A 222,380-nucleotide genomic window follows, 5' to 3' on the forward strand; every position below is an offset into this window, starting at 1 on the left:
ACCATGCAAGTTGTGCAAAAAAACCAAAAAGAGGTTGGAAAAGACATGAAAAAAAGTGATTTTATGTAATTTTAATGTGATTTTTGACTTTATTTGTCTTTAGTTGTTGTAAATGACAAGTTTGCAGAAGTATTAACTCTTAAATGAAAGATTTTTTTTCAGAACAAAAATAAATGTAAAATGGACAATTTTCTACTATTCAATTCATAAGTTAGGGGCACCGAAGGGAGGGGGGCGGCGAATAATTCCATGGAACCTCGCATATGAAAATACCTTGTACTGGAACCCGTTGACTTGGAGACCTAAATATTTTTTTGGTGTGTCCTGGGACCAAATAAGGATGATTGAGATAGGGTGCATTTGAATTTTTTTTGGTCAGGTTAAAAGTGGGACACCCTAATATATATATATATATCGAGTATCATATCGAGTAGTCTACATGGGTAAGAAAACCGTTTTAAAAAAACACACCGTGCTTCTACCGGAGTAACTTTTAACCCGTTATAATATACAAACTCTTGAGGTAGTTGAAGTACATTTAGTAAGCGATATATATCACTACCTAGAAATCTAAATTCACTTTTGCATTCATCATCAGGCATGATTTCTAAACAAAATTGCTTATAACTCCGAAACGGTAAATCTGGATTCTTAGACAAATTTAATTTGCACAATAGTAAAAATTCCTCGTCGTCGTTGTCAAGAGAGGATTTAATTGACATTTCTATTAACTGCAATAGTAAATTTCAATTGCTTGTTCGAAGTGCTAAAAAAGTTTGCTGCATTTTGGCAAACACTTTTTAAAACAATTATTGTAAAAAACACTCTGATTTTGGGAAGGAATGTTTAACAAAACAAGCTAAACTTCAAAATAAAATACTTTGAGTTAGAAAAGTCAAAAAAATTTTAATAAAATAAAGTTAACATATTTGTTAGTTTTCATCAAAAAAATTATTATTTGTATTACAAATGTTAAGCAGCTTAAATAAACATATACTTATAAAAATGAGATTTAGCTCATTTTTAGATAAACTCTTTATATTTTTATTGTAATTAACTTATTTGTAAACGTAAAAAAATTCCTACAACATTTGCTTCCGAAGTTTAGTCAAAATGTTTTGTCCTAATAAAGCTCTTTATTTGTTTCTGAAGTTTGTTTACTAAAGCAAGGATAAAAAATAATTTTAACCGTAAAAAAGTCGGCCTTCGCTAATTTTACGGAAAATAAGCTGTCGAGGCCTGTTTAAGAAGGCCTTGAAATTACGGAATGAAAAATCTTATAAAAATAGGACCGAATGATAAAACACGGACGATCTCGAAAAATTTACTTAACAAGTCAAACAGAAGATCGCCGTGTTAGCGCATTCCTTAAACTATTTTTTTTAAAACTTCTCTCTAAATAGATTTATAAAGAATAGTTTGCAACAGAAAGCGCATTTACCAAAAGTGGCTTTATAACGAATGATTTAATGAAAAGGCAGAGATGTTGTGCAAAAATTTCAAACTTTTGTTGGAGCACGTTTACATGGAATTTCATTTCGTGCGAAACAAAAGTTAAAGTCGTAGCGGAATGAAAGTCGTAATCGTTCACATGAGCTTTCATTTCGGATAAAATGAAAAATATATTCAATACGGGGTGGCCATAGTAAAATGGTCCGTAAAGTTTAACAAAGCGTACATTTCAAGTGTTATTTCAAAATTACACCTATAAACAATAATGTATACAAGTAAATTGCTTCGTTGACCAGCTATCTTATTTCAGCTTTAGATAATATAGCTATGGTTACAACATTGGTGTTGCGTCATTTATTAAGTTTAAATCGTAATCAACTGCTACTCATTTCTTTTATGAAAATGGATCTTCAAAAAATTTCTAAGCGTCACCAAAAAAATATTAAAAGGTTTGTAATAATACTTTTTTTTATTCATACTAGTTTATATAAAAAACACATGTGGTTTCAATATAAACTGTTATGGTCGTACACAATCATATTAAGTATAATTCTTACCGTTTTTATTGTGTTAAAATTTTTTTTTTACAATATTACCAATGTGACAATATTACATCATAATGAATAAAAAATTTCGATTGTTTGAAATTAACCAATACCGTGTTAAAGAAAAACTAATATACAGTATTGGACAAAGCATTTGCAACCAACAACGAACAATGCAAAAAAGTGTTCCTAATTTTACATGTCTTAAAAACGAAACGAACTATACTACCACAGCAAACAGTTCAGGAGTCTGAAGTCATAGCATGCCATGACATGAGCAATCAGCTGACAAGTAACAGCACACAGGCAAAATTTCGTTGACAAGTGCCATTTTGCAGCGGACAAAACAAGTGCAACTTTTTTGGTTTGTTTCATTTTCTTAAGTCTGGTCCGTGTCAACGTCACGGAAGTTTTTTAATAGTTAAAGGAAGTATCCAGAAGTTTCCAGAAGCATCCAGAAGCTTCCAGAAGTTCCCAGAAGAAGCATCTGGAAGCATCCAGTAGCATCCAGAAATATCCAGAAACATTCAGAAGCATCCAGACGCATCTAGAAGTTTCCGGAAGCATCGAAAAGAAGCATCTAGAATCTTCCAGAACAGGTTCACACAGGTTCATTTTACTATATAAGAGACATGTAAATCGATATGTAATTCAGTCAGTATATGGAAGTCAATCAGTCAGTATTATCAAGACAGTTTATCGAAGTGAGTTTTATCAAAGTGTTTTATCGAAGAACATCAATACAAGAAGTGAAATACAACAAGTGTTTCATTACATCAATACAGTCCACATCCAACCAAGACGTTGTGTTCCACAGAGCATTATTTTATCATCACAAGGTAAATGTAACACGGCAAGCCTTGAGAAGCGTGATTATTTATTTTTATTATTTTTATGACTTCAAGTGCAAAAATGGCTCCCGACAGTCTTGGATTGGAACTAAGAAAGAAAATTATTGGCGATTACTTAAGTGGAATGTCACAAAAAAGTATTTGTGATAAATATCGCGTAAAAAAATGGACCGTATCAAGACTATGTTACAAATATCGTTCTACGGGGAAGTTGGCAGCAGATAACAAAGGTGGAAGATCGCGTTCCACAACTTCTAGAGAGGATTCTATGATCGTCAGATCCGTCAAGAAAGATCCCTGGATACCATCAGTCGAGATACAAAAGCAATTAGAGCTGCCTGTATCGGACCGAACAATCACACGATGTGCTGTTGAAGCCGGATTGTTTTCTCGACGCCCTGCAAAGAAACCGCTGGTTTCACTAAAAAAACAGAAGAAAAGACTACTGTTTGCTACATCTCATATTGACTGGAGTGTGCAGAAATGGCGAACTGTCCTGTTCAGTGATGAATCAAAGTTCAACATCATTGGGAGCGATGGCATTTGCCGTGTACGTCGACCGGCCGGAAAACGCATCAATTTACGTTACTGCCATAAGACCGTGAAGCATGGTGGAGGCAATATAATGGTCTAGGGGTGTTTTTCTGCTAACGGTCTAGGTCCAATACATCGAAACGATGGAATAATTGACCGTTTCATGTATAAAAATATCCTGAAAGATGTTATGTTACCTCATGCTGAATGGAATATGCCAATAAAATGGGCTTTTCAGCAAGACAACGATCCGAAACACACTGCAAAAGTAGTCAAGCAGTGGTTTCAAGACAACCACCTATCGGTGATGGATTGGCCGCCTCAATCTTCGGATCTCAACCCTATCGAGAACCTGTGAGAGATCGTCAACCGCAGAATTAATCGTGAAGGTGTTTGTAACAAGGATCAAATGTTTGAACAAATCCAAAACGCCTGGGCAGCGATTCCACAAAGTTTCATTGATCACCTGATCGAATCTATGCCTCGAAGATGCAAGGCTGTGATCGACAACAAAGGATTCGCCACGAAATATTGATAGTGAAATACAGCTTGGTCAACATTTTGTCGAGTTGTAGGGGAGCATGGGGTAAGATGACGAGTGGGGCAAGATGACGACCTACCATTATCTTCAAAATTCAACTAAATATGAAAGCTGACTGTAGCTGAGAGCGATGTAGATTATATCTACTAGATTTATTTATGTTTTCTTTATAAATATTATTTTCGGGATGAAAGATAAGTATAAAATAAGGTTTTTCCGATATTAAGAAAAAAAAAATTATTCACTTGCATCTGATTTTTTTCATCATTACATCACCAGCTTAAGGTAAGCAAGAATTTCTCATTCAGTTTGTTCAATTTGGAAGCCATACAAGTAGTATTAAGCTATCATAACTTATTTATGTAGAGTTCTGAGTCATTTTGAAGATTAAGTAGCTTAGGGGCAAGATGAACGGGGCAAGATGGCTCGTTTGTCTTTTCGCAAAAGTACATGTTTTACCATAAACCTGCACTGTAATAACTTTTGTGTAGCATAGTCATTATTACATTGCTTTATTATGCATTAAAATATTTTGTTTGACATTTGCTTTATTTTGTTGTGTTGGAATTTGCTATGAACTGATTAATAGACTTTTTTTGCATAGCCCTATATAAATATATAGTTTAATTGTTGAAAAAATTACATAACCGTTTGTATTACATATCTTATTAACTAAAAATTATGATATCGTGTTATTTGAGAAGGTAATGGTGTAATGGAATTTACTTTTTTCAAAGTCGCCATCTTGCCCCGCATACGGGGCAAGATGAAAATTTGAGGTAACTTTGGTTAATGAGTTTTTTCCAGTCTATTTTTATTTTTTATATAGGTTTTTTTTATACATATGTGAAGCATAATAATTTTTTTTCCACTTTTTGATAAAGTTTTACTTATTGAAACAGTTATTGAATAAGATATAAGTGCTTTTCAAAACGTTCGTCATCTTGCCCCATGTTCCCCTACTTGTTTTGTCCAGAAGGAAATCAACTTTTTTTAATACTTTTGATTAATTTATTAACTTTCGTGTACAAATAATGAACTTTGTGATGAATAAAACTTGAAGAACTTTGTCTCTAAACAGTTACATAGTTATTTCTCTAAATTGAAAAAATGCAGCACTTTTATGTAAAGAAACTAAATTAGCATTATTTGGTTGCAAATGTTTTGTCCAATACTGTATCAATCATGTAAATTTTAAGCATAGGCGTTTCGATTAAAAACATTTAACATGATAAAGCGATAACCTAAACGAAATTTCATTTCGGTCAAAACGACAAAAATGAAATTCTCACCAAAATGAATTTTATTTCGCCTAGTGAATGTAAACATTTATACGTTTTTTTTTAAGAACGAAATGAAAATATTTCATTTCTCCCCGACATGAAAATATTTCATTTCTCCCCGACATGAAAATATTTTATTTCTCCCCGACATGAAAATGTTTCATTTCTCCCCGACATGAAAATATTTTATTTCTCCCCGACATGTAAATATTTCATTTCTCCCCGACATGAAATAGTAATCGTCAGGTTAGAATTATTCTGTTCTATCTTCCATTTTAAACGTTGGGAGAAAATGAATTGTTAATTTTACTAAGTAATGATCACTTTTAAAACACATTTTATTTTTAAATTTTTTTTTCTAAATAGTATCTTTAAATATAAATTATTTTAAAAGTAAGTTATTTTTTAAAAAAGTAATAGTAAAATTTTAAGTAATCTTTACTTATAGAGAAAAATCAAAAACTTTCTTTCAACGTTTAAAATGGGAGATGTGACGTAATGTGTAAGGGAGCATAGAGTTTTATGAGATAAATATTAGAGATGGGAATCGAACCCTTTTTTTAAAGTTCGGGTCCGGTTCGGTTCGGTTATATCTAATGTTCGAGTTCGGTTCAGTTCGGTCTTAAGCACAGTTCGGGTTCGGTTCGGTTCGGTATCAACACAACTGTTTTTTTATTAGTTACAAAGCTTTACATCCACAATGATAAAACACAAATAAATTAAAGTAACATTAAATAGTTAAAGTATTACAAATAACTTGAAATAATTTGCAATGCTTTTATACTGCAACTTTAAAAGTCCAGAAAACAATGCAGTTGCTAATAGCTGCAGTTAATGCAGTTAAAGTGCACAAAACATTAAAGTAGTAACTTTCTGATCACAGATAACGTTAGCTTAAGTAGCCTACTGTCAGTCTAGTAATCAGGGCTGCATATTGTATTTGAGAAATATCAACATTTCCAATGTTTCTGGATTTAGGCGAGCCCTGCGCTCACTCATCGTCACCCCACACACTGAAAACACTCTTTCACTGGCAGTACTTGTAGCAGGAATAGCCAACAACTTTCTTCCAATCAATGCCATCGTCGGAAGCTTATGTTCACGGTCATTGTCTTTCCAGAATTGCAATGCATTACACGCTGTCACGGGTAGTGCCAAGTATTTGTCAAGTTCATGTCTTGTGTCATTACTGTCGGCATTAGACAATGGAGTGGCAGCTGTTTTTAAGTCTGCCAGCAAATCATAAGATTCAGGATCAGCTTTATTCTTCTTTGAAGGAGGCAGCTGATCTGAATGACTGCATTTACTAAAGCTGTTTATATCTGTATTGCCTGAGTCCTTTCCTATCACCTGATTTGGTGAAGAAGAAATAATTTTGTCCACCATACTACGCATTTCTGAATAAACAAAATTGCGATCTTCTGCGTTGACAAAAGACAAGTATTTGTAAGAAGGAACAATAAGTGTTGATAGCTTGTGCAAAGGATGAATAATATATTTTTCATTCAAGCTGGACAGAAAAATTGCCTTCAAATCACGCATACTGTCGCTGTCTGAACCATTGATCTTACAGACTGATCGAAGATAAAATAGCATTGGCCATACATCAGGGGACGTCGGCACATTGTCATGTGACAATTGTATAGTAGCCTTGTGAAAGGGATGCAAAAATTTTACGACGTCATGCAACAATTTTTCATTAACGTTGTTCAGTTGCTCAAGTTTGTCAAACTGCTTTGAATCAGCAAGAATTGACTTGACATGATCTAACTGGCATGACAATGATTGCAAAAGAAAAAATTGACTGTTCCAACGAGTTGCAACATCCTGTTTGAGAGTGTGATATAGTTCCTGGGTTTTCCCACTATGTTTAAAGTAGCCCACCATTTCCTTTGAAGTCTTGATCATTTCATGAACTAAATTAGCACCAGGGGATTTCAAAGCCTTTTCAACAGCTAACTTCAGATTATGACCTGCACAGCTAAGTCTAACATCGTTGCGATAAGCCGACTTCATATTACTCCCATTATCAGTCACAAATACCAAATTGTCACTTTTTATAGCCTGAGGGAAAAGTTTTTTAAGTATTTCAGTTGTCTTTGCTTTTACGGCAATGCCAGTCTTAGACTCACTAAACTCAAACAATCCAACACACTTACTTATAAGGCAATAACTGCTGTTAATGTAATGTGCTGTAAAAGTCTGATAAGAGTATTTTAGAATGTCATCGGTCCAGTGATCAGTTGTTATTGCGATATGAGTAACCCCAGCAAGTTCGTCTTTCAGCTTTCGAACACATTCGTTGTAGAACTTTGGTAGTAGCGTCTTAGACAGCGTTGTTCGATCACACATAATATCCTCAAGTTTCACTGATCCATACTTCGATCCAATATCAATCATTGTTTGAGCAAAGTGACGGAACCCATCATCCTGAACACACGAGAATGGCTGAATGTCTTTTGCAATCATGTACAGGGCTGCACGTTGAGCATTTTCACAAATGTGTTTAGGAACCTGTAAAGTATAAAGCAATAAACAATAGACATTAAATACATACCAATACATAATGGCCTTTTTTTTTGTACTACAAAAAACATCGTATTTCTAAAATATTGCTTACAACTTGTAACAGATTTATTTTGCTATCAATGGCAGCAAGTAACAAGTGAAAAGTTAAAACAGTAAATAGAAAAAATCAAGATCCGCTAACTATATTTACTAACCTCTGTCTTTTTAGGTAAAAAGCTTGTCATTTTTAATTATCCAGGTTCTGAATTGATCTTATTGATGTGTGATCTATTATGTCTTTGTAAAGTTGTAGTGTGACCAATTGGCACTGACAACCATAATCCACACTGCTTACAAACGGCAAACTCCTTGACAACCTGTTGATCGTAACATGATTACTCACAGTTATACAAAAATCAAATAAAATGTATTGTAACTAAGGTCAATTGACTCTATTTAGCATTGATATTCAATTAATTATCAAACCTGAATGCTGCTCAGTTTGGCATTGTGTGCAATATGAGAGATGTAGGTGATTATTGATTTATTGAAATATTTATAAAACTAAATAATTACATATGCAGTAAGTATAGCTACAAACCTCATCCCCAACTTCAACGCAACGAAAGCGTGTCCAGCATTCACTCTTTGTCCATGATGCAGGTACTAAGCGAGCCGCTCTGTCTGTTATCAATTTCTCCAACACTTTTTTAGTCCATTTACTATTACTCATTATTACTAAAATATTATGTAATTATAGCAATCATTAATTACTAAGATATGAATAAAAACTCAGAACATTAACAACACCTCAATATTGCAAATGTTTAGAAACAACATTTCCATTTTGGTTAGTAATGTTATGAATTGTAGACTTATCGCGAGGTTAGAATTATTTTGTTCTATTTCCCATTTTAAACGTTGGGAGAAAATATTTAATTTTTTTCTAAAAATAAAAATTACTTAAAATTTTAGCTTAGTTTTTAAAGAAATAATAACTTATGCTTTAAACAATTTTGATTTAAACAAATTATTTAGAAAAAAATTTGAAAAATAAAATATATTTTAAAACTAGTTATTAATTACTAAAATTACTAACTCATTTTCTTCCAACACTTGAAAAGAGAGATAGAACAAAATAATTCTAAACTCGTGGTATGTTTTGCATTAGGTTATGAATTATGTTATGTATCATGTTATGTATTGTAGTGATGCGCGAATTGCAAAATTTTCACTTTTTCAAGCCTCTATTTGGCTTGTTTAGGGTAAGAACAGTTGGTTTGATTCGGTTGGTTCCCAACAGTTTTAAAGTTCGGGTTCGGTTCGGTTTGGTAACAACTAAAGTTCGGGTTCGGTTCGGTTCTGTCGTAGAAAAGGTTCTAGTTCGGTTCGTTCGGTTCGGGTTCGGTTCGTTTCCCATCTCTAATAAATATTATCTTTTTGTTAATTTCAATCAAGCTATTGGAAAATGAAAAGAAAAGCTGAATAAACGCATTTTTTATGGATGAAACTAATGAAAACTTGTTTCTAATGTCAAATATAAAAATCAGCTCTCGTTTTTAAAGCTTCGGTTAGCGAATTAAAAGAACACAGCATAAGCAGACGTTACATACATACATGAAATAATGCATGAATTAAAGAAGTTTATTGAAATAAAAGTTATTAATTCCAAGCAGTTCTATAAGATTGTGAATGAAAATCCCCAAATACTTAAAAAAACTTGCTTGGTTTTGTAATTGGAAATGCTTATATTTGTAAAAAATCGTTTTCACTTCTGAATTCTAAATACAGGTCTAGATTAATTGCTCCCTCTGATGTTTTTTTAAATAAATCCTTTGTTTTGGGTGACACCAAAATTGCACAACAACCGTGCTATTGCGCAACCAAGTGTCTCCAACAGTTACGCTTAAGTAATCTTTTGTAAAACAAAATAAATCCTAATTAAGGTGGTAGTATGGTCAAAAATATCAAAATTTTTCATATCTTGAAAATAACTTTTCTTGGAGCTTTCATTCATGCTGAAAATGATAGAATTATTCATTTTCCAATATGATTTGTATAAAGTCTTCTATTTTTCATTTTAAAAAAAGTAATATGAAGTATTGCTCCTTAGCAACGGCATAGCAACAAGGTAAACATCATCTATTGATTCTTATTGAACTGCCTTAAGCAAGTATTTTCTATTGTAAGTTTTTAGAAAATACTAAGTAATATTTGGCTTCTTTTTTGCCTTAAAAATTACAAAACCAGCATTTATATATGCTGATATCACTTTATTTTTGTCATGTTTGTAAAGTGACTTAAAAGCAAATGGTATCTGTTTCAGTTATTGATGTTGAATATAGAGTATAATCATTTATTATTGTTTTTTAAATTATTTAATTTAGATTAAAACAGATATATTATTTCTAATTGTTCAATGTGAAAACTGATGTTTTGAGGAGAAGAAAAATTGGTGCCTCCAGAGTGTTTAAAAAAAGAAAAAGCACTTCTAGAAAGTCAAGTTTACCAATTTTTTCCCAAAATGAAGATACTTTTGTGAGTAAAGTATTGCCATAAATTGAGAGGAATGCTTTAAACATTTAACCTAACTTTACAACACCAACCAGCAATGTTATTGCCAATAATGAAGCTAGTCCACAGCCTCAATGTAATAATGAGTCTAGCTATGTTTTAGTTGATCTTGATAATATTGTACAAGTTCTTACCTTAGTTGGAACATGACTTGACTATGAGAGCAAGTCTATCAACATGAATATAGATCATAAAAATAAAAATGGTTTAAGTTCTTTGTTGCTGTTGAGTTGCATTGAGTGTTTATTGAGTACAAAGTTCTATATCAGTAGAAAAGTTTCAAGTAAAATTTCTGAAAAATTTTTTGATATAAATTTAAATTCAGTAATTACAATGCCTGAAATTGGAAAAGGACAGTGCATTAGAAAAGCTATATGGTTTTTTAAACTTACCACCTCCACTTCAAAAGCCATATTTAATGATGTTTAAAATAAAATATAGCTGTCATACAAATATATTGCAACACAATCGATGATCAATGCAGCTCCTGAGTTTAAAGTAAGAGATGATATTGGAATTTCAGATATTACTGTTTCTTGTGATAAATGGCAGAAACGAGGACATAACTCTTTAAATGGTATAGTAACTGTTATTGTAGTCGATACAGGAAATTTCAATGAAGGATTAGCTGGTATGCTAAATGTTTATTTAGAGCTTGGTATTAATCCTGGTAAAAACTGTAGTACACTTTGCAATCAAAGAGGTCAAAAAATTATAAATATAGCATAAAAATCTACTGATAAAGTAAAGCAATGTCGGAAACAAATTAGGACAAAACGAAAAAGTTATAGTTATAGAAAAAAGTTATAGAAAAAGTTATAGTGATCAAGATGAAGAAAGAGAAGGAATAGCTTATGGTTCTTAAAGTTTTTAGAGTTTTATTTTATTTCAATCTCCCAGTTGATATAGCTATTTAATTTAAAAAGTTGAATTTGGTAATCAAAGTTTTGCTTTTAAAAATACTTTTTTAATTCAAAATTTTTCTATTTTTTTTAACAAGGATATCAACTTCTATAAGGAACTTAAAAAATTAAATAAAACTCATGAAAAACTTAGTTTGCTACTGCTAATACATTGGGGATTGATTAAAAATCTTTAGAAATAAAATGAGAGCTTATTTGATATTTTAGTTTGTTTTTTTAATGTTAATTGTATTAAATTGCTGATTTCTCAGAATGGGATTTTTTAGCACGGTGCGATAAATAACTTGAGAACTACTTGTTATGATGCTTTAAAATTTTGTACAGTTATAATAACATATATGATGAACTCACTGAAGCAGTATATTTTTTTAACATTACTTTTTGCAGAGTTATGGGCTCCAAAAGGGGGCTGTTTTGGGGTAAATTTTGACCCATTAGTTGTATATGCTGTATCTCCTTGGTTCTTTAAGCTAACTTTATAATTTTGCTTCCATGAGTTCTTTGATATATTATAAGTAAACAGTAAAAGTTTGAGTTTTGTAGCATCTACCATTGTCTCAATATTTATCGCAGCGCTTTTTGACTTTTTTAGGTCTTGGGACCCAAAAAAAGGGTCCAAATGTGAAATTTTGATTTTTTTTTTTTTTTTTAAATGTGTTATGCAGTTTTTTAATATTATCTGAAAAAATCAATATTTTTTGGTTGAAATAAACGATTTTAGAATTTTGACCATACTACCACCTTAAATAAAGCACAGCACAAACACCTGGAGTAAAACTCCAGGTGTTTGTGCTGTGCTCTACTTGAATTTCTAAATAAATACTTTCTGATTTTCGGAATGAGTATCTATCATGAACATATAAGAGATAGACGTGCAACAATATTGTTTTTTTTGCGAACTATTGCGAACTATTGCGCATTGTTACAAATCTTTTGTTTTAAACAATAGAAATTAAATTATATTAAAGTCTGTCGGATTCGTCGAAAAATTTTGGACTCGTCTAACCAGTCATTTTAACTCGCTTTTATTTATTAAAGGATAACAGCAATAGAACCAAGTTTTAAGGTTAACTTTATATAGATAGACATTCCTAATATCTTAAGAAATAACGCGGACGATGAAAAGAAGTTGAGATCATTTGCTTAACTACTTTAGTACATGTATAACTTGAGATATAATAAATAATACAAAAATCGACTAGTTTTGTAGCTACCTAGATATCAATATCTGGCCGCATTTTGCAAGATATTGATATCTAGGTAGCTACAAAATTGTAGAAAATTGAACAACTTTTTAAAAGGTTTTGCTTTATCAAATGAATTATAAAAAATCCCATAAGAAAACAAACCTACTAAAAAAATAATGCATAGTGGAAAATATAAAGTTTATAAAGTAGTTGAAATTATGGAGCATATAAAGTAGTCGAGGCAAAAAATGGCGACTTATCAGGAAAAGTACTCAAAAAATACACAAAATTAAGGCTGGTGAATAAGGGACCAGGATTTGAATGTAGTTACGCTTTTTTATACTTCGCTAAACTTTTTTTAGTCATTTTAAAATTATCCTTACAGGTCTATTTTATCGTTGACAGACTTTGTTTATACGAAAAAAGTTCCCAAATTTACAAATGTTTATCGTGAAAAAATGATGAAAATCTGTTTGTGCCGACAACTAACTTCCTTTACCTTGGTATAATTTGTTTAGTAATTTGTCGACGCGTTAAGTTGTTACTTTATCCTGAACAATCTTATGAAACAAATGCTATAAAATTTTAAACTAATACCACGTGATCAGAGTCTGCTTTAGAACTGTGGGCAGCTATTTATTTCAAACATTGATTTTCATCGATGCGGAAAAGACATCCGTTTGACAAAGCCTTACTGGATTTGAACAATCGTAATTATTCTAAAGCATCTTTAGAATAATTACATTTTGTTTACCGTTGCACAGTAACATTGAAAGGATAACAACGATGAAGTTAATGTGCTTTTCATGACACTCATGTTTTTTTAGATCCGCAAAAAATCTTCTCGTCTTTATATTATTATTATAGAGTTTCGAATCGATAGGTTAATTAAAAACGATATTAAAATGCTCACACAATCTTTATTTAAATTAGGAAACAAAAAATCAAAAATCACCACACTTTTTCTAAAAGAATTTTTAAAAAAATTACTTTTTTAACAACAAAGACCTCTTATGAAAGTAAGTTTTTCCCAGAGTGATTCTTACAAACATTTATCTGGTCATAGTACAGGCAAAGTTTTCATATCATTTTCTTCGACTTCCAGTTCCAGGGGTATTATTAAATGCGTTAATATGATTCTATAGATTCTATTCATAAATCTCACAAAATTTACGCTCGAAATTGCAATGACTCCTCTGGCATGAAACTTTACTTCATTAATGGAGAAGTATCTAAGTAGTACAAGGAAAATAAAATATGTACAAAAACAGATTTAAAAAAAGCAAAAGCAAAATACATAATATGTTAAATAATTTTACATAATACTATTAAAAACTATATATTATATAATATTGTGTAATATTGTATAGTATAATGACATAATATCAGTGATACTACCTTAAAAAAAATCATTGAAAAGAAGGTTGTGTGTTAGCCCAATCAGTTTCATTTTGTTTAGATGGTTTTTGTGTTGGAGGCAGTTGACTTGGATCAGGTGGCATTTGAGGCATAACTAAACATAACAAAATTTGAGGCATAAAAAAACAAAACAAGAAATACTCTTTTAAACATTGATAAACTATAGATAAATTTAAAGAAATATGCCTAAACTAAAACCTGGTTTAAATTGCTCTGCTGTCATTCTTGTTATCATAATCCCAACACCTTCTATCAAAGCTAATAAAATTCCACCTACAGCAGCAGATCGAGCCATAGCACCAGGACCAGCTAAATTGAAATTGCAATAATAACTGGAATTAATTATAGTAACCATTAAAAAAAATTAAGTTTTGAATTTAAAAATTACAAATTATTTAAAAACAAACCTCGAGTCATAAGGACTGCACCAGTCAGTGCACCGCTACCAATTGAGTTCCAAGGGTCTTCCTTTCCTCTGATGGCCATTAGGGTGCAATCAAATGTAGAAAATACACCACCCCATACTGCAAAATTGCCTATGAACAATATTTTTAAAGAAAATCATTTCAAATTCCCTCACCATTTCTAGCACAGAGAGTGCTTGTCTTGTAAGGAAGATGTTAATTGGTAGCTCAAATGTCTGGGTATAGAAGAAAGTTTTCTTCCATAGCAAAAGGTTTTTCTTCCATAACAAAAGGTTTTTCTTTCATTCCATTCTTCCAACCTGGATATTGTGTTTTTTATTTAAACTCAATATACATAAATTTACCTCCTAAAACAGGAGCTCTTGTTTTAACAGCAGCAATACTGCCAACTAACCTATGACCCTAAATAACAGATAAACTTTTGACAGCAACTTAACTAAAAATTCAATGCCTAATGCTTTGGCAAGACATTTTAAAAAACTGCATTTAAGACTCTTTCAGAAATTTACAAACAACAACTAATTTTAGTAAAATATATTTAATTATAGTTAACTACTTCTATGTCAAATTAAAGATTATATAACTTTTTTGTACAATTCCACTAAAGTAAAAAGTCAATGAAAACATTCTGATTAGTTTACATTCTACTATCATATATAAACAAAAGTTAACTATATTTGAAAACAAAACCTTATACTTAACATTGTCTTTACAAAAATGATAATCTTTAATTTTAATGTAGAAGGTTAAAGAAAATATTAATAAAAATCCATTGAAAATACAAAAAAATTTAGTGGTTGCTGTGTTTTTTTAGAATATATATAAAAGTGATTAGTATTCTTGTATATGTGTGTGTGTGTGTGTGTGTGTGTGTGTGTGTGTGTGTGTGTGTGTGTGTGTGTGTGTGTGTGTGTTATATATATATATATATATATATATATATATATATATATATATATATATATATATATATATATATATATATATATATGTAAGTGATCAGTAATCTCTTGCAACGTTGTTAACAACACACACACATACAGACAAATATATTGACTGCAATCTCTTTTAAAAATTTTTTTAACAACAGATCCATATATATACATATGGATTTCCCAAGCATTTTAGGCACTAAATCGATTAAAAAGCTTGCTCATTAAAAGTTCTGTTAGACAATTATTAAAAAATCTTACAACAGGTGAGTTTCTCCAGCCTTTTACAAATGAAAACAAGCCACCACCAATTGCACCCATAGCAAATGCTCCACCACAATCATCAACAATTCGATAGGGACTAAATATAATTAAAGCAATTATTCTTTTAAATTCTTCTAAACACCTGTTTCCTTAATAATAAACAGCTTTTTTAACAGTTAAAATATAAAAGCAATGGTTCAAATGCAAAAGTAAGATAAATTAATTCCTCCTTAATTTTACTTTACCTTTTTCACCATTAAAATATTTTCAAATAACTTTATAAAAGTACTTTCATGCTCTCAAAAAAAGAAAAAAGAAAAAAAAAAGCTTTTTTTTTTTCAACAGAGCATAATTTTGACACACTAAACAGTATCAGACTCATAGTTTTTCATTTACTCATCTACACAATAAACATCTTGATGAGCACTTTTTATTTTTCTTAAGTCATTAAATAGTACGTTTTCACGCATTAAAAACTGACAAAAGGGCTAAACAAAGTACTCACCATGGTTCTCTAGCATACTCCTCAACCATTTTGCTATCTAAGCTATTCTGTATGTATATATAGAAATAGAAATGTTACAGAGGAGTGCATTTGGTAACAGTGACTTTGAATTGAATTTTTTAGTAATAAGGAAAGAGATGCTGCACAAATTGGTCCGCAAATGCGTTAGCCCAGAGAATAAAGCACGCTGATGAAATATCGAAATATTCACAATATTCATAGTGGGCCTGTAGGTGGATATATTGGGTTGATACTCATTGATAGCTTATTTTATATGTTACTGTCGCATTTCTAATCAATTATATTAGATGTAAAATATTTAACGTTTTTTTTTTTTATGTACACGATATTAAAAAGTGAATATCAATTAAGCCTTATTAAGCTACGAGCTTGTGCTTCACATAAAGCTTAGATATTCTATTTACCATTTAAGAAAAAAAAGTTGCGCATTTACACGCCCTAACATTTTTTTAATTTTTTTAGTCAATAAGGCAAAAACATTTTTTTTGTGATTAAAATTTTTGTTTAATTTAATTCATATTTTTATTGTAGAATCTCAAGCTATCACAATAGAGATGACTAGACGATCACTTTATGAAGTCTTGGAGCAAAGTTTCGAGAAAAAAATTGACGAAAAACTCGTGTTTTTATTAAAACACCTTAAAAACAGAACTAAATGCCCTGCAAATGAATAAATTGCACTAAAAACCATTTTTTTACCTTTTAAGTTCCAATTTAAACAAAAATGGGAAGACGCAAGCCGTAAAAGAGAGCGTTTTTTAAAAAATAACAAACAATGGCTCAATACCACCATATCTCAACCAACTCGGACGGTGGCAATACCCGACCGACCGTCAAAAGAATTTTGTGAATCGAGTTCACCAACGAGAAGGCGAAAAACAAGGGTTTTAAGGGAAAATACACCTTGTGAGCAGTTGATGTACGCTGCTCAAATGAGTCAACGTGCTGCTATTGAAACTTTAAATGAAAAAGAAAGAAATAATTTAGAACTGATTTCGAAATGGGCAACAACAAACGTTTAAACAAAAATTTCAAAACAGCGACGATAGCGACGCTAACATATTTCAAAGTTTTGTGCCCCTACGGCTCATATGCCATATTGGTAACCAAAAGAAGGTGCTTTGGCAAAACCCAGCACCATCATCTACAAGGTATTGCCAACCAATAAAAATACGTTTTATTCGGGAGAGCAAAGACGTAACGAATGATGAAATCGAATGCGTAGAGAACCAAATAAAAGGCTTGAGAAAAAGCGAAGTAATGAACGCTTTTGGTGGTAATTTGCAAATAAAGCATGTATTTCTTTTTACTATGATTGATGGAAAAGCTTAAAATGCTGCTAGAAATACGACATCAACAATGAGATGCTATATTTGCGGCCAAACTTCAAAAGATTTTAATGACTTGAATAAAAAAACGACAGAAAGCCGTGAAACACTGAAATTTAGGCTATCAATAATGCACGCAAGAATCAAATTTTTTGAATCCTTGCTGCATATATTATATAAATGATTGCATTGACATGTACAAAAGTATTTTATTTTATTTTGGATTAAATATAGGGCTATAAAAATAAATTTAAATTGTTAATTTCAAATTGTTTGGTTGTCAAATCATTAGCCCCTTGTAGCGGGTTAACCATAGGGCTTAATCCTTTAACAAAAAGAAATTCATGACAACAGGTACCTAAGGATTAAGTTCAGTAATTAAGAAACCCAGTATAGGTTTAGATGCATCTTTCAAGTGTGATTATCCTTTTTAGTAATATATATTTAGTTATTTGTCATTATGTTAATTAGTTGTAAAATTGTAGATATTTGTAAAGTATTTAAGATGTATGAAAATATGTATTTTTTGATTTAATATATTAATTTTTTACATTTCATGTGTGACCAATAGTTTTTAATACAATATAATGACCCTAAACTTCTTTTTACTACATATCACATCGATAATAAACATAAAATAATTTTGTTCAACTTTTCAAGTGAAATACTCCACTGTGCGATGCAGGAAAAAAATCCGGTTGACAAAACCTAACTGAATTGAACAATCGTAAAACTATGAATAAGAATGAAGCGCTGTGTAGCGTTTTTAATTTACTGCCCTTAAAATTTTACTGCGCAGCAAAATTCCAACGTTAAAATTTTACTGCGCAGTAAAATTTCAACGTTGGAATTTTACTGCTATCGTTATTATTTTACTGACTTTTTTAATATACTGTTTCTGGCGTTTATTTTTTTGGCGTTTTCAAGATGAACAAAAATATTAACTTTCATGATATCAGGAAATATTTGAATGACAAAAAGTTTCCTGAAGATGTAAATGAGAGAGGAAAAAAGGCAAACTTTAAAAGCCAATGTAAAACCTTTGCAATTATAGACAACAAATTGATGTATTGCAAAAAAAATACTGGCATGGTAAGAAAAACTTTTTAACTAATTCAAAATTTCAAATAGTATTTTAACATTTAAAATATTTTTTAGATCTAATTTATTTAAATGTCTAGAAACAAACTTTTGTTTCTTGAAGGTGATTGTGGTAATAGATCGAGAAGAGCAACTTAACATAGTTAAAGAAGTTCATGAGGGTCTTGGAACTTCAGAGAAAGCTGTTGCATTAGCCGATCACCTTGGTATAATTATGTTAGAAAGCAAATATCTTCAAGATTTTTTTGGCATTGAATAGTGGAGGATATCACAAAGCATATAAATCAATATGAGCGATGCCAGAAAACCTCCAACAGAAATCTTAAAGTCTCTCCTGCTTTAAAACCTGCTAAAGTGGAACAACAAATAATGAAGCAAGTTGGTGTGGATTTAATTGAATTACCTGAATCGAGTGGATTCAAATTTGTGATTGTTCTTATTGATTATTTTTCTAAATGGACTGAAGCTGAACATCTAAGAAACAAAACAGCAATATCAGTAGCATCCTTTCTCTATAAGGTTATATGAAGACATGGTTGTTTTAAAATACAAATTAATGACCAAGGTCGGGAGTTTGTAAACTCTGTATCTATTGCATCACATGACATGACACTCAGCAGCATGTTACCTCGGCTTACCATCCACAAGCCAATGGTCTTGTAGAGAGACAGAACCAAACAATTAAGAAAGCAATCATTAAGGTCTTAAATGAAAATATTTAAAAATGGGTGTCAGTTTTAAATGGAATCCTTTTTGCTCTACGTGTTAAAGTGCATGATTCAATGGGGTACTCACCATTTTTTCTTATGTATAACCGATAACCCTGCCTTCCAATCGATGTAAAATACATAGGTAGACTCAATGATGATGAATATAATCCTGTATATGATAAAGAGGTTTTACAAAAAGCTTTAGAAATGAAAAGAGGAATTGAAGAAAAAGCCATGAAAAATATTGTTTGTTCACACAAGAAACAAAAAATTGACTATGGCAGAAAGCATGCAACAGCATCAAAGTATTGTGTTGGTTAGAAAGTACTTTTAAGAAATCTTTAAAGAGATGATAGGAAAGGTGCAAAAATGACTTTCTCGTGACTGGTTCAATATGAGATTCTTGATATTATATAAAATTCTACATGCTTATTAAAGAACAGTAAAGGGGATAACAAATTGCAAAAAAAGTATTCCCTAGATCATCTTAAACCATTTATTGAAAAGGAAAGTAATTCAAAAATTTCTGAATTATCTTCGGAATGTGGTGATAAAGATGAATTTCACCGCCACCTCAACCTCCAAAGATATTCGCCAGAAAATTGCTGAAAAACCTGCTCTCAAGATACTTGTTATGCCAGATCTTATTGATGGAAAAGAAAATGATGTACCTTTGAAAATGTATGCATGCAAAGCTGATGAAATTTTTTTTTTCGAGCAATTTCGTTTTTTCTGTCAGGTTCTGAATGTCAACACGTATGTGTTCGCGATCTGGTTGTGAAACACATGACAACAGAACCTTGCTCCAGTCTTTATCAGGATATTTAGGTGATGGCATGGAAAGTTATCACGCCAAAAGTGACAAAGCCGCAAATGGTATATGGGCTACAGAAGTAGAGATTCTTGGTACTGCAAATCTTATTGGAATTGATATAGCGGTGTGGTCATTCACAGGACAAAAACTAACATGGCTAAAATATCCAGCTTCCACTAAACTTGATCAACTAACATCTCATACTATTCTTTTAGAAAATAAAAACAATAATCATTTTAATGTTGTTTTGTCACTAAAGACTTTAAAGTGAGAAAAATTTATACTGAAATAAAATGTTCCACTTGTTTTTCATGTTATTTTAGAAATATATACAGTCCTATTGGAAGTATATCTGAACCCATTCGTCAGATATATACGTCAATAACTTATGGCCTTCAGTTATTGGTAAACTTATGTGATATAAGTTCCTAAATGTAAAATCTTCTAATGCTAAGAATAAGGGAAAATGCATAACTTTACATAAAAAAGTGAATCAAAATCTAGCCTGGAAAGTAAACTATCATTTAATGTATGCATTAAATAATAAAAGTTTCATAGGAAGAAAAATTGAAGAACCCTTAGTTTTATAAAACGTGTATATTTTTACCCGCCCCTCCCACAAACTTTAACATCTCTTCTTTTCTTGATGACAGTAAAAAATTACGAGCGCAGTAAATTTTTAACATTAAAACTTACTGCGTAGTAAAATTATGACGTTAAAAATTAACTACGGAGTAAAACTGCGCAGTAAAACTGCGGAGTAAAATATTAACATGACACGCTGAACCAAAAGCATCTGTAGAATAGTTAAATTTTATTCACATTTTCAAATTCATCATACATTTTATTCACCAATGTACAGTAACATTAAAAGGATAACAACGATGAACATAATATGTTTTTCATGATACCCATGTTTTTTTAGATCCGCAAAAAATCTTCTGGCACCATCTTTGCATTATTAGTATGGAGTTTCGAATCAATAGGTTAATTAAAAACTACAGCCGGTAAAACAATTTTTGTTGTAGATTTGCCCGACAGTTGATGACTTCCGACTTCCCCGACAGTTGATGAGCTCCTTTTTCAGAACTAGTTGGTTCTCGGAAATACTATCAAATGAGGGAGTGTTTCCGTCAATCCCTAATCATACTATTGCAGCAAAAAACATCTTGCATTTTCAATCGAAGGAGTTAATTTAGGCATATGTTTTAAGGGAAAAATCGTTATTACTGTTTGTTAAAAATCTCAAACAAATGTAAAACTTTAAATTGTTAAAGAAAAAAATCTACTCATCTAATATTATCTCTTGAAATATTATTATTCTATTCCATTATCAAGGAAACTTTAGGCATCGTTTTAAATTCTTTTACGTGTGAGCTTCCATAGTTTAAACTTTTTATACACTGAGCTTCCATAGTTTAAACTTTTTATACACTAAGTAAATTTTGAACATGACTTTCTAAAGGTAACCATAACTTTTTAATTGTTAAAAGTCTGAAATTTTCAGTCAGTTATTTTTACATCACCTTTTTAAAAGAGATTCCGTATATACACAATTATCTTACATATAATAACACACAATATATACATATCTATTTTGAAAAAAAGGGTTTTGAATTCATAAAATGTTTATTTGTACTAAAAGTTATTTTGTTAAGAAACATAATTTGTTAAAAAGTTCATTAAAGGTTTTGTTGTAACAATGAAAGAAAAATTTTTTTACAACAGGTGAGTTTTTCCAGCCTTTTACAAATGAAAACAAACCACCAGTTGTACCCATAGTAAATGCTCCACCGCAATCATCAATAATTCTATAGGGGCTAAGTGTGATTAAGCAATTATTAATTCTCTAAATTTTTTTAAACAACCTGTTTCCTTGATTGATAAACAACTTGTTAATAATTCAAATGCAAAAGCAACTCTGTAATAATTTCTTCCTCATTCTCAGTTTTTCTTTACTTTTTTCACCATTAAAGTATTTTCAAATAACTTTCGAATATCATAAGTAACACATTCATGTTCTGGAAAAAAAAATCAAGTTTCACTGTATTTTGTTTTTTTCAACAAGGCATGAAATTAACACACTAAACACTACAAGTCTCATAATTTTTAATTTACTCGTCTACAGAACAAACATCTTGTTGAGCACTTTCTATTTTTCATAAACTATTAAATAGTACGCTTTCACATATTAGAATCTGACAAAAGGGTTAAAGTACTCACCATGGTACTCTGTCATATTCTTTATGGACATTTCTATTCTAAATGAACACTGTGGTAAGCAAAACAAAAATTCACTTTTAACATGTAGAAATTAGAAGAACACGTAAAATCCCGTCAAATTTAACGCCACATCATTTCATGACAACCAAGTCATTTCATGACAGCCACAAAACTTATAAAAAATCTTGGACAACAAAAATGGTCATTCTATTTACTGCTGCTGACTATAGGCTTAGCATTTAAGCATATACCAAGATCGCTGATCAATGCGTCGATTTCAGGCCAAACTCTGGAGAGGTAGGTCTATGTTTAACTTTTTAAGCATAAACCTAAATCTGAATTTATTTTATTTGGAACTGGTAGCAGTAAATATAAGCAGCGATTCAGTTATTATATATCTTAGACGCAAGGGTAGTGGCGCTATGAACTTTGAAATAAACAAAATTTATAAGGCTGCCCTCACCCTATCCCCTCACATTTCAGTCAGACACATTACTTTCTGGCAAAGCTAACATTAAAGAAAAAAATTTTGTAAACCTTTCACCACCCTTTTTAAACAAAAATAAAAAATAAATTTGAATAGAACTACGATATTGAATATTTCGATAGTTACATTGCATTAACTGTTAAAATTGAAATCTTTAAAAATGCAGAATGAAACACAAGAATAAGAAGTCCGTTTGAATTTCATTTGAATTACGCCTTTTTACGCTTACTTTTTTTTTCCATTACTCCCAACACGTGACTACTGGCTCCCAAACACGGAATTCCCGACTAAATAATGTTATGTAAAGTTCAAAACGACATTTTATATTATCAGTGAATATTTAAAGTGATAATATGAAATATTATCACTTTTAATGGTCACATGAAATCCAGTGTGCTAAGTCAATAATGGTCGCATATTAAATCCAGTGTGCTACGTCATTAATTATGCATTTTCTTTTCCCATAATTATTCCGCCGTATCTAATTTTGCTGTTTCTCGCTTTTTCTTCCGAAAAAGTTATTTTGCAATTTCTCATTTTGCTGAAGCTCTTTTCGCAATATTACACTAAAATTGATTATTTTGTTCTTGTGTGATCATTCTAACGCCGAATATATTTTTTGTTTGTTTTTTTTCAAACCTATACTATTACTTGTGAAAATATTTGAAAATATATTTACAAAGTTCTACATAAAAAAAGCGTTGTGAGGCTGGTAAGATATGTGAACTGATAATAAAGTTAAAAATTTCGCTTATAACTTAAACTTAGATTCTTTTGAGTATAAATGGTTCAAGAATAAACTTTGTTCCTCCGCGCATTATTGTGAACTTAGCTTAATGCCATTTACAAAGAGAATCGTAATGTAAATGGAATGCAGACAGAGCTTAAATGAAAGTAGAATAGTCATTCCATTAGAAACTCCTGAATTATAAAGGACCTTAATTCCCATTTATTTTCATTTTTTAATCAATTGCAGCAGTGTCTTGTTCAACCAAAGTATTAAGCAAGCTTTATTAGAATCTGTACCAAAAGAAGGATATTTGCAGTTATTTCATGATTGTTTCAAAGAGGATCTTTTTTAAACCATATATTTAAAGCTTAAAAGAATATTTTTCTATGAGGATTATAACATTAAACATGCAATAGTGGACAGCTTATAGAAATTAAATGTGATGTAGAAGGTAGAAGAAAGTAATATAATGCATTGAATGAGTAACGTGCTTTCTTGAAGTATGCTACAAGGATCTTGAAGAACTTTTACAAATTTCTGCGCTATAGTTGTCTTTAGTGGGAAATACAAATTTACACAAAACTGTTTATCGTGGGATATCTTACTTCATTTTGTGATTTGATAAATAAGAAGTCGTTTAAATATCACAAGATATTCGTTTTCGAAATTGAATAAACTAAAGGCCAAAAAGAAGCTGCACTAACACACTTACGCACGCACACACATATACACGCGCACATGCACACACTATTAATAATTATTTGCAGAGCTGCTTAATTAATACTTTGCAGAGTTCTGCAACATTTATAACTATGTACCGAATACTTTGTGTTGATGGAAACATTAAATCCTCTTCAAGTAAATTAACATTAAATCTTAAAAAATGTCATTAAATTAATAATGAAAATGATATTGCAGTTTTGCAGTCTCAAAGTATTCAAAGCACGGGTATCAGTCTTTGTGATAAATTTGTTCAATTTATCTGTTAAAATTATCAACTCATTTATTTAGTTATTTTGAACCAATAGATTTTGTAAGCTCAGTGTATAAATATATTTCTTTCTTCTCAGTAAAAACCTTCAACACCACATTTTTATGAACGATATTATTATATTTTATCAGCAATTTTTAAGTTAAATACTTTTGCTTTTATAGATTTCTCTTTTAGGTTATAATGAAGCAATTCATAATAATAATGATAGTGCTTGGTTGCGTCTATGGACGAGGTATTCCGAAGAAGCCGAACAGTAAACGCAACGCTAAAGGTCACATTTCTTCTCTCAAAGATTTTTTTAATTTTAATCTATTAGCTCTTGAAATAAATATAGATGGAAAACGAAGACAAGAATATAAACTTTAACATAAGAAGGATCTTTATAGAAATGAAATGTTAAAAAGGTTAATAAGTTTATAAAAAATACACATCGCAAGAAGGCATTGGCGATAAATCGAGTCAGCAACTTTGGTTGATTCCTGACAAAACTATTTAGATTAATCTTCATATTGGAATTATTTTTAAAAATTGGAATCTGTTAGAACCTCGGTTAATCAAAAGTTTTTTAGAAGATATTAAGTTGACTAAAAATCTAAAAAATCTCACTATCCGCTTTTATAAAAAATGACAATTGAAAATGGGCTGTGTTTTGCGAAAGTAAAAAATTGTGACCGGGGGAATGACCGGGGGATGAGCACATTTGACAATGTGTAGTAATTAATTAAACCTGTTTATTGATGTTCTTATCTACAGTCGTTAGTGTTTTTTGTGTATGCGTCGCACAGTGGGACGAAATCCTGATTTTGTGGCCAAAATTCCCAAATTAACTACATAAGGATTTTCGAGGTCGCTGATTACGAATCTGAGGTCAGATTTAAAAAATTCAAAATGGCGGCTCCAATATGGCGGCCAAAACTGTTCATACGTTGAAAATACGAAATCTCATGTAGTTTGGTTTTCGAGGTCATTGCTAATGATTCAGGAGTTAAATTAGAGCAAAAACATTGCAGAATTATTTTCAAATTTATACTATTAATAAAAAAACAGAAATTTTCAATTTTAATTTTATTATTTTTTTTTAAATTGGTAAAACATTAAGTCACATATATGTAAAAAATTGTTAGTAACAAAAATCACGTATGTCATATTCATCAATGTTCGAATCATTCGATTCGAACATTGATGAATTTTGTTTCGAACATTGATGAATTTTGTTACTAACATTGATCTGATGTTGAACCACTTGTATCTAAATCGAAATCGTTCCTTGTCTCTTGTCTGGTGACAGGTTGTTTTAACAATTGTATAGCTTCTTGATGTAGAGATTTTACCGGTCTCTGGGGCAATTTCCTGATGCTTGAGAGAAATGGATCTGATGTTAATAAGAGCCTGTTAAAAATGTCTCTCATATTCGATTCTCTTGAGCATTTTCTTAAATGATGTAATCTAAAGTTTTTAATGTCCTTATTGCGTGACTCTTGGGCATCTTCAGAAAGTTGTCCAATCGGTAAAAGGGCATACTTTACAATTTCTGCTCCATGGATCAGCAATTTATGTACAAATGTAGGCATGTAATACCACGGATATAAAGCAACAAATAAATGGGCGGTATTTACACAGTAGTCTTTAAATTTTTCATCATCTATGTCAAACCCGCTCGAAATTACCTGCAAAATAACATGAAATCGGTGAATTAATTTTTCATCGACTCCTGTTATTTCAGCAGATATAGCAGCATTTAAAAAAAAACGGCGCGCTGTATTTCGATTGTTAGAGCTTCTATATCCTGGCTTTGGTCGATCAACAATAAGCCCCAGTTTTATCCTAAATTGAGTCTGTATTTCTTCCTTACGTATTTTCACATTCTTTTTATCTTCCTCTCGACGACCTTGCCACTTTTCAGTTGTTAGCTTATACGACAGATGCAAACAGCATTCGAAAAAACGAATCCATGCATGCAATGTAGATATGCCGAATCTTAAATTATCTGTTGTAATGTCCATTTTTATAATGTTGTTGATGTCATTAAATTCTTTAGAGGAAGCTTTGCACAGAAAGCAGCGTTGTGTAGAAGTGGTACCAGTTACTGCATTACAGACTTTACCGTCTATCATCGTAAATGACATCACAGTGTCACGAAATGACTTTTAATTCGAACCTCTTGTCCCGAGAAAACCCTTTGGAGGTTTTAGAGTACACATGTGTAGAATAACACTAGAGTTGGTTTTGAAATCTTTCATCATTGTCCGAGAAAGAAAAATCAGTTTAAAGTTTTTAATTTTATTGCTCAGAATAAAAATTTTACAAAAAAATAGTTTCTTTAGAAAAATCTTGTTCTCTATTATAACATAAATTTTTTCAACATATAATGTGTTTGCAACTCTAAACAAAGCAAAACCAAAAAAAATACATACAAACTATTCTTGAAAGACAAACAGTTTTCTACTTTCAGCTTTGAAATTCAAGCTGTGAAAAACATTAATGTTTCTAGATACTTATACAAAATTATTCTACTCAATTGATTAAGAAGCAAGCCTTTATTAAACTCTTACATAGCATATGTAATTAATAACTGTAAATGTCTCTTCCACAAATAGAAATCAAAATAAATGTTTACTGTTATACTCGATCAAACAGTTTCAAAGATTCCTGAGATAATCCCGATGGATGGCTGGCCTCTTGAAACGTTGCCAATGAAGACTGAAGTTGTGGTGAAGTGACTCTGTGGCTTGCTCAGAAAAGATGCCCAGAGAGTGGTTGTGGCGATCAATAAACTGTGTCACATGGAAGAAAACAGCATGTGCTTTGGGGGTAACACTTGTGTTTGGAAGGTTGAGATAGGAAGCTTTAAACTCTTCAATAAGCTCACAGTAGTTCTGTTGGAGTGTATTCCCAAAGCAGGCATGAACAACAGCATCAAATTTTCTGAGGGTTTCAATAAATGGAAATGCCAAAAAGCAAGCATGCTTCTCTGCAAGTTGTTGAAGTGAGTCAACATTTCTCAAAAGCTTTCTACACTCATTGCCAGCAAATTGTCCTCCATGAAAAGGTTGTTGTTGAATGTTGATCATCTTTGGCCACTCATCTGCATTTTGCCAAACCTGACAGAGGTTCTTAAAGAGGTAGTTCACAACACCAATAAGAAGGTGAAGTTCCATAGGAGGAATAAAATCTAGGACAAGAGTATCATCAGAAAGTCTTATTATTGGCTGGTGAACAACATTTTGAAAGTCCCTTGCCTTTTTTGTTTGGGCACCGGCTGCTTGGAAGCCTTCAAAATCAGAACGAATGGAGCCAAATGTTCGAAGCTCGCCACTGTGATGAAGATTCTTTGACTCAATGTCACACCAGGTGCAAGGGTGTGCACTAGAGTGAGATTGTAAGCCACAAATTATGTTAGCAAGCTTCATGTCGCATGACAACACAAAAGACATTCTCTCTAAACACAGTTTATCCAGGATTTGTTTGACATTGTCATAGTTTTCAGAGACATTTTCTGCAATGGCCACCAAAAGTTGACGCTTCACTCCTGAGTCTTTGAAATTTTTAAAGAGAGGTTTCTTTGATGGAGGAGAAGTATCTGGTGTTTCTAAGCTCATAATACCAAAAGAAACTTTCACGAACCCGCCTCCACCATCTATCCCCACCTTAATAAGCTGGTCTGACTGAGGGCCTCTGACTTCAGCAACAGTGTTTCTTAATGACTCCATTTCATTGCAGTACACCAATAAATGTTTAGACTCTTGGCTAGTGCTTTTGGATGTAACAATTTCTGAGGTGACAAAGAGGTCAGAAAGTTGCTTTCCAAGAGATTCAAACTTTTCTCTGAAATTTTTCTCCACAACACGCTGTGGAACTACTTTGTTTAGAGTTGAAGCAAGCATATTCATTCCTCTATTTGAAAGACCAATCTGGTTTTGAACTTGTACTAGATGTTGTGCAGTCAAGGTGGGTGTAGATGAAGGAAATAATTCTCTTTGTCGCGATGGACCTGCAAAAAATCACAGAAAGTTACCATTGTATCATTTCCGAAATTCATAGTGTATATTTTATTGCTATGCCCTTTGACAAAAGTTTTTTTTGTTTAAAAAGTACAGTTTTTACCTGGAGTTACTGGAAAGGGTCTTCCTACTCCTTGATTGAGACGGACAGTGCCATGGGGGGAAGGAACTTTGTTGGCAATTACAGAAACAGCCACTCTTTCTGCTGCTTTTTTGTCCTTTTCTGCAACTTCGAGTAAGTTCTGTTGTAACATTGCTTTAGTACAGACATGAGGGATGCCTCTTCCTATCAATGAAAAGCATGCTGAACATCTTTTCTCAACAATTGGCTGTTCTATAAGCTGACTGGCAGTGTTTGTTGCTCCACTTATCTGAGGGCTTCTGAATTTCGCTTTTCCCACACTACAAATCAAGCATTCACATGCTAATTCTCTTGTTGCAGGACGGATCTTTATGTTTTGATAGTCTGGCAAGGAAGGAAGTTGGACATCTCTCCCTTCACCTTTTCTTCTGAGACTTACTCGACAGTTTTCACAGATTCCAATTGGTACTCTTTGGTCTTCAAAGTTGATTCTTTGGCCCAAATTTCTTGACTGCGTTTAATCATAAAATCAGTCAGCTGCCTGTTAGCTTTGTTCATACAGAGAAAACAGACAGTTTTCCTGTTGTCTTCATGAGTTTTTGCTTGGTTAGGCATTTTGAAAAATGACGCACACCTTGTTCTTTTAAAACGGTTTTCTAAACTGTCTGGAGGTTTTTCCCGGAATTTTTTAGTTAATTATTTTTTTGCAAGAATATTTTGTATGTACTATTTGTAAAACAAATAACCAAAATAGACAGTTTTTTTGAGAAAGAAAAAAAAACTCTTAGTTTATTGACCTTATTAAATAAGCATAAAATTAAAAACTTTAAACTGATTTTTCTTTCTCGGACGATGATGAAAGATTTCAAAACCAACTCTAGTGTAATTCTACACATGTGTAGTCTCAAACCTCCAAAGGGTTTTCTCGGGACAAGAGGTTCGAATTAATAGTCATTTCGTGACACAGTGACATACAATAAGTTACTGAAATGGATTTTCCATTTTGTTCATTAGCATATGGTGCAAGACCCTCAATCTGCATTTCAATGTCGGTAACTTCTTTCAATGTTGACTGTACATCTTCATGTACAAGCTGCAATCGTATTGGTCTGCAGAATCGCGGAGATGATGGTCTAGGATTTTTCCACAAAATAGTTGCTTCACCCGTCTCGGGGTTGTTGTGTATTAATTGTAAAGGTACAAGAGAAGTATAAAAAATACTTTCATCAGATTTTCCAGTCTCAGTAAGTTTTTGTTTATAAACACTTTGACCGCTGCTTCCATCACATCCCCATTTACAGTAAAGTACTAATTTTTGCAGAATTTCCGGATTTAGAGTACAAATGACATCAGCCTGAAGTTGTATAATTCTAGATGTGGTATGATCAAGTAAAGCCTGTAGTTCAATCTGTGCGCACGACTCACTAACAGTTGTGTACATAACTGATGGATAACAACGTTTTTTTGCTTTTTCTACTTCAAGGTATGATGGGTATAATTTGCATTTATGTGCTCTAGCTACATTTCTTGATAGTTGATAAGAGTGCTTTGATTCTCCTTTCTCGATCATTAAAGAAAGTGCTTCATCTGGGGTTAAAGGTACTTCATTTTGTGAACTAACAGCGGATATATACTTTGAGGCTCTTGTTGGGATTGTTAATGTGACATCTTTAACAACTTGAGCAGCATGTACTTGACCAGAAGTCCTTAAACTCATTTGAGCAGCATATGCCAATTCTTCTGTAGAAAAAGTAGAACGTACTTCTTGAGTCTTTCGCCTCTTTGATCTTTCACTAGATGAAGCAAAGGATTGCGAAGGTCGCCCACATGTTTCTTTTTTATTATCACTCTTCACAATCTTCTCAGGTGTTGTGCATTCAGTATTAAATAATTTTGAAAATTGTACGGTGTCCTTTAACCATTCTTCATTTTTTTTTCAGAAAAAAATCTTCCCATCTTCCTGCTGCTCTCCATCTCGATCAAAAATTTGAAAATAACCGTGATAATGACATTTCATTCTCTCCTACTTGTATCACATGTTCCGTTTTTTGAAAATTGCATCTGTCAAAACATCAATGATGAAATTATATTCATTTTTTAAACTGCCTTTCACCATAAAGAATATATCTTTTCTTGAAAATTCCATATTTGAAGATTTGGAAGACTCTGTAAAAAAAATAGTTATAACTGCTTAAATTTCTTTGAAGACTATTTTATAAAACTTTGAGATTATCATAAAACGGAATGAAAAGTAACTTTTAAAGCATATATTTAAAATAAAAAATTATTGCATTAAAATGTAATTAGTGCCATTAAATAATGTTAATTCACTAATTTCCATGACAATTAATGCGTGGCGCGACATTAATCTATTAACATAGTTTAATGTCGCACCACGCATTATTAATGTCGCGTGGTGCGACAATCTATTAACATAGTTTAATGTCGTACCACGCATTCCTCCATAAAAACTTTTTTTAATATGTTATATTTAACACAATACACTATCAGCTCCTTGTCAAAAGAAGGTGGATAACCGCGGGTAAATTTTTAAAACGACATTAGAAAGTCGATTTCAGATAAAAAAATTTATAACTTTTTATGTTTACTTGTCGCGCGATTTAAATATGAAAAAAATTAAAATTAGCTATAACAGTGCATAACCATATATTCTACATGCCTCCAGAAAGTGATTCCATTTTGCCGAATTCCAATTGAAATAGTTTCTTCAGTTTAACAGCACTTTAAAACAGGCAAGAATTTTTCGACGTGTCCACTTCACTGATCTCAAAATATAACTGGATAGCGTATATGAAAAAATTTTTTAAAGCCAGTTTTGGCCTCCCAAGATGGCGGCGGAATTAAGGAATGGTGATATGAAAATTTAGAAACTGATGATAATCAACTTTTATATCTTAAGCTCAAATATTGATAAATACATAATTTTCTAATGAAAATCTAGTTTTTTTGTTTAACATAAGCTTTTTTTCATAAAAATAACGGAATATTATATATTTACATAAATTTCAAATATAAATATTTTTTTTATTTAACAAAACATATTCCTACAATAAGTTGGTCTATATTAACTTTCTGTTTTTCGTTTTTTAGAATAAATAAAATAAAATAAAAATTCTCAGTAAAACTAAGTACAAATTTTAATTTTAGTTAGCTTAAATTTAGTTTATTTAATAAAAGTAAAGAAAAAGTATTTGTTTGCTTGTGCAGAAATCTCAAGTTTCAAATAGTTAGCATTTGTTATATAATTTATGTACCTTTTAGTTCTTAACTACCCAATGCTGTGTGCTAGAAGGTTAATAACACAACAGCATGGTAGGCAGCTGATTTTATTTTTAAGATAAAATGTTTTTTAGGCATTAGTTCATCAGATAGGCACTAGAAAATTGTAAATGCTGCATGAACTATTAGCTGAGCACTGTGACTACACACAACTCAGAGGTTCCTTCTAGAGTTATTAAATATACATATATATATATATATATATATATATATATATATATATATATATATATATATATATATATATATATATATCATATCATATCATATCATATCATAAAAATATTTTTGATTGGTTTTTGAATAGGATAAGTTTTGTTAGTTACTTCCTAAGCTTTTTTCCAGTTGTTTTGGCAGTTTGTTTTTTACCCAGGTGATAAAGATATATTTTTGCATAGTTTTCTGAAATAAGTTTAATCAGTGCAAATAAATGGTTATTAGTTATAACTGAGTCAAACATATGAGAAGTTTGTTCATTAAATATTTTTGAGTAATCAACTGATCTCAAAACAACACTAGAAATGGCATTTTGAATTTCTATTTCATTTGGAAGGTTGCCATTTATTGAGGCAAGCAACCTTAGGAAACATCTTTCAGTTTCTTCGCATATGATAACAACACTTTTGGTTGGTTTAATTAAACCTCTGTCTTTGAATTTTAAAAAACTGGTTTGTTTGAAATGATAAGAAAGTACTAATGCATTCTGACATTTTATGCAGATAGTTTATTGTAAATTTATGTATCATACATTTTTTGATAAGATACATAATGCTGATGTTTGATAACATACAAAATAAATGTTATCAAAAAGTTCCCTTTATAAGTCGTTTTGAATAACAACTCAAAAACAATTGACTCAATCATTGAGAGCTGGAATATTACAAAGAATAATATGTAAGTAAGATAATATTTTGTATTTAAAGTTCTTATTAAATAATATATCCATTAATTACATTTATGTATAAAATAATCCTAGAAGGAACCCCTGAGTTGTGTGTACTCACAGCACTCAGCTAACTGTTCATGCAGCATGTACATATCTGGTATATGAGTCATGTCTTCCACTTAGTGATTCGCATTCGCAGTAATTTTTATGTAACTATTCAGTCCACTTATACCAGTTTGCAATTTATTAAATTTCACTTATACTGGTTTCCTAAAAATAATAAAGTAGACTTTTTTTAGAGTACTTTTCTATGAGAATTAGTGATGAATATTTTGTTAAATTCTGTTTGTAGATGTTTATATTCTTTTAATAGGTTTGAATATCATTTCATAGATTAAAATGTTTATTTAAAATATTCTGGTGAAGTCTTGTAAATTTTAATATTATCTTAATAGATGCTGGAGCTATGTTGGAAAAATAACTGGAAATCAACGAATAAATATTGGGGATGGTTGCCAATATAAAGGTTTATCATCATTTTGGATGTTTTTTTTTGTCTTTCTTGTGCTTAAGAGTTTTTAAAGAAGCTTATCAGAAGAATTCTTTTTATAAAGTGTTTAATCTTGAAAAGTTAAGTTTTATGTGGAGTGTTTGTTTTTTTTATTTTTTACTTTTCTCACTTCCATCTGTTCTTACTGTATGGCATACATAAATATATATCATACAGTAAGAACAGATGGAAGTGGGAAAAATGAAAAGAAACAAACATCCTAACTATCTAATTGATTAAATACTTAAGAAAGAACAGTTTAATTTTATTATAATTAAAATAGGCATTTTAATTATAAATAAAATTAGAAATAAAAATGCTTTTCCAGTGTATGAGTTATGTTAGAGTTTTCAAGTTATAAACATTTAAAAATCACAATTTTTGAAAAAAACCTTTGAATCCAGGTTATAAAGAAAATAAAACAGAACTGTAGAGTTTATAAAATTTGAAGTATTGTTTGTTAGTTTATTGTTTGACTTTTTGCAATCATACATAAATATAAATCAGATCATAAATTTTTGTGTTAAACTTGTTCAATTTATGTTTTTCTAATTATATCATAGGAACTGTGTTGCATGAAATGCTTCATGCCATGGGTTTTATACATGAGCAAAGTCGATGTGACCGTACCAATGCATTAGAAATTGTTTACAGCAACATCCAATCAGGTATGTTAACAATTTCTTGGTTGCTTTAAAATATAATAGAAAGAGGGAGAGTTTACAACTTTACATCTTGGCATTGTACATCTACTAATGATTACAAAAAATGAAATATTTACTAGAACAAAATAAAACAAATGCTTTATAATAAAAACAAGTTAAAAAAGAATAAAAACAAACATGAAACCGGTATATATGAATAGCCGATACAATTGTAAAGCTTAAATCTTTTATTTAAGGGTATGCCAGTCAGTTTGATATTGAATCGTCTAAAACATCCTTTACTTCAGTAAGTTTGCTATGATTTATTATTTTGAATGAAATATTTCGTGTAGTATACTGATGTTTTGTTTCAACTAACAAAAGATTTTGTTAAGAAAATGGATTTGAACTTGAAAAATGAAAAAAAAATGTGTTAGGTATTTTTTTGATGCATACACTCTTGACTTTTAACTAAAAATTTCATCATGACTGCATGCTTCAAAAAAGTTTCTTTAGGAATCTGAGAATATATGACTTCTTAGCAAGCTGCTACTGTTATAAACTAATTTAAATCGTGGAATATTGTTTAGAAATACGATATATGGTCAGTCATGCAGTACCATTTGTGGGCTTTTAGCAAGTACAATACCTATACTGAATCAACAAAAACTATAAAAGTGTTGAAGAAATACTTAAATTTGACAACACAGGAAGAGTGGAAGGTTGGCGAATCTAATGACTTGAGCGAGACTGATAAGTTGGATCTTAATATAATGTATGGATGCTTAGGTATGTAGTTTTTAATATCCTTGAGACGTTTTTTTACTAAAATACGACAAGTTCTTAAGTTATATCCACTATTCAGCAAAGGAAAAGCTTTTCTAACATTGAATTGCACTTTTTAAATTGAACTTAGTTGCTTAATTTTAAAAAAAATGCGCTAAAAATAAATGTTTTACGCAACCTTTACCGATTGTAGCCGTTTTTTTCTTAAAAGAACGACACATAGTGTGCCGCACTGTGTCGTTCTTTTAAGAAAAAAGAAAATTAATAATGTTCAAGATTTAAAGTAATTTTTTTCAGAAGACATTAATTAAAAGATATTGTTTTTTTATTATATACAGGGGGAGGGGTTGCATTGGTACTTTTCGACAAGAAATTAAAAATTTTCAGAAAAAATCGAAGTCAAATATATTTTTCAAATGTATTTGCAATATTTTATTATAATTATGTTTAAAAATATTAATGGTTAAGCACAATACTTTAGAATTTTCTGAACATTTTGTATCAATGCTCCCTTATTTGGGGATTAATGATACACATCAAGGGGAGCATTCGTACACAATGTGTTTAAATTAATGCTATAAGAAGTTTTATAATAAAAAAAGTTTAATTTGAATGAAAGAAAAAACACATTTTAATACCAACAAAATCTTTTATAAACATATCAAGAAACCGTAAACACGATAAAGAAAGAAATACTTACAATAATTAATTTACTATGCAAATGGAATAATCAATTTTGATTTTCTCTGCTTAAATATTTTTTTTGATTTTGATTGAGTTAGATTTTCATTCCCATGTTTGGTTGCTTACACCCTTCAGCTTAGGGATACGGATAGATTAATGTAGCTAATGAACTTTTTAATGTTTCTGGCTGTGTATTGTCTTGTACATCAGGTTGTAATCCTTCTTTTCTATCTGTTATAACAGCTATGGATGGAAGTTTTTCTCTGACTTTTTGGATCAGGGCGATTTGTTTCAAACTCAACATCTTTTGTACAGTTAATGCAATTCTTAATATGCTTCAAAACTTCAATGAAGCAAACTCCATTCATTCAACCAGAATGGTTTCCTAATGATAAGTAACCCTCTGGTGTACCATTTAAAAATTTTAGAGGAGAATAAATAAAGAACTTGAGCAAATATAAAAACTAGTGGTATTGTGTTGCTACAACTATTCATCTATATTAAAAATGCAAGTGGATTTTTATGTTTTCGCATTGCTTTATCATAATTTACAAAAAATTCAAATGCATTGACCTGATGGAAGCTTGTTGATCTTGAAACACCTGTATTTTCAATTTTGCATAAACTAAGTGATGGATACCTTCTCATGAAAGGTTTCATCCAGTCTACTCCAGCAAGTTGATTATCTAGCCGAAATTTGTCGATTTAAATGCTAAAACTGAAATTGGAATCAAAGCACAGTTTTCAAACTTGTTTTTAAGTAAGAAAGTATTGGATCTTAGTACTCTTAATTAAATATTTAACACATTCTTGCTGAATCCTAAATATGCAACATATTCTCATAAATGCTCATAAATTAAACTAGAGATAATTAACATATGCTCATAAATTAAACTTGAGTTCTGCACTAAGAGTTCTTCTTGCTGAATCTTAAATATTTTTTGGTTTGTGTGTTTAGAACTAAATATATACTTTTTATTTATCTCTTCCAATACCAAGAAATCTTTGTGTTTTTTAAGTCTATTATGTAAAATCATAACAGGTATGTTATTGATTTTGGATTATCTCTGATAGATTTCCTTTCTTTTATTACCTTATTAATTGTGACACATACTTTCCCCTCTGATAACATGAAGGTTCTGATCCTGAAATAAGTTGGTAGCAATATGTGGCTATGAAAATAACCGTTTTTTAAAAGTTGCGTATTAAATAAAGCTGCTCAGCAGCGTTCAATGAAAGTTTCTTGATTTCTTTTCTTGGTATAAACCATTACTCTTTGACCTCCTAAAGTTCTTAACAACAAGCATTAAAATTTAAAAAAATAAAAAAAGTTTCATTAATATGATTAATAGTATAGTTTTAGACAAACTATTTATTTTAGAAATCTGATATAAAAGTTCTAATTCTAATAGTTAAACATTCCAGAAAGAACTGTCTTCACTGTAATAAATAGATGCAATTTAAAACGGAATTAAAGTTAATGTTTTAAACATATTTCAGTAATTCTTATGTGGAGCAACATTTGAGGCCAACATTGGGGATTCTCATGCGTTCAAAAGTTTAGGCAATTAGTTATTTTTTTATTTTTGTAAGCAAAACAAAAAAAACAGACTGTGTTGATTATGTGAAAAGACCTCAGAAAGATCAGATCGGCCATCACTAGCATTTTTCCTAAAATCATTAATAAAACTAAACAATACCATTAAATACCAAAATGTAAATGTACACATAGCTTTCTGCAATATTTACCTTATGACAGTAGACCATTACAAAAAAAAAATTTAATTGCATGATGCACCACTCCTTCCTCGTTACTTTTGGCAAAATATGAATGTGTTGAAAATTTTAGATCATTTTGACTGCCCAACCTAAATAAGTGATTTACCGAAGGAATCTTTAAGTCAATTTAAAGTTAAATGAAAACCAGAGTGTTAGTGAACAGGATTTCCAATGGGGTTCTAATAACAGCTATCTGCTAACATTTTGTTCTGGGTTCTACACTTTCCGCATTTTGTTCTTCTTGCGGTATAGGTACATGTGAGATGTCATAAATAGATAATTAGCTGTGTCCCTAGTATTTTCGGCAAATGCAGTTAAACATGCATGATAACAGTACTTTGAAATTAAATTAAAACTAAATGAAACTTTGCAAAGACTTTGACATTAGAATGGCTTTTAAAAACTGATCGTTAGAAATAAGACCAAACAGATGTTTAAAGTTCTGCTTGAAAATTTTTACATCTAGTCTTGTGGTTGCACTGTTGATATAAATAGTTTAATCATACTGGTATCCTAATTTAAAATTCTTCCATTCAGCTCGGTTGTTAAAAAAAATTTGTGCAACATTGCCAGAGGTATTTCCGTGTAAGATTGGATGTACCACTTCCCTTCCTGAAAGAAGAGATCCTTATTTTTAATAAATATTATTTTTTAAATTTATTTCAATAAATTCATGGGTGTTGTTTAGTATAATTTTTAAAAAAAGTGTTGTCTTGTAGTGTAATCTAAATATTCTTTACAAAAAAAATTTCATTTTGTAAATGTTCAAATTTCTCCAAAATAAAAGCAATCTCATTTGCAAAACAAAAGATAGGATGACGGGTTACATATGAACTATTTGGATTACAATTTTTTCATATTATTTATTTTCCACTTCAAATCTTCAACAGCACAAACACTATACTATACAATGTCCGTTCATCCATAGTTGAAGCATTCTGAAACTCAATTTAGTCACTTTGACCAATCTCCTCCCTTACAAATAGTATGTATGTTATTAGGTTCCTCCTGTGCTAAACCTTTAATATAATTTAATATAATTTAATATAATCTTCATCGTAATAATACTCAGACACTCTTAAGAAAAAATGCCTTGCAAAACACATGTAATATAAATTGATAAACAGTGAATGTACCATTTTGATAATTTATAAAAATCAATTGAAGGTAAGACTTAGTCAAATGGAAACATAAAACAAAGGGTCCTGAGTCCGAGTCTTTGTATACCGTACGTTATTGAGCTTCGGAGTTTCGTTTTGCTACACAGAATTTAGCCGGTGTCACAGGAAATTTTGCTGCTAGGAAATTTTGCGGCTGCGGCATAATTTCCTAGGAAAATCTGCTACTCAGCTGCATTAATTCCTAGGAAAAATTGCCGCTCGCAGGAAAATTTGCTGCTGAAAAAAGCTTGTTAATTTCAATCTTTCCTAACATTATTTCTTCGAAATTTCAATTTTTTTGCCTAAACGAACAAGCTAATTTGAAGGAGCACACTATTAAGTTCAAATTAAAATTAACTTAAAATTTGTAAAGGATTAATCATAGTTCTTTTCCATCTTTTTAAATCGATTTACTTTTTATGTACGCTACATAATAAAAACCTTTGCCTTAACAAAAGTAAACTTTAAAAGTAATCCTCCTTAACCAATTAATAATTATAAAAAAAAATCTCTTTAATTGATAATTTTACTTTTATTAACATTAAATATAAAATAGTTGGTTTTGCTAATATTTTTATGAATTTAATTTATGTTAATATTTCTAGCTTTCAATGAACTCTTTCGAAGTATTTTATTCATTGCCACACTATATTAAGCTGAATTGAATAATTATAACAAAATAAAACTCTAAGACAAGAGTTGGTAATATATTTAAAAAAATGCAGAAATATTTTATAGTAAAAAATATTTATGGCATATTTCGTATGCATATTTCACAATTCCAATCCTGCACTGAGTTGTCTTCTTTATATTGGACACATGTAATATGGAACCATTTTAGGCATTTGCTGCAAGCAACCATAAAATCATAAGTGCAAGGCATTAAGCAAGTGCAATGGAGTTGAACATTTATAGTTGAGGGATTGTTACGTGTAATACTCAATTTACTTTGCTTATTGAGTAATGGGAAGGGTTTAAATTGTCCAGCATGAAACATTTTTTCAAGATGTTGTCTCATAAACTTTTGATTGTGTGATATAGTTTCGGGTTGTTTACCGAAAGCCAAATGCACAGCATTAGCTATAGCAAATAATCCACAATCCAAACTTCCGGTCTGTTGTTGGACACTTTTAATATTAACAACAATACTTGGTGGAAATTCACAATTATAATCAGCAAAATTCTTGTAACATCTGGCTAACTGATTAATTAGATGTGAATCTAGTTTGTTATACATACTGTCATAAAGTGAAATTGATCCATTTATTGAACAGGAAGTGACTCAATGAGAATTAATAAAATGAATCTGAACAGAAATTTTATCTGTACTTACTGCCTTAAATGCATCAGTCTGTGACAACAAAGTATCCTGCAAACCAATAATATCTGGAAACTGTTTCTTTATTATCAACTGAGCTAAATTTATATGTTCGTCAGTCAATTCTTTGCCGTCTAGTATAACTTTTTTCATTGTCAGTGTAAAAATAGAAAGTTTCTCAGATATAGGTTTAGACTTTTCTTCAGAATTATTTAGGACTTTTTCAACAATATTATTTAGAACCATATTTTCAGAAATAGGATAATAAATCTTCAAACGAGTCATATTGTATACTTGTTTTAATTTCTTATTGCAATCATTTACATAACATAAACGAAAAGTATTCTTTTTCAAAATTTGACAAATTTTGTATGGGCCAGTCCAATTTGGCTCTGTCTTTGAACCTTTTCTGGAAAGTTTTTTACTGTTTCTTATTAACACTTGAATGCCAACTTTAAACAACTGGTTTTCTGAACAATGTTTGGCATCATATGCTTTTTTTTGGCGTTCCTGAGCTTTCTGAATATTGTGCAGTGCATTTTTTCGCATTTCTATTACATTTTCTAATAGACTTTCTCTATTTTTTAAACTGTCATCAATCGTAGGTTTATTTTCAAAATCGTTTTTTATAGATTTTATTTGTAAATCAACAGGAAGCCTAGCTTGTCTTCCATAAACTAGATAAAATGGGGTTTGTTTTGTAGAGTCTTGAACAGAGACACGGTATGAAAACAATACACTCTCAATGTATAGATCCCATGTGTTTTGCTTTTCATCAACATATTTTAAAATTTGACACTGAAGAGTTTGATTGAACCTTTCGTCTTGACCGTTGCTCTGAGGGTGGTAGGCACTTGTTACATTGCACTTTGTTCCCATCATTTCATGGTTTACCTAAACAAAACAATAAAAATTCTTTATCTGAGTAGAAATGATATGAGGAAATAGGTCTATTATAAAATGTGCCTGTAAAAAATGCCTGTATAGGGTTTGTATTAAATAATAAACAAGTATATCATAACCAAATAAATAAAAATTAGTTTATAAAAGAAAAAAAAAAAGTTTTTGCAAATTTTGGCATAAAACACTTTAGTTATGCAAAATATTAACAAAGAAAAAAATATTTTTATATATGGATTGCAGATGAGGATGTTTAGCCAATGTTTTTTTAACTTTCATTTCATTTATCAACTTTAAATGAACAAGTTCTAAAGTTTTAAAAGTCCAACTTTGTATTTATTCACTCTTTACATCCAATTTTGATATATCAACTTTTCAAAATTTAGATTATAAAAGTTATAGAAAAATTCAAGTTTTAAAAAAAAGTAATAAAAATAAACAAATAAGCAAAAACAATTAAACAAACAAAATCCAACACAGTACCTCATTTACAAACTCTCTTCCTTGGTCACTTATCTGAACTTCACAACAACCATGTCTTGTAAAGCATGTATACAAGAACTCTGCTGCACTTGTAGCTGTTTTATCAGATAAGGAAGCAGCTTCAGGCCACTTGGAGAATAAACAGGTGGCTGTTATGATATATTTATTTCCCCTTTCTGTTAAAGGAAGAGGTCCAATTAAATCAGTTCCAACAGTACTCCATACTTCATCTTTAACTTTAATAGGATGTAGTTCAGCTGAGTATTTTTCAAATGCTCTATAAAGTATATTATGAAGGAAATAATATAAATTATGTATATTTAAAGACTTTATACTATTTGAAAATAACACTATTTTTAATTTTTGTTATTATTGTTTTAAATAAATAATAAAAGATAAACTTTAGTGTATAAACCTGTTTGCTCTTTGACACTTATCACAATATTTACAAAAATTCTTAACATCATCTACCATCCCTTTCCAGTAATACCTCTCGGAGAGTTTTTCAAACGTTTTATCTCGACCAAAGTGTCCACCACCAAGAATTGCCGAATGACAGCCTTCGAGAATCATAGTTTTTTGACTTCTTAGAACTACTAGCAGATCCATGTTTCTTTTTTTATCGTAGTAAAAAAAGTAAGCCATCCTTTACCAAAAATCTTTTGGACTTTCTTCTTAACCCATCTTTTCTGATCTTATCCATGCCATGAGGGTATAATCCTCTGACAATTAAATCAACAAGATTGTTGTATTCTTCGTCGTTCATATTTTAAATATGGACTCATGATTAATTTCTGTTTGTCACGCATTCAGCAGCAAATTTTCCTGCGAGCGGCAATTTTTCCTAGGAAATAATGCAGCTGAACAGCAGATTTTCCTAGGAAATTATGCCGCAGCCGCAAAATTTCCTGTGACACCGGCTTTTGAATAAAACTCACAAAAGCAAAAAAGATTTTAAAGCAGGTGGTCACAGAGGTCGCCCAAATATTTTTACATGGCAAAAAAGTCAATTTAAAGTAGCGATATTTTATTTAAAAAAATAGAGGCGACCTCTATGACCACATGCTCAAACCAATCAATCTTTAAGAAGTCAAAAAAGCAGCAAAAAAACGTTTTCTATTTCTTATTCAATTAAATATATGATTATTTTAATTGCGCATAAAAATAATGTGGAAATTTAATATTTGTCATATACTTTGAAAGGGTTTTAACAAAAAATATGATTTTTTTAACCCTTTAAAAAACCCTTAAATACCAAAAGTTTACAATAGTAAAAAAATATAATTTTTTTTTTTCTTAAATAGGGAATTAAGAATTGAATGCAAAAATGAAAAAACCTTAAAAAGTTTAAATATGAATAATCTCTAAAAAATGTTTAACAGAGCCGTAACCACAAGAGGAGGGGAGGGGGGGCTGGGTCCAAAGCCTCCCCAAAGAATATTAATTTTTTTTTTCATAGGAAAGCTAATGTAAAATATATGGAATGTCTTTATTTTCTTTATCATTTATTTTCATGAGATTAACTTTTAAAAACCTGTAAAAACCACACACGTCGCATTTTTTAAATACTTTTTAATACTATTAATACTTTTTGCTACTTAGTTTTTATACAGCCTCCCCTTCCCCCAATATCAAATTTGTTGTTACGGCTCTGTATAAAACCCTATTTTCGCTTATCAATTCATAGTGTGTCGATTGGAACATTAATATTTCTAATTTGTGTTAAATCGTCAACCAATCTCCAACATGAAGTTTTCCACTTGTATAAATCCTTTTTTTAATACAACTTAAAAAAACTATTTATGAGTTAAATTTTGAGCGGATTCTAGTTTTTATTAATTCGGTGACGTTTCACTTTTTATGTTGGGATCCTTTTACATGTAATGGTTTGAAGTAATGAGTGCCGAAGTCATATTTATCATATTTCTTTAACGATTTCGTTTCTTTAATGGCAAGACTGGGTTGCTTCTAAAGCTCTCTTTGTTGTTTTAAAACAAACTTTGAAATTGCGTTTTTCGTTTATTTTTAAGTAAAAAATACCATGATAAATCTCGTGTAGAAATTTCATTTAAAGATGTACGTTGTATTATTTTAAGTCTCTCTTATTTCGTATTTTAGCCCCAACTTGTACAGTAGGATGTGATGGGGTCGAAAAATGTTCAGGTAAAAAATTTCAGTTCCAAAATTGATCTACGTAAATAGATGTTATGTTTTATGGTATGTTCTTATGCTACCTGATTTTTTTTCTGTTGCACGTCACAAACCTGGTTATTTATTTTTTAGGAGTAACCACTCAATCCACGACAACTTCAAAGACAACACCAACTACTCAAACTCCGACAACGACAAAATTCTTAACAACTACTCAAACTCCGACAACAACTAAATCCGTAACAACTTCTCAAACTCCGACAACAACTCAAACTCCGACAACGACTAAATCCGTAACAACTACTCAAACTCCGACAACAACTAAATCCGTAACAACAACTCAAACTCCGACAACAACTAAATCCGTAACAACTACTCAAACTCTGACAACAACTCAAACTCCGACAACAACTAAATCCATAACCACTTCAACGCCAGCATGCATTCAAATAATTGCTGATACGATCAATAGTTTGCAAACTCTTTTAAGTAAACTCACTGCCTTCCAAAATAATCAGTCAGGGTAATATAATTTTATGTTTAATCGCAAATAATCACTCTTGCACCATTTAAGTTGAAATAAGTTTTGCTTAAAATGTCTGAACGATATTTTCCAATTGTTCGAATTACAAAACTTCAAGATTTTCATGCGTTTTTTAATGATTTTTTTTTAATGATTTTTTTTTTATGCATTTATTTTTTATGATGCATTTTTATATATATACATTTTATGCAGATATAATTTTTTTAATTAAAAACAAATAAAGGGTATTCGAAAGTGTTGCTTTATATTTTTTCATTAAAAATGAAATATTGCAATGCGCTCGATTACAAGAAACGTTGTAATGTGCTCGACTATTAGAAATCAAAATAACCTCTTTAAGTATATTCTGATAATGTTCAGATGTCAAAATCATAGTCAATACAAGTTTTAAAATATATGAACTGACTTCGTAAGCATCTGTTGTTGCAATTTAAGGTTGAAAGGGTAGTAAAATTTCAGTTTTTTGTTATACATTAAAAATGCAATGAGTAAGAAAGCTCAGGATTATGATAAAAGTTCAGGATTATGATAAAATCCGGATAAAACAATGTTTAGAAAAATAAAAAATTCAAGAGCATAATAATTAAGTAATAAAAAGTAGCTCAAGCTGAAAAAGTGTTCTTTCATGAACAAAAGAAACGTTGACCAAACATTGCAGATACAACTATCATAAATCATAAATTTGAATGCAATATACTTGATGTTTGCAGAATGTGTGGACTGAATCCTAAGAGCATGAGTGTGGTAGATATAGCTTACAGAAAACAGTCTTATTAATTATTTCCTCCATTCCCTTAATTATTTTTTTAAATTGCGTTTGTAATGTTAAAAAAAAATTAAGTTTATGCCATTTGTAAAGCTTCGGATTTGACGTGGATTTCTTTATTGACATGCTAATAAATTTAATATTTTTATAATAATTAAAATTTTCATTATATTTTTCTATAAAGATTTGAGTAAGAATTTGTAAATACAATCGTTTTCATTTCTGAATTGTCTAAACAAAGATCTAAAATAATTGCTCCATCGAATATTTATTGCTACATCTTGATTGATTTTTTAAATAAGATCTTTATTCTGAGTGACACTACAGTTGTACAACAACCATGCTATTGCGCAACTAAGGGTCTCCAACAGTAACACTTAAGTAATCTTACTAGAAAACAAAAAAGTCCTAATTAAGTAAAGCAACAACACAACAACCTCAAGTAATATTCTGTTTGACTCTCTATTAGCTAATTTTTATTTCAAAATAAGTGCTTTCTGATTTTCGAGATGAGTATCTATAGACCGTTTTTTTTAATTTCAAACATTGATTTCCATCGATGCGGGAAAAACATCCGGTTGACAAAGCCTTACTAGATTTGAGCAATCGTAAAACTACCCCTTACAAAAAAACCCAGTAAACCTCCAGTGAAAAATTGTTCCAAAACCCAGCGAACTTCCAGTAATCTTTTCCAGCGAACTTCCAGTGATCTGTTCCAAAACCCAGCGAACTCCCAGTGAACTTTTCTAGTGAACTTCCAGTGATCTTTCGTAGCTTACTTTCATGTTTATATATTAAAAAAATGGAAGTTTAGCGAATTCGCTGGAATTTTATTTTTTAGGATATACTTTTTGTAAAACGTTCATAAACATTTTAAATATTTAAAACTGTTAAGCGTGAAATAAGACAAATTAGGCATAGGAAAAAAAAAAGCTTTATATAACATTTATTTAAAAATATCGATATTTAGAATAAAAATACAATGTATAAATAATAAACTACCTTAGGTATGAATTCCAATTTTCATAAATTTTTAACAAGAAAAGAAAAAGTAAATTCACCATTATAAAGTAAATGTTTTTTTTAATTAACCTTATGGCTATATTTTTGGCTCAGATTTTGTACGAGTTAATGTAAGCATATTGTGGATCTTTATTATACATTACGCATGTTTCTATATTTAAATATAGAAATCGATCAAGACAATTATCATGATAGTGCTTATTTGATGCATTTAAATGGTTTACATTTATTTTAGCTTAAATCAAATTTTTTTTCTATTTTAACCATTTAAATAAACAAAAAAGAAAATCAGTTGTATTTTTATTTTTTTTTTGTTTTGATAGAGATTTAAATCATAAAACATAATCTACAAAAAAAATTAATAAAGCATAATCATTTTGCATAAGCTTACCCGAGCTTTTTTGAAAAACTTTGAAAAAAAATTGAATAAAAAAATCTCTCATTGGTCGAGAACCAAAAGGCTGTACGTACATTTTTTGTTTTCGAATAAATGCAATTTGTTTACTTTTCCTGATAACTTATCTAAACTTTTTTAAATTTTATTTATTAGTATATTTTAGCATATTTTGAGGCGAACAAATCATGAGTTTAGCGGTGTGTTCGTTCTCCACAGACAAGTAATCAAAAACAAAAAAAATTAAGAAAATCGAAAGTTCGTGAGTACGTTCGTAAGTATGTCTTTTAAATAGTGCTTGACGCATTCTTTTCTGTTTGGGACTTTGGAGCTAAAAAATAATAATATATAAAGTACAATATATAAAGGACATATATAATAATTATATAAAAACATATATAAGATAAACAGTAAAATAGTGAGCAAACTTAAAATATTATAACATGTATAAACATAATTAACTTTAAAAACCAAGGATAAGTTATAAAAACAAAAACATATGTATATTTAAAAATCGATCATTACTTTAAAATAAAAAAATTTGATTGGTGACACTGAAACATAAACCTGGCCTTACTATTAGAGATATACGGTAATCAAAATAATTAATACTAAAAAAATATACTAAAACTAATAATATTTACAAGATTTAAATTAAAAAAAAAAAATCAGACGAAAATCACAAGCTAGTTGAAATTAAAAAATCCTATTATTGTTTTTCTATTAAATAAATTTAAGACAGTAGTCTTAACAAAATTTTGTTATTTATAAAAGATGAAAATTAGTGATATAATTATAATTAAATACGAAAAGTAATACCATTAAAATATAATACCTGCTTTAAAATAGGCTCTGCGCTCGTCATTAATTTTTTCACAGACCGCAACACTGACATCATTTTTAGGGCCTGTTTATATGGAAAGCGGGCTGGCTCGGCAAACGAGCCAGCCCGTTTGCCGAGATCTCGACGTCGTTCTTATTTCAACTTAATTTTATTTTACGTCTATATGAATAAACGAACTAGCCCGGGTCGCTATCCGGGCCAGCTCGTTTATTCATATAAACGCAAAATAAAATTAAGTTAAAATATTGATGACGTCGATATCTCGACAAACGGGCTGGCTCGGCAAACGAGCCAGCCCGCTTTCCATATAAACAGGCCCTTAGAAAAATTCAGAAACTTGGATATTGTAAGTTCTGTAAAAATTGCAGATAAGCAATTTCTCGAATTGAATTGATTCTGGAATTCCAGAGTATAAGTGTTTAAATTTAATAATTTTTTACCTGTCATCAAATGCAACACAGCTGGATCAAGGCCAACTCTTTTTCAAACAGAAAACTTTGAAGTTTTTTTCTTGGCAACTCTTCGCTTAATTCAGCTTCTTCTGCTTTGCTAACAAGCCCTAATAGTCAAATAAAATCCATACATTAAAAAACATAGGGCATTATAAAACTAAGGGTATTTTAAACAGAGGGGTTTATAAAACAGAAAAGTTGAGCGTTTAAATCTACTGAATGGTCACAAGCAGTGAATGTCTTAAAGAAAAGTGAAGTACACTAGAAATATTCATAAAACAGCTGATAAAGTAAATCGCAAATGTTTAGCTATTATAATTCCATTTAAAATTTTTAAATCATTTTATAATAAAATTCTTATTATTGTAAAATTTCTTGTAGCAACCAATTCTAGGCATCTAAAATAAAAGAGGCAAGCAGGTAAAATTAAACTTTAGTTAAACAAGATTAACATCAGAAAAAGAACAAGAGAAACTATTGTGCTTAACCTAATTGTGCTTAAATAACAATGATGCTTATTTTACAGCTAGTTCTTTAGTGTATACAATACAAACTATACTTTTATTTGATGAAAAATTTTGTATCAAGTGTATGATGTATATCACATCCATTGGCAGAGGAAAAGAATTACTCTGGCGAGCTCCAGAAAAACCCTTTGGTGGGAGCAATTTTGACACTTTCCTGATCTCAAAACTATAAAAACTGAAATCATCCATCACCGTCCGTGAAAGAAATTTCATTTTTAAATTTATGCTTTATAAAAAACAGCAAATGACAGCATTAAAAGTTTTTGGCATTTTTACAGCCGCAGTAACCTTAGATTTTCATATTAAAAACAATTAAAAACATATAATCTGGTTAGAGAAACTAATTAGAATATAAAACTGCAAATAATTTCATTTTTACTAAATCTGAGAATGAGCAATTATTAATGATCTACATTGCTCTTTTGTTACGCTAACTTTAGGTATTCAGTATAATATTTTGCAATCATTAATTGAATATCGTTTGTAACTTCCATGCTGTAATTTAACCAAAATTAAAAAATAACTTTTAATTTTGAAACTATATAACTTTTATCAAATCCAAGAAACAGCAATTATCATTTTAAAATTTATGCTGTTACTCAAATTTTGAATTGCGCACTTAAAAAATCTACATTTCAGTATTGTTATGAAATAATTTTTTAAAAGAATAATTTTTTTAGTTTCTAAACCTAAATTGAAGCAAAGGAATGCCAAATCAAGCCAAATCACACGATGACTGCAGAAAAACCGTCTGTTTTCTCTGCATGAGAAAGAGCTCAAGGTATTGTGTTATTTTTTCCTTTTTCTTTAATACTTTGATTTATTTATAAAACATTTCTTCATTTGAATATTTAACATGAAATTCTTTTGATATACATTATCTGATGAGCTTTTGTATTGTTTTCAGAGTTCTCACAAAATCTATGATGGATGATGTGTTGAGCATACTTTCATCAAGTCTTGATTTTGCTGACAACAGAGTGCCTCTTGGAATATGTGATACTTGCCGAATAACCATAGGAAAGAAGAAGAATGGAGCAGAAGTCAATTTACCACCTCTTTTTGACTTCACATCTGTCAAAGTTCGACCTTCAACAAGAGGCAACAACTGTGACTGCCCAATCTGCCAGATTGGTCGAATGAAAGTTTTTGAAAAGCACCCACTTGAAGATCAAGAAAAAATTGGAAACAGGCCAAACTCAAAGAAGATGCTTAGACTGTCTCTCCATTATTGGAAGAGGCATCTCACACAACTGTAACACATTTACATTTCGAGAAAATATGAGACAACTAGCCATCACAGATTCTAAAGTCTCTGAGCAAATTGCATCAACTATTGTTGCAGCCAAAAAATCCTCTCCACATGGGACAATCAGACTGTCTCATGCAGGTGGTGGTCGCCCCCTACCACTAACTAAAGGTGATTTAAGTATCTTTCAATTAGTGAAACATAAGTCAATTGAGTGAGACAGTTGCTTTTTGCTAGAGTTAAAAAAAATTTAATGGCATTACTATGAATGTAATACAATCAAGACAATAATGTGATGTAATGATAACTTTCAGGTTCATTAAAAGCAAAAAGACTCTTTGGTGATGGTCCTATCTTGAGCACTCAGGATCTTGTGCAAGTGCACAGTTAACACAGGCCTGTCAAACACAAACATGAAGAAGTTTGCATCAACCATCCATCACGTGTCCAAGGGTCAGATTTTGGAGCCAACTTCCATGAAAAATTTTGTGATGCAGGAAAACAACTCAAAGACCATTTCATCCAAACAAAAATTCAGGTCAGTAATGATAACTTGCAGAAACGCCAATAAATTGTTGTGCGTTGCAAAGATCTTGCAGATCTCCTCAATGATGTTCTGTTGAAAAGACAAATCCATTCATCACACATTGTAAAGCTTGGCCTTGATGGTGGTGGTGGTTTCTTGAAAGTAAGTTTGGGCATTCAAGAGGCAGAGCAGAGCCTGGAGGCAGGATCACCACCAAACAAGAAAACTTTAGCCACACCAACTGCCAGGGACAGTGGAGTCAAGAAGCAGCTGCTAGTTGCAATTGCTGAAGATGCGCCTGAAAATTACAGTAATATTCAAAAGATCCTCAATCTTCTTGGAATCGAGAAAGTTGACCTCCTTCTCTCAACAGATTTGAAGTTAGGCAACATTGTTTGCGGCCTTCAGTCACATGCCAGCTCTCACCCTTGCACATGGTGTGATACCTCTCACAAGAATTTAGCCCAATGTGGCACCCCTCGAACATTTGGCTCTTTGAGACGATGCTTTGAGGATTTCAATGCAAATGGTCAGGATTTGAAGAAAGCTAAACTATTCAAAAATGTTGTCAACTTGCCACTTCTAAATGTACCAGACAGCACACTTGTCTTGGACGTCATTCCACCAATGGAACTCCACCTACTTCTGGGTGTTGTAAACCATCTTTACAACATTCTAAGGGAGTCTTGGCCAAAAGTCTCAGCTTGGCTAAATGATCTACATATCAAACCACAGCCTTTTCATGGTGGGCAGTTTGCTGGCAATGAATGCAAGAAAATGCTGAAGAATGTGGATCTTCTTCAGAGAATGGCAGAACAAGATTGCGCATTTGACATCTTTGATACAATTGACACACTGCAAAAATTTGATTCTGTGGTTTCTGCATGCTTTGGAAACAAATTGGAACCTGACTATGTAGAAAGAATTGATAAACTTCACACTGCATACTTGTCTCTGATAAGAGGAAGAATCACTCCAAAGGTTCATGCAGTATTTTTCCACGTGAAAGAGTTCATTGAAAAACAAAGGGAACCACTAGGAAAATACAGTGAGCAGGCAGTAGAGGCTATGCACCACAACTTCAAATTATACTGGAGTAGATACAAAAGGCCAATTGATCATCCTGAATATGGGAATTGGCTACAAACCTGTTTGGTTGACTACAACAGCAAAAGCTTGTAAGAAAGAGAAAAGTATGAATACTAGAAAATAGTGCACATTTTCTAATACTTCAATGAGAAGAACTGCTTTTTTCACTCTTGGATAACTTGTTGAGTAAAAGCTGTTGTACTCAACCATAGCTTAAGGATCATTGATGAAACTATCAAAGATGCAATTTTCCGTTGTAGTTTCTTCTGATTTTGCAGATTATTTTATAGCAACTATTGAATATCTTTTGTTTTAGAAAAAAATATTGTTTAAAAACTTAATTTGTTATATAATCTTTTGCAATTTTTTGTTAAACAGTTACCTTTTGTGTTTTTTATGCCAATCTAGAATAAAGAATATTTATAATACTGTAGAAATGCCAATAAATATTGAATGCTTTCATTTTCAATTTTTTAAGAACAAGCAAAATTTTAAACACACTTTTCTTCTGCGGATGGCGATAGATGATTTCAGTTTTTATAGTTTTGAGATCAGGAAAATGTCAAAATTGCTCCCACCAAAGGGTTTTTCTGGAGCTTGCCAGAGTAATTCTTTTCTTCTGCCAATGGGTGTGTATATATAAATATCAAATGCATATATATGTTAAATGAAGGTGTTTAAACGGTATAAAATTTTATAATTTTATTTAAATTTTATAATTATTCAGAAAATTTGATATTCTTTTGAAAATTATAAAACTTACAAAATATCTATTCTGATGAGTCTTAATTGATGAAATTTTCTGATGAGCCTTAATTGATGAAATTTTCTGATGAGCCTTAATTGATGAAACACAGTGTAAAATGAAATTAGTTTGATAAATGATTTTTACTAATTTATTGCTATGTTCTTTTAAGAACATTGAGCACTCTATTTTAAGAATACATTTAAAATTATTCGGATATATACGTGTGTATGTGTATATATATATATATATATATATATATATATATATATATATATATATATATATATATATATATATATATATATACATATATATATATATATATATATATATATATATATATATATATATATATATATACACATACACACCTAGTGTTTTAAACCTAGGGGGTGGGAGCAAATTATTTTCAAAAATGCTGTTTTTGGGACACCCTAATACATATATATATATATATATATATATATATATATATATATATATATATATATATATATATATATATATATATATATATATATATATATATATATATTTAAAAATCAATCATTATCTATTATGTTCAATAATCTACAATAAAGAAATTTATAATAATAAATTTTTGTGAAATTATAAAGTTGAATATGTATTCGCCTTAATAAAAATGAACAAACTGAACAACATACCTGTGGTTTTGGAAATTGAGTAGAACTTAAAATAATAGAAACTGAAATTGTAGATATAAAAAAAACAAGGTTTACTTTATTACGGAAATTAGAAAAAAATTTTCAAGATGTTATATCTGTCAAATTTCAAAAAAGTTATGTTAGCAAAAGTTATATCAATATTGGGTTATGAAACCCGCGGCGTTTTCGATTATTGAAAATCAGCGCTAAATTTTCACTAATTTTAGATCACTGGAAATAAAATGACGTTTTTCGTTAAACTTCCAGTGAACTTCCAGCGAAGTCGTAAAATTTGCGGAAAACCCAGCGAACTCGGTGAGTTTCTAGTGTTCTTTTACATTTCCAGTGAACTTTCACTGGAAGTTCGCTGGGTTTTTTTTAAGGGATATCTAGCGATAAGGCAAACAACTTAAATACTTATATTTGTTTAAAATAATTATAATTAAGTTTTTAATTGTATGGTACAATTGTGTGATACTAGTTTAATTTGGCCTGTACTTTAGTGAGTTGCAGTTTTTAACGTAAGATAATTCAAAATTTTTAAAGAACCTTTTTTTAAATTTTACTTAAGAGAAAATTTCTTTGGTGAAGAAGAAGAAGCAATACCATTAAATTAAGTTTTTAAATGATGGTAATGATATTTTCAATGAGGTGAATGCATCATCTGGCCGCATAGATATCAATTTAACAACTAAACATATTCAAAACTTACTTTTGTGGTATGTAATGGTAAAGGACATTACCACTTATGTTTCAGAATGTAATTACTTTTAAAAAGTAAAAAACAGGAAACTATTGTTACAAATCTTTTTAATTCTAAAAGTTAACATTCTGGTAGTTGAGTCAAATTATTCATAATCTGCTTAAGTTTATCAATGACTTGACTCAACTAACAAAAGTAATGTGTTCCAAAAATCTGATTGTACTAGTAAATTATTTTAGCAAGTGGGTAGAGGTTGAAAATCTTTTTGATAAAATTGAGAAATCTGTAGCATTTTTCTTGTATAAGGAAGTGTGTTGACATGACAGCCTTTGACTTTAAAAATTTTGAATTTTTTTAAGTTAAAAACTGCACAACACAAAAGTACAGGCCAAATTAAACTAGTATCACACCATTGGTAACAATATGAATAAAAGTAGTATAAACAACTATAAGGGCCTGTTTATATGGAAAGCGGGCTGGCTCGTTTGCCGAGCCAGCCCGTTAGCCGATATATCGACTTCATCAATATCTTAATTTAATTTTATTTTGTATTTATATGTATAAACGAGCTAGCCCGGATAGTGAGATCTCACTGTTTTTTGCCGAGATCTCGGAAAACGGGATGGTTAATTTCTTACATAAATTTGTATGTATGCGTATAAATTCTTACACTTTTAAAATTTGAAAGCTTCCGCGTAAAATGATAAATTTAATAATAAAAGTGGCAACTTCCGTGGAGTTAAAATTTTAGTTTTTTTGCTTTTATAATTTACCAAAGATCCAGTATCTTTTAAGTAATATAAAGTAATAGCTTCTTTTTTTCCTGCTAATGAAGCTCTTGAGTTAGGCAAAAAAGGGTCAGGAGATGAGTAAGGGCTTAACTCTGAAACCAAATTCATGAAAAGAAACCGTGAAAGCCTAAAAGTTGTTTTCCATACACCAATGGGAGCTACACCAGTTATTATATTATGCCACCATAAATCAGCTCTGCCAGTTTTAAACCAGCAACTACGATTTTTTCCTTTAAGTCGCCTCTCTCTTGCTTGTTTCATCTTTTGAAGTGATTGTGATCGTTTTCGTAAAAGAATAATATTTAAAAAATTATCAAATTTAAATTTGCGAAGCTTATATAATACAATTACGCTTTTAAGAAGCATTATTTGTGTTATAATAGTTAAACATATTGTTAAAAGGCAATATGTTTTTTTGTCGTTAGCCGCCAATTCTTAAGTTATTATTTTACCGATAAAGAGGCCAGCCCTGCTAGATAAAGCCAGGCTGACCTCGATATCATTTTTTATTTTTTTAGCGAAAATTCATATAAACGCAATTTTAAAACTGGCTCGTTTTCCGGGTTAGCTCGGCAAACGGGTTAGCCCTTGTCCATTTAAACGGGGCCTAAATAAATAAACTGTTATATGTACCATATCGCCAGAATTGCCTAGATGATGTCACTCATTAATTATAAAACCTTTTTTTTTTCTTCGAAAATTTGATTAATCATCACCTTTTAATAATATCTGCTTTAGGATATACCCACCCAACAACAAGTCGTCTTAAAGACAAATTGAAGATGTCTTGAAATTGGTCTTAAAGATGTCTTAAACTAGTCTCAAATGAAACACAGTAAGTCGTCTTATCTAAGATATCTTAAAGTTGCCTTATTTAAGACATCTTAAAGTTGTCTTAAACTGGGTCTCAAATGAAACACTGTAAGCCGTCTTAACTAAAACGTCTTAAAGTTGTCTTATTTAACACGTATTAATGACGGCTTAAACTGGTCTCAAATGAAACACAGTAAGTCGTCTTAACTAAAACCTCTTAATATTATCTTATTTAACACGTAATAATGACGGCTTAAAAAGTCGTGTGTGTATATATATATATATATATATATTACATTTCAGTCTCCTGCCAACATAAATATATATATTTATATTGTATTAGAAGGAGGCTGGAAGGTGGTGACAGAAAGTAGAAAGGTGTGAATATATAAACTATCCAAATGCAATAAGTGAAAAAAGAGACAAGATTTACTATAGAAAATACTTCACAGTATCCACAAAAAAAGAGTACAGGATTATAAAATTTTATTAATATTTTCGTGATGCTGGTGCGTTTTTTAACACACCCTGAATAAATTTACGGACTGTCTTCTCCGAATCCTTTGGATATGTCTTTCGGACAGCCGCTAAGAAGAGAAAATTAATGAAGCAGTAATAGTAAAAATTCCTTTGAATTGTTAGTTGGTCTTTTGCATATAGTCAAAGCAGAAATCCGGAAACATATATAATACCAGTAGCTATAAGAGGAGACTATATTTTTGATGTTACTTATACGACTGGCAACTAAAATCGTAATCTGTTCGCTTGCGAAATTTTTGTTTTTCATTAAACTATTTTAAACATCATTACTACTCTTCCTTCCCAAGAGCCTTTGATAATGCACCCTTTCACAAGAATAATATCCAGTATAAACAACAGTCCATTTTAAAAATGATCTTGCTGGAGCATCACAGAGAAAAGTTCTAACTTTAACAGTGTGTTCAACTGATTTTATTGTCAGCCCGAATAACTTTAAACCACACAATTCTTGTCATTCTTCCGTAAATGGATGTAAAGACGTAGTTAAAAAGGCAATTAAGGAAAGAATTAAAGCATGGACGTATAAGCTTGGTTTACAATAGTTGTAGAAATGTTGTACAAAAATCGTGCAACGTTCGTTTGGTTTGTTGTGCGTTAAATTGTTGTGCAACGCAATGTTTCCATTACATTGAATTAGCGCAAAAAACTTTCGAAAAAAACAGTGTAAACAAACAAAAAATGGCCGTCATAAAAAAAAATCTCACTCTAAATTATCTTCTTTTTGTTACACTTTTAATTTTAAGACGCCGAAAAAGCGTAAAGAAAAGAAAGCATGTTTTGGGTCAGAGAACTATTTAAAAATCGCGTTAAGCAAGGTGCGTTTAGTTCTTTGGTGCAAGAAATGATGCTATTTGATAGGGAATTTTTTTATCGATACTTAAGAATGTCTCCTGACAGACTTGAACACCTTTTGTCATTAATTGGATCTTCATTAACGAAAAAGTATTGTCCCAGTAGAGAGTCTATATGTCCATCGCAAAGATTAAATATTACAATTCGATACCTGGCTACAGGAGAATCACAACAAACTCAGTCCTTTTATTTTCGAGATGGCAGAGCTACAGTTTGTAATATAATCAAAGAAACTTGTTGTGCTATATGGGAAGTTCTCAAAAAAATATTTCTAAGAGCCCCAAATGACATAAAAGAATGTCAAAACATCATTAAAGAGTTTAATCAAAATTGGAATTTTCCACAATGTATAGGAGCTATTGATGGAAAGCATGTACGCATTGAGGCTCCAGCAAAATCAAGTTCTTCTTTTTACAACTACAAAGGATTTTACAGCATGATTTTATTGGCCATTTGTGATGCTAAATATTGTTTTACAATGTTTGGCATTGGGGCTAATGGAAGGGATAATGATGCTGCCTTTTTAAATGCAAGCACATTTGGTAGAGCATTTAATGAGGGAAATTTTCATTTACCAGAAATTTCTGAAACTGATCCTAAAGTTCCACCAGTCCTTGTTGGAGATGATATATTTGCACTTAAACCATGGTTAATGAAACCATACCCAGGTAAAAACCTTACTATTCAGCAAAGAGTTTTTAATTATCGCTTATCAAGAGCACGGAGAACAATTGAAAATAGTTTTGGAATTTTAGCTGCTAGATGGAGAATTTACAAATCTCCAATTAAAACAAAACCATTAAAAGTGGAAAATATAATAAAGGCTACTGTCTGTCTTCACAACTATTTGCGTTTAACAGATGGAGCACATTATATCCCTACTGGTTTTGTTGATAGTGAAAGTACTTCAGGAATTGTTATTCAAGGAGATTGGAGAAAAGAATTACAAGCTCAAGGATGTTTGCTTAATTTCTCAAAATCAAAAAGTAATAGATCTGTTTTTGATGCAATTGCAATAAGAAACACTTTTAAAGATTATTTTAATTCATGTAAAGGAAGCCTTTCGTAGCAATTGGACTATGTTCAATCATGTGACCACAATCCAGTTAATAACTAGAGTATATGTAATATACTTTAATAAACTTTCTTTTGAATGACAATATGATATATTTAACAAAGCAATACTTTTTTTTTTTATAAATTTTAGATATGCCCCAATAGTTACTTAAAAGTTAATAAAAGACTTATGTTATACCTCGGTTAGTTGGTTAAACAAAATAGTGAGCTAGACTCTAATATTTACATTTTTTATTCACATTAATAGGTTAAACAGAGAGGCTAGATTGTTTCATCTTTATCTGGAAACTCTAATTTGAGAAGAAGTGCTTGTATTTAAAGTTTAGCCAAGGCTTTGGAATAGTTGTTTAATCGCTTTAGCTGTGGAATTAATGATTTCATAAATAAATAATCTTCATCCTTCTCTTCTTCAGTCGGATTTTCAATATTGGAGTTAATCTTTTCTAATGTTTTCACTAAAGTTTTGTTAAGTAAATCATCAGAATCTAATTTTTTTCTTTTTCTTTTAGTTTTGTTATTAGTATGAATTGTCGATTCACTTGACTCTACTTGCACACAAGAATTTATATAATCGTTTTTTTCAGTCACATCTTCAGAAAAATGATTATCTAGCTCCTTGTTCAATGGATAATGAATATTTTCAACTTGCTCACAAGCCACCTCAACGTTTTCCTCCAAATTCGTTGTTTCTAATCTGGAATCAGAGGTTGAACAAATATTCGATGTTGTTTCACGATGTTCTATAAAAGTATTTAGCCAATCGAGCTGAAGAAACTGAGGTGGAACTGAATTCCTTCCAGAACCTGATGGGATATTTCTATTTGATTTCAGCCACCTTCCATAACTACTTCGAATGCTTTTATATTTTTCTTCCGCTTGATTAGCAGAGAAGTTTGACAGACGACCAATTTCTTCCCATGCATTTTTCTTTTTCCATTTGTCTTTAAATTCCTTATCAAACTTGTCATACAAAATTGGAAACTTTTGAACTTCGTTCATAAAATCTGCATTAGAGATTTTTTCGCCATGCTTTGTAAATTATGGTGTTGTGAATAACGTCTTCAAGATGCAATTAGCGTGTGTGTAGGTGTTAATGTATGTAGATGCTGATGTGTGTAGGTGCTAATGTGTGTAGGTGTTAATGTATGTAGTTGTTAATGCATGTAGTTGTTAATGCATGTATGGTTTTAATGTATTCAATGTGTTAATATGAGGCGGTTGTACTACAGAGTAAAAGGGGAGTGGAGTTTGTAAATTGTATGATTCGCAGCCAGATGGGAAAAAGTTCATAAAGAAAGCAATGAGTCATTAGTGTCTTAGGGAAGGTTAAAATAATTCCTCACAATGGTGATATTTTGTAAACTTTATTGTTGTACAACAGTTATTGCGTGATTTCCATTAAAAAAAATAAGCTGCGCGTTTTGCACAAAAAACAAAATACTGTTGCAGAATTAGATTTTTTTCAAAACTCACAACCGCAGTTGTACAACATAAAATTTGTTGTACAACCGACGTTAAGTTGTGCAACTTACACTAGAAAATGTTTCCATTATAAAACAAAGTTGTTGTACAACTGTTGTACAACATTCCTACAACTATTGGAAACCAAGCTATAAGAGTGGACGTGCAACTTATTACAGTTTTACTTTTTGTATTAGTTTTGTATAACTTTTATAGCATTTGTTTAATAAGACTGTTCATGATAAAGTAACTACTTCATGTTTTGACAAATTACTAAACAAATTACACCAAGATAAATAAAATTAGTTGTCGGCACGAACAGATCTTATTATTTTTTCAAGATAAACATTTGTAAACTTGGAAACTTTTTTCGTGTAAATAAAGTCTGTGAATGATAAAATAGACCTGTAAGGATAAATTTAAAATGACTAAAAAAAGTTTAGCTAAATATAAAAAAGCTTAAATATACTTTTTTATCAAGATCTGATTTCATTCAATTCTTTCGTCCTTCATTCGCCAGCTTAGTCCTTCATTCACCAAGCTATTTTATAATTCATTTGATAATGCGAAACCTTTTCAAAAATGATTTAAATTTATAATTATCTTACAAAATGCGGCATATATTTCATGTTTTCGTTTTTCATATTTCATATATTTTTTCATTTATCATAAAAATCACATAATAACCCATTAGTTTTTGTCAAATAAAATTAAGGTTATATATAGCTGGTAAATCGTATTATGTTAATATTAAATTCTTAGTTCTTCTGGCGGTTTGCCATATATTGACTTTGCCAAATTCTTAAAAACTGTGACAAACTATTTTTGCTTACTTATATTCATTTTATGTATAAGTTATTTAACCATAACTCTATATATTTCTGTTGTTAAACATATATATATATATATATATATATATATATATATATATATATATATATATATATATATATATATATATATATATTACATACGTCTTTTTAAGCCGTCGTTAATAGGTGTTAAATATGACAACTTTAAGACGTTTTAAATAAGACGACATACAGTGTTTAATTTGAGACCAGTGTAAGACATCTTTAATATCAATTTCAAGTCGTCTTAAATTTGTCTTTAAGACGACTTGTTGTTGGGTGGGAAACGTCCATGATTAAAGACATCTTAAACTGGTTATACCGAAAGACATCTTGTTAAGATGTCTTACGAACGTCTTAAACTGGCTGTACCGATAGACGTCTTTTTAAGATAAGTTAAAGACGTCTTAAACTGGTTATTCTGAAAGACATCTTAAACTGTTTATACCAAAAGACGTCATAAACTGGTTGTTGCAACAGACGTTTTATTAAGATGTGTTAAAGACGTCTTAAAATGGTTATTCCGAAAGACGTCTTGTTAAGATACCTTACGGACATCTTTAACTGGTTGTTCCGACAGACGTCTTGTTTAGATGTCTTACAGAGGTCTTAAACTGGTTATTCTGTAAGACGTCTTGTTAAGATGTCTTGCGGACGTCTTAAACTGGTTGTCGGAAGACGTCTTAATGAGGTGTGGAAAAGCCGTCATGAACACGTCTTTAACTAGTTGCAGACGTCTAGACGAGTTAAAGATAAGTTACATACGTCTTAAAGTCGTCTCATGTTGGGTGGGCAAGCTATTTTATAATTCATTTGATAATGCGAAATCTTTTCAAAAATGATTTAAATTTATAATTATCTTACAAAATGCGGCAGATAATTCATGTTTTCTTTTTCATATTTCATATATTTTTTAATTTATCATAAAAAGCACATAATAATCCATTAGTTTTTGTCAAATAAAATTAAGGTTATATATAGCTGGTAAATCGTATTATGTTAATATTAAATTCTTAGTTCTTCTTGCGGTTTGCCATAAATTGGCTTTGCTAAATTCATTAAAACTGTGACAAATTATTTTTTCCTTCTGGTATTTATATTCATTTTATGTATAAGTTATTTATCCTTAACTGTATATATTCCTGTTGTTAAACACAAACACACACACACACACACACACACACACACAGATATATATATATATATATATATATACGATACTAGAATCCATTGGACTTAAACTAAGGGCTATAGTGTCTAATGGGGCAAGCCGAAATAGAAAATTCATTAATTTTCATAAAACAGAAGACTGCAGCAATATGTTAGATGGAGTAATTCACTAAACATGGAACCATTGTGCTCTAGGTAGCTACAAAACTTCTTGATATTTCGTATTAACTATTACCTCTCAAGTTATACATGTATTCAAGTAAATGATCTCAATTTCTTCTCATCATCCGCGTTATTTCTTAAAATATTATTGTTTATAACAATAGATTTTTAAGAATGCGCAACTAGCATGGTTTGCAAAAAAACAAAATTTTGCACGTCCATCTCTAATACTTCCACGATTAAAGACATCTTAAGCTGCTTATTCCAAAAGACGTCTTGTTAAGATGTCTTAAGGGCATCTTAAACTGGCTGTTCCGACAGACGTCTTGTTAAGAAGGCTTGCGGACGTCATAAACTTATTGTTTTGACAGACGTCTTGTTAAGATGTCTCACGGATGTCTTAAACTGGTTATTCCGAAACACGTCTTGATAAGATGTCTTAAGGACATCTTAAACTGGTTGTTGGAAGATGTCTTAATGAGGTGTTGAAAAGCCGTCTTAAACTAGTTGTAGACGTCTAGACGAGTTAAAGACAAGTTACATACGTCTTAAAATCGTCTTATGTTGGGTGGGTATTTTGTCTTTTAAAAATATACAAACATGGCCTACTTTATACATATATAAAGTAAAATAAAAACTTTATACATGTTTAAAGTAGGCCATGATACAAATGTCAGCAAATTCAGTATGCAGAGTTAAATGTTTAATAATGAATTGTATTAAAACATTGGAAAAAACATTAAATATTATTCGTATTAGATGGGAATCGCTTCTTTATTGCTTTTTTTAATCGCTTCTTTATTGCAAGTAACCATAATCTTTATAACGATTAAAGATATTGACAAAACACAACGTAGTCGCAAAACACATTTTTATTCGGGGAGTAAAAACCTCATGGTGACTCAAATTTTAATGATATTTTTACTAGGGACTAAAAAAAGCGTGGAAGTAAAAATCTTATACTACACCGGAAATTTCAAGAAGTAAAAAAATCCAATAGATTTTGTTTTATTCGACTAAAGCGCACTTTCCATTTTGAATTCTGCAAAAAATAAGTGTTTTTTTTGTAAAAAAAAAAAAATTTTGCTAAAATTTTGATTACAGGAAAAAATTCAATTCAAATCGACAATAATTTCATTACTTTTTAATGAATATTTCAGCATATTGCATTTTTCAAGAACTTTTAACAATAACTATTGATTAAAATTAAGAATTTAATGTTGTAGTCAAATAATGACAGTTTAAATTCTACTGACGAGCGACATTCAAAATTTCAAACTTGGATCAAATCATAAACTGACAATTTAATTACTTTTTGCTAATTTTATTGAAATGATTTTTTCGCTTATGACATTGAAGTAAAATTTCCAATTTTTAACTTTTGTTTTGAATATAAATCTTCTAATTTAATTGATAGTTTTAGAAGAAAACCATCCTGAAAAAATCTTTGTTTTCTTTAAATACTCAATGTTTGGCAATCAATCATATAAAATCCAATAAAAAAAATGTCTGAATATTATTCAAAATAGGTGGGTTAAAAAGCAGATTAAAATATATTTGAAGATACATTTACCTCCTACGTAACTAAAAAAATATCTGGTTGCTTAGAGTCGTTTGTATCCTTAGCATATAAAAATTATGATTAAAATGTAAGCAAGCAACTTATAATTAAAATGTAAGCAACCGCGAAAAACGAAACCTATTAAATTATTAGTTTTTTGCCGTTAAAGCGGTTGTTTTAAATGAGTGTCTGGTGGTTAGTCTAATCCATTAAGGTTGCTCAATGAATGAAAAGAAATTCTTGAAAGATTCACACCAGAATTGCCAAATATCCTCATTTTACCAGCCACTTTAGTAAGCAAAACATTGTAGGTAGGTAAGGAAAGATGAATAAAAGTTTGGTGAATATAAGAAAGGTAAAGTTTACTTATTTAAATAAGTATAAAATCCCGTCAAATTTAAAGCCACATCATTTCATGACAGCCGCGTCATTTCATGACAGCCAAAAAACTTATAAAAAATCTTGGACAACAAAAATGGTCATTCTATTTGCCGCTGCTGACTACAAACTTAACATTTGAGCATATATTGAGGTAGCTGATCAAATCATTAATTTTAGGCGAAACCCTGCAGAGTTAAGTTTATGTTTAACTTACTAAACATAAACCTAAAGCTGAGTTTTTTCATTTTGGAACTGGAAATATAAACAACGATTTAGTTATTATATATCTTAGACGCAAAGATGGTGGCGCATTGAACTTTGAAATGAACAAAGCTTATAAGGCTGCTCTCACCCTCTCTTCCCCCCCCCCCCCCCCCACACACACACACACACACATACACACACACATTTAAGTCGGACATAACTTTCTGGTAAAGCCAACAGTAAAGAAAAAAAATATTTAAAACTTGCATCACCCTTTTTAAACAAAAACAAAACATGAATTTGAATAGAACTATGATATTGAATATTTTATAGTTACAGTGCATTAACTGTTAAAATTAAAATCTTTAGAAATGCAGAACGAAACACAAGAATAAGAAGTCTGTTTGAATTTCATTTGAATTACACCTTTTTACGCCTTACTTCTTTTGCTCATGAGGATCAAAAAATATGGCGGTTTGCAAATCTTAGAAAATTTTTTTTATAGGCGAGTATAATTTACTTGGATGAAGCCAACTAATGCTATTATTTTATTATTAGAACAAATTTTTGGTAAAATAAATGTAAACTCTTCAGTAAGAAATCTTTTTTAATTCAATTGCTAAATGAATCTGTTTGTTTTCAAAAAGGTAAATGTCATATCAGTAATTATTGGTGCTAAAATAACTGGCTCCCGATGCGTGACTTCTGGCTCCAAAACACAGAGCCGGAATTCCTGACTAAATAATATTATGCAAAGTTCAAAACGACATTTTATATTATCAATGGTTATTTAATGTGATAATATGAAATATTATCACTTTTAATGGTCGCATATGAAATCCAGTGTGTGAAGTCATTATAGTTGCATTGAAATACAGTGTGCTAAGTCATTAGTTAGGCATTTTCTTTTCCTATCTCTATTCCACCGTATCTAATTTCACTGTTTCTCGTTTTACTTTCCTAAACAGTTAATTTGTGATTTCTCGTTTTGCTATAGCACTTTTCGCAATATAACACTAAAATTGACTATTTTGTTCTTGTGTGATCATTCTAACACTGATTCTATTTTTTGTTTGTTTGTTTTTTTTTTTCAAACCTATACTTATTTTTTGTGAAAGTATTTGAAAATATATTTACAAAATTCTGCATAAAAAAAGCGTTGTGAAGCTCGTAAGATGAGCTGATAATGAAGTTAAAAATTTCGGTTGTATCTTAAACTTAGAATCTTTTGAGTATAAATGGTTCCAGAATAAACTTTGTTCCTACGCGCATTATCGTGAACATAGCTTGATGCCATTTACAAAATGAATTGTAATGTAAATGGAATTAAGACAGAGCTTAAATGAAAGTAAAGTAGACATTCCTGAATTACACAGGACCTTAAATCCCATTTATTTTCATTTTTTAGTTAATCGCAGCAGTATTTTGTTCAACCAAAGTATTAAGCAAGCTCTATTAGAATCTGTACCAAAAGAAGGATATTTGCTGTTATTTCATGATTGTTTCAAAGAGGATCTTTTTTAATCAATATAATAAAAGCTTAAAAGAATATTTTTCTATGAGGATTATAATATAAAAGATCCAATTTAGAACAACTTATAGAAATAAAATCTGATGTAGAAGGTAGAAGAAAGTAATATAATGCATCAAATGGCTAAGGTGCTTTTTTAAAGTATATGACAAGGAACTTGAAATACTTTTACAAACTTGTGCTCTATAGTTGGCTATGCAAATTCACACAAAACTGTTTATCGTGGGTTTTTTTACTTTTTTTTGTGATTTGATAAATAAGAAGTCCTTTAAAATTCACAAGATGTTCGTTTTCAAAACTGAATAAACTAAAGGACAAAGAGAAGCTGCACTAACACACTTTCGCACACACATATCCACGCACATGCACACACTAATAATAATTATTTGCAGAGCTGTTTAATTAAATGCTTTGCAGAGTTCTGCAACATTTATGCCCATGTACCGAATACTTTAGTGTGCCCATGTACCAAGTACTTTAGTGTGCCCATGTACCGAATACTTTCGTGTAAGATGGAATCATCATTAAATCCTCTTCAAATAAATTAACATTAAATCTGACAAAATGTTATTAAATTAATAATGAAAATGTTATTGCAAGTTTTGCAGTCTCAAAGTATTCAAAGTACGGGTCTCGTCTTTATGATAAATTTGTTCAATTTATCTGTCAAAATTATCAACTCATTTATTTAGTTATTTTGATCAATAGATTTTGTAAGCTCACTGTATAAATATATTTCTTTCTTCTCGGTAAAAACCTTCAACACCACATTATTATGAACGATATTATTATATTTTATCAGCAATTTTTAAGTTAAATATTTTGCTTTTATAGATTTCCCTTTTAGGTTACAATGAAGCAATTTATAATAATAATGATAGTGCTTGGTTGCGTCTATGGACGTGGTATTCCGAAGAAGCCGAACAGTAAACACAACGCTAAAGGTCACATTTCTTCTCTCAAAGATTTTTTTTTTTTAATCTATTAACTCTTGAAATAAATATAGGTGGAAAATGAAGATAAGAATATAAACCTTAGCATAAGAAAGACCTTTATAAAAATGAATTTATTTAAAAAAAAAATTAATACGTCTTTTAAAAACACACATTTGAAGAAGGCGTTGGCGATAAATCGAGTCAGTAACTTTGATTGATTCCTGGCATAATTATTTAGAATAATCTTAATATTGAAATTATTTTTAAAAATTGGAATCTTTTAAAACTTCGGTTAATTAAAAGTTTTTTAGAAGAAATTAAGTTGACTAAAAATCTTTAAGGATATTCAAATTTATGATTAAATAAGGAAATTTTGAAACCGCACTAAGTTGGCTTTTGTTTGTTCATTCTTTACTTACTCCCTCACAGTGGGGAAAAAATCAATTGTTTAAATCAATTGTTTAAATGGCATCTTTTATTTTGATATCTATTAATATTCATATCTATTGTTTTAAATGAGAAAACAAAACGCTTTTTAACTTTTATGCTAGAATTTTTCAAAAATACTGCATCGATAGATATTGATGATTGTCTTTTTTTCAGATTATATTTTAAACTTTGCGACATTTTGTATATCCTCTATTATTAATTACAATAAAAAAGCTGTTTACATTATTTTTATAATTTATTAGTATGACGTCAATTGTTTTTAATGACAAAACAAAAAGTTTTTACCAATAAATATACTTTTGATTTCTAAATTGAAATATCGCTAAAAAGCTGCTTACATTATAAAGCACAGTGATATAAAATGTATTAATCAAAAAAACTTTGCTCATATACTCAACTCTAATACAGTTTTAAAGAGAAAAATGTCATAATTTGAGAAGAAATTCTAATAACTTATCTAGGAGGATTTTCTCTGTCCGCTTTTGTACCCAATGACAATGAAAATGGGCTGTGTTTTGCGAATGTTAAAAAATGTGACCGGGGAAATGACCAGGGGATGAGCACATTTGACAACATGTAGTAATCAATTAAATCTTTTTATTGATGTTCTTATCTACAATCGCTGGTGTTGTTTGTGTTTGCGTCGCTTCGCATAAACAAAAACAAAAAACAAACTTTAAACGAAAATCAATTTTGCATTATCCTGAAAACATTAACTGTATTTCGTAAAGTTTCTTTTTTGACAATAGTTTCGCTTTTAATTTCAAATCTCTCACTGTGTCCCTCCCACTTGTTTGGAGAGAACAGAAGTTTTGAATCCCCATTTGAATCAAGCTAAACTACCATTGGCCTACAAACTATTTTATCTCAAAAAAGAGCAATCCCTATAATGAATCTCAAAACCTTATTCTTACAGCGAAGCCACATAATCCAAGTATAAAACGCTTAAATAATTATTTTCAACTCGGATTTAGATAAATAAATATATTTAATTGGTGTATGTGCAATAGTTTTCATAAACAGTATTATTTTGCTATTTTTTATGACTAATGTTGTAAATAAATATTATCAGCTCTTTTTATTTTTCTTTTAGATAATATCATTAAAGCTGATTTTAACAGAATATCATCAGATTTGAAAGATATTAAATCTCTGGTTGAGAAAGGTATGTTTTACTCACCTAAAGTTCTAGCTGCCCATGGAAAGTAATATATTAAAAACTATATCAATTTTTGAAATTTAAAAGTATAAAAATGCAATTTAAATTATAAAGCAAATCCATAAAACATTTTTGGACTTTTAGACCTTATTTTGTTTAGATCTCATGTTTATAAAATGAAGCTGAAAATCCATTAAAATTTAACACAAGGTTTTGAAACAAAATTTAGAAGTTAAAAGTTTTAATCAAAACGAAAGAATTAAATTATGTTAAACTTGTCATAAAAAGGTTATGAAATAAAGAAACTCTTATTTTATTTGTAGCTAAAAATAATGCAAGTGTTTGTTTCAATAAAAAATGTTTGTTAGTATATACATTCAAGTGAACACTTCCCAGTAAAAATGCAATATCTTATGAGGAAACAGAAAAAAAAAAGTAAGATTATTTAAAGATTAATATCTTTATAGTGAGACTGAGTATTTAAAAGGATATAAAAAGAAGTCAATTTAATGAAGAGTGTATACAATAAACCATCTTTTATTAAAGTATATTTCTACAAATTGAGTATTGTTAGTAGCATCTGCTTTTATGAGAAAATTTGTATAGCTTTTATGACATGAAAATATTTTCTATGCATTTCAAGAGAATTTTTTAAAGCTGCAACAGACAGACTCTGAAGAATATTTACTCTAAATTCCAATGCCTTTCCATGAGTATGTTTCTTTAATAATGTTTGGGAACTGCATTATATAAGCTATTTAAATGGCTTTTTCATATCTCTACCATGATATCCATCAAGTGATCTCATGTTTATGAAAGTGAAGGATTTAAAGTATTCTGTTAGCATACTCTTTCTCTAGATTGCTTTAAATCCCATTATGAGATCAATTGTTTTCATTAACTCCACAAAGTCCTTTTCATTAAACTCCATAAAGTCCATGCAGCAATGTGAGCCTGATACCTGATTTGGATTGCTGCATTATCTTTAGTTCCCTGATTTCCATGGGTAGTAAAAATGTTTGGTTAAAACAAATCTGTGGCAAGGCTTTTTAAAATTTTGTTATTATGATTTTTAAACAGTTTCAATGCTGAGTTTCAGCAAAGGGATTAGATGTATTCATTTGACTGAATTAAAAATGTATTACATCTGAAAGCCGTGCCTCATTGGTTAAAGATGTGGCCTTAGTAATACTAAAATCAAGAAACACATTTTTCTTGAGTTACAAATTCTTCATTTTAAGAGTTAGAGTTTTATACAAAGTTTTATACAAAACTTTATGTTGTCTTTTTTATACCTAGTAGATGTTGATTTATATAAAGCATTTTTTTAAAAAAATTGCTAAAACTGCATAGTTAATTTAAGGCATGATTTTTTCAATGTAAGTGAGCATGTGATATGAACTAAAGTCTTATGGTTCAGTGATTCTTGCTCCTAAAACTTTTTTTTTTGAGTTAAAATTACTTTAAGTAAATTGTGTTTACTTTTTAATAAAAACCAGTTTTTTATTCTTCATGTAATCTGATTATTATAAAAATTAAAGTGGCAGATGTTATAAAAATGCTGCTAACAGATAAAACAATGTACATTTTTCTTCATTAAACTCATTTTTATTTAGAAATTGCTTTAGAGAACCAACATTCAAGAGTTTGTAAGTTTTATTTCGTTTGTTTTTTTTTTAAATAGCTTTATTTGTTATTTTAAAAAATATTGAAATAAAAATAGAAATGTGATATTCTTTGAGGAAATTTTTAAGTTAATTACCATATATACTGGTCAAAAAAAAAAAGTTGATCCGTTTTATAAGCTGAGCTGTTTTCATCTTTAAAAAGAAGTTTGATGTTTTATAACCAATGAATAAGTTGAGGAGTCTTTTCCACAGATTAATGTTTTCATCTTCTTAGCGTTTTTAGATCCACTCTAAACAGCTTAAAACCTCTAAATATACACCAGAATGTATGTTATAATAATATGAAGTAAGCATGGTTTATTACTTTTAAAAATGTAACGCAATATATAAAGATCCTCTTCCAAAAAATCCAACCAAGAAAAAAGTGTTTGCTTACATATAATTACTTTTTTTTTATTTTTTTTTCAGTTAGGAGGGAAGATATTCATAGTGTAAATATGAGGCATGGTAATAAATGATTTTGTTTGAAAAATGTTTTTTATTTTTCTTTAGTCCTTTTAGTAAATAAAAAGAATTAAATCTGTTTTTCTAGTTTTTCAATTGATTTTTCTGCTAAAATATTTTGCTAAGGATAATTATTTTCCTTCCAGATGAAGAAAAAATTTTTTTCTTTCTAGGAATACTGTCTGATATGAAGTTTAAAGATAGTAAGTAAGAATTTTTTAGGCTGATCATTTCTAATTTTGCATCCCTAATGTAAGGGAAAGGGAGAATTTATTACAAGAATTAGATCTACAAAGATGAGATTGAGAGGGATAAGTGAGTCTAGTTTTTAGAAGTTCTGCATGGTCTCCTATACTAGTTGGTCTGCATATTAAAAAATTTTTTTTATGAAATTTGTTCCTTAATAGTCTTGCAACTTATGCAAAGAAAAGGAAAGCTTAACATCTTTCTCAGTGTTACATTTAATTTTACCTCATGTAAGTTATTTTGATCATTAACTGTAAGCTAAATTAAAAACCCATAAAAACAGCTGAATTCAAGTTTAAATCTAATCAACATACATTAATCAAAACATTAAATTCAATAAATTGTAATTATATTATAGGATGCTGTTGTAGTTATGGTTGCTAACCTGGCAAAAATACTGATTCTGATTCAAAATCTAAAATCTTTCAGAAATAAGTAATGTTAAGCTATAGTAATGCTTTTAGGGGAAAGTAAGTGACTTAGGAGTATCATGATTTAAACCTAAAAAGTCTTTCTTATTTTCTTAGTTATTTTTAGGATTATTTAAAAAAAAAAATAGTTTGTTTAATATAATATAATCTAGGGAATTGTAAACAAATGATGTGTACAGTTTTTAAGTTACCTTTAATGTCTAAAATAATCATTTTTATTCAGCAAGTTTTCACTATATTTTTATTATTAATTTTAATCATATTTTTATATAAGGCTATTGTTCTTTAAGAAGATCAAAGCTTCATCAATCTTAATCAATTATGATGATCTTTTTATTGGCAATACCTCAGAAGCATTGCTAATAGTCAATATGTAAGACTATTTATTTGAGGCGTCTAACTTTTTCCGTTAAAGTTGTGATTTAATTTATGAGAAATTTTTCTTGAACAGTTCAAGACTAGGAATGTGTCTTAACATAAAGCAAGAGATGGAATCAGTAATATAAAGAGATTATAAAGACTTTTTAAAAAACTTTTAAAAGATGCTACCTTAATTAAAAGGAATAAAAAATAAAAATTCATTAAAGATTTGATGATCTAAAACAACTAAAGTTTCTATCTAAATGAGATATATTTTTGAAAAAAAAAAATTTTGTAATGGCTAAACTTTGTTTTAAAGTTTAAACAAGCATCAAAGGTGATTTTTGCTGTGTATTTATTTTAAGTAGGTCAATATTTTTTTGTATATTTTGAATTGTTTAGCAATTTTTTACAGATTTATTTGTTCATTATTTTGATTTAATTAAAACTAGTTAAAACCAATATAATAACCCTATAACAAATTAGATTATTTTGGTCCCTTATTGCACAAAAATACAATGCAGACCAGATTATATAGGAATGGTAATTTTAAACAGTATTGCAGCTATATTCTTAGTTTGAGAATTGTAGAATTTGGTATCACAGAACTTGACAAATTTTTTTTATGTACTGCTGTGTTATTTGTAGATAACAAGCGCGAAATCCTCAACCTTTGGAAAGAATCCAATGGACAGCCACGTGTTCCTTATGTTTTAGATATGTCACAAGGTCAAGGTACAAGCACTTTTTTTATAATTCAATTTAGAAATTTAAATCATAATGGTCTGAGAAGTTTTCTTTAGGTAACAGGGAAAGATATATTTTAAAAAACTGGTTGAGGATTACAAAGTAGTGAAATGAGGAATCAAAAAAATTTTTTAAATCATTTGTCATTAAGTTCTATATATTAGTTTATAATATATTAGTTTTTTGTTGTTGTTTTAAAGTAAATTTTTTTTATGTTGAAATATCTATAAAAGAACAATATATATATATATATATATATATATATATATATATATATATATATATATATATATATATATATATATATATATATATATATATATATATATATATATATATATATATATATATATATATATATATATATATACTGACATGAGTGACAATTCCTCAATAAACTCTTTTTTTTTTGAAACTAGCAAATGATACAAAAAAAAAGTTTTTGAATGATTATAATAAAAAATAATTAATACTTAGCTGAAAGCCTGTTTGCATTTTTCAATGCCAAAACCATTTTATGAATGCTAGAAATTAACTCACAAATATTATCTTGAAGAATTTCTTTTCAAGTGTCATGCAATAATTTTAAATATTCTGCCTTTGATGGTGGCTTCTTATTGTTTTTGGGAGGTTTCAAGTCTAATATGACCCAGAGGTATTTGATAAGAATCATATCAGGTGATTAACTCACACACCCTTCTACTGTCTAAGAATAATGTAGATTGTGACTCATCAGAGAATATGATGGAGTTGCAAAAAGCCATAAGTTTCTCCGCCATTTCAAGAGCTCAATCTTTTCTGCACTTGGTATAGACTGGACTAACAAGTGGCTCCATTCTTACAGTTTTGCTATAGTAGCCTAGTTTATGAATATACCTAAAAACTGTTAGTTGGCTGATGCCAGCTTGTGTTGCCATGGCCTTGCATTGTGAGTTATCTTTGATATTTCTCTTAACAAGACACAAGGTTCTGTGCTTGAACCAATTTCAATTCTCACCAAATTGATTTATTACATGATACTTTTCTATTACTGTAAGATAGAATGTCCAATGGCAAGAACAAGCAAAAATGTAAAAGAGTTTATCAAAATTTACAACTGGATTTTGTTTAGTTTTAACTAAATTTGTTTGGTCATTAATCAAAAAACATCGTTGAGCAAGCTATACGATACTTTTGATTAATGTTTTTTACGAGAATGAGAAAATCTTTTACTTTTCTAGCTATAGAATAACCTGTCTGTAAGTACTTGGGCCCATCATTAAAAATTCACATAGCCCACCTTTATAATTCTTTTTACTTTTTTTTTTTTTATGTTAAAGGTGTTACTATAACTTTCAGCATCTTTGTAACACTGATAAATTCTTGTTGAAGTTTTTACATTAACTAGTTATATATTTATCTGTTTATTTATTTTATGAATGCCTGATATGCTAAATTTAATTGGTAGCTGTAACACAAAGATTTTATTGGTTGCATTATATATTCAAAACAAGATAATTTGAAACAAAATAACTTGTTTGGAATTTAAAACTTCAAAGATTGAAATTCAAAATATTTTAGCAACTTAAAAAAATAGTTCATTACTGAGAACATTGGATGCAAATCCATAAGCCATTATTAATATAACATTCTTGAAATATGGTAGAGCTGTTGTTATACCCAAGTTACAGTAACTGCAACATTACTCAATTTGATATTTGAAGAAAATGGTAAAATTGACTTTCCCTATTATATGTATATTATATATTTATAGTACACTTTTATTATCATTAGTTTTAATTTTGCATAGGGGCTATTTTAGTATTCTGAGAGTAGGGTGAATATCGAAGCATCTCTACAATTGCACCATAAATAAATACAACATTTCAAATAATTGCTTTGATTAAATTTTGCTAAGGTTGTAAAATCTTTTTCAGATTACAGTGCAGTTATCAAAGATGCTATTAAAGCATTAAACTCATACATGAAAAACTACTCGTGTATATCTTATCCTGATGTTTGGGTACCTCGCACTTCTGAATCAAATTATGTAAGCTTTACAACTGTGGCAAATAGTGGGTAAGTCATAATATTTTCCAATTCTGTTATAATTTTAATGTAATATTATACAATGTTTTTCTCCTACCCCTCCGAATAACTTATTCCGAGGGGTAGGAGAAAAAGCTTATAGCATCACTGAAAACTTTCAACTGCTGTTTTAGTTTTTTCTTAAAGGGTCTCTGTGGATTTGGAGCAGTTGAAGCAACTGCTTCTAAACTGTGACTATGATAATCTGTGACAATAATCTAGTAAAAAACAGTTTTGAATTTTCTACACTTTGAAAATATCAGTTTTTCTATATTGTGTGGCAGAGGCATTCTTTTTTTTCAGTTTTCAATTACTTAAAAATAAGTTATAACTTTTGCAAAAGTTACTTGAAACATTTTTTCAATTTATTACATAAAAGCTTACAATTTTCTTCAATAGAGCTTTTTTTTTTGCTGATTGGTCATCAGCTATTTATTCTGATACCAATTTAATAGTCCTTATGAATCAGATCTGTATTATAAACTAATACAATAGAGACAGTTAAAAAAAAACATTTGTTGTAGCTTTGTAACCTTAGGGAATTACAAACTCAAATTTATTAACTAGCATTATCAACAAAAACAAAAAAGATTATCAGGTTTCAAAGTCTTGCTTTTAACACTTGCTTTTTATTGGTTAAAATGGTTTAGTATATGAGTATGTCTTCCACTTAGTGATTCACATTTGCAGTAATTTTTATGTAGCTATTCAATCCACTTATACCAGATTGCAATTTGTTAACTTTCACTTATACTGCTTTCCTAAAAGAATTTAAGTTGACTTTTTTTGAAGAATTTTTCTATGAGAATCAGTGATGAACATTTTCTTACATTCTGTTTGTAGATGTTTATTATCTTTTAAAAGGTTTGAGTATCATTTCATAGATTAAAATGTTTATTTAACATGTTCTAGTGAAGTCTTGTAAATTTTTATGATATCTTAATAGATGTTGGAGCTATGTTGGAAAAATAGGTGGAAAACAACGAATAAATATTGGGGATGGTTGCCAATATAAAGGTTTATCATCATTTTGGATGTTTTTTTTTGTCTTTCTTGTGCTTAAGAGTTTTTAAAGAAGCTTATCAGAAGAATTCTTTTTATAAAGTGTTTAATCTTGAAAAGTTAAGTTTTATGTGGAGTGTTTGTTTTTTTTATTTTTTACTTTTCTCACTTCCATCTGTTCTTACTGTATGGCATACATAAATATATATCATACAGTAAGAACAGATGGAAGTGGGAAAAATGAAAAGAAACAAACATCCTAACTATCTAATTGATTAAATACTTAAGAATGAACAGTTTAATTTTATTATAATTAAAATAGGCATTTTAATTATAAATAAAATTAGAAATAAAAATGCTTTTCCAGTGTATGAATTATGTTAGAGTTTTCAAGTTATAAACATTTAAAAATCACAATTTTTGAAAAAAACCTTTGAATCCAGGTTATAAAGAAAATAAAACAGAAATGTAGAGTTTATAAAATTTGAAGTATTGTTTGTTAGTTTATTGTTTGACTTTTTGCAATCATACATAAATATAAATCAGATCATAAATTTTTGTGTTAAACTTGTTCAATTTATGTTTTTCTAATTATATCATAGGAACTGTGTTGCATGAAATGCTTCATGCCATGGGTTTTATACATGAGCAAAGTCGATGTGACCGTACCAATGCATTAGAAATTGTTTACAGCAACATCCAATCAGGTATGTTAACAATTTCTTGGTTGCTTTAAAATATAATAGAAAGAGGGAGAGTTTACAACTTTACATCTTGGCATTGTACATCTACTAATGATTACAAAAAATGAAATATTTACTAGAACAAAATAAAACAAATGCTTTATAATAAAAACAAGTTAAAAAAGAATAAAAACAAACATGAAACCGGTATATATGAATAGCCGATACAATTGTAAAGCTTAAATCTTTTATTTAAGGGTATGCCAGTCAGTTTGATATTGAATCGTCTAAAACATCCTTTACTTCAGTAAGTTTGCTATGATTTATTATTTTGAATGAAATATTTCGTGTAGTATACTGATGTTTTGTTTCAACTAACAAAAGATTTTGTTAAGAAAATGGATTTGAACTTGAAAAATGAAAAAAAAATGTGTTAGGTATTTTTTTGATGCATACACTCTTGACTTTTAACTAAAAATTTCATCATGACTGCATGCTTCAAAAAAGTTTCTTTAGGAATCTGAGAATATATGACTTCTTAGCAAGCTGCTACTGTTATAAACTAATTTAAATCGTGGAATATTGTTTAGAAATACGATATATGGTCAGTCATGCAGTACCACTTGTGGGCTTTTAGCAAGTACAATACCTATACCGAATCAACAAAAACTATAAAAGTGTTGAAGAAATACTTAAATTTGACAACACAGGAAGAGTGGAAGGTTGGCGAATCTAATGACTTGAGCGAGACTGATAAGTTGGATCTTAATATAATGTATGGATGCTTAGGTATGTAGTTTTTAATATCCTTGAGATGTTTTTTTACTAAAAATACGACAAGTTCTTGAGTTATATCCACTATTCAGCAAAGGAAAAGCTTTTCTAACATTGAATTGCACTTTTTAAATTGAACTTAGTTGCTTAATTTTAAAAAAAATGCGCTAAAAATAAATGTTTTACGCAACCTTTACCGATTGTAGCCGTTTTTTTCTTAAAAGAACGACACATAGTGTGCCGCACTGTGTCGTTCTTTTAAGAAAAAAGAAAATTAATAATGTTCAAGATTTAAAGTAATTTTTTTCAGAAGACATTAATTAAAAGATATTGTTTTTTTATTATATACAGGGGGAGGGGTTGCATTGGTACTTTTCGACAAGAAATTAAAAATTTTCAGAAAAAATCGAAGTCAAATATATTTTTCAAATGTATTTGCAATATTTTATTATAATTATGTTTAAAAATATTAATGGTAAAGCACAATACTTTAGAATTTTCTGAACATTTTGTATCAATACTCCCCTATTTATCCTTGAGATGTTTTGTTCTAGTGCATACGATTTTTAAATGATTTAAAACAAAGAGTTAATTTCTGTTTGATTAAATCAATCAAAGTCAACACTTACGAACGATTTCAGTTATCAGGTGGCATGAAAAATAAATTTTTAAAAAATTAGTTATCAAAGTTACTACAAGTTCTTATTTATATCCACTATTTAGCAAAGGAAAAGCTTTTCTAACATTGAATTGCATTTTTTAAATAGAACTTTATTGCTTAATCTTGAAAAAAATGCGCTAAAAATAAAAGTTTTATGCAACCTTTAGAGATTTTAATGTGCCGCACTATGCGTCGTTCTTATAAGAAAAAAGGAAATTGGTAATGCTCAAGATTTAAAGTTATTTTTTTCACAAGAAGTTAATTAAAAGATTTTGTTCATTTATTGTATATAGGGGGAGGGGGTGCATTGGTGCGTTTTGACAAGAAATTAAAACTTTTCAGGAAAAATCTAAGGCTAAAAATCTCTATTTTTCAAATGTATTTGCCACATTTTATTATAATTATGTTAAAAAATGTTAATGGTTAAGTACACTACTTTGAATTTTCTAAACAGTTTGTATAAATAGGAAGCGTTTCTTAGGAGAGTAATGATACACATCAAGGGGAGCATTGGTACACAACGTGTTTACGTTATTATAATAAGAAGTTTTATAATTTAAAAAAAAAGTGCTATTTGAATGAAAAATAAAAACACATTTCAAAACCAACAAAATATTTTATAAACAAATCAAGAAACCGTAAACACGAAAAAGAAAGAAACACATACAAGTAATTATTTTACATTGCAATTTAAATAGTCAATTTTAAATTTCTCTGCTGAAATATTTCTTTTGGTTTTGATTAAGTTTGTGCACTAGGTTTATGATTCAAGAGTTTTTTCAATTTTCCCTCTTCAAGTCTTTTTTTTTCAGGAGAGTCTTTTCAATATTTCCTCTTCAAGAGTCTTTTCAATTTTTCCTATTCGAGTCTTTTTTTCAGGAGTGTCTGCGAGTAATTACTTACACCTTCATTCCCATATTTGTTTGCTTACACCCCTCAGCTTAGGGATACAGATGGATTAATGAAGCTAATGAACTTTTTAATGTTCCTGGTTTTGTATTGGTTGTAACCCTTCTCTATCTGTTATAACACCTATGGCAGGAAGTTTTTCTCTGACCATTGTTTTTGGATCAGGGCGATCTGTTGCATATGCAGGCTCAAAATCTTTTGTACATATGATTCTTGATATGCTTAAAAACTTCAATGAAGCAAACTCCATTCAACCAGAATGGTTCGCTAATTATAAGTAACCCTCTGGTGTACCATTTAAAAATTCTAGAGGAAAGTAAATTTGAGCAAATATAAAAACTGGTGGTATTGTGTTGCTACAACTATTCATCTGTATTAAAAATGCAGGTGGAATTTTATGCTTTCGCATTGCTTTATCATAATTTACAAAAAATTCAAATGCATTGACCTGATGGAAGCTTGTTGATCTTGAAACACCTGTATTTTCAATTTTGCATAAACTAAGTGATGGATACCTTCTCATGAAAGGTTTCATCCAGTCTACTCCAGCAAGTTGATTATCTAGCCGAAATTTGTCGATTTAAATGCTAAAACTGAAATTGTAGTCAAAGGACAGTTTTCAAACTTGTTTTTAAGTAAGCAAGTATTGGATCTTAATACTCTTAATTAAATATTTAACACATTCTTGCTGAATCCTAAATATGCAACATATTCTCATGAATGCTCATAAATTAAACTAGAGTTCTGCACTAAGAGTTCTTCTTGCTGAAACCTAAATATTTTCTAGTTTGTGTGTTTATAACTAAATATATACTTTTTATTTATCTCTTCCAATATCAAGAAATCTTTGTGTTTTTTAAGTCTGTTATATAAAATCATAACAGGTATGTTATTGATTTTAGCATTATCTCTGATAGATTTCCTTTCTTTTATTACTGTATTAATTGTGACACATACTTTCCCCTCTGAATGCATAAGGGTTCTGATCCTGAAATAAGTTGGTAGCAATATGTGGCTATGAAAATAACCGTTTTTTAAAAGTTGCGTATTAAATAAAGCAGCGTTCAGCAGCGTTCAATGAAAGTTTCTTGATTTCTTTTCTTGGTATAAACCAAATAAACTCTTTGACCTCCTAAAGTTCTTAACAACAAGCATTAAAATTTAAAAAAATAAAAAAAGTTTCATCATTATGATTAATAGTATAGTTTTAGACAAACTATTTATTTTAGAAATCTGATATAAAAGTTCTAATTCTAATAGTTAAACATTCCAGAAAGAACTGTCTTCACTGTAAAAAATAGATGTAATTTAAAATGGAATTAAAGTTAATGTTTTAAACATGTCTCAGCATGTGGAGCAACATTTAGTTCTTACTAATACCATTAAATATCAAAATATAAAGGTACACATAGCATTCTGCAATATTCATCTTGAGATAGTAGACCATTATAAAAAAAAATTAATTTCATGATTCACCACTCCTATCTTGTTACTTTTGGTAAAATATGAATGTTTTAAAAATTTTAGATCATTTGATGATATTTTCACTACTGCCCCACCCAAATAAATGATTTACTGAAGGAATCTTTATCTTTCCATCCTAAAATCATGAAAAACATTTGTAATGCAGTAAGGTTTAGTAAAAAGAAAAGATTAAGTACATGGTAACTGAAAGGCACAATTACATTATAATAATACAATGCTCGTACAACTGAAAAATTATATTTTAATTTACATTGTAAATATACACATAAATCAATTTATAGTTAAATAATAACCAGACTGTTGGTGAACAGGATTTCCCATGGGGTTCTAATGAACAGTTATTTGCTGACTCATCATATTATTCTGGGTTCTACACTTTCCGCATTTTGTTCTTCTTGCGGTATAGGTACATGTGAGATGTCATAAATAAATAATTAGCTGTGTCCCTAGCATTTTCAGCAAAAGAAGTTAAACGTGCATGATCAGCTTTCGCACTTTTGTTGGTCTTGCTCTTGGCTTCATTGTCACTTTCAGACAAAGAACCTATTGCTTACTTAAATTAATTTTAAAAAAAAACACAATGAGATACCATTCCATTCAAAGACTTTGACATTAGAATGGCTTTTAAAAATTGTTTTTAGAAATAAGACCAAACAGATGTTTAAAGTAGTGTTCTTTATCGAAATTGCGAATTTCGAAAAATTTCGATTAAAACGGTACCGAAATTCTTTTTTTTTTTTTTCGAAATCTATAAAAACTTATGAAAATAATCGAACTAGCCAAATTAGTTTCGGAAATAAAAAAGGAATTTCGAAAAGTGAAATTAACTTCGAAAAAAAAAAGTGTATTTCGAAAAGTGAAGTTAATTTCGAAAGAAAAAACAGAATTTCGAAATGTAAAATTAATTTCCAAAGAAAAAAAAGAATTTCGAAAAGTGAAATTAATTACAAGAAGAAAAAAAAAGAATTTTGGAAAGTTAAATTTATTCCAAAAAGTAATTTTAATACCTTATATTTTATTTAATAATATTAAAATAACCGGGTACCTAAATAATTTACCACGGGGTGTTTTGGTAAGTAGACCTTTTATTATATATGTATGTATGTATGCAGTGCTCGAAGTGGGAAAAAAAAGGTAGCGGGATGGTTTTTAATATTTTCTAATCACCATCCCACCTATCCTAAAATTATAGATTTCGTATTTTGTGTAGATTAAATAAAGGAATTATAAATCCCTAGAGTATCCCTATAGTAAAAAACCTATATTAAAAAAACAACTTGAGGTCCGTTATATTCTTAAGAGACTGTCACCGTAAAATATTGAGTTGAGTTTCACATCAAACGTCATTAAGCAATCAAAAAACAATGATATATTTAAACATTTTATTTTTAAACAAGTCTTATTTTTTTGTATTTACCAATTTTTAAATAATTGAAAAAAAATACCATCACATTGAGGAAAGGATTAGCAAGTTTCAATACTCGAAAAATCTGTCACTTCTTTATTTATTTCAGTGTCATTTTCCAAATTACTTTTAGAACTATCACTGCTTAACTTTCTTTTCCTTCCGCTTGCTAGCCATTTACCCATATTTAAAATAAGTAAATTTTTTTAAAATCATAACATTTAATGTTGAGTAAATCTACTGTGTACTATATTTTATTTCACCAAAAAAAACTCTAATGATACTTTATCGAAAAAAAAAAACCAATGTCGCTTTTTGTTGCTTGGTAACTTTTTATTTAAAATACAAAAGAAAAGACACAATGTTTTATAATTATCGATTTAGTTTTTGAAATTTCTACCGCAAATTTTTAAATAACAGCTGAGACTTTAGTTCATTTAAATTCTTTAAAATTGTTTTTACAAGTTTATTTATAGGAGGAAAATAAAATAAAATTTCCATTAATTTATTATGTACCGGGATGGCATCCCACCCCAAAATATGCATAAAAAAAAGAGGTGGGATGGTCTTCAAAATTTAAAAAGGTAACGGGATGGCATCCCGCCCCATCCCGCCTCACTTCGAGCACTGTATGTATGTATGTATGTATGTATGTATGTATGTATGTATGTATGTATGTATGTATGTATGTATGTATGTATGTATGTATACAGTGCCGGTTTTAACACTTCCAGCGCCCTGGGCGAGATTTCTACGGAGCCCCTAACTCAATTTAACCCCATACAAAAAAAGGCTAAATTTCGCCCCTTTATATTCGGCGCCCTGGGCCATCGCCCAACCAGGCCCTACCCTAACGCCGCCACTGTATGTATATATATATATATTATATATATATATAATAATTTGCCATATATACATATATGTGAATAATATATATAGATATATTACACATATATATGTATATATGGCAAAATAATACTATCTTGGTAAATTTAAGGTGGCACACAACTGAAAACAAGTTGTTTTTTTTAGTAATCAAAATTATGATTTTTTTTTTTTTTTTTGATGAGAACAAATTTATGTTAAAATAAAATAAAAAACAGCTTTTTTTTTTTAATTTTACTATCTATAATGGCCAAAAATGTGTTGTAAAACACGTATTTTTAGTAAATCTTTAAAACCTAATAACTTGAATTTGCCTCAACAACTCTAACTAAAATTTTGAGTCATGTAACAAAAAGATTTCTAAGGTATAAATATAATTGTTTGAAATCGCTGTAAATCTCATCTAAATAATCCCAAGAGAGTAATTAGCCGTTTACATTGCATCAATCATTTCATATACGTTCGTTACAGACCTTAAAGGAATTGCATATTATAACTTTTAAATATCATAATTATATCATTTAGGAAAAGCGCACGAACTTTTATGTAAATTCTATAAAATTTTATAAAATTCTATAAAAATTCTAAATCTAAAGTTTAAACTTACGTTATGCAAATTTAAAATTAAAAAGTGTTTAAACTGGTGTTGTTATCGACTTTGGCTAAATCGACTAAAAGTCGAAATTAGTCAACTTTGAAAAATCTAAGAGTCGATGTAATCGACTTTGGGTTTTCTACTAATTGACTAAAAGTCGATTTAGTTAAATAATAGTACTTATACATGTATTTCTAATATCTTTTTATTTGATTGAACATTATAAATCTTTTTTATTTTATTTTGTTAACAAAAGCAAATATGACTGTTGAATAGAATGTAGTTTTTTCAGAGCCGGAATAAAATATTTACCCCCTTTCCTTTCATATTAAATTAGAAATTAAAATATAGTATCTCCCTCCATCATATTAATTATTGAATGAAGATGCTTTTAAGCATCTTCATTCAATAATTAATTGAAAAAAAGATGCTTTTAAGCATCTTCATTCAATAATTAATTAGTAAAAATTTGAATAGTAAAAATTTTAAAAATTCTACGTTCAAAATTTACAATTTAAATTGTAAACAAAAACACTTAAGTAGCTTTTGCTATAAGTAGGTTTTATTCACTTTGAGAGGGCTAATATTTTGTATGAAATATTTCACCGTGTAGATGTAAGTGGTCATTCGCAAATTATGTCACGCAGAAAACTTTTCAGATCCCTTTTCCCTTTTCCACAAAATATCAATTCCCTATCTTATCCTGAGGGTTCTAATCCCTGTAAAAGAACCTTTGGGGTTCTAATCCCTGCAAAAATATTTCGAAGCAAATTTTAGAATTTCGAAGGTAAAAAATCGTTTCGGTATTATTTTCAAAATTTCGAAATCACAAAAATATTTCGAAGCAAATTTTAGAATTTCGAAGATAAAAAATCGTTTCGGTATTATTTTCAGAATTTCGAAATCGCAAAAATATTTCGAAGCAAATTTTAGAATTTCGAAGGTAAAAAATTGTTTTGGTAATATTTTTAGAATTTCGAAATCGCAAAAATATTTCGATACAAATTTGATAGGGATGCGCCGAACTCAATTTTTCGCCGAACACCGAATCCGAACGTTCGGCCATGAAATTTTACCGAACACCGAACGGTTCGGCAACCGAACTCTTGCTATTTTTGAATCAAAACATTAGTTTTGAAAAATTGTGTTATTAAACATTTAGCGTGTTTGTTAAAACATTAGTAAGGGTTTATAAATTTTGTTTGAAAAATTATAAAGTAACTTTGAAAAGTTAATTTATTATTGGATGATTGTTTGTGGTGTAAAGAAACGAAATGTTAACATTTCTATTTGTAGTGTAAACAAAAATGTTAACGATTTTTTTTGAAAAAAATAATACAATTATTAAAGTTAGGTAATATAAATAATTGTATAACATATAACGTAAAAAATATAAGTGAGTATTTACATAAAGGTTTACTAAGTTTTGAAATTCCACACAAAATAATTCACATTGTTTTACGAGATAATGCTGCCAATATGGTAGCTGGTGTTAGAGACTGGTTTTAAGTCAATGCCATGTTTTATACATACAATACAGTTATGTATACATGACTCAATTTTGTCGCAACAATCTGTGAAAGAAATTTTAGTTTGTTGCAGACGTCTGGCAACACATTTTCACCATTCACCAACAGCAGCAGCAAAATTAGAGGCAATTCAGGAACAACTTGGTACAAATAAGCATAGGTTAATAAAAGATGTTGCTACAAGATGGAATAGTTCCTACAATATGATTGAAAGGATGCTTGATAAAAGAGTTCATTTGGCAACTTATACAGCTGATCATGCTACCCAATCAACATTAAGTTCATACCAATGGAATTTATTAGATAAAGTTTTTCATATTTTAGAACCATTTAAAACTTTAACCGTTAATCTCAGCAAACGTGAAGCATTTTTATCAGATGTTATTCCTTCGATTATGACTCTTAAAGTATTTTTTAATCAAGCATTAGTTTGTGAGGCTTTTTTAAGTATAAATACTTTAGTTGAACAATTGAAAGAGTCAGTAGACAAAAGACTGAGTACATTTTTACATGATAAGTATTTATGTCTTTCCACTTTTTGTGATCCTAGATATAAATTAATGTATCAAAAGGAAGATGACAATGTAATAAAAAATTGGCTAAATGAGCAGATGCAAGAAATACAGCAACATAATTTAGAACTTGAATCCTCTGATTCGGATTGTGAAGGACCCGCAGTAGGTGACACAAATGAAGTGTTTGTGAAACCAGTGTATCCAAAATTTATTGAATGTTTTCGGCTAGTTTCCAAACTGACAACTATAAATGAATGTGATTCCAATTTTTCAATTACTAAAGATAGCAAAAGGTTTAAAAGATCACACTCTAATGTGCAAATGATCAACATGGAGATTGAAGAGTATTTAAAGCTCCCTCTTGTTATGGAAAAAGAAAGTCCTCTTTTATGGTGAAAAAATTGTGGAAACTCTTTAAAAAATTTAAAGAAAATAGCCCAAAGGTTTCTTTCACCACCACCTTCTTCTGTTGAAAGTGAAAGACTTTTTAGTACAGGTGACAACATTTATGAACCAAGTAGAAACAGACTATCACCAGAAAGTGGTGAAAAATTAATGTTTATACATTATAACTTGAGAGCAACAAGTGATAATTGATTTTCATGTTTTTGACATTTTATTTTTCTAAAATTATTGATTCGTGATTTTTATTACTATTACATAATAAAATTATACATTAATAACAAAAATTATACATTAATAACAAAATACTTAATTGGAGCGTTATTATGGAACTCCATAATAATGTGTTTCCCTAAGTTTGTTTCTTTCAAATATTTTTTATCAGTTAAACCAGTTGAGTAGCAAGCTTGTAAGAATTTCTCTGTAGAGAAATTAATTTATTTTACCCAGCAACAATAGGCATCATGTTTAACAAACTTAAGTTCAATAAAATATCTTTTTCGTTTAAATTCCAATTTCTTATTTTAAGATTAACAAATGGTGATTTTATAATAGATTTTTGTGATGAACTAAAACAATACCCAATTGATGTAGGGGTATTTGTTTTACAATTATTTTAGTCAAGTAATAGTTTTGGTAAATCTGTTATTCCATTTGGTCCGATTAAATTTATTCTGTATTGAAAATACATAATAAAATATAAACTAAAACTGTATTGAAATACATTTATAAAATCTTATATCCTTCTATGTTCAATTGGTACGCATTTTTTAATAAAAACTCTATCCATTTAAACTGTAGCTATGGTACGAATGATTTAAATTTTATTTATATTTAGGTAAATGTATGATGATTTCCAAATTTGCATTATTGGCCGAACCGAACGTTCGGTTTTGCCAAACGTTCGGCGCATCCCTAAAATTTGACTATTTCGAAAGTGAAAAAATGTTTCGGTAATATTTTCAGAATTTCGAAATCGCAAAAATATTTCGAAACAAATTTGACAATTTTGAAATGAAAAAATCGTTTCGATGCAAAATTAATCAGTTTGAAATTATTTCGAACTTACCGAAACAAAAATAGAGTTTCGAAAACTTTTTTTTTTTTTTTATTGAAAATTCAACTTCTGCTTCCGTGAAGAACCTTAGTTTAAAGTTCTACTGAAAATTTTATTTCTGGTCTTGTGGTTGCACTGTTCATATAAATAATTTAATCATACTGGTATTCAAATTTAAAATTCTTCCAGTCAGCTGGGTTATTAAAAAAAGTTTGTGCAACATTGCTAGAGGTATTTCCGTGTAACATTGGAAGTACCACTTCCCTTTCTGAAAAAAGAAATCCGTATTTTTAATTTTATTTCAATAAATTCATGGGTGTTGTTTGGTAGAATTTTTTCTCCTTGTTTCAGTGCTGGGAGTTGGTAAGTATTGAAGACCCACCATAATTTTTGTTAATTTTCATTTGTTTTGTATTTTTTCGTATTGCAATTCTGTTCGGTAAAATTGATAAATAGTTTTGAGTAAGTATGAGGTGGACCGGAAATTAATGTTATTTCTGCGTATGTCAATATTTGCTTATCACATATCAGCTGATTGTGTTCTTCAAAGCCGTGCCAAAGACATTTTAAGGTTAAAGTGACTTGCTTTGTTGCATATCCATCATCATTGATTGTGGTATAAATAGTTGACTAACATGAATTTTTAAAAAAAGTGTTGTCTTGTTTTGTAAACTAAATACTCTTTAAAAAAAAAATTCATTTTGTAAATGTTCGAATTTCTCCAAAATAAAAGCAGTCTCTTTTGCAAAACAAAAGATAGGATGACGAGTTACATTTGCACTGTTTGGATTACATTTTTCCCATATTATTTATTTTCCACTTCGAATCTTCAACAGCACTAACACTATACTATACAAAATGCGATCATCATAATGCATTCTACAACTCAATTTGGTTATTTTGACCAATCTCCTCCCTCCTTACAAATAATATAATAATCACGTTCCTCCTGTGTTAAACCTTTAATAGAATTACCTTCATCCTAATGATACTCAGACACTTTTAAGAAAATATGCCTTGGGGAAACACGTGTAATAAAAATTGACCAAGAATGAATGTACCACTTTGATAATTTATAAAAACCATTGGAAGGTAAGACTTAGTCAAATGGAAAATTAAAACAAAGGGTCCTGAGTCCGAGTCTTCCTATACTGTAGTGATATTTTATTCAAAAAAATAGAGGCGATCTCTATGACCAAATGCTCAAACCAATCAATCTTTAAGAAGCCATAAAAGCAATAACAAAAAAACTCTTTCTATTTTACATTCAATTAGCATATGATTACTTTAATTGCGCATAAAAATAATCTAGAAATTTAATATTTATCATATGCTTTGAAAGGATTTTAACCAAAGTATGATTTTTTTGAACCTCTTTACAAAACCCTTAAATCTCAAGTTTAAAAAACTAAAAATAATATACTCTTTTATTTTTTTAAATAGGGAATTAAGAATTGAATGCAAAAAGTAAAAACCTTAAAAAGTTTAAATATGAAAAATCTCTAAAAATGTTTAACAGAGCCGTGACCACGGTGTGGGGGGTTGCCTAGGCCTCCCTAAAGAATATTAAATTTTCCACAAGAAAGCCATTGTAAAATATACTTTTAAAAATCTGAGAAAACCACACACGTTGCATTTTTAAAATACTTTTTAATGCTATTAATACTTTTTAATACTTATTTTTTATACAGCCCCCTCCCCCTATAGCAAAATTGTTGTTTCGGCCAGGCTTGCGGGGCCGTCCAATTTTTTTCACGGCTCCGCTCCGGCTCCGGCTCCTCATAACGTCAATAGAAGAATAAGATTTAAAAGTATACCTTGCCTTCTATTCATAAATTTTTTAAAGAATGAAAAATAAACTATTATATTTTTTGAAGAATCAAATTTATGCCTTTGCCTGGTCATTTCTACAAAATTTTTTCAGCAAACTTTTTTAACATCAAATTCCAAATTCAAAACGTTTTCTCTTTTTTTTTCTGTCAATACACATTCAAAAGTCAAATGTACTATTTATTCATTCGAAGAAAAACCGTGCTATCAATCAAATCCGATTCCATATGACTTCTTTGGTCCGGAGTCAGAAATTTTAGGCCAGAAAACACCCGCTCCACGCTGACTTGCGTCATAGGAAGAGCAGAAGCAATCTGGCATGCTTTCTGGATCAACTCGGGAAACAGCTTTATTCCTTCCAAAACAGTTTCGCACTTCGAATTTCCATCATCCTTTTTCTTCATGATCTGTTTACAAGCTTGGCAAACTTTGAATAGCCTCTCGGAATTCTTTTTCCTCCAATCGTTTATGACTAACAATATCTTGGCTGCACTGCTCGCTTTTTTGCTTCCGAGCACGTTCCATTCGAATTCGCATCCTTTTTCTGGGACTCATTTCCTCGGATTCCTCTTCATTTTCCAAACCACTTCCAGTACTCTCGCTAAAGTCATTTCCATGACGATCACTTCCACTCCCCTTGATTTCGAACTTCTTTTGCTCATTGAGCTTTTTCTGGATCTTCCACAGAGTGTCTTCAGCAACCAACTGAAGTATTGTAAAGCATTTTTAATGTTTTTAAATTTCAAAAAAATTATAATCTATCATATTCTTGCAGTGAGGAAAGTAGAATGTCAAAAAGTAAAGTTAAAATGAAACAGTATTTTGAATTTCATTAAAAGTACGTAACTTCAAATTCCAATTTTCGTTAAAAAAATAATAGATTTAAAACTGAGATAAAAACCTGTTGCTCTTCTCTAAGAAGGCATTGATATTGCACATCTACAAAGACAGCAGCACAAAAAAAGGGATTATCGAACAAAAGTGATTCCCGATGCACCATTGAATCCCTGATATTTTTCCCAAAATCAGACGTCTTGAATTCACCAGAAACTACCTCCTCCTTCAGAATTTCCCAAATGTAAATAAAGTTCCCAGGCGTGAGATCCTCACTCTGGAATTGTTAAGTTGCGACTGCCGGTTTCTCGAGGATTTTTGCAAGTTCCTCTATTTGCTTCCACTCGTAATTTAGAAGCGTAAAGTCACGGGTTTTAAATTCCGCTTCCAGTGCGTTCAGGACATCACGCATCTCAAGAAGTCGGTTGAGCATGTTGAATGTACTGGACCATCTGGTTGCATTGTCGATTATTGCAACCTGTAAATTTTAGAAATTTGAGTAATTTTTTTAAATTTGAATGTTTTCAACATTCGAAAAAGCATTATTGACAAATGTTAAATTCAAACTCAAGTTTAGATTCTTAGTAATATTCATTTAAACATTTTCATTTATTGCGATTTGCGATTTTATTGTATGTACCTTTTTAGTTTTGTGTTGTTTGCAAAATTCATTTGCTTTCGACGTTCGATAAGCTTTTGCTACATCTCGAGCTTTGCCAACTAGAGACTTAATGCCTCGTTTTTCCAAGCCGTCTTTAACAGCCAGCTGCAAGGTGTAAGCACCACAACGTTGCAGATTAACGGTGTTCATGTTTTTTGATATTTCGTTGAAGTAAGGCCTCTGCTGTTCAAACACGTCGCCGTCAGTGATATAAGCATCCGGCAGATCACCTTCAATTTCAACCTCAAGTTCTTCTTCGATTTTGACGCCAGCAAGTTCTTCAGCAGACTCGTCAGTGACGTCACCTTCTTCATCTGTCTTTCCAAAGTCTCCAACCATTTTCACCATGTTTGATCCGTTATCAGTCGTAATTCCGAGGACATTTTCTTTCCTGATACGATTCCAGCACGCCTTCAAGAGATTCTTGAATTTCTTTTGCCTTGTGTCTAGCATGATTGTCAACTGCTGCCAAAGTTTTGAGAGTGATTTCGCTATCCATGAAGAACTGCATATTGACGCCAAGAAAGCTTCGATTATGTCTTGAAGCTCCGTCGACTTTCAGAAAAACCAGCTTTCCCTGTAGATTGGTTTTTAACTCAGGCCGCTTATGTTGAGCCAAAACCATGATTTGACTTCGAGCAGAATCCCGGTTGGCTTTCAAGCCAAAATATTTTGCCTAATCGCCAATCAAAATCTTGATTCCTTCACTGCTGAATAGGTTAAAGGCAGGCTTGGTCGGGAAAGGCGTGCGATCGCACTCTAATCTTGACCACGTACACAATATTTAGTTACGACAACTTGCCCACGGCTTCATATACTTTTTGAAATGTTCTCAAAACATCTTAAGAGCTGTGGCCAAGTTGTCGCAAATAAATATTTTATGCGTGGTCAAGATTAGAGTGTGATCGCACGCCTTTCCCAACCAAGCCTGGTTAAAGGGAACGCTGTTTTGAAGAATCGTCATGTTCATGCCTTTCTTGAAGTCCTCTTTCGAAATTGTGATGGTAACTTTGTTGAGAAAGCGATCGATGGGTGCTTGTACTTTTCTCGTCTCACTAGTCGAACCCTGATTTCCTCCAAAGACGGATGAGGTGCGTTTCTTTTCCTTTTCGGCCTTCTCTTTCTTCAGTTTCTGCTCCCTTGCCTCACCAATTTTTTTCAAGTGTCGAATGTTTATTGACAAAATGGCGTTTCATGTTGGCGGTGGGTTTTTGTTTCCGTTTCTCTTTTCCCTTGTACTGTATTTTGCATGTTGCACCGCAAAGTTTGCCGACTTCCTCTTCTACACTAATGTCAACTTGACAAAAAAACACGTCGTCCTCTTCGCGATAAGCAAACCATTTCAGTTCATCATATAACCTATCGTCTTCTACATTATCACTCATGGTTGCAATTTACAAATAACAGAAATCGCGGAAAAGTTCCAAATATATATTCAACTTTATATAAATATTGCAGGAGAAGAAAAGAAAAATACAAGATTATTTTTGGGTCATTGAATAATTTTGAAGTGAAAAAAAAAATGACAGAAGATAAGAATAAATATGGCACTTCATTCATTTTACAAGAATAAGAATTTAAAAATACAATATAAGCAAATATATGGTGGCGGCCATTTTTTTGAGATGGCATTTTAGACTAAACTTGTCAGTCGTTTTATTGTATATGAAATGATTTGTTAGAGACTTAGAGAGTTTTGAGTTTTAAGTTTCTTGAATGAAGTGCAGAGGTCGCCAAAAAAATGTGTCAAAAATTAATCTAAAATTTAAAAAAAAAAAATTTGTTCAGATCAAAATTTTTTTGAGAGCCGGGATTTACTAGTTTTTCTCGGCTCTGGCTCCTGCAAAAACTATCGGATCCTCGGCTCCCGGCTTCGGCTCTGGCTCCGGCTCCGCAAGCCTGGTTACGGTTCTGTATAAAATCTTATTTTCACTTATCAATGCATAGTGTGTCAATTGGAATATTAATATTTCTAATTTGTGTTAAATCGTCAACCAATCTCCAACATGAAGTTTTCCACTTGTATAAATCCTTTTTTTAATACAACTTAAAAAAACTATTTATGAGTTAAATTTTGAGCGGATTCTAGTTTTTATTAATTCGGTGACGTTTCACTTTTTATGTTGGGATCCTTTTACATGTAATGGTTTGAAGTAATGAGTGCCGAAGTCAAATTTATCATATTTCTTTAACGATTTCGTTTCTTTAATGGCAAGACTGGGTTGCTTCTAAAGCTCTCTTTGTTGTTTTAAAACAAACTTTGAAATTGCGTTTTTCGTTTATTTTTAAGTAAAAAATACCATGATAAATCTCGTGTAGAAATTTCATTTAAAGATGTATGTTGTATTATTTTAAGTCTCTCTTATTTCGTATTTTAGCCCCAACTTGTACAGTAGGATGTGATGGTGTCGAAAAATGTTCAGGTAAAAAATGTCAGTTCCAAAATTGATCCACGAAAACAGATGTTATGTTTTATGCTATGTTCTTATGCTACCTGAGTTTTTTTTTATTGCACGTCACAAACCTGGTTATTTATTTTTCAGGAGTAACCACTCAATCCACGACAACTTCAAAGACAACACTAACTACTCAAGCTCCGACCACCACTAAAGTCACAACCACTTCAACGCCAGCATGCATTCAAATAATTGCTGATACGATCAATAGTTTGCAAACTCTTTTAAGTAAACTCACTGCCTTCCAAAATAATCAGTCAGGGTAATATAATTTTATGTTTAATCGCAAATAATCACTCTTGCACCATTTAAGTTGAAATAAGTTTTGCTTAAAATGTCTGAACGATTTTTTCCAATTGTTCGAATTACAAAACTTCAAGATTCTCATGCGTTGTTTATTGATTTTTTTTTTATACATTTATTTTTTATGATGCATTTTTATATATATACATTTTATGCAGATGTAAATTTTTTTATTAAAAACAAATAAAGAATATTCGAAAGTGTTACTTCATATTTTTTCATTAAAAATGAAACATTGTATTGCGCTCGGTTATAAGAAATCAAAATACCTCTTTAAGTTCAGTCTGATGAGATTCAGATGTCAAACTCATAGTTAATATAAGTTTTAATCTGCAGATATAATTTTTAAAAAAAATAAAAGCTGACTTGTAAGCATCTGTTGTTGCCTTTTATAGGTTGAAAGGGTAATAAAATTTTAGTTTTTTACTATGCATAAAAAATGGAATGAGCGAGAAAGCTCAGGATTATGATTAAAGTTCAGGATTATGATAAAATCCGGATAAAGCAATATTTAAAAAAATAAAAAGCTCAAAAGTTAAGTTTCCAGTTCTTGAGCATAATAATTAAGTAAAAAAAGTAGCTCAAACTGAAAAAGTTTTCTTCATGAACAAAAGAAACGACCAAATATTGCAGATACAGCTATCATAAATTGTAAACTTGAATGCAATATACTTGATGTTTGTAGAGTAAGCTGAGTGAATCTTAAGAGCATGAGTGTATTTGATATAGCTTTTAGAAAACAGTCTTATTAATTACTTCCCCCATTCCCTTAATTATTTTTTAACATTGCGTTTGTAATGTTAAAAAAAAAATTAAGTTTATGCCATTTGTAAAGCTTCGGTTAGCAAAATAAAAGAACACAACATAAGCAGGCGTTATAAAGCAGTTTTCAATCAAACATACTGTAGGCTTATAGAAAAACATACACACACATATAAACATACATGCATACATACATACATACATACATACATACATACATACATACATACATACATACATACATACATACATACATACATACATACATACATACATACATACATACATACATACATACATACATGAATACAAACATTTATGCATAGATGCATACAAAGATTTTTTAACATGTGAAACTTAATTTCAAAGTTCAAAGTCGAAAAGTTGTAGTTCTATTAGTTGATGCTAATTGGTCGATTAACTTGGATGTCTTTATTTTTATGTTAATAAATTTTATATTTTTATAATAATTAAAATTTTTCTTTGAGCAAATTATAAACTTATACTCCAATGAGCCAGATCTTCAAATAGAAATTTTGGATTTGTAGATTAATTAGTCTTTGAAGTAAACGTACATGGAAAAAGTACATAGAAATGCATGGAAAAAAAGAAGATTATTGAAACACTAACTCTATGCATTTCAATAAAGATTTGAGTAAAAATTTGTAAATACTTATGCTTGTAAAGAAATGAAATTGTGCAGAAATGAAAACGATTGTAAACAATCGTTTTCATTTCTGAATAGCTTCAACAAAGATCTAGAATAATTGCTCCATTGAATATTTATTGCTACATCTTGATTGTATTATTTACGTAAGACCTTTATTCTGAGTGACACTACAGTTATACAACAACCGTGCTATTGCGCAACCAAGGGTCTGCAACAGTTATGCTTAAGTAACCTTATTAGTAAACAAAAAAATCCTAGTTAAGTAAAGCAACAACACAAGAGTCTCAAGTAAAACTCTGTTTGACTTGCTATAACCTTATTCTTATTTCAAAACAAATGCTTTCTGATTTTTGGAATGAGTATCTATAGACTGTTTTTTTTATTTCAAGCATTGATTTTCATAAATGCGGGAAAAAAATACGGTTGACAAAGTCTTACTGGATTTGAACAATCGTAAAACTAAGAATAAGAATGAAGCGCTGAACCTAAAGCATCTTTAGAATAATTACATTTCATTCACCGTTGCACAGTAAAATTGAAAGGATAACAACGATGAAGGTGATATGCTTTTCATAATATCCATGTTTTTTTAGATCCGCGAAAAATCTTCTCGTACCATCTTTGCATTATAAGTATGGAGCTTCGAATCGATAGGTTAATTAAAAACTACAGCCAGTAAAACAACTTTTGTGGTAGAATTCCCCGACAGTTGATGACTTCCGACGTCCCCGACAAATGATGACTTCTGACTTCCCCGACAGTTGATGAGCTCCTTTTTCAGAATTAGATGGTTCTCGGAAACACTGCTAAATGAGAGAGTGTTTCCGTCAATCCCTCATCATACTATAGCAGCAAAAAACGTCATGTATTTTCAATCGAAGGAGTTAATTTAGGCATAGGTTTTAAGGGGAAAAGCGTTGTTATTGTTGGTTAAAAATCTTAAACAAATGCAAAACTTTAAATCGTTAAGAAAAAAATGTACTCTTCTAATATTATTTAGAAAAAAATATTCTCTTGAAATATTATTATTCTATTCCATTATCAAGGAAACTTTAGGCATCGTTTTAAATTCTTTTACGTGTGAGCTTCCATAGTTTTTCATAAACTATTAAATAGTACGCTTTCACATAATAAAAACTGACAAAAAGGTTAAAGTACTCACCATGGTACTCTGTCATATTCTTTATGGACATTTCTATTCTATATGAACATTGTGGTAAGCAAAACAAAATATAGAAGGATAAGGAAAGATGAATAAAAGTTTGGTGAATATAAGAAAGGTAACGTTTCATAAATTAAGTATCCCTTATTTAACTCAAGTTTAAAGATCTTAGATTAATACTATTGCTCATATAAACAGAAATTCACTTTTAGCATGTAGAAATTAGAAGAACACGTAAAATCCCGTCAAATTTAACGCCACATCATTTCATGACAAACAAGTCATTTCATGACAGCCACAAATTTATAAAAAATCTTGGACAACAAAAAGGGTCATTCTATTTACCGCTGCTGACTACAAGCTTAACATTTAAGCATATACCAAGATCGCTGAGCAATGCGTCGATTTTGATATTTACAGTGCATTAACTGTTAAAATTAAAATCTTTAAAAGTACAGAACAAAACAAAAGAATAAGAAGTAAGTATGAATTCCATTTGAATTAGGGCTTTTTACGCCTTTCTTCTTTTGCTCATGAGGATATTTCCACGACCACATCAGCAAAAGAAATATAGCAGTTTGCAATTCTTAGAAAATTATTTTATTGCATTTAGTTTAATATTTAGCAAGTATTCACTCTTATTTCACTGTTTATTTTAAATATATGCTTTTATATAAGGCTGTTGTTCTTTAAGATGATCAAAGCTTTACATATAATGGCCTTTTTATTGACAATACCTTCGCAGAATTGTTAATACCCAATATTTAAGACTATTTAATAAAGGAAGCTAGCTTTTTCAGTTAAAAAGTATGATTTAATTTTAGAGAAGTTAATCTTGAATGATTCTAAACTAGTGCAATATCCATTCAAAACATCCATTCAAAACATCCATCTAAAGCAATATCCATTCAAAAAGTTTTTTAAAGGCTTAATGTAAAGCATGAGATGGAAACAGTAAAGTGACTTTAAAGACTTTTTTGCAATACTTTCAAAATATGCTACTCTTACCTTAATTAAAAAGAATAAGAAATTAGATTTCATTACAGATTTGACCATCAAAAACGACTAAAGTTCCGAACTAAAGTAGATATTTAAAGATAAAATTTTTTATAATGGCTAAACAAAGGTTTAAAGTTTAAACAAGCATCGAAGATTTTTTTTGCTGTGTACTTGTTTTAAGTTAGGTTAATATTTTTTCAGTTTTTCAGTTCTCAAGTTCCAATTACATGAAAAACAATTCTAATAGCACAACTAATACGTGCAGTGTAGCACCACTCTAAATTTCCACGTGAGTCCACACGTGACCCCCCACCCCCCACCCCACCCCTTATTCCCTCTTGATCCTATTCTGGAGTATGCTATTTATCACATTTACTAACATACTCCTTGTCTATTCCACATACCTGCTACGAGTCTTTAAATTACGGCGATGGTGAGTATACTTGAATGAAGTTTTTTACTTCAATAGTTAATTATCAAAAGTTTTCAAAAATCTAAATGTCGTATCAATAATTATAGGTGTTAAAATAACAGGCTCCCGATGCATGACTACTGGATCCCAAATACGGAGTCAGAATTCCAGACTAAATAATATGAAAATTTAAAAAGACATTTTAAATCATCAGTGACCATAAAGAGTGATAAACTGATGACTTTTCAAAATAAGCATAAGTACTTGCAATGTATATGAATGATTGACTTGCATTTGAAGTGAAAACAAAGTTAAAGTTTTTATGTTTTTATTTTAAAAATTGAATCTTTTAATCCTAAATGGTGCCGAAATAAACTTTGTTCCTGCGCGCTATTTCATGAACGCAGCCTGATGCCATTTATAAAATGAATCTTGATAAAAAGGTAATTAAGGTTGAACTTAGTTGAAAGTAGATTACGCATTCTTGAATGGTAAAAAAAACTTAAAGGAGTTTAAATCCCATTCAACCGCACTTTTTAATTAATCACAGTGCTATTACGTTCAACCAAAGTATTTAGCAACTTCTTATTGATTTTTTTTAAAAGGATGATATTTACAGTTATTTCATAAATTTTCCTAAACTGATCTTCTTTAATTCATGTGATAAAACATTAAAAGCCTATTATTCCATGAGGATTATAACATAAAACATACAATTGTGGACAGCTTATAGAAATAAGATGTGATGTAGGAGGTAGAAGAAAATAAATTAATGTATCGAATGAGTTAAATGCTTTTTTGAAGTATACGACAAGAAATTTGAAATACTTTTACAAAATTCTGCACTAAAGTTGGCTTTTGATGGGAAATAAAAATGAACATGAAACCGTTTATCGAGGGATTTTTTAGTTCATTTTGTGATTTGATAAATAAGTAGACTGTCATCGAAATTCAAACGATGTTCATTTTCAAAATTGAATTAATTGAAGGATAGAAAGAAGCTATACTAACAAACGCACACGCATGTATCCACGCACGTGCTAACTCTATTAATAATTTTTTGCAGTAGTTGCTTTATTAATTACCTCGCAGAAATCTGCAGCATTGATGCCCATGCATTGAATATTTGGTGCTAAATGCAATCATCATTAAATCCTCTTCAAGTAAAGTAGCATTAATACAGACAAATGACAAGTTTTGCCTCAAAATATTCAAAGCACGGGTATTAGTCATTATAAAAAATTTGTTCAATTTATTTTCAAAAATTACCAACTCATTTATTGAGTTATTTTTAATCAATCAATTTTTGTAAATTCAAAAAATTTCTTTCCTTACAAAACAAACTTCCAACACTATTATCATGATAACGGTGCAAGTAATTTTTGATTAAATACATTTTCTTTTAAATATTTCACTTTTAGGTTAAAATGAAGCAATTTATAATAATAATGATGGTGCTTGGTTGCGTCTATGGACGAGGTATTCCGAAGATGCCAAACAGTAAACGCAACGCTAAAGGTCACATTTCTTCTTCTCAAAGATTTTTTTTTTTTTGAATCTATTAACTCTTCAAATGAATATAGGTGGAAAATGAAGGTAAGAATATAAACTTTAACCTATGAAGGATCTTAATAGAAACGAAATGTTAAAAAAGTTAATAAGTTTATAAAAAAACACATAGCAAGGAGGCGTTGGCGATAAATTGAGTCAACAACTTTGATCGAACTTTGCATAATCAATTAGCATAATCTTAATATTTAAGTTATTTTTGAAAATTAGAATCTACTTGAAGCTCGCTTAACAAAAAGTTTTTTAGAAAAAATTAAGTTGACTAAAAACCTTTAGGGCCACTCAAATTTATGTTATAAAGAGGAAACTTTGAAATAGCCTAACCGCACTAAGTTGGCTTTTGTTGGTTCACTCTTTACTTACTCCCTTACAGTGTAGGATTTTACAAAATTACGTAAACTAATTGACCGAAAACATTTCTATAACTTTTTTATTTCAAGGTAAAAAAACCAATTGTTTAAATGACATCTTTTGTTTTAATATCAATTGTTATTTATATATGTTGCTATTTATATCTATTGTTATCTATATCTATTGTTTTTTATATCTATTGTTTTAAATGAGAAAACAAAAGGTTTTTTAACTGTAAGCTAGAATAGAGTTATTTTTCAAGCATGATGTATCGCTTAGAAAGATCGTCAGGTTAGAATTATTCTGTTCTATCTCCCATTTTAAACGTTGGGAGAAAATGAATTGTTAATTTTACTAAGTAATGATCACTTTTAAAATACATTTTATTTTTAAACTTTTTTTTTCTAAATAGTTTCTTTAAACATTAGTTATTTTAAAAATAAGTTATTTTTTAAAAAAGTAATTCTAAAATTTTACGTAATCTTTACTAATAGAAAAAAATCAAAAACTTTCTTTCAACGTTTAAAATGGGAGATAGAACAAAATAATTTTAACCTGACGAGATGTCGATGATTATCTTTTTATCAGATCATATTTTAAATTTTGTGACTTTTTCAAAATCTTCCCATAAACTACAAATTTTAAGTTCAATAAAAAAGCTGCTTACATTATTTTCATAATTTATTAATTTGATGTCAATTGTTTTTAATGACAAAACAAAAAGTTTTTAACTAGAAATATGCCTTTGATTTCTATTTTAAAATATCGCTGAAAAGCTGCTTACATTATAATAGTGATATAAATGTGTTAATAAAAAAAACTTCGCTCATATACTGAACTTTAATACAGCTTAAAAGAGAAAAATGTTATTATTTGAGAAGAAATTCGAAAAAAATATCTAGGAGTATTTTTCTCTGTCCGCTTTTTTACCAAATGGCAATGAAATGGGCTGTGTTTTGAGAAAGTAAAAAATTGTGACCGGGAATGACCGGCGGATGAGCACATTTGACAACGTGTAACAATCGCTCTGTTCTGTTTATTGATGTTCTTGTCTACAATCCTTATATGCGATTCACACGAAGGGATATTTGATGGAACATTCCGTGTTACATGGAATATGAACAAATATTCTCTCGTGTGAACGCAACTTGAACAAAAATTCACGGAACATTTGTCAAATGATATTAATAATAAGTTCCTTTTTATTTATCATTATTATTAAATATAAATTCCTCAAATGATTTGAGGAACCTTAGTACCGCCCTGAAAACCCAGAGCAAATAAATGTTCCGAAATATTTCTTTTCTTATGAAAAACATGGAGCCAATTTTAACTATCTTTAATGTTTATCCAGAAAAAGCGTGTACCTATATGTTATTTCACAATAAAATGTAACAGATAAAAGTGTCAAGAGTATAAAATCAGTGTTGCTTGATTTATTATTAAATGATTGACTGCAAGATTTATATTTAATGTTAAAGCAACTCAAAAGTTTTAACTGAAATATGATTTACATTGTGTTATCCTTTTACTATCATTAAAAAGAAGATGTGTGTGATACTTTCAAAATGTAGTAGGCTTAAAGCAGTCTTAAAGTGAAATAACAAATTTGTAGTGAATAGTCTAGAGGTTTGGCCTACATCTCTTCTAGAATATGCATGACATAATTAATTACATTGTATGCAAAAGTATTTAGATACATAAAAAATTTATATCAATTGTAAAGTTTAATCTTTAATTTAATTATCAAGCACTTCTTTTTTTCTTTTTTTTTTTTTTTTGCCAGATTCAATTTACTTACTCTTTTTAATAGGTGATAGACTAATACATAATATCTATTAAACTTAAAACTTTCGCAATGTCTCAGCATATAGAACAAGACGCAATTAATGCCAGCATAACTAATAAGTTCTTGTTGCATCTCTTGTAATGAAATAATGAAATAATAATAATAATAACGGGTGACAACTCAAAAATGAGACTGGATTTAAATACATCTCTTTTAAGGAATTAGGTAAAACAAAAAAAAATGTTTTTGAAAGTATTTTTATTCTAGTTTTTAAATATTTTATGTGTTTTTATTTTTTATAGAAAAATCATTAAAAAGCAAAGTTCAAAACAAGAAGAGATTAGAAAATGTGTGTAAGAATTTTATTTAAATTACAGAAATGCTGGTAAAAAGTTCTCTTATGACTTCTTACAAGATAGTTAAACGTGCTGAAAGTGTATGTGGTTACCAAAGAGCTCAAGGAAGTGGAGAAAAGGCTAAAAAAATGACAGAGACAAACATTAAAAGGCTCAAACTTATGTTTGGGCATAAAGACGGAGTTTCTCAATGACAGGCAGCTAAAAAAGTTCAACTGAGCTCAGCAACACATCAGTAAAACATTGAAAAAAGAAAAAAATTAAACCAAGAAAAAAAATGACATATCCAAAATGTTCTGACCAGCAAAAAGCAGTTGCTAGAACTAAATGCAGTCAATTGTCTCAGAAATTCAAAAATCGTAAGCTAATCATTGATGATGAGTCTTATTTCATGTTAAATCCCTCCGTATCAATCGAAACGATATATTTTATACTAGCAATCTAAAATCTACTCCATCTACAGTTAAATACTAAACAAAAAATTCAAAAAACATTTTTTCTATGAATTGCTTTTTCTGAAAATAGCATTTCTCAGCCATATTTTGTGCCTAGTGGACTGGCTGTAAATCAAAAAACCTACTTAAACAAATGAATTAAGAAGAGACTTATTCCTTTCATCGATAAGTATCATTCAGATGGTGCATATTTATTCTGGCCCAATTTGGCATCATCTCAATATGCAAAAACAGTAATCACGTACCTAAACAAGAAAAAAATCCTTTTTGTTGAGAAAGCGGATAACCCTGAAAACTTGCCAAAATGTCGTCATATCAAAAATTTTTGGAGTGGTTTGATAGGGCTTTTCTACAAGAATAAATGGTATGCAGAAAATCTTAAAAAATTACGCTCTAGGATCAAGTATTGCCTTAATAACGTTGATTTAAGCTTATGTGGAGTTTAGCTCAGTCTATTAGGGTTTAGCCTATTAGGTATTAGTCTATTAGGTATTAGTCTATACTAGGTCTAGTTGATAAAGTCAGAAGGAATGGTTTAATTAAAAGTAATTGATTACATAGATAAAAATTTGAATAAAAATACTTTCTAAACCATTTTTCCTTTTTTTTTTTACCTTATACCTTAAAAGAGCTATGTGTCGTTAAATCCAGTCTTATTTTCAGTTGTCACCCGTTAAAAAAGTTTTCCTTCTCGTAGACTTTCAAAAAGTTATATGTAAAAAGTATAACTTTATTTTGTTTCAGGGAAAATTGCTATCATAATGATTTGATTTTATTTACATAGTTAACGTTTATTTAAGCGATATTCCTTTTATGTACCGTCAAGCCGAATTTACCTGTGAACGCTACAAGGAACATTTCGAAGAACATTTTGCCCTGGTAACATTTCTTCGGGAATAATGTTCCGCCAAACGTCGCTCGTGTGAACATGGTATTGGTGTTCTTTGTGTATGCGTCGCTTCGCATAAACAAAAACAAAAAAACTTTAAACGAAAATCAATTTTGAATTATCAATTTTGAAAATCAATTTTGAATTATCCTGAAAACATTAATTGTATTTCATAAACTTTACCTTTTGACAATAATTTCGCTTTTTAATTGCAAATTTCTTATTGTGCCCTCCCCCTTCTTTTGAGAGAACAGAAGTTTTGAATCCCCATTTGAAGCAAGCTAACTACCATTGGCCTACAAACTATTCTATCTCAAAAAAGAACAATCCCTATAATGACTCTCAAAACCTTATTCCTACAGCGAAGCCACATAATGCCAGTATGAAACGCTTAAGTAATTATTTTCAACTCGGATTTAAATATATTTAATTGGTGCATGTGCAATAGTTTTCATAAACATTAGTATTAGTTTGCTATTTTTTGTTACTAATGTTGTATTTAATTATTACCAGCTCTTTTTATTTTTCTTTTAGACAATATCATTAAAGCTGATTTTAACAGAATATCATCAGATTTGAAAGATATTAAATCCCTGGTTGAGAAAGGTATGTTTTATTCACCTAAATCTAGATTTATAATACAACAAGCTCATGTTTATATAAGATTATATAATACGTAAGAACAAAAACAAAAATCCACAAAAAAATAAGCAAAATAAACGAAAACAAATATTTAAGTTTCTGTGGGCTAAATCTTGCCCATTTCTTTTGGTTCTAAAAAAATGTATTAAAATTAAGCTCTTGTTAAACATGGAAAGTTGTAAAAATTATATCATTTTTTTAAATTTTAGAAAAGTACAGAAATGCATTTAAACTTAAAAATGTCTACAAGTCTACATTTTTAAGACTTAATGACATTTTTTTTTGTTTAGACCACATATTTATAAAATGAAGCTAAAAATCCATAAAAACTTACTAAAGTTTGTAGTCCTAAATTTTGTTACTAAAATTTAGTAACAAAATGTAGTAACAAAATTTAGAACTACAAACTAGTAATCAAAATGAAGGAACTAAGTTAGGTTAAATCTAGCAATAAAAATGAGATGAAATATAGAAACCCTTATTTATATATATATTTTTAGAATTTATATTTATTTTAAATTAACATTAATTAATAAAAATAGAAGGTTATGTTTTGATAAAAAAAAAAAAAAAAATTATTATCAAATGTGAGAGGAAACAGAAAAAAGAAAAAATTATTCAATGATTAGTATCCTTATAGTGTGGCTAATTTAAAAAGCTTTTATTGACAAAAAAAGTTTTAACATTTCTGATCTAGTTAATGAAGGGCATACAGAATAAACCATATCTTATTAAGGTATATTTATCAATGAAATAAATATTGTAAATCTCATCTGCTTTTATGAGATTGTTTGTGTTGTTATTTGTATAGTCTTTATGATGTGAAGATACTTTATAGGCATTTCCGAAGATTTTTTTAAAGTTACATTGGGCAGACTTTGAAGCCCTTTCCTTGGATATTTTCTTTTACAATATGCAGGAGTTGCATTATTAAGGTATTAAGCTATTTAAATGCCTTTTTCATATCTCTACCATGGTTTCCATCAAGTAGTCTCATCTTTATGAAGTTTTGCATACTCTTAAGTAATGACTTTTACATATTCTATTAGCTTACTCTTTCTCTGCTTTGCTTTAAATCTCATTATGAAACAAATTGTATTCATTAAACTCAGAAACTCAACAAAATCCATGCAGTAATGTGAGCTAGGTGTTCATATTACTGCATGGCTTTTGATGCATTGATTCCAAAAATGGAAAAAATCAATATTCATTTGACTAAATTAAAAGTGCACTATATCTAATAACCTTGTTTCATTGGTTAAAGAGCAATAGGTTTAGTAATACTAGCATCAAGAAACAGATTTTTTAAGAGTGTAGACAAATTCTCCATTACAAGAGGTGGACTTTTATACAAAATTGACATTCTTAAATTTGTCACCATTATAGTATTAGTTCATCACAGTATTTTTTTACTTAGGGATCTAAAAATTGGTGGATTACCACAGTCTAAGCTCATTTATCAAGAGTTACTGCATTATTAAAATTGTGAAAACTTTTTGTCTTTTTATACCTGGTAAATGTTGATTTATAAAAAGCATTTTTTTTAAGAAAGAAAAGACTGTAAAATCAAGACGACTAAGTTTTCATTACAGTTATATATTTCTCTCACTGCTCTTTCTCAGCTTTTACAATTTATATAGGTTTTCCAAATTCATTTTATACAATGAGTTATACAATGAATATAACACATGCACAACACTCCTTCTGACGTGACACAATGATGCAATTACTTACACTAATTATAACAAAGACATCAGACGAAAACTAAAAAACAAATAGAAAAGTAAATTTGTAAAAAAAAAAAACCTCTCTCAAAATCAAAAGCATATTATAACCTAAATAATCAAAAAACTAACATTTTGAAAAAAAAAGAACATTAAGATTACAGAATATTATAAACATAATATTTCATTTGTTTTAGTAGAATCTATAAATTAATACATGGTTAGTCAGTGCATATAGTACAGTTTGGTACAGATTTATGGAAAAATAAGTCTGTCGTAATTGTGAAATTTGGAATTGAAAATTCCAATTTGTGAGAATTATTAATGTAGAGTATGTAAAAAGCTGTACCATTAAATGTGACTCTGGGTGTTTAAATTATTACTGTTTAAGCACAAATACAGTGAGACTAAATGTGTTTGGTCAGTGCTAAAAGTTTGGTGAACCCAGAATTTTCATTTTTGACATACCTTTGCAAGTTTTCTTGCAGTAGAAACCTTAATTTTTAACTCAATATTAAGTTAAGAAACATTGAGATTGAAGTCATAAACTATTTCTTATAAAATTACTAAAAGTGCAAATTTATGAATTTTTTTGTTTAAGTGAGCATATGATATGAACAAAAGTCTTAAGGTTCAGTGACTCTTGCTCCTTAAACCTTTTTTTTTTTTAATCTTAAGTTACTTTAAGTGATATGTGTTATGGACTACTTATATTTTTAGCTTTTATGGTTCAAGTAAATTCAAGTAATATTTTAAATATAAATTCTATAAAGCACATTGTTCTTTATTATGTTCATTTTTATTTAGAAATTGCTTTAGGGAATTACCATTCAAGAGTTTGTATGTTAAATTTTGATTTTTTTAAAAAGATGCTATTTGCTATTTTAATAAAGTTAGAAACCCAATATTGTTTTAGAATATTTATTACGGAAATTAATTACTGTATATACTGGTCAAATTTCAGTTGTCATATAATATGTAAGTAATAATTATAATATGTAAATAGTAATAGTAAAAATAAAAATAGTATCATCATCATCATCATCATCATCATCATCATCATCATCATCATCATCATCATCATCATCATCATCATCATCATCATCATCATCATCATTATCATCATTCATCATCATAGTAGTAATAATAAAAATAATATTGATAATAATAATAATAATAATAATAATAATAATAATAATAATAATAATAATAATAATAATAATAATAATAATAATAATAATAATAATAATAATAATAATAATAATAATAATAATAATAATAATTATAATAATAATAATAATAATAATAATAATAATAATAATAATAATAATAATAATAATAATAATAATAATAATAATAATAATAATAGTAATAATAATAAAAATAATAATAATGATAATAATAATAATAATGACAATAATAATAATAATAACAACATAAGTAAAAAATTTAAGTTTGTTTTATAAGTTGACCTTCCATTTTTATCTGAAAAGAGAAATTTAATGTTTTATAACTGATGTATAAGTTAATGTATATTTTCTATAGATTAATGTTTTCATCTTCTTAGCATATTTGCTCCACTCTAAACAGCTTAAAATCTCTAAATATACACCAGTATGTATGTTATTATACACCAGTATGTATGTTATAATAATAATATGAAGCAAGCATGGTTTAACATTTTCAAATATTTTATACAATACATAAATATCCTTGCTCTATTGACTTTTGAAAAAAATCAAACAAGAAAAAATTGTTTGCTTTTAAATGATATATTTTTCTTTCAGTTAGGAGGGAAGATATAAATAGAGTAAATATGAAACATGGTAAGAAATACATCTGTTTGAAGAATGTATATTTTGCTTTTGATTCTATTTAGTAAATAAAAAGAAGTAGTTCTGTTTTCATATTGTTTCAAAAGTTTTTTTTGTTTTTAAAATATTTTCCTTCTAGATGAAAATTTTTTTTTTTTTTTAGGAATATTGTCTGATATGAAGTTTAAAAATGGTAAGAAAGCATTTTTTAAGCTAAAAATTTCTAATTTTATTTTCTAAATGTGAGAAATAAAGAATTCATTGCAGGAATTAGATATGCAAAGGTGAGGATGAGGGGGATAAGTAAGTTTAGTTTTTAGTAATTCTGCATAGTCTCCTTTACTAGTTGGTCTGCATATTTAGGGATTTTTTTGTGAAATTTATTGCTTAATGGTCCAGCATAGATTATTAACAATACAACCAGATGTAATCTACTCCATATATTTTAAACAAAGCAGCAAATTCAATAAGTTCTGACTATGGTTGCCAACCAGGCAAAAATACTTATCTTGATCCTGATTCAAGTATTGAAGCTAAATTCTTTTAGTTTGAGAAATGTGGAATTTAGTTTCAAAGATTTAGACAAATTGTTTTTATGTAGTTTTTGGGTTACTTCATAGGCTAAAAAGCATAAATTGTCCAAACTCTTTTTTTGTGTATTTTTAATCATTTAACTATTTTTCTACTTATTTATTTGTATTATATTTTCGCATAATCAGAACTAGGTATAACCAATAAATTTACTATGTAACAAATTAGTTTATTCTAGCCCCTTAATGTATATGCATGAAAATAGTATGCAGACCAGATAATATAGGAAACCATGGTAACTTTAGACAGTATTGCAGCTATTTTCTTTTAGTTTGAGAATGGTATAAGTTGGGTTCAGAAAACTTGACATACTGATTTTATGTATTATTTTGTTACTTTGTAGGCAATAAACGTGAACTCCCTAACCTTTGGAAAGAATCCAATGGACAGCCACGTGTTCCATATGTTTTAGATATGTCACGAGGTCAAGGTACAAACACTTTTTTTTTTATAAAAGTTGTGATGAATTGAATACTAAAATTGTAATAATTTGTGCAGTTTTACTTAGCTAACAGGGAAAGATATATTTTTAAAAAATCTTGTTGTCTTAGACTTCAGATTTTTACTCATTACTCATTGAAGAGTACCTAACAGTAAAATTAGGGTATCAAAACTTTTGAAATGAATTTCCATTTAGGTATTTAATATATTGGTTTTATAGATTTTTAACATAATATTTTTTTTAAGTTAAAAGTTTATTTATATCTAAGAATAAATTTATTACATGTATTTACGTTTTATATATTTTTTATTTTACATATGTAGATTATATATAATTATTTTATATTTTTATTATTATTTTAATTTTGATTTACTATGCATAGGAATTATTTTAGGTTGAGTCAGATGAATATGAAAGTGTGTTTACAATTGCACCATAGTTAATGACAATTTTTTAAAAAGAATACTTAGATTAATTTTTGATTAGATTGTAAAATCTTTTTCAGATTACAGTGCAGTTATTAAAGATTCTATTAAAGCATTAAACTCATACATGAAAAACTACTTGTGTAAATCTTATCCTGATGTTTGGGTGCCTCGCACTACTGAATTAAACTATGTAACCTTTACGACTGTGGGAAATGGTGGGTAAGTCATAATTTTTGCAATTATGTTATGATTTTACTGTGGTATTACAAATTGATGTGTAACTTATTCTGAGGAGTAAGGGAAAAAGCTAACAGTATCCCTGAAAACTTTCAACTGCTATTTAACCTGTGAGAATCTGAGCCCTCAATGGTGTTGTATGCTGAAATTGCTTGAAGTACCAATATAACATACAGCAATTTATCAAATGCTTCAATTGCTCAAGTAACCTAAACTTATATGTTCTCTTTAATATCTCTTTAAATTATAGCAATACAAAGCTACCAAAATTTTAATTTGTTCTTAGTGGGCCCCCTGTGGTTTTAGAGCAGTTGTTTAGCAACTGCTCTTAACTGTGAAAATCTATGACAATAGTCTAGTAAAAAAAGTCTTAAGGCTTCATATTTTCTACAAAAAAAAATTATATTTTTGAAAATAATATTTTTTTTTATATTATGAGGTGGAGCCGCTCTTTTAAATAAGTTATGACATCCAGAACACAAATATTAATTTTTTTCAAGTAACTTTCTTTTTTCAAATGTTACTTGAAAAATTTCTTTAATAAATTCTTTCACAATTTTTTTTCCTCTGTTAAAGTTGTCTTCTTTTTAAAATTGTTAAATAAATTTCCCTTTATAAATTTTATAAATTTAGGAGTACTTAATTTTTTAAAAGTTGGATTGAACAAGGTATTAAAGTATTTAAAAGAAGATGAAACTTGAGTATGTAGTAATTTATTTAAACGAAAACTTGACAATTCTTTTACAACTTATGATTTTTTTTTGCCGGCTGGTCATCAACTATCTATTCTGAAACCAATTAAATAGTCCTTATGAATTAGATTTTAATTTTATTGTAATAAATTTATAATAGAGGCAGTTTTAGGTCTGTAAACAAAACTTTATTTGTAGCTTGGTAACCTTAGGGAATTACAAGCTCAAGTTCGGTAACTAGCATTATCTTTTTAAATGTTTTCAAAGAAAAAATCAGCCAATTCATTTGTAACCATGGGTTGCATGATCGGATGATTTGAAACAGAATAGCTGTATTCTCTTGATTTTTTTCATTTGCTATGTTTACTCCATAATTGTCACCATTATGAATAATGACAGATTTTGTGCAGCATTTATAAACAGATTGGAACTGCTATATATTCCATAAATGCAGTATATGATTGCCTAAGATCTCTTATTACATTATTGTCAAAATTGTGTATTTAACAAAGGCAATAAATAACCAATATTTAAACAATTTTTACTCCTAAAGTTATAAGATTATTGCAAAGTTAATGAGGTTAAGCTTACTAATTTAGAAATAAGTTTGCTTTCAGATAAATGTGTACTAAAAATTGTAAATCAATGCTATACAATATACTCTACTTTTAGCAGATTTGTAATCTATCAGTAACAGGTATGTAACAAAACAATGAGCGTTACTAGTTTTGAAAACTTTGTTTTTATCCCCATTTTGGGCTTAGTATGTGTGTCATGTTTCCCACTTACAGATTTACATTTGCATGAAGTTTTTATGTTAATGTTCAGTGCACTTATACAAATTTATGCTCAATCTAACATGCTCCTTGTATTTTTTACATTAGTGTGAGGATAATGCTTTTAGATAAAAGAATACTAGTAATTTAAATCAATCTTATATAATGTACTTGATCAGTAACAAATATGTAATCTATCAGTAACAAGTATGTAATAAAACAAATGCATTACCAGGTTTAAAAAATCTTGTTTTTATTGCAGTTTGGGTTTAGTATGTGTGATTTTTCCCACTTACAGGTTCATACTTCACTAATTTGTATGTAATTGTTCAGTCCACTAGTTTATGCATGTTCTAACTTGTTCTTAATTTGGTTTATGATAGTTTGCCATTGATAAAATTTCACTTACTCAGCTTGTCTAAAAGAACTAAGGATGCTTTTATCAGAATTTTTCTATGAGAGTCAGTGATAAACATTTTCTTACATTCTGTTTGCAGATGCTTATATTCTCTTAATAGATTTTTTTAAATAGATTTTAATGTTCATTTAACACATTCTAGTGAAGTCTGTTAAATTTTAATACTATCTTAATAGATGCTGGAGCTATGTTGGAAAAATAGGTGGAAGTCAACAACTAAATATTGGGGATGGTTGCCAATATAGAGGTTTATCATCATTTTGGATTTTTTGTTTTTCTTTTCTTTTAATGAAGCTGGTCAGAAGACTTTTTTATTTTTGGAGAGAAAAATATGAAATTCAATATAATTTACATAAAAAAAAGCAAAACACATAGGTTATATTAAAATCATTTACAGCACAAAAAATTTGAATAAATCAATAGCAAAAGACTTACCTAGATATAGTCACACACAAAACAAAAGGCAGATTTGATACACAATAAGGTAAATTCTAGTTTTCTTTTGAAGACTCCATTAATAAAGTGTTTAATCAATTAGATATGCGGGATGTTTTTTTTTTCTTTTTTTCCCACTTTTTTTTTCTTACTGTACATTTGTGAGCTTTTCCAGTGTATGAGTTCACTGTAGAAAGTATTTACTGTAGTTTACTAAAGTATTTACTAAGACAGTTTTCAAGTTATAAACATACAAAAATCTCAATTTTTGAGCAAAACATTTGAATGAAGATTATAAGTCGAACAGTAGAGTAACAAACTTTGAAGAATTATTCATAATTTTGTTGTTTCACTTTTTATGGTATATACATATATAAATATATAAAAACGAGCCAGGTCATGAATTTTTGTTTTTGTAAGTTTTTTCCAGTGTATGAACTATATTAGAGTTTTATAAATATTTAAGTTGTAAACATTTAAAAATTACATTTTTTTAACAAAGTTTTTGAATCCAGGTGATAAAGCTTTGGTTATAAAGAAAATATAACAGAACATAAGAATTTATAAAATTTGAAGCATTATTCATTAGTTTATTGTTAGGCTTTTTGTGGTTTAAAACACATTAAAAAAAAAACAGTTGAATTTAGCAATTTATATTTTTCTAAATTTGTTATATTACAGGAACTGTATTGCATGAAATGCTTCATGCCATGGGCTTTATACATGAGCAAAGTCGATGTGACCGTAACACCGCAGTAGAAGTTATATATTCAAACATTCAACCAGGTATGTTGACAAATTTATTGGTTGCTTTAAAAAATAATAGAGTTGAAATTTGTACACATTTCTGTCTTGGCGTTGTATTTCTGTTAATGATTGCCAGAATAAAATATTTATAGTAATAAAATGAACAAGAATAAGTAATTTATTGTAAAAAGGAAGAATAGAAACAAATCTTTGATTTGAATTGATTTTTATATTGGTTCTCTTATTGTTCCAAATTTTTGTTTTGATTTTGCATGTTAAAATATATATAAATATATAATATAGATTATCAAATTGACCAACTATATCAAAATGGTATATACAAAAACTCAATACAATTGTAAAGCTTAAGTCATTTTTTCTTGATTTAAGGATTAGAGAATCAGTTTGATATTGACACAACTAGAACATTCTTCACTTCAGTAAGTTTGCTACAATGTAATATTTTGAATGAGTTATTGTTATGAGTGGTGACATGGGTAGTGATATTTTATTTCAAACAAAAAAGGTCTTTGTTTAAAAAATAGATTTGAACTTGAAAAACTGAAAAAAAAAATTGTCAGGAATTTTTTAGATTCATGTTGATGAAGTTTTTAGTTAGTCAATGCAGTTGTAAAAGTTTTATAAAAAAAGTTTTTAAAATATAAAAATTTAGATTAAGAAAATAAATATCAAAAAATAAAGTAAAAAATAGATAATTATATTTACTTATCTTAATTAAAATTTCAATTTTTCAAAAGTTTTCTAAAAGGTTTTTTAATAATTTTTCAAAATTTTATTAAGTAAAAAAAAATGAAAATTTCATGATTGCATGCTTCAAAAAAAAATTCTTTAGGAATTTGAAAATGAATGAGCACTTAGCATGCTAACTAAATTAATCCGTGTAAGTTTCTTTAGAAATACGATATATGGTCAATAATGCAGTACAACATGTGGGGTTTTAGCAAGTTCGATTTCTATAACGAGACATCAAAAACAATAAGAGTGCAGAAGAAATTTTTAACTTTGTCGGCAACTGATGAATGGAACGTCGGCGAATCTAGTGACTTGAGCAAATCTGATAAGTTGGATCTTAACATAATGTATGGATGCTTAGGTATGCAGTTTTTAATATCGTCGAGATCGTTTCGTTTTATTCAATGTTAATCAAAGGGAAAAGTTTCAAAAGTTGAATCAGATCTTTTAAATAGGACTTTATTAATCTTGCTTTACACAACTTTTTTTCCGATTGTAAAGTGTCGGTTGGAAAGTGTCGGTTGGAACATTAGTACAACTTTGTGTTTAATCATTAAACATTCTCCATCGTGAATTTTTCCATTTCTTAAAATCCTTTTTTAAAAAAAAAAAAAAAAAAAATCTAACTTAAAAACGCAATTTATGAGTTAAAAGTTGAGCGGATTTCAGTTTCTATTATTTCGGTGACCTTTCACTTTTTATATTCGGATCCTTTTATATGTAATGGTTTGAAACAATGAGTACCAAATTCATGGTTCGAAACAATGAGTGATAAGGTCATGGTTTGAAACTAAGAGTGATCAGGTCATATTTATCATATTTCTTTAATGATTTTCTCACTTCTTTAATTGGTGGGCTTAATTGCTTCTAAAGCTTTCTTAATTTTTTTAAAAACAAAAATTTTCATATTGTTATCTTTTTCGTTTGTCTTTGAAGTAAAAGATATCATGATAACTCTCGTTTACAAATTTTATTTAATAATGTATGTTGCATTATTTTAAGTCCCTCTTGTTTCTTATTTTAGCCCCAACTTGTACAGTAGGATGTGATGGTGTCGAAATATGTCCAGGTAAAAATCTTTAAACCCAAACCTGATCCACGTAAACAGATGTTACGTTTTATGATATAATATTCTTATGCTACCTGACTTTTTTTCTATTGCAGTTTACAAACCGGGTTATATATTTTTTAGGAGTAACCACTCAATCCACGACAACTTCAAAGACAACACCAACTACTCAAACTCCAACAACCACTAAATCCATAACAACTACTCAAACTCCGACAACCACTAAATCCGTAACAACTACTCAAAATCCGACAACCACTCAAACTCCGACAACCACTTCGAAGCCAACATGCATTCAAATAATTGTTGATGCGATCAGTAGTTTGCAATCTCTTTTAGATAAACTCAATTTTTTCAAAAATATTTTGTCACAGTAATAGAGTTTTTTGTATGATTTCAAATAATCACTCTTGCACTATTTAACTTGTAATAAGTTTGATTTTTTAAAATATCAGAACGATTTTTTCGAATTTTTAATCTTCATCGTTTTTAAATAAATTGTTATTTGGTTTTTTTAAATATATTTTTTATGCATGCATTTATGTAGATGTAATTTTTTCATTAAATATAAAGAATATTCGAAAGCGTTATTTCGTTTTTTTCTTCTTGTGGTTGCTGAGTTTTCTAATCAGTTTGCGCGCATACATTAAACATTTAACATATTTCATTTTTGTCAGAATTTTTTTCCGTTCGATAGGAATGAGGAGACTTTGACACCTAAACACCCCTTGCCTGCCCCCCCCCCCCCTGTCTGTATTTGCTTTTACAGTTTAGTTAAAAGAACAAAAAAGTTCAACTTATACGCAACAACACTAAGTTATTTACAAAAGAGTTCTGAAACAAATCACCACGGCCATAACAGAAAAGTCCAAAATCTTTTCGGTCTCATTATTGTTGGTTATAATTTCAAATATTGATTCTCGTATTGAAACATTGAAATATAGTTTAAATTATGTTTTGATAGCTGTAATAATGTCTTAACATTTCTCAACACAAGCTTCGCAATATCTGGACTAAAATCCGATTGAACAGCAGTTGGAACATTTGGATCATTAAATGATTGGCCGAAAAGTAAAAAACTGGCAAACTTTATTCAGCAAAGATTCTTTCGAACAAACCAAAGTGTGTGCTAATCAATGTTGGTGACAATTTTGCCACCGTCGTCAATAGTTGGAAACCGTCATCACATAGACATCCAGCTGTCTTAGAACTTAAAATTCCGTTAATTTACATCACGTGATCAATCCAGATGTTAAAACAAAAACTTTCTAGGTTTTAGAATGCAATCCTAAAATCAAAGACGTTGTTGAGTTTGTTACTTTTTTATGTGTTTGTTAATAGCGTCAAAAAAAATATTTTTTATAATGGTGTATTGTTATAGTTTTTTCAAAACTATCGCTATACTATTATACCAGAAAAGAAATGTACTTTCCCGTCATACGGAAATTTTTGCTTTTCCTGGCATGTGGAGTTTTTTGCTCTTATAAGTCTAAAATGAGTGAGTAAATTTCAAATCAAGATGAAAAATGACAAATTTACAGAGCGTTCTTTGGTTTCTACTTATGAAATCATTGAAAAAACCCCAATTCACTTATATGCATATACACAGAGAAGAACGGATTGCCAGATTTATTTTTATCGCAATAAAAAGTTAAAGTTTTTCATCGTTTATAGACTTTTAATTGTGCTTTTTCTGTTTTCTTTCCTTTCAAATATTTTAAAAAACATTTTTGAGCTTTAATTGCATTTTTTAATTATCAGGTAACTTTCTTTCCGCCAATTTTTTCTCAAAATTTAAGGTTTTATTTTCAAAATTTGATAGTATATTTATAATCCAAAGTATTGTCCATCGCTGGCAACTACTTTTTCCCATCCATCCGGCAGTAAACGAGTCCTGCGCGAGGATTCGTTTACTGCCGGATAGATGGGAAAAAGTAGTTTGCCATTTTAGTAATTTCGGTTCTTACCATGAAGTAAAAAATTGGACTGATTTGAGGGGATCCACAAATCAGTCCAATTTTTTACTTCATGGTAAGAACCAAAATTTTGATCAGCCAGGTGGTGCGCCATTGATTGGAAAAGGTGGTAATCAGATAGAGCAATATCAGGAGAGTACGGCGAGTGTGGTAGAGCTTCCCATTTTAGCGTTTCCAAGTACGTTTTCACCGGTCGCCCCACATGGAGGCGAGCATTGTCATGCCGCAAAATCAATTTGTCGTGCCTTTCCTCGTATTGTGGCCATTTTTCCTTCAATGCTCGTTTCAAACGCATTAGTTGAGTTCGATATCGTTCGCCTGTAATGGTTTCACTCGGTTTTACCAAATACATAGGATAATCTGGGAGTCGTAAATATTGGGTCTGGCTGTAAATGTGGAAACATGGCCGGGGAAACCTAATGATTTTCTGCGTTTGTTATTATCGTAGTAAACCCATTTTTTGTCCCCAGTCATAACATGGGCAGAAATCCCTTCCGTCATTGACTTTAAAACAGCTGTTCACAAGCAAACACCGTTCAACGTCCCTCGGCTTCAACTCGTACGGCACTCAATTTTATTGCTTCTTAACCATTCCAAGGGTTTTGAGGCACTTGGAAATGGCTAGCTGAGTCATATGCAATGATTCCGCCAACTCTTCTTGGGTTTGGCACGGGTCTTCGTCGATTGAAGTTTTCAACTCGTCATCTTCAAACACCTTTTTCCTTCCACCACCGGGTCAGTCTTTGATGTTGAAACCACCGTTCTTGAAGCGTTGAAACCATTCACGACAAGTTCTTTCACTAACAGCTATCTCACTATACGTATCAGAGAATATTCGACGAGCCTCAACCGCAGATTTTTTTTAATTGAACGCGTAAAGTAAAACTTCCCGTAAATGACGAGAATTTGGTTCGCAAACTGATATTTTAAAGCGATTAAAAATATATGAAGTGAATACAAAATCACTTTTGTTTAAAAGTAGCGCTTTCGAGAGATATATAAAGTTACCAAATGATACTTTAGACTCGGCAGTTCTATCCATCACGTATCTCTTACGCCATCTATCGAAAAACGGCGGAAGCAAAGTTATTAACCTAATATTTTTTTCAATATCTTAAAATGTGAAAATTTTTCAGTCATCACGAGTCCATGCGATTCTTTTTTCTATTGATAAATTTTCGTCTATTACTGTTAGGAACTTAAAAAAAGCATTAAAAAAACATTACGTCACCTCATGTCACAATGCTAAATTTTTTCATAATTGATTGAAAAGTTAACACAAGGACGTTCAACGCATTGTTATAGATCAAAGGTGCCGCCGATTAGCCAAAACTATGCGTGTTACCGTCAATTTTCTAAATTCATGATACAGATATTCCGACTTCTACCTATAAAGCCAAAAAAAATAATCAAGAATAGTTCACAAATCTGAAAAAGGTTGATTTGAGCTATGAACTTTGCTTAATAAAAATTTAACTGTAATTAAACTTTGACGTCTAAAACTAGGTTTTTGCAAAAAGGCAATGTATGGTTAACTAGAGTGGATAGAATAAAGTAAAACAAATTTTCCTAGTTGAATTAAAATTGCTATGATATAGTTTAAAGGTCAAATAAGAGATTTTCAGTGTTCTTTTCACCCCACTCTCAGATTATGCTTCCCACTTTAAGGCTCAAATCAGAGAGTATTTCTTATTTTTGTCGGAAATGTGGAACTTATTTGCCTCGCTTTTTTTGCTCTTGAATTTGTGATTTTTTTTTTTCGTCCTAGTTATAAATTTTCTTATTTAAGATACTGAAATCGCATTTTGTCTAAAGGTATTATTGCTAAAAGCATCTTAACCCTTTCATGCGCTGGGTTGTTTTATAACAACAAATTAAACTAAGCTTCCCCAATGCAAATGGTGCATTCTAACCGATTTAAAACAATATTTTATAAAGGAGAGTTGAAAAAGGCTGTAGAAAAAGTCTACTTTAACATTCCTTTCGTTGCATATTCTTGAGCCTTCTACAAGTGATGTACAGCCTTATTTTTAACCTTTTCTAGATATATCAAAAGAAGTAATCTTATATTCCTATCTATTATCTCATTACTGGATAAATAACGAGTCTTCATGAGGAATATTTAAAACATTTATGTAGAAAGTGTGGCTGCATAATGAAACAGGATAGTCACTATCAAATAAAACCAGTTGTTATCTTTAAACAAACAACTCTTAGTTTTTACAAGCTGGATATAACCTCAGACTATCAAAAAGTTCATCCTGAATATTTATGGAAATCATGTTATATGGTCTTATTCAATTTAGATTTAAAATCCAAAAAAGGCTTTGAAGTTGAGAGGAATGATAAATTCTTCACTTTTTCTGAACATACAGAAACCTGTTATGTATATAACACACTCACAAGAGTTGGAGGAAATAAAAAAGTACATGCGATAAGTATTCATCAACAGTTAAAAGCATTTGCATCAAAACATGGTTTTTACTGTTACAATCAAAATAACACAAATTATTTTGTAATAGTTAAAATCAATAGTTATCACCAATCAAATGGCATGTGGAGACTAATTGTTTTAAATCCTGAAGTGCCATTATCCAATAATATTAACAAATCTCTTCAAGATCAACTAAATCTTCAATCTGCTAATATTTTCCAACATTTTATTCACAAAAATCTGTAAAGGTAATTATGACTTCCACTATCTTTTTTTCTAATCAGAAGTAAATTTTCTGATTTAAGTTGGAATAATTGACACGAAAGAAGGCAATACAGTTGAAAACTTTAAAGTTTTTAGACATAAAGATTGTTCATAAATATGGTCAGAAGTCTGTTGTGATTTTAGTACCATCTACCATACTAACTTGCCTGTAAAGAAATCCAGGTTAAAGAGTAAAGAAAGCAAATCATCTATTACCTTTAACTAGCCATTTTTTAACTTTGCACATTTTCTTACACCAGTAAATGTAAGAAATGTAATAAAGACAACTTCCATTTTTCTATATGGAAGTTCAATAGTACATTACAACAATTTACTGTTTTGATTAGTTTCTAAAATCAAAATTAAGAATTATTACAATATTTTCATAATCTGGGAGTATTTGCAAATATAAATTAGCACCAGTTTAGACGTTAAGTTCCACAACATGTGAGTATAAACACACCTTTAGTGCCAATCTAACATTTCTTTTCATGCTTTTTAAAATTCGATTCTCTAAGATATTCATTGTGACATTTCGGACAGGTAAATTTAGTTATTAAGCGTTCTTCTGTTTTTTTCAGCATTTTGGTTTCTTCTTCTGCAATCAGCTTCTTTGTAGGAATTCCTGGTGTATGAGCTCCAATTCAAAATCCTCTGATAACAAGTCCGCTAAATCTTCAAGATCTATCTCAATAAAATCATCCACAACTATTTCAATTTCGTTATCAATATTTTCAAGCAAAAAAGAATAATCGTCTTGATTAATAGCAGAGTTTTCTGTCATACTCATTTTATGTATCGCTGCTCAGAAAAATATTTAAAAAAATATTTTTATTGGATAGTCGAGACCATCTTTTTCCGACGTCGAATAAAATGAAAATACTCCCCGGTTTCACAATTATCACCTATTGTTTCGCTATTGTTATCTAAATAATACCGTAACACGCATATCTTTTTTATGAAACAATGAGTTGAACGTCCTTGGTTAACATTATGTCTTGCGATCGCATATAAAACGATGATAAATCGGCTTAGATTTTGTCTTGTTGGCGTTATTAATATGCTAGTACGATACTGGAAATAAGATTTGAGAAAAGTAACAAGTTAGAAGAAGAAGAACTCTTAAAAAACGGTTATGAAAGGTCGCCTATGGATCACTCAATGTAGATAAATGCAGAAAATTACACATAATAAACGAAATATCTATCTCATTTTCTTTTAGCTCACTAGAAATTTTACCAAATACAATAAGTTATTAATAAAAGAAATAAAAACTTGCGCCGCATTTAAATGGATATCAACGGCATCACGCAGCCATGCAGTAGATTTTATGATGAAAGTGTACTGTTTCAAACGGATGAGATGAATCCTTCAATGAACATTTTTGCGACATCGACTAAACGTCATCAGACTCTCGCGTGGTTTGAAGAATAAGTGCTTGCCCTATTTAAAAAAATGAAAAACATTGAAAGAAATTAAAAAAACAGACGAATTAAAATTACACTCTAATTTAGTAAAAGCGTATTTTTTTAATAACTAATTCATGTTTTCTCTCCTTCACTTTTATGATTCCTTATTTTGGGTGAATACTTTAGTAGTCAACCAGGATTAAGATTTACAACCCAATTATTTAATATGATTTTTTTTTTCTAACACTCCCTGTACATTTTCTTACATTTTGATAATGAATATTTTAATAACTTTTATTAAGTGTTAAGAAAAAATTTCTAAAAATTATTGAAGTTGGAAATTATATTTGTCAATTGTTGACTAAAGGGCCTGTATTTTTCTATCCCTGTAATATGATTTGTCGATAAAACAACAAAAATAAAATACGACAAATGAGGCACTATTTAAATACTTAATAAATGTGCGTAAGTTTGAAACAGGTCAGCCAATATTGCACAGTCAATTACAAATGTGTTCATCTTATTTAGATAATTGAAAAATTAATTAAATTTTTTAAATCTAAGCTAAAATGCATGGAATTATTTCTTTAAGATGAATGCAAGCTAAAAATAAAAAAAACAAAAGCTTTTTGTAAAAATCCTGAGAAAAATTCCGCAGCACAATAACCGAATGACGTCATTAATGGGATTGATTTAGCGAAGAGAAGACAAATAAGGAATATTTGCATAAGGAAGCCGAAAAATCATACTTCTCATCGCTAGTCGCATCTTCTTCAAAAGAAACTCTGGCACTTTAAAACCTTTAATGTCTTCCGCTTTAATACCCAAATTATCCCTAAAAAAAAAAGTAACAACTAAGAAATAACGTAGAATCAATACAACAAAAAATCTTTTATTGGTTTTAATGCAAAATGAAAGATTTACAAAAATATATTTACTTGTAATCGGGATGACTAGTTGCTAACAAACGAATGTCTTCAGCCAACATAAGGAAAGCCTAAAAAATTATACCGCAGCTACACCAGAGAAATGTCCAAAAAAAGATGAAAAAATGGAATAATTTTATACTGTTCTATGAACAGTTATTTGCTCTTTAATTTTTTTTTATTTGCTAATTAGCTTTTCCGAGACACTGAATTTACTTCTCTTAGATTCAAACATAACAAACATTTGACAAGTTCATTTATTAGCTATAAGTATACTTGCAAATATAGACTTAAATTTTAAATAACCAGGCAAGAGGAGGTACCTGCTTTTGATGGTCCTGAACTAACTAGTATTTTTCACGAATTAAATCATGTAATAAATAATTTTGGCAAAAACAATTTAAGAAACTTAGAAAACCTTTCCTCCTGTTATTGGCATGTGTCCATTTTCATACAACCATTGTTTATCGTCCTGATCTCCTAAATACTGATTTACAAGATAAACACATAAATAACACGTGATAACAACAGATAAATAACACCTGTCAAATGCCGAAACATCTGAAGATTACTTATATAAAGCTTACCTTAAAAAGTTGTGGATGCCTAATATATAATCGACCACGTGCAGATGCGAAACCTAAAATTCTGAAAAGTAAGCTCAAGTTTTAGGTGTCAACAACTTTTATATATAATTTAATGCCTATATTTAAGGTACCCCTTCCCCCTCAATCTGAACAACAAAAACTTTTAAAGATGTAAAAATTACAATTTTAAAGTTTTCATTATTTACTTTTATTGTGTATGAAAATAGTTTATATAAGATGTTTTTTCAAAATATTCATTAGCCTGCGAATATTCTAAATATCTTTTTTGCTTAAAACCCTAAACATAAAGTAAAGAAAAGCTCTTAGCTCCCCTTTGGTTCTTTGTCAATAACCTTAGTACATGATTTTTCAGTAATGGAAAAAGTGAAAAATATATATTTTGTATGATTCAGCAAAATGCTACATTTTAAATTATCATTTAAGTAATGTGGAAAGAAAAAAAAAATTTGATGTTGAGAGTAAAAATAGCAAAATAGAAGATAAATGTTTTGCTCCAGAGTTATGAAGCAAGGAAGCAGAGCAAGCTGTTTTGCTGCCTGATGATGAAAAGATTGTACAACTAAGTTAAATATTTATCTCTGTTGCAATAATTGTGTAATATATCATAAATATATTAAAATATACTATCATAAATATATTAAATATACTAAGTTAAATATTTATCTGTTGCAATAATTGTGTAATATATCATAAATATATTAAAATATACTATCATAAATATATTAAATATACTAAGTTAAATATTTATCTCTGTTGCAATAATTGTGTAATATATCATAAAACTAATACATTTAACTTTTTTATTACATTTTTCAAACTGCTCAAACTGATCCAGTCAAATTTAATCAAAAATAGATCAGTAAAATATAGAATACAAGAGAATTATGTAAAGAGTTATTTTAAAGTTAAAAAATCTTTTTTTTTGACACTTTGTCAAAAAACATCATTCATCTGTTAATATCACCCTTTTCTACTCTCTAACTATTTATCTTAGTTAAATATCAAAGAGGTAATGTTAACTGACAAAATTTAGATTGAACTCAAAAGCACAAAAAGAAGGGTCTGTCTACTAGTACAAAAAGTGTAATGTAATTTACATCTTTGGAACAGTTAAGCGCAGTGGTGTAGGCTATTTCTTATGGAAAGGTGAAGGAAAAATAGTTAAAATAAATAGAGAATGACTCTAGAAGAAAGTCAATATTTTAAAAGCAATTTTTGGAGCTCCTGTATAGAAATGAAGATGAATTATTAAACCTTCTATTTGGGGTTGCTTACCAAAATTACAAAAATGAAATGGATGAAAATACTTGATTATCACCTTAATTACCAAATGTTAAGCTGATAAAGCCTTTGTTACATTAAGTTACATTAAGTTTCTATATGAGTAACAAAAATGTTATTGCTCTATCGAATTACTTTTGATATTGTTTCAGTTTATGTTTTTACAGAAAAAATTTATCAATATTTACAAATTGGATTATATTAATTAAACAATCATGAATTACTGTGACAAATTATTTTTTCATTTTCAGTATGGTAAGTGGCTGGAACTTGTAAGTGTAAAATGAGCACTGTTGTAAAAAATGACCAAAAACTACTTTGAGCTGACCCAAGAAAACTGCTTTGACAGGGTGAAACTACAATGTTTCCTGACTCCAAAAATGTAAAATTTGAAATCTAACTATTTCGTCCAAGAAAATAATTTTGATTTTTAGTTTTTAGTACTTTGCACAATAGGGCGAAATGACAGCTTTTCAAATTTTGCATTTTTACAGCATTCAAAAACTCTTCAAAATAAGCATTTATTACTCCAAAACATAACTGTCTAAAATTCACTTGAATAATAGTTTATTCTGACACAACTGATACAGTTTTTCATTAACAAGATGGAAATAATAAACACTTTCTTAAATAATTCTTTTAGTTATTCTAAGCCAAAACACAAAAACAACCTCTTGATTCTAAACACATAAAGAGCAAATGGTACATAAAATAAATTCTTCTCAATATTTGATTCTTCACAAATGCTTGCTGTTGTAGTCCACAACACATGAAAGAAGCCTCTTTGCATACTCAGGATGATTGCGGTCTCTTTTGTATCTCTGCCAATGTGAGCTGAAATTATGATGCATTGATTCTGTTGCCAGCTCACTAAAGATCCCCAAGGGAGCCCTTTTGATCTCAATGAATTGCTTCACATGGAAAAAAACAGCATGAACTTTTGGAGTCACACTGATGTTCATGATTGCCAAATATGAGTCTCTGAAGCGATCAATTTTTTCAGAAAAGTCATCCTCCAGAACCATACCAAAACATGCTGTCACCACAGACTTAAACTTTCGAAGGGCATCAATGATTCCAAAGATTTGAAAAGCAGACTTGAAGGAGGTCAAGATTGCTGAGAAGCTTGTGACAGGCATTCCCTGCAAACTGCCCACCATGGTATGGTTCTTGTTGAATGTGGAGAGCTGAGGGCCACTTGACAACATTGGGCCAAACTTCTGTCATGGCTTTGTACATGTGATTGACCACACCAAGGAGAAGATGGAGTTCCATTGGTGGTATGAGCTCCAAGATGAGTTTGTTTTCAGAACTAGATAGCAAAGGCTCATGCACTACATTGCCAAAAGATCTTGCCTTTTTGATATCACCACCAGGCTTAGCAAACTCTTGATAACAGGCAACAAGTGAGCCTAGTGTCCTCAAAGATCCTGATTGAGAAAGATGCTTTGATTCTGTGTTGCACCAAGAGCAAGGGTGAGTACTTGCATGGCTCTGAAGGCCACAAAGGATGTTGGCAAGTTTCATGTCGCATGAGACAACAAAGTTGACTTTGTCTAACTTGATTAAAGACAAGATCTGCCTCACATTTTCAAAGTTTTCTGGTAGTCCTTCTGATAAAGCCACAAGCATTTGACGCTTTACACTACTGTCTTTGGCAGTCCTCTGAGTTAAAAGTTTTTTCCGTGGTGGTGACCTTGAATCACAGTGAGAATCCAACTCCATGATGCCAAGAGAAACTTTCAGAAATCCTCCACCTCCATCAATTCCCAACTTGACAATATGATTCTGGAAAACTCTTCGAGAAAGCAGGACTTCATTCAAAAGCTCGGCAAGATCCTTGCAATGCACAACCACAAAGTCAGTGGAGTTACTCTCTGATAAAACTTGGATGCTGGTTTGAGTAAAAAACTCAGACAACTGTTTGCCAATGGCTTCAAACTTAGCTAGAAAACTAGTCTCCACAATCTTGGTGTCACTGACTCTGTTGATGGTTGATGCCAATTTCTTCATGCCAAGGTTGGACAGTCCTGTGTTTAGCTGAACTTGTACAAGATCTTCAGTTTTGATGCTGGGTTCAGGAAAAAGAGCTCTTGCACTTGAGCTTCCTAAAAATGAAATTATATTAACACTTTTTGTAATTTTAAGTTTTAAAATTAAAGGTATTCCCTCTGAACCTGCCATCTTTATATGTATATATAAAAGTATCACCTGTTTTAACTCTAAGTGGTGGGCCGCCTTTAGGATGCGATATTTTGGCAGTACCACCAGGTGTGGAAGGTTTAGTAGAGATGACTTGAGTAGCTATTTGCTCTGCAGCGAGTGGATCAGCTGTAGCTAGCTGCTTGAGATTCTCTCTAAAAGTGAATGGAGTGCACTGATGTGGCAGACCTCTTCCAACTAGACTCAAACAATCACCACATCTTTGAGGGGTACAATCTTCCACAGGTTTAGAATAGTCCACTGGGCTCTTCTCATTCAACTTCAATTGTCCAACTTGACAAATAAGACAGTTGCAACCTTGATCTCTTGTTGGTGGTCTAATTTTTATAGATGAGAAAGGAAACAAAGGTGGCAGGTTAACATCTTTTCCTTCATCTTTTCTCCGAAGAATTGTTCGACATGAGTCACAAATGCCTCTTGGCACTCTGGTATCAGTCAAATCAAGACTTGTATGGTAATGCTTGAGGATCTTTTCAACAAGGAACTGTGTCAACTCTCGAGAGCACTTCTTCAGACACAAGACACAGACAGATTTCCGACAATCTTCATGATTTTTTGAAAAATTTGGCATTTTGAAATTTTTCTCACACAACTGATAAGTGAAACACTTTAAATAAACATGTTCACTGCCAATTCCCGGAATTTTTAGCTTGTTTACAATTTTGATGCAAAACTTAAAACAAACATGTTCATGCCTATTCCCGGAATTTTTAGCTTATTTACAATTTTGATGCAACAAAATGTTTATAATATAGTTCAACCATGAAATTGTAGGTAAAATTTTATCTTCTGAGTTAAAATAAATACAAATTATACTTGCTATATAGACTGTTATGTTTTAGAGTAATAAATGCTAATTTTGGAGAGTTTTTGAATGCTGTAAAAATGCAAAATTTGAAAAGCTGTCATTTTGCCCTATTGTGCAAAGTACTAAAAACTAAAAATCAAAATTATTTTCTCGGACGAAATAGTTAGATTTCAAATTTTACATTTTTGGAGTCAGGAAACATTGTAGTTTCACCCTGTCAAAGCGGTTTTCTCGGGTCAGCTCAAAGTAGTTTTTGGTCATTTTTTACAACAGTGTGAGAAGCAAATATACTTGATGATAAATATGAAATTCAAGATGACAACTAGTCTTCTTATACATTCATGGAAACTAGTTATAGAAAGCAGTGCAAAGATGGTTTCGAATATCTGTTCTTGCAAATGAAGCCACTTTTACTTCAACAAATATGCTAAAGATAAAATAGGGAAAATATTTATCATAGAGTATAAGCTATGATGCTATTAATGTTGGAATGCTATTTTTTTAAATAAATTCAAACACATAATGAAACAACAAAAAACTTTATTTGAGAAAAACTTTTGCATGGTCTAAATCAAAGCATAATATTGTAATAAATCAAGTGAATATTGAAACCTCATTTAAAGTAAAATTTGATCAAATAAAGAAATTGTTTATAAAAGATTTAAAAAAAAACATTTTTTTTTGTTAATATTTTTTTCTTATTAAAAGACAACAGGAATTTTTCACTTATGAGTTTAGAAAATTAGAAGAGCAAAAAGATCTACTTGTTGGCTTTAACACCCATAATAACTTCTGTTCCTTCTTCCAATCTTGATTCCTCCCACTAAAAATTAGAGTCACAATACTTTAAAGGAAAAAATTTAAATTGACAATCTTTTCAATGAATTTTTATTTGAAAAATGAGTTATTTTTTTGCATTTTTTTTGGACAAAAAGTGGAATTATTGGCAGCTAAATGTGTCAAAAAAAGTCATTTTAAATTTCAAAGAGAATTTAATTTGTAATCAAATTTAAATGTGGAGAAAAAGATGTAATTTTTATAATGAAATTTTTTAACATTGCTAAACTTATAATAACTTGTGTTTTATTGTTGGAGTTGCTTAAAAATATCATTTTTATATTTCTCCTATTTTTAACATTCAAAAACTCAAGTAGTTAAAACAAGCAGCATTTAGGTCAATATAAAACATAAAAAAATATTTTATATAATAATTAAGGTTAATAGAAAAATATTTGCAGTTTATGCCCTTTGAAATCTCAGTTTTCTCAGCTCACAATAAATAGTAACAAGTGCCGTTAGAAATTTATTTACTCTGTGCAAAATTAAGCAGTTCTTGAGTATATAGCTTGATAACATAAACCTCAAAATGTTTCTTTGGGTGCATTTAGGTTGCTAAAGACCTCCCCTAAATGTGATTGTCAATAGACTTAAACATGAGTCTGTTAGCAAGATTTTAACTGAGAATGGCGGAAGAGGTGAAGCTTCACAATTCTATTCATTAACTATTCAGAGGGTTTGTCAGGTGGCCTGAAGCCATATAACAGAATCATCTTATTTCCAGCATCAGTTTTGCTGTATTTTATTGATTTTTTGATAATAATTTTATGCAATGATAGTTTGACCAAATTTTTTTTTTTTGATTAATATTTGGTTGTTTTTTATTCCTGATCAAAAAGCGTTTTCTGTTGTCATAAAAGATCTACTTTTTATTACTCACTACAAAATAATTTAAAAATGGATCGTTTTTGTGTGTTTAAAAGAAAGCAAAGTACTTTTTGGTTTTCATTCAGTTTGTGCAGCACCAATTCATTATATTTTAATTTTTCTAGCTGTTTTAAATATAGTAGAACTGTTTAATAATTGATGCTTAACTAATGTGCAAGTTTTTGTCAACTATTGCATGTTGTTTTGGTTCAATAAACATCTCCATTTTGTTGTTATCAACAAAAAGACTACAACTTTTATCTTCAAAACTTTATTTACAAGGATAAAAAACATGGAGTCACTTTATTCTATCATACATTCTTAAACAGTACCCAAACCAACAGCAATATTTATCTTTCACCAATTTTTCCTTGTGCTTTCCAACTTGTTTATAAGAGTTAATTACTTTTAATAATTTCTTTTCATTTTAAATCTTATGAAGAAAAAGCAATAAAAAAATCTAACTTTATTTTTCCAAAAACATTAAAAAATGTAGTAAAACATTTAATTTGATTGATGGTTTTACAATGTGATGGGCAAAAGCTAACACAAATAATCTTACTACATATCATTAAGACCACTAAAAACCTTTCACATAAAATAAATAAATAAACTTTTGCTCACCAATGGATAATCAAAGTTATCTTTTACTCTTATTTCCCTAAAGAAAAAAAAAATTTTTCTATTATTCTTAGATAGTTTAAAGAAATAAGTAAATAATTAATAAATCAAATATAATTCATATCAAGAAAGTTTTTCTACTTTGAATGGCAAATAAATACAACCTGTCTTCACGCTTTGGTTTGCTCTGAAAAATCAAAAAACATTCCTCATTATAAATTTAATTGTGCAATTATTACAATAAAATTTAAAAACATGATGTAGTGCATGATATATCTATAAATCTTTTTATTCATATCACAGTGTATTTATACATATCTTTACATTTTTTATTCATATCACAGTGTCTATAATTGGCTTATTTCACTGAAATTTGTTAATAACATTTGACTGGAATATGCTATTGGGTTGATTGAAGATTTTTTAGAGAGCTATGAATGAGGCAACAAAATAAAGTTAAAAAAACAATACATTTTGTCTACACCAAAGTTATGTGTGAAAATATACAAAATTTCATTATTTTTTAGGATTTAAAAATTCAGTTAAATTCTGGTAACTTGAACACTGGTTAATACAGACTTATCATTTTGAACTGTTTTCTTTGGTCTCTTGAAAATGTTTAACTAATTTCTAATAAAATTTCCAGGTTAAGTCACACCCTCGATAACTCAAACTTTGTTAAGTCAAAAAATTTTTTCAAATAACTTGAACTTTTCATAGATCTAAGCAGCTTTTAAATGCAATTTTAAAACCAAATTATTAAGACATTGTATTGCTTATTTTTTTATGAATGTTTTCTTTTGAGTGTTAGCATGAACACTTCCTTTTTTTAACTCAAAGTTTGCAACATGGTAACGATTGCAACTAAGTGAAAGTTGAATACAAAAGCTGTTAAAACCAAATAAAATACACTGAAGGGAGTTTTAGATGGCATTCCTGATTCAAAGGTTACTTTAAATTATGAGATACCAAAAAAGACCTTATCCACCTGGTTGAGAAACAAGGAAAAAATCTTTGGTGTTGTGAACAAAGGAAACAACCAAAAACATCAGCATTTTTCGAGGAAAGGGTCATTTAAAAATTTTGATCCAACCATTTTCAAATGGCTTCTGATCATTTTTAGCAAAGATGTCACTATTTATGCATTAATTCTCAAAACTAAAGCCCTGGAATTTTCCACAAAAACAAATGTTGATGATTTTCATGCTTTAGATGGTTGATTAGAAACAATTTAACATACCATTTACAACAGTTTCTGCTGAAGCCAATGTGTGCACAAGTAGAATAGTAGCACCATAGGATAAAACCAAGTTAATAACCATTTTTCAAAAGATAAGCTGAACCAATTTTATAATGCTGACTAATTTGGCATGATTTATTGGCTCCAACCAAATAAATCTTTAAAAATTAAAAATGTGATGGAGATAAAAACAGCAAGCTACGTTTGACAAGATTGGCATCCACTAATGCAATTGGAGAAAAATTGCCAATATTTTGTCATTGACAAAGCCAAATTGCCCAGATACTTCAAAAATGTAAAGCACTTTCCCTGCCATTATCACAGCCAGAAGAAGAGTTGGATGAATGACACACTATTTGAGGAATGGGTTTGTAAAACTGATTGGAAGTTTACAAAGGATGAAAAATTGTTTTATTAGTTGATAATTGTCTATCCAAACACTACCTTAAATCTCCAACCGATAGACCAGGGTGTGATTAGGACACATAAAGCTGATTAGAGAACATTGTCTGTTCAAAAATTGATAGATTCAATAGAGAAAAAAGCCTCTACCGGAATTCTCTATATTGGATGCTATGAAAATGCTTGATATTGGTTGGGGGAAGGTGAAACCCGAAACTATTTTCAACTATTTCACTAAAGCTGGAATTTCAGAAAATAAGTATGCTGACACTTAGCTAGATGCAGATGATCCCTTTAAGGATCTTAAGAACCAATTTGAAGCCTTTCAGTTCACACCTTGTGTTCTTTCCTAAAGGAACTATGGCAAAAGATGTAGTGACAATGGATGATTTTGCCAATACTACCAAGCAGATAATAAACAATGAAGAGGCGAAAATAATTAAACATATTAGAGAAAGAAAATTTTAAGACTGAAGAAGATGAAAATAGTGATGTAGTTTTTTTTCCCATACTTTTTTTATTATCAAAATGGTGTTATTATTTTAGAATAAACCAAAGGAAAAAATGATTTAACATAAACTAATATCTCATATCTTCTAAAGTTCGACTGAAGGGAACTTTGCTTGTTTCAAACATTTGTTTCCTGGTAAGTCAAACCATTTTTCTTAATCCCTTAATGGTTCAACTTACCAGGATTTAACTGTATTAGCTTTCTTTCACTGGTATAATTTACGAAACATCTAGAAACTTATAGTTTTGATAATATTATTTAAAAACAATTTATTAACTAAACAAACATATACAGTGTCCGACAAAAAAAAAGCTTAGATAGACATGCAAGAGAACTCAACTAAATTTCTACAACTGATACAGAAAAAAATAAACAAAAAGTTTTTATTTGGTGCATTGATTCTTAGATAGAAAAAAAACAAGAAAAAAATGACGAAAATTTGAGAATTTTTATTGAAATAACGAAACAGACCAAACTAATACTTTGTGGTAAAGCCAAGGCTTTTGATCACTGCCTTGCACCGACAAGGCATACTCTCAACAAGTGATTGTAAGAGTTCCCCAGAAATGTTCTTCCATTGATTTTGAAGAATTTGAAACAACTCTTCATTTTTTGGAGCTCTTGTCTTGATTCTATGATTCAATATACTCCAGAGATTCTCGATAGGGTTCAGATCAGGACTTTGAGCTGGCCAAGAAAGAACCACTAATTTTTTGTTCTTCAAATTATTTTTCACATTGTTTGCCGTATGTTTCGGGTCATTATCTTGCTGAAAGACCCAACTTTTATCTTAAAAGAGCTCATTTGCACTAGGTATCAGTTGATGAATTAAGATTTGTTTGTAAATTTTACTGTCCATAATACCAGAAATTTTATATAAACGACCAACACCTGATGAAGTAAAACACCCCCATACTTTCACTTTTTTATCGTGCTTTACTGTTGGCTGTGTTACTAATGGATTGTAACATTCATTATGTAACTGCCAAACATGCGACTGTCCACTAAAGCGCAAACAAAATGGTGACTCATCACTCTATAAAACATTTTTCCATTGTTCGATTGTCCAATTCTGATATTGCTTTGCCCATTGAAGTCTTTTTTTCCGGTTACTTTCAGAAATAAATGGTTTTTTGACGCTCCAGTAAGATTTAAATTTCCCAATAGAATGGATCCTTCAAAGAACCGTCTGTTTGTCAACATCCAGTTTAAAATTTCTCTTTATTTCAGCCGCTGTTATCTTTCTATTCTTTCAAACCTCTCTTATAATTAATCTGTCCTCTCTGGCAGTTGTTTTACGCCTTCTTCCACTCCCTTCTTTGCGTTTAAAACTTCCCGTCAAATAATACTTGAACAAAAATCTTCGAATTGTAGTGCACCATTGATTCAATTTTTTTCCAATTTCATGGTCAGTGTATCCACTTTCATGCCATGCCACATTTTGGCCCTTTTCAAACTCAGTGAGCTGTTTTCTAATCTTTTTTTTGAGTTGTCTGGCGCATTGTTCAACTTCAGTGCTTTGATAGAAAAAGCGACAATTGAAGCAAAAAAATAATTAAAGATTTACGTTTTTGCTCACAATAAATTTTTTTTTTCACAACTCGCCAAAAATTTATCCGGAATTCGACATGTCAAGCTCTTATTGACAAATAATAAATTGACGTAAACATGTGGTTGTAGTTTGCCCAAAGATATTTCTAGAATATTAAAGATACACTATTGAAATGAATTAACTCTTCCTGAAATAGTATTAAAAAATATATATATTGTAAAGAATATTTGATTGTCATTCTTTTTTGTTGTAATTTTTTGAGAGTTTGTCTAAGCTTTTTTTTTGTCGGACACTGTATTACAAAAAAGAAGTGTTAAAATAGGTTAAAAGTTTAACATGCATATTTCAAAATAAAGTATTGTCTTCAAATAAAATATCATTTGTTGCCGTATCTATAAAAAAAGTTCTCTTTTGACACAATAAACACAATACTTTTGACACAATACTTTTCACAATAAACCAGATGATATTCACATCCAATTAAGGGTACCTATCAAATTACTAGTGTGGAAGTTTTTTTTTTAAGGAATTTTGTCCAATTAGATTTTAAAATTTTGCCACTTCCTTTTAACTCTGATTCTTAAAGATTGACTAAACTATATTCATCTATATCTAATATGACTGAGCAAAAAGTTTGTGAAGCAATTCAAGTAAATTCTTTCTTGTAATATGAGGATATTCACCAATTTAGAATAAGTAAACATCTGCATCTACTCCAAATTGATTTTTGTTTTTTAAAAAAATATTTGATTAATAACTGAGAACATCTTTCCAAATCTCTAATATTTTGAATGATATTAAACAAGTAGCTATGCTATAAATAGATTCCTGTTAGATTTCTTGTGAAGTAGTTCACATGGTGTCTCATGCTTAGCAATTAACTGTATATAATGGTGAATGTATACAAAACTTTTACATTTGCATAAATTGCTTTTGGCTTTTTTATTTTTCTTTGGGAATAAAAATTTCAAATAACTGATAATCAGTGAGTACTATTATTATTAACTAAAACCTTTAGATAAAAGAAATTTAAATAAATTTAAGAGAAAAGAAAAAAAATTTAAGAAAAATTTTCTATCCAGACAAAAACATTTAAACAAAAATGGAAAAAAGTATTCTGGTAAAAGTAACAAAGCCAGATGTTTTCATTCAAAATACATTATTTTTATGAAATATATGTAATCTTCAGATACATAATATTCTATCTTTTAGGGTTAGGACTATTGTAATTGTAATGAAAACAATAACAGTAATAACAATTATTGTTATTGTATTAACTTAATTTAGAAACAATAACAATACTTGTGATTTACAACTATTGTAATTCTGTAATACAATAACAATAAATATTGTATTGCAATTAATCTTTATAAAACAATAACAATATCTGAAAAAAAAGTGTATTGTAATGACCCACTACAATAACAATAAATATTGTATTGTAATTCGTCTTTGTAATACAATAACAATACATTGTTATTGTAATAAAAAAAATTATTTTATTGTCAAAATTTAATAAATGTTTTAATAGTCCAGTAGCTGACTACATACCCTTGTACCCTTGAAATAGGGTACAACTAATATTTAATGATTAATTCTATTTTACTGAAACATAATGGGAGGGGGAAGGGGTGCCAGAATGGTAAATTGGGTAACTTTAAATAGTAAGGCTATCATCAGACAGGCAATATTTTGCAGCCATTTAGAGCTTAGAAATACATTACAAGATAGGTGATGCGAAATCTAAATATGATCCGAAGGTGATCAAGATTAATACTAATTGCGTATTATATTATATTTTGAAGATCAACACCGCATTTGTTACTTTTTAATCAACATATATAAAATAATGTTTTTACCCTATTTATACAATTTTAATCGGTTAAAAAGAGATAACTTGGCTTTTTAATGATCATCATAAATGTGCTATATATGGCACACTCATGGTAATTTGTCACCACAACCACGCATAATTATAGGATCGGCATGTCCAAGTTACAAAAATAATTTTAACATAAACTTTTTCTAATCAAAATATGTAAAAAATAAAATTTGCAATATATTTCAAATCCGTAAATAAAAAATAGCAAAAATAATAGTAAGTTTGTCAGAGATGAATATAAATACGTTAAAATATGTTAGCTTTCCTACTTTAATGTAATGTAATACACTACAATAGTTATTGTTATTGTTTTCATCAAAACAATACAATAGCTATTGTAATTTTAATTCATTAAAACAAAACAATACAATAGTTCTTGAATTTTATTGTATTGTTAGAAAAAAAACAATAAAATACTTATTGTAATTGTTTTTCATCACAGCAATACAATACCAAAATAAAATTTTTTTATTGTTTCTGTAATATTACAATACAATATTATTGTATTGTAATATGCAATTGTATTTAATTTTTACAATTACAATTACAATAGTCCCAACCCTACTATCTTTCATATCTTTTTATTCACAATTATAATTTAGAAAAGTCCTCATCTTTGAATTAGCAAATTTTGAAAATAAAATGTGTAATTATGTGAAATAATTGTCTAAAGAATTAAAAAAAGTAATTTACTACTACTCCCTAAAAAAAGTAATTTACTACTACTCCCTGTTTTTCATTTACTTATTTATTGAGAAAGACTAAGTTGGCCTACTTTAGTTTAAAACCATCTTATAGTCTTTTGCATAGCAACTTTTAAATGTTTACTACTTTTGCACTTCTGAGATATTTTATTTGATAGAATAAAGAATTTAGTGAAAAGCAGTAAAAATTAGGTAATTCAAAACAGATTTTGATCCAAATATTATCAAAAAAAGAATTTTTTGTATCATTTTTACAAACAAACAACTGATATTTATCAGCTGCAGCTTATTCAATTTTATACTGACAATAATAAAATTATCCAAGTGATCTTAACTACACTTTTTGCATCAATTCAAAAAATCACATTCAAAAATCATTTAACCATAACTTCTGAAATCATTCAAGCATAACTTCTGAAAAAGTTGTGCTTTTGACAATTTTTTAATGAGTTGGAAAGTTATTTAGCTTTAAGGAACAACTAACTTTAGAGCAATTTTATAGCATTAATTTTTGAGGGTCTTAGCATTTACAAGTTACAAATAACTTTTTATCATTTTTTTTTTCAACATAGTTTAAGTTTAAACTTTTATTATTAGTAACAAGTAAGCAAAAAAAAACTCACTACCTTCTTGATTATAACACTGCGAGGAGGTGTTAAAACCCCTTCTTCCTTCTTAACATTGCTTCCTTCTTTCAAATCACTATGAACTTTAAATAAAGTTTTTGCCTGCAATGAATGATGAGATTTCATACTTTTGAGCAAAACCAAGGTAATAACTTTTTTATCTTTAAAATCAGAATTAAAGTGAACTAAAAATGTTTTACAGATTCAAACCTACATAAATAAAATACAATAGGAACTGTGTGTCAAATGCTTTAGGGTAATTCCATATGAAATCATCCAAAAAAAAACATTTTCGACACCCTTACGTCTCAGAATTTGTTCATTTTTACCTCACTTGCAGTCCATATAATTATTGACTTGTAAATTCATGATTTTTGGAGGTAAAATGAAGGCTGTGGCCCAAAATCCCAAATAAAAAGTTTAATTGTATATCATTATTTTATCTTAGGTCTACTGAAAAAAATTAGATTGATCAATTGTCTCTCTAATACTTGATCAAAATTTGCGTTTAAAAATTGTGTCTTTATAGAAAAATTTAAATTTTGTAACGAAAGCACATGAAATGTTTTTGAAACATTTATTTGAATAAAATGCCAAATAGTGTTATTTATTGACTAGTTTAGGACATTTATAGTCATAGGCCAAGTAAGGGCCAAGTAAGGGCCAAGGAGTCTCTGACCAATTGTGCTTTGCCCCCCCCCCCCCCTCAATCTCCCTGGATTTTTTTTTTTTTTTTAAATGCGTTAAATGATATATCAATAAATAATTATTAAAATTTAATTTAAAAACTTTTTTATAAAATTTTTTTTTTTTAGTTTAAGTTTCAGAAACAAATTTTTTTTCATTATTTCAATTCAAATCAGTGAATGCTTACCTCTTATTATATCGAGAATAAGCAAATGTTTTGTTTTGCTCTTTTCAAATGTTGTTCTTTCCTTGTTTGTATTTTTTTAAAGAATGATTGTGAATTTTATTGTTTTTGTATTTTTTTAGCAGGTAATTTTATAAGTAATAAAAATATTTAATATGGAGAAATGTGACATTGGAAAAAGTCTTAAAATTCATTGCCACAAAACTGGATTTTCTAGAAAACAACATTTTTGTTCAATTCAAAGAACTTTCTTGTGAAAAACAAGAAGTAATAATATGGCGAGCAAAATTAAAAGAAAAATATTGTTCAATAAGAGTTATATGTTGCTATCATGAGCAATTCTATGGAAAATATTTTGAGAGAAAAATTACAAAGTGTTGCAATCCTTTTGGAACACACATGGAAAGTAAAAAAATTGCTATAAAAGGTAATCTAAAGTTAATTACAACAGAATTTACATGGAAATTAAAATAAAAGAAAAACATTTTATTATTTATAAAAATTTTTATATTTTCAATTATTTTAAAAACTTAAAACTAAATTTGTTTCTTAGGTAATATAAAGATTTCCCTAGACTTGGCGAAATTTTTGCAACAAAATAATGTTTATGTAACCCCAGGTTGGAAATTGTGCAGTAAATGTTACAAAAAAGCAGTAGAAACAGATGGAGATTTAAATTCACAGGAGGAATGGGAATCAAAAAGTGAAAAAAAGATTAAGTTAGATACCACTATAGAATTGCTTGGAATTTCAACAGTAAAACTAAAAAGTCTTTCAAAACACAGCAAATTGCCTGCAGCAAAACAAAAGTTTGAGAACACTATTGACAGAGTTGCAAAAATGGTCTCATTAGCATATAACATTAAAGAAACTTCTTTAACAACAGAAATAAAAAGCCCCATTTCAAACAACAACATTAACAATGACCATGATCTAGACATTTTAATGTATGAAATAAAAAAAAAAATTTCAGGGACTGACTCCTATCGCCATAAGGTGCAAATGTTAACACTCGCACCAAAATCATGGACATGTAAAAAGATATCAAGCTACTTTGAAGTGTCTGAGTATCTTGTTCGAACTGCGAGAAAAGTTAAAAATGAGCATGGAATTCTATCATTGCCCAAAAAAAAAAAGGAAACCCACTTTCACCAGAAACAGTTAATTTAGTGATTAACTTTTATCAAAGTGATGAATTTTCGAGAATGATGCCAAGAAAAAAAGATTTTGTTAGTGTTAGGAAAAACCAACATGTTCAAAAAAGATTATTGCTACTCAATCTTAATGAACTACATGTTGTATTTAAAAAAGACTACCCTAACATCAAAGTCAGTTTGTCAAAGTTTTGTACTCTTAAACCTAAATGGTGCATTACAACTAATACGTCAGGTACTCATAATATATGTGTATGCATACATCACCAAAATACAAAACTTCTCATCGATGCAATTTGGTGGAATTAAAGTTATAAAGATTTTATGGCATTGATTGTTTGTTTGCTTGAAAATGCAGAATGTATGTTGCATCGATGTAACCAATGCCCTGGTATTGAAGCATTAAAAAGTTTTTTAGTGCAGGAGTTTATGGACCATGAGCTCGAAGAAGATGTAGCATTCAAGCAATGGCAGAGTACCGATCGTACAACACTACTATTACAATCATTGCCAATAGATGAATATAATGATTTATTATGTGACAGCATTGACAACCTTACTACTCATTCATATATGAGCCGCTCAGAAGCCAATGCGGTTAAGTCCATTTTTTGATATATACTGATTTTTGGAAATTTTGATGAAACAAATAATAATCTTCTTAGTTATTAAAGGATTTACTCGTTGGTTACTTTATACACTTTTCTAATTAAATCAATAAACCAAGAATTTTAAAAACTAATGTATCAAAAAACATTAATTTTCTCAATTTTTGTGTTTTGGACTTAACCGCATTGGCTTCTGAGCGGCTCATATTGCAAAAACACAAAGTAGATACTAGAAAAACTGTAAAGAAAATCTTAACCAAAACGAATGCTTAATTTTAGCAGATTTTGCTGAAAGTTATCAATATGTTGTTCAGGATGAGGTTCAAAGTTATCACTGGAGTAAAAGTCAATGTTCACTTTTTACAATTGTACTTTATTTTATAGAGAAAAAAGTTCTCGAACACAAATCTTTTTGTTACCTTTCAGAAGATGTTAATCATGACACAGGATTTATTTACAAGACTTAGGAAGATATAACTAGATATATCAAAGAAAATCTACCTGATGTATTAAGTGTGAAGTACTTTTCCGATGGTTGTGCAGCACAATTTAAAAATTTTAAAAACTTTATCAATCTTTGTCATCACAGTAAAGACTTTAATTTAAACGCTGAATGGGTTTTTTTTGCTACCAGTCATGGTAAATCCCCCTGTGATGGTATTGGTGGGACTGTTAAAAGAGTAGTATGCCAAGAAAGTCTAAAACAAATAACTACTGGGCAGATTTTAGATGTTAATTTAATGTACTGCTTTTGTAAAGCCAAGATAAATGGATTTTGTTTTAAATTATTTTCTAAAGATGAAATCGACCAAACACGAGCACAATTAGAAAAAAGATATTTAGGTGGAAGAACAGTTCCTGGCACAAGGATGTATCATCATTTTATTCCAATTGCTTCAAACATTATAAGTTATAAAAAAACAAGTATTGATACATGTATTGAAATATTTGATATCATTCCAAAAAGCCAACATAATAAAGAGATTTCATTAAACATTAAAAAAATGGATTATATTGCATGTTTTTATGACGGATTTTGGTGGGTAGGGATTGCTTAAGATGTAAGTGAGCTTGATATTAAAGTCAGATTTATGCATCCACATGGACCAAGTAAAAACTTCTTTTGGCCAATGAGAAATGACGAGTGTTGGGTGCTTAATTCTGAAGTTATATGTCTAATTTCTACACCCACAACAATATCAGGTCGTACGTACAATATATCTGATTTAGATTTAGAGAATATAAGCAGTTGATTACAAAAAAAATTAAATACATTTAAAATAATTTTGTTGTAATTTTATTTACCTATTTTGCATTTAGAATTTCTCTTTCTTTTTTTCTTTTTTTTCAAATCCTTGGATGGAAGCCTGAGAAGGGTTTAAATAAATCCCACTGTCCACCTTATTATGTCAATGACTATATTAGTATTAATACCATAAGATATTGATTGTTAAATAATACCATAAAGATATTGATTGTTAAAATGTTTTAAAAAACATTTTAATATTTTTGGTTTCAAAATTTATGATTTTCAAAACCGTGAAAAGATCTTAGTTTTGAGTGCTTACTTTGAAATAAGAGGTAAATAATGAAAAAAAATTATTTCTGAAACTTAAACTAAAAAAAAAAATTTTTATAAAAAAGTTTTAAATTAAATTTTAATAATTATTTATTGATATATCATTTCACGCATTTAAAAAAAAAAAAAAAAATCCAGGGAGATTGGGGGAGGGGGGGCAAAGCACAATTGGTCAGAGACTCCTTGGCCCTTACTTGGCCTATGACTATAAATGTCCTAAACTAGTCAATAAATAACACTATTTGGCATTTTATTCAAATAAATGTTTCAAAAACATTTCATGTGCTTTCGTTACAAAATTTAAATTTTTCTATAAAGACACAATTTTTAAACGCAAATTTTGATCAAGTATTAGAGAGACAATTGATCAATCTAATTTTTTTCAGTAGACCTAAGATAAAATAATGATATACAATTAAACTTTTTATTTGGGATTTTGGGCCACAGCCTTCATTTTACCTCCAAAAATCATGAATTTACAAGTCAATAAATTTGAATAAAATTGGATAAACGAGGCATTTCCTGAGACAATCGAGTCTTGAGAGTGCTCTTTTTGGATTCTGCAAGTTAAAATCTATTGGGGTACCAAATTTTAGGAAATTTCCCCAAGCCATTATGAAGATACTATATGTCAAAGTTGCTTTGTACTTGCTTCAGATAATCACTAAAATGCCGAGTCAGCATTATTTTAACTGATGATATCTCTGGAACCCATGTGTATCTTTAACTAAAATTTTCGAAGTTATTATTTTTTTAACATGGACTGCAAGTGAGGTAAAAATGAACAAATTCTGAGACGCAAGGGTGTCATGGTCTGGATGATTTCATATGGAATGACCCTTTAGACAATTTTTAAAAAACTTGTAGAATTAAATAAATGATTAACACAACTCCATGAACTAATAATCCTTTATTAAAATGATGAACAGCTAAAATGTGTTCCTTTAGCATCACTAGTACTTGTTCCAAAACCTCAAAATCGCAAATCCTCACAAATGACCTTTAAAATACTTAAAGAAACACAGGTGATGAAATTGCCACTAATCAACATGTAAGCTGTTCCAATCTTTTTAAAAAAATACTTTATATATACTCTTCTTTATGGTTCCTTCTTTATGGTTCCTTTTTAAAAACTTCACAAATAATTGATTTTAAAATCAAAGACAGATTTTAATATCAGAGAATCTCATCAAGCAAAATATGTCAATAAATTAGATGATTTAACTGATAGTGCCTAAGAAAATGTATTAAATATAAAGAGAAAAGAACCATTGTTACTATTGCTCTTTTCTCTTTACATCTTCTCTCAAATTATAAATTACCATAATTGATAAAGGTTTTAGTTTACTTTCAGTTCTTGTCACACACCATTTTATTAAGAAGAATTTAAACATTAAATTGTTTTGTAAAAGTTTTGAATTAAAATGGCCACATTGAATAAACAAAGACTCACAAAAAGATCTCAAAGATAATCTACTAGGAGTGAAAGGTATATTAACTGATTTCTGGTAATCTGACCATCTTTTAGCCTCAGTTAATGGCAAAGCCAAGCTTCAATGTTTATCCAACTACAGTCAGCAATAGTGGAATAAAAAAAACAAAGCTGCTAAACATTTAGTTGAGCATTTAGATTAAAAAACTGCTGTAGCTAGCTTTCCCAAATCACATTTTAAAACATCTTGTTGGTGCTATGGGAATTATTGTTTTTTGCTTCATTAGGTCCTGAATATAAATTTTTAGAAGTTTGGTCCAAATATACCCATACATGCATGACAGTATTTATTTATGCAAAGAGCAGATCTAATGTAGAAATTCTATACCTCTTCTAGACTCCTTCTTAGTATGTGACTAATATGCTCTTCAGTGATTGGTTCTTTCAAATTATCACTAATATTAAAAGCAGCCATTTGAAACATCTGTAAAAAAATTTTTCTGCATCATTGAAAAATATTACAGTTACATGGCATTTGTCAACTTATAGGAGAGACCTATATGCTGACAAATGTCATGTAACTGTAATATTTTTCACTGTGTTGTTAATAGAAAGCAGATTTAAATGTTCTTTAAAAAAATACTATTTAACAGAAGAGCAAATGTTTACTTAACATTTTATAAAATTAAGCTTCTACAAATGTATAATTAAAGCATAAATATTACTTCTTGATAGCTGAGTAGTACTTTTTCAATCTCCATGTTTAAACTTGGTTGAAGAGCTGAACGAACCAATTCCAAAGAAACTGTCGGACTTGAATTCTGGCCTCTTAAAATTACATATTTGAATAAATAGTTATAATTTTATTTATGATATAAATAACAAGACATAAAAGCATAAAATGTAAAAGTTATACACAAACTTAACGCCTTATATTGCTTGTAATAAAAATGTTTGATTTTAAATCAACTTTTGATTAATATATATATACTTAGTTCGATTTATGAACCCAGCGGCATTTTTCAGTAAGTGACGTTGTTTGGGAAAATTTCTAGCTGTCATGTTAAATGGATTAGGTGCCTGCAAAAAGATAATAAAAGTAATAAATATTCAACACTGAAATAAAAGCACAAAACGTACATAGATTCATAGAAATTCATTATAGATTCAAACTAAGGAATTAACAGTCTTCATAATTAAATTATCAAATGAATTCTTGACATTGTCCAAGAATTCATTTAATAATTTAATTATGAAGACTGTTAATTCCTTAGACTAATAACATTTCTTCTCTTAAGTGTGCAAAAAATGTAATTGCTACAGAAGGTATTCATTCAAAATATATCACAAACTATCATCACTATAATAACAATTTATGTGATGTTGTATTGATCATTATAACAGCAAATATCTTTAAATAAGGAGCATGTCTCTTAGAGGACACCTTACTTGTAATGTGGCTATTACTATGCAAAGAAGGTAAAAAATGTTGCTAACATTACAAAAATCATTTTAAAAAAGTCACAAAACCTTTCTGATCTAAAGAGTAGTTTTTGTCCACTATGCTTAATATTGCACATATATCCATACATACATGCATACATACATGCATACATAAATGCATACATACATACATACATACATGCATACATATATACATACATACATACATACATACATACATACATACATACATACATACATACATACATACATACATACATACATACATACATACATACATATATACATACATATGTATGTGTATATACATATATATACATTTATATATATATATATATATATATATATATATATATATATATATATATATATATATATATATATATATATATATATATATATGTATCTATATGTATATATATATATATATATATATATATATATATATATATATATATATATATATATATATATATATATATATATATATATATATATATATATATATATACCTACCAATTTTACAGGCTCGATTCCAGATAATGACTCTCTGAAAAATAGAATTTAAAAATTCTTCATTTTTATATGCACAGATACAGTGCTTTTGTTTAAAGCATCATAAAATGTTAACCAAATAAGATATGGACTTAATTTGGACTGAATTATTTATAAACCAAACATTACAATATTACATTAAATCAAACAGTTGCATTACAAAATTCAATAAAGGAAAAATAAAAACTTATTTAAAACTGCTGCCACACACTCTTAGCTTGCCTAAAGTTAGGTGCTATATACCTTACGGCCAATTCTTAGCCAATTGAAAACCATACAAAGTGCCAGAGTTAGACTTTCAATGGAACTTTTGGACTGCTTTTTTGTTAACTTTGATTTTTATTTATAAAAAGGAAGTCTTTAATTGTTTATGCTCAAATTTATCCACATACAAAGGAACATTTTTGTATTTTTTGTGCTTTTAGTAAGGATATGTTCTTAACATGCTATATTCTTTATTAATCAAAATAATACTGCAATTAATATTTTGTTTTTAGTTAAACTAACATTAGAATTATTAGTCCTTCAAAAAGTAAGAAAAAAAGAGGTTACTTTGCACCAATCCCATACATATCATAAAGTTTTTCATATAGTGCAAAGTTACGCAGACCCCTGGTTAACTTTGCATATTTTTTAAACAGTTAGGAAAAGTTATTTCTAAATAAAATAAAATAAAAAATAACAATTTAAATAGAATTTAGATATCCTAAGTAAATTATTTGCTAGCTTACATCAATATAATAGAAGTTTAAAGCAGATTTTTAAATATGAAAATTACAAATAAGTCAAATTTTTGTGCAAGGTAAGACATTTTCACGGTATCTTAATTGGTTAATATTTTGAGATCTTTTCAATAAACAAAGTTAAGTATTTGAATCTTTGCACAATAAAAGTACCTTTTTCTTTTTATTTTACTAGTAAAAATAGATGTGGAAGAGCGTTGCTGACTGGAACCAGAACTAATAGGGCTAAGTTGACTATAATTAGATGAATCTTCTTTAAGATGGAGAGTAACTTTCCTTGATGAAATATTCTCTGGTAAACTAGTTGATATATTATTTGCAGACATCTTCTTATTTCATAAAAATAAAACATCATTTAAAAAAAAAATACACATATAAATTTAATACAAACAGTTAATAATAGCCTTCTTCTAAAATAAGAGCAAATAAGTTAAAGCCTAACTTTTTGATAAAATAATTATTTTGATGAAACCTGTCATTTAGTTTGTTGTTTTCGTATTACACGTGTTATTTAGAGCAATGACTTTTAAAATGAAAGTTTTTTTTTTTTTAATTGCTATAAAGGCTGCGCGTGAAGTAACCCATGACGTATAATAAATAATCTTTATATCTTTATATCATTGGAAGTAATATCTTTATATCATTGGAAGTAACAGACATCTTTTAGGTTACGTGGAGGCTAATAATTTTTAAGCGTTCTGTTAAAATAATAAGCTCATAAAATAAAAGTTACCTATCGCAAAAAAGTTAATGAAGATGTTTCCATGTTAAAATGCAATCAACATAAACTAAACTAATAATAATAGGTTATTAATTACTCATGTAAGACGTCCTAAAACTTAAATTACTTTACCTCTGTTATCTATTGAATATTAATTTTGTATTAATTTAACAGCTGCAGGAATATAAACAATAATTTAAAATTACAACATCTTATGTATCTCAGAGAAGAACTAAAGAAACCCGGTAAATAGCTCTGGTTTAATTTGACGAGGTGTCAAACCAAAAGTGTAATATGAATTTGAAAATGATCTTGATTTTGGAGTTCTTAACAAACAATCAAGAGATGCATCACTGATCACAGTTTTTTTGTGCTAGAATTAAAAGGAAGAATACTTTGTCTGAAAATTGACTCCATAAGAAGTAAAACATAGGAGAACTCATAATTTACTTGCATTATGTAATAACATCTTACGTCCTTATTGAATAAATTCGCAAAACAGTGTTGAGCACAGTAAGCTTGTTCGTATCAAGATGTTAAGAAGCGTTAAAACGTATTCAAAATGTTTAATGCAGTGGCTTGAAGTAATATTCTGAAGCGTTAAATTGTATTCAAAATTTGTTGTATTTCATTTTCCAGTTGCTTCTCGCTGTCTTTTCGGGAATGAAACTATATTATAATAATTTCAAAAAAATAGATATAACTTTGTTTTACAAAATAATGTCATCTTGAGGTTAAGTAATACACAAGAAAAAAACAAATAAATAACAATATTTTCTTTTTTATTTCTTAGTTTTTGTTTGCTATCAGTGATCTTTGTCTTCTCTAGAGCTTTTCTCTCCAGGATATCAGTCAGTATAAGAGTGGTGCTTTTCTTTCCTTTAAAGATAATTTTTCGAGACGCAAGTTTAGAGTAATATTAGAGATACTAAAAATCAAAGACAAATAAAATTCATACTGAGCATCTGGGGGAATCACTTGATGTATTGATCAGAATAATCGATTAAAAAAACTTTTGTAGATCACACCTGCCCGGAGAGCCTCAAAACATAAAAATTATGCTCAAAAAATAAAACCAATTGGGTTTGGTAGCCCATACATCCATGTTTCAATAAATAAAATTTAAATCATCTGGCTACGTCCAAGGAAAAAAAAAAGACTTTGATTTTTTGGATTTTTTTGTTCCATGCTTTATCGCCCGGAGAGTTTCAAACCACAAAAGACACACTCAAAAATAAGAAATAAATAATAAAATTGATATTACTATTATTGATATGCATAGTCTATACATAGAGGCTTTAAAAATAAAAAATTAAGCTATCAGTCAATGTGTAGGAAATCATTGTTACTTTGAACTTGTCAGTCATTTTGACCTTACTTTTAATGGAAAAGCTTACTTTAATCATCATTTTTTCTTTGAATTTGAATTATTTCTAAACTTAAAACACTGTCGCAAAATAAAAAAACTATTAAAATAGTGTCTATAATTAAACTTTAGCAAAGGCTGTTTCAAATTTCTAAATATTATAGGTTTTGTTTACTATGGATTTTTTTACAAATTACAATTACACAGAGGTTAAACAAATAAATATTTAAAAAGATTTAATCTCATGAATAAATTTTTGAATTACTTTAAATAAATCCATAGGTATTTTCTCAGTTGATTTTTTTTGTCACAAACACTTATTCTAAAGTAGCAAGGTTTCAAAGTCCATTAAAGATGCAACAGACATATTTCACCTAAATGTGCTTGCTATTGTATTCAACCACACATCTTTCAATGTTTGTATCTTTGCCACTGAACAGAAAAATCGTGATGAAGAGCTTCTAAAGATTGTTCACTGAAAGGACCAAGGGATTTTTTCTTCATTCTGATAAAATCATCAATGTGAAAATAAACGATGTGCACTTTTGGGCTCACTCTTAAAAATCCTAGCCTTAAAAAAGATGTCCAAAATTCTTCAATTTATTTTCATATTCCCTGTCAAGGACTTTTCCAAAGCAGGCTCTAACAACAGCACTGAATTTTTTGAATGCATCAATGATGGCCAAAACTGATAAATCTAGGTTCTCAAAGAGCTGATCTATCACTTCAATATTTTTCAGGAGTTTTCGGCAATTATTGCCAGCAAACTGTCCGCCATGATATGTTTGGATTGTGATGTTGAGTCTTTTTGGCCACTCATCTGCTTCTGGCAATGCTTCTTTTAGTGCTTTGAACAAGTGATTTACTATCCCAACAAGCAGATGAAATTCCATTTGGGGAATTAGTTCGAAAATGAATTTGCTTGGATCATCTTTTAGAAGCGGTTTATGGACAACATTGTTGAAAAACTTTGCCCTACTAATCTCACCACCTTTTGAAAAAAAGTCTGTGTAACAATTTTGAAGATAAGACAGTGTCCTGAGCGCACCTTTTTCAGCTAAATTCTTTGCTTCACTATCACAGTATAGGCATGGATGTGAGCTAGACTGACATTGCAAACCACATAAAATGTTAGCAACTTTCAAGTCGCAAGAGACCACAAAGTCCACATTTCCAGGTTGAACAAGCTCAATAAGGTTTTTGATGTTGCTGTAATTCTCATGTATATTCTCTGCAACTGCAATTAGAAATTGCTTTTTAACTTCAATGTCTTTTAGAGCTCGATAGGTGACAATTTTTTATGAATGTGGACTGCTTGAATCATCCTCGTCATTCATTCTTTGAAGACTTACTGTAAGCTTTAGGAAGCCTCAACCTCCATCAATCCCAAATTTTATGAGATGATTGAAGCTGTCTCTTAAGTGAAATTTCTGCTAGAAAGTCAGAGAGATTTTTGCAGTGAACAACTGTGTACTCTTTGTGTGGCATTTTTTTCGCCTGATGATGCAAGTGCAGTTTTTGTAAAAAAATTTGCAAGTTGCAACCCTACTTCATGAAAATTTGCTCAATAGTTTGGCTCAAAAAGAGGCGATTAGGAAACCATGTTAATGTTGTTGCAAGTTTTGTGACTCCAATATTAGACTGCCTGTAGCTTGCTAAATTTGCACCATGTCTTGGGCACTTAACTTATACTTTTCTGCAGTTTTTGATTTTGAACATGATGCTCCTAGAGGAAAAACTTTAAAAAACCTTGTTATGAAATGTAATCTTAGACCAGACAAAATGGGACTATGAAAAACAGGAAAGATACAAAATTTAAGTTACTGAGGGTAACAGGTTTTCTTTTAAAATTTCTCTAAGGTTTAAATTCAAAGAAGTAGAGTTGCATTTATGAGGTAAGCCTTTCACTTGTGGTGACAAACAATCTGAAAATCTTTTCAGGGGATTTGTGTGATTTGATATTGTAGAATTATCCAAAGGATGTTTTTCAGTCAGATTCAGCTTACCAATTTGGCAGTTATAGTTGGCACCTCTTGCCACAGTCTTGACATTGATTGTTTGAAAATTGTAAAGAGTAGGCAGCTTGACAGATACTCCTCTTTCAACCCTTCTAAGTTGATTTCTACACATTCCACACATTCCAGTTGGAACTCTAGAGTCCAAAAAGTCTATGTCTGTTGCAAAAATATTTTTGAATCTCTCAAAAATTACACCAGAAATTAGTGAATTGCACTTTTTCATATATAAAACACACACTGTTTTTCTACACTCTTTGTGAGATTTGACACTATAGGGCATTTTGAAAGAGTCCAAATAAAGTTAAAATTGCAAAAAGTACTTGTTTGTGCTTTCATTTCATAAAGCACTTATTTTATTGTCAGCAACTAAATAAAAAATTTATGTTTTTACAGCTTCTTTATTTCACTATTAAATGACATAAATATGTAACACTGTAACATTAAGTACTAAGCAACAAAATGGACCTAGCTATTTTAAAAATATGGGCTTAAAAAAACGTTTAAAACACTTGACTTTTAAGAGAAAGCAAATTAGCAGGTAAAGATACCCCTAGGGTTATGAAATTTAAAATGGATTAACAATAAAAGCAATCTAGTTTCATGTGGTTTATTTTATGTGGTTATTTTTTTATCAATTTTTATTTTTTCTAGCGATTATCTATCAAATTTTATAGGTATTCATAAATAAGTATAATTCTTCCTTATACCTTTAGGAAAGGAGCCAATAACATGAAAAAATTCAGTCATTTTTTTTCCTTGGACGTGGGCAAATGATTTCAATTTTTTTATTTTTTGAAACATGGATGTATGGGCTACCAAACCCAATTGGTTTTATTTTTTGAGCATGACTTTTATGTTTTGAGGCTCTCCGGACAGGTGTCACATGACAGCAAATATTATCTAAAATTAATAGTACTGGTTCCTTTATATATTTAACTAATGAAATGTTTTAAGTACAAAGTTGTCAGTTGTTATCCATCATGATGGATGAGCAAACCTATTCTTCCTAGATAAGAATTATCATAATTTATCATAATGTTTTAAAAATTAGCTAATAGAAATATTAACACTAGTGATAAGAAATTATCAATTGCATTTACTCCCAGGCATATAGTAACAAGTGTGCCACGCTCTGCAGATGTTATTTAACCAGCCTGTTTTTAAACTTTTCTGCAATGATGATGTAAATAGATGGTTATTATACCTGTTTCGTCAAAATTGTAGAATTCAAAATTATCTTATTGAATTATCAAAACGGTGACTAATTTATGATCTTAAATGAGTTGTGCTACTTGATATGTTTATGATAAGTAAACCGCGTTGTTTTCAAGTATGGCCCACTAGATATCAGTTTAATAAATTGTATACATTTAAACAATGAGTCAGAAGTTTTATAGTTTTTAGAAATTTTATAGTTTTTATAGTTTATAGTATAGTTTTTGAAATCACATAAGTGTGCAGTGCACATTATCTTGATTTTTTAATGTTAGTTTTTAATATCAGTTTGAAATATTTACCCAATTTTTATTGAAATTTGAGCAAATTCTTCGTGGTACACCTGCAGGTATTAATGTGCATAAGAATAATTTGACTTAAGTAGTTTGTTCAATTGTGTACCACTTTCCCTCTGTTTTAAAAAGGCATTGTTTCTTTATGGTATTAACTGTAAAACACTGGTGAACCATTTAAAAAAATAGCACACCGGCTAAGTTGGAGGATCAACCGCATTAACATTGAAGAATAATCAAATGTACATAGTCTGCAGAAACTTTGCGATTAATCTCAAAGTAGTCACGTCGATTTTGACAGATTTCTTAGATCGTGCTGGCTAAATAAATTTCGTTAAAGCAGGGAGACCTAGTCAATATTGAATGTTGGAATTTAAGACTCGATAGAAGGATCAAATCTCAATAATTCCCGTATCATGGAGTATCCTTGACACTTCAGATAGACAGTGAATAACCAGTATATATATTGATCGAATTCAGACATCATTAAATAAGTAAGAGAAGATTTTTAATGCAACTTTCATCGTTTTGGCAAAAACGAATATCAAAACCTGTACTTAAAACAAAAAATACAATGTGTCAAAATTACCATGCGTTACCATATATACGTCTGAACAGCTTCTTTAAACCAAATAACACAGGCTAATAACACTTTACTCTCTTATGTTAAAATAGATCGTTTTTAGATCTGTTTCTTTATCCGGGTTCTTAACATATTTGTGAATAAATATTCTTTTGTGTAATATACATATTTATAGATATAAATATGTATATTATCCAATACAGAGTTGCTTTGTTTCATTTTTATCATAGATGATAACATGTTACGCTGGTTTTAAAATAGTTATTTTACATTTGAATAATTCTGAGCAAAAAACAATTTCTGGAAGTTATAGAAGTTCAGCTAATCTGATAATTAATAATGTGTCCTGATCCAACAAGAACTGGATCAGAATCCAATGTTAAAATTTTTTTGTAGACACAGAGAGCCTCTAATGATTGAAATTTGCTATTGCAAATATATAAATTATCTAATGGTGCACTCAGCCATGAGAAATTAATAAACAATTTGTAACTTCTCTTTAGTTATTCCAAGAGTAGTCAAAAAGCTATGTTGCTGCAGAACGGAAAGTTGTTTTCATCAATTCCAGTCGCCTTGCTCTGTTTATATGAAAACATGGCTATCCTTTTTTCAAAATAAATTATAATGACTACCATTAGTAGATTTGTCGAGACCTAAAGGTTATTACTAGTAAATGGGCCAGATGTAACAGATAGAAACAATGTGTAAGAGCGGTGTGGTTAACTAATGGCAGGCGGATTACAAATTTAATCCTTTTCACAAAGACAGCATCTGTTTACCACCGTTATAAAAAGAGTTGGAGCTTTTGAGGAATTTTGTATGGCGTATGGCGGGCCTTGCATGGCGTATGGCGACGTTGTTGCGCCATGCAAGGCCCGCTATTGGCCCATCTATATTTAACCAGCGTCGGCCCGTCGCTAACGGATCTTTACTACCTTTCTCACTGGGTCTGAGGAACAAACTCTTCAGTGATCTTTGAGAAGAGCTCCTGCAGATTAAAGGCGGGTATCTTTGTAGGACCTTAAATTAGGGAAGGTATTTGACAAAAAAAATAGAGAACGTGGTAATAAACTTTGGGCACAAACGGTATTTAAATTAATTATTGATAACTTTTTGTAAAATCACGAATATTGTAGTGGAACTGTATTGAAATTCATTTTGCTAAATAGATTTGTTAAATTTTGATTGAAAACTTATGAGTGAAACAGAGGTCCATTAAAATCTCAAACTTTCACTCGAAAGTTTCATATATAAATGCATTTTAAGCTACTTCTAAATTCTTTCTCTAAACATTGGTTAATATTTTAACTAATCAGCTTATTTATTTTGATGACGTATCTTTCTACGAATTTTGTTGATCTGATTTATGCACCTCCGTAGCGTTTGTCTGTGTTATTAATCTGAAAATATATACCACTGAGATTTTTTTTTATATACATGATGGATTTTCAGGTATTTTGATAATCTTTTCTATATCTTTTTTTCAGCCTTCATTAATCTAACTTTTCAAGTTACCCTAACGTAACTAATTTATCTTTATAAATCCAATTTACTTATCGCTTAAAAAAATCATAGTCTCAATTGATTTTTAATCATGTACCATCTAGACTTAATATGTGCTATATGCAACAATCCGCACTTTACAATTAACTGGATAAAACAACTTAAAATCCAAAGTGATCATTTTACATTTCTGGAATACTCGGGTAAAAAAGTCGGCTTTTCTTCAATAAGAATTGCATTAATAGTTGTTGCTTTAAGCCCCACTCTTTTTGTAAATTAGAACAATTATTATGAAAAAAGTTGTTGGTTTTTGTTTAGTTTTTTCAAGTTTAAATTTTCTGATTTTTTTAAATAAACCTTATTTAGAGGTAAAAGATAAAAAGGCATAACAAAATTTTAGAAAATTTTAGATCTAACGACATGTGTTTATTTTGAGTTAAAGTGTGGTTTTTAGAGTGGTACCTTTTTTTTTCGCATAATCTTTTATTGAGTTATTTCTTATATTATTGTGTATCCTACCAGACACAAGACAAATCTTAATCATTTAAGAGTTTTCTGCCCGATGTGGACAATTTTTCTGTCTCAACGCCTGATATTTGGCTTTCTGTTTTAATGTTTGTTTGTACTCCTTCAATATGCATTTGTTTGTACTCCTTCAATGAGATTTTGAATACAATAAAAAGGAATCAGTAGAAATATTTGATAGAACATTAAAGGTTACAAATGTGTTAGTTTAAGGTGCTTTTTGGTATTTTTGTATAAAAGAATTTTGTTGTAAAAAAGGAAAAACATTATTTTAGTGTAAATAAAGAGAGAGTCGCTAAGTTTTCTTATCGGTCAGATAAGCGGTAAATCTAAGATTATAAAGTAGACGTGTTCTTTGTACAAGCTTTCGACATGCAACTGTGAAGCTAAAAATGTACTAACAAAGACAAACTATTAAATATATTAACAAGTTGTGAGAAAAGATTTTTTTTTTAGCTTAATAAAGAAATTTTTTTTATTTGTTACATCAAATTTTACTTTATTTTTATTATTATTATTTTTTTTAATGACTTCCGAAGTTTTATCATTTCCGGTGTTGCATAGAATACAAGGAAAACAAGGCATAGATTATACACCGAGAAATAAATACAGAATAAGGAACATAAGAAGTAAAAAAAGTATATTGTGAATACAAACAACATAACATAAACTAAAATCTTACCTATAACAGTTACCTATTTACAAATTATTACTACATTCTTACAACCTTCGCTCTATAATCTTAAAGGAAAATTAACTAATTTTTATTGACGTTCCATATTCGATTGTTTGTTTCTGGAAAAAAGTACCAAATGATGTACTTTTGTAAATATCTCATGCTTCCAGACTGAAGCTACAACCAATTCTCTGAGATTTCAAACTTCGTTAACCATTTTCTTAAAATACTCCGAGATTTATGATATTCAGTCTCTTTCTTCTTTCTTTTAATTCATCGAGCTAATTTTGATTGTGATACATTCAATTTACAGAACAATATCATTTGAGAGCAAAATTGGATTGGAGTATAAATACAATATATATATATATATATATATATATATATATATATATATATATATATATATATATATATATATATATATATATATATATATATATAATTTTTATTAAATTATATTACATAACATTGCATTTATATTACATTACTTAATCTTATTTTAAGCTATGCAATATTATAGTATACTATATTATATTATATATATTAAATCATACTTTAGTATGTTAAATTTTATTGTATACCATAATCGCATACTAAATTACGTATAAAAATCAGTTCTCGAGCCTCAGTTGATACAAATGACAAAGGAAGTGAAGAAAAAGTAAAAATGTCCTGTATTTTGTTATAGAACGGTTGTAAAACTACCTTTAAATTATGACAACAATTATGATGCTCAAATATTATTTAAATTTTTATTATGCCTCCATATTAAAAGCAAAATCCTCATTTTGTCTCCAAAACAACTGTTGAATTAGAGCTACTATTTATAGCACTGCATGTTTATTACATAGGTAGAATAAGTTTAATAAAATAAATCAAGTATTATATAGAAAAGAAACTTATGTTTAAATGAAATAAAAAACTAAGTTGAAAAAAGTTTCTTTAAATAAAAAAGAAGCTGAATATTAAACGTGGAATTAAAAGATCAAGCAAAGTTAAAAAAGATTGCATCAATATGAGGTTAAAATTATCGATTTTTAAAACCTTTAGACTCTTATGATGACGTTGACGGTACCGACGATAATGATGATGAAAAAGCACAGTTGTCGAAGGAGAGTTTAAATAACTCAATTGAAAAAATGAACTTAGCCACTTTAGCGACTTGTAAAAACACTACAGTTCCAACAGAAACGGATGGAATATTTGAATAGCAAAGAAGAGATAAACAAACAATGAACTCAATTACATTGGTTGCAAGGATGAAAAAGACAATAAAATGGGCAAAGACAAAAATTACCTACAAATTAAAAGACGATCTTTGTTCGGAATGGTTTTAGATGTAAATATATATATAGACGCAAGTTTTATTGAATTAGACGAAAGTTACGTAGACGGTTACAGAAATTACAGAAAAGAAAACTTTTTACAAATATTTGTTTAGTCTACCATGTAAACACTACTTTAACCATAACCTAAACAGCTTAAATCAATAATGACATGCATTTTAAAAGTCTTCAAATTATAACAGTGGCATTAATTAAAAAGAATTTGTTTTTTAAAATAAAGGCATAGATAATATAGGCGATAGTTTGATGAAAAATAAACCCACTTGCGTCTAAAATGCAAGCACATCATAAATCATTCAGATTTCTTTGTAATTTACGATAATTGATTCTGAAAACAATAAGAACTGGACATCTTATTTATCGCGCCATCAGATTAATAATTTAATTCATAATCGTTGCTAAATGACCATAATTGATCGATTAAATCACCAGTGATTTAATTATAAATATAATAGTAATAAATTTTAATTACTATCAAAATATATTTTATGAGTTAGAACTTGGGGTTATTTTTCAAATGGTGTTAGCAAGAAAAAATTTTGCTCAAACGCCTATAAGATAAAGAAAGATAACTATAAGATAAAGAAAGATAATGTGTTAAAAATAAAGAATGTTCACTGAATATATTTCCGAGCAAGCAATAAATGGAAAGAATTAAACAAGTACACTGATATTGCAGCATAATTCTTTTATAATTAACATAAACGAGTCTGTGGCACATAAAAGAACATAGATGTTGATTTTTAATACTCGAACAGATAGTTTTTAATACATTCACTGAACACCTTTATTTCACGAAAAATAATTATCTTGATACAATATTATCGCTAGGGTAACAATCTTTCATTTTTATATCGTAATCGTTATGAGTTTGTTTTACACTTAATAAGGGATAAGTATTCAAAAAAGTTGTAAAGTTAAATCTTAGATAAATTTAAAGTCTTAGATAAAGTTTCTTTGTTTATGTTTTCTCAACACTGACAGCCTGAAATGAGTAAAAAAAAATTCATAAAACAAATACAAAAAGTCGAAAATAACAGCGACTTTGTATTGAAAAGGTGTGAGGTTTTTAAGGTAACTTGTTTAAGGTAGCTTCTTTTACCTAATTGCCGATTATATTAAAATATATGAAATCGAAATTAGAAAGGATCCGAAACAGCTGCTTTAAACCTCAATCCTAATTTTTTTTAAAAGCTATGTTTTGTATCTTCCGATTGATTTGGAGGATTCATTGTTAAAATTGAGAAGTTAAAAAGTGATATTTAAGAGGAATAATGAGCAGAACTATTTATTTTATGATGTCACAGAGAACTCTTCTTTTATAAATAAATAGTAGATTTATTTAATTTTTTATGGTTGTTTGCTATCGTTTTTATAGAGCTACATTTATAAATAAGAGTGCCAAACGACAAAAAAAATTATGGATGAAATATTAAGAACAAATAGTTTTGGAGGAAACCTTAGTACAAATCAGTCTATAGATTCAGATCACATAAAGGAGAAAAAGTTCATTAAGTTAAAAGATGGTGAAGATGCTGGGTTGCAGCAAGAATTAAGAAATCAAGGTAATATGCATTTTTATTTTTTGAATTGTTGTTACAAATATTTTTATTATATGCATATAATATGACATGATTTGGTACATGGCTGTTTTTTGCTGTTGCAAAGTCTTGTATACAAGACAAGGATCACAGTTATCTTATGTTTTCTTAAAAAGATACACATGGTGTTAATTTGCCATTGATCTAGAGGAACATCCAAATAATGTCAGTATTTATCTCATCATAATGTTATTGTTTGACATTTCAAAATTAGTAACATATCATATGTAAACATTCACAGTTAATTTAAGTGTGTGTATTGTTTAACTAAATGTGCAAAAAGTAAATAATTTAAATCAGAGAAACAGCAAAGTAAGTCTTTGTATGTACTGGGAAGGACTGATGATCAAAGTCTGATCTTTTTTTGTAAAATAAAAAGGTAAAAGGTTTTTTTGTGCTGCTATTTGACTTTTTGAATATATATATATATATATATATATATATATATATATATATATATATATATATATATATATATATATATATATATATATATATATATATATATATATATATACTATATACTATATGCTATATACATACACACAGTCATTGTTGCTTAAACTTTTGTGCAAGGAATAGTGTTAATTACTAAATTTCTTTTTAATCAGAGAAAATCCTAACAGGTGATCAAACTCTTAGTAAAGAAAGATTGTTTTACAAAGAGAAGCAATCAAGATTTGGACGGCGCTCAAATTCTCTTGATTTTATTGACCAATCTGGTGAAGGAGAGCGTAGAAGTTCATTATATGAACTTAAAAATATAGAAAATCCTGTAATTACAAAAGGTAATAAAATATCATCACGTACAAATCTGCTTTTTGAACAATACAAGCGTGACATGGAATCCCATACATCAAGTGAAAATTTGAATGTTGATATTGGAGATGTTAATAATAGGGAACCTATTGACCTAAACGATGAAGAAAAAACCAGAGCACAAGAAATTCGAGAAGAGAAAGAGCGTGAACTTCGTCTTGTTAAAGAACAATACCAAAAGCGTTTGGAAGATGAGCAGCGTGAACAGGAAGAAGAGCGTGAAAGGCAACGAGCACAACAAGAAATTAAATGTAGGAAATCTCTAGGTATGTCAACTTTTTGCTATTGACATTTTAAAAGTTAAATATACATTAGCATATGTTATTATGGTAATAATAATATACTTTTTTTTTTTAAAGGTGATGTTAAAAATGCATATTTAAAAATTGCAAAAGGAGAATCTTACAAGCATAGTGATAGTGAAGATGAGCTTGATGAAAATGATGGTGCTTCCAATAAGTATGACAAGCATGGTGGATTGATTGAAAAATCTGGTGGCAAAGAGCAAGTAGTAAAAAGTGCACATAGTATAAATAACATTCGAGAAAGGTTCAATAGTATTGGTAAAACCAGTTGGAAAAAATCCAATTCAAATGTTGATGATTTAGTGACAGGTGATGTTAAGTCAGCCAAAAGCATGTTTACCAAGGTTGGTGCTTCAGATCAAAGTACTAGTTACATTCGTCCTGTTCAAAAGAAAGTTCTTGATCCAGCAACTTTAATGGAACAACGTAAAAAAATAACTTATGGCGAAGATGGTGAAATCCCTCAAGACAACATAGTTAAAAAGTCTGTAGTTATTGATGAAAGTGAGATAGGGAAAACAAGTGAAGCTTTAAATGTATATAAAAATCTTGAATGTAAAACTGATACTGTTTCTCAAAAATCATATAATAGAAGTTTTTCTGGATCACAACTCAAGAATGGTGTTGAACCAGTTGAAAAAAACACATATCCTAATGGTCATTTTTCAGGTATTTTTTTGAATTTTATTTTAATTATTAACAATAAGGTCAGTTTTACTCATTTACTAATGAGGTATGACACCTTCATACTATGAGATACTCATAGAATTTAATTTTTTTTCTTTGACAAAGAAGACTTCCTTTAGTTTATTTTTAAAATTTGTTTACATAAAAGGAAATCTAATAAATAGAAGGTAGATAACTTATATTTTTTATTGATATATTTTGTAATAAATGATAATGCAGTACATAAAAAAAAGAGATTAAAAAAGGTCTGACAATTAAAAAAAACGATTAAATCCCAGAAGCTTTTCAAAGCCAAAATCATTTAAAATATTTTGTTGATATTTCAGTGTTCATTCCTTTAGGTGCCAACAACGAAGATAAAGAGAACTAGAAGATCTGACATGGCTAGTTTAAGAGACTTCGAAAAAAGAATTTAATTATTGAGCAGCTAGGCACGTATAAAAGTGTTATAACTATGACGTATTCATTAAAGCGTAAGAAAATTTTCTACCCCTTTATTCAAAACATCTCAATACTATTAGCACATTTTCGTCACTAGTTTTTTTTTTTAAGAAAAAAAAAAACAATGGTTTAGCTATGCGTAAATTATTTGCTCTCGTTTAACGATTAAAGATCCACTTCTTCATTTACATTTTTATAAAGATTCATTCACTAAAAAGTTTTCTAACTCTGCTATAAAACGCACGAAAAGTAACAATAAGTTATTGAATGTAAAATTTTTAGTTCGTATATTAGAGATTATTTCGTTTTGGTATTATTAAAAAATGTTTTTGTAAAAATTCAATACACTATCACAAAAAGTTGTTAGACTATATTGAATTTTTTTATAAAAATCAATTATATATATCTTTTTTATTTATATAGTTTTTGTATTTTTTCTATTTTTTTTAATGTTTTTTTTGTTATGATATACTAATTTTAACTGAGTTTTTTTTTTCTATTTCTTCTTGTAAAGAAATAATCTATTTCAGCTAACGGAATGTTTTTTGTTCATACCCCTTTCATATGAAATGCATTAAATTTAAAACACGCTTTAAAACATCGTACGTTGTCAAGTAAAGTTTAGAATAATACATTGGTTATTATGAAATCGAGCGTTAAAGTAATCATTTCGATAAGGGTGATTTGATTTTCACTTCAACCAAATTAAAGCAATTGATTAGGTCGCCCTGAACGTCTAAATAACGTGGAAAAGTTAATTCTGTTCTAAATTGTTTCAGATTTTTTGAAAATTAGAAGTGTAAAGTTTGGCCTGGATTGACAAAAGATTTTCGTTAATAAATGTTTTTGTTCTGACCTCTGTTGAAATCCATTTATCACGCCTCCAAATAAAAATAACAGAAGTGACTTCCCTGCACGCTTTCTGCTTGTTCACGTGCTTTACCAGCTTTATACGCTCTCGGTGCTCTCAAAACCTTTTCTGAAATTCAAATGCTCCACTGAGTGAAGTTTTTAAAAGCAATCAACCGGACTATCGATAATATACTTTTATTGCATGCGTTCTTTTTAATACAATGTATAAATTTACATTTATTACTTGAAACTACAAAAGTTCAATAAAAATAAGAAAAATTTAATGCAGTTTACATTTATTTGGTGACAAAAAAAAAAAAAACTGAAATCGTTGATAAAGATAATAAATTAATTGAGTCAAATTTAAACTTTTAGAGATACGCTTATTTGAATTCTTACTTTAAAGCGATATTAACACTGGTTTTGGCGCATTTTTTAAAATGTGATTAGTTGATTCAACTAATTCAACTTTTTTTTTTTTTTTTTTTTGTCTAAATTGCATTTTACATACTTTCTTTACTGTTCTAAACTGTTGATGCAAAGCAACTACAAAGTAAAATAAATCTTAAATCGCACAAATTTAAATTGACATTTCCGTTGTGCGAATTGAAACTTAATGACTCAATCCCCTTTCTTGCGACAACAAGGCAAAGTAAATATTTTGGTACCATTAATTTATTTTTTGTCATCCTGTTTAGCATAATGTTTACAATCCTATTTGACATTTTTCCTGTTTACGAACTAAGTAACAATTTTTCACTTTCACGTTCTTAGGCTTCTTCTCTGTCTTTACCAACCAATCAAAAGTTGATTCTTTTTTTAAGCCTCGATATCTCCAGTTTCATCATTTCTTTAATTCATGTCGATCTCTTGTTAGCAAGTTTTCCACAGACTAATTTTTCATTGTGAAAAATTATGATTTCAATTATACTTACTTCGCTAGAATTTTATCAATTTTTTATGTTTATTTTTAGCAATAAAAGAGTTTACAAACTATAGAGGAAACAAGCTTAAATTTTTAGTAGTTTGACTCGAGTTTTTATCTTATAATTAAGTTTTTAAAAGATCGACAGCATTGGAATGATCAGAGTTTTCAATTCGTCAAATTTATTAGAACTTCTAATATTGGGATCTTTTAGATTTTTTTTTTCATTTTGCGGAATTTTTACTGACAATTTAACGATATCTTTAATGTTAATTTACCTTAAATAGGTTTACCTACCAATAAACCTTTGCGATATATTTGAGAACCTACCAAAAAAATTTCATTTGAAACATGTTTATTCTTCAACAGTATATCTGGGCTGAGGATGATATTGCATTTACAAATAAAGGCCTTAGTGAAAAAAAGCACTTTCTAACTCTCCTAACTGACCCATTCAGCTGTGAAAACTTCTACGCTTCTCAATGCCTGATTCCAGCTAAAATGAAAAAAAGGTAAAACTAAAAAGGTAACAAATTCTTTTTGCGGAACTCATAGAACCACTTTAAGTTTTTAACCACCTTAGAGACAGTGAATCATGTGTCTGATCACAAGCTTTCAAAAATCTCACTAGCTGTTTGAGACTGAGCCACAAGCCCTCAAAAAATCTAAAATCTCTCTCAGACGAAAGATTTTCTAGAAAGACAAACTGAACTCTGAAAGAATCTGAAGATAACTTCAAAACTTATTTTAGTGTAACACCTTTCTTATCCTGAAGACAGCTTCAGTGCTGCTAAAATTAGACATTTACCTGACTGAATATGTTGCTGCGTTTGGAAAGAAAGTTCTTTGCGCCATCAAAAATGAATTTCATTAGAACATGGGAAGTTTTATGATAATACAGAATATTCTATCTTTTTTTTAATGAGTCAGCGGTACACTATTTTTTAGACATTTTCACGCAACTAAATTCATATATTCTATCCTGCATCTATTTTGAGTTTTAGCTTAGACATTCTGCCGGTGAAGCCGAGCATAATATATGCCATAACCTAGGCCAAACCAGTTTTATCAAACGCACTTGTCGAATTTGGTTTTAATGTTTTAGCTTTCAACTAGAGGATCGTCCTAGCTCTAGTTGTCCAACTGAAGTTAATTCCGAAGAGTGCGAAACAGGTGGAAGAGGATCCAAGAATAAGTAGCCGCTGCATAACCTCCACACTTTTGTGTTCTAACACATCAGTGCTGCACTGTCTTGATTGGTTGATAAAGTTGGGGGTTTGAGTTTCTAACAGTCTAGCTCAACATGACAAGGACATGCGCTTGAAGATCTGCATATTCTTGCACTCCAAAAAAGCGACGCGTTGACTCTTTAGATTACGTAATCACTGGCGATAAGAAGAAGATACTTTATGTAAACCACAAGTAAAGACATCAGTGGGTTGACGCTGAAGGGCGGGTAGATACAGAGTCCAAAGCAGATCATAACCAAAACAAGCTCATGTTGTAAGTGTGGTGAGATGTACATGGCATCGTGCATTTCGAGATTCTTCCTCACAACACCACCTTAACGGCTGACTATTACTGTCAACAACTAGAAAGACTCAAACAGAAGTTCATTCAAACGCAGCAAAGTACCAAAAATTTAATTTTTTGCACAACAATGAGCGGCTACATACAGCAAATCGATATGTCTTCAGCTTACAGAGATGGGATGCTTCAACTCGCGGTACCTCTCAACATCACTCTAAGCGACTATCATCTTTTCCGTTCCTTGAGATTTTACATGCCAACTTGAAGCTGACATTCGTCAATTTTTAGAGACGCTGCTAGGCTCCTTCTACAAGTATGAGACCTATTCCTTGCCAAATAAATGGAGAGTTGTTGTTGATAATATTAGCAATTATTTTGTAGATTGATTGTGTTAGTTCAAAAGATTGTAATTAGTTAAATTATTTCAAAAAAGCGCAATAAAACTTTCTTTCTAACCTAAAAACTGAGGTATAAATTTAGAATCAGAAGGTTTTTTTTTGGTGATCCAAGCTTTCTACTTGGCGCACTATGCGCCTCGCTGATAGAAAAAAAGGAAATATCCTTATAACTAGAGAACTGTTTAACATTTTGAAGTACTTTTTTTAACAAAGCATCAATTATGAGATATTGTTTGTTTATATATATATTTATAAAAAAAAAGTCCGGTCTTTTTTAAAACCGGTTTCATTCCGATTTTTTAGTTGGTTTATCTAGACTAATTCGATTTTTGATTAAAAAGATATATAGGGTGAGGCAAAATTAACTCCCCCATTTGGTTTGCTTACAATTTCGAAATAAATGAAAGATTTTTGTTTTTTTTCAAATAATATGTTTATTTAGCATTTAAATTTTTAGTTTGTCAATTTTCAAAAAAGATCTCAACTAAATGTCCGCATTTAGCGGCTCTACACAAATCAGTTCTTTTTATTGAACTTTTCATTACTTTTTTGAATATTTCAACCGGTATGTTTTCTATTTCTTGTCGAATATTGTTTTTCAGTTGATCAAGAGTTTGTGGTTTATTCACGTACACCTTTTCTTTTAAATAGACCCATAAAAAGAAGTCTGGAGCTGTTAAATCAGGTGACTTGCAGGCCAATGCAAATCACCAAAACGAGAAATTAATCGACCTGGAAAAAGGTCTTGCAAAATCCGTGTTGTTTCTTTGGCTGTATGTGGTGTGGCACCGTCCTGTTGAAACCACATATTGTCCAGATTTTGTTCTTCCATGTATGGCATTAAAAAGCCTCGGATCATTTGTCGATAATTATCACCAGTAACGGTTGTTGTTTGTCTAATTTCGTCTTCAAAAAAGGTCCAATGACATTTTTGGCATGAATAGCGCAATAGCTTTTGCATTAAATGGATTTTGTAAGGGAAAAGGTATAAATCTTTTTTCAAAATTCGTCGAAGAGAGCGCTGAGAAATGTTTAATTTTTGAGCACGTCTTCTTGTTGATGTTTTTAGTGACTCTGTAACACTTTCACGAACACGAGCGATATTTTCTTCAGAGCTGGCGGTTCTTGGTCTTCCTGAATGGTGAGAGTCTAAAGTTGTTCCATACTGTTCAAATCGATTTGATAAAGTATAAATTGTTTTCTTATCAGGTGCTGTATGAATACGATGTCTTTTTCGATATTCTCGTTGAGTTAACACAGCTGACTTTTTTTTTTGAATAAAAATAGTCACGATTTCTGCACGTTGTTGTGGATTGAATCGATCCATAATTAATTTTGTGCTATTCTACTTTACAACTGTAAAAAAAAAATAATGACAGTTAATATCAAAATAAAAAATAACAGCTCTTTCAAATTGGGGAGTTAATTTTGCCTCACCCGGTGAAACCAAAAGTTTTTGATAATTAAAAACTCTAAGTCTGATTTATCAGTTTATCTTTTTTAGGGGTTACAGGCATTTTTTGTCTCATACTTATATTTTCATGTTAAATAAAAAAGGAAATAACATAAGTATATCATTATAAATAAAAGTAAAATAAATACTCCAGTAGTTCCATTCCCCTCAAATGCAGAATAGAGGTTCTGATGCTAAAATAGGTTTTTAACAATATGTGGCTACCAAAATAAACATTTTTTAAAAGTTGATTATCAATTTTAACTGCATGGTTTAATGATACTTCCTTCATTTCTTTTCTTAATACGAACCATTACTCTTTGACTCCTAAAATTATTTAACAACAAACATTATTGTAATAAATAGTATAGTTTAAGATATAAACTATTTATTATAGAAATTGTCTATTATCAAATTCTAGTTCTAATAATTATACATTCAAGAAAAAACTATTCACTGTAATAAATAGATATAATTGAAATAAAATTAAAATTATCATTCTAAAAGTTTCATTCTAAACATTTACAACAAGCCTTTAAGAATTGCACTATGCATCCCTAAGCAGAATATAGGACTTAAGACACTTTTTAAGGAAAACAAAAACATATGGCAAAATTGAGTCAAATTGATGTCAATTGATGCAATATTTCCTCAAAAATAAAAGTTTAGGATTTTTGTGTTTGAACTTTTCTAACAATTAGTTTTTTTTTTTTGCAAACATAAAAAAACACACTGTTTTGATTAGGTGAAAAGACCTCAGAAATATCAGATTGGCTACCACCAGAACCTAAAATGTATCATTAATAGAATTAAACGATAGCATTAAATATATAAATTTAAAGATATGCATAGCTTTCTCCAATATTTACCTTAAGAATAGTTATCAGCTGAATCTTCTAGCAGTATAGCTTTTATACCTCTTGCATTTTGTTTTTCTTACAGTATAGGTACAAGTCAGATGTCATAAATAAGTATCCCTAGTATTTTCAGCAAAAGAAGTTAATGACGACTACTTAGAGCAGTTAATGACGACAACTTAGAGCAATTTTTGGTTGATGCTTAAAACATCTTGCTCTTTGAGTATTGTTGAGTAACTATAAAATAAAGCACCGAAAATAAAGCACCGAACATAAAGCACCGAAAATTAATAATCTAGTTAGTGTCTAGTAGGCAAGTGCCAAAGCCGCTTTAACATTTAAAGTTTGCTGACCTAGATAAAGATACAACAGGTTGCTCAGTGACGGGAATTTATGGGTAGCATGACCTAACTCTTTGCTGCATGCTGCAGCAGTACAGAGAATGCTATTCGCATTTATGATAAAAATGACATTAAGCTGAATTATACGTATTTTGACATGATTATTACGTTAAAGTTAGTAAGTGTTAACATTCAATAAAAAAATTTAATTAAAATGTTATTTACACATTGAGCCATGTTACAACTTTTTGAAATATTTATCACAAGTCACTCACCCTACTACCTATATCTGTGTGTATATATAGCAACGATCCAAGTAAATGTTCATGAAAAGATGTCCTGCCCAAAAAACCAAAGTATTTTGGAGATTTTGGCCTCAGAAAATTTAAAAAAATATCAGTTGTATACATCACATGATCAACCAACTTTTAATATTAGTTTATTCAATTTATTTAGTTTAATCATATGATTTATTCCGTATCTATTAATAACTATTTTTTCCAGACTAATTAATTCCGATAGAATTCTTTAGGGAATTAATTTTTAACACCTATTGAGAGTTAGCTTTATCAGCAATGCTCTAAGTATAGTTCTGGTCGACTCCATGAAAGAACTTACGTGAAAGCAGACAGAGAATTTCAAAAGTTTTAATTTTAACGTTGTATATATGCCCCATGAGTTATCAAGAATATCTGGACGACGAAGAGAAGGAAGAGGGATTGTGGAAAAGCAGCAATATAAAAACAATGCATTAATTATGGAGGGGTTGAATCTAAGTGGATAGCGCCTGAATCTTTCGCCACATGCTGTTTCGTTTAACACAAGACTTTCTAAAAACTTACAGCGCTGAGGATCTATTGTATGAGTCCTCTAATTTGTAATAAAAATCCAAGTGGTAAAAAACGAGGTAAACAATAGGCAAGCTCTAATTAACCTCCTTCGGTCCTGACTTCCTTGCATAAATTCCCAACTCAAACAATTTTACCTCTTTAATATTAAAGAACGCAACAACTTTCAAAAAGGAGCACAACACCTACGTTTTTAATCTACATCTTTATCACCGTTTAGTCTGAGAGTCTCGCTGTTCATTTAAAGCAAAGGTGCACTAAATACTGAAATCTAGTACACCTAGTATTGCTGAAATCTAGTACTAAATACTGAAATCTAGTACTACCTAGTATTTTTATAACTTTATCTAGTTACAAAAAAGGTGTTCTATTATTTTCTAGTCATCAACACTTATTTATCAACATAATTTTGTTGATATACAGGACTCTTACAGGTGTCATATATCGCGCTACCGAGAACTGAAATCTAATAAAACTGACGAAATACTAAGTATTTTGATTTTATTAGATTTCACTTTACTGTACTTTTTACCTGGGTAAACGATCAAAGTGGAGAGTTACAAAAACTCTCGGTCTGTTAAAATTTTCTGTTTTCAGTGATTTGCTAATTTTTTTTGCGTCTATTAGGAGCAATATTAGTTTTAAATAAAACATGATTTTATTTTTATTTGAGTTATGTGATCTTATATAGTGAATATGTCGCTTTATGATTAAGTTCAAGATAAATTATTGCAAGTATGATAGTATATGAATTTTGAAATGTTAAGCAATATCATCTCTAAAAATTCAGACAATTTTTTTAAATTTCGCAACTTAAAATTAAAAGATTTCCAAAAGAATGCCCCACTCAGGTTTTAAAAACAGAATTTTTGAATAAGTCTGCTTTGATGCATTGACCAACTATTTATTTGAAGTTTATCTTCTTAAATCCCCTTTTACAAGCATTATTAATGAAAATAGTAAGGAATTGCTGTGAATAAATTCTTATACAAGCGAAGAGTATTATTACGTAAAATTGATGAACCGTGACAATATGATTTTTTTCGGCTTTAGATAGAATACCTCATAACAATACCCTTTTATTTCAGTTCTTTCAGTAGGTTTATAAAGATCTTGTTTCATTCACAAGATTGGTACGAACAAACTATCTTTAGGTAATTTTTTCATTAACTTTTAAATTTTATAAAATAGTTTGCTTTTTTTGGTTGATTGTGTTGTATAAACCCATAATTAGTTTTTATATTATAGAATATTTTACTTTGCTATTTTATATTATGTTATGTCATAAGATTGTACTACATTTATTATATTTTATGCGTGCTTGTATGTGAATCGACTATCAAAATATATATATATTTTTTTTTTTAAAAAAAAAAGGATTCGATTAATGAGCCTAAAAATGAAAGTAATAATTTTTGTATCTGCACTACTCGTTTGCGTCCATGGAAATGCAATCAAAAAAAATGCCATTGACATGGATTTATTTGAAGGTAAAATACTGCACTTTTTTTTAAAGAAATTTATTTTATACATTATTTTAAAATTTATACAAACGCATTTTTGATAAAATATTATTACTGTTGTTTTAATTAAAATGTATTTGTTAAATATATCAATCAATGTCTTGTGAAAATGCTCCACGAAATATATATCAATAACCATTTTACAAAAATCATTTTCTAGTTAAGATGTTATTGCTTTCAAATAGCAAAAACATTTTAGCTAGAAAATAAGTTAAAAATTATTTAAATGCATTTTTTTAATCGCTTTACTTTTTTTAACAATTTTTCTTTTGATTAGGTTTTATCAAAATGCAAGAATTAATTCGCAAAATAGTTTGGAGACTGGGAAATAATCTTATGTTTTTTATACCTTTTTCAACCCACTAAAATTGCTCGGCGATTTTCCGTCTATAAATAAATTACATTTATTATAAAATTTTGAATAATCTAAGTTTATGTTTAACTTATTAATTTAAAAAAACTGTTATAAATTTTAGTTCTTATAAACAACTAAATGGTTATTTTTAAATTGTTACAGCTAAATACGGTTGTCGGTTACCGTTTTTTGGTTCAAAGAAGAGTTAAAAAATGAAATCGTTTGCTTTACAAATATATTTAATTAGTGACCACTTAGTTCAACGATCTTAAACTAATAACGCTGTTGTCTCACAGATGGCGGATTTATAATACACATCAAAGCCAGCAGCAGTATGCTGTTATAATGAGATAAATCACTGTAAAATAATCCATTGAAATGTAGTAAAGACTTCATAAATAACCATATGTCGTCAGACTTGTCGCAAGCAGTTTCTTTCTTAGACATTAATTAAGCGCAAAAAAAAAAAAAGGAAAATAATCTTCTAACAATATATATCTCGAACAGAATATAATCTTTGAAGAATGCATAATCTTCTAACAATTAAATAAACTTTAAAAAATATTGTCAATTATTGTTACTGCAGTAGCGCCGTAACAATAATTGACAACTCTGTAGCATGATTAACAGCTCACCATATCCTGACATCAAATAAGTGCTTTTCGAGAAAAAGTTTCATACATTCTCCCCCCCCCCCCCCTTTTTTTTTATTTTTGAATGATAGAGAATTTTATGCTGATTCAGAAAAATATAAAAATATGGACCTGAAAATCAACGGAAAGTGCTCTAATTCGAAGTCAAAGTTGTAAAAAATCCCACTAAAAACCCTAATATTCGCCATTTTGAGAATATTAAGATAATGATTTTTATTTAAAATCTTCCATTAATTTCATTTCGTTATAACACTTTCGTTATAATACTTTAAAATATTAATGCAAATGCTGATGGAAACCAGGTCTTTTTATTGCGCAATGTAACGGTAATTAACTTTCGTTAAAAATGATAGCGTTTTGAAAAAAAATGGCGAATATTAGGGTTTTTAGTGGGATTTTTTACAACTTTGACTTCGAATTAGAGCACTTTCCGTTGATTTTCAGGTCCATGTTTTTATATTTTTCTGAATCAGCATAAAATTCTCTATCATATTCAAAAATAAAAAAAAAAAGGGGGGGGGGGGGGAGAAACTGCAGTAGCGCCTATTGTTACAATAAGGAGAGCATCCTGTGAAACGTCATCTATATAATTCTTTGAAAACTCTTCAAGAGGAAGTCTTCTTCTTAACAAAGAAATTCAAATACAATTAAATGAAATTCACCTACTTGAAATGAAACTTAATTTTTACACTCCACAAAGATTACCTCACTTTTATCAGGTATTTTGAACATTGGGACAATGAGAAAGCAATACTTTGCTTATTAATAGTTTATATTAGTATTTTTTGGGAATCGATTTGGATCTCTTCATTTGTAGACCTAAATGAATTACCTAAACCATATAGGACTAACCCAAAACCCATATTCTAGTATTCAGGTATTTGGAAATGGGAGGACTTACCAATAGCTTGTACCAAACACAGTTTTCTAAAGTTTTTTTCATTTATGAGAGCATGTTTTGAATTCAAACATATATATATATATATATATATATATATATATATATATATATATATATATATATATATATATATATATATATATATATATATATATATATATATATATATATGTATCTATGTATCTATGTATCTATGTATGTATGTATGTATGTATGTATGTATGTATGTATGTATGTATGTATGTATGTATGTATGTATGTATGTATGTATGTATGTATGCATGTATGTATGTATGCATGTATGCATGTATGCATGTATGCATGTATGCATGTATGCATGTATGCATGTATGTATGTATGTATGTATGTATGTATGTATGTATGTATGTATGTATGTATGTATGTATGTATGTATGTATGTATGTATGTATGTATATATGTATGTATGTATGTATGTATATAAGTATCTATGTATTCATTTATTCTCATTTATTACACTGTTTTTGATTTTCTACAACTTATTTACTTTTTGGTTACAGATAGTCAAGTAGAAGAACTGCTGCAAAAAGTTAACAATGATGTCAAGAAAGTTATCAATGTGGAAAAAGGTATGTATATATAAAGAGAAAATAAGAAAGAGACATGGATCCAGGGTTTAAGATTGAAGGCACCATCTTCTTTAACATTATTGTTTAATTTTTTTTTTTTTTTTATGTAACTTCTCAGAATCAAAGATTTGCTTTTGAATGCTTGTTTTAATTGTGCACATTAAAATTGCTTATGAAAAATTGTTTGTATGTTTTTTTTTAGCTTTATCGGACGATTTAAATCCAAGTTAGTAACATTTTTATAATGTTTTAAACTATCCTTGTAAAGATTCCTAAAATGAAATTTTCATAACAAGATATGTTTTCAGCATCATGCCCTGAAGCATTAAAATTTTACAAAGAAATTTTTTTTTCGAGGAAAAAAATTTTATTTTATAATATGACAAAACTTTTATTTTAAAGTGTTAACTTTTTACTTTTATGTAGCACATCATGTATTAGGTGATTTCCAAAGGGCAAGGCCATCCGAACCAACAAAGCTTTTCAAATCACCAAAACCATCCGAATCACCAAAGCCATCTGAATCCCCTAAGTCAACTAAATCAAAAAAGACAACAAAACATCCGCATTCATCAAAACATCCCCATTCATCAAAACATCCCCATTCATCAAAACACACCCACTCACCAGAATCTACAATTAAAGGTAAGTTTTTTTTTATTATCTTATAAATTTTGTTCAAGTATAAAATGTTTTGTATAATATGTAAAAATATTTAACTTTTTAAACGAATTTATTGATAAATGTATCAATATGAACATAGAATTATCATTCTGGATAATGAGGAGCTCCTTATAATGTTTAATGAAGCAATCACCTAATAATGGACTTTTTTTTTATTAATGATTTATATGCTGTTTAACAAAGAACTGATATATAACAAATAACATATAGTAAAGAAATTGATAGAATAACTGTTTCTACTGTTTCTTTTTTATGCAGTTACTACCACAGAGGAACCTGAGGGATCTGGTTCTGATACACTTGTTGAGAATGCGTTTCATGCAGATGAATCTCAAACTGAAGATTTTGAAAAAGACAATGTGGCAGTAGGTAAATCTAAAGGAAAAAAAAAATTGTTATATCAGTTATATAAGAAATTTATATCTTCTTACAACTTACACATTGTTTTTTAAATTACATGCTGATATATGATTTACAATTTTTTAAAATATATTTTACTATTTAACATATTTTTTAATAGTTTTTTTAAAATAACCTCTTAGAATTAAAAATTTGCTTTTAAATGCTTGTTTTAATTGTGCACATTAATTGAACCTGCCATTTCGAAAAGGACACAAGTCACACTTTTTTCGAATTTCACTCTTTTGAGCCATTTTATTTATTGAAGTGTTTTACATATTTCATTTGAAAAAGGAACATTGCTATATAACACAAGTCATATTTTAAAGCAAATGAAAATTAAAGTCTGTTTAAAAATGGCACCAGTCCAGGACTTATGCCCCTTTCACATGAGGCAAAGCGCAACTGTCAAATGTAACATCACTTTATCAGTTACAAAAATGGAGAATCGTGAGCTTCCCAAAAATGCTTACAAATCTAGAAAAAGAGTGTCTTGTATAATAAACAATGAAAAATATAAACATACTAAAATAAAAAAAAGCTAAAATTGCCGGAGAAGCTCATCAAAACCATAAAGGGAATGATGTGACACTAAGACATACAGGAGCTTCTTGCAGGTTAGTTTTTCCATCTTGTTATTTTGTTTATTTACTCATGATTTTTTACCACCAATAATTAGCAGTAAATGATTACCTTAAAGTAATAGTATAATTCTTATATTGTTACATAGAGATAATGTTTATTGTTTTCTTTGTTTATAGATGCAATTCAAAATGTATGGAGCTTATATCTGAAGATGCTATGAAAAGTACTATACAGTTTGTTAACAAATTTGGTAGCAAAAACGCCCTAGACACATACTTGCAGGCAGTAATTTGAAAGAAGGATATACAGAGAAAATGTCCTAGATCTGAAAAACCTAAGAAAAAAGAATTTACCTTTATTTATCACATTAAGATAAATGGTGTTAGAAAAAAAGTGTTCAAGAAAGCTTTTTGCAGTATGCATGGAATTTCTATGAAACAAGTTAGACGTTTATGTGTTTTCTTAAAAAGAAATGAGCAGCCCATAGATCATAGAGGCAAATCTGAAGGATCACAAAGCAACGCATTACCTGGTGATACATTAAAATATGAGAGCATATTGAGTCATTTCCTGTTAAACATGTGCAATACTATATGCAATAATACTATATGCAATAACATGTGCAATACTAGATGCATCATCTTATTATTTAGATGAAAAACTCAATGTGAAAATTATGCACATATTATACAAACAAAAATATCCAGATTATCCTGTTAAATATAAATTTTACTTAAAATATTTCCAAGAAAAGTTTAGCTTATCATTCGGTAGAAAGCATATTAATGTCTGTGGACTGTATGAAGAGTTAAAGATTAAAATAAAAAATCCACATATTAATGAAAGTGCAAAAAGAGTCTATCAAGTAGATTTTGAGATCCATAAAAGACATGCAAATAAGTTTTACAAAAAAATAGAGGAAGTAGAAACTAAGTGCTAGAATGATCCGAATGTGTATGGGATTGCAATTGATTTTATGCAAAATTTACCACTTCCACATATCCCTGTCCAGGAGAATTTTTATCTATGTCAATTATGGCTTTATGAGTTTTGCATATATGATCTTAAAACAGGTAAATCAGTATTTTATTCTTATTGTGAAGGAGTTGCTTACAAAGGTCCCAATGAAGTATGTACTTTTGTGTTGGATTATATTAAAAAATATATTGGCAATAATGCCAAAGAACTGCACCTATTTTCAGATGGTTGTGCTGGCCAAAATCGGAATCATGCCATGGTTGGGGTTCTTTTATCACTGGTAGCTAAACTAGGTAGCAATATAAATGAGATACAATATTACATACCCAAACAAGGTCACTCATTCCTGCCAAATGATTGAGTGTATAGGACAGCAAAAAGACATATTCGAAAAAATGACAGGATTTACACACCAATTGAGTATGAAAATCTTATAGCTGGGCTAATGAAAACTGTGAAATATGAAGGCCTAAATCTGAAGATATTATTGACATAAAAAATGGTGGCCAAACCATTATAAAAAACTAGTGCTATTTGTGGATTTCTATGGCAAAGGAATACCCAAGAACAAATAAATAATTTTTTGTATTTCTAAAGTGTCACATTTTACCTTCTCTAAAACCACACCTGGTCTAGTGACAACACATGAATCCATAGGTTGCTTAATCAGTCATGATTTCCAGCTCTTACAAAGGATGGGTACCAAGTTGTCCTTACCATCAAGTAATACTCCTGCACCTGCTGGCAAAGTGCTAATCAATGAAAAAAAAAATTATCAGATTTGAAAAAAAATAGAAAAATATGTTTCAAAACTTCTATACAGCAGTTTTTGCATGGCAAAAAACTTTAACAAACAATGAATATCAATAAATAAAAGATGACTAACTTAAGATTTTTCTGAAAATCGATGGATTTGTATGTACAAAAAAGAATTCATTTTGAAAAATTGCATTAGTCCAAAAGTTAAAAATATCTGTATGATTTATATATTTTTTCAACAAATAAAGTTCACAAAAATTATATGTTTTTATTTATCTACTCCTATATTTAGTTTTATAAGCACTGTAGACTTTTTTGATAAGAAAAATTTTTGTTGATCCTGAAAAGTTTTAATTAAAAGAGTTGTGTCCTTTTCGAAATGACGAATTCAATTAGCATTGCTTATGAAAAATTGTTTTTTTTTTTATCTTTTATTTTATTTTTTTTTTTTTTTAGCTTTATCGGACGATTTAAATCCAAGTTAGTAACATTTTTATAATGTTTTAAACTATCCTTGTAAAGATTCCTAAAATGAAATTTTCATAACAAGATATGTTTTCAGCATCATGCCCTGAAGCATTAAAATTTTACAAAGAAATTTTTTTTTCGAGGAAAAAAATTTTATTTTATAATATGACAAAACTTTTATTTTAAAGTGTTAACTTTTTACTTTTATGTAGCACATCATGTATTAGGTGATTTCCAAAGGGCAAGGCCATCCGAACCAACAAAGCTTTTCAAATCACCAAAACCATCCGAATCACCAAAGCCATCTGAATCCCCTAAGTCAACTAAATCAAAAAAGACAACAAAACATCCGCATTCATCAAAACATCCCCATTCATCAAAACATCCCCATTCATCAAAACACACCCACTCACCAGAATCTACAATTAAAGGTAAGTTTTTTTTTATTATCTTATAAATTTTGTTCAAGTATAAAATGTTTTGTATAATATGTAAAAATATTTAACTTTTTAAACGAATTTATTGATAAATGTATCAATATGAACATAGAATTATCATTCTGGATAATGAGGAGCTCCTTATAATGTTTAATGAAGCAATCACCTAATAATGGACTTTTTTTTTATTAATGATTTATATGCTGTTTAACAAAGAACTGATATATAACAAATAACATATAGTAAAGAAATTGATAGAATAACTGTTTCTACTGTTTCTTTTTTATGCAGTTACTACCACAGAGGAACCTGAGGGATCTGGTTCTGATACACTTGTTGAGAATGCGTTTCATGCAGATGAATCTCAAACTGAAGATTTTGAAAAAGATAATCTGGCAGTAGGTAAAAAAAAAAAATTTATTGAGTATCTTTACAACTTATATGTAGTTTTATAAATTATACATAGATAACTTTTTATTTCATTAATTATATATTTTAAAACTATTTTATTATTTAAAAGTCTAGAAACACGAACTATTATTTAAAATTGAACTTATTATAAAAATTCACAGCTGCATTAAATTTATTATATAGAGGAAAATGACATAATATTTTAGTGTTGTTTTGTATTGTTTTTTTTTTTACTCATACTTATCAGTCTTAAGTATATTTATTATATATGTAGTTAAATGTATTTATTATATATAAAATATGTAATAAACTGTATTTATCATAAATAAAATATTTAATAAACTATATTTATCATATATTCATTTTTATGCTTATATATACATTTTTTATTAGAGGAAAAGCGAATTGCGGATGGCTATCGTTTGATTGAAGAAATCAATGATTACTTAAAAGAGTTACATCAAAACAACTGAAAAGGTGAAACTAGAGTTAATACAAAAAAACTTAGTTCAAGAAGTACTTGTGTTCATAAAATTTCTTCTTTGTATTTTTTCATTATTTTACGTTTAAGGTTTGTTTTTAGTTTCGATAAACGAACAAAAGATTGCATTTAGCAGCAGAGAATGGATCCATGATGTAACAATAAATTTTTAAATGTACTTATGCACTTAAACTTAATAATTTGTTAAAAAAAGTTATGCAACATTGTTGTACCTTTTTCGATGCTTATTCTTGTCTTCCCTCTCATTGAAACCAGTTGAGTGGTATTTTCATGCTATATTACTTTTTTAAGAATTGGATTCTAAGATAACGTTTTCCTACTTAAGTCTGGAGGATACAAGAGTATTTGGGAGTTGATAAAACGAACATACTTTTTGTATTTATCACATTTATAAGCTTAACTATCGAGTTGTTAGAAAATAGTTGTCAATTGAATAAAACCAAGTTTATCAACGAAAAGATATTGTCTGGCTTGTGACACGTAAAAACAGTTAAAACAAAAACAAAAATATCTCATCACCGTAAAAACAGTTAAAAACTATTTGTTTTACGGTTAGCAATTAACTAAACTTGGACAGTAGGGGTAACGTGGGACAAAAATGTGCACTTAGTTTTTGCAAGTTAGACAACCCTTACATTTGATAATCACTTAAGTTTAATAAAAACACTAATAAACCCGCCGAATTTAATGCGGATAAATTTAAAAATGAGTATTTTACTAAATTTAATAAAATACTCATTTGATATTTTAAGCTTGTCTTCTACACTTCTTTATTACAGCATGTTCATGACTTTGATTTGGTATTAACCTTTTTCCATTTAAGTTTGGTTTGCTTGCTCTCATTATTTTTTGTTCTTCGCGAACTTTATCTTCTTTCTCAATTTTTTTTTTTTCTTCGTTCTGCTTTTCATTAACTGCCGTTGAAGTTGAAGTTGATGGTATAGAGTTTAAAAAAACCGGAACTTACTATTCAATATGAAATGATGATGATATACATTTAGCAAGCAGCAGCTTATCATAACGAAAGAAATCAAAAAATAGTCCCCAGGAGTGTGGTTTGAAAGATAATACAAATACATTCCACTCATGAAACTCCATTTCAAATGAATAGAAATGGAGTTTCATGAGTGGAATGGCTTTAAGTACGAGCTAGTGATCAGGAAACTAAAGTAGAGATGAATAAACTTAATTTTATAAGTCTTTTTTAAAAAGATTTTCTGATGTCTCCTTCAAAACGAATGAAGTCAGTGTGTTGTTTTATCATTCCATCAAATGTTCTTGGATTTCCAAAGTTGAGAAACCTTGTGGACTCAGGAGTTTGCTGCTGTGCAATTGAATGCCACAAATTATGTTGGCAAGCTTTGTGGCACAAAAAATAATCAAAGAGCAATTGAAACATTTCGCTCGGAATTTTGTAAGTACAAGAATAGGTTTGATGTAATGGTATGTTTTTTGAAGTGTCTTGTGCAAGTTCTATAAAGAAGTTGTTTTTTTTTTTTATGATTGTGGTGGCAATGATTCGGGAGTCTTCCAAACAGGTCTGTAAGGTGAGGAATCCCATTCATTTGGATTAAGTAAAACTTTTAAGAAAGACCCTCTTCCATCTCCCATTTTCACAATGGCTAAACCATTGAGTTTCCTTGACGCAATTAAGGTAAAACTTCGGACTGTTCGGTGAGCAATTTTGCATACATGATTATGGATAGATTTATGCTTTCCATATTAAACTCATCATTCAATATTTCCTGTGCTTGCTCAAACGTTTACTGAAAGTTTGGTTCTTCCTCTCGAATTGGAATAATTTTGTTTAGAGTAGATTCTTAGACTCATACCATTGTTAGAGAGTCCAGTGTTCTGTTGAATCTGCATCATGCTTTGAGTTAACAGAGGCTTTTTAAAAAGTTGCTGACAATGGAAGGTCCTAAAAATTACAAGCTAGAGTTAAATTAAAAATATTTAGTAATAATTATTAAAAATCTTTTGTAATAATTATCAAAACTCTTTTGTAATGATTGTAAACTTCATCAGTAAACTAGATTAGATTTTCATGATTAGTAAAATGTGATGATTCCTGCTGTAGTTTTGGTGATGAAGTTTCAGGCATTATTAGTTTGGAAATGTGAGGAATAAGACAATCACAAACTGAGAAGAGCTTGTTGAAGGTTTAATAGAAAAAGTCTCAAAGAAAAGTTTCAAATTCGAAAGACTCTGACTTAGTGTTCCTCTCATTAATTTTCCAAGATGAAAACAACGGTGGTACAGGTCGCTAATGGAACACTATCATTTTGAAATTTATATTAATGTAAATGAATAGATGATGTTTCTTGATTCAAGCCTTAGAGATAAGCTTAAGACAATTTCTGGTCACCTTTTCTGATGCAGGTCGCACAAAGGTTGTTAGAAAAAAAACTACGAAAAAAAGTTTAAATAAAGGATAGTGTTTACTCTTTTTTTTTTTTTTTTCGAAACTTAAAGAAAATACAAAGTTTTATATTGTAATTAAAGAATATTTTATGTTTTACAAAAATTTTGTTTGGCCTAATAAAAAGCAAAAAAAAAAAAAAAAAAACACAGCGAAAAAAAAGGGCTTAGAGAATTAGTAAATTACTTTTGGAAGTTCTGCCCACTTAGATTGTTGTAGGCAACTTAATGTGCAGTGTACCGGTGTTGTACAAATTTATTTCCCACATAAATTTATTTCCGGGTCGCACGCCGATTGGCTTAGGAAGTCCGCCCGAAAACTAAAGAACACCCATATAAACTTAACAACAACACCCATAAATTTTATTCCGATATTGATTAAAAGTGAGTAAAGTTTTACAGTAAATTTTTAATAAGTAAATAAATTGGCATATTTTGGTTTATTATTTTTACATTTATTCTCAAGCAATGCCTAATGTTAATGCTAAAACTCAAGAGTTACGTCTCGAAGAGATTAGGCAATACGTAATAGAAGGTAAGTATGCAAACACTGTTTTGAACAGTGAAAAACGAGGACTAAGATTAGCTGCAAAGAATTTTACAGAAATAGGCTAGTCAGTACTCATAACTTAATATTTAAAAACTTTCCATTCAATTTAAAAAAAACATTAAACGGCAATAAATGTTTTTTAACAATAACAGATTTATTTACAAAATGGATTTTTGCAAGGGCATTGCTTGAAAAATCTGCTGTTGCTTTAGCTACTGCTTTGTTTCACACTTTTCACATGTATGGTCCACCAAAAAAAGTAATCACTGATCAAGGAAGAGAATTTGTAAACGAAGTAAATGCTAAAAGGTTTTCTAAAACTTTCATCTTCTTTGTGGTTGTTAGATTTTTTTATTAATTATTTTTAGTTTTTTTGTTATATAGCTTAACCATAAAATTTTTCAATTAATGGGTATTAAACATTTTGTGACATCAGCATACCATCCTCAAAGTAATGGTCAAGATAAGCATACAAATCAAACTTTTAAGCGTGCTTTAAGCAAGTATACTAATAATGAGATGAATGACTGGGATAGGTTTGATAGTCTTTATAATTTTAACTTATTTTCTCTAAAATTTATAATTTCTTTTATCATTATTTTCTTTTTTGATGATTTATATTAGTTACATATCTGCAATTACTTATGGACTGAACATATCATGCCAGAAATCTACAAAGATGACTCCATTTTATCTTATGTATTTAAGACATCCTCCAGGTATTGAGGTGATAAATGTTCAGAATGAGACTGATGATAGTTTAACTAGTAGTTTTTCTGAAAAAATATCTGATTTTGCAGTAAAAAAGTCAGTTAATGATTGTGAAGCTGTAGAGAAAAAAGTTAGAGAAAATATATAAGTTGCTCAAGAAAAGCAGTGCAAGCAACACATTAAAAAAGTTTCAAAAAAAGGTGTAAAGACTTAAAATTTTCTGAAAAAAAGCTCTTACATTTTAATTGTGCGTTCACTTATGCTACTCATGTTTTTTGAACGGTAAAGTCACAAAAAGCTCAAGAATATTTGTGATTACTAAATTCAACGCTCAAAGCATAACAAACATCTTTTGAACGTATAAAAGAAATTCTGAACGTCTTTTGAACGTTCAAAGACGTCTTTTCCGGACCAAATTTCAGCTGGGGTACTAGGATCAATTTTATACGCATATGGAACTTAATCGCCCAAAGAAGACATCGTTTAGCGTCTTTTACTTGCATGCGTTTAGAACGCGTCCAAAACGTTAATTTTACGTTTTTTGTACGTTCCCGTGCTGGCTAGGTTGTGATACTGGTTGTGGTCATATGATAATACATTTCAGTTAAGTGAAATTGTTATTGATTTATTTATTGATAATCTGTGTTAAGGGTTGCTTACAGCTGGTAAAGTTAATATTATGAGAATATTTCAAAGGCACGGTTAAAAGTACTCAGACGCTTGGACTAAGTAATTCTAATAGGGCCCTTTTTGCCAGTATTGGTATAACAAATTTAAGAAAGTATAGGAAAAATTAAAATATCAGTAAAAAAGTAAACAAAATCAGCCTCAAAAATCTATGGGCTCAGGCTTTTGCGCTCCCCCTCTAGATTTCCTTAAATATTTGAGTGACTAGTTCACTTTTGAGTTAAAAAATTCTGCTATAAAATTACGTTTTTTACTTCGCAAATAAATTGAAAATAAAATAAATCGCAAATTAAAAAAAAAAAAAAAAAAAAATTTTTTTTCTGCAAGTTTTTTTCCGCTACGGAAATAAATTTATATCTGGAAACAATTTTATGCGCAAGCCGCATAATTTAATTTCCTTAACAACTAGAGCATAAAGCACGGATGACAAAGATAAAAAACGATAAGTTACGTTCATTTTTATTCTTCCTTTTGTTTTAAGTGCCGTTTGGAATTTTAGATAATTTGTGAACAGTGTTTTGCTTGACTGATTTTTTAATTACATCTAATATCGCTTCGATTAGAGCATCCCGCCATCGTACTCGGCGGGAATCTCGTACGAGATTTACGAGATTTACGATAGCGATGCATCGGTTTTTACGCAAAAGTGCGTAATTGGATTACTTTCCATCGTAAAAATACGCGACCGATGGTTAAAATAAAGTACGGTAATTTATCGGAAAACCTTTACGAGGTTTTTCGAGGCGCGATGTAATTCGATGATTTATCACGAGATTTCACTGTAAATACGAAGTATTTCTAATAATACGAGGTATTTGATTAAATTGCGACGGTAATCTATAAAAAGAGTAAATTAACTGTAAAAACCGATTTAGATTTTCGCAAATTCCCTCCGCAATTAAACATTCCATCGGAAATTAATTGGAAATAAATTTCCGAATGACGAAAAACTAGTAAAGCTGTAAAAGCTGTAATTTGATTAAAGTTTTTATATTTAGTTCCTACAAACCTACTAGAGATAGCACATTTACATACTTTGACGTTAAAAAGTTACTTTTAAACAAATATTACTTTACATAACTTAGATTAAATGATCAAATATATTTACATTTAAAAGTAATTCATTTTTTAAAAAGTAGCATAGTAAAATAATATATTACATGTAAAAAACACTTACATAAAGTTAATTTTAAAAATGCGTAACTTTTACATGTTAAAGTAATTTATTACTACTAGTAAAAGTAATTAACATAAAAAATGTTATTTACTTTTTCTTTGTCTATGAAAATCAATTTAAAAGTAAGTCATGTGAAAGTAATTTACTTTAAAAAGTAATTTAGATTTTACCTATACAAATACTTTACATCGAAATGTAATTTACTTTTTATATGTAAAAGTAAATTGTTTTTGAAAGTAACCTTATGTAAATATAATCAGTCGATAAATCAAAAATAAAAAAGCAATAAAATAAATTTTTAAAAATTAAACAGTAAAAACGGTATCAGGAAAAAAGCTGATACAATAATAAAATGATACTATACTAAAGCGTATCAAAGTATATAAAAGAACTATTTCGGAATTTTTTCCAGGGTGATTTTTTCCTGATGCCGTTTGAAATCCATACATTCTGGACATTTTCGAAAAGATAATTCTTCCAGCCTAAGAGTAGTAAAATGTTCCCATGCTCGGCCATGAGTTGAATTTTTTTTTAAACGGGTTGGCTCTAAGAATGGCTTTCATAGTAAATAAGATACTGTTCCTGCGCTAGGAATGGTTTTAATTGCCAATATGAGCATGGTCCGGAGTCGATTATTGATGTTTTTAAGGTGTGCAGGGAAGAAATATTTAGATTGATCAATCAATCAATCAACATGGTTGTAACTCAGTTGGGGAAAGTTCTAGAGCATTTAATGACGTTGTAGATTTAATAGTTTTAACAGTTTTTATCAGTGAAAGCCAAAGACATGTAAACATGTGTTTGCAGTTATTTATGACGGTTTTTAAAGGATATTTTAGGAAAAGTATAGAGTATAAATGAAGGAAAAAACTTGTAAAAGAGAGTTTTAGTTTGGAGAGAGAAGATTATTGTTATTTATTGATTTGTTGGTTGCGAGAAAAACTACAATGGTTGTTCAACTCATTTGGGATTACTTCACCATTGATGAGGATTCTATTGAATGGATTGACACAAAGAATGGTAAGAGGAAGAATTATGATGCCAAATGTATTCTGTGTCCAGGCATCAGAAAATCACTCAAATGTACCCATGGAAGCACTACTGGAATCAGAGGACATTTAGAGTAAGTATTTAAAATAATACATCGCATTTTGTTAAGAAACAGATATTTCGTAAATGTAGTTATAGCTATAATAACGAGTTTTCGCTGTAAATAACTTATAGTTTTAAAATATACTGTGGTTAAAGAAGGAAGGCCAATAGTTGTAGACTGAAGTTTTGTAGAAGTGCAGTATTATACTAAACGAATAATTAGTTCATTTTATTAAAATTACCAAAACAAACCGTAAAACCGAAATTTTACTGTAATTATGGGTAATTCACGTTTTGTTCTTTCCCCCCATGAAGAAGACCCAATCTTCGTCTAAGTCTCAGCCAAAATCTAAGGCAGAATCTCAGAAAAAATTGCAAGCACAAAGTCAAGTCGGAGATTAAATTGATGCACCAAAATGGTCCTTACATAGTGATAATCAGCAAGAATTCGATGCAGTTCTCACACTTTCATTTGTCCTATCAAACATTCCTTTAAAAAATGGTTGAATCTCCAGGGATCCAAATGCTCCTAAACTATTTGTGTCCTAAAGCAACCATTAAAAGCTCGACAACATTAGCAAAGTACAAACTTCCAATGCTTTACAAAAACATAGAAAAGCATGTGCAGGAGCAACTTGATGAAGACATTCCTAATTCAAAAATTGTTGCTTTCACAAGTGATGGTTGGACTGCCAGAAACAATGATCCTTATGAATCCCTTACAGTCCATTATTGTAACAAGGATTTTGAGTTGTAAAAGCTCACTTTGGATTGCCAGAACTTTATTGGCAGAAAAACTGGTATCAAACTAGCACAAGGATTGGACAATATGATTAACAAATTCTTCATCCTTGCTGGAGACACTCTTAAAAGAGTGTGTGTGACAGATGGTGCTAGTAACATGAAGAGTGCTGCTACGCAATCAAGACTTGTTGATCAACACATGCTTTGTGTGGACCACATCATGAACCTCTGTTTACAGGTAAATATTTACAATTAAAAGAGCGAAATTTACTTTAAATATCTGTTTTACAGTAAAAACTTTGGGTTTACAGTTAAATATCGGATTTTACAATTACCAATAAATATTGGAATTACAATAAACCATCGTATTTACAATAAAATTTTTAAAAAAAATTTTAATTTTTTTCCAGTCTGCTGTTAAAAACACACAAATGGTTGATGAAGTAATTAGCAAATGCAAGAAACTGGCTCAAAGAACACATCAGAGTACAATTGATTGGCAGGAAATCAAACTTGCATGTTCTGAAGAAGGAATAGTTGCAAACAAATTAATCCAACCTGCTGCTACAAGATGGAACTCAAACCAAATGATGATGAAATCAATTTTAACCCTTAGGCCTGGTTTGAGACATGTTCAGGAAAACAGTCTCAATGCAATCCTCACAGAACTCATCCCAACACCAGACGAATTTGAATTAATTGAGGCAATTGAACCTTTTTTTGCCAAGTGCAAACATAACAGTGAAATGTGGGCATCCGACACACAAACAGCAATTGATAAAATTCAACATGATGTTCTGTGTTTGCATCAGTATTGTGCCAATAAAGTGAAAAAAGGACATTGGGTTTCATCAGTTCTTGTTCCTCTTTTGAAAAACTTCCAATCAGAATTAGAAACTCGCCTACCAGAAAAAGGCATAAACTATAAATATTACAACTATGGGAACTTTTTCAACCCATCTAAAAGAGGTGTTGGTGTCAAACTTATCACAAAAGACACAGACAAATTGTTAGAAATGACAAATTTTTTGGTGGAAAATCATCCAACAACACTTGAATTCTATGCTGCCCGTGAAGCCGAGATGACAGTGAAAAATAGTGAAACTTTGGATAAAGCTGAAATTGATGAATTGTTTGACATCATTCAGGAGCAAGAATTGTTGAAAACTTTACAATCAAAGCTGACATGTCCCCCACTGGAAACTGAAGTAATGAAATACATGGACTTGCCAGCACAAAGTTATAATGTGAGTTCCTTACAATGGTGGAAGGATCATGAAAACGAATTTCCATCGCTGTCAGCTGTTGCAAGAGACCATCTGTGTATACCAGTAACATCAGCTTCATCAGAAAGGATGTTTTCTACAGGTGGAAATATTATAAGTGCCAAACGGGAGTGTATTAAACCAGAAACACTAAAAATGTTAGTTTTTATAAAAGAGAATTGTTCACAGGTCAAAGCAAATATTAAGTACTGGATCAAAAATTGTTATGATGAGCCTGGTGCTCCACCTACAACAGTTGAAATACCTGAACCCACTGAAACTCAGGCTGAAACACAGTTACCATCAACCCCAAGAGCATCATCACAAGACCCTCAAGCTGGAGGTTCTGGGTTAAAAAGATCCACTTTCACACAACCAAAAAAAAGGCCTCACACTCAGACTACTTCATGTCCAACAGCCAGAAAAAAGTTAAAAGTTTTAAACCCTCAATTAAGAAGAAATCCATCATTTCATGTATATGATTCGTCAAGTAAACTAATAGATGTACCAGATGAAATATATGACAGCCACAGTGGTGAAAACTCATCATCTGGATCAACATCTGAATTAATTATTTGATAAATTTTTGTAATTTTGTAATATATAAATTAAATGAAAAAAGAAAATATTCCGATGTGTTTACAATGGTTTGTGATGATTTGCGAAATGTAAATAAAATGTAAAAAAAATTAAAAAAAAAAAAGTTTTTTTTATTTTCTGATATTTTACGATGATTTGTGGTAATTTTGCGAAAACCTCGTAATTATAGATAAATACATCGGAAATATCACAATATTATTAGTTTACACTGTAAATACGATTTATTGTGAAATTACGCGAGAATATCGTACGATGATGATGCGTAAATCTCGAAATATATCGGAGAGTGCGTGAAATTCTCCGCATCGGCCTCGGACTACATCGCACCTCCTATGTGATACCGTTCCTCACAATCGTATCACATTGGAGTCACCTTTGTAAACTATTTCTCGCATCGGGATTTACGCAATTTCCGATGGCGGGATGCTCTATTAACAACTGAAACTTGCGCCACGGAAATAAATTTATGGGGGAAATAAATTTGTACGACACCGGCAATCTTACGCTAAATTACGCATTTAAAAGAAACTTCTTTTCATTTTTTTAAATACGTATGAACCGAATATATATATATATGTATATGTATATATATATATATATATATATATATATATATATTATTACTATAATACAAACTAAATAATTAGCTTGGTTTATATTACATTACTTAAAGTTTCACGCAATAGCGATCATCAGATGTTATAAACCGTAAAAACGGTTTAGAACGGGAATAGAAGAGAAAACGAACGGGATAGAAGAGAAAACAAAAACTTTGAAGCTTTTGATTTATTTAACTGCTTTAATGATGCTTTCAGCAACAGTAAAATTAATGATCTAATTTGTCCAGGATTTGATATATATATATATATATATATATATATATATATATATATATATATATATATATATATATATATATATATATATATATATATATATATATATATATATATATATATATATATATATATCAAATCCTGGACAAATTAGATCATTAATTTTACTGTTGCTGAAAGCATCATTAAAGCAGTTAAATAAATCAAAAGCTTCAAAGTTTTTGTTTTCTCTTCTATCCCGTTCGAAACCTAAAAAACACGTGCGGTCTGAAGAAAAAGAAATTGTTTGAATTTAAAAATCTTAAACTCACGATAAAATGTGTTTAATTTAAACTTTAAAACAATGCTTTGATGACGTTATGGCTTTAGTTTAAAAAATTAAAGAAAGCTTAAAAAAGATTTTCCGAAAAATGAAACGCTTTTGAATTATTGACACTTTTCTTCTCTAGTCAATATCAAAAATTAAAATGTTTTCAAAAAAAAAAAAAAAAAAAGGTTGGCAGCGAGTTTCTCAATGTAAGGTACGTTTTTCTTATTTAAAGATTTCAGATACTGTATAGTTATTTTAAAACGCAATTGAGTTAAGTCGAACTATGGTCTGTAAGAAAAGATTGCTTCAAAAATACCTTCTCCCAGCATCCACCAGTAAAAAAAAACAATTTCTATTACACTGAGAGAGTTTTATGTTTCCAAGAACACGTCCGACAAATAAGGTTGTTTCAATGATTGATATAGTGCGTTTTTTCAAGCTAAAATATTTACTGTTTCACTTGACTTTAAACTTACTGCGAAGTATTTTGGTTGAGGGCGTGAGTGTTTATCTATTTCTTGGATCAAAGTTTTTTGGAGTAAATCAGTAACTATCAGAACCAATTAAAGTGAATCTTTTTTTTCGTTTCTCTAAAAATTCGTAAAAACTTTTTCATGATTTTTATTTATTTTTTTTTCTGACTTTCGTTTATTAAAATTTGAAGATAACAGGTTTTACCTGTTTTTTTATTTTTTTTTATGTAAACGTGTATCACGCGTAGCTTTTTACCTGTGAGTAAAAATTATAAGTTAGCAAAACCGAATAATGCGTATTATTTTGATGTAAATATAATTTTATTTCTATAGTAACCAAGTAAAACTTTGTGTTTTATTTTTCATGTATTTGTACAGCTGCGCCTGCCTTTTGTTTCGGTTTCTCGTAATTTTCATAATTTTGTGAGAAATACGATTTTATCGAGGGAAGATTTTAAACCGTTTACTTAAAATGTAAAAACAACAAGTTCAATATTGATTAAGCCCACAAAGACTTTCACAACCTGTTTATTTTATAGAAAACAGGTAGCATCCTGAAAAAGACCAATTTGTTAAAATCAAAGGGATGCTTTTAGTTTTAAGTAAGATTAAAGAAGATAGTCAAGTATTTTACTTTTTGACATCCAATATTAAAGTCTGAGAGAATATTTGGAAAACTACTTCTACGTAGTTTAATACTAAGTACAGAGCCACCATCGGTATATTCTACAATCCTCTTTAAACGCTATTTTTCCATAGTACAAAGATAAAGAGGGATTTCATCAAATAACTGATGATATAGATTGCTGATTAAGCAACTCAAACACTGACTACCCCAACTCAAAAACTGAAATTAAGCGAAATATTTTTGTATTCTGATTAAAGTTAATTGGTTATTTAACATAAACAACCGTTTTTCTAAAAGTTTAAATATGAAAATATTATTATAATATTTAAAAAAAAGGAAGTATTGAAAACATTTTTCTTTTAAGTAAGACTGCTACATCACAATAAGTCTCACGCAATCTTGCTGTTAATAATTGCAATAAGTCTCACGCAATCTTACTGTTAATAATTGCATAAAACACATTTTGGACGAACTTTTTTGTCACTTTCACGAAGGTAAATAAAACATTTTAAAATCTGCTGTCCTTGTATTGATCAAGGTGGTTGCTATAGGTTATTATTTGCAACTATTTGCTAAAGATTACCATTTGCAACTACTTAGGAAGCAGACGTTTAGATAATTGCCCTTTTTACATGAGAAATCCACCTTTTTATATTTTGGATGAATTGACAGAAACAAAATTAAAACGTTTATTTGTTGCAGTATCCAAAATATTACAAAACATTGAAAGTCAAATCTATTCATCTCAAAACCTGACCTATAGGCCACCGCCTTTACAACTGTTGTAATCCAAAACGATGCGTAGTTTTTAATTTTGATCAATAATGATTTCATTATTGCTATGAAATATTATTAAATTTGCTATGTGGATTATAAATTGGAAGGCTTTAATTTTTTTTAGGGGCTATAGATTAATTTTAAAAATCGAAAATACAAGAATTTACGAGACGCTCAGAGCCGGGCAATGAACCGTAAGGAATTTCTATTTTATTTTTTTTTTAGTAGTGCCAGTGACGTTTTTCGTTATCGCAAGGCACGTGCATGATAAATATAAGTGAATAGATTGTCTGCTGTTATGTACCTGCCACTTTCATATAAATGATCAATTAGTTTAAAAACCACTCTTGTAACCTGTCCAACATCCTGCACTCCGTTTAGTCAACCAATTTATAGTTGCATGCTTATACAAAAAGAGGGTATAGAAGCACATATAATCATACTCTCATTCCGTATTTTCCTGGCTTACTCGGTTTAAACATCTTAAAAAGACAACGCCCCCTAATTATAACTAGCTGCTCATTAACGGTAAAATGGAATTGGAATTTAATTACTTTTACAATTTAAACATTTCCATTAAACTTTTTAGTTTCCATTTAAACATTTCCATTTTGTAAATTTATTTTTAGCTTGTCTCATCAAATTAAATAAATTGATCTCATTGAATTTGTTCAGAAAAAATACTGATTCCATATATAGCGCTAAAAAGCTATTTAATATTTTGATTTTTAAAATAAAACACTCCAGCAAGTAGAAGCAGGCTAAGAAATTCTTAAATCTCAAAAACCATTGTGACAACCTATTGCTCAACCTATTGTTTAATTGCAACAACCTATTGCTCAACCTATTGTTTAATTGCAACAACCTATTGCTCAACCTATTGTTTAATTGCAACAACCTATTGCTCAACCTATTGTTTAATTGCAACAACCTATTGCTCAACCTATTGTTTAATTGCAACAACCTATTGTGACAACCTATTGTTTAATTGCAACAACCTATTGTGACAACCTATTGTTTAATTCTACGAGTTCCATTTCTGGTGGTACAAAAGTTTAAATGCTCATACCACAAGCTTGAGCTGTAAACCATATCAGGCCAGTAGTTGTCTCAAATATTGTGGGCGCATGTTTTTCTTTTCATGTAAAAGATTTTTATTACTTTGATGACTGATCATATTATTATGTTATTATTAATTAACCTTTTTGTTATTATTCAGTTGGATTTTAAAGCAAAAAGAGTAATTGCAGAAGGTAAAAACCTCTTCAACCACTTGACATCTGGCAAGCTTGAATTATTACAACTATAGTTTCTGTAAACGCTGCTGTTAGCACGGAACTGCAGTATGTGACACAAAAATGAAAGACTACGAGATTTATTCGTAAGTCAGTTATTAGATGATGAGAAGTTACTAAAGATTAGTCAGGAAATAAATCAGCAGCAATTACATCAATAGTGAATAAAACAGTAGAAGGGCAAGAAGAAGACAATGCAGGTTTGAAAGCCGTTGTTGTGTCAACCACATCTTTTACTCATATTCGTGAGCCTTAAATGTACTTTATTTCTGAACCCAAAATTTGAACATGACTTCTAGTTCTAGATTTGACTTTTACTCACTCCCTGTTCTTTTCTCGGTAATTTCATAATTTCTTTGTAGTTTTGATATTTTGACTAAAGGGTAAAAGTATCAATAATTTAACATCAAACTTTAAATCTAACATCAAACCCTGTTGGCCAAAAAACTCCACATTAATTTACCATCAAACTTATTCTTTCCTTGAGATAATATGTAAAATCTTATGAAATTTTTAAATCTACTTTTGATGGTAACTTTGGTTTGATCTTAAATGGGGTACTTTAACAGATCTGTTTACTTTTACACAACAATAAACAATTATAAATAATTACTCAAATGAGAACCACTTTGTTCCTATTCCAAGACAGGGCTCGTAGGTGTTCAAACAAGCAGCTCATCATAAGACTAAAGGGTTTCGTTTACAAAAACACGTGATGTGTCTAAAAAATATTATCTTTAGGATACGCGATGCCTTTTGCTTGATGATTGGCTAAGACCTTATTTCACATTACGATGTGAATTTCGCATTATGATGCAAGTTATTACTAAAAAAGTAAGTTTAGAAAAACATGAATTTTAAAACAAATATCGATAAATCTTTATAAGACTTCTCAATATAGCAGTTAGAAGGTCAGTTTGCCTTGAATACCATAATTACTTTACTTATTTAGGAGAAATGTGTGTTTCTTAAAAAACATTTAATTCAGATTTCAGAAATTTTCTCTTTTATTCAGGAAACCTCGTGGGAACCTCGTGTAAACCTCGTGTGAACATTGTGTGACCTCGTGATTTTGAAAGTAAAGTTATATTATAAAGTCATGTGACTTCAAGAAAATTTTATTGTTATTTATAAAAAAAACTCTATTATTATTTATAAAAAAATTTTTTTTATAAATAACGATAGAGTTTTAATTCTGTAAAACTAAACTTTCTTAGCAACCCAAAATTACTCAGGGGCCGAAAGTTGTTCAAAGTTACATAGTTACTTATTTTTCGACTTATGACTTTTCAATTTGTTGTAATGTTAAGTGCGGTCTGTGGATTTCCCGTCTTAAAATCGAAGCAAAGAGCATAGGTTCATAGTTTATTGGGTTTTGTATTTATATTGTAAGTATCGAATGAAACTGTTTTATTCCATGTGTGACTGGCGTCAGTTTAAACTGACAATCACATCATCCGATTTATTTTGCAAAACAATAAACATTTTTTTTTTTTTTTTTTTTCATTTTATATATCATAAACGATTGTATGACGCTGTTGAATAAGTAAACTTCGTTAACTTATTTTAATTTTCGCTGTTGAAACACTTTAGTAGCGCTGATAATTTCTTTTCGAACATGTGAGTGTTTCATCCAGAAAAAGGTATGCATGGAGGTTTTATTTTTAGTTGAAAATAGATTAAATACATTATTTTACATCTTTTTTACATTAGAAAATTCGGTCAACAAAGCTAATCTCCTTAAACTTTGTTGCGATTTCTGTGCGTCAGTTTATGCGATTTCTGTGCGTCAGTTTATGAGATTTTTGTGCGTCAGTTTAAACTGACACAAGCCGCAGCACAGTGTATCGCTTCATACAAGCTAGGTGGACAAAAATATTTTGCTTTGTAATTTCATTCCTAAGAATGTAGTTAACAATATTTTGGTGTTTTATTGATTAGTTATGCAGTTGGGTAGCCTGGGGGAGGCAGGGGCCAAATTACCCCGCGCGTTTAAGCTTAAAGGGGCGCCAAAAAGTCAATTTTACTACAAAAAGTATTTTTTTTATTTTATTTTATTGTAAAAAAGGCGATATTTTAATTACTTTTAAGTTTTTAAAAGTTTTTGTCTTGAAAAAGATAATTAAGTATTAAAACAAAAACTAAATTTCAACACATAAATAATGTAATAAAATTTTGCCTAAAATAAAAATACACTCACTACAAATATACAAAATATAAAAATATACTCACTACACTACGTAAAGTAAAAAAATATTTTATTAATAATTAATTATTATCGGATGAATCATTGTTACTTTCAGTACCCGATGAATCGGACTCTAAATAATCTTCATCGTCACACATAATTTTATTTTCATCAAGCTGTGGTGGTATTACAGGTGGGATAATTAAATTCAAAACTTCCAACGGTAGTTTACCAGTTTTCTAATTCTCTGTGTGAGTTAATGACAGGATCTGATGTTACCAAAAGCATATTGAGCAAATCTATATTTGTGCAAATACGTAAATTTTTTCTTGTATGGTGTTCGCGGAATTGACGAAAATCTTTATTGCGGGCTTCTTGAGACTCTTCCGACAGTTGTCCTATTGGAAGAAGGCATGTTTTTATAACTTCCGTGCTATGTACAAGTATTTTGTGCACAGTAACAGGCATATAGTACCACGGATACAGATTAATATAAAGAGTTCTGGTTTCAGAACAAAGCTTTTCAAATTCATAATAGTTAATATCATAGCCAGAGGAAAGTGTTCTTAATAAAATACTGAAATTTTTAATAAGATTGATGTCTAAACCCGTAATCTCGCCACTCAATTCTGGCTTCATAAAAAACCTGCGAGCTGTGTTCCCATCATTTGTATTCTCAAAGCCAGGTTTTGGTTTATCTACAATAAGACCCATATGCTTTTTAAATTTTTGTTTGATATCTTCTGAACGTTTTTGGACACTAAATTTATCTTCATCGCTTCTAACTTGCCACTTTTTTATATCTAAACGATAGCTAATGTGTAGCATGCACTCAAAAAAACGAATCCACGCATGCAAAGTAGACAGACCAAAACCATTATGTTCTTTTTTAACAACTAAGTCTTTTAGTTCACCGTTCATCATTTTAAGAGTCGCACCACATATGTAACATTTTTGTTGGGAACTTGTATCAGTCAAGGCATTGCAAACTTTTCCATCTATCATTGATAGTATTAGGTCGTGTTTAACAGTAATTTGAGATTCGTTGAGTCTTATAGATGTTGGAACAAGTTGAGAAACTTCTTTTAAAACTTGGTTAGTTTCTGTTGTAGTTAAAAGATTTGTTTCTTTTGAAAAAATAAATTTAGTTGGTCGGCAATAAAGCGTGGATGAAGGTCGTGCATTTTGCCAAATAATATTTTGACTGTCACTCAGTCTCAACGGAACAAATGAAAATACAAACAGAAACTCATCAGTAGCATCAGAGTTTTTAAATCTCTGTTTGTATGTGCTGTGACCGGAGCTCCCATCACATCCCCATTTGCTAATTAGTGTGAATGGCGTAGTAAGAGTAATACTTTTAAAAACTTCGCATTGGGCTTCAATTAGGCGTTCAGTAGTTTTATCAAGTATAGCTTGTAGGCTAATTTCGGCACGTGTTTCTGTAACAGAAATATGTTCATCTAATGGATAACATAACTTTTTCGAATTGCATAGACTATAATAAGATGGAAATAATATATGCCCTGCCTTTAAAGACCACTTTCTCGTCTGTTTATAAGAATGACTTGTACATTTAGAGTCAATGTAATAAGCTAATGCCTCGTCACGATTTAACTGCCTGCCCCCACAAATAAAGTCTTTTGATTTAATTTTTTCTGATGATTCCAGACTTTTTCTGATTAAAGTAGCTTGGTTTCTGTGCCCCAACGCACGGCATGCTACTTCAGCAGCTGTGGTCAACTCAGTTGCACTTTGCGATTTTTGTACACCTTAGGACTTTAGCTATACACTGTTAATAAATTAGCTTGGATACATGTGGATACAAAAAGTTGTATAAATTTAAAAATTAAAAACCAAAAAATATTTTACAATTTTAACCCAGTTTTTTTAACCGTATTTTTACACTTATAACTCATTGCTCTGTAATGTTTTTCATAATTAACACTGCAAGTTATTACTAATGTATGACTGTTATTGTAAAAATATTATCAATTAGTCGATTTCTTGATATGACTTTTGTCCACCTAGCTTGTATGAAGCGATACACTGTGCGCAGGAGGGTACAGATTTTCAGATAATTTATTCACAGCGGAATACATGTATTTTCAACAATTTGCAAAAATTGCTTGACTCCTGGTATTGAGGGTTAGCTAATAACAAAATAGTTATACTACAGCTATCTGGTTTCTACATAAGTGACTGTGGTCCCCTTATTGCTCTTCTAAGTTTCTATATTTGAAGGTTGAGAGTTGTTTTTATTTAATTTTTTTAATACTTTATTGCTATTTTATAAAGGCGCATTTTGTTGAAATGCTTTGACGTCATTTCAACATCAGAGCAAGTAAATAAATAATAAATAATCTATCTATTTTGCAGGTACAGGGTTCTTGAGGTGTTACAAATGCTAGGATAGATGATGAATGGCTTCAGAGCGCCGAAATATTAATTATCCCTTCAATAAACTCTGGTACAGACACTGACAAAGATTATGGTGATAAGAATGAGGTGTGTGGAGATCCAAACTGTCTCAATTGTAATCAACATCTAGTGAAAGCGACATCGAAACTACGAAAACCCAATGGAACTGATAGTATTGAAATGGAAGACTCAAGCGGTGCAGAAGACGCTGTATAGTGGATAATTTAGGAGAGATATAGAAGCCATTGCAGAGAACGTAGAGGAACATAGTCCGTAGCCTAAGAAAACAGAGAAATAAGTTTCGTGAAAGTTCCTAGTGTTATTGTGTGAGTTGTTCATGACAAAAGAATTAATTCAGAAAATATGTAGTGAAAGTAAAGAATACGCTGTTCAAATTACCATAAAAATGTTTTTCTTCTAATAAGTGAGTACCTTCCTCTACCTCGTTGGCATTTTTGGCGCCCAGGAGTATGAATTGCTGTCATTTTGACGTCAGATTGCACAAACCTATGTACAGACTCTATCAATGAAGAAGGATTCAGTGTATTATTCACAATCCCGTGTGCTTACTGAAGTACACAAAGGTGCTACAGATCACTGGAATGTTCAGGGTACGCAGCGTCGATATGTGGCACTCGGGTGCAAAAGCACATTAGTTTTTTACTATAAGAAGTGCAATGTTGGACTGAAACCTAGTTGCTTCAAGGGATTCCACCGCAATTATGCGTGTTTTGCCGATTAAATTTAGTATTCGCAACTTAACATTAATGTGGCACAACAGTTTTTATGTTAAGTTCATGGCGTGGTTGCATCCATTTCGTTGTTTCTGAATGTCTTTATATCAAGCAGACAGTTTTCTTTCGCCAGGTGGCCGTGAGAAAAAACTAAGAACAGTTAAATATTTTTTAGACCGTTGCTACTTAGAGCGCAATGCGCTCTATGCAACCATATGCTACCAATGATATATTATATATACTAGATGTCTAACTTCGATCCGAAATGTGAAGCCGTGGGAGCCATTTCTAATTCGGGCAAAAACGTGTATTTTTAACTTTTATTTCGCACGTCGGATATAGTTTTTGCCCTTATTACAAATGGCGGATATAGTTTTTGCCCTTATTACAAATGGCGGATTCAATTTGTAAACAAAAAAAGCGGCTTCACTTTTCGTCCAATAAAATCCCGCAAGTTAGACATCTAGTATATATAATATATCATCGTATGCTACTCGGAGCGCAATACTTTGTACGCATGCGCTAAAGTTTTTTCTTTTAAAAAAAAAATTTTTGTTGATGTTAACCCTATCCCCATCCCCATCCCTATCCCTAACCCTAACCCTAACCCTTACCCTAATCGCCTATCTAACCAGCTTTATTGTGAAATATAAATCGCACTGTTATAATAAAATAATTGCGCAAGCGTGTACAATATTGCGCTCTGAGCAGCTTATGGCAACGTAGAGCGTATTGCGCTCTACGAAGACACTTTGTATTTTTTAACTGTTCTTAGTTGTTTCTCACGGCCACCTAATTAACTGTTTTATCAGTTAAAATTTTAAATTTTTTTTCTTTTTTTCTTTGCAACAATAAAAGTCAATAAAGGATTTTTTTGTCTCTGTGTAAAAGAGAATCTGCCAAATTATTTTCTATAAATTTATGAGTAATATGTCAACGTTATAAACGATTATAGACTCTCTGTCTCTTCTTCCCTAGACGCACTTGCAGAATGAATTATAATAAAAAGCCCTCAGCTTTACAGTTGTTAATATTTATCAGGTATATATATATTTTTTTTACCGAATTTATATTTTAAATATGAATTCCGTAAAAAAAGAAACTGATATTTATATGTCCTTGAGGAATATTGTTCTCTCTCGTTATTAATCGAAGATTTAAAAAATTTAACAATTTAAAATTTTAGTTAAAGCAGACAAACCACGTTTGAAAAACTATCTAGTTAAGGAAAAAATTTTCTCGGCTTATGACGCCATCCGTTGGTAATTATGGAATTATAATAGAACGAAACGCTATCTCGTTTGGAATTTAAAGCGAAGACAATAATACAAATACATTTTTTAAAAATCGTTTTAAAACAAGTATTTTAGTAGAGATTAAGGTAGTTCTTTCTCAGTTATAAACTTTTTAACTTTGAAGTTCATTTGATAAAAACAGACGCATATTTCACGCTTTTATTTTGATTGTATTAAAATTCATTTTAGAAGAATTTAAGCGAAAAATGAAAGTGGTTGCGGTAACAATATTTGTGTTTGCTTTGCTTGTTTGTGTATATGGTAGAAGCATAGGCAAGAAAGAGGGAATCGAAACAAAATTATATCAAGGTAATAATTTTTTATACTTCGTATAAAATTAGAGAGCTAATTAGAAGGCTTATTCGACATGAAGCAAACGCAATCGCAAGGCGTAAAAACTTTTACAAAGTTGATGTTTGCTATTAAAATATTTTATGTATGGATTTGTTTAGTGTGGCGTTGAGTGGAAACAAAGTATTTTGGATTTTAGTTAAGAAACCTTTTCTTTAATTTATCATTTAATTTATCATTTAATTACTTTTTGACGTAGCAAATTGACAGATATGATATGATTATGTATAGATTTGATAAATTTCTAATGCAGTTTTCAATGTAATTTAAACGAGTTAATCTATGCAGCAAATTTGTTTTTAAAGCAAACCCCCTTCAGACGCAAATGAATAGCGGATTACTTTTCCGCAAAAGAAAAGTTTATATTTTTAACAAGCGTAAGCAATTCTTTTAAAAGAATTTTTTTTTCGTTAGTTACCAGGGTTATCACTTCAAAGTTTCTAAAACACTTTTGCCCAGACAATTCAAAGAAGTATTTGAAACTCTTGAAAATCATTAATAATCATTTCAAAAGATCAAATCGTTGGACATTTTAAAGAAATTATTCTGACTTTAACTCTGTGTAATAAAGAGTTGCCTGATTTATCTGCTACAAATATTAGATGTTTACTATTAGAGAAATAAATAATGATAAATAGTTGATGTTTACGCTTAACAGAAAAAGAACTAAAGAGTTTATGTTAGACTATTTTCATGTTAAAAATATTTTATTGCTTTCATATTCTCTTAAATATGAGAAGCTCCAAAAACTTATAGTAGTTCGGTTAATTTTTGTTGTAAAAATATATTTTAATAATTATTGTAATATATGTAATATATAATTTTTCTTGATGAAAATATGAAAGAAATTTTCATTAAATCGATCAAAAGTTCTTTCGTATTTTTACCAGATGATTTTTCATTATTTTCAATTATCAATGTTCAGTTTCTTAAAAGATTTTTTTTAGTCACTTAGGTATCTCAAAATCAGTAGCAGTTTGGCCATTTATCTTTAATGAGCTCTGTATTCAATCTCCATAAGATTTGATATATAATGCTTGAATTTTAATTGTTTATATATTGTTTACGGTCGATAGATCTTTAATCCGGTCGGTAGATCTTTAGTCCAAGGTTATTTTGTATTTCATTTCATCTGAATAAAAATGCGATACATTCTCTCAAATAACATACAATAAATAAATAATAGATAACAGATATTCAATGAAAAATAACTTAAATGTTCAAAAAAAGTTTTGTTTGAGATCAGTTTGAACTCATGTATCAGATCCCGGAAACTTGTTTCAAGTGAAGAGAAAGCAATTTCTTTATTCTTTATTATCAAATCTTTAACTTTTAAGTTGTTATAACTTTCAGGTGAGGCGAATATTATAGGAGCGACAACACTGGAGGCGTCACTTACATTTTTTTATTATCTCATACCTATAGTCTAATCTTGCAAAGGAATACAAGTAAAAAGGATTTTAACAATGCATTCGATTTAGGTTGTGTAAATAATTCTTTTATATTTGATTTGACTGATTTTTTAAAATTGTTCTAAAAAAAAAAGTTGCTTTTAATCTTAACATTTGTATTTTACTAATTTTTATCTTTTAAAAATATCTTGATGAATAATTTTCTAAAGGTAAATTTTGCATTTTTGTGTTGACTTCGTGGTTAAATTACTTTTATTGGCTAAAATATTTAAAATATCGACTTTTACTTAGACAGAAACATTTACAATCTTTTTGATTATTAGTTTATTAACTTGATTTACTCGTCAATGTAAACTTGTAGATCAGCGTTAAAAAAACCATGAGTTTGGAACTCGTGCACCAATTAAATAATAAAAGGGAAGCATGCTTTACTAGGGATTTCAATCGCTGGAATAAAGGAATAAATAAATCTTATCTTTAAATGTCAAAATATCATTAGGCCGTTTCTAACTGTGCTATTGTAATAGATATAAGAAAGAAGTAAGATAAAAATACCTTGATGAAAAAAATGTATTCTTGGAGCGTATCTAACACTTAGCTCGTTAGAGTATTGCAATATGCGGAGAATGAATAGTTTGTGGGAATGATAGTACAAGTCAGCCCAATTTTCGCCCCCTTAAGTTTAAGAGTTGATTTTAGCTAAATTTGGATCGTTATTTTAAAAATTGGCAATCGTTTTTATCTATCAAGTCAAGTATTTATCCATGTGAAGTATAAGTAAATTGTCAAGTTTTTTGAATCATATTGCTCAAAGCCAAACTAAGAAGTGTAACAATACAAAAATAAACGTTTTTACATGGAATTCTTCGTTTTCTGTATCTTCTCTTTTTTTAGCATTATTAGCTCCGAATAAATTTGCTTTAGATTCGTCATTTTGAGAATCATCTTTTTCAGGCTCCTCTTTTTTAGAATCATCTTTTTCAGGATCCTCTTTTTCAAAATCATCTTTTTCAATCATCCCACCCCCACCTGGTTGAGCGGGAAAGAAAAAAGATTTTTTCCCGCTCAATCAGGTGTTGATTTATTTTTTTTCTACTCCAACAAAAACTGGTTTTGACTGACTAAATTATCTGTTACGAATTTTCGTCATATGCTTGGCCATTCCATAAACATAGGAAAGAGACCTTTTTGTGGATCCTCCTTATTGACCAAGTAAAAAGTTTTTCAAGATCCACTGAAGCGATCCAATGATAAAAAAAATCTGGACAGTTTAAATATTGCCCACAAGTTGACGCCATGCTGCAGATTTATAACGTTATTTTATTTCTTTAATCCAGAAATTAAAAACAAAAACAGATCGGTATTGTCTTCTTTTGATAGTCATACACGCAAGTAGTGTACGTCTCCACATGTTTATATGGTTATTTTGTAATTGGATTTTGCTGGTCAAGCATTTACATTCTTACATTGAGAAAAAAAGCTATCTGAATATTATTATTATTATTTTTGATCTTTGCGATATTATGTGAATTGGACAGGAAAAATTCCAAAATTCAAAATACCTACATTCCTTAAACTAAAAGTAACAGAAATAAAGACTTTGTTGTTCTGGGTAACCTTCGGCAGCATTTAAGACGCAATAAGATAATTCTCTATTCCTTAGGACGCGGAATAATAACGCGGAGAGATATCATTTCTATAACTTTGTGTTTATTAATTCTCTTGCAATTAAGCTACAGAATTGTACCTTAAGGCATTAAAGTAAATTGACATTAAATTTGGCAAAATGTTAAATTGATATTAAAACTTTGCAATCTCTTGGCAAACAAAGCAGCTCCAAAGTAAAAAAAAAAAAACACTTCAAGAAAATCAGTCTAAGCCTCATATCCATCAATTAAAAAAAAAGGTCAAATTATTCTTAAGGTTTTATGTATTCTATCGCTAAATTGAGCATAAGAAATTAGAATAGCTGATAATTCAAAAAAATCCTTCGTCAAGCTTCTTTCTAACAAAATTTTTAAGTGTCGCGTTTTTTTTGAACTCATGCAGACGAGGTTTTGATTTGTTTACCTTAAAAGTTTAAAGGTTTTTAGGCTTTAATGCCGCAGAATGCCGCCAGGTATTACGGTAATAAATAGATTTAAAATGATACAAAAAATGGGTTGTATTCAGAAACCAAGTGAAATTCAATTATATTTAATCAATGGTTATATTTATATATTACTGTTAGGCCATTATTTACGTCAATATTTTTTTATTACTGAAACAACGGCGTATTATTTTATAGTACCGAAAGATCCAGAAGTCAAAAGAGAAATTTCTCAAGATACTGAAACAAAAGAATCTGAATCAGCTAATATTGAAAAGGAAAATTTTGAAGTAAAAGATTCCAAAGAAAAAAAATTTGAAACAAAAGAAGCTGAAGAAGAAGATCCTGAAGCAAAAGATGTTGAAGAAGAAAATCATGAAGCAAAAGATGACGAAGAAAAAAGCTATGAATCAATAAAAGCCGAAGAGCAAAAATCTGAAGCAAAAAAAGCCGAAGAACAAGATCCTGAAGCAAAAGAAGCCGAAGACCAAGATCCTGAAGCAAAAGAAGCGGAACAGCAAGACGCTGAAACAAAAAAAGCCGTAGAGCAAGACCTTGAAGTGAAAGAAGCCGAAGAAGACCCTGAAGCAAAAAATGCTGAAGAAGAAGATTCTCAAGCAAAAGAACTTGAAGAAACAGATACTGTTAAACATGATCCAGAAACAAAGATTGCTGCTGAAGATGAAACTAAAAATGAAGAATCTGAAGTAGAAAACGCAGATTCCGAAGAAAACGATCTTAAAGCAAACGAATCTGATAAAAAAGACACAAATGCAGACGGACCTGAAAAAGATGATTCTGAAAAATTTGTCTCTGAAAAAGATGATCCGGTAAAAGATGATGTTGAAAAAGATGTCCCTAAAAAAGATGATTCAGAAAAAGATGTCCCTGAACAAGACGATTCAGAAAAAGATGATTCAGAAAACGATGATTCAGAAAACGAAGATTCAGAAAAAGATGATCCTGTAAAAAATGATCTTGAAAAAGATGTTCCTGAAAAAGATATTCCTGAAAAAGATGATTCAGAAAAAGATGATCCTGAAAAAGATGATCCTGAAAAAGATGTTCCTGAAAAAGATGATCCTGAAAAAGTTGATCCTGAAAAAGATGATCCTGAAAAAGATGATCCTGAAAAAGATGATCCTGAAAAAGATGATCCTGAAAAAGATGATCCTGAAAAAGATGATTCTCAAAATGACGAATCTAAAGCAAATTTATTTGGAGCTAATAATGCTAAAAAAAGAGAAGATACAGAAAACGAAGAAATAGAACAATTTACGTCATCAGGTGATTGAATTTTAAGTACTCAATGTAAAATCAGAGACTGCGATTAGTTTTGTTTTAGCAAATGTTTTGTTCATTTAAAGTTCTTGTCATAGTATTCTTTTTTTTAAATTGTAGTTGATAAGCGAGTTGAAAAAGGCAACCGTTTGATTAAAGAAATAAATATGTATCTAAAAGATTTCAAGCAAACTTACTAATAAAGTTTAAAGGTGAGAATTATGTTTTGTGTCTTTGTTATGTTATAGTGTATGCATACGCAGTTATTCTCTAGTATGTCTTTGCTCTCTTTAGATTCCTTTCGATCAATAAAAGTAACAAGAGATCAAATATGATACAATAAAACAGTTTGTTTTAAAAAAAGCTTTCCTTGTTATGTCATTAAAATATGTAAAGGTAATAAAATTTATAAGAAAATCATCTCAGAGCTTTCCGTCTGAAGCTGTATCAAGGATGAAAACCCATTTCGAACAGATGGAACGATTTTCGAGTCAAAGTTATTTTGAATATTTACATTGAAATTTTATTCTAGCGAAAATAGTTTGATATCTCATAGTTTGACAACAATAAAGTTTACAGCAGGAAATTAAAAAAAAAAAAAAAAAATTATTACATTTACAACAACAAAAAAAACTTTCCTAAAAATTATCCAAAAGCATTTCAAATTTGCACATAAACTTTTATAAGAAAAATTATTTGAGACTCAACTATTCAACTATTTTTCGGATTTGAAAATGAGAAATATGCATGCACTGTGGTAATATGAGTGCACATTGGAAGGTACTTTGCATGCACATGGCTTTATGGGTAATATCCATGCACATAGGTATGTATACGTAAATATATTATGCATGAATTACAATAAACAGTCTTAAGGTCATTTAGAAACTTGGTGCGATGGAGTTCTATTACACAGCTGTGATGGAGTTTTATTTTGCAGTTGAATTATAGAATAATATTCCACATTTATCAATCAAAGGCCCATAATTATTTAGACCACTTAAAACAACCATATTGAATGCCCAAATCAATACCTTGTTTCGTATTTCATAATTTTTGCTATATTTCTTCGTCCAAATGTAAAGACCCAATATCCTTTACATATGCTCCGATTTAGCGGGTATAATGTTTAATCATAAGTATAACTTCTATTTTCTCCTTAACCTACGTCTTTCCTCCCATATTTAAGATACCCAAATGTAATAGCGGTGAATCTGATCCTCTAAGACTTTGCACAAACACAAAGAACGGATTAAAAGGTTTTGGCAGCAATTTCTCTATAAAATGGAAATACCACCATTTAGCGTTTCATGTATTGGGGAAAAACTTTCGAGTTGTATTACGTTAACTAGTTGTTCCCAATTCACCAGACTTAGATCCAAACTAGACCAATTTTAACTATGGCGAGATTTAAAAAAATAATTTTCTGCTTATCTAAAAAGCTTTTTCCGTCACTCTGAAACTTCCTGTATCTTGTGCAAGACCGATTCAGAAAGGTTGAACTTCTTAAGGGGGCACAACCCTATTAAAAAAGTGTAAATTATTGAAAAAATTAATTTTTCAAAAATACACTTATTTTAACTCAAATTTATCGTAGAAACTTTTGCTGATTTTTAAATTTTTGCTATCTATGCTGATATTGGTCAAAATTTCATTTATTTAGATGTTCATTATTTAAATTACCCTAGCAACGCGCATAGCAACCGTTTTTAAATGTTGTTTTTCATCTTTTTAAGCCCTTTTTTCAAAGTTGCTTTTGGCTTTTTGTTTGTACAGATGGCTTTTTGTTTGTACAGAAGGCTTTTTGTTTGTACAACGACGTAATTCTATCTATTGCTTTGTATATTTATGTAACTAGTATAACTAAAAAGTTGAAAAATATTTACAAATTGAAATGGAATCATCTCGTAAGTTTCGATCTAAAAGACATAAAAGTAGGAAGTTTTATGGTAACCAACACTCTAAAAATTTTACTGAAAACTCTAAAGTTTCAAATAAAGAAAACATAGCAACAACAGTTTCTTATACAAAGTTAAATGGTTCAATCGTTAAAGTTGTTGATAACTGCTGTTCAAAAAACATTACAGGCAACCGAATAGTTGATATGGAATTGTTAGCTGAAACTTTTAAGATTCTTTTGTGCCCAGAGTGTTCACATGATTCAGTAAAGCTTAATCAAAAGCAGAAATTAAGAATTGCTTTTGAACTTGAATTGAAGTGTACTATGTGTGGTTGGTTTAAATTGTTCTGGACTTCCAAAAAAAGATCAAAAACAAAAAGTTTCGACATTAATAGTAGAATGTTTTACAGTATGCGTAGAATAGGAAAAGGTTATCAATCTTTGAAACTATTTCTTACATTACTAAATCATCCTCCCCCTATAACAGAAAAAAGTTACAATAATATTGCTTCTAATTATCAAGTTGTAATCAAAAAAGTTGCCATTTGTAAAACTAGTACAGTTGGAAATTGCTGCTTATGATGCAGTTGCTCATTTTAATATTGGAAATTTAGCCACATTAAAAATATATGATAAAATGCAGATGGAGAGAGGCAGCTACACTGAGCTTGGTTGCAAAGACAGAAATCGTTCACGATTAAAAAATGCAAGTCGAAAAAATGGTGAGAAGTATAGGATGCGTCGCAAGTTTCTGCGTGGAGCGAAAAAGAGTAAGGGAAGTGAAAATAAAAATAATGAGGGTTTGTCATATGGAGCAGGAAGTTTTTAATGTTTATATCAAATTAGTTTTATCATACTTATTTTGTAATACTTGCAGTTTATATGAACATGGCATTTAACAGGGAAAAGTAAATTTTTTTTACCATTTTAGCTTTTTATTCATTCGCAAGTAGAAAAGGGTTATTATATAAGACTTTTGATAAATAAAGTACATCTATTGTTTGAATATAGTCTACAGTGCAATACTTAATAGATAAAAAGGCTCCAGATAAATATAATTATTATTAACAATAGAGTTAACATAATTTTTTTTTTTAAACCTTTTTTTCTAAGATTTCCACAATTTCCTAACTTTGCCTGACTGTGGCAAAGATATTTCAAAAACGGTTTGATTAAAACTTCTCATATTTTGACAGGTTGTTTATTATGTACAAGGTTGTAAAATAAACCTCAAAATTATAAGAATATATGTGTTAAAAATAAAATATGATGATTTTTCGGTCATTATGGGGGATAAAAATATCATTTTTTTTGTATCCTTCAAACAAATATAGCACGACCCCAAGGAATAAGTAAGTTGTTAAGTTTTTGAGGTTCATTGCATACCTCTAACATCAAGCTAGTTAAATCCAAATTTTATTCTATGTGACCTTCTGCATTTTGAAATATTTTTGCCACAAAATGGTCAATTTTTAAGTTTTTGCCCCCTAAAAACTGGCCCACAGGGCAACCCTTTCTTTTTTTTTAATTTTTTTTTTTTTTTTAATCTTAATTTTATTATGAATTTACTTAATAAAAAGAAAAAATTATTTAAATATCAAAATTAAAGATTTTTTTATTTATGGGGTTGTGCCCCCTTAAGAAAAGCAACAGCATCGTTAGCATTAATGATGCCACTCCCTAATATACTGGATTGTCTAAAATAAGCTTTTTATACACCTGCAGTATGTTTTGACATCTTAATACACAGTGCCTAAATTGTGGTATGTGTTGTTTCCAGGTCCATGTGTTGTTTACGAAATTCGATTGAGTACTTAGTGTCGATCCGTTGCTGTTAGAAGTTAAAGCCAAACCACATCAAGTTCTTGTTATACAAGGTGAGGCTGTGGTTCATGGACCTTTTCTTACTATTTGACTTACGAAATTTTAAAACCTACAATATTCATTCCGAGTAATATTTATAAAAAAATGAAATCCTCTAGACGTGGACGGAAGGGTTGACAAGTAGTGATTAGGTATTCTTTTCATAAGTAATTCCAAGCTTTTATAATGAAAGAATTAAGAGACCTGAGACTTAAGTGGGCTATTCTGCATGCCTTATCCTCCTCAACGCTCCAGATTAAATAATCAAATAGATTCAAATCTGGCCTGTAGAAAGGTTGAAATTCATTGGGTAAAAGATAAGGCATATCTTCTTTTAAATGCTGTTGGGTCTTTTTGGTCCCTTGGATCGAAGCTCCATACTGTTAGAGTACATAATTACCATCTGGAAAGGTCTTCTCGAACTATATTACAATAGGTTTTTTTAAAAAGCTGACAAACTTTTGTATTCGATTTTCTTCTTTTTAATATGGATGCAGTTTGATCTAAAAATGATAGCAACTTAAACATAGTAATCAATAGCAATCAATGTATCACAAATCGGAAGACACTACCATTTTAATGAACGAATTTTGTTACATAATGGAAAAATATTATAATTTCTTCTAATTGTTGTGTTGCGAGTTAAATATCTGAATTCTTCGTGATCGAAACAAAAGATACTATTACGAGTATTTATAAGAGTGAATACTTTAATGTAATTTGAAAATAGACTTAGTTCAGCATTTTTTATACGGTAAATTTTCTGATAGAACATATATGAAAATATGTCCGCGTCATTTAATTACATGCATCAAAAGGAAAAACTAATAGGAGAGATATTGAAAAAAGATGCTCGGCTAAAATATGGGGATATATTTCTCAAAAAGGTTCATGTCTCAGCAATATATACAACTGAAGAATCAACAAATATAGCTACAAAGATACTCTAGAAAGGTGTTTAAAATAGAAGACTAAATTGTTTTATGGAGGGTCACAAAGTTATTCCTGGGTGTGCTCGGTCATCCTATTTAAAACCTATTGATCATGTGTGGAGCTGGATTGACGAAAAACTTGCCAAATATTAGATGATTTCAACTTCAGTTGAAAATCTTAAACAACAGTTATCAGATATTTGAGCGATATAGCTAAGGGATTTTGTATGAGACTGATTTAATCCATGCCTCGTCGCATCCAATTATGAATAAAAGCAACAGGAGGTTTGAAATACTAACTTATTATTTTTTTTCCAACATTTTTTTCCAACAAGTTAATTTAATTTTTTGAAATTTATTCGCCAGTTTTTTTAAAACCAGTTTAATAACTATATCTTCCTCTTATATTTTTATATAGGGAAGACCGAGGCTAGTTGGTTACATGGGTAAGTTGACACACTGCGTTTAACTTTTCCACCAGAAATTTCCAAAATTCACATGAAACCTTTCCACTTAACTAATTCATCTTTCAGTGCAGTATCAGGGGTAAGCATCGGCGTTACCGCACCGTCGCACAGTGGGACGAAATCCCGATTTCGTGGCCAAAAGTCAAATTTTTGAGTTTTATATTTTCGTCTTTTTACGTTCAGATCTTGTTTACAGATAGTCCTAGAACAAAATTCCGAACAGGGCAGGTAAATACCTGCTCTAGGCTGGCCTGGACATCAGTTGACATTTAGCCTCCGTTCGGTACGCACTAAACAAGTGGACACTTCGAAAAATTCTTGCCTGTTTTAAAGTGCTGTTAAACTGAAGAAACTATTTCAATTGGAATTCGGCAAAATGGAATCATTTTCTGGAGGCATGTAGAATGTATCGTTATGCACTGTTATTGCTAATTGTAATTTTTTTAATATTTAAATCGCGCGACAAGTAAACATAAAAAAACTGTAAATATTTTATCTGAAATCGATTTTCTAATGTCGTTTTAAAAATTTAACCGCGGTTATCCACCTTCTTTCGACAAGAAATTGATAGTGTATAGTGTTAAATATAATATATAAAAAAACTGGCTGCCATTGAGTGCCATTTTAATAATGAGACTAGTTTTTATGGAGGAATGTGTGGTGCGACATTAATCTATGTTAATAGATTAATGTCTGAAAAGGGTCATGGAAATTAGTGAATTAACATTATTTAATGACACTAATTGCATTTTAATACAATAATTTATTATTTTAAATATATGCTTTACAAGTTACTTCTCATTCCATTTTATGAGCATCTCAAAATTTTGTAAAATAGTCCTCAAAGAACTCTCAGCCGTTACAACTGTCTGAGTCTTCCAAATCTTCAAATATGGAATTGTCAAGAAAAGATATATTCTTTAAGGTGAAAGACAGTTTAAAAAATGAATATTAATTCATCATTGATGTTTTGACAGATGCAATTTTCAAAAAAACGGAACATGTGATACAAGTAGGCGAGGATGAAATGTCATTATCACGGTTATTTGCAAATTTTCGATCGAGATGGAGAGCAGCAAGAAGATGGGAAGATTTTTTTTTTTGAAAAAAAATGAAGAATGATTGAAGGGCATCGTACAATTTTCAAAATTATCAAATACTGAATGCTCAACAAATTAGAAGATTGTGAAAAATGATAATAAAAAAGGAACATGTGGGCGACCTTCGCAATCCTTTGCTTCATCTAGTGATAGATCAAAGAGGCGAAAGACTCAAGAACTACGTTTTACTTTTTCTACAGAAGAATTTGCATATGCTGCTCAAATGAGTTTAAGAACTTCTGGTCAAGTACATTTTGCTCAAGTTGTTAAAGATGTCACGTTAACAACCCCTCGAGCATCAGGAAATTGCCCCAGAGACCGGCAAAATCTCTACATCAAGAAATTTTACAATTCTTAAAACAACCTGAAGTCATCAGACAAGAGACAAGGAACGATTCCGACTTAGATACAAGTGGTTCAACATCAGATTCCGAATCGAATGATTCAAACATTGATGAATATGACATACGTGTTTTTGGTACTAGGATTAAATAAACAATTTTTTTGCATATATGTGACTTAATCTTTTACCAATTTAAAAAAAATAATAAAACTAAAATTACATATTTCTGTTTTTTTATCAATAGCGTAATTTTGGAAATAATTTTACAATGTTTTTGCTCTAATTTAACTCCTGAATCATAAGCAATGACCTCGAAAACCAAACTACATTAGATTTCATATTTTCAACGTATGAACAGTTGACCGCCATATTGGAGCCTCCATTTTGAATTTCTTAAATCTGACCTCAGATTCGTAATCAGCGACCTCGAAAACCCTCTTGTAGGTAATTTGGGAATTTTGGCCACGAAATCGGGATTTCTTCCCACTGTGCGTCGGTAAAAATGCGTAAATTTGCGTAAAATGCGTAAAAATGCGTAAATTTGCGTAAAATGCGTAAATTTGCGTAAAAATGCGGAAATCTGCGTAAAAAGTGTAAAAATGCGTAAAAATGCGTAATTACCGCAGTAATTTTGCGTAAAAATGCGCAATACGCAATTTTACCGCATTTATCACTTTTTACCGTTTTTATCACTTTTTACCGCTTTTTATCACGATTTACCGCATTTTATCACAAATTACCTCTTTTTTTGCTGATTACCGAAAAACTAAAAAAAGATACTTTAAATTGCTTTTTGTATTTCTATTAGTAAATATTACATTTACAGTTTTAAACAAATAAGTTATTGATAAAAAATTAATCATCAGATATTTCAGCATCTGTTTCTAACAAAATGTTTGCAAGCTCAGATGCTCTGTACTTTTTTTTTCTCATTCCCCTTCCAATTCCACTTCATTATATTACTTAGTTTTTCTTTTTTGATTCTACTTTGTTTGTGCTGGAGTGTCATTGAAATAAACAAAGAGACACTTTGAGTTTGGTCTTTACCTTGAGTCACTTCATACCCTTCTTTTTGAGCTAGAGTCCTTTGACTCTCTTGAGTATCTAACTGTAGCTGTTGTTGCTTATTAGGTTCAGGACCAGTTTGAGTATCTGATAAAGTTGGAGAAGCCTTTTCAGGTGCACCTCTTTTTTTAGTTTCAGTTTGACTATGTGATTTTCCCTGTTGGTGAGTCTTCTTAGTTGGTGGTGTGACATGTTGTAATTCATACGGCTTTTCTTCGCAAGCTTTTTCCCAATCGTTGAGGTTAGAAGAAACTCTTGCGTAATTTTGACTCACAAAAAATAACATGCTAGTGTTTTCTGGTTTTACATTATGCCTAAAATCAGTAACTGTCCTACCTCCTTCTGAAAACATTCTTTCTGATGAAGCAGAAGTCACAGGTATAGCCAAGTAACTTCTAGCCAGACCAGCTAGCAAAGGTAACTCATTTTTATTTTGCTTCAACCATTCTAAAGTATCCACATCCCTTTCAGGTAAGGCCATAGTCTGATACTTTTCAAATTCAAGCATCAAGGGTGGCTTGAGCTTTGATTGGCTAGGCTGTGAAGTCCCAGGGCGATGCGCTGAAACCTGCCTCCTATCTTTTAAAAACTCAAGGTCCACTGGATCCATAGTTTCGTCAAGATCTGATGTTTCTAGCGAAGTATGATCATCAACCAATGACTCGCAGAACTGGATTGTGGTTGGGTGATTGTCAACCAATTCCTTGATGGCGGCTTCCCTCCCTTCCTCACTGTTTGCAATATTTTTGAGTGTATATCCTCTATAATTTGACTCCAACGCCATAATTAGGTATACACTTCTCAAATTCTTTCATGAAGTTGTGTAGGCACTCTGCAACTTGAGGGTCACGCTCTTCAATGTCATTTATGGTTCTTTTGCAAAGCAAGTGGAGATTTAATGTCTTTTTGAACTTTATGCATAGTCACTAGATTTTCAGAAATCAGAGGATCGCTTACATTCTGCTAGAAATAGTAAAATGTTGTAAATATTAATAAACTCTAACTCATCCGGAATCAAACTTTGAAGATCTGGTTTGTTTAGAGTTTCTAGAGCAACCATTAAACCAGCCTTCAATCTGAGGATTGACTTAAGCATCATAAAGTTAGAATTCCATCTTGTTACAATTGGCTGAATGATCTTGACTGGTTCTATATTTGCTTTCACGCACGCTTTCTTGATGTCCTGCCAGTCTAATGAACTTTGATGTCTCTCTCAATTTACATTTTTACATCACGTCTTAGATTGGGATAAATCATTGGTAGCTTGTATTTGAATGAAACGGGAGGTTAGAGAGAACTAGTGAAAGGGCTAGGATGGTATCAAATTCCAACTGTTGAGCACTTTGTGAAGGCCACTTTATTGTTTCAGTAAAGTCGTCCATTTGTTTGGTGACTTGATAATGCACCATGTGGGAGGTTATCAAGCCTTTTGTTTTTATTAATAGGACCAAAATATCTTCTTATGGTACTGGACTTATCAGCCTCTGCTTGAGCATTCCTCTTTTCTTGAAATTTCTTCTATTTATTTTCGTTTTCAACTTTTTGCATCTGGTAAAAAGATAGCGGATTGCAGGATCTGAAATAAAATAGTGGAATTATATGTTTAAAAGGATGTGAATTACAATGTTTCAGTAGTAGATAGTTCATAAAAAATAAATACATGAACCACAAGACACATTAGTGTTTTTTTAGTAATTCTAAATAAATTTTTTTTTATCATGTTGCATTTTACCATGGACATATAAGAAATGGACGTGCAACCTATTGTTTTTTTGCGAACCATGCTCGTTGCGCATAGTTAGAAATCTTTTGTTTTAAGCAATAGAAATTAAATTATATTAAAGTCTGTCGGATTTAGCGAAAATTTTTGGACTCGTCTAACCAGTCATTTCAACTTCCTCTTATTTATTAAAGATAACAGCAAAAGAACCAAGTTTTAAGCTTAATTTTATGTAGATAGGCATTCTTATTACCTTAAGAAATAACGCGGACAATGAAAAGAAATTGAGATCATTTGCTTGACTACCTTAGTATATGTATAACTTGAGATAAAATAAATAATACAAAAATCAACTAGTTTTGTAGCTACCTAGAACACAATGGTTTCATGTCTAGGGAATTACTCCATCTATTATATTGCTGTAGACATCCAGTTTTTGAATATTATAGAATTTTCTATTTTTATGTTTAACAACAGAAATATATACAGTAAAGGATAAATAACTTATACATAAAATGAATGTAAATACAATAAAGAAAAAAATAATTTGTCACAGTTTTAAAGAATTTAGCAAAGTCAATTTATGGCAAACCGCAAGAATAACTAAGTATTTAATATTAACATAATATGATTTACCAGCTATATATAAACTAATTTTTATTTGACAAAAACAAATGGGTTATTATGAGCTTTTTATGACAATTGAAATAATATATGAAATATAAAAAGCGAAAGCATGAAATATCTGACCGCATTTTGCAAGATAATTATAAATTTGAATAACTTTTTAAAAGGTTATGCTTTATCAAATGAATTATAAAAAAGCCTATAAGAAAATACACCTATTAAAAAATTAATGCATTAACGAATATAAATTATGGAGCTTATAAAGTAGCCGAGACAAAAAATGGCGACATGTTGGAAAAATTACTAAAAAAATACACAAAATTAAGGCTGGTGAATGAAGGACCAAGGAGTTGAATGAAACCAGATCTTAATAAAAAATTTAATTTAAGCTTTTTTATACTTCGCTATACTTTTTTTAGTCATTTTAAAATTACCCATACAGATCTATTTTATTATTGACAGACTTTGTTTACACGAAAAAAGTTCCCAAATTTACAAATATTTATCTTGAAAAAATGATGAAAATCTGTTCGTGCCGACAACTAATTTCCTTTACCTTGGTGTAATTTGTTTAGTAATTTGTCAACGCGTGAAATAGTTACTTTATCCTGAAGTACAGTCTTATTAAACAAATGCTATAAAAGTTTAAACTAAAACCACGTGATCAGAGATTCTGTTTTTAAACTGTGGGCAGCCATATTAATAGATTTTTTTGTTGACTGGTGAAAATTTAGAATTAGGGCCTCTTTATATGGAAAGCGGGCTGGCTCGGCAAACGAGCCAGCCCGTTTACCGAGATCTCGACGTTGTCCTTATTTCAACTTAATTTTATTTTGCGTTTATATGAATAAACAAACTAGCCCGGATCGCTATCCGGGCCAGCTCGTTTATTCATATAAACGCAAAATTTTTTGAAGCCAGTTTTGGCCTCTCAAGAAGGCGGCGGATACAACGAACGGCTATATGAAAATTAAGAAACTAATGATAATCAAATTTTATATCTTAAGCTCAAATATTGATAAGTTTCAAATAAAAATCTATTATTTTGTTTAGCATAAGATTTTTTTCATAAAAATAACGGAATATTACATAATTACATGAATTTCAAATATAAATATTTTTTTATTTAACAAAACATATTCTTACAATAGCTTGTTGTATGTTAACTTTCTGCTTTTCGTTTTTTAGAATAAATATGAGCCCATAATTATGAAAGTGGTCTAAGTCATATTTCTTATTTCGAGATATTTAATGATTCGCATTTGAATAAATTAAAAAATTCCGTATAACGTTGTAATTACAACTACTTTTTAAAGATTCATTTTTGACGATATCGTTAAAATTACATTGAATATATTTAGTTTAAAATCATGTCGTGTGAAAAAAGTGATAAATTCATTTTTTTTTTAAATTTTGACTAAGACCACTTTCATAATTATGGGCACATATGATAAAATACAAATTCTCAGTAAAACTAAGTACGAGTTTTAATTTTAGTTTGTTTCAATTTAGTTTGTTTAATAGTAGTGAAGAAAAATTTAAAATAATTAGCATTTGCAATATAACTTATGTACCTTTTAGTTCTTAACTACCCAATGCTTGTGCTAGAAGCAGGGGCCTGTACAGGAATTTTTTTGAGTAAGTCGCAATTTTAACCCCTTCCCAAAAATGTTAAATTTTAGCATCCCCCCCCTCCTTTCCTCATTGACAAACGCATATATATAAGGTAAGACGGCTTAGTGTATGTACAAACGTAAGTCCGAATTTAATTTTTATTGTTTAAAACCCTTACTTTCTTTTTATATTGTTCAAAATGCAAGTAATTAAAAAGATACACAGCTTTGTATAAAACAATTGGGGATGTCCATTGATATATTTTAATATATGCTTGTTGTTAATTGTAGTCTTCTCCTCCTGATGATAAATATCAAAAGAATTTGACTAAAACTTTACTAAGGGTGTAATTGAAATGGAAGTCCGGAATTTGTTCTCTAAGAAATAATAACTTTTATTTTTTTTAAATTAACAAAAGAAAATATTTAAAAAATGAAGTACTTTATAACTTAATAAAAAAGGTATGTCCAAGTCAAAAATTAAAACAACCTCCGTTTAATATATAAATCGTTTTTTAATAAACTTTAGACCGTTCTCGATTTGACAAGCGCTATAATAAAATACCAAACCGTAAATCTAACTGTTATCCCGGATAAATAACTTCTTACCATCCGTTCGAACAATTAACCTTGTATAGCTTGCTTAATTATTGCTTTAGTTTGCTATAATTATTCGCTCTATTTATTCAAAATATTGAAGTTGTGAAAAAATATATAAAGATACATATTTTGGGTATGTCCAGCGACGTAGCAGACATCCCCTAGACACGCCCCTGAGAAGGTTAGTAACACAACTGCGTGTTGCGTTATTGAAAATATAAAATTTGTCAAAATTGTAGGTAGACACCACTGCCGCTTACCATTCAGTTGTGTTATCAACCTTCTAGCACACTGTATTGGGTAACTAAGAACTAAAAGGTACATAAGTTATACATAAATATTAATTTAATCGTAAATTGCACATAAAAAAATTATATCGAATATTTTGAACTTTAACATTTAAATTAACAATTTCTTTAATTGTCTAATTTTTTTAAAATCATTTCATTTCTATAAACTTTTTAAAAATTTGTTTCATTGTCTTGTTTTTCTTTCAAAACTGTTTAATTTTTTTCTTTCATATTACAATAAAGTCTTATAAGTTGTACATCGGTTCACCGCTAAGAGCTCTGATCGCCGCCATCTTGGAAGGCCAATTTTGGCTTCAATATTTTTTCGAAAACAACAATAGAATACGCTATCCAGTTATATTTTGAGATCAGTGGTATAAAATATACTAAATTATAGTAAGAGTAAAACACTTACTTTAAGTGAGCTTTAACTCCACTTGTGCTTCCTTGAGACAGCTTAATCACTTTTTTGCACTTATTGCACTCAGCAAATCCTGATTTTCTGCCAGAGCCAGAGATGTTATCCTCTTCTCTGTCTAGCTTGGTAAAATAATTCCAAAGAGACATTGTTTCTTGTAAATTCACTTAAGTTATATAACACTACAGATCTACAAACATGCGAAATTATAAAAGTAAAATAGACAGGCCTGTAAATTCTAAAAATGTTACAAAAAATGCTGTTGTTGCTATTTTTATAGAAGTAAAGTCTATTCGATCGACTTAAGGGCATTAAAGTTAATTTCAAAGGATATTGTTGGATAAAAGTTATCAAGAGTTTTCATAAAAAAGATGCGCTTGAAATATATGCTTATTGTTGCTAAACTTGTCTCTTTTATATTGTCTGCCATCTTACCCTGAGAATATAGGCAATCTACCCCGGGCCGCGGTAAGTTAGCACATATTTTTTTCTTTATTGGAGGCCATTTTTGGGTCAACAATTATTTTTTTTTAACGTTTAACACTTGAACATGCTTGCCAAATTCACATTCATTTGAACTGCAATTTGATATCCTCAAAAAAGTTCATCCAGAAATGCACAGAGCTCAAAAACTAAAACTGTAGCCAACTAGTCCCTGTTTAAGTGTATTATGGTTTTTATTTTTCAAAAATATTTAAAAAATAAATACCATAATACACTTAAACATTAACAAATATAACAATTTAAAAACGATTGTAATATTTCCGCAAATACCAATGGTGATTTTCAAAAGTTTATGTTATTTTTCGAATTTCAGAAATTCCACGCTTCTGGTGAGCTGGAGATTCATTTGAGATCGGTAAAAACGTAATAAAAAGCAAATTTACGGAACTACATAAATTAAAGAGTTGAGTAAGTTAAACGTTCGTTTAGTATTATTTTTCTTTGATAAATTTGGCAGTATTATTTGTATTAATTATTTAAAAGTTTTGAATTAAAAATCATTTGAATTAAAGAAAGGTAAGTTTTTGAAGAAATTTTTTAATTGTTCAATGGTACATTTACTTTTAAGTAATAAGTTGTAAGATGTTGTAGAATGAAAAAGATATGTGAATACTTTTCAAAAAAAGAAAATCAAATTGAAGCAGTTGTATTATTCTCTGAATCTCAAAGTGCTAATAACTTCCAAGATAATACTCATGTAAGTTTATCATTTGTTCAGTTAGATTATGCAACTAATCAAACCGCTGTTGTTGAGTCGCCGTTTTTTACAGAGGAGCCTAGACCTTGCTGTTCAAGACAGTCATCTTTTCCATCAAAAAAGGGAAGAAAATTTAAACAAAGCTGGAATGAAAAACATAAATCGGTTTTACATGACTGCGAGAAGGAAAAAGTTTTTTGTTCTACCTGCATCAAAGCTACCCAAATGAAAATGCCTTTACCTCGTAGTTCAAGAGAAAAAGATTTGTACGAAGCTTTTATTTTAAACGGATTTTCTAATTGGAAGAAAGCGTCACAAATTTTTGATTCTCACGAGCGATCTGAACTCCATAGGGCGTCTGTTAGTACGATCGCCTCAGCAACACTGGAATCGACATTTATCCAACAGCTTAATCGTCATCAAAATAAAGAAATGATGGATAATCGTACGGGTTTATAAAAAATATTACAAAACTTCTTTATTTGGTAATTCCTTATTTTCGTTTAAGAAAAATTTAGTTAACATCATTAAATTGCGGCCGTGGCGCACTGGTTAGAGCGCTTGCATAATAATAAACTTTGGACAAACTTTCGTGTCACGGTAAGGAAGAAGGCGTGAACTTCCTAGTTAAATGCACTTCCGCGGTGTGCCCTGTGATAAGATCGTTGGATCTTCTTGGGGGCACCTAAAAATAATAATAAAAAAAAAAAAAAAAAAAAAAAAAAAAAAAAAATTTATTTATTAGATAAATAAATGTTTCGTGGAAAGGTTGAAAACTATTCAAACTTTCGCATGCTACTCAAACTACGAGCAGACGATTCTCTGTAACTGAAGAAATGGTTGAATCGTCCTAAAAAGCAAAAGTGGCACTCGCCTGATATTGAAAACGAAATCCTGCAAGACTTTGCTCATGCAACACTTCGTAAGCTATGCGAAAGTATAAGGGAATCACAATTCTATAGTTTGATCCGATGAAACAACGGATATGTCCACTAGGGTGTCCCAAAAAAAAAAAAAAAAAAACCTCTCTACTGATTCCCATTCTATGTGACCTAAATAAGTACTAAAAAAAATTTGACGGTTTTATTTTGACAGGAAGTGCTAGATGTAAAATTTGAGTTTTACTGTTTTAATGTTAAGCTAGCTTAACATTAATAGAAAACACATTTTAGAAAATTAAAACAAAACAATTAGATGCGTATAAATCATTTCCAATTGTTTTCTACTATTTAACTTCATAGATTATATTTATAAATATGAAAATACAAAAAAAACACATGAAAACTAATATTTATTAGCAAATTTAAGATTTTATTGCGGTGAAACATTTCTCAAAAAATACAACTTTTTGAACAGTTCCAAAGCTCCTTTTTAGTCATGGTCTTAGTCAAGTTTTTTCTAGACTTTTTAACTACAAAAAGTACATTTTAAAGGTGATCTTCATCTCTAGTAGCTGAAAGAAAATCTTTAATGAGCTTAATGTTTCTTTCTGCACCATCATTTACAAGAGATATGTTTTTGATCCATGCAATAAAATCTAGCAACTGAGGATGGTTAAAAACATCTACAGTATTAAGACTATTATTAAGCCATTCTTTTATACTTGCTCTTGATATTTTAAAATGTTTGAAGAGAAGGTAGCTTTGCTCGGAAATCAACTCAGGTAGCTCTGTGGTCTCTCCAATTTGTGCATTTGATGGTTTACAACGCTGAAATTCATTTGGCTCTTCAAACTCAATCAGAGCTAACAGCATTCTTAGCTTTGTTTCAGAAGGAACTTCTTTATCCCCAAAGGACAAAACACAGAGTTGCGGAGTTAAGTACCACGTATGGCGTCCCATGCTGAGAAGCAAAGCATTTCCAATATTCTTACTAACTTTTCTCACTGCATAGGCTGTCTGGATAGCTTTCAAATCATTGTAGGGAGCCAGAAATCCTAAAAAACGTTTTAAAAACCATGGAATATAGCAAATTGCAATGAACAAACTTGCATCCTTCAACTGCAGCACTTCTTTTTCTGTCAAGATATTACTGATATCTTTAGTCATATAAAGAGTCAGGATGTAGATCGCATCTGCTAAAAACCTTGCCTCATGGCAGGCGCCAGGTTAATGGAACTTAAAATCTTGTACTTCCACTCCAAGGAAGAAGGAGGCAAGCTTACAAACTATACCATAATCATTCCTTGAAAACACTATATCAGTAGTTGCATTAGTCAAAAATGTCTTAGCTTCCTCTGCAACAGTGCGAAGAACAGAGCCAATCTTCAGATCATCTCTTTGCCAGTCCAATTTACATAAATTTTTCACTTCATTCACTTTCTCACAGATTTCAGGCCACTTGTTCTTTAGCTTGACAAAAAGAGCTCTTCTTGGACCTTTAGTTTTCTCACCAGTTAGGGCAGCCATATAGTGAGATACATGTACTTCATATATGTGTCTCCTACACATTATCCACAAAATTGGTAATTTCAAAATATCTGTAAGAATTTGGACTGCTCCATTTACTCCGCCTGTATTGCTTGCAGTTGTATCACAGCATATACCAATGATCTGCTCTGTACATCCGTAATATTCTAAAAGGTTGTGCACTTGTTCTGCTTGGTCAACTCCCTTTGAAGAGGGACATTGAACAACACCTAAAAGATGGTCTTCCATGGTATCGTCATCCGGGGAACTCACTGAGACTGCAAGTCACTCAATTTTTTGGATAATGTTAAGCCCAGTGGTAATTTGTTCCAACAGTTTGGTATCAAAATGAAGAATAAGCCGTCGGCCTTTAAGATGATTAGATATTGAAATCCACTCCGAGTCTCCTTCAAGTTCTTCATATTTGAACTTTTTTCTATGAAGTGTGCTTCTTGAAAGCGGTATATCATTAATTTCTATACCTCCAGCTTTAAATACTTCACTTAAAATTGCCAGATGAGGTCGTACACCAACATTGAACCTTGTTGCTGGAACAGCAGTACATTCAATGAGCTTTTCAACGTTCACTGCTAGATTTATCGTATCTCCAGAATTGTACCTAGGTATCTTTTTATAATATTTTTCTACCTATTTATAATTATATACTTTTCAATAAAACAGCTTTAGCTTGTAAAAATTACAACTATGTTATTAAAATAATACTATACCTGCGTTTCCGAACATTACCCAGGAAATCATCTTCCTCGCTGATTTCACAGTCTTCGTTTGACTTTTCTTCCTCACTGCTGAATTAAATCTCTTCTGTCATGGAGTCATGTGACAACAAAACATCATTGATATCTTTTAAGTTTTTCTGTCTCTCTAATTCTTTCTCTCTCAACTTATCTAGCTTGTTCTTTCTCCTGTTTGCATCCAGTACTCTTCTACTGTAGTCTTCATCGACTTTTGTTTCCATATATCCTTTCCTATGTAACTTCTGGTCTTCATAAAAACTAAGAAATATTTAAATCTATTAAGCCATTTATAAACAAATTAATAATTGTTCTAGTTTTTCTTGGAAGATGACCAAACCATGTAAAGAGTTAAACGTAAATATTTTAAAGGAAATAATATGCTATTACTTAAGTTACTTTTAATTGGAAAAAAAATCTCACTACTAAAAAAAGAGTTCTTTAATGAACTTACTTTATATCTTCCAGCTTGGCATCATCTGTTCTCAATCTATCAGCAAGAATATCTTTTTTAAAATTCTTAGTCGAGATGTCAAAAAGCTGATAGGATTCTGTGAGAAAATCTTTCTCTAACTTTGATTGCTTATCAAGATTGCTGTTCCAGTTTAGAGAAGACAATTTAATCAATTTCTTGTATTTTAAATTAAGTTTAATGATTTTAGTCTTTATATTGTACCCACAAATCACAAATTTCTTGCCAAACCCAGCATTATCCCAAATTTTTTTAATCCTAGATACCAAGCAAGAACTATCAGGATCTGTACAAACACCATTTTCACAAACAAGATCTTGGATTTCGATTTCAATTTGCAACCAAGATTAGTAGAAGTGGGTTCGTATTTAACTTGTGACTCACGGAGGATAAATTGATAGTATCTAAGAATATCACCATTAGATGGAAGCTGTCTCTGAGGTAACTCCCTCAGTGGGTACTTCAATAGGTAAATATACCTCAACCTTTCTGTATTTTTCCGTTTTATCTTATTCTGTCCTATAATCTTCTTTTTTTTAGCTGTTCTACCCATTTTTATATGAATTTCGAAATAATCAGTTTTTTAACTAAATTTATACTAAATGTTACACTTGCATCAAAAATCTATGAAGTCGTTATTCCCTCTCGTATAATATTTTATCTAAGTTTACCGTTACGGCTTTTATAACCGTTTACACGAGAATTTCTTCGTGCACAAATTAGAATTCCTTCGTGCACAAATAATTCCATTTAGAAATTTTTTCCTTCAAAAAAAATTTTTAAATGGAGTTATTTGTGAACCAATCCATGGGGTATTATACGAACTAATAATATTGTCCAGAGGGAAAAATATCAATCTCTAACAATGTTCAAAGGGAATGATCCTATTCTTTAATAATATTCTATGGGAATTATTTGTGTACTAATTATTACATCATATTAAAACATATTGAAATACTATATAGCGCTGTTTTTTAGTAAATACACATAAATGTACAAAACCGTAAAACTCAGAATTTACATCTATCACTTCTAGTCATTAAAAAATTAAAAAAAAGATTTTGGTAGCTATTTAGGACCTATAGAATGGGGATCAGTTGAGAGCACATTGAAATTTAAAAAAAAGTGTGTTTTTGAGACACCCTAATGTCCACGAAAGAACAAGTTTCGATCTGCATTCGGCGTGTTAATAAAAATTTAAAATTGAGGAGCTTTTAATGGGATTTTAAAACCGAGAACATCAAGAACTGTTTAATGGACGTTTTGTGTTAATTTAGCCTGTTGATTCAAAATTGTCGGGGCCAATGTTTTGACGGATCGTCTAACATGTCTGGAAGTATCTATGGATTGCAGACTTTAATGAGTGGGAAAGAAGAGCGGGCTTTTTACGTGCACTGCCGCGCTCATAATCTAACTTGGTAGCACAAGATTCTGTTGAAAATCAAACAGAGATCAGGAATATTATGAACTTAGTGCAATCATTCATCGTATTTACCCGTGGATCTCCAAAACGATTGGCATGTTTCAACAAATTTCGAAGTGTAGAGGACGTAGAAAGCGGAACATCACTGCGACCATTTTCCCACACTCGATGGATCCTTGGAAAACCGTCCATTATATCTATTACGAGTAACTATTCCGCCATTATCAACTGGTTAGAGAATTTTGAAAATCATTCTGATAAAACTTTAAGATATGGGCTATAGGAGTATAACTACAAGATATAGAGTATAGGAGTATAACTATTTCATTGCTTGACAGAATAGTGTTATTTAACACTTAACCTGCTTTTCCGTTAGATTAGGGCTATAGGTCAACCAGCACATTTTTAGGTAAATTTAAAAACAGTTTTATAAAACATTTTTAGAAAGTAATTAAAAAAAACACCAACTTTAGTCTTTGACTGCAAATGAATAAATCTAAGCTGTTTAAAGAATTCAATGGAATCAATTAGTAGTACACTTGCACTTACTGTTAAAGCTTCTTAAACAAAACTAAAAAGATCTCGAAGCTATTTTTCTTCACAAAAAAACTAGAGTTTTTAACAAGAGTTAACATAAATAAACTTACAAGCAACTCAACTTACATGATCTTTTTTGAAGCTCTTTTCACCAAATGGTTCATATGTTTTTTTATTATCATGAAAATATTAGATATTGATCAACTGAAACGCTATTTTTCACCACTGTGAATAAAAAACATAATAAACACTTCTACTCACATAATACTTCTTGAGAAGCAATGTCAGCAAAGGATGTTTTATTTAAAAACAAGACAACCTAAAGTAAAATTGCGAATAGCTCTAGAATTATAAAGACTGTAAAAATAATCTCTTAAAAGCAGATTCCACTTACAATATTCAATTCATAAATAAACATACTTTAAAAAATGGCATTTTAATCTATATGCTCTTCAATAACTTTATGAGAACTATTAAAAAAACGATCATCTTTTGTCATAAACTCTTTTTAAATACTCTGTCCTCACTATGAGCCTTCTTTCAAAAATTTTACTTTTTTTTTTGTTTTTTAATTTGATGATAATATTTTTCATTTGATGGTAATTATTTCATTTGATGATAATATTTTTCATTTGATGGTAATATTTTTCTTACTGAAAAGTTTTCACTTGAATATTTATGCTAACAAATATTTTTATTGAAACAATCTTTTATTTTTCTTATTTAAAAATGTTAAGTAGAAAAGTGTAAGTGTTTTCTAATTTTATTTCTTTTTTATCAATTTTGATTTTAAACGTTTTAGTTTTAAACGTTGGTACTAAGTTATGTTAAATTTTATTGGATTTTTAGCTTCATTTTATTAGAATATAGTCATAACTAAAAAATCTCTAAAAGTCTAAAAATTTATAATAACTGTAGCTTAAAATCCATATTTACATTAATTTCAAGACTTAAAAAATTGATATATTTTTAAGCATTAATTTCTATATGTAACTAGGCCTTAATTTAAAAAAAAAAAAAACAACAAAAAAAAACAACAAAAAAAAAAAAAAAAAAAAAAAAAGCAGAAATTCGGCCTATAAAATTTTATTTATTTGTTTTGTTTTATTTTATTTTTATTTCAATTATTTACTATTTTTTTGATTTTTTTAGTGGATACTCTTATGTACTATCTAACTTGATATAAATATTAGCAGAATATAAACACAAACAAATATTATATCATAAACACACGAGCTTCTCGTTTCATAAATCTAGATTTAACAATTTTTCAAATCTGTTGAAACTCTTTTCAAATCGGCTTCAATGATTTTGCCTAAATTAAAAAAAAATAAAAAAACTTAATTACAACAGTGACAATAAAAAATAGCTAACTAATTAATATTTTCAATAAAAATTATGGCCCTATTTTGAGGTAAAAATAGCTTGCCTATTAGTTAAAAACCTTTTGTTTTATGATTTAAAACAATATATATGAAATAAAAATTGACATTAAACTAACAGCTGTCATTTAAATTTACAGATGTGAAAATCAATAGACATCAAATTAATAGCTGTCATATAAAACAATTGATATTTTACCTTGAACTGATAAAAACTACAATAAATATTTCGGTTGATTGATTCGCATAAGTTCAAAAAATCACTCACTACAACGGGGGTAAAGTAAAGTACAAACCAATAAAAGCCAACCTAACCAGGGATGGGGTTTTTAATGTTTCCATTTTTAAACGTATTTTTGAGTAGCCCTAATGACTTTTAGTCAACGTAGTTTTTCAAAAAGTTTTTGTGTTAATGACTTGGTGGTAATGACTTGGTGGCTTTTGTAGATAAATTGAAAAAATTTATCATAAAGACTGATACCCGTGCTTTGAATACTTAAGGCTGCTAAACTTGCAATATAATTTTTATTATAAATTTGATGACATTTTTGCCCATTTAATGTTAATTCACATGGTTTAAAGATGATTGCATCTTGCAACAATTGCAAAATGCAATCATCATTCAACCATGTGAATTGGTCTAAAGATGATTGCATCTTGCAACAATTCAACACATGGGCATCAATGCAGCAGAATTCTGCAAAGCGATTAAGAGGGCAGAAAAGAGCATTAGTGTAGTTTCTTTCTGTTCTTCAGCTTGTTCAATCTTGAAAATGATTATCTGAATTTGAATTTTGAGTTTTGAAGACGGACATCTTATTTATCACAAGTCTCAAGATGAACAGTTTCATGTTAGTTTATAATTTCCTCTAAAGCCAAATTTAGAGCAGAGGTATCAAAAGTTAATGCTTTAACTGAAGATAATATAACTTTGGTCAATCAAGCACTTGAAAGGTATTTAAGCTCCTTTACAGTTCAGGAATGAGTTATCTATTTTTAACTAAGCTCCATGTTAATTCCACTTTTATCGAGATTCTTTTTAAGAAAAAAAAAAAAAAAAACTGCAGGTCTGATAAAAATCTAAAAAAACCTGTCCATGATTGGTGTGTCGGTTGTATCGAATCATGCTTTCCATAACTTTTTTAGGCATCCGTAATTATAAACAATGAGAAAAAGAAAGAGAAAATACAAATGAATTAGAAAAGATTTAAAAAGGAGAAACTGAGGTGTGTGTGTCTGTGTATATATATATATATATATATATATATATATATACATATATATCGTCTTTGCTGCACAACGAGTTATAGTTCATGTCAATCCTCTTCAATCTGAACACTTTTTACAAAAACTTTTTTCCAAAACAAAACTTTAGTACCATTTCAGAGTTGTTGTTAAGAAGTTCCATTCCATTGGCAAAATCGCAAAACTTTTTGAATCGACAAACAAAGCACCACAGAGAATGCGGATAGTTTAACCAAAGTTTGTCCTCCACATTGGTCTGTTCAGTAAACTGAAGATGAACCAAGAGTTCACTCCAAGAAATGGAGCATGACCTGAGGGTGTTTATTTTTTAAATTAAAGATCCTTGAACACGTTTGACTTTTTTAAATGTTGAAACTGATTAGGAACTGGTTTGGAGGAAACTATTTTTTCATGCAAAATCAAATGATAGGGCAGCAGTGTGCTCAATATCCGAATCTTCAGATAGTGAATAGCCTTAGCCATGAGCCGAGCATGAGAAACTCAGCCTAGAGCTCGATTTTGGAAAACTATTTCAGGACAAAGACACATACGGCTAAGTTTTAAAAACTCCCTGCAATCTCCTCTGGGAATATGATAATGTTCTGTACAATCTTGCAGACCTGAATAGTTTTTTCAACTTGAGCTGTCAAGAAGGTATTACTGATGGATTTAAAATCAAATTTTCCCAATATGTAATGTGGAAGGTAAATATTATTCTTGGCACCATCGCAGTTTGTCTCAAACCGTTTAAACATTAAATATTCTTCTACTGCTGTTTTACCTGTGTTAACTTGCTCCAATAAGTCTTTCATAAAAAGTTCATAAGTATCCTCTCTACAGGCAAGCTCCAGATAAAAAGAATTCTGTCTTTTTTCTAAACCTAATATTTATTCCAGAGTGCCTTCTAGTATTTGAGGTAGTTGTGTCAAAGCATAATTCCTTCACATCATGCTTTTCACAGCCTTCTAATACCTTAGCCAAAGCATCTTTTTGGGTAACTCCAGTTCCATGTTCCATAGCAGGAACACCAAGATTCTTAATGTCTTTATGTATATTATCTAAGACAGCAAACCTATCTCTTTTTGCTTCTTCCCATCAATGATTCCTCAGTTGCTCTTTTAAAGCCTTTCCTCCTTTTGTGACTTTTTCCTAAATGGTTTTCTTATTTGTTCGCCAAATGTTTTAATTAGATAATGAAAAATCTTTAATATTTCCACCTGAACTAACGATCAAACATACATGCATCAAATCTGTGGATGAAATTACATACATGCATCAAATCTGTGAATGAAATCTTTTTGAAAACAGCAGTCAAGGCACTATCTTTAACCAAATTTTTGGCTTATTGTGGTTTGTCATTACTTAGACCTGGCTGGGTAATATCAAATAAGCAATCTGAGTCTTTGGAAGTATTTACATCACTAGCTTCTGAAGAAAACTCAAGTTATTTAGTCAAATAATCTCTCGCAGCAAACTGTTCCTCTCTTTGAGCTAACTGTTCATGTTTCAATCTTCTTGCTCGTCTTTACTTCATTCTCTTATTGAATTGGGTTTTTATACCTTTTACTTCTAATTAGGGTTAACTTACGACGTATTTTATGTCTGTATGATATGAGTCTATATTGAGGCTAGTCTTCTTTAAAATTTTTTGGGTACTTTTAGTAGCAATTCAGAAAATATTCTCACGTTTTAAAATCTTGTCTAATGTTTTCTGCTGCCATTGAGTTCTTATTCTTAAATTTTTAATAACTCTTCCAGCTGTTAATCAGATCAATGATGCGTTTTTTGTAATATAATACAAAGTACATATAGAAATTATAACAGTCATGCATGCAATGCACACTGCGTTTTGTAATAATTACTTAACAGATAAACGTAGTTATTTAATAATGTAAACAAATCGAACTTTACAATATGTAAATAAATATCTTCTAAACTAAAACTAAAGAGTAAGTTCTTCATTTGTTGAAAACATTATCTCTGGTAGGCTTCTTTTCATTATCTCCTTCAACTTCCTTTCTTCGAAAAGATACGCCTTTGCTTTTGATGTCTAGTTGATTTTGATATCTTATTTCTGAAAATGCCTTGGTAATATTTTGATTTAAACAAAATAATATAAAAAAAAAATTGATTGCTTTCAAAAAGAAAAATAGAAATTCTTTTTGTTATAAAAATAAGACCAACTCGGCTGAACTTTCGAAATTTGTATGGAAGTGTAAAAGTAAAGGTTTAGAGCCTATCCTTACGTAGAATATTCTTGATCAAACAGAACCATTTAATATCAATCAATCAATCAATCAATCAGTCAATCAATATCAATATATTTCGTGTTAAGGGTGTTACAAAAAACACATTGTCATTTCAAATCGTAATTCACTAATAAAACACGATGACCTAAGTAAGATAAAGAAAAGACAAGAGAAAAGCATAAGAAATAAACTAGTCACATAATAAAAGTAGAACATTACAAAAACTTAACACTTATAAAACAGACTTTTAAAAGAGTTAAAATATAGACCAAATAGTTATTATAATGCATTCACATATGCATACGCATGTATATGCGTATGCATATGTGAATGTGTATACATACACACAAATAAGAAATAATAAAATGTACATAAACATAAAGAAAACAGTTATACAGATAAAGAATAAAGTTAAGCGTAACCTTTTAGGTAGAAATGATGGAGTGACTTTAAGAACAGATTCTTGGATTTAAGGATAAAATCTATTTTTAGGGTGAACGGAAGGGTGTTCCAAGAAAAGATACACTGGTATGTAATGGAATTTATTCCTTGTTTAGTCTGTTTTTGTGGGATGGTTAAGTTGTTATAAGTGACTGATCTTAGGTTATGTCCATGCGTTGTCCTATTGTTAAAGTAGTTATGAAAGACGGTAGGAAGAGGACCGTGCTGTTTATCCTAGCTAAATGATCAATTTAGGAACTGGATTAAATCATAGAAACGAAGAACATTGGATGTAAGATACAGGATGTCATTCGGGAAGTTTCTTGGGAAGAAATTACTTATTCGTATTGCTCTATTTTGAAGCGAAACGATTTTAGGAAGACAGACGGTTAAAGATTGTCCCCAAACTTGGCATGTATTTTGTAAATGTGAACCAAAAATTGAGTGACATAAAAATGTTTCAAAACTTATGTAGTGTCGAATTTTTGCATAAATGCCGTTGGAACGGTTTAATTTGAGAGTAATAATTTATGTGTGTTTTAAATAAAAGTTTCTCATCTATCACAACACCAAGATAAGTTATATTACTAGACAAAATCAGCTTTTGGCCACTTTTTCTAAAGTTCAAATATTTAAACCTTGGGGTAAATATTGCAAGTTGTACTTGGCCGAAAAGTACATAATTACATCAAAACTAAGCTTGCTCAATAAACAAAGCGAGCTAATATCAAAGTGCCGAAATGAAAATAAATTTTTAACAACAAATTTTAATGCCATCATAGCAGACACTCCATAGCACTTTTTTTCGCATTTTTTGTCGTTACTTTTTTTTTACGGTTTATAACATCTGATGATCGCTATTGCGTGAAACTTTAAGTAATGTTATAAACCCTAATTTTTTAGTTTGTATAATAATAATAATATTACTCATACTACACTGTATTGCGCACTCTGACTGGACAAATTAACATAATTTCTACTATATATATATATATATATATATATATATATATATATATACAGTGGTGGCCAAAAGTCTTGGAACAACATATTTTATGTTTTGATAAATTTTTATACTAAAAATATTAGATAATTAGAATATAATAACTTAGAATATAAATACTTAGAACTTATTTATTTTTTTATTTATTTTAC

The 222,380-nt window shown here is 29.7% G+C and overlaps 11 protein-coding genes, 2 long non-coding RNA genes and 5 pseudogenes across 37 annotated transcripts in view; 11 read left to right on the top strand and 7 right to left on the bottom strand.

Moving 5' to 3' along the window:
* LOC149894384 (uncharacterized) overlaps positions 1-69 on the top strand; it is a 1,476-nt gene extending 1,407 nt beyond the window's left edge. The window contains exon 2 of the mRNA XM_090076907.1: positions 1-69. This exon is cut by the window's left edge and continues 1,024 nt beyond it. Coding sequence (XP_089933033.1) covers positions 1-69 — 69 coding nt within the window.
* Positions 70-13,304: 13,235 nt separating this feature from the next.
* Positions 13,305-16,120, bottom strand: LOC145192369 (mitochondrial import inner membrane translocase subunit Tim17-A-like). Its single transcript, XM_090079397.1, has 7 exons — positions 15,944-16,120; positions 15,436-15,535; positions 14,587-14,644; positions 14,225-14,353; positions 14,016-14,126; positions 13,797-13,911; positions 13,305-13,630 (listed from the first exon to the last, which is right to left on the bottom strand). Exons 1-6 carry the CDS (start codon positions 15,970-15,972, stop codon positions 13,808-13,810), a joined length of 531 nt encoding a protein of 176 aa, XP_089935523.1. The 5' UTR covers positions 15,973-16,120; the 3' UTR covers positions 13,305-13,630; positions 13,797-13,807.
* Positions 16,121-24,509: 8,389 nt separating this feature from the next.
* On the top strand, positions 24,510-111,284 carry LOC149894385 (hatching enzyme 1.2-like). 3 transcript variants are annotated; one of them, XM_090079311.1, is made up of 13 exons: positions 24,510-24,622; positions 100,461-100,532; positions 103,100-103,132; positions 104,080-104,118; positions 104,270-104,299; positions 105,041-105,127; positions 105,645-105,786; positions 107,867-107,937; positions 108,807-108,911; positions 109,263-109,312; positions 109,788-109,986; positions 110,650-110,694; positions 110,818-111,284. In XM_090079311.1, exons 1-13 carry the CDS (start codon positions 24,532-24,534, stop codon positions 111,069-111,071), a joined length of 1,218 nt encoding a protein of 405 aa, XP_089935437.1. In that variant the 5' UTR covers positions 24,510-24,531; the 3' UTR covers positions 111,072-111,284. The 3 variants fall into 3 exon arrangements, with proteins under 3 accessions (XP_089935437.1, XP_089935431.1, XP_089935444.1); XM_090079305.1 differs by lacking the exon at positions 24,510-24,622 and adding an exon at positions 95,931-96,035; XM_090079318.1 differs by lacking the exon at positions 24,510-24,622 and adding an exon at positions 96,995-100,306.
* On the bottom strand, positions 26,727-29,080 carry LOC145188750 (uncharacterized). The gene is made up of 2 exons (XM_080065224.2): positions 28,456-29,080; positions 26,727-28,342 (listed from the first exon to the last, which is right to left on the bottom strand). The coding sequence occupies exons 1-2, from the start codon at positions 28,604-28,606 to the stop codon at positions 26,991-26,993; spliced, it is 1,503 nt and encodes a 500-aa protein (XP_079921350.2). The 5' UTR covers positions 28,607-29,080; the 3' UTR covers positions 26,727-26,990.
* Positions 29,339-30,411, bottom strand: LOC149894386 (uncharacterized). Its single transcript, XM_090069890.1, has one exon. It carries the CDS (start codon positions 30,149-30,151, stop codon positions 29,339-29,341), a length of 813 nt encoding a protein of 270 aa, XP_089926016.1. The 5' UTR covers positions 30,152-30,411.
* LOC149894387 (uncharacterized) lies at positions 30,679-43,853 on the top strand. The gene is made up of 8 exons (XM_090069928.1): positions 30,679-30,685; positions 30,946-30,976; positions 33,076-33,146; positions 33,734-33,838; positions 34,072-34,121; positions 34,405-34,603; positions 43,043-43,087; positions 43,208-43,853. The coding sequence occupies exons 1-8, from the start codon at positions 30,679-30,681 to the stop codon at positions 43,600-43,602; spliced, it is 903 nt and encodes a 300-aa protein (XP_089926054.1). The 3' UTR covers positions 43,603-43,853.
* LOC149894388 (uncharacterized) lies at positions 45,331-52,075 on the bottom strand. Its single transcript, XR_016449993.1, has 3 exons — positions 51,903-52,075; positions 47,087-47,205; positions 45,331-46,133 (listed from the first exon to the last, which is right to left on the bottom strand). It is a non-coding gene; the product is annotated as an uncharacterized LOC149894388 (long non-coding RNA).
* On the bottom strand, positions 56,940-58,228 carry LOC149894389 (uncharacterized; annotated as a pseudogene).
* LOC145192519 (zinc metalloproteinase nas-4-like) lies at positions 64,095-90,718 on the top strand. Its single transcript, XM_090079338.1, has 14 exons — positions 64,095-64,221; positions 64,847-64,943; positions 66,478-66,549; positions 68,160-68,192; positions 68,640-68,678; positions 68,849-68,878; positions 70,361-70,447; positions 72,376-72,517; positions 73,473-73,543; positions 74,131-74,235; positions 74,469-74,518; positions 74,802-75,000; positions 90,132-90,176; positions 90,297-90,718. The coding sequence occupies exons 1-14, from the start codon at positions 64,195-64,197 to the stop codon at positions 90,473-90,475; spliced, it is 1,176 nt and encodes a 391-aa protein (XP_089935464.1). The 5' UTR covers positions 64,095-64,194; the 3' UTR covers positions 90,476-90,718.
* A 5,275-nt stretch (positions 111,285-116,559) lies between the features above and the next one.
* On the bottom strand, positions 116,560-199,855 carry LOC149894390 (deoxynucleotidyltransferase terminal-interacting protein 1-like). Of its 6 annotated transcripts, none has more exons than XM_090079177.1 (15): positions 199,811-199,855; positions 140,425-140,592; positions 139,490-139,523; positions 138,501-138,589; positions 138,235-138,337; positions 137,898-137,993; positions 131,866-131,967; positions 125,113-125,135; positions 124,952-124,988; positions 123,388-123,446; positions 118,291-118,351; positions 118,122-118,190; positions 117,716-117,774; positions 117,527-117,612; positions 116,560-116,811 (listed from the first exon to the last, which is right to left on the bottom strand). In XM_090079177.1, exons 1-15 carry the CDS (start codon positions 199,813-199,815, stop codon positions 116,765-116,767), a joined length of 1,038 nt encoding a protein of 345 aa, XP_089935303.1. In that variant the 5' UTR covers positions 199,816-199,855; the 3' UTR covers positions 116,560-116,764. The 6 variants fall into 6 exon arrangements, with proteins under 6 accessions (XP_089935303.1, XP_089935293.1, XP_089935277.1 ...); XM_090079167.1 differs by lacking the exon at positions 199,811-199,855 and adding an exon at positions 140,744-140,803 and having other exon boundaries at positions 140,425-140,597; XM_090079151.1 differs by lacking the exon at positions 199,811-199,855 and adding an exon at positions 140,744-140,781 and having other exon boundaries at positions 140,425-140,600.
* Positions 132,892-134,296, top strand: LOC149894391 (uncharacterized; annotated as a pseudogene).
* LOC149894392 (uncharacterized) lies at positions 134,254-135,793 on the top strand (annotated as a pseudogene).
* On the top strand, positions 151,861-154,498 carry LOC145192099 (uncharacterized). Of its 2 annotated transcripts, none has more exons than XM_090079287.1 (4): positions 151,861-152,085; positions 152,733-153,206; positions 153,300-153,914; positions 154,274-154,498. In XM_090079287.1, the coding sequence occupies exons 1-4, from the start codon at positions 151,941-151,943 to the stop codon at positions 154,300-154,302; spliced, it is 1,263 nt and encodes a 420-aa protein (XP_089935413.1). In that variant the 5' UTR covers positions 151,861-151,940; the 3' UTR covers positions 154,303-154,498. The 2 variants fall into 2 exon arrangements, with proteins under 2 accessions (XP_089935413.1, XP_089935423.1); XM_090079297.1 differs by lacking the exon at positions 151,861-152,085 and adding an exon at positions 152,264-152,500.
* LOC149894393 (uncharacterized) lies at positions 162,581-171,036 on the top strand. Of its 2 annotated transcripts, none has more exons than XM_090079361.1 (11): positions 162,581-162,731; positions 162,955-163,067; positions 165,549-165,617; positions 165,820-165,843; positions 166,044-166,262; positions 166,560-166,670; positions 169,479-169,502; positions 169,703-169,921; positions 170,219-170,329; positions 170,732-170,815; positions 170,922-171,036. In XM_090079361.1, the coding sequence occupies exons 2-10, from the start codon at positions 162,965-162,967 to the stop codon at positions 170,809-170,811; spliced, it is 960 nt and encodes a 319-aa protein (XP_089935487.1). In that variant the 5' UTR covers positions 162,581-162,731; positions 162,955-162,964; the 3' UTR covers positions 170,812-170,815; positions 170,922-171,036. The 2 variants fall into 2 exon arrangements, with proteins under 2 accessions (XP_089935487.1, XP_089935494.1); XM_090079368.1 differs by having other exon boundaries at positions 162,601-162,728; positions 162,953-163,067.
* LOC145194267 (uncharacterized) lies at positions 167,033-169,219 on the top strand (annotated as a pseudogene).
* Positions 181,254-196,597, top strand: LOC149894394 (uncharacterized). 11 transcript variants are annotated; one of them, XM_090079256.1, is made up of 8 exons: positions 181,346-181,444; positions 183,236-183,305; positions 185,148-185,240; positions 185,422-185,484; positions 191,234-191,353; positions 195,095-196,183; positions 196,298-196,389; positions 196,472-196,597. In XM_090079256.1, the coding sequence occupies exons 5-7, from the start codon at positions 191,251-191,253 to the stop codon at positions 196,375-196,377; spliced, it is 1,272 nt and encodes a 423-aa protein (XP_089935382.1). In that variant the 5' UTR covers positions 181,346-181,444; positions 183,236-183,305; positions 185,148-185,240; positions 185,422-185,484; positions 191,234-191,250; the 3' UTR covers positions 196,378-196,389; positions 196,472-196,597. The 11 variants fall into 11 exon arrangements, with proteins under 11 accessions (XP_089935336.1, XP_089935360.1, XP_089935382.1 ...); XM_090079225.1 differs by lacking the exons at positions 181,346-181,444; positions 183,236-183,305 and adding exons at positions 190,728-190,790; positions 190,936-191,130 and having other exon boundaries at positions 185,224-185,240; XM_090079241.1 differs by lacking the exon at positions 185,148-185,240.
* LOC149894395 (uncharacterized) lies at positions 199,813-201,853 on the top strand. 5 transcript variants are annotated; one of them, XR_016450013.1, is made up of 3 exons: positions 199,813-201,157; positions 201,291-201,318; positions 201,411-201,853. It is a non-coding gene; the product is annotated as an uncharacterized LOC149894395 (long non-coding RNA). The 5 variants fall into 5 exon arrangements; XR_016450010.1 differs by having other exon boundaries at positions 199,813-199,954; positions 201,406-201,853; XR_016450007.1 differs by having other exon boundaries at positions 199,813-201,318; positions 201,406-201,853.
* Positions 201,854-211,627: 9,774 nt separating this feature from the next.
* LOC145189937 (uncharacterized) lies at positions 211,628-216,036 on the bottom strand (annotated as a pseudogene). The gene is made up of 3 exons (XR_016449915.1): positions 213,931-216,036; positions 213,453-213,737; positions 211,628-213,343 (listed from the first exon to the last, which is right to left on the bottom strand). The product of XR_016449915.1 is annotated as an uncharacterized LOC145189937 (transcript).
* Between the last annotated feature and the right edge of the window lie 6,344 nt (positions 216,037-222,380).

The sequence above is a fragment of the Hydra viridissima genome, unplaced genomic scaffold, assembly GCF_058129835.1.
Source record: "Hydra viridissima isolate aposymbiotic clone 2 unplaced genomic scaffold, HvirCarnegie_v1 scaffold_1, whole genome shotgun sequence".
Taxonomy (NCBI): domain Eukaryota; kingdom Metazoa; phylum Cnidaria; class Hydrozoa; order Anthoathecata; family Hydridae; genus Hydra; species Hydra viridissima.

Excerpts from the sequence above, each read along its gene's own strand:
- LOC145192369 (XM_090079397.1), bottom strand. The coding sequence starts at position 15,972 with ATGGTTGAGGAGTATGCTAGAGAACCATG. Across the intron at positions 14,645-15,435 it reads GCTGGAGAAACTCACCTGTT|GGTCATAGGTTAGTTGGCAG; the intron begins GTAAGATTTTTT and ends TCTGTTATTTAG. Across the intron at positions 14,354-14,586 it reads AAGAGCTCCTGTTTTAGGAG|GCAATTTTGCAGTATGGGGT; the intron begins GTAAATTTATGT and ends TATTGTTCATAG.
- LOC149894385 (XM_090079311.1), top strand. The coding sequence starts at position 24,532 with ATGAAGCAATTCATAATAATAATGATAGTGCTTGGTTGCGTCTATGGA. Across the intron at positions 103,133-104,079 it reads GAATTACCATTCAAGAGTTT|TTAGGAGGGAAGATATAAAT; the intron begins GTATGTTAAATT and ends TTTTTCTTTCAG. Across the intron at positions 107,938-108,806 it reads GGATGGTTGCCAATATAGAG|GAACTGTATTGCATGAAATG; the intron begins GTTTATCATCAT and ends GTTATATTACAG.
- LOC145188750 (XM_080065224.2), bottom strand. The coding sequence starts at position 28,606 with ATGTTACAACAGAACTTACTCGAAGTTGCAGAAAAGGACAAAAAAGCA. Across the intron at positions 28,343-28,455 it reads ACCCTTTCCAGTAACTCCAG|GTCCATCGCGACAAAGAGAA; the intron begins GTAAAAACTGTA and ends GATTTTTTGCAG.
- LOC149894386 (XM_090069890.1), bottom strand. The coding sequence starts at position 30,151 with ATGAGTTTAAGGACTTCTGGTCAAGTACATGCTGCTCAAGTTGTTAAA.
- LOC149894387 (XM_090069928.1), top strand. Across the intron at positions 34,122-34,404 it reads CTAAAACATCCTTTACTTCA|AAATACGATATATGGTCAGT; the intron begins GTAAGTTTGCTA and ends AATATTGTTTAG. Across the intron at positions 43,088-43,207 it reads TGGGGTCGAAAAATGTTCAG|GAGTAACCACTCAATCCACG; the intron begins GTAAAAAATTTC and ends TTTATTTTTTAG.
- LOC145192519 (XM_090079338.1), top strand. The coding sequence starts at position 64,195 with ATGCAAATTCACACAAAACTGTTTATC. Across the intron at positions 68,193-68,639 it reads GAACCAACATTCAAGAGTTT|TTAGGAGGGAAGATATTCAT; the intron begins GTAAGTTTTATT and ends TTTTTTTTTCAG. Across the intron at positions 68,879-70,360 it reads TGATATGAAGTTTAAAGATA|ATAACAAGCGCGAAATCCTC; the intron begins GTAAGTAAGAAT and ends TGTTATTTGTAG.
- LOC145192099 (XM_090079287.1), top strand. The coding sequence starts at position 151,941 with ATGGATGAAATATTAAGAACAAATAGTTTTGGAGGAAACCTTAGTACA. Across the intron at positions 152,086-152,732 it reads GCAAGAATTAAGAAATCAAG|AGAAAATCCTAACAGGTGAT; the intron begins GTAATATGCATT and ends CTTTTTAATCAG. Across the intron at positions 153,915-154,273 it reads TCCTAATGGTCATTTTTCAG|GTGCCAACAACGAAGATAAA; the intron begins GTATTTTTTTGA and ends TCATTCCTTTAG.
- LOC149894393 (XM_090079361.1), top strand. The coding sequence starts at position 162,965 with ATGAGCCTAAAAATGAAAGTAATAATTTTTGTATCTGCACTACTCGTT. Across the intron at positions 166,671-169,478 it reads AAAAGACAATGTGGCAGTAG|CTTTATCGGACGATTTAAAT; the intron begins GTAAATCTAAAG and ends TTTTTTTTTTAG. Across the intron at positions 169,922-170,218 it reads ACCAGAATCTACAATTAAAG|TTACTACCACAGAGGAACCT; the intron begins GTAAGTTTTTTT and ends TTTTTTATGCAG.
- LOC149894394 (XM_090079210.1), top strand. Across the intron at positions 191,354-195,094 it reads CGAAACAAAATTATATCAAG|TACCGAAAGATCCAGAAGTC; the intron begins GTAATAATTTTT and ends ATTATTTTATAG. Across the intron at positions 196,184-196,297 it reads AGAACAATTTACGTCATCAG|TTGATAAGCGAGTTGAAAAA; the intron begins GTGATTGAATTT and ends TTTAAATTGTAG.
- LOC149894390 (XM_090079177.1), bottom strand. Across the intron at positions 139,524-140,424 it reads AGTAAAATAAAAAGAAAAAG|AGAGTCATTATCTGGAATCG; the intron begins GTACTTTTATTG and ends TCTATTTTTCAG. Across the intron at positions 125,136-131,865 it reads GCAGTGTTATAATCAAGAAG|AGCAAACCAAAGCGTGAAGA; the intron begins GTAGTGAGTTTT and ends TTGATTTTTCAG.